Raw genomic sequence first — 212,739 nt, 5'->3', positions numbered from 1 at the left:
ATGTGAATTGTGGTCTTTTGTGGGATGACTCTCAGACCCTAACAGTAACCAACAGCTCTGTAATAGAACTTAAGATCAGTTCCATGAGAAGAAAATCATCTTGGAGGAGATCTTGGAGAAGAACTTCAGCTGCCACACCACTAAACCAGCATAATCCCTAATTACATCATAAATACTTGTTCTTATACCCTTACACCTCATCCTTCATCAAAGAAATTTCTCTTTGCAATTTTTTAAACTCTATAGGTAAACTCTATCACTTCTATAAGTGATAAATAACAATGTCAGGGCATGCTACTATCTTGCTAATAGGTTAAAAGACCTTTTATAGTTCCTGTTGTATATAAAAGACACAAAATCTGGATATAGATGATGCTTATGAAATAATATTTTCTATGACCATTCACATTATTTCCTTCCTTATCCACTGATTATGGTTAATGTTTAAGATAGCAATTATTACACAAGTCCAATCCTGGAAGACACTGTCAACAGCTCATATATTTATCTTTGCCCTGCCTATCTAAAATACATATACTAAAATGTTTTCTTTCAGATGAAGCAGATGATAATGTATGTTTTATCACATTCAATGATGTGCTGTAAGCATTTTTTAGAACATCAGTCACTTCTTTTTGATGGCCGCTTAGTGTGAATTATAATTAGCTAAACAGCTTCTTACTCATGTTTATGGTAGACTGGATTCATCTATTCTAATTTATCAATCTCCCATAATATGTCTTGTAATCTTGCCATAGTTTATGTGTGGTCTCAATATTATTAGTCTGTGCTCTCGGGCAATGAACGTCTCATTAGATGTGATACAAACAGATTTGAATTGTGCTTTGAGCTCTTACTTGTCTTATTGCTTTCCTATTGCTGCTAAGAGAATCATGTCTCATCAAAGTCGCTGCCTGCTTTTGCCTGGACACAGAAAGGATACATATATTATATCATAAAACTTTTCCAGTCGAGAAACAACACACGTTACTCAGCACAGATAGAGAACCCACAACAGACCAAACCATGGCTACCACCAAAGTCGAGTTTGGCGAACCAATGAGTTTTATTGGAATTGCTTATATGAATATGGGTAAGGGTTACTTATAGGAGCAGGATGACTCAAAGACAGCTGCATCACCAAAGCCCACTAAATATGGGTGACAGCTTCCAAAGCTGGGAACCTGGAGCACACTGTACAGATTGCAGGTTGGAGAGTGTCCTATCTAGGTGCCTCACTTGGTCTAAACCTCTCCTAGGCAGCTGGTCTTGTGTCAGAGTCTTCTTTGTAGCTTGTCTTCTCTGAGAGGGAAGCTAAGTTTGTATGACTTACTCTAGCAGGGAGGGGCCTAGTGAATCTGGTCAGTTTCAGTGACTTCCTTGAGCTGTTTTAAGTTATTTACCTTCTTGCTTAAGGAGCTTCCCTGCAGGATAGAATGTTTCAATCTCACAGGAATACCCATCCCGTTTCACCTGTAGACATTCTATAAGGATAAATACTGGCTGGGCGGTGGTGGTGCACGCCTTTAATCCCAGCACTTGGGAGGCAGAGGCAGGCGGATCTCTGTGAGTTCGAGGCTGGGCTGGACCGACAGCCTCCAAAACAATACAGAGAAACCCTGTCTCATAAAAAACAAAACAAACAAACAAAAAAGAATAAATACTGTATATGGCACTGTTATAGTAAATTTGCTAATATTATTGTTAAGACTAATGCAATAGTCATTTTTATTGATTCCAATTTGTTATTATAAACATTTGTTCAACTAGTAGTCATCCTTTTCCACAAATTTTGCAATTTTTAGTGAGATATATTCCTAGAGGTATAATTAATTTTTGAAGCTAAATAGGTAATGTTGACGGTGACAGAAAATGTTAATATTTAGCAAACATTATCTATATCCAAAGTATAAAAGTTTTAAGATTTTGCCCTATCTGCAAGGCAACAGCTTACCCTGACATCATTATATGGAGATATGAAACGCCCATGTTAGGAACAAATGGCTTTTTTTTCCACAGCACATCAACTGGTATGATCATTAACACTAGTTCTTCTGTCCCTGCACGGTGGGGAGGGGGGGAAGGGCACCACACATGAGCTCAGGTTGATAATCACATATGTGGTGGACTGTATTTCAGGAATGGTTCCCTGAACCTAGAGAATACAAATCTTTTACAAGCCTGCCCCTTGCTCCAGAGGAAGGAACTACCTCTATTTTCCAAAGTTGTTCTCATTGCAAATATATACAAATATACAGGAAAAGGGCATCCAATGCCTCTGCTCACAAGTCTTGTACACATGGATATTTGCCTATGGATGACTGCCTAAAGATTTGATTAATTTACTGAACCCTTTAAACGTTACCGTTGTATTTAGCTAGTGTGTATGGATATGTTTATCTGCACACCCATTCCATTGTTAGGTTCCTGTGGAGATCTGAGAGTGATGTGCAAGAGCCAGATGTTTTCTTCTGCTGTGAGTCCCACCTTTAATCCTAGCACTCTGGAGAAGGAGAAAACAATTTAATTTCCAAGAGTAAACAATGGTTTGATTGCAGATATGATTAAAATTGACCCAAGCTTTGCATTCTAAATTTCCAGCTCCCAGATAACAACACAGAGACTTATTAATTATAAAAGCTTGGCCCTAACTTAAGCTTGTCCCACTAGCTCTTATAACTTAAATTAACCCATTTACTTTAATCTATGATCTGTCATGTGGCTCATTACCTCAGTTTCCATGGTACTCATCCTGCTTTCTCTGTGTCTGTCTGGCGACTCCCTTTCTTCTTCCCCGAGGCCTCTCTGTCCCCAGAAGTCCCACCTAACCTCTTCCTGCCTAACTATTGGTTATTCAGCTCTTTATTAAACCAATCAGAGTGACACATCTTCACACAGCATAAAGGAATATTCAACAACATTTCACCCTTTGTCTAAATAAAAGGGAAAGGTTTCAACTCTAACATAACAAAACTACAAATAATAATAACCATTAACAGGTAAGAATTACATTCACAATAGCCAGTCCATTTGTGTTTGGCAAATTCAGAGAAAATATTCCATTATCTATTCTTTCTTGATGAGTCTAAAGTTTTGTGCCTAATTTACTTCCTATCATAACTAAGGAAAACTATAACTATCTAGTCTTAAATCGCATCAAAGACCAGAAAAAGATATAATAATACCTAGTAAACAGGAAGTGCAGAGCAAACAAATTCCAAACTATAGAAATGACAGAAACATCTGGCTGCCTGGACAGTCACCTAAGGTTCTTCTGTAACATCAGGGCATCCATCTTTGGCCAACAGGCCTAGAACATCTGACAACTTTTCTGTGAAGAAGGAATTTTGAAGGACTGTCCTACCTTGTTCTGGCAAAGTTCAGCTGTTGTGGAATGTTAGTTTAAGATGTGTTACATGCCGGGCGTTGGTGGCGCACGCCTTTAATCCCAGCACTCGGGAGGCAGAGGCAGGAGGATCACTGTGAGTTCGAGACCAGCCTGGTCTACCGAGCGAGTTCCAGGACAGCCTCCAAAGCCACAGCGAAACCCTGTCTCGAAAAACCAAAAAAAAAAAAAAAAAAAAAAAAAAAGATGTGTTACATTTTCACCACATGTTTATGCTGTGGAATATTTGTTTAACTCTGTGAAGCTGTGTTACTGTGCCTGTCTAAAGCACCTGATTGGTCTAATAAAGAGCTGAATGGCAATAACAAGGTAGGAGAGAGAGGATGGGCAGGGCTGTCATGCAGACAGAATAGATCAGAGAAGAAAGAAGATGAAGGGGGAAGAACAAGAAAAGGAAAAGGAGAAAAGGACACAGGGGGCCAGCTACCCAGTCACACAGCCATTCACACAATAAGAAATAAAGAAAGGTGTGTAGAATAGAGAATGGTAAAAATAGGATAAGTTGACTAGAAATAAGGCGAGCTAAGGCTCGGTTTCATAAGTGAGAATTAGTAAGTCTCTGTATATTTATTTGGGAGCTGGGTGGCAGGCCCCCAAAGAGTTAAGAGTAAAAAAAACAGCTACATTTGGCAACTGCCTTATTTTGTGTCTTGCTTGTCCAATTTGGACAGCATGCTGTCAACAGTTGAGGCAAGGGCAGTTTCTTGCCCAGTGGGTAACTTTTGCTACAAAGAAACCAACTCCATACAGAGGTTCTTCAATGTCCATCTGCTGCTGTGGGGCCACAGCCTGAGTTCAGGTCCTAAGACAGAGAAGGGGCCTCAGTGGGAAGAAATGAACTGTCCAGCCACCAGATGGCTTTCACATAAGTGACCAGCCCTGCATAGCTCCAGCCATATTTATACATCAAAAACAAGCACATTTTTCCATACTAACAAACAAGTTTTTACTATCCTCCAACATTAACCTCTGACAAAAACAAATGTCAAATACGTTTTTTCCCAATTTTTATATCAAAACATCTTTAAACCAAAAACCATTTTGCCATTTTGCTAGCTTGGCCAACTATCAAGCCATGTACTCCCTATCTTTACAAAACTGAAAGGTGATTGACATAGGCACACATTTTCAAGAATAACAAACCCATTCAAGGCTTATTTATAGAAATGGGTGATCTGCCTCACATCCTATCAGCACTGAGTCAGAACAAGTGGCAGTTGGCATCCCCAGAACAGAAACTTGAGAAGCATCAACTTCCAAAGAATTTTAGGGGAAAATATTTGAGAAAAAAATGGGACTTCCAGGAATGATCACATCTGTCCCATGACTGATTGACAAAATAGCACTAAAACCACCAAGAGAATCACCAATGTTACAAAAGAGAAGAGAGCATCTAAGCTGCACAGTCACAGCAGTATTCGGAACTGTACCTGAGTTCAGAGCTCCTTGCCAAGTGAGAGGGTCCCCGTGGGCTTTTGCCTCGTCTGGGGACCCACTGGACAGGGCAGCTGGTTCAAAACTAGTCTGCATGGCTCTCAACATCTTCACAAAGTTCAAAGGAAATTTTCCCAAAACCAATCCTTAAAAGACACAAACCACTTAATATTACTAAAAACAAAAAGTAAATGGATCATGTAGCTCTGTATGCATTAAATAAATTGAGACTGTAGTTTTCAACAATAAAAACATTCTAAGCCTATTGCTTCACTGGAAAATTCTAGAAGACAAATATATGAGTTCTATCTCATCTTAAATCAGAAAATATAAAAGGAAGAAACACATAGACAACATCATATTAAAAAATAAACTCTCACCAGGCGGTGGTGGCGCACGCCTTTAATCCCAGCACTCGGGAGGCAGAAGCAGGCAGATCTCTGTGAGTTCAAGGCCGGGATGGTCTGACAGCCTCCAAAACAATACAGAGAAACCCTTCTCATAAAAACTAAAAATAAAAAATAAAAAACCTCTCAATAATACACACATAGACACAAAAATCTTCAACGAACTTTTAGTGTGTCACAAATCTGAGGGAAAGGTTTCCCCAGTGGAAGTGTCATAGCTCTGAGGAGAAAGAGATCCCGGCAGTAGGGATTTACTGGGAAAGACATAAGAGGTTGGCTGTCTCTGCTTGGGTGAGAAGCAACAGGGAACTGAGCAAGAGGCAGGCTTTATATAGGTGTTTGGGGGCAGAGGAAATGGAGCTCTCCAGGGTGGCCTTGGATTGGCCAAATCTTGGGGCAAGCTCGGGGATTGGTGTGGTTTTATTGCCTTACCTTTCACATCAGTGAGGATGTGAAAACTGATTGATACCTCATGAATAAATACATATAAATAAACTCTTATATATATCAGAGCTTAGCCTCCTGGATCTTCAGGAGCTGGAAACAACCATTAAAGTCTTAGAGTGGGGCGAATATGACCACTTGCATGCCTTGAAGGGCTTATATTTCCCCATCCCTCTTTTTGTTTACTATTGATAAACAATCAGGAGTCAGGAAATGAGAACAAAGTTATCATTGGTCTACTTCTTGCTGAATCAGGGCATCAAGCTTGATCAAGCTTGATCTTCTTCATCGGGGTATAATCAGGAGTCCCTGCCTTTTGCTCCATAGCTATGGGCTGGTATTCCTGTAATAGCAACTGATCAAAAGTCTGGTTAGAATTCTTTTAGATCTGTTGTTGAAGAGATCTAGACAAGATATTTATAATGTAGGGTGCAACTAGTAGCATTCAGAAAAAGAGGAGAAGGGGGTTAAGAAGGGTAGCATCCAGTTCCATTTTTTATACATTATAACAAGAATTTGAGCATTTTTGTATTTGGTATCAGTGAGGATGTGAAAACTGATTGATACCTCATGAATAAATACATACTTTTGTCATTATTTGCTAGGTAATACAGCATAACAATGGTTTATAGACCTAACCAGACCCATAACAAATAAGATTGAAACAGAAATAAAAAGCATTCCTGCAAAGGAGCCCAGAGCCAGAAGGGCCTTTGACTGTTGCTTTTCAGCATCACAACCAAGACCCTAGCTGACTCACTAAAGCAAGAAATATAGTTGTTGCAATTGAGGGAGGGGAATAAGAGGAAAAAATACAAATAAAAATATATTTGCAGATTATAGAATTCTTTATGCAGGCAATCCCCAAAATAAAAAATTACTAATACTAGCAAAGGAGTTTGGCAAAGCCACAGGGTAAAAGGCTAAAATATAAGTTGTTTTTCTATGTATTATCAGCAAATTGAGTTAGGAATGAAAAGAAATGTTCTAAAAAATATAAGTTTAGATTATAAAATCTAAGAAAAGAGATAGACCACCTACATTCCAAAAACGAAAAAAATGCAGATTTCATAATTCAGATGACCTCTCAAGGGAGACAGGTATATCATGTTCATGATGGGAAGACTCAACTTTAAGATTAAATTCTCCATGTTGCTTAGGTGGTTGAAAGACATGCACGGGGCACCAGGTCCTCATGATCCCACCTGCAGAAAGCATCCACAGGCCCATCCAGCACCTAGCAGGTGAGTGCCATACTGATGAGCAAGAACATAGTAGAGAAATGAGAGAGAGAGAGAGAGAGAGAGAGAGAGAGAGAGAGAGAGAGAGAGAGAGAAGCAGAACGGTTCATACACTGTGGTAAGAGGCAGTTCTGAAGAAGGAATGGGCTGATGTGGGTGGTCTGCTTGCCACCTAGGACCAGAGTAACATCTGGGTCAGGGTTTCTGCCAAGGGCCATGTCACCACAACCAATGTCTCTGTTGTCGTCCATGGCCCATCTTGTCACCAAGGCCAGTGGGACGCTGCATGACACACTAACGTCCCCAATGCCATTGGGATGAATGAAGATGTGTTGGAAAGAAGAAGTGAGGTGGTTTTGTTTGTTTTGTTTTTAATTAATTTGGGGGGCATGCTACAAGGGGTCAATATAGATGGACTGGGAGGTAAGTGGGATTGGTGTGCATGATGTGAAATTCCCAAATAATCAATAAATAATTGTTTAAAAAAGATTAAATTCTCTTCAATTTGATATATAGACTTAACATAAGCCCTACCAAAGTTCTAGAGAATTTTTGTAGGAATCACCAAATTGATTCTCAAATTTCTTGGGAATGGTAAAGCAACTAACATAGCCACATAAATCGGAAGAAAACAAAGTTAGAGGACCACATCATTGGCCTTCTACATCCATGGGTTCTATACCTACAGATTTAATCAATCGTGAGTGGATAATACTTAGAAAAATAAATATATCTGGAATAGACCTTTTGTTATTATTTCTAGAATAATAGAGCATAACAATTATTGACATAGCATTTAATTATGTGTGGTATTACACTTAGTCCAAAGAAGATTTACAGTATATGGAAGAATGTGGACATATTATCTATAACTGGTACTTTGTGTACTTTATAACAGGTACTAGAACATTGTTTTGATATTTGTCAGGGTCTGGGACCAAATCCCTTATGAATACTAGGAAAGATCCTCACAGATATACTGATTTCAAAACCAACTTTGCGGGCTCTCCCCATACCTGCACACCTGGCCTCAGGTGAGATTGGGTCCTCCTGGGGACCCAATCCCTGCCCATCACCCGCTCCTTTGATCTTCTGGGGCCAGCTCCTGGCATCGAGTGGACCCACCCAGAGAGGAACGAAGTGAGTCCTGCCAGATCCCACCCTCAGCTCTCCCTACACCCATGCACAGAGCTTCAGGGAGACCAGTGGAGACAGAGAGACCCTACCTGCACCCACTTGAAGAAGGGATGGGAAGACAACAGTATAAGAATACACTCAGCAATAGAAAGACCAATATGACTCCACCAGAAGCTAGAGACTCCATACCAGCAAGACCCAAAAAGCACACCATAGATGAAGCAGAAGAGACAGACCTTAAAAATTATTTTATGAAGATGATAGAGACCCTCAAAGAGCAGACAAGGAAATTCTTTAAAGAAATAGAAGAAAAACAAACCAAAAAATTGAACTAAACAAATCTCTTAAAGAATCTAAAGAGAGTCAAGAAAAAAAACTAAACAAGTAAAGGAAACAAATCAAACAGTCCAAGCCTTGAAAACTGAAATAGAAACAAACAAACAAACAAACAAAAAACACAGAAGGAGGGAATGCTGCAAATAGAAAAGCTGGGTAAATGATCAAGAACTACAGATATAAGTATAACCAATAGAATACAAGAGATGGAAGAGAGAATCTGAGGTGTTGAAGACTCATTAGAGGATATACAATCATTGACCAAAGAAAATCTCAAGTCCAACAAATCCCTAACACAAAATATCCAGGAAATATGGGACACCATGAAGAAACAATACCTGAGAATAATAGGTATAGAAGAAGGTGAAGAAATACAGCTCAAAGATACAGAAAATATATTCAACAAAATCATAGAAGAAAACTTTACTAACCCAAAGAAGAATATGCCTATGAAAGTACAAGAATCTTACAGAACTCCAAATAGACTGGACCAGAAAAAGAAGTCCCCTCACCACATAATAATCAAAACATCAAACCTACAGAATAAAGAGAAAATGTTATGAGCAGCTAAAGAAAAAGGCCAAGTAACATATAAAGGGAGACCTATCCGAATTACATCTGACTTCTCAATGGAAACTATGAAAGCCAGAATATCCTGGACAGATGTCCTACAAATGCTAAGGGAACAAGGATGCCAGCCCAGACTATCATACCCAGCAAAGCTTTCGATTACCATAGATGGAAAAAACAAGATATTCCATGACAAAACCAGATTTAAACAATACATATCCACAAATCCAGCCCTACAGAAAATACTGGGAGGAAAACTAGAACCCAACAAAGAAAACTACACTCACAAAGACATAGGCAATAGATAATTCCACTTTACCAAACACCAAAAGAAAAAGGGAGAGAAACCCACACACAATAACACCACCACCAATGAATCCAAAACAAACAAGAATCAACAATCAATGGTCATTAATATCCCTTAATGTCAATGGTCTCAACCTGCCTATAAAAAGACACAGACTAACAGAATGTATACGAAGACAGAACCCATCCTTCTGCTGCATACTAGAAACACATCTCAATATCAAAGACAGACGTTATTTAAGAGTAAAACGTTGGGAAAAGATTTTCCAATAAAACAGACCCAAGGAACAAACTGGCGTAGCAATCCTAATATCTAACAAATTAAATTTCAAATTAAAATCAATCAAAAGAGATGAAGAATGACATTTCATATTAATCACAGGAAAAGTCCATCAAGTTGAAGTCTCAATTCTGAGCATTTATGCCCCAAATACAAAGGCACCCACATTCATGAAAGAAACATTACTAAAGTTCAAAACCAACTTTGTACTATACTAATCAGAAGCAGTGTAGTTCAGTCAAAGAGATGAACACATAGATCAGTGAGCCAGAGGAATCAGGAAATAGATCATTCAGCTAGGTTCAAGTGACTTTTTAAGGTACAAGGAAATTCAATAGGGGAGGAATAATCTTTCCAATAATGGTCACATAATTGAAAATCATATGGAAACAAAACAACAAAAAGACTTCCCAATGTCACTGGTTTTATTCATTCTGAAATATTGGGCAGCTGATGTATGTGAAGCAATTTAAACAGCACTCCTATACCTCCCTTTTATTACATTTATTAATTGATTTTTGTGCATATGGAGGAGTCACACACGGAACACAGTGTGCATGTTGATATGATAAGACAACTTGCTGGAGTCAGTTCTGTGGTGATACATTATTTATGATCTAATAAAGCATGTCTGGAGATCAGAATGCAAAGCTTTCCACATCCATAGAAGCTGGGCAGTAGTGGCACACACCTTTAATCCCAGGACTCATGGGACAGAGGCAGATGGATCTCTGTGAGTTTAAGGTCACCCAGGGCTACATGATAGTAAATTAGTCAAAAAGAGAAAAAGAGCTTGTGGGAACACCAGACCTTGAGCAGAGACCCACTTCCCCTTCTGCCTGGGAGTAGGCAGCTGTAAGACAATGTTTAGTAAAAACATGTTTACTAAAAACGATACAATGCCCAGGGCAATAAGTTCCTGGAAAAGGCCTTCCCACGGAAACCGCCCTGACCTCGACCTTGTCCAAAGACTAACCGCATCTTCAGACCCACCCACATCCACTTCTGGGGGCAGAGCAGAACCAGCCAGGGGAGAGGAGAGAGCAGAAGCTTCTCTGGTGGGAGCTTTTCTTAGGAGGTTTTCTTGAACCTTTTTGGAGCCTGTTTAAAGTTTTCTTTACATCATTGAACGAGTCTCTGTGTTGTCAATCCCCGACACCCTCCGCACGTTCTCGGACACAGGCCGCGCAGCAGACGCGACAAGAGCTCACACCTTTAATCCCAGCCTAGAGAGGCATTTAATGAAGAAGCAAAGGGTCTCATGTGAGACTCAGTTTCCAGTCACAGGGAAGTCAGGATCTCCATTTCAGCCTTGGTAGAGGTAAGAACTAATGGCTGGCTACTTTACTTTTCTGATCTTCAGCTTGAACCCCAATATCTGTTTCTGGGTTTTTATTACTTGTGTCATACAGTTTTCTCCTTCCAGCATGTGAGGTCTGGGGGCCAAACTCAGGTCATCAGGCTTGGCAGAAGATACCTTTATTTGCTCAACCATTTTACAGGCCTCTGTTTTTTCCTTTGATGACTATGTCAATATACCCAAACTAAGGAAGTACTTCAATCTTCAAAATGCAAAATAGCTGTAGCAATGTTGCTATAGCATGACTTTACTTATAAAAACAAAAGAAAACCTGCATGACCACAAAACTTAATTGGTGGAGCTAAGGGATAAAGCCCTCATAAGACCACTATAACTGTTGGACAGTTCAACTCACAGGTCTATATTTGAAGCCTGGGGTTGATTTGCTGGTTCACTAACAGTTAAAGATTCCTCCAAGTCCTAATGTCTATACCCAATGCCGATACAAACCAAAAGATCTGGATAGCTTACATAAAGTGAGAAACTTGCACAAGATATGAATTATTTGATTTCTGTGTTTGCATTTCTTTGTCCAAAGAATACAATTCAATCTGAGGGAAAGTGTTGGAGGGAATTTTGCTGTTGTTTTGTGACTGTAACACTGCCAAATCAGTGACATCTCTGGAAGAAAGCAGATGGCTTTTCCCAGCCTAAAGTCAAAGAATAGGTAGTCAAAAGAATAAAACAATGCTTTCTTCTAATAAAAGCATTTAAAACTCATGAGGTTACTCACTCACTTTAAAGAACTCTCTGTGCTTATATGTGTTTTTTCACAGAGAAGTCAGAGGACAACCAGTTTTCTCCTTCAACCACAAGGACCTTGGAATTGAACTCTACTGTACTCGTCACTGGGCTTTGCAGCCAAGGTGCTGTCCCATATGCTACATGTAAGCACCCCCCCATACACACACACACACACACACACACACAGAGAGAGAGAGAGAGAGAGAGAGAGAGAAGAAGAAGAAGAAGAAGAAGAAGAAGAAGAAGAAGAAGAAGAAGAAGAAGAATTGTAAAGACAAAATTCCCTTGCTCAAATAGCTTAAGTCTACTTAAAAGGAAACTGTGGCGGTATCTTGCTTGTACAAATAAAGCTTGCCTAAACGTCAGAGAATGGAGCTTGCCACTAGCTAACCATAGAGATCTGGAGGTCTGTACAGACAGACAGGAAGTGAGGTAACAGGATATAAGCAGGGAGAACAGCAACTTGCTCTCTTGTCTGCTGAGACTCTACGGAGGTAAGGTGTGGCTGTGGCTTGCTCCTTCTCTCCATTCTCTCAGCATCTTCCTCTATATCTTCGGTTTTTTTATTTTCTAGACTAATTAAGAACTTCATTAACAAGAGACAAAATACACTGCAATTAAGAATGGGTAGAGAATATCATCTTAGAAGAAGAGAAATAAGTCACAAAGGCAGACTGTGCTCAAAGCCCTGAGTTATGGGAATAGGGCCAGAGGGGCTAGTGGGTGAGGTTGAAACCATAAGCAGTATGAGCTTCATCCTTTTTGGTGGGAAAGTATAAGTCCAATGAGTGGAAGTATTAAATGGTATCAAGTGGAGACTGAGATGATCAGACTTAAAAAAAGATCACCCAAGTAACTATGAAGGGTACATTGAAAACCAGGTAGGAGGCAATTTCAGTGTTGTGGTGAGATAGTATGTGGTCCACGTGGAATGCCATGGTTTCCATGAATAGAACTACCTTGTTTTATGAATGGAGTCAGCATTTTAAAAATTAGTTGAGAATCAGGAAGGAAACCAGAAAGAAAAAAGTGTGTCCAATTTCGTCAAACATGAAACCAGAAGCTAAGTTTGGCAGCACATGTTTGAAATACTATCATTTGGGAAGCTGAGGCAGCAGAATTTTCGAGTTCAAGGCAAACCCAGACTATATTATCATGACTCTGAAAAACAAACCACCCAAAACAAACAAAAATATTCACCAAACCCACAAAATTAGATGTTGAAGGTAATGAATTTTCAGTGAAACAGAAACTGAATATCTGGGTGTTAATTTATTTTCAATATTGAAGATTTTAAATTCATTTCTCTGACTTCGTAATTATTTCACTTAAATCCTCATTTGCCAGAGGATGGATAGGAGACAAGAGGTGGAAAGAACCACATTTATTCGATTTAGCTCTCCGACTACTGCTTAATGGGGAGACTGGAGAAGGTAAACCACCCAAGCCTGAGGGTTTTCTGTGGCGTGCTTACACGTGCCCATCTGTTAGTTCCACAGAAACATCGTAGGCGATTGGAAGAACAACTGTATATACACTGAAAATTATCAGCTTTGTTTTTGCACTGATGCTTCAAAATGCCTTTTCACTTTTCATGTTTAAAGTGTTATTTGAACTAACATTTTCCATGGATAAGTCACACAGTCTTATGACTATGTCTTAACAGCTGTGGCTTGATGGGCAGACATTCTTCCCAGCTCAGGCAGCTCCAATCATCACAAAAATCAAGAATCAGAATAGTATAATTAATTCAGTCAAGACACCTGCTAAATAAATGAGAAGGCATGTCGGATTTGACTAGGTTTATTGGAGAGCTGGGTTATCAGCCAGAAGGAAGGACTTTAATTGCCCTGAGGGTGTTACAAAGTGCCCCAAAACTCCAGCGAAGTTGAATATCACGTTCTTTAACTATAGGTTTTTCATAGAGTGTAAATACTTTTACGGCAAAACTGAGAAACATGATTTTTATTCTCATTCCCCTCCCTCCCTCCCTCCCTCCCTCCCTCTTCTAGCTTCATTTACCTGTCAACAGGTGTCATAATTTATGTTGAAGAGACAGAAAATTAGAGAATAGCTTTTGTGTGGTTTACTGTCCACCTGATCATCATCAAAGAGGGCCGAGTGGGGTTCCTTTTTACAAGAACAAGCTGGCTTTTTTTCATTTTTATTGTCCTTAGCAAAAATCTGTTAATTCCCCAACGTTCAGAAGTTATTTGATCCTTTGGTTCTCCTACAACTGAGAACATCTGATTTTGGACTCTTGCTTCCTGCAGGGTGAGACCGGTTATCTAGGCAAAGCGGACACAGGTCTCGCCCACGTGGGAAGAGGGCAGCAACTACGTTTCCCAGCATGCCCTGCTGGGAGCACAATGGAGCATGGCGTCATCCCGGTCACGTGGCGGCGCGTTTCCCGGCGCGCTGAGGGATTCCGGCTAGGGTCCCTCCCCAGGCGGAGGGCCCTGCTGGGCCGGGAAAACTACAATTCCCGGCATGCCTCACCTCGGGTGGGCCTACGTATGGGAGCAACCCCGCTGGCGAGCGGGGTGGTTTAAAGCGCGGTTTTAGGCCCATGGAACCAAACCTGCTGGCCGCCAGACGGAGCTACAGGCTGGTGGATGGATTAGGGGTGAGGCTGCCGGGCCGGGCCGGTAACCCGAGGTGGGCGGTGCAGGGGAGAGACCACGCCTCAGAGCAAGGCCTCCATTCCCTTTCCCTCCCAGGCCGAGTCCAGTCCCTCCCTCCAGACCTCCAGGGCTTTGATTTAACCATGCGTCAGCACTCAGTCTGGCTGTGAAAAGCAACTCTAAGTCGGCTTTGGTCGGACCATGGCCGCAGGAGGGTGGCCGGTCACTGAGACCTCTGCCTTAGCCGCCTTTTATACACAGTTAGTTGGAGGTTCCTGGGACGGCCTTTCGCCATTAACGTTGGTTTTCGGCCACTGGCTGTCCTCCCTGACTTGCTTCCTAGACAAGTGGAATTTTCATTTGTGCATTGTTTCGGGCCTGTGCTGGAATAGATCTTGTTAAGTATTTATTGTCATGTTTGTTTGGCACCCACAGCAGCCAAGGCGCTATGACACGAAACTCTACAAAACAAACGACTAAAAAAAACCCACAAAAACCTAAGGACTGCAATCCTACTTGAAGACATTAGTCAACAGGGGACACGCACAGACTTTTGGGTTTTCGTGGACTCCCGCAGTGATAGGGAATGATAGGCAGGGAACAGGAGGATGAAGGCCATTTCCCACCAGCTGCTTTTCAAGCACTGTTTATAATAGAGTTGTGGTTTTTCAAGACACGGTTTCTCTGTGTAGCCCTGGCTGTCCTAGAATTCAGAGATCCACCTGCCTCTGCCTCCAGAGTGCTGGGATTTAAGGGCATGCACCACCACAGACTGTCTTCAGACACTATTTGGGACATAACACATATCTGTTAGTTTTCTCTGATAAAAATTGCATGCTTGTGGTCAGTTAAGAGCCTTTCCGATACAGAGAGCAGATGTCTACCAAAGCAGGAAACCCTTTTGAGACTTGAATACAAATATGTTGTCAATGCTACAAATGCCATGGTAATCCCTTTGCAATGACTCAGTGGTTTGATGAAGATAGCAGTAACTTCACCTGCACAAGCCAGGCTAAGACCTCCTATGCTTAGGAGGAAATTTTGCTTTGCAACCTGAAGAGATGAACCTGGAGCCAAGAGGCAGAAAGAAACATAAGACCTAAGGTGGGAGGAACCTGGGCTATAGCACAGTAGGGTGCTTGCCAAACCCATTTGGTGGTCTGTGTAGTTAATTCTAGCATTGGAAGGTGGAGACCTAAGGGTGGGAAGTTCAAAGTCATGCTCAGGACACAGTGAGTTTGAGGGCAGCCTGGGCTACACAAGACCCTACCTCCAAGCATAACTAACTAAATAGCTAAATAACTGCCTTAATGAAATGTATTCATCTCTCCCTACCTTAGCAGACTCTTAGTGGTAAGCTTCCAGGTTTTCTGAGGTCTCAGGAAGGTAGCTTTTTTTCTTTTGCAACTCTCTCTCTCTGTCTTTCTCTCTCTCTCTGCCTTCCCTCCCTCTCTCCCTCCCTCCCTCCTCTCTGATGTGGACACCAGCCACAAAAATCTGCCCGTAACCTGGTGGACAGACATTCTCACAGTCTCTGAAGAGGTCCTCTCCTATACCTTGTGTAACTTATCTTACTAGTCCATGGCTGGGCTTGTCTTCTGCCTTTACTTTTGACTCAGAAACTTAAAAGGCTAACACGAGTATAATCATCTCAAGATACTGACTCGATATTGAATAGATGGTTCAGCAGTTGAGAGCAGTGGCCACTCTTCTGGAGGGTGTGGGTCCAGTTTCTACCACCTACTGGGTGAGAGATACAGTTCTAATGTCATTCTTCTGCATGTGGACACCCAGGTATCCCAGCACCATTTGTTGAAGATGCGTTCTTTTCTCCAGTATATGCTTTGGTATCTTTGTAAAATATTAAGTGGATGAAATTATGTGTACTCAATGTTTGGTTCTTCTATGTTTGTTTTTGTAGCAGTGCATAATGATTTTATTACTATAGCTGTGTAATATATCTTTTTTGCTTAGGTTTTAGCTCTCTGGGATCATTTGTGATTCCATATGAACTTGAAGATGTATTTTTTTCTATTTCTGTGAAGAATGAGATGGGGATTTTGATTGGGATTTGGTTGAATCTGTAAATAGCTTTTGGTAAAAAGGTTATTTTCACACTATTAATCCTGATCCAGGAACATGGGAAGTCTTTCCTTTTTTTTTTTTAAGTGTATTTTATCTCTTCAAAGGTTCAAAGTTTTCATTGCAGAGGTCCTTCACTTCCTTGGTTAGATTTATTCCTAGGTATTTTATTTTCTTTGAGTATATTGTGAATAGGAATGTAGAAGTTGATGTTTGTATCCTGCTGTGTTTCTGAATTTGTTTTCTAGGGTTCTCTTAGAATTTTGGGGATCTCTATAGTATCATATCATTTGTAAATAGGGATAGTTTAAGGACTTCTTTCTCTGCTTGTTTTCTTTTAATTGCTTTCTCTTGCATTGTTGCTCAAGTACTAGCTTGAGCAACACAGTAAAATATATTTGTATTTCTTTCTAGCCCTACCTTCTCTAGAACTTTTATCATGATAGCATTTTGGATTTTGTCAAACACTTTTTTCTATCTACTGAGGTCATGTGATTTTTTTATATTGTTTATTGCATTTAATATTGAACCATCCCTGTATTTCAGGGATAAAGACAACTGGTAATGATGTATAATCTTTTTGATGCATGTCCATATTCTGTTTAAAGTATTTTATTGTATATTTTTGAGTCTGTTTTCATGGGGGATATTGGTCTTTAGCCTCCCTCCCTTCCTCCCTCCTCCTCTTCCTCTTCTCTTTGTCCTTCACTGTTTCATCTTTACCTGCTTTGGTTAGTAGAATGTTACTGCCTTTGTAGAAGGACTGTTGTCTGTTTCTCTGTCTTTCTGTTGTTATTTCTTTCTGAGTAGTTTAAGGACTGGTTCTTTGGGACTGTTCTTTGAATGTCTGCTAAAATTCTGCTGAAAATCTGTCTGACTCTGACATTTTTTTGGCTGGAAGACTTTTTATTACTATTTCAATTTCCTCATTTGTTATGTGTCTTTAAATTGTTGACTTCTTAGCTTAATTTTGGTGATTTGCCTGAATCTAGAAATTCATCTGATTTTTTGGTTTTTGCAGGTCTTTAGAATATTATGATAGTATGAATTTCTTGGTGTCATTTGTAATGTTTCTCTATTAATTTTTTATTTTGTTAATTTGGGTTCTGGCTTTCTTTTGGTTAGGTGGGCCAAGGATCTGTCAATATTATTTACTCTTTCAAAATAACCAGCTCTTAGATGACTTGATTCTTTGTATTGGTTTGCGGCTGTTTCTATTTCATTGACTTCTGTTCTGTTTTTTATTATTTCTTGATATTGGCTGTGTTTGGATTTGGTTTATGTTTGTTTTTCCAACTTATTGGATTGCATAATTAGTCATTTAGCTGTGCTTCTTCTGATTTTCTTTAATGTAGGCATTTAGAGCTATAAATTTCCCTCATTAGACTGACTGCTTTCTTGTGTCCCAGAGGTTTTATTGTCTTTTGTTTTATTTTCATCTAGTTCTAGTAAGTGTCTCTTTTTTGCTTTTTTTCTTTTATACTTTCATCATTCGTTAATGAGTTGTTTCATCCCTATGAGTTTATATATTTACTAGAGATTTTTTGCTGTCAATTTAAAATTTATTGCATTATAGTCAGGATACAAAGAGTGATTTATTTATTTATCTATCTATTTATTTATTTGAGTTTGTAAAGATCTCTTATTGTATCCCAGGATGTCATCTATTTTTAGAAAAGCTTCTGTGTGCCACTGAGTAGAATGTGTATTGTTTGGTTTTGGGTGTAATATTCTGTAAATATTAAGTTCATTTGATATATGATATTAGTTATTTCTGATGTTTCTCTGTTTATTTTTTGTTCAGATGACCCATCTATTGGTGAATGTAGGGCATTGAAATTGCCTGTTGTTAATGGGTTGAAGTTAATCTGTTTCTTTAAATCCAGAGCTAGATTTTTTTTTAAAAAGTGAAACTGGGCACCCTGGAGTTTGGTGTGTATATATATATATATATATATATATATATATATATATATATATATATGTCCCTTTTGATGTTGTCTGGCTAGTTTCAGTTGAAGTCTATTTTATCAGATATTAGGATGGCAGTACTTGATTCCTAGTCTACTTTGATTGGAGTACTTGTGTACATCCTTTTACTCTAAGATTGTACCTATCTTTAAACTAAGATGTGTTTCTTGTAGGCACCAGATGGATTTTGTTCCTTGATCCATTCAGTCAGTTTGTGTCTTTTGGCTGGAGAGTTGAGGGCATTGATTTTTAAAGTTATTATTGAAGTGAGTGCATGGGTGAGTGCATGGGTGCATGTGTTTTGTTTTTTTCCAGACAGGATTTCTCTGTGTAGCTCTGCCTGGCTGTGCTCTGTAGACAAGGCTTGCCTTGAATTCAGAGATCTGCCTGTCAGCCTCTGCTTCCCAAGAGCCTCCCAAATGCCACTGTTGCCTGGCATTTGAAATGTGTGAGTTAATTGTAGTCACTGTATTGTTGATTTTTGGTGGCATTTTTTTTGTATTTTTGGTGGTATTTTGTGTTTTAATAATTATGGCTTTGTATTTCTTTCCGCAGTTTCTTTGATGTACTTGTTCCAGTCTTCAACCTGAAATAATGCTTTCTGTATTTTCTTTGTTTGGTTTGTTGGATATACATTTTGTTTAGGCTGTTTATGTCTTGGTAAATTTTTCTTTCACTTTCAATTGTGGCAGATAGTTTTGCTAGGTATATTGTTCTAGCTTGGCTATAATAGTCTTTTAGGACTTGAAATACATTGCTGCAGGGTCTTCTGGCTTTCAAAGTTTTCACTGGGAAATCAGTTGTTACTCTAATGGCTTTTCTTTTATATGTGACTTGTTTTTGCCTTTACAACTTCCAATACACACATTCTTTGTTATGTGTGCTTAGTATTGTAACTGTGGATATGATGTGTGAGAGTCCTGTTGTTTTGGGATCATGGGTCAGTGTAGAACTGCTTTGCAATGAAGTCTCAATTAAGCCAGTGCACTGTGGGATCTAGGCTAAATAAGTGTGGTAAGTAGTCAGATTAGGCTGGGCAAAGTAGGTGGGACCCAGGGTAGACCCTGGATGAGAGTATGGTAAGTCTGGGTATGGAGTCTAGTTTTATCATTTATACAGAAATAAATATGTGACTAAACATGTTTAATTTTTCATAATTTTCAGTTTTCTAGCATAGAATCCTGAATATATACATATATTATGTATATTTTTACCACTCTTTACTCAGTATTATTTGTGATTTGATATGATGAAGTACATTTTTACTATTTTATGGTATTCTTTTGCACAATCCTGAATGGACACTTGAGTAATTATAGTTTAGAAATATTATAATTAATGTTTATCAAATACCCTGGTATGCATATGAAAAGTAAATGAGTTGTTATCTTTAATAAAATCTTGTGCCAGTATTATGATTGTTACTGTCATGCATGCAAATTTAGGACTAAAGCAGCACTCATTTTGGAGTCCTTGGCAGAAATGATGAGACATGGGTGTTCTAAGGTATTATCTTTTAGCTAGAATTTTAGCAGTTAAAGACAGGATAGGAATGACTAACTGCAACAAAAGATGAGAAACGCTGACCTTTAAGCTTCACTTCAGTACTTAATTTATTATATGTCAACTCCATATCTCACTCTTCCTTTAGCATTCCTCTAATTGTTCAGCCATCCCGATGCTGCAATTTCTCCCAAGGGCTCCTAAGCTTGACAGTGAATTTTGTTTCCCCATGGTGGAGTGAGTCGTGTGTCATGGGGATAGGAGATAGGGGCAAAAGAGTTTTCAGATACCCCTATAACTTCTTATTAATAAACTCCAAAAAATGGATTTGTTTGAGGGTGTATGCCTTACAGTGGCCCCTTGGTCATTGTCCTCTCTCACCTTTCTGTTTCACTGTATAATAAACGCTATGTTCTCTGTGTCCTCTGAACTCTCCCTTCCCCTCCATGTTCCATGTCCCCTGAACTCTTTTGATGGAGATCACAAATACTCGGGAGCTGAGGGGAGGCCTGAGAGGGATTCTGGTCATGCAGCTTGTTATTTTCTTTACCTCTTCGTTCTATAACCAGAACACCAGAGTTGGTGATGCCTGTCACCAGGGATGCCAGTGAGCAGGGGAAGACTTGAATCTTTGAACTGTGCTTTATTCAGAGAGTCAGCAATCTGAGAGGATAGAGGATTAAAATTCCCCCCAAATCTGCTTTCCTGCTTTCCTCTGCAACTAGAACCTTTTGTAGGAATGGAAGAGAGAGACAATAATTCCGAAGTTGAGTGTTTCCTGTGTGGTGAGTGGTGATCCTTGCCACTGAGAGAAGTGCTTGTATTTCTTTCCTTATAGTTTCCTTCACATTTCCCTCATTATTGCCCCTGTGCAATAGAATTTTCATACTTTAAGGCTACTGAGTCTCACCTTCCTGAGGTACTCCAAACTTAAAGGTAAACATGCAGATTCTTCAGATGTTTCCTTATAGAGAATACAAAAGTGTCACTGTTGCTCCCTCCTGTCCTTCACTCTTCTGTTTTCCCATTAGTGGTTACCTGAGACACAGCAATACGGAGTGGAACTAGCAGCCCCAGAAAGTCTCTGTATGTGCCGAATGAGCAGACTGGGGCTACCCAAGCCTTTTGGAACTCTTGATTATGTAGAAACCCCCAACTGTAAGGCTTAGGGCGAGAATTTGTTTGCTTTGGAGTTTGGCTTTAGTCTGGTTTAATTGTTTTTGCCATACCACAGTTGTTCCCATTTTTGAATAGGAATATTTACTCTGTGCTGTTCCATGTTTGAATTTTGCACCTTTTGATGTTGTAGGAACTCACAGTTAAGATAGGAGACTGGACTTTTAAAGTTATACTGAATGAATGTTAACTATAAAACGGTCATGAACCTTTGGAGACAAGGGTTAGAAGGTTATGGCTTAACGATGTTTTGGTGTCAAGGTGACAAGGAATGGAATTATGATGGTTAGTGTAACTAACTTGACTGAATCTAGAATAACATAGAAGATGACCTCTGAGCCGTGGGTCATGGGTCATTTTCTAAATTAAGACTGGGTGGCACCATCCCATAATAAGAGATTTGTACTCTATAAAATAGAAAAAGTGAATGAACTTACCAATAGCTGGGTTTCTTCTTGGTGATTATGGATACAAAGTTATCAGGTGTTTTGAGCTGCCACTGTCTTGACTTCCCTGTCACAGTGGATTGTACCCTGTGCTGTGGAATCAAGAAAGCCTACCTGGCCTAAGTTGTTTGTGTCAGAGTGTTTTATCATAGCAGCAGGAACAGAGGCTAAGATACTGGTGAACCATGTCTCTGTTTTTATGTAAGTACTACATGGCCATCTTACTTTTCGACTGCTGTGACAAAACACCATGGCCAACAACTTAGAAAAGGAGGTATTTAATTTGGGAGTTAGAATCCACAACCATTATGTTGGAGAGCATGATAGGCAAGCACGATGCTTGAGCTGCGCTCACATATCTATCTACCAGCAGGAGACAGAGAAAGCTAACTGGGAAAGATTCTTGAAACCTCAAAGCCCACCCCAGTGACACAGCTTATCTAACAAGGCTACACCTCGTAATATTTCCTAAATAGTTCCACCAGCTGGGAACCAAGCATTCCAATTTAGGAGCCTGTGGGCATTCTTATTCAAACCACCACAATGACTGACTGCAGGAGAGCTTTGAAAACTTGGCCTCATATGGGAGAAAGAAGTGACTGGGCTATAATTTCTGTTCCTTTAATCAGAAAACCAAAAGTCTTCCCAGAGTCTTTGTTCATTTCTGCTTGAAGTCTTGTTGGCTGGCATGCATCACCTTGAGAGGGTGCTGGCCATGTCATCTTTTGGAGAGAAGACAAAGGAGTCAGTGGTGTCTACACAAGTCTCATGAAACTCCCTTTCTATTTTTTCCTCTGCCCCTACCTCCCACCTTGTAAACAAACACAAGATTAGCAGTTGACATAAAATAGAGTGGCAGTAACTATGTGTTGTTTCTCCACTACTCTGCTCTGTTTTCTCTCCATGTGGCTTAGACTGCTCTAGACCTGTATTTTGACAGCAGAACCAGTTCTGCAGAGTTACTTTGAGGATCTGCTTTCCTGCTACACAAGAAACACTGTCCTGGCTAATGTAGTAGCATGACTAGGAGTCTCCATATCCTAGGGTTTGTTTGTTTGTTTTGTTTTTTCTTTCAGAAATGTTGGTTGTGGTCTGAATGAGAATGGTTCTCATAGGCTCATGTATTTGAATGTTCGGTTCTCAGTTGGTGGAACTGTTTGGGAATGATTATTTGAGGAGGTATATCACTGAGGACAGGCTTTGAGATTTCAAAAGCTCACACCATCCCCAATTAGCTTCTCTCTCTGCCTCATGCTGTTGTCTCCTCATGTAAGTTCTCAGCTACTGCTCAAATGCCATGACTTCCTGCCTCCTGTTATGCACTCCATCATGATGTCATGAATTCTAACCCTGTGAATCTGTAAGCCCCTTCTATAAGTTGTCTTGGTCCTGGTGTCTTATCACAGCAATAGAAAAGTCAGACATATGTCCAGACTCTCCATTAACATCTGCCTGTGTCTTTGTCTTCTGCTTTACAAGTTGAAGACATAAAAAAAAGTTAGTAGATGTGAACTTCCCTTCATGCCCATAAGCTGAAGACACTGGACAATAGATACGATGTGATTAATTTTCTTATCACATTATGATGTTCTGTGTGCTTTGTAGTTATTCTGCCACATCTCCATTCTCGACCTTCCTCAAACATTTCAGTGGGGTTTTGTTGTTACTGTTGTCTGTCTATTGAGTCTCATGTAGGGCAGGCTGGCTTTAGATGTATTATCCAATCAAGAATGACCTTGAACTTGTGATTATCCTGCCTTTACCTTTCAAGTCTTGGCATGGCATGTACTACCAAGTCATGTTTATGTAGTACTCATGACTAAACAAGGCTAAATTGCAAAACGCTCTACCAATAAAGTACATCTCCCTCCTCCTCAAACATTCTAGTAGTACAGTACTATTTTTTCTTTTTCTTTTTTGTTCTTTTTTTGCTGTGAATAATTGCACTAAGTACTCTTAAATGGACAACTTGCTAAAACATGTCCTACTTCCCCTTAGTTTCACTGATTTTAAGGAGATGAGACTAGGGAAATAATACCTGTAAAGAGTTTTTGCTCCTGTTATGAAAATAGGTTGTAAGGTGTATTTGAACACTGCTGTAGACAAACAGTAAGCTAATAATTGTATTTATTTTTGTATGCAGTGTGGCTGTTTGTAGTGTGTATGCATTTGGAGGCCATAGGTTAGCATCAGGTCACATTGTTTTTTGAGGCAGGATCTCTCACTTGCCCTGGAATTTACCAGTTAGATTAAGTTGGCTGACCAGCAAGCTCCAGGAAGTCTTGTCTCTGCTTCCCCAGTGCTGTGCTTATAAATGCACAGTCACTGTATCTAGCTTTTTAAAAATGACTTTTGTAAGTAAAATTTTTATTTAAATTAGAAATAACCTTATTTTATATGTCAATCCCAGTTCCTTCTCCTTCTCATCCTCCCATACCCCCCACTGACCCCCATCCTCCTGCTCCATAGAAAGGGTGAGGCCTTCATGAGGGATTATTGAAGTCTGTCACATCATTTGGGGCAGGGCCTAGACCCTTCCCCGTTTATCTAGGCTGAGAGAGTATCCCTCTATGGGGAATGGGCTCCCAATGTCCATTCGTACACTAGGGATAAATACTGATCCACTACCAGAGGCTTCATAGACTGCCCAGGTCTCCTAACTGGCACCCATGTTCAGGGGTCCTGGTCCGGTCCTATGCTGGTTCCCGAGCTATCAGTCTGGGATCTAAGAGCTCTCCCTTGTTCAGGTCAGCTGTTTCTGTGGGTTTCCCCAGCCTGGTCTTGACCCCTTTGCTCATCATTCCTTCCTCTCTGCAACTGGATTCCAGGAGTTCAGCTCATGTTTAGCTGTGGGTGTCTACTTCTGTTTCCATCAGCTACTGGATGAAGGCTCTAGGATGGCATATAAGGGTTAGGGTATCAAGCTTTTTTCATGGGTTTTGGAGCTTGAACTCAGGTCAAGGGAGGAAAATCTAAAGCCTGTTAGTGCAGACATTATCTTTCCCTACTTCCTGGCCACTGTGTTATGAGCTGCTCTGCTCTACAACACCCTTCTCGTGATGCTGGGTTGAAGCCTCTTAGTTTGTGAACTAAAGTAGGTCCTCTTAAGTTTTCCTCAGTTATTTGTCATAGTAACAAAAAGTCTAAAACATAAACGTACGGGAGAAGGATTTATCATAGCTCATGTTTTCACAGTTTTTGGCCTGTGGTCGCTTGGCCCCATCACTGAAGTCCTGTAGCAAGGCAGAGAGAGCATCGTGACAGGATAGCAGAGCACTGCTACTCTTTGGGAGGCAGTGGGAGAGAGAAGTGGAAATCTAGGCAAGTGGTCCTCTTAACAGACATGTGCCCAGTGTGCTACTGCTACCTTTAATGAGGTTTAACTTCCGAATAGCTTATTGAGTGTAAATTCATCAAAGGATTAGTTCTGTGATGAAGTTAGTGTCATCAGGACCAACCTTCCCTAATTGGATCCACCATGCTGGATACCAAGGCTTCAACCTCATCCTTTTGGAGGACACTTAATAACTATGATGTCATAATAGGAATGAATGGTAACAATAGAGAAATGTCCCTCAAATGCCTCAGGTCCCTAGTATGTGTCTACTAATAGCAAATAGGGTAGACTAGATTATGATATGGTAGTAAGAGTACTCAACAATCTCAATAACTACCACAGCTATGTAGGTCTACTGTTCACTCACTCATTGTATGTCTGGATATTTCATGTCATTGTCACTCTGGGACCCTGGTCCATGGAACAAATCTATCTGGGATGCTGCTTATCTCATGAAGCAGGGAGAAAAAGGTGAATGAGAAGTTGGCTTTTAAAACTTCTCTTCATATTTGAGCAAAACAGAACCACATCTGTTCCCTAGTAAACAAGGAAGAGCCAGTGACTGTTTCTAACAGTAAGAGAAACTCCTATGCTAACATTGTAGCCTTGTGACCTTAGATGCATATGGAAACTACAGTGTGCAGACCAGTCCTGTCTCCAACCCATATCAACGCGACAGCTTCTGAGACATTCACAATACTTCAGCAGAAGATGAGAATTGTTGAGGAACAGACCAGTTCTCTGAGAGATGACCTAATAATGCTGGGCTATGGTGACAAACGGTAACAAAATTAACTAGATTGCTTCAGTTTGAAGAATTTTAAGTTGATGCTTAGTAAAAAACAGACAAGGTAGATGCTTTTGGAAACTTTCTGTATGAACTTTGAAGCAAGCATATTTTTAGATAGAGTTGCCATTCTACGATACAGATACGATTTTAGCATTTTCTATTGTTGTGATAAAACACCTTGACCAAGGCAACTTACAGAAGAAATGGCTTATTTGGGGCTTGCTGTTCCTCAGGGCTATGAGTCCATGATGGTGGACTGGAGTTAGAAAGCAGAAGGCAGCTGGAGGAGCAGCTGGGAGCTCACTTCTTGAACAGCAACCAGGAAACAGAAGATAGTGGGGATGGCAGGGGCCTTTTGAAACCTCTAAGTCCACCCTCAGTGACATGCTTCCTCCAACAAGTCCACACTCCTAACCCTCTGGTACTCAAATGCCTGAGACTTGTGGGCAAGTCTCATTCAGAGCACCACCAGATGTTAGTCAGGTCTTTGTTGCTATAACAGAATGCCCTTGAGGACATCCTAAGGGAGGAAGGATTTGCTTTTGGCTTGTCACTTCAAAAGTTTGAGCTCTTGGTGCTTGACCCTATCACTGTGGGCCTGAGGCGAGGCAAAGTGTCATGGCAGAGGAGACTTAATAGGGCAAACCTAATACCTCATGGCAGCCAGAAAGGGTAGAGTTAGGAGAGTGGGAGAAGACACAGATTTCCTTTAGCAGTTCCCTAGCTCCTAATGGCATCTTCAGTGTGAACCCATCAGTGTTAACTTTCAATTCTGTTACTTTTGAATGGTTGGGTCCACCAGCTGGGTACCTATGCCTTTAACATTTGAGCCCATGGGGAGCACTTTATACACATAGCGTTCAGCCACAAGCACTGCTTTAGATCTTATTTGGAAATCAGTTTAAAGAAGAACCAAAATTATTCATGCCATTAAGTTGGTCTTCATTTTTTTCTATCATTTATTATAAATTAAAAGACACATTTGAAATCCTTAACCTGTTTCATGCTTTAGAATGAGAAATTATTACAGAATTGCGCCCCCATTGCTAAAGAATTTTTTTGTTGTTTTAAAGTTAGTTGCCTTGTTAATAGTAAGGGATATACATGTTTATGCAGCCAATACAGAATTTGTTGGTGTGATTTGTTTTAGAAAGGTCATATGTAGGCTGGAGAGATGGCTTCGCCATTAAAGGCTAGGCTCACAACCAAAAATGTAAGGAAGGTCATATGTATTTTCTGAGTGTCTCACATTAAAGCATAATAGTAGTATAGTTATTGTAGAACCCATAAATTACTTTTATCATTTAAATATTAAATTTAGCATAAATGCTGAGTGTTTTAATAAGACAACAGGAAATTTCATTATTTTTATTTAAATATTTTTAAAAATATGAATATATTGCTTCTATGCTAACTTTAATTCCTAAGTTGCCACTATAAAATTAATATTTATCATGTTTTATGTATCACATGTTTTGTGTTGATTTATTTTGAAAGTTTTTTTTAACTTCAGATTAAAATAAACACCCAAAGGGATGGAAAAATGGCTCAGTGTAAACTGCTTGCTGAGGACCTGAGTTCAGACCCACACTCACACTCCCTATCCCATCCCCCACCTCCCCTCAGAGCTGGGCATATCAGTGCTTGTAATCCTAGTGCTGGGGTGGTTGACACAGGAGGACTAACTAGCCAGTGAGGCTAGCTTAATTGATGAGTTACAATTTCAGTGAGACACCCAGTCTCAAAAAATAAGGTAGAGATTGAGGAAGTCACCCAGTGTTAACCCTCAACCCCTGGCCTGTGTACACATGCATGGCTAGTGCCCCTCCACACCTGTTGGGGTTATACATGAATGCCTCTGCTTTTTGTGGGGGTGCTGGGATCTGAATTCAGGATGTGGGTGTGGGTTGCTGGGGATCTGAACTAAGGACATGAGTTTTTTTCTGCTTACAAGGCAACACCTCCCCAGACCCTCTTACTGTCTTCTAATCATGGTTATCTTTAGTAAAATGAGACAGTTTAATTCCTTTTCTGATTCACTGCCTTTTACTTCTGTTGCTTCCTAATTGCTAGGGCTTCTCCAATTCTCTGCTGAATACTTGTGGTGAAATTAGACATTCCTAGTCTTTACTCCATACCTTAGAGGAAAGCCTTCAACTTTTTACAACTGTGGTATTAACTTTAGACCTGTCATTTATGGCCTTTACTTTGTTGAGGAACGCTCCTCCTATGTGTAGTTTGATGGCACCTTTTTGGTGAAAGGATGTTGGATTTGTTGGTTTTTTTCTGTGTTTATTGAAACAGTCATATGGTTTTTGCTTGTCAGTCCTTTGCAATAGATAAGAAAAAAGGGCAGGCCATCTAGCTGCAGCTAGATTCATGTTCCAGTTCATCAGTCCTCAGGGTGAAGCTGAAAGCAGACATGTATTGCCTATTGTCTGCACTAACTTTCAAGGGCATCTTTATTAATGTCTTTGGGAAATAGCTGTTGGAAGTGGGCTCATGTTCACCTCTTTATCTTTTGGTAGCCTAGGGACATTGAGAAATGCAAAACCTCATCAAGTCCCAGATCTAGGTGGTTAAAGATATAGTTCTTTGTGTAGAATCTATAGAAGTGGGGACATTCAGCCTTAGAATTGTTTCAGGAAGGATCTGCAGACCTGTCGTCACCACAGTGAGACTGGAAAAGGCTCAGGAAATGCTATGCTTCCTTCAGGCAATTGGAGTTTTGTTTACTTTGTTACTTTCTGATTTAGTTAGGGTTTCTGTTGTGAAGAGACACCATGGCCATGACAACTCTTATAAAGGAAAACATTTAATTGGTACTGGCCTACAATTTCTGAGTTTTAGCCCCATTGTCATCATGGCTGGAAACAACAGCATGCAGGCAGACATGGTACTGGAAAAGGAGCTTAGGGTTCTGCATCTTGACGCACAGGCAGCAGGGAGTGAACTGACTCCCACACTGGGCATAGCTTGAGCATTTGAGACCTCAAAGCTACCTCCACAGTAACACACTTCCTCCAACAAAACCATACCTACTCCAACAAGGCCACCTCTCCTAATAGTGCCACTCTCTGTAACATGAAAAATAAAAGACCCAGAGACTGATATTGGGAGTCCAAGTTTCAAGCTGAAGATCAGAAAAACAAACCAGCTGGCCACTAGCTTCTTACCTCTACCTCAGGCTGATTGGGCTGGTCCTGTCTTCACAAGCTCTCACCAAGCCTCAGACTGTAACCTGTCCTCAGCATGGCTGGAGAATTAATTCCTCTCTGAGACCTTGCTTCTGTCTTATATACTTCCCGAATGTTGGGTTTAAGGTGTGAGCTATAGTTCTCTTTTAGACTGATTCACTGTTGTATAGATCTGAGTGGCCTTGGATTCACAGAGATCCATCTCTTAATCCTGAGTCCTGGGATTAAAGGTATATATCACCACCTTCTAGCTTCTGGCTGCTGGAATTAAAGGTGTGCGCCTGGCTTCTATGGCTTGTGGCTGACTTTGCTTTTCTGAATCCTCAGTCAAGCTTTAATAAATCATAAATAACATATCACTATAATTCCCTATAGGCCAGGCATTCAAATGCATGAGTCTACGGGGGTCATACTTATTTAAAGCACCACACTTTGGCATGCAAGTTAGCTAGAAGCCAGGTCACTGCAAGCATGTGCAAAGAAACCCTTCAATGCAGAAACTAGGCGCTATGTGTTCTAGCTCCTTGTCGGCGGGGATCCCTAAGAGTAGAGACTCTAGTTGTGCTTGCACCGCCTGTTGGTAGTGTGACCTACAAAGACTCTCAAATGTCCCTTCCTTTCCACAGAGAGAGCTAGGAGAATTTGGATGCATTCTTTCCCAGGGCATTCAGCAGTGGACTAGCTTCTTTCTCTTTAGTTAAATTGGTAGTTGTAGGATAAGCTGGAGAGACGGCTTGGGAAGTGCTGAGCTCCTCTGTAGGCTCCTGAGCTCCATTTGTTGGTCTGCTTACCTCACTAGTCAACAGCAGTAGGAGAGGACACTGGCAAACCGCTTTTAGGATCTTCTTCCTGGGGAGTCAAGACCTTGGCAGTGTGCATATTTATAGAACTGTCATTTTGTTCTGTGGTTTAGAGGCATGTGTACTCTTTATCCCTTTGTTCATATGTCCAGGAGAATTCAGGGCCCAGAGCCCTGAGAATGTAAGAGTTAGGCTGACATATTTCACCTGCTTCTGTCCTTCTAGCCTTGGGAAGTCGGAGATTTTGTCCTAGTTGTCCAGTACATGCCCTGGGTAGGGGTTGGATTTAACTGTGTAACTGTGCCTCAGCCTTTTCTACACATCCAGTGTGGATATTTATAATTGCCCAGTGTGGAAGAGGCTTATCTTGTTTCTGACACTCTTAGAAGGAACTGATCTGTTAGATGCTTATTAGGTGCATTCTTGTCCAAGGGAGTCAGGTTGCTGGTCACTGCCATTCTAATTAAAAGGCTACATTGGCTCATGTGACTGGTTTCACCCCAGTAGAAACTGCATTATCTGATACTGCTTTGTGGTGATTTTCCAGAGGTCAATTGGAAACTTCAAACTATTTTGAAGACCCTGCCAGACAGAAAGTCATTAGTCCTATTTCAAGTGAAGTAATTTGTCCAGAAAAAGCAGGTATTTTATGGAAGAACTGTGAGTTTCTGGTAAATCGAATGTGCCATTTGGAAAACCTCATCCAGTCCTTGAAGATGAACATCTGTCGTCTACAAACTGAACAGGAGTTGAATCCACAGAAAACAGGTATAGGTTGAAGAGGATTGCAGAGAATTTGGTTCTGTGTGGGTGCTTGATATCTTTGTGATTCTGTGCTTTTGTTCACCCTTCTCCTCTGTCCTTCTGTCCTTCTGTGCCTTTGTTCACCTCTCTGCTCTGTCCTGTGCTATACATAGCTTTTCTGAAGGATCAGCTGAATACAATACAGGAGGAACATTCCACAGACCTGAAGCTGTTGCGCCTTGAAGTGATGAACTTGCGCCAGCAACTGAAAGATGTCAAGGAGGAGGAAGACAAGGCACAAGATGAAGTGCAAAGACTGGCAGCCACTCTGGAAATTGCCTCTGAGACAAAGGTTTGTGTTGAGGGTTCTGAAGTGCGGTTTCCCTGAAAAGGGCAACAGCTCCCTAAGACTGAGTTACAAATGGGTGATGTTGATTTATATTCTTGGCATTAGTGTGTGCTGTCAGTGGTTATTCATATACCACCTTGCTGTATATAAAAGATAATATCTAGGCTCTGTCCTCTTTAAGAGCTACATGGTAGCTGGGAGGTGAGGGCATAACATTACAAATTAAATAGGAAAAGTCAAAGTAGAAAACAGAACACTGAGTGCACATTGCACAGAAAGACTGTGTTCAGGCATGTTTGAGAGGAGGAGAATCGGCCAATATAGATCAGGTCAACTTCAGAAAAGATACACTTGATCTCAAGGCAAAGTGCCTAAGGGCATCTCAGGGAACACATTCACAGACAGCAAAGAGGACTACTGCTTAGAAAGGAAACCAGCAACATTGTTCTGTTCCTATAGACTAGACAGGGTAATAAATCAGATTATTTTAAAGGCCTTAAGAAGTAGCACATTATTAAATAAAAGTCTATTTTAAAAAGAATAGTAGGGCTGAGAGAGGTCTCCTGGCCACAGTCATCTTGTGCTTGTCCTCTTCCTGTTACTCAGAGTTTTTTGCTGGGTACCATTGGATTAAAATGTATAAACTCCAGCTTTACTGGAGTGAGAATTTTTGGCAAGTAAGCTTAGTACTAGCTAATGTCACATTGCAGAGTATATAAAAATCAAGAATAATTAATCCTTTGGATGACCCAGGGGGGGACTGATTAAGAATTTGATGCAGAACGGTGCACTGACAAGAGGAAAAACTAACTAGATGTTATTGTATTGTGACTATGGAGACAGGAGAATGATAGCAAAGAATCCAAGTAGGCATCTTTTATGTTGAGTTAGGAGTCTACATAGGGGAGAACTAGAATTATGGCATTTTGAAAGCAAAGGGTATTTTATGAAAGAAATTCTAGAGTCAGATACAAGATAGAAACTGAGGGTAGGAAAGAAGACAACCACTATTTGAGTCTGTATATTTAGGATTGTGGTACCATTGATAAATGATTGAAAACTGTGTTTTTCATTCTGAATTCCTAAGCATGAATAGTATTTGAAACTGATAGTGGTGGTATATGCCTTCTAAAATACATTCAAGCACTTAAAAAGCAGCCATATCTCTGAGTTTGAAGCCAGCCTGGTCTACATAGTGAGTCTCTCTCTCTCTCTCTCTCTCTCTCTCTCTCTCTCTCTCTCTCTCTCTCTCTCTCTCTCTCTCTCTCTCTCTCCTTCTCTCCTTCCCTCCCTCCATTTACTGGGTTAAGGGCACTTGTTGCTTTTGCAGAGGACCCAGGTTTGATTCCTACCATTCATATGGGAGCACTTAAATGTCTGTAACTCCCTTTCTAGGGGATCCCACACCCCCTTCTGGCCTCTGTAGGCACACATATCTACATGCAGGCCAAACACTCATACGCATAAAATAAATCTTAAAAAGAAATGGGGGTTATCTAATTGCGAGGAATGGAATTTGAATCCCCATACCTATATGAATTCTAAGCAAGCAACACTAACATTCAGAAGGCAGGAACAAGATCCCAGGAGCAAGCTGGCTAACCAGACCAGCAGATTCAGGGATGGCAGGTCAAGTTCAGGTGAGAGGTCCTTACTAATCTGTAGGACAGAAAGTAATCCAGGGAGATACCTATTGCCTCTTCTGACCTCCACATACACATGCATATATACACATGTACATGTACCCACATACACACATATATATGCACACATGTACACTCATGTGTACCCATATGCACATATACACATATATATACATGTACACACATGTACCCATAATATATACACATGCATATGCACACATGTACACACCCATGTACCTACACATATATACATGTGCATATGCACGTACGTATACACATAGACACATGCAAAAAAATAGCACTTATAAGCTTCCAAGGGAAAAGAAAACTGAATTTGACTCGATGCACCTAGAGACAGTTTCTTCCTGTCATTTCAGGTTATTAGATCTTTTCTCCTTCTCTTTTTAGAAGAATGCAGCTGTTATTGAGGAGGAGCTAAAGACCGCAAAGCGTAAAATGAACCTTAAGATTCAAGAGGTAAGAGAAAAGATAGGAAATTTTGAGGAGGCATTGGAATTGCAAAGGGAAATCAAGAAAGTGTAAGAATGAAAAGAATCCTTTGAGAAAGAAAGCATGTCATTGTATGAACACTTAAAAAATGCCACATATAACTGAAGCAAGATTATTTACCCTCAGTTGCTTAAAGATATTCTTATTTGTTAAAACTGAAATGAAACCAAACCAAACCAAAACAACAAAAAACAAAGTACCCATTAAGCCAGTAGATATACTATTTAAGCACAGTTTCTTTATCCATTCACCAATCAGAACATCCTGGTGTCTTACAGGTTTGTTTGAACATAAGATTTCCACTTATTGGCTTGCACTGCCCTCTGGGGCCATGGTGGCATCTGGGCCCAGGCTGCTTTTGAGGACCATGTCTAGGTCTGTGGTCCTACAGAGGCCGGGATCTGTGATGATGCCCATAGCCTTTGTTGCCACGAAAGGGTTCTGGGTTACCACCTGTGGCCATGGAGTTTGAGGGACATGTCACTACCAGAACCAACCCAACCTCAGTGGCCTGTCCCTCATCTGAGAGTAGAGTACCAGTGGCCTGGACTGACCAACTCAGTTGCCATCCTGGCATACTTCCAGGGCTTGTAGTAGGCACACCCCAATATCTACCCCATCTATGAGCTGCTGGAGTGTGAGAAGGGACTGATCCTAGGGACCCATAGCTGCAGGATATCGGAGAAGAATGCCAGTGAGGGTTAAGTATTAGTGGTGTACTAAAGCCAGAGGCCTTGAACCTGACCAACAAACGTAATACACAATAAACATTTTCAAGTAAAGTTGTTTGGACAGAAGCGTAGATTGTATGATGCACAGCAGCTCTCAGTGCTGCTAAGATGAATGAAGAAGCAATGGAGAGGTGGAAAAGATGGAGGAGTGAAATGTTTTCCTTATTATTATTGTTTATTTTCCTTTGGTGGGATACTACAAGAGGGAGAGGTGAATATAGAAGGACTGGGAGATGAGTAGGATTGGAATGCATGTTGTGAAATTCCTAAGAATAAAAAACAATTTCCATTCATTTGGGTAAATAACTTCAGAGTGTAATTACTGGCTGTAATGCAATCCATATTTAGCTTTGTTAGGAACCACCAACCCATCTTACAACCTAACGAGATGATTTTGCATTTCTGCCATGGAAGAATAAGAATCTTTGTTGCTGCACATTCTCCTCATCATTTGGTGCCAGGGTCTTGAATTTTTGACATTCTAATAGATGTATGGTTTATCTTGTTCTAATTTGAATACCCCAATGTTACATGATGTGAGAATCTTTTTGTGTACTTATTTTCTTGTATATATCTCCATTGGTGAACTGTATTTTAGATTGTTGTCTCCTACTGAGGTGGCTTAGTTTTGAGTTTGTTACTTGATATACTTTTGGAGGTTCCCTGTAAAGACTCGTGCTACCAGCTGGATCCCAGTGGTCTTGGGCAGTGGTCAGACCTTTAAGAGATGTAGGCCTAGTGGAAAGTGCTAATTGAGGTTAATCATCCTTGGAGGGGGTTCATGTAGCTTTCACAGAGCCCAGATCAGTACCAATGAAAGTGGAGTTGCTATAGAAAGGAGTAAGTCTGTGTGACTTCTTCTCTTGCCTGTGTGGTATTACTACATGTTGCTTCTGTCATGAAGCCCTCACCAGAGCTGAACATGTGTGATTGTCCAGTCTTGAACTTTAGCTCCCAAAATGTTGAGGTAGGGGCTGGAGAGATGGCTCAGAGGTTAAGAGCACTGGCTGCTCTTCCAGAGGTCCAGAGTTCAATTTCTAGCAACTACATGGTGGCTCTCAACCATCTATAGTGGGATCTGATGCCCTCTTTGTCATAAAGGCATACACACAGATAGAGCACTCAAATCTTTAAAACCAACAAGACCCGTGAGCTAAATAAACCACATTCTTCATACATCATCTAGCCTCAGATATTTTGTTACAGTGACATACAAAAGACTAAGAGAGAATACAAATAATCTATCAAAATGTGTCATATTTAAACATTTTCTGCCAGCCTATAGTTTGTCTTTTCATTTTCTTGGTAATATCTTTCAGAGAATGAAAACCCTTCATGAGGTCTAATTAGAACATGTCTTTCGTAGATTTTGGTGTCACTTAGATATTCGCCTGATGTTTTCTTGTCCTCAGAACTTGCTGTGCACCATCATTTCTATTGCCTTCCTTTTCTATGTGCCGCTTGAAAGTTACTAGTGGGTCTTGACCCCCAATTTGTAAAACAGACTTCAACAACAGAAAGATGAGTCAGCAAGCTCGACTTCATTTTTAGGGAGGAATGAGGTGTTTCAAAGTAATGTGAAGGTGTGGGAATGAGAGGCTGTGATGATTGCATCTTTGTTGAGCTGGAGTGGTATCCATTGGTCTCCCTAACTTCAGTGTTGCTCTTCAGCTAAGGAGACAACTGGCTCAGGAGAAGCACTTCAGGGAATCTCTTGAGAAATCTGCATCATCCATGCTACTCAAAATACAAGAAATGGGCTCAACAGTGGAGGCAGAACGGAAGCAGGTAGAGATTTGCTTTCCTTGTTTGTTAGAGAAGTGAAACACAGAAGGGAGAGTTGGCATTCTTACCCACAAGCTCATCAGTTTGTTTATTTCCTCTAGATTTATTGAGGTTCTTTTCCTTAGTGACCTGTTAATATGCTAACTATATGCAGTCTTCAAAATATAGTGCAAAATAAGAAACACTCTGCTGTTTAACCCAACAGTCTTAATTCATGAATGAGAAAGCCAAGCCCTCAGGTTTTATAGAGGTGAATTATGTTGGTACAGTAGCCTTCTGTACCATGCAGTCTCTGCTACGGGCATTGATTGTGGAAGCTGTTGCTCTAGCTAATGCTATATGTATCTGATCTGCTTAGAAAATAAAGACTAAATGGAACTAACCTTTGAAGCAAATAAGTAAAATAACCAGGGACATACCTATGTTGCTGTTTTCATGTATCATATTCACATTAACATGATATTTTTGCCTTCATTATCTTTATTATTTGAAGCACCTTTGTGTGTTTAAGGTACTTTAAATTTGCATTTTAGTATTTACTATTTGAGTACATAATCTTTATCATTTTTACCAATGACAGCTGAATTATAAAAATGAGTCTATTTTACTTAAGGAATTTATGAAAGATCCTATTTAAATCAAATTGGCTAAATAAATAAAACTAAAGATGCAGTCCTTCTCTTGCTCTGCTGCCCTCATGTGCTCAGCAGTCTGCTGTGACTGGCGACAGTTGTTTAAGTGTACATAGGATGCTCCATTGGACAGCACTCAAGTAAGAAACTGGTCTGCTGAGATTTCAGCTGGGACATACAGGCATGTCCCTTTGCTCTTAGTGACACTAAGGTTGAAAATTCTGCCTTCTGTGTGTTCTATCAGACCATGCATTATCTTACAGAAATAGTTTTTCTTAACACAATTTCAGGTGCACACTTTGCAGCAGAACTGCATTGCCCTACGCAGCTCTATACAAACCACCCAAGAACTTTTGGCACAGGAGCAGCAAAAGAATGGAGAGTTGGAGATGACTGCCTCACAGCTCAAGTCTGATCTAAGTATGCAAAAACTTCTAAGAGCCTGAATTCTTTAATTGGCCAGCGTTGGTGGTAAAAAGTATTGCTGGGCTTCTCACTATATAGTATTGAAACCAAGATAAATATTGGTAATAAAATTTGATATTAATTTTCTCTGTGTGTGGTATAAGGTTGGGTAGGGCCTTACCTATACTAGGCAGACTCTTCACTGAGCTTGCTCCATGACCTTCATTGGGTTTGATTTGTTTGTGTGTTTATTTGCTGAGATGGGGTCTCACTAAGTTGTCCACATTTGCATTAGATGTGTGATCTTCTAAGTCTTACACATCTAAGATTGCAGGTCTGTCCCACTAGGCCTAGTTTAGCCTCTTCTTTTTATGTTTCTTTATTTCTGTCTTTCTGTCTGTCTGTCTGTCTGTCTGTGTCTCTCTCTGTCTCTCTGTCTCCTTTCTTCCTTTAAGATTTATTTATTATGAATACAATGTTAGACCCGCATGTATACCTGCAGGCCAGAAGAGGGCACTAGATCTCATTATGGATAGTTAGGGGCCACCATGTGATTGCTGGAAACTGAACTCAGGACCTCTGCAAGAGTATCCAGTGCTCTTAACAGCTGAGCCATCTCTCCAGCCCGAGCCCCTTATTTATAAAACATTCTCTTTATATTTTCCCTTCCATGATCACTCAAATATGTACTAGTGGGAACATTTAGACACTGGATATAATGTGTCGATAAACTATTAATAAGGAAAGGAAGCTTCTCTTACTTATTGTAGCCAGATTCACCATTCTTCCAGTTGTCAATCTGGGTAAGCCTATGTTCATAGAGATGTGTGTTTGTAATGCACCAGTAAGAAGAACTTAGAGTAATTTCCTTATTAGTTCTCAAAGGGACAGAGTGGTGAATGGAAGAGTCTTGACCCCAAGTCTAGATGGGTAGTCATGCTGTTTCGAACCCATCAACCCTTTGGCTCTACTGTGGTCAGTATGCCACTGTAAAGCAGAATTAGCAATCTCCCCTGCATAGACCATGAGTTTGCACATGAATAATATTTTACATAGAACTTTCACATAGATTGTATCATTGAATGCACAAAGCTGTCTATAGCCATTCAAAGTTCCAAAAGAAATGGAGAAGAAAAACTTAATCCTGGGTCTTCTCTAGTATGCTACCTGCAATAAGAGAGAAAGCACCAACAGAAGAATAAACAAGACAAAAAGTGTAGAGAAAAGAGTAAACCAATGCTTTCTACAATGGTTAGTGACCTTTCCTTGGGGCTGCTGAGTGAGTCACTGTGTCAGGTTCTCACTAGCAGTGCCCTGAGATAACCTTCTGTCTTCTATTGTACACCTACACACATTTGCGTTACATTCCATGTTTCTTCCCCAGGATCTCATTTTCACTTTAAGACAACTTCGTTAGATAGTAAGAAAATATACCTTTACACACAGTAAAAAGATGTGGAGACTGTGCCTGAGGACCCCACTCCACACAGAACAACAGGGACTGAGGTGCAGATTGTTCTGTGTATGAGTTCTCTGTTCAGTGGGTCTTCTGTTACTTAGATTAGTGATTTATTTAGCTTTTGGATTTTGTAAAACATATGTGGAAGGCCACTGGATGAAGATTAAACACAGTAGTAATTCAAGATAGCATGAAAGAAAAGAAACCTTACTGGATATCAACTGTATGCTCAGTGTTATTGACTCTTTATGTACAGTTTTATTGCTTTAAGGTACAAATAGCTATATGACTAGGTTAAGAAAAAATGTCTTTAAGTATTTTCTTCAATGTATTAAAATGGAAAAGCATATTAATAGTAAACAGCACATAGCTTAAAGTAATTGTTCTCTGAAGATAGACATTTTCCTTTTGCTCATACTTTGAGTATAACTTTAGAATAGATCACAACATTTATCTCTTTACATTTTCACACATTTTAAATTGGACTTCAGTGAGTCATTGATTCACATCTTTATAAAACAGTTTCTTTACAATAGCCTATGCAAAATAAAAGTTTTTAACATGTTTTGTAATTGCCTGGCTTTAAATTTTAAGAATAACAACACTAATATAGGTCTATATTTTTCTATAAAGTCAAAACATTAATTTCAAGTGTTATGCAACGCCAAACTATTGCCCCATTTTCCTTCCTGCATGTGCGTGACAAATGCTTTAACATGGAATCACAGCTCAGTTCTGTTCCCTAGTTTTCTGTCTTCAGTTACAGCCTGTGAATGGTTTCACATCTAACCCTGAAGTCACCCTTCAAAGCTCTAGACCACTATCCTGCTGTCAAATCAACACCTGTAGTTGGATGCCAGGCAGATACATCAGAACATGAGGAAAATGTCAGCATCCATTCATCCGTTTTGTTCTGTTTCTGAAGTCGGCTCCTTCCATGCAGTCCTTATGTAGCTGGAGTCTAGCATCTACCCTGCTGCCTCTGTCTGCACTCTGCATACTCACCCAGGTCCCAACAATCCTTTCTCCTTTTTCATCAGTTTGTTTTCCCTCTGTTTTCATTGTCGTTGCCCAGTAGGAAAATAGACCTTATTATTTCATGTGTGTATCCCTGGTTTTATTAAGTCTTGGCTAGAGTAACTTAACAAAAATATTGATTATATCCCTCCCAGAATAATCTATACATTGAATAAAATATGACTTTATTTGCCATTAAAAGTAACAATGGACCAGATTCTTTTTTAAATTTACTTTTTTCTGATTAATTTTAAGTCTTTAAAGACAATTTGTCATGTAGCCCAGACTGACCATGAACTCATGATCCCCCCTGCCTCAGTCTCTCAAATGCAGAGATTACAGACATGATGTGTTGATAACTGTGTATTTTCTTGTCTAGTCTATGAAAATATGATTAAAATACATGTGTTATTATTTCCATAAAACATTGACTAGAACAACCAAAGCGCCTAGGGAAAGAGTGCTGTGTGGTTTCTGTGTGCTCAGTCACCATCATCATCATATGGACTTTTTGTTTTTAGTTTCCAGAGATAACATCATCTGCAAGTTGGTTGAAGAGAATAAGGTATGTGGCAGAATTCCTGTGGCAGAGTACAGAGATGGTCTCTCTCTTTATTAAGTCACAGTCTGCTAATGCTAGTATATAGACTTCTGATCCTTCAAAAAGCTTCAGGAACAAAAGGATCACATAAATCAGCTGAACTTCATTTTAACTAAATTTAGAAAACAGCTTTATATTTTGTTATAACTTTAAATTAATCTCTGTGCTCCCATCTGGAATGGTTTTCTGTTACTGTCTCACCCTGTGTAGTGTGGTGTTCATTTCCCACTTCTTTGGAAATAGAGAAGCAGTTTTCTCAATGGAGGAAGAAGCTACACTCTGCCCATCCCTCTTCTACCAAGAAGCTCTTGTGGAATCTCCAGTCACCCCTCACTTGTCTCTCCCCTTCCTCAATCCCAGAGAGAACTAGTTGTGTTCCTCAGCACAGGTGCTTCCCTTCTCCAACCTGAGGTCCTTACTGGTGAAAACATCTTGTAACTTTTAAAGGTGTTTGAATGTGTTCCTTTGGAATCACAAAATCTTACTGCTAATAAAAATGTGTATGTGATAAAAGTATTTATTCTTGGAGAGAGCGGACTCAATATAAGAATATAAGTGAGTAATTATGGAATGGTTTCATCATTTTTTTCTAGTCAGAATCCTAACATGAAACTCTATTTAATAAAGTCTTTAAAAGTAAATCATAACTTTTAGAGCAATTTTACATCACCACCACATAGAACATAAAGTATATAGATTTACTATCTACCCCCTGCCTCTAAATGCTTGGCCTCTCTACATATGTATAGTCTCCCTGGCTGTCAACATCTCCCACTGGACTAAGATGAATCAATATTATTGTATTATTTTAATCAAGTTAGTAGTATATATAAGGTCCATTCTTGGATATTTGTTCATTCCTTGGATCTAGATTAATGTGTAACAGCATATTATCAAATATTGTTGTATATCAGTTTAACTTGGGTAAGTGAACACTTCAATAATTTGTGCTATAGGGACTAGAATACAAAAGTTTCAGTATTGTAAAAAAAAAAGTCTGAGCCAGGAAAAGTTAGGTACTTTTAAATTGAGCAAGATTCTGGAGGACATCTTGGTTGCCTTCAAGTTCAACAAGTAAGAGCTGAACAGATGCTAATATCTACATGAAGGTTTTTGCAAGAGCGTGAACTGTCTGCTCCATGAGAAAAAAAACCTAGGAGCAAGGCTGCTGGATGAGTGCAGTTTTAGTTTTGTAAGAATTTTCAAACTGCCTCTGAAGTGCTCCATGATTTTCATTCCCACCAGCAGCCAATGAGAGTGCTCTGCATCCATATCAGCTTTGTATAAGCCCTTTGGTGACTGAGAAATAAAGGGTGTTTGGAAGTCAAAGATACAAAGACTCCGTACGCACCTAGAGATGTGCATAATATCTTGCCCATGTGAAAAAGAGAACAAGTCTTTTTTTTCTTCAATAGAGTACACAAATATCTTTCAACAAGGAACATGAAGAAAATAAATATTTGAAATCTGAAATAATATCCCTTCAAGACGCATCGGAAAAAGCAAAGGTAAATCTTTGCCCCCCTCCCCCCCCCGTAAGAGATTAGTTTCAGTAAAGAACCAAGAATAATCTTGGTTAAATAAGTTCATATCATTGTTTCCTCTAGCTTTTTATTTCTGTAAGATCAACTTCCATGATCTATAAACCATTGTCAAATTAACTGCATTTTGGATTTCCTTTGACACTGGTACAAGGTACATGACTAAATCAGTCACAAGTACACTTTGCTTCCTAATTTAGTCATTCTATTAGGCCTTTTTTTCTGTGATAAAATACTTGCCGAGCAATCTAGGGAAGGATTTATTGTGGCTCACACTTTAGGTTGAGTAGGTCATGGCAGCTGGTCTGCAGTGGAGAGGAGAGTGTCCTCAGCTTGCCTTCCCCTTCTTATCCAGTGTGGAACCTCAGCCTGTGGAATGGTGTCACCCACACTTCATGTGGGTCTCAACTTCATCTAGAAAATCTCCCACTTACATGTTTAGAGGGTTGTTCCCATGGTGACTCTACAGTCAATCAGGTGACGAGATTAATCATTGGGATTTCTCTTCCTTTACCCAGTGCGTTTCTAAGGAGCTCCATCAAGGGCTATCTACTACACTTTTTTGGTGTGGTCTGTATCAAACAGTACAGTAGGAGCATAAGAAATGTTTTTTAGGTTTGGGATTTATGTATGATCATTTTCTGTAAGGTGTTGCATCCAAAGTTAACTTATACTTTATATTAACATATGAATGTATATTAAGAACAGTAACTGAATACACAGGCACACTATTTCACAGAACCCAGTGAAGGGTTTATCCTTAAAATAACTTTTGGCACAATTTGATTACTACAGTCACCACTATTTCTATACCAATGATTAACCTGTAGCGCCCCTCCTCTGACTATAGAATCCAAACTCCCATTTTTTTAAAATTGTTGGAAGTTTTGGTCATTTGTGGAAGGCACATTGATCACATCTAACTACCACTAATTCTCACCAATTCTCCTTGTGCTCCCACTCTACCTCCCTCCTAACTTAATTTCTTTTTTTATTATTAGCATGAATTCAGTCAGTGCTGTCCATATGTGCATGGTATGAGGCTAGCCCCTGGGGTATAGGTAACCTACCAGCAGCCACATCCCCAAAGAAGCCACTGCCTGCTTCAGTAGTCATCAACCTGCCGTAGCTCCTGACTGGCTTTATCTCGTGCAGGTTACATGCAGATGAACAGTACTACTGACAGTTGTGTGACAGTCATGCCACATCCTGAAGTCAGCATTTCACACCTTTGCTCCACATCTGCTGCTGCCCCTTAAGTTCTCCCTTCCTCTTCTGTAAAGCTGTGAGCTGTGGGTGGTGGGAGGCTGCTACAACTGCACACACAACAGAGCATCGCAGTTACTACACTTGGTACTCTACGTTGTAATTCTCTGCGTTAACCACTATCACCTGCAAAAACGTGCTTCCCTGACCAAGGTTGAGAGCAGCACAAACCTGTGGGTATAAACATAAATATTTTAGAATATAGTTGATTGCAAGAGTGGGTTTCCTCTTAGGGCCCATTATTCCCCCAGTCAGGAGCTTTTTAAACTAGGTTTGTAGTTCCAGGAGTGAAAATGCTCCTGTGGCACAGACATACACAATCAAAACAGTTGGCTTCTTCTAAAACAGTCACGCCCCTGTTTTATCAGTGGACATATCTTACCAGCAGGTCAGTATTGTAGCATTCAGTGCTGGCCAGCTGCTTAGCACCTTCTGGCACTATGAAAGCTAGCTGGCAGGGTCAGTTTCCTGCTCAGTTCAGGTTATTTAACTATGTCCCACATCCAAAGTGAGTAGTGTCTTTAGCAATAGGGCTGTGCTGTTGAGTTATGCTGGGCAACTAAGAACAGAGGCAATAGCGTATGTTGTTTTGGTTATATCTGGGGGGTCCTGTGCTCAGTAACTCATAGAGAAAGTAGTTTTCAAACTAATGAAATATTGATATGTTAGCTAATGTAGGCTTAGTGTGTTACTGTGAAATCACTAAAAAATAAGTGCAGTAATTACCAGAAGGACTTATAACTTGCTGTGTATGTTATCTTAGGTTCTGAATGACCAGCTTTCCAGAAAGTGTTCAGAACTAACCAACATGCTTCAAATTGTTAAAATGGAAAATGCCAGGGTTATTGCTGAACATCATGCTATTCTGCAGGTATTCACTTGACACTCAGACTTCTTTTATTTGCTTACAGTTTCTTCTTTTTTAAGACTGTCTCATTTATCTTGTGCCGGCCTCAAATCCAGTATGAGTAAGAGTGACCTTGATTTGTGACCCTGCTGGCTCCCCCTCCAGAATGCTAGAATTACAGGCTCCTGCCAGCACTCCTTTCCTTTTTGATTGTTTGTTTCAGCAGGATCTTACTTTGCAGCTCAAAGACTGGTCTGAAATTCACAGTCCTTCTGCCTCAGCCTACAGAGTTCTAGAATTACAGGCTGTTATTATGACCCAATTGCTTTTTTCTGATTAGTAGTTTCCTCCTTTTTGCAAAGGGGTGATTTGGACTAACAACTCAATGGGTTGTAATGCTTTCTTCACAAATATTACTTTTAGGAAAATTAATATCACAAATATTTTCATCTTTGTGTAGTAGAGCTATAAAATGACAGAACTGACCAACAAGAAGGCTGGGTCCTCAAACTATTTTATCACAGACTTTATTTGTGAAAATGAAAGAAGTTTTGAAATGAGCATAGTGTCTTTGAACAGTTACTCTGTATGACCCCATCAAATGGCATCTCAGCTCTTACTACTCTAACTCTCAGGTGGAGCAGAAAATGATAACAGAGACATTTCAAGAGCAGAATTTACTGTTAGACGCAGCCCATGCCAGCATCACCGGTGAACTCCAAACTGTTCAGAATGATAGAGCCCAACTCCAGACACACCTGTAAGCAAACCAGTGCCATGAGCAGCTTTTGCTCTCTCCTTTGTGATCCCTGCCCTTAATGAAAGTATCTAGTTTCCCATTTGTGAGCCAATCACAGGGATAAAGATTCTGCCCTGTGGTAACTGTTGTCAGGTAGGAGTTATGTTCCATTAAAAACATTTATCTGGCCTGGAGGTGGGCGGTGCACGCCTTTAACCCCAGCACTCTGGGTTAAAGACAGGCAGCAGAGACAGGCAGATCTCTGTCTCTGAGTTCAAGGCCAGCCTGGTCTACAGAGTGAGTTCCAAGACAGAGAGTACTCAGTAAGTTCCTATGAGTACTCTGTCTCTGAAGAAAGAAAAAACCGAGAGAGAGACAGAGAGAGAGAGAGAGGGAGGGAGGGAGAGTGGGAGAGAGAGAGAGAGAGGGAGAGAGAGAGGGAGAGAAGGAGAAAGAGAGGAGAGAGAGGAGAGAAAGAACATTTATCATCTGGGGCCAGCAGTACTGGATGACCCTTGGTTCTCTTCCTCCAGAGACCATTTAATCCTTGAGCACAGTCAATGTCTCCAGAAAGCGCAGGATGCTGAAAAGAGGACAACAGTGCAAAAAGAACTTCTGGAGTCAACTATTGCACGCCTCCGAGGTGAACTGGAAGCATCGGTGCAGGAGAAGAAGTCGCTGCTAAAGGAGAAGGAGAGGTTTCAGCAGGAGGTAGGAGCAGCTGTCCCTCCTAGTTGAGGGCTAGAATGGTGTTTCACAGTCGTAGTCGGGCAATGCTGAGCTTCAATAAAGATATGCCTGTTCTTCAGCATGTAGTCTGCCAACTACAGCATGCTCTTGCTACAGCACTAGTGTCAACTGATAGCTCACACACCCTCCTGTTAGTCATGGGGTCAGATGCAAAACACCCATTTCTCTAAAGGAAGTGGGTGAGTGAGAGTTTAAGGACACAGCCTGTCTTTGAGTTAGGAGGAAGGTAGCAGGATCTGATATGCAGGCCCTGTGTCACTTGTGAAGTCTGTCCTGTCTCACAGAAGCCCTGTTGACCCCTTTTCTGATGGGCTGTGCTACTTAGGCAGTGTAGGTATTAATTGATGCTGTCACCTGCTCTTGTAAACCTGTGTCATCTAAACATTGATCCATTTCTTTTTCCCACCTGCATAGGTTAGCAAAACAGAAAAAGAAGTAGCCAAAGAAAAATGCAATTTGGAAAAGGAATTAGCTAAAAGCAAGGTATTGGGTTTTAATTATTGATATTTCTTTTATTCTGATCCTCTGTGTTGCTGCTAACTGTGTCAGTGTATTTAATAAATAGGGTAATTTTACTGATGGTCAAGATGGGGGAGGGGCACAAAGCCAATGTCACTTAGGGCCTTCTAGCGCTCTGTGAGGGGAGAGGTGTTGCTTGTTGAGCATTTGGAGTTTGCCCCTGTAAGCCATCACTGCCTCTATTCCTGGTGTTCACTGAGTACTTGGTCAGAAGTCCCCTGAGACTTAGTTAGCTAATGGGTCTAGAGAAGGCAAAGAGTGGCCACTGACACTGCTTACTGTTATATGTAAAAGCAAGCTTGGCTTGTATATCATAAGTTCCTATGAGTACTTGCCACTTTATCTTTGAGTTATCCTTCCATTTTTCTTTAGTTGATATGTTATATTTTACATCCTTAGGGAGTAGCTTACGGGTAACTTGGTATGTGCAGCAGATTATAGTAAATAAGGATCATGAGCACTTCCACATCCTCACTTTAGTGACTTTTTGTAGTTGTAGATTTCATACTCTAGACAGTTTGAAGAGTACCATAGATCATATTACCCAATGATTGCCCTACTGTGCTGTCAAAACCAGGATCAGCCCCTCCCACCCACACACTTGTGTTTTGGTAACTTAACTTCATTCCATTAATGCTTCCCATTGCCCTTTAGTCTCTAATGATCACTGTTCCACTCAGTTCTAGGAGATTGACTCTAGTTTTTATGAATGAGTGAAAACAAGTAATTTGCATCTGCCTAATTTCAATTAACATTATGACTTGCATTGATTTACTTGCTTATCCTTATGATAGTTTTGTTAGGACATTGGGATGAATGAGTTTTTGTTGTTTTGAGTCTAAATGTTTCCGGCTGAACTTTTAAGATCAGCTTTTCCAGTTTAGTAAGAAAGGAAAACTGCAATTTTGGTAGGCTGTACACTAATTTTATACATTAATTTGGAGAGCATTACAATTTTAATACTATATATGCCACATGTGTGACTTTGTGATTTCTTTCTGTCTTTGCTTGGTCTTGTATAAGCTGACTAAGAACTTGTGCTGTAATGTTGTCTAGAAATGGTGAGGGTAGGCATTCTTGTGATATTAGTTTGTCACATTGTCATGTGAGCTATAGGACTCTGGTAAATTTCCCTCATGAAAGTAAGGAAATTCCCTTCTATGCCTTAGAGTTTGGGGGAAATTTTAGTTGTACTATTCTGAATTTTGTCAAACGTTTTATCTGGAAGTATTGAAATATCTTAGGGATTGTGTCCTTGACTTTACTATTTATATTATATATTACATTCATTAATTTAAAATGCTTTCCTCCCCAAAAGTTACCTTATATTCCTTAGTCAGGCTAACATTACCTGGTCATTTTATATACACCTTTTGAATGTTGTTGGCCTGATTTGTTGAGTTTTTAAAATATGTATTCATAATAGATATTGTTTTATGATTTTATTTTTCTTGTGTTAACTTTGGTGTTGGTGTCAAGATAATATTACTCTCTTAAAATGATATTTGCAAATATTTCTTCTCTTCCTATTTTTGGCTAAGTTTTTTGAGGGCCTCATAACAGTTCTTCATTAAGTGTTCTTGTATTTATTAGTGAAGTCATCTTGTTATAGACTTTGCTTTGTGGGAAGTTTGGTTTTTTTTCTGTGTTACATTATTAGTGATTCAACCTTCTATTGTAGGTCTCTTTTGAATTTCTCACCCCTTTCTCTTCTCCTTTTTGGGGTTTTTGTTTTACTTTTGAGTCAGTTTCAATAGATTGGTTCTTTGTAGGAATGTGTCCTTTCAACCTAGGGTATTGAACTTGGCATACAATTGTCATACATATTTATTTCTATATGATCAGAAGTAATGTTCTCTATTTCACTACTGTCTAGTAATTTGTATCTTCTCTATTTTTCCTTGGTTAATCCAGCTACCTGCTTTTTGGTTTCTGTTATATTCCTATACTTTATTTAATTTGTGCTCTAATATTTATTATTGTCTTTTGTTTGCTTTGTGTTTAACCTGTTCTTTGATTTCTAGTTTAAGATAAGCTGGGGTCATTGATTTAAGAAATATTTCTTTTGGACTGGACTGATGGCTCAGCCACTAAAGGCTAGGCTCACAACCACTAAGTATTCCTTTTTTGGAATATAGATGTTTCCAGGAATGAAAGTTCCTCTCTAAACCGGCTTCACTGCATTCATAAGTTCATTGTGATGTGCTTTCATTTTCAGTCATCTCAAATTATTCCTTAAGTTCTCCCACGATTTCACTTTTTTTGAAACATTGGTTGTTTAGAAATGTGTTGATCTCCTCATATATATGAACTTTCCCAAATGGTTTTTGCTTTAATTTTAATGTTGTTATAATTTGAATGAGAGCATACTTTGCTTGATTTTAGCCCTTCCTAATTTATTGATAGTTGCTTTATGACCTAACATATGATCTATCCTAAAGATTATTGCATGTGTATTTGAGAAAAGTCTGTAGTCTGCCCTGTGGGGGAATTGTTCTCTTAGGTCTTGTTAGTTAATGGTGTTGTTTAAGTGTTCTATTTGCTCATGAGTCTTTTGTCTTCTCCTATTTAGTATTTCATGTGTGAGATATGAGATCTCTGTCTGCTGTTTACCTCTCTACTCAATTCTGTTCTCTTTTTTTGACTTCATATACAATGTTTTTGGGGTTCTCTTTTTACATGAACATATAGTTATATAAATATTATATTTTGATGGTTAATGCTATTTTCCATATGAAATGTGGAAAATAGTTAATAGTGTTGCTCAAGGCTTCTGTTTGCTCATGGATCTTTTGTTTTTTCCTATTTTATCTCAATTTTTAATCTAATATTAATGTCACCAACTAAGCTATTTTCAGATTGTTGTTTATATGGCAGATATTTTCCCATCCCCTAACTTGCTCTTTCTGTGTGACTCTAAAGTCCTTCTTTCAAAAATTGTTGCATCATTAAAATTTTTCATTTTGCCTCCCTCTGCTTAAAAAAAACTTCTTTTTATATGTATTGGTATTTTGCCTGTGTGTATATAAGTGTATCACATGTTTGCAGTGCTGAGTTGGCCAGAAGAGAGTGCCATATCCTTATGAACTGGAGTTATAGATGATTGTGAGCCACCATGTGGGTGCTGGGAATCTAACTTAGGTTCTCTGGAAGAGCAGCTAGTGCTTTTACTGCTGAGCCTTCTCTTCATCCCAATATTTCTGCAGTTTACTTTTTGCTTTTGTGCTTTGTTACTCTGTTTCTTAATTATTTTCTTCTTTCGCTTTGTGAGTCTATTGCATTGTTTTAACTCTCTTATTGCTTCCTTTATTATCCTTTTTGGCTTTGCAGGTAAGAAAATTTTACAACAAAAAAATATGGGGATTGGAGGTATGGCTCAGTTATTAAGAGCATGCCTTCCTCTTGCAGAGGACCAGGTTCAGTTTCCAACACCCACATGAGGGCTCAGAACCATCCATAACTCCAGTTCCAGGGGATCTGATTCCCTCTTGGGCCTCTGTGGGCACCAAACATGCATGTGGTAGGTACACTTTACCCTTTATTTCTTATGTAGATTCCAGTTGTCATCCACTGCCCATTTACTTAAGCCTCAAGAATTCCCTTTACTTTTCCATGTAGATCTTGTTTTCTAGCCCCAAAGTCTGTACACACAACACAGGCGGGGACTTTGGTAAATTACTTTAATTTCAGTGAGATTTGAATGCACCACAGCCTCAGGGTTATGCTTAAGCCAGAAAAGTCCTTTGTGTGGATTATTACAAGTTTTTGTTTATCTGGAAATACTCCAATATTTTTATTATTGTTAAGGGTTGGTTTTGCTGGATTTGTAATTCATAGTTGAGGATTTTTCTCCTGAAATTTTTAATACCTTACACCTCTCCCTTCTGCCCTTGAAAGACAGCTGTCATCCTCATGGTTATACCTGGTACCTGATGAGCCCTTTTATGACAGCTTTTAGGGTTTTCTGAATTTGGCTTTCAGCATTTTGATGATTTGGCAATGTAGACATGCCTTCAAGTTTTAGAGCGTTGATCTACCTAATTTTGAGAGTGTACAGAGCCTCAGAGTCTGTCAGAGGTGGGCTTTGGAAGCCTTCTCACATCGGACCATGTGCCCGTGTTGAGACCCTGTGCATACACATTACTTTGTAGAGCTTTAGCAATTTGTCAGTATTCTTCAAAGCTTCTAATGGCGGTTTCATTCCATATGTTTATCTTTTGGATTTTCTGGTTAGTCTAATTTTTTTGTCTAATTCCTAAGAAGTAACTGCAACTTAGCCAATTACCTCTAATCGTTCATACATATGTGTCTAGAAGAAAGCTTTTTGTATGAATAAATTCCAAGTCATCCCTAATTAAGGCAGTCTTGTTTGGGAAGTCATCCAGAGAAGCACCAGACAGATTGTCCTGGTTAGTTTTATGTCAGCTTGACACAACTCATGCCACCTAAGAGGGAACCTCAATTGAGAAATTGCCTCCTATGAAAGTTGGCTGTTATCAAACAAGCTAGTAGAGTATTTTCTTAATCAGTGACTGATGAAGGAATCTCCAGCCCATTGTGGGTTGGGACACTGTTGGGCTTTTGGTTCTGGGTTTTATAGAAATCATGTTGATCAAGCCATGGTGAGCATCTGTTAAGCAGTATCCCTCCATGACCTCTGCGTCAGCTCCTGCCTCCAGTTTCTTGCCCTGTTTGAGTTTCTGTCCTGACTTCCTTTAATGATGAACAATGATGTAAAAGTATAAGCAAAATAAATCCTTTCCTCCCCGACTAGCTTTTTGGTCATAATGTTTCATCACAGAAATAATAACCCTAACTAAGGCACAGATCATATCACAGTAATGCTCTGGGAATGTTTTGAAAAAGTAACAGCTATGCCAGACTTAACTCTTACTGAGCTGGTAGTCTGATGACTCTCAAGGCTACATCTCTGCTGGAGAAAGGAAGATAAGAATAGAGCAAATATAAACAATACAGATCAATTTCAGCTATGTCTTTTAATAAGCATGGCATAGATTACCTTTGCTAGTTTCCAGAGTTCTGAAGTTCACTGTGACTATTTTTGCTGCTACAGGAAAGAATTTTTGAAGTTCCTTGCTTCTTGTACATCACTGATGTCACTTCTCTGGTCACATCTTTTGATAGACTCTATTTTTTCCTTTGGATTGTGTTAGTACTTTTGTTGAAAAGTAGTTGATCATAGATATTTAGATTTCACTGTAGACTTTGCTATGTTTCATTGATTATGTGTTTTCTTTTTGCTACTTTGAAAATCTTGGCTATCTATTCTTATAATTAAATAGACTTCTATTAGCTTTAGGATATTTTAATATTTTTATTTTTGAAGTTAAAATACGATGACATCATTTCTACCCTCCCTTTCAACCTCTCCCATAAACCCCTCCTTGCTCTCAAGTACATGGCCTTTTTAAATTGTTGTTACATGTTTGTATAACAATGACTTATATAAGTAAATGAATCTCATTATTGGGGAAGGGCATTTAAGGTAGCCTCTCCACTATTGCTTAGATTGCCAGTTGGTGTCATCCTTGTATGTTTCTGGAAATATCCCTAGTGCCAGATATCTCCTCAAACCTATAATGGCTCCCTCTATTATGGAATCTCTCATCCTGCTCTCCTCTATAAAGTAACAGTTGGAGAATATAAATATGGGCATCGATTCCACTACATTTCACATGCTAAGCAAGCATCTACCATTTGAGCTAATTCCATCCTAGAGCCTTCATCCAGTGGCTGATGGAAGCAGAGGCAGACACCCACAGCTAAACACTGAACTGAACTCCTGGAACCCAGTTGCAGAGAGAGAGGAGTGATGAACAAAGGGGTCAAGACTGGGCTGGTGAAACCCACAGAAACAGCTGATCTGAACAAGGGGGAGCTCATGGACCCCAGACTGATGACTGAAAGGCCAGCATAGGACTGATCCAGACCCTCTGAATGTGGGTGTCAGTGAGGAGGCCTCGGCAATCTATGAGGCCTGCAGTAGTAAATCAGTATTTATCCCTAGTGTACAAATGGACTTTGGGAGCTCATTCCACAGGGAGGGATGCTATCTCCGCCTGGACACGTGGGGGAGGGCCTAGGCCCTGGCCCAGATGATATGACAGACTTTGGGGATCCCCCAGGGAGGGCCTCACCTGGGGGATTGAGTTTTTAAAATGTATATTTGAGTTTTTTAAATGTGTATTTTTATTGACATGTTTTATATGGTTTATCTAATATAGTCTATTGATGTGGTAAATTATACCAGTAGTAAATAGTATATACTAACATGACAATATTTTGTGGAAGATTTTTTGCATCTATACACAAGCTTGAATTGATAAATACTAGAAAGGACGTAACTACTAGTAAAGATGCATTGCTTAGTTCTTCCTGTAACAACTAGAGGAGTAACAGGTAGATTGTAAGAGCCAGAAGATAGGATCTCACAGAGACTGGCAGCATACACAGGCCTGCTCAGGTTCAAGCCAAACAGCTTCCTATCACTAAGGGGGAAATTGGACATGGACTCAGGCTCCTAACCAAGAAGCCATCTGTAATTGATATCTTCTGGTAAAGGAAAAGTTATTTTTCTCCAAAGGAATCTCACTGGGTGCATTAACCACACTTCAGGATGGGGACCCATGCTCAGAGGAAATGGTCAGCACAAAACAAACTCAATAGTGTTTCTGTAAACTTTTTGTCTCATTATGCTTTGTTTGGGCATTTATTGTCTTATTGGTCTTCTGCTTGTTTATTTTGACTTGTGTTTTGTGTGGACTGTTGCATATGTTTCTTGGTTTTGTTTTTTAAAAAGAAAAAGAGTTTGGAGTTGGGTGGGAGGGGAAGTGGGGAAGATCTGGTAGAAGTAGGGGGAGGGGAAAAGCGTGATCAAAATAATTTTTTCAATAAAAACAGTGAAAGTTGAAAGAAAATAAAAATCTGTTTTAAGCATCCAAGAACTATAAAGCAGATTCATCATAATCCCACTCTTTGAGAAGAGAAATGTGCATAGACTGCCTTCCAATTTTCTTTTTGTTTTTGTTTTTGTTTTGTTTTTGTTTTTACGAGACAGGATTTCTCTGTATTGTTTTGGAGGCTGTCGGCCCAGCCCGGCCTCAGGCTCACAGAGATCCGCCTGCCTCTGCCTCCCGAGTGCTGGGATTAAAGGCGTGTACCACCACCGCCCGGCCCAATTTTCAATTCAACTCCTATTTTAAAATAAAATCTTCTCATTTAAAATAATTTTTCTCCTTTTCTTTTCAAAGGTAGACATCAATGTGTTGAACCAAAACCTGCAGAGTCTCGTGGAAGAAAATAAGCACCTGACAGAAAAAATGGCTTCTCTTGAACATCACAGAGCCACTTCTGACTACCATGGGGTGGGTATAAAAAGGTCAGTCTATAGGAGGAAATTAAGACAGCTACCCATGACTATCATAAGTGATCTGTAATGCTGACAAGCACTAATGTACCTGATGTATAAAAATGCATCCTTTACATACACTACAAGGAAGAAACTTGTATTTTTTACCTGTTCTTTCCCTCCTTTAAGCAGTCAGTAATGTATGATTTCTAAAACCTATTTGATAAGGTCAGTGCAGTGTGAGTGTCTCCAAGTGAAGAGGACTACAGAGATTCTACTAAGAAGCGAATACTTCTCTTGTGTACTTGACTATTGGAAGAATGATTAGCGCTATTTAAGAGCATGCAAAGAAGTCCTTAGATTTTACAGAATACCCCAATGTCCTTTTCAGTCTGAGATTATTTTTTTTCCAAAGCCTGTCATCACCTGGTTATTACTTCAGCTCTGAAGAATCAGAGGGACTAAACCTAAACCTTTTTTTGTTTTCATGGCTTTTGAGCCAGGCTGTCTTGCTATCAATTTTGCTTATGCCTGAGATGAGCCTCAGCTTCTTAACCTGTCAAAATGAGGATAATAATACCATTACTATTAAAGGTGTTTGGGGATTAAGTTAATAAATGTAAAGCGTGTAGCAGATAGTTTCAGCAAGTTTTGAAATTCTTAGTTTCTCTGGCTACTGTGGGCAGTGGGAAGTCTGTCAGTGCCTATCAACCCATTAGTTGAGATTGTCTGGTTCCAGGATTAAGTATCCAGTCATGCCCAATGCTTATTGTTCAGCCCACATCTGCTGGCTTAATTTCCTGAACCACTGCCATGGCCAGTTCTGTGACCTCTTCCTACTAGTGATTTTGGTAGATTTATCAGTTTTTGGTCAGTATTGATTCTTTCCTTTCTTCATACTCTTGTTGCTTAAGGTCTCCTAGTGATGACTTTCGTCTCAGTTATGCCTTGAGTTCTGTGTCTACCTAGAAGCTTTTCCATCAAACCATCAGAGAAGTGTTTTAGTAAAACATAGGAGTCTGAACTGTGAAGCTGAGATGTTATGATTTGTCTTATCAGTTTTGCACTATCACTAAAACTATTGCTAGTTAATGCTAGCAATACATTTTTGTTCTTTTGGGACTTAAAACTTAAAATTCTTAGTAATGGGTAACTTGTAGTATAACCCCTCACCAGTCTTTAGAGGTAATATTTGGAGTATATTGCATCTATAATGTCACAGACTTGAAATTAGACAAACCTGGTTTTAGACCCTGGTTCTCATTGCTGTGACCTAACCTGGCTGCAGCATTTAGAGGATCTTTTCTGTGGGATTCAACTGGCATGCTGTGTATAACAACCTATTACCACCCCCCCATCTCCGCTTACTAGAAACTGACCTATTCATGCATTTGCCTTCACTTTCTAACCTTGTGGTGTTGTCTGCCTTTACTCCCTTGATTAATGCAAGGCTCCCAGGGTTGTAGACTTGAGTGTCAAGTGCCTATTGCAGAGCTTACTATGCAGTGTGCATGAATAAACATTACTATTATTTTTCCCCACATTCTCTAGTTTTAGGATGCTCTAGTTTGCTTTTCTATTGCTGTGATAGTGATGAACATATAAGTAGTGATAAAACACTATGACCAAAGGCAACTTGAGGAGGAAAGGGTTTATTTCATCTTAACAGTTTATTTACACTTTCATCACAAAAGGAAGTCAGGGCAGGAACTCAAGGCAGGAACCTGGAGGTGGGGACCAAAGCAAAGGCCAAGGAGGAATACTGCTTTCGGGCTTGCTCAGCTTGCTTTCTTTTTTTGTTTTTCGAGACAGGGTTTCTCTGTATTGTTTTGGAGGCTGTCGGTCCAGCCCAGCTTCGAACTCACAGAGATCCGCCTGCCTCTGCCTCCCGAGTGCTGGGATTAAAGGCGTGCGCCACCACCGCCCGGCTCAGCTTGCTTTGTTATACAACCCATGGCCACATATGCAGGGTGGCACTGCCCCCAGTGAACTGAGCCCTCCCACATCAATCGTTAATCAAGAAACTGTGCTGTAGACTTGCCTATTGTCAGTCATAAGGAAGCAGTTTTTCAAGTGAGGTTTTCTCTTCATAGATGGCCCTACTTTGTGTAAAGCTGACAAAAAAATGAACCGGCACAGAGGTTTATTTCTGCCATTTCAATTTCTAGCAATGTAGAGTTGAGTCCATTACTATGGGCACTTACATAGGAGTCACAGTAAGAAAAGGGAAGGAAGGCCACCATTCCTGAGCCTATACATCCCTAAATAAAAGTAGCAAATATAAATAAAATTAACTATGCGTTAGGACTTTGATGAAGTAAAATTAAATTACTTTAATACATTATTTAATTTTAACATTTTATTTAAAATAGATTCTTTTCTCACAAAATATATCTTAATTATGGTTTCCCCTCCCTCTCCTCCTCCCATTTCCTTCCCACATCCCCTCCCGTCTAAATCCACTCTCTTTCTTTCATTAGAAAAAAAAAAACAGGCTTCTAAGAGATATTAAGATACAACAAAATAAAACATAAGATAAACAAGAATTACCACATCAAAGTTGGACAGTACAAACCAGCAGAAGAAAAAAAAAGCCCAAGAGAAGGTACAAGACTCAGAGGCCTACTTGTTTTTACACTTAGGAATCCCATAAAAACATTAAAGTTAATAATCTATACACAGAGGCCCTGGTACAGGCCCTGTGTGTGCTGCAGTCTCTGTGAGCTCAAATGGACGCTGACCATGTTGACTTAGAGGGCCTTGTTTTCATATTGTCCTCCATCTCCTCTGGCTCTTCTGCTGTCTCTTCCTCCTCTTCCATAGGATCCCCTGATCTCTGAGGGGGAGGGATTTGACAAAGAGATCCCATTTAGGACTGAATGTTGTGAGGTCTCTTACTATCTGTGTGGGTTTCTGCATTTGTTCCCATCTGCTACAGGGGAGGCTTCAAGGATGCTCTCCAGCATGTGTGTAACTAAATGTCAAAGTTAATTCAATCTGGTGTTTTATTTTCAATCTGTATCATATTTTAAATAAATGTATTCTTATAAAGTAACTTTACAAGAGTATAATATCCCACTGGTTTTGTTTATTCTTCTAACAGCTTCCATTAACTTTCTAGTATGTAACCTTAAGGATCTGCATTTAGTTTCAAAAACTGTAAGAAAATACCTTAGAAAACAGTTTTCTGTGTATTTGTCTCAGCCTTCAGTCAGTCAACATGAAGAGATTTATTTGGGTTCATAATTTGGCTGTTTCAGTCCATGGTTAGTTGGTTAATTGTTGCTTTTGGGCCTTTGTAAGGCAGAAATCTTTATGGGGCATGCGTGGCAGAGGAGCTGATCCCCTCTGAAAAGACAGAGAGGCCCCAGGTCCTTGTTCAAATGTCACATCCCAGTGGACTAACATTCTCCCATCCAGCCTCACTTCTTAAAGGCTCTGCTGCCTCCCAGTGGTACCCATGGCTAGTAACCACAGCTGTTTCCCAGTAGTACTCATGGCTAGTAATCACACACTAAACACAGCCTTTGTGGGGCACATTTCAGTTCTGAGATATGGTACTGTTCGTCCTTGCTAACTTATATTTTTTTTTAAGATTTATTTATCTATTATATATACAGTGTTCTGTCTGCATGTATGCCTGAAGGCCAGAAGAGGACATCAAATCTCATTACAAATGGTTGTGAACTATCATGTGGTTGCTGGGAATTGAACTCTGGTCCTCTGGAAGAGCAGCAAGTGCTCTTAACCTCTGAGCCATCTCTCCAGCCCCTAACTTATCTATCTTAAGATAATCTTTTTATAATTCCATCTTGGTTTTCTAAGCACTGTTGTTTTTGTGTGCCAAAAACTATATATCCTAACAGACTAAAAATTTTAATATTCTAAAAACTTTTGTGAGTAGTAAAAAGCTATATTATAACAGATACTATGATTTTTCTTTGTATGCTGTTTGTCAAGTAATTCTCCAGTTTTTGCTTTGGTCTCTGTCGTTAATAGTCTTTAGGATAGCACCAAGGTTATCTAAGCAAACACTAATCTCATTTGTGTTCTCCACAAGTCTGAGGTGTTCATTTATTTGAGTAATGTTAATTTATGTTCTTCCATTATTTAAAGTGCAGAGATAGTCTAATAACCTATAAACAGGAACTTAAGTAAGTACCTAACATTCTTATTAATTATTTAAAATTAAAATATAATTACATCATTCCTTCTCTTTCTTCCCCTCCAACCCCTTCCATGTGCCCTCCCATCCCACCTTAACACCCTCTCAAATGGATGGCTTTTTTCTTTGTTAGTTTCATATATATCCATAAATATGAAAACATAACCCATGACATCTTTTTTAGTGTGTTTTTGTGTATTTTATTTTAGGGCTGACCACCATGTGCTGGATGACCAGTTAGGGGGTTCATTCCTGGTAATTCTCCCTTTCTCAGCAATCATTAATTGTCTGCAGTTCTTGTTTAGAGGTGGAGCCCCATGAAATTTCCCCCTTCTGAGTTAACATCTCCATTGATATTGTCATTGTTCAGATCTTATTTAGGCAACCATATTGTTAAGGTATTATGGGTATAGCTTCTGTGTCATTTCTAGGAAACATAGTCTTAACAGAGACTACCATGTTCTCTCTTACAACCTTTCTGCCCCCGAATTCTGTGATGTTCTCTGAGCCTTAAGGTGTAGGAGTTGTGTTGTAGATATATCCATTGTGTCTGGAGTCCCCCAAATCCATTGACTTCTACTTACAGCTAATTGTAGTTTTCTGTGACAGTCTCTAGTTACTGTAAAGAGAAGCTTCTTTGATGAAGGATGAGAACTGCTCTTATTTGTGGCTATAATGATAAGTTTTAGAATGTGATTAGGAATTATGTTGGTCTAGGAAAGTAGTGGCACTGCTTCTGAGGCCCATGACCTCCCTAGGTCTGTTGGCTGACTGGGTTCCTTAGTACCAGGCATGATATTCCTCCCATTAGTGGGCTGTGAATCCAATAGACTTGATTACCACCATGATATGGGTGCCACTATTACGGCTTCAGGGATATGTTGCCATACTTTTTGTTGTTATAGTTCATAAGCATCACCTATGGATATGACTGTTTATTGCTTCCCTTTCTTGGCACCTTATGTAGTATCTTTTTGGTACTTTCATAAAGTACCAAAGATTTAACTCAGATCTTTCCAGTTGTGGGTCAGGAGTATGTGGTGTCTTTAGCAAAAGGTACTTCAACTTCTGAGACACAGTTTCTTTAAACTGTGGTAATTAAAGGCTGCTCTTCTGTCAGAGGTGTGGTCATTGTTCCTAAAAATTTTCAAGGTCTTCTTCAGACACCTTATAATCACTATTTCAATTTACCAGACATTGGTTGGCACCTGCCTAGAAAAGGATTAACTAACAAATCAGAAACAAACAAACAAAAAAAGGAATGCAGTACAAACGACAGCACACTCACACTCTGGGACTCTTAAGACTTTGTGTCTTCATTAGCAGGCTCTGACTATGCTGCCTGTCAACAAAACGATGTATTGTCTAGGGGAGGTCTTCAAGGCAGAGGAAGTTGTAAGTAATGTGAAAGTATTTCTGTAGAAATAGCAAGGGTATTAACAGCTGTTTTAAAAGGGAAGTGCTAACCACTCTGTGTGTCAAAAGTAATAATATGTGTGCTTGTTTTATCAGTTTGCTCAGCAGAAAGTGGAGAAAGCCTTGGAAAAAATTACTGAGAGTAAAAATAAACTAGCCTATGAAAAGGGGAAACTTCAGGTATGAGATTTATCTTCAGATTTTTGTCTGATGCTTAAAATAGAAATTGTTGGATTAAATATTGTTGAACTTAAGAAAAAGTAGCTCTGTCATTTACTAACTCTATAGCCTCTGAACCTCCCTGACTTTATTTCTTCATTACCATCCAAGTAACTTCTGTTCATAGACTAGTAGTCTAATGACGAAACCACAGCCAATTCTGTGACCATCTGAAGCATTAGTGCAGCCATTTTATGCATGGCCATTCTGTGAGAAGATGGAGAACCTAGGTGTTGTGGGTCTGGGGAATGATTGTAGCACAAGGCCATAGGCTTGAGTCTTATACTGAGTAGTGTGATGGGATGTGAGTGAATGTGCAGGTATTAAGCTTTTGTTTTGTCCCCATGGTACCCACACAGCAGGAAGCTTGCTACTGATGTTGCTGAGCCTGATTTAGACCAACCCCATTGGAAATACTAAGCACTAATTTGTGAGTTCTACGTCTTAGATACACATTAGAATCAGATGGGTTTTTTAAAAAATCCCAACAGTATAAATGTATATTTACCATTCCTTTAAATACATCTAATTACAAAAAAATAGATTGGAGAACCCATAAGAGAGAATGATAGGTGATAAGTAAAATAAATAAATAAATAATGGTAGAACATAGGGTGTTAGATAGGTTCATAGTCAGAGAAAGGTCTTTCAAGTTGTCTGCATGTTTAATTTTTTTTGTAATACATAAGAAGAAAAATTCTCTTGACTGTAATCCTAATAAAAGCAATTAAAACAGAATTTAAGTCCTAGGCCTAATACTTTGTAAAGCTCCCCAGGTGAAGCCAGGCATGCTGGAGTATACCTCTAATCCAAGCATTCAAGGGCAGGAGGTAGGAGAATGAATGATGGGGTCAGCCCGAGCATAAGATCTTCTCTCAACAATAGTGAAAGATGCCATACATGAGGGGCAACTGGACTAAACAGCGTGAAATGAGGCCCACTTAGGCTTAGTACTGGACACCCGACATGTTGAGTAATCTCACTATAGGCTTGCTGAACATGCTCATATTAAAGGTAGCAGACAAAATGAGGCACAGAGCTGGAAGGAGGCAAACTGAAAGATTGTTGATAAGAGTTGTGCTTATGGAATGGTTCTAGCTTCGGTTCTCAGTGCCACAAACCAAACTGTAATAAAAAGATTGACTATTTATAACTCTAAAGCTCATTTCAAGTTATAAATGAACTACCACTATAGATATGTCATAGTTTATTTCAATTTTACAGTGTGTACTAAAAAATCTGGGAAATATAGGGAATGGATATTTATGTTACAGTGTAAACAGGTTAAAAGAGAGCTCTTTTAATTTTTTGACTGTCTGAATTTATATAGTATTAACAGTATTAGTATGTATATAGACATATCACATATAATAAATACCAATTATATATTATGTAGTACATATTCAGACCAATTGAAATGGTATGAGCATCTGACCATGGCCTGATCCTGATGTCCCCAGATTTACTGATAAGCTGGTCACAGTGTGGTTTTAAGGCTCATGAAATTACCAGGCTTGAAGGAGCAGTGTTCATTTGCTTCTGGCCAGTGCTTCTGTATTCCTTCCAATTTTAAATATCCTGAGTAAGAATTTCTACCAAATGAGAAACTCAAAAGATGTACCTTTGATGAAAGTATGCTATCAGTAAATTTCAGGGCATTTCATTGTTTCTCAGTGGCTACAATACGAGTCCTAAGGAGGGAGTATAAATTGTTTTTATCCCATAAAATAGTCATTTGACTTAAGAACTCACAGTAATCCTTCTGCCTCTGGCTCCTTAGTACTGAGATAACAGGTATGTACCACTACACCTGGATTTAGGAGTTAATTTTCAAATGCAACTCAACATGTAAGAATTCTACCTATTTAACTTTTCTAGTTTTCTTTGAGCAAAACACAAAACTGTCACTTTTTTTTAGATTGCCACTTCTAATTGTCCATATTCAAAAAAAGGTTTTGAATACCAGGTATCACAATCCACTCAAAATTGAAATTAATCTACAGGACATCTGCACTGTTTTATTCATTATCATGTCCATTCGGATTTTCCTTAGGCCACAGAAATCAGAAATATTATCTTGGCACATTTACACAGCTGTAACCCGTTTTTAGCAGTGTTAAGACAAAATTGTTTGCAAGATTAGGAAAGTGCAGGACTTTTTTTTTCAAGTTTCAGGTGTCCTCTAATTTTTTAAAATTTATGACATCTTCCCCTTGGAGATTAGGCTTACTCATTGTTGTTCTATTTTCCTTGTAGATAAAAGTTAAACAGCTAGAAGAACAGCTCCATTCGTTTACTGAAACCAGGTTGCAGAACGACCATCTGCAGAAACTCAACAAGGCTTTAGAGGTCAAACATGCTCAGGTGTGATGTGTCTGAGAAACTGAACAAGGCTTTAGAGGTCAAACATGCTCAGGTGTGATGTGTCTGAGAAACTCAACAAGGCTTTAGAGGTCAGACATGCTCAGGTGTGATGTGTCTGAGAAACTGGATTGCAGTCAGGTGCTGTTACAGTGCTGCAGTTTTTAAGGCATTTCTTGGTGCCTTTCTCCCTACCTCCCCAAATAATCCTAGGAAGATGAAGGCTTTCTCTTGATTCAGTTTAAGCTTCTGATGAGACAGAAGGGGAATTCATAAAGATGTCTTCCACAAAATTAGACCATTCAACATGCTTAGTGTTTATGAATATAGCAGTTATTGAAATTTGTTGCAGAATAGAAAGCTATGCCTTTCAGAAGAAAATCGGTTGATCCATGATCACTCATAGAAGCACTGCTGTGAAATACACTTATGGGTTCTATAAGCTCATAGCTTTTTTTTTTAGTTCAAACCCTAACATTTTTTTTTTGCAAATGAGAGGAACAAATATCTTTGTTTTTGAATTGTAGGCAAACTCAGAACTGAATGTCAGCAAGGCATATCTGCAACAGACAGAAGCTCACCTGAAAGAGGTATTGATAGTGGGGGCCTTACTTGTCAGCACGGTGCCTGTAAGGACCGACACCTGTTGTAGGTCACATAACATTTCAATAAGAGTAAAGTTAAAGCAGAACATAGAAAGTGCTTAGTAAAGAACTTAACCCATGAAGATTTTACTTGAAGTAATTCAGTTCAGTGATTACAAGTCTACCATATATGTAAATTAGATCATTGTAAAAATCTTTAACTCTTAGTATACATGGAAAGCTCTGTGTCTATGGCGTTTGTGTACATATATCCCCAATAACCATGGAACTAGAATGTCTTCAAATGGAATCCTTATGAGGTTCTAACCAACTGATTTTACTGATGCATGGTGAGGTCACAGAGTTCTAAAGAGGCCCTCATTAGACTCTCCTGAGGAAGCTCGGGCTATAACCTGTTTCTTCATTTGGTCATAGACAATGGTGTGATCTTTTCATTCTTGCGGCCAACCAAGTATTACATTTTTCCAGTTTCTTCTGGAAAATTCTGCCATTTATCTTACTAAAGTGGATACTCCTTGAAACAAGTCTTAGGTTTGCTTGATTCTGGTACCTATAACTGGTGATGCCTCCAAAAAGAAGGAAATCTCCAGAGAGGCCCACATCTTCTAAATCCCTTGAGGGCTCAAGGCTTTATGTCAGTAATGTTAAGGAAAGAGCTCAAGCAGTTGCCTTGCCCAATGTCATTCCGAATTCGGCACGCCGAGTGAGCTTTGCACCTACCTTGCCCACTATGAGAATGTCTCAGGAGACTGGAGATTCCAGAATCTCCCTAAAGACTCTTTTAAATGCTATTAAAACCATGGAGGGAAGGTTGGAAGGCAAAATAGACATTCTTGCGTCAAGACCCTTCCTAAATGAGGACTCATCAACTTTTCTTAAACGAGATTCGGTAAGTGATGATAATCTTTGTACTATTTTGTAACATTCTGGGAACCTAGAGTTATTTTGGGATAAAGTTTTAGAAACAGTAGCATGTTTATCTGAAATTGTTATGTAGATCTATGAAAACTCTCATACTTAAAAAATTCTAGTGTTTATGCTTTTTGGATTTTATTATATCAATTATCCATTCATGTTTTATTTTTCTCTTCTGCCTTATCTTTTCTTCTTCTACTTTCCTGTTTTTAGACCCCTTCCTTCCATATACTACTATCTATACATTGATTTTACATTATTTAAGTTTAGATTTCACATATAACAGGAAGTATAATATTTTCCTCTTTTAGTCTCTTGTTTCATTTCATATGATGATATCAACTCCCATCTGTTTTATGACTAATAGCACAATTCCATTTTTTATGGCTGAATAAAAATGCATATGCATATCTACCACATTTCCTTTACTCTTTCATCTGTTATGGGACAAGGACTGGTTCCACATCTTTGCTATTGTGGATATTGCTTCAGTATTGTGGATGTGTAGGTATCTCTGTGGTTTGCTTAGATTCCTTCATGTATACACTCAGGAATGTTGTGAAGTATTATTTTAACTGAGCAAAGATGTGTTATATTTGTTTATGCTCTGAAATATTTAACTATGTGAAAGTATGTTATATTTTTATGCTACCTTTGTTAATGATATAAAGATGTTACATTTGTTTGTGCTGAATTTGTTAATTATGTAAAGATGTGTTGCTGTTTCATCTTGCCTGCCTACGACACCTGATTGGTGTAATAAAGAGCTGAACAACCAATAGCTAGGCAAAAAAAAAAAGGGCAGGGCTGGTGGGCAGAGAGAATAAGTTGGAGGAGAAATCCAGGCTCTAGAGAGAAGGAGAGAATGAGGGAGAAAGCTGGGATATGCCAGCCAGGCATGAGGCAGCAGGAATGGGAGATATACAGAAAAAAGGGTAAAACTTGATGAGGCAAAATGTAATGAAGAGTAACAGTTAAGTTATAAGAGCTAGGAAGAAGCGAGCCTAAGCTAAGGCTGAGCATTCATAACTAAGAATAAGTCTCTGTGTCATGACTTGGGAGCTGCTTGATGACCCAAAAGAAAAAGCCTGCCACACAGGAGTGGTAAAGCAGGTTTAATTTTTTTCAGAACATCCATGCTGCTTTCCATAGTGGGCGCACAAGCCTTAATTCCCACTAGTAGTATGAAAGGGTTTTGTGTTGTTGCATCCTCACACACTGCTTGCTGCCCTTTTCTCTTGATGATGGCCATTCCGACTGGGCTGAGATGCAGTCTTAAGGAAGCTTCAGCTTGCTTTTCTCTGATGACTGAGGGTGTTGAGTTTTTCACGCACTTATTGCCATTTTTCTTTCTTTTTTTTTTTTTGAGAACTGTATGTTCAACAATTTTGTCTATATATTGATCAGATAGTTTAGATTTTCTTTTTTAATTGTTTTGAATCTCTTACAAATTCTAAATATTAACCCCTGTCGTTGCTATAGTTGGCGATGATTTTCTCTCATTTTGTGTGTTGCCACTTCGTCACTCCAGTGATGGTTCCTTTCCTCTACAGAATCATGCTGTAATTCCTTTCAGCTCCATTTGTCAGCTCTTGGGATTATTTCTGAGCTACTGGAGTGAGTGCTGTTCATAAAGTTCTTGCCTGTGGCTATATCTTTTTATCATCTGGATTTATTGTGCGGGTCAGGGGACGGGGGAGTGCATGTGCCATGATATACATGTGAAGATCAGAGGACAAATTACAGGAGTGGGTTCTCTTTTACCATGTAGGTTCTACCTAGGGTCTCACAGCTCAAAGGCTTGTTTGAAAGTACTTTTACCTGCTAGGCCAGCTTGCCAGCTCTATCCCCATGCCTTGCACGTGTGCGTGTGTGTGTGTGTGCGCGCGCGTGTTTTATTTTTTACTTAAATCCATTTATTTTTTTTGAAAATTTGTACTGAGTACTGTTGATATTGTTTTGTCCCTTCCCTGTCCTTCCAACTCCTCCCATGCCTTCACTACTACTTCCTCTGAAATTCATGACCTCTTTAATTATCATTATTACATATGCTTCCACAGACACAGCTTGGAGTCCATTTAGTGTTGCTTGTATGTGCGTGTGTTTAGGACTGACTGCTTAGGATTGTGTAACTTTTTAGGGAGTTCTTCTATCCTCATGAGAGAAGTCATCAATTGCTTCCCCCATGTTTGTCTAGGAGTGGGTGAAGTGAGATTCCCCCCCATACACTTTGGCATGTTGACCGGTATTGTCATTGTGCAGTTCTTCTTTAAATGACCACATTGTTCAGGTTCAGTGTCATATAGAAGGTACTATAGGTGGCTATTGGAGTCTTTCTGTCTCTTCTGTGATGTTTCCGGTGCATAAGTATAGAAGTTGTGTTGTAGATGTATCAAGTGGGATTGGCACCCCACAGTCAATTGTGGTCTGTGTTTTGATCAGATGTGGGTTTCTGTAGTGGTCTCTATCTATCTTAAAAGTAGTATTTCTTGATGAGAGGTGAGTTTACTGTGGGATACTTATTCTGGTTGATGAAAATGGCAGTCGTGGTCTCTGTCTAGGATCCATGAACTCATCAGCCACAGGGAGTCAGCTGTCTTGATGTGCTTTCTCCACTGTTTTCCTCTAGAGGTTCCAAAGTTTTCGTGTTAAACTAAAGCCTTTTGAGTTGATCTCTGTGCAGATGGAGTGGTTTGGATCTCCTTTCAATCTTCAGCATGTGTAGATCATGCTTTCCTAGCTTCACTGGTTGAAGACTCTTGTATTTTATTTTCATCAATGTATGCTTCTGTCACCTTTGTAATAAAAAATCAGGTGACTATTTGTGCTAATTTCTTGGTCCTCTGTTTTATTTCATTGATCTGTATCTGTTTTTGTGACACCAGCATGCAATTTATTTTACTGTAGCTCTGTAGTATAATTTGAAAATAGCTATTGAGATATCTCTAGGTATTTTTATTTTCTTCAGGACTACCTTGCTATCTGAGATCTCAGGGGTTTACATAGGAATTTTATATTGTGTTTTCTAATTCTGTGGGAAATGCCTTAGAATTCTGATGGATATCCTGGAAATCTGTAGATTGCCTTTGATTAGATAGCTGTTTTTATAATATTATTGATCTGTGAGCATGGAAACTTTTGTCTTGTGTATTCTTCAAGTTCTTTTTTTAATGTAACCATTTTATTTTTTTGATTGATTGACTTGTTTATTTTTAGGCATGGTCTCAGCCAGGTAGCCCTGGCTAGCCTGAAACTCACTATGTAGAGCAGACTGGCCTTGAACTCACAGAGATCTGCTAGCCCCTGCCTCTGTGTGCTGGGATTACAGGCATGTACCATTGCACCCAGCTCGGTTTATTTCTTTAGTTTAAGTTTTCATTTTTTCTTCCTTGGTTACATTTATTCCTAGGTATTATTTTTAAGCTATTCTAAATAGGATTTTTTCCTAATTTTTTTCTCAGGGAGTGTGTTCATTATTGACACATAAGAAAGTGAGTGGTTTTCATAAGTTGATTCTGTATAGATGGGGCTGTAAGATCTGAAGGTTTTCTGGTGGGATCTCTATGGTCTTTAGGGTAGAAGACCTTTATTAGTTTCTCATTGCTGTGAAGAAGCAGCTGCTAAAATGAAGGTTTTCTTTGTTGCAGCGGCTCAGGGGGGAGTCTGTTCTGGTAGAGAAGGTGTGGTTGAGTCCTCACAGCAGGAGGACACAGCCAGGAGTCCTGGGAGACCTGGAATCAGAGAGCTGATGATTCTGTTCCATTCTTTTTCATGCAGTCTAGCTCTCCAGTCCTCCCTCATACCCTCACAGACATGTCTAATAGGTGATTTATGTGTGCGCATGTGCCCGTGCACACATGCCCACATGTTTGTATACATGTAGAGACCTGAGACTGATGTCTGGTATCTTCCATTTATTGACTTATTTTATTTAAATTAGAAACAAGTTTGCTTGACATGACAATCCCAGCTCCCCCTCCCTCCCCTCCTCCCCTGCCCCTCACTCCATTCCCCCTCATCTCCATGGGGAATCTTCAAAATCTGTCATATCATCCTGAGCAGGGCCTAGGTAGGCTCTCCCTTATGTGTCCAGGCTGAGAGAGTATGTGGAACGGGCTCCCAAAGTCCATCTGTGTGGCAGAGATAAATACTGATCCATTATTCAAGGCCCCATAGATTGCCGAGGCCTCCTCACTGACACATGGGTCTGGATCAGTCCCATGCTGGCCCCTGAGTCACCAGTCTAGGGTCCATGAGCTCCCCCTTTTCCAGGTCAGCTGCCTCCGTGGGTTTCACCAGCCCAGTCTTGACTCCTTTGCTTACCACCCCTCCCTCCCTGCAACTGGTTTCCAGGAATTCAGTTGATAATCTAGTTGTGGGTATCTGCCTCTGCTTCCATCAGCCACTGGATGAAGGCTCTAGGATGGCATATACGGTAGTCATCCATCTCATTATCAGGGGGAGGGCATTTAAGGTAGCCTCTTCACTATTGCTTAGATTGCCAGTTGGTATCATCCTTACAGATCTCTGAAAATCTCCCTAGTTCCAGATCTCTTCTCAAACCTATAGTGGCTCCCTTTGTTATGATATCTCTCATCCTGCTCTCCTCTATTCTTCCCCTGACTCAGCCTTCCTGCTCCCCCATGTCCTCCTCTCCCCTCCTCTTCTCCCCATCTCTGTCTCCCAGCTCCCTCTCGTCCTCTCCCCCCATGCTCCCATTCCCCTTCTCTGGGGTACCATGCATATCTCTCTTAGGGTCCTCCCTGTTTCCCAGACTCTCTGGTGGTGGGAATATAGGCTGACAATCCCTGATCCATGTCTAAAATCCATATAAGAGTGAGTACATACCATGTTTCTCTTTGTGACCGGGTTACCTCACTCAGTGCCATCCATTTGCCTGCAAATTTCAAGATTCCATTTTTTTTTCCGCTGAAGAGTACTCCATTGTGTAAATGTACCACATTTTCTCTCTCCACTCTTCAGTTGAGGAGCATTTAGGTTGTTTCCAGGTTCTGGCTACTACAAATAATGCTGCTATGAACATAGTGGAACAGATGCCCTTGTTGTATGAATGTGCATCTTTTGGGTATATGCCTAAGAGTGAAATTGCTGGGTCTTGTGGTAGACTGATTCCCATTTTCCTGAGAAATCTCCATACTGATTTCAAAAGTGGCTGTATGAGTCAGCACTCCCACCAGCAGTGGAGGAGTGTACCCTTTCTCCACAACCTCTCCAGCATAAACTGTCATTGGAGTTTTTTATTTTAGCCATTCTGACAGGAGTGAGATGGTATCTCAGAGTTGTTTTGATTTGCTTTTCCCTAATGGCTAAGGATGTTGAGCACTTTCTAAAGTGTCTCTCAGTCATTTTATACTCCTCTACTGAGAATTCTCTATTTAGTTCTGTGCCACACTTTTTAATTGGATTATTTCGTGTTTTGGAGACTAGCTTCTTGAGTTCTTTGTAAAATTTGGAGATCAGCCCTCTATCAGATGTGGGGTTGCCATTTTGTCTTGTTGACTGTCTCCTTTGCATTACAGAAACTTCTCAGTTTCAGGAGGTCCCATTTATTAATTGTCAATCTCAGTGCCTGTGCTATGGGTATTATGTTCAGGAAGTTGTCTATTGTACCAATTCGTTTAAGGGTACTTCCCACTCTCTTCTAAGAGGTTCAGTGTGGCTGGATTTATGTTGAGGTCTTTGATCCATTTGGACTTAATTTGTGCATGGTGAAAGTTATGAATCTATCTGCAGTCTCTACATGCCAGCATCCAGTTATGCCAGCACCATTTGTTGAAGATGGTTTCTTTTTTCCATTGTATACTTTAGCTTCTTTGTCAAAGATCAGATGTTCATAGGTGTGTGAGTTAATATCAAGGTCTTCAATTTGATTTCATTGGTTTACCTGTCTATTTTTGTGCTAGTACCAAGCTGTTTTCATTACTATAGCTCTATAGTAGAGCTTGAAGTCACTGATAGTGATGCTTCCTTTATTGTACAGTGTTGTTTTGACTATTCTGGGTCTTTTGTTTTTCCATATTAAGTTGAAAATTGTCCTTTCAAGGTCTGTGAATAATTGTGCTGGAATTTTGATGGGGATTGCATTGAATCTGTAGATTGCTTTTGGTAAGATTGCCATTTTTTTACTATGTAACCTATGGAAGAACATGGGAGATCCTTCCATTTTCTGGTATCTTCTTTAATTTCTTTCTTTAAATATTCAAAGTTCTTGTCATACAGTTCTTTTCACCTGTTTGGTCAGAGTTACCCCAAGATATTTCATGTTGTTTGTGGCAATTGTAAAGGGTGATGTTTCTCTGATTTCTTTCTCAGCACATTTATTTTATATATATATATATATATATATATATATTTATAGTAGGGCTACTGATTTTTTTTAGTTAATATTATATCCTGTCACTTTGCTGAAGGTGTTTATCAGTTGTAGGAGTTCTCTGGTAGAATTCTTCAGGTCACTTATGTAGACTATTATATCATCTGTAAATAGTGAAAGTTTGACTTCTTCCTTTCCAATTTGTATCCCCTTGATCTCCTTTTGTTGTCTTATTGCTCTAGAAAGAGCTTCAAGTACAATATTGGAGAGATATGCAGAGAGTGGACAACCTTGTCTTGTTCTTGGTTTTAGAGGAATCGCCTTGAGTTTGTATCCATTTAGTTTGATGTTGTCTGTCAGTTTGCTGTATATTGACTTTATTATGTTTAGGTATGTTCCTGTTATCCCTGATCTCTCCAAGACCTTTATCATGAAGTGGTGTTGGGTTTTGTCAAAGGCTTTTTCAGCATCTAGTGAGATTATCATGTGGTTTTTCTTTTTCAGATTGTTCACATGGTGGATTACATTGATGGATTTTTGTACGCTGAACCATCCCTGCATTCCTGGGGTGAAGCCTACTTGATCATGGTGTATGATTTTACTGATGTGTTCTTAGATTCTATTTGCCAGTACTTTATTGAGTATTTTTGCATCAATGTTCATGAAGGAGATTGGCTTGTAGTTCCCTATTTTAGTTGTGTCTTTGTGCAGTTTGGGTACTAAGGTAATTGCAGCCTCGTAAAAAAGGGTTAGCAGTGATCATTATGCTTCTATTGTGTGGAACAATTTGAAGAGTATTGGTATTAACTCTTCTTTGAATTTCTGGTAGAATTCTGCACTGAAACCATCTGGTCCTGGAATTTTTTAGTTGGAAGACTTTGATGGCTGCTTGTATTTCTTTAGGGGTTATAAGTCTATTTAAATTGTTTATCTGTTCTTGATTTAATTTAGGTAAGTGATATCTATCCAGAAAATCATCCATTTCCTTTAAATTTAACAATTTTGTGTAGTATAGGTTTTCAAAGTATGACCTAGTGATTCTCTGGATTTCTCCAGTGTCTGTTATGTGCCCCTTTTCACTTCTGATTTTGTTAATTAGCATGTTCTCTCTCTGCCTTTTGGTTAGGTTGAATAAAGGTTTGTCTATCATGTTGATTTTTCTCAGAGAACCAACTCTTTGTTTCATTGATTCTTTATATTGTTTTCTTTGTTCCTACTTTATTGATTTCAGCTCTCAACTTGATTATTTCCTGTGTCTACTCCTCCTGGATGAGTTTGCTTCTTTTTGTTCCAGAGCTTTCAGGTGTTCTGTTAATTCTCTAGTGTGGCTATTCTCCAGTTTCTTCATGTGGGCCTTAGAACTATGAACTTTCCTCTTAGAACTGCTTTCAGAGTGTTCCATAGATTTGGGTATGTAGTGCCTTCATTTTCATTGAATTCTAGGAAGTCTTTGATTTCTTTATTTTTTCCTTTACCCAGGAGTGATGCAATTGAGTATTGTTCAATTCTATGAGTTTGTGGAGTTTCTACAATTTGTGTTGTTGTTGACTTCTAATTTTAAGCCGTGGTGGTCCAATAGGATACAGGGGGTTATTCCAAATTTTTTTTATCTGTTGAGGTTTGGTTTATTGCCAAGTATGTGGTCGATTTTGGAGAAGGTTTAATATACTGCTGAGAAGAAAGTATATTCTTTGTGTTTGGATAGAATGTTTGGATAGAATATAGATGTCTGTTAAACCCAATTGGGTCATAACTTCTGTTAGTTTCTTTGTTAAGTTTCTGTCTGATGGTCCTGTCCAGTGGTGAGAGTGTGGTGTTGAAGTCTCCCTCTATAAGTGTGTAGAGTTCAATGTGTGATTTGACTTTTAATAATGTTTCTTTTACGAATGTGGATGTATGTATTTGGGACATAGATGTTCAGAATTGACACATCATCCTGATTGATTTTTCCTATGATGAATATGAAATGGCCTTTTTCGTCTCTTTTGATTAGTTTTATTTCAAAGTCTAATTTGTTAGACATTAGGATAGCTACACCCATTTGCTTCTAAGGTCTATTCGATTGGAAAATCTTTTCCCAACCCTTAACTCTGAGGTAATGTCTGTCTATGAAAGTGAGATGTGTTTCTTGTATGCAGCAGAAGGGTGGATTTTCTTTGTATCCATTCTGTTAGCCTGTGTCTTTTTATAGATGAGTTAAGACCATTGATATTGAGGAATATTAATGACCATTTATTGTTGATTTCTTGTTTGTTTTGGATTTGGTTTTGGTGGTGGCATTGTGTGTGAGTTTTTCCCCTATTTCTGGCTTTTGGTAAAGTGAGATTATATATTGCCTATGTTTTTGTGAGTGTAGTTAATGTCCTTGGGTTGGAGTTTTCCTTCCAGAATTTTCTGTAGGATTGGATTTGTGAATACGTATTATGTAAATCTGGTTTTGTTGTGGAATATCTTGTTTTCTCTATCTATAGTGATTGAGAATTTTGCTGGGTATAATAGTTTGGGATGGAATTTGTGGTCTCTTAGTGTTTGTAGAACATCTATCCAGGACCTTCTGGCTTTCAGAGTTTCCATGGAGAAGTCAGGAGTAATTCTGATAAGTTTGCCTTGTTACTTGGCCTTTTTCCTTCACTGTTCTTAATATTCTTTCTTTATTCTGTATACTTGGGGTCTTGATTATTATGTGTCAAGGGGAGTTTTTGTTTCTTCCTTTTTTAAGTTAGAAACAACATTGTTTCACATGTCAATCCCAGCTCCCTCTCCCTCCTATCCTCCTCCGAACTCCCCACTAGGCCCGCCAGTCCCCCACCCAATCTCCACTCAGATTCCCTGGGAGGGTGAGGCCCTCCACTGTAACATTGGGGCATCCATCTTCAGCCCATAGGCCACAGTGTGTCTGGAAGACTTCAAAGCAAAGCAGGAAATTTCAAGCTGTCCATCTGCATTGGCAGTCTGTCATTCACTTTTCTGTGTCCTGCAGAAAGTCTGGTAGACTCTTCCATGAAGCAGGAACCCTGAAGTACTATTTGAGTTCAGCAGTCACTTTCCTGTGGGTCCTACATGTCCAGTTTATACAGCAACAGTCAAGCAGTTCAGGCAAGATCAGTTTCTTGCCCAAATGGCTAATCTTGCCGTGTTGAAAGCAAACTCCATAATGAGTTTCTTCGATGCGCATCTTCCTCTCAGACATAATTGGTGCTGTGAGGAACAACATTTCTCATTGTCAAGAAAAAACCCTAAACCATTTTAAATGCCATGTTCTGAAGGTCTTTGAAAGAGACTATTTATCTCAAATACATCTCTATATATCTAGAAAACCTAACTTACCTAACTATAAGTTCTGACTATTATAACTATTTATAATCTGTATTTAATTATGCATTACATTTTAAAAGATGAGTATAAACACAATACTAAACAAGAGGAGAAATACACATATCACAAGACTGACCTTGAATTTGTATCAATAAATGAAAAACCATACCCATACCAAGTATTCATTTCTATACCATAATATCCCTTTTACAATTAAAAAGAGATTGGTTGTGATCTTTAACCAATTATAAGCAACCCCATTCAAGTGAAAACAAAGATTTATAAACAATATGGGAATTTGGACATTGCTCATTCCAAACTGCTTCCTGCTGGATGGGGGTGCTGTTCATACCATGAGGATCATGACAAAACACAGAAACCTGTAGAAGTCCTTATTTTCTGGGTTTGTAAGGCTGCATCATCTTAGCTGTCTTAATTGTTGGAACACCTGGCCCACTGCTTCCAAGGGTCTGGATCTGGGTTCATCAAAGCCAGGAAGGAATCCACAGCTTTCCATTTTCTGTGGAAACATAAACAAAAACTTTTCCCAAATAACTGGTGTTTATATTTAAAGTTAGAGGTCAAAGCATTTTTGAAATATGTAAGTTGGATTAATTCAGCAGAATTTATAATTAAGTATATTTTAGCAATTGATCCTTCCTTAGCCATTGAACAACACAATAGTATACAGTATCCAGACTTTCTGTGTATTTTCCATCTTTATGTGGCTTATATTACTCTATTTCTTTTACATTTATTTATTTATTTATTTATCTGAGACAGGGTTTCTCTGGAAATCCACCTGCCTCTGCCTCTGGAGCAAATCCTACCGGCGTGCGCCACCACAGCCAGCTTCTCTATTTACCACTATGTTGTTTCTTTTTTCTCTAAATCTTACATATGTTTTTAAACACACTGTAAACCTTTAGAAGTTTTTCTTCATCTAAATCTGACTTTATTGTAAAATTTTATGTTTTTCTGGTCACGTGTCTTATACAGGCTAAAGAACATTGCTAAAAATAAAGTTGAAACAGCTGGTGGCTTTCCAACATGGTGGGTGTAAGTTTGACTCCAGCTCACCACCCTAGTCTGTGCTGACATCTAGCAACATGGTGCCGGCTTGGAGATGTGGTCACTGCCACTGCCAGATACTCGTGCACAACATTCAATTGTTAGCAGAGACTCTTAAAAGAACCTTGCTGAGTTTTTTGGTTTTTTTTGTTTGTTTGTTTGTTTTATGCTGAGTCAGGAAGACTCCCTTAAGCTAGCCTCATGAGTCTTTTGTCGCTAGCAAAATAGAGCCTACCTGAGAAAAATGCTGCTACCAAAAAGCCGTGCTTCTCTCTGTTCTTTTGTTTCTAAAATTCCTTTAAAGCTTTTGTCATTCTACGTGGAAATTCAATCCCACATGCTGACACCATATATAGAGTGTAGTTTTTTTCTTTGCCAGCTGCTTTGTTTTTTTTTACCCCGCCAGCCGCCTGGGCTCTGATGCTTGCAGTCCCCAAATAACACACAAGACAATGTATTAATTATGAAGCTGTTGGCCATTTCCTTGTTTCTTACTGGCTAGCTCTTACTTAAGTATTTAACCCATAATTGTTAATCTAAGTATTTCTTTTACCGGAGAAAGGGTCCAAACCTCTTAATACTATGGTGGCTTCATGATGTCTGCTTGTGTCTCTCTTTACTAGAATCCTCCTCAACTCCTAGTCCCACCTATCTTGCTTCCCTATTGGCCAACAGTGCTTTATTGACATATACACAGGACTTCTCCATCACCATACAAAGTTGATTATTGTTCTTTCAAGGTCTGTGAATAATTGTGCTGGGATTTTAATGGGGATTGCATTAAATCTGTATATTGTTTTCGGTAAGATTGCCATTTTTTACTATGTTGATCCTACCTATCAAAGAGCATGAGAGATCTTTCCACCTTTAATTTCTTTGCCAAAAGTTTTAATCAGCTGTAGGAGTTCCCTGGTAGAGTTTTTTGGATCACTTATGTAAACTATCATATCATCTACAAATAGTGAAAGTTTGACCTCTTCCTTTCCAATTTGTATCCCCTTGATCTCCTTTTGTTGTCATATTGCTCTAGCTAGAACTTCAAGTACAATATTGAAGAGGTATGGAGAGAGTGGGCAGCCTTGTCTTGTTCCTGATCTTAGAGGAATTGCGTTGAGTTTCTGTCCATTTAGTTTGATGCTGGCTGTTAGTTTGCTGTATATAGCTTTTATTATGTTGAGGTAAGTTCCTGTTACCCCAGATCTCTCCAAGACCTTTATCATAAAGGGGTGTTGGATTTTGTCAAAGGCTTTTTCAGCATCTAGTGAGATGATCATGTGATTTTTGTTTCTCAGCTTGTTTATAGGGTGGATTACATCGATGGATTTTCGTATGTTGAACCAACCCTGCATGCCTGGTATGAAGCCTACTTGATCATGGTGTATGATTTTTCTGATGTGTTCTTGGATCTGATTTGCCAGTATTTTATTGAGTGTTTTTACATCAATGTTCATGAGGGATATTGGCCTGAAGTTCTCTTTCTTAGTTGTATCTGTGTGTGACTTGGGTATCAAGGTTATTGAAGCCTCGTAAAAAGAGTTGGGCAAAGATCCTTCTGCTTCTATTGTGTGGAATCCTTTGAGAAGAATTGGTATAAGCTGTTCTTTGAATTTCTGGTAGAATTCTGCACTGAGGCCATTTGGACCTGGGCTTTTTTTAGTTGGGAGACTTTTGATGACTACTTCTATTTCCTTAGAGGTTATAGGTCTATTTAAATTGCTTATCTGTTCTTGATTTAATTTTGGCAAGTGATATCTATCCAGAAAATTGTCCATTTCCTTTAGATTTTCAAATTGTGTGGAGTACAGGTTTTCAAAGTATGACCTGACGATTCTCTGGATTTCCTCAGTGTCTGTTGTTATGTCCCTCTTTTTGTTTCTGATTTTGTTAATTTGCATGTTCACACTGTTGTTTGGTAAGTTTGGATAAAGGTTTATCTATCTTGTTGATGTTCTCAAAGAACCAACTCTTCGTTACATTGATTTTTTTTTGTATCGTTTCCCTAGTCTCTGCTTTATTGATTTCAGCCCTCCATTTGATTATTTCCTGGCATCTACTCCTCCTGGGTATATTTGCTTCTTTGTGTTCTAGAGCTTTCAGTTGTGCTGTTAATTCTCTAGTGTAACTATCCTCCAGTTTCTTCATGTGGACACTTCGTGCTATGAACTTCCCTGCTTTTAAAGTGTACCATAAGTTTGGGAATGTTGTGTCATCATTCTCATTGAATTCTAGGAAGTCTTTAATTTCTTTTTTTATTTCTTCATTGACCTAGGAGTGGTACAATTGTGCATTATTCAACTTCCATGATTTTGTAGGGTTTCTGCAGTTTGTGTTGTTGTTGAATTCTAATTTTAATGCATGGTGGTCTGATAAGGTGCATGGAGTTATTCCAATTTTTTTGTACCTGTTGAGGTCTGCTTTGTTGTCAAGTATGTAGTCGATTTTTGAGAAGGTTCCATGTGGTGCTGAGAAGGTATATTTTTTATTTGGATGGAATGTTCTATAGATGTCTGTTAAACCCAATTATGTCATAATTTCTATTAGTTCCTTTCCTTCTTTGTTAAGTTTCTGTCTGGTAGTCCTGTCTAGTGGTGACAGTGGGGTGTTGAAATTTCCAGCTATAAGTGTGTGGGGCTTTATATGTGATTTGAGTGCTAGTAATGTTTCTTTTATGAACGTGAATGCCTTTGTATTTGGGGTATAGAGATTCAGAATTGAAAATAAATGTTGTTGGATGAGTATGAAATGACCTCCTTCATCTCTTTTGATTAATTTTATTTTAAAATCTAATTTGTTAGATATTAGCATTGCTATCCACGCTTGTTTCTTGGATCCATTTGTTTGGAAAATCTTTTCCCAACCCTTAATTCTGAGGTAATGTCTGTCTTTGAGGTTGAGGTATGTTTCTTGTATGCAGCAGAAGGGTGGGTTCTGTCTTCGAATCCATTCTGCTAGCCTGTGTCTTTTTATGGGCAAGTTAAGACCATTAATATTGAGGGATATTAATTACCATTGATTGCTCATTCTTGTTTGTTAGTTGGTGGTAGAATTATATGTGGATTTCCACCTCTTTTTCTTTTGGCCATTGGTAAAGTGGGGTTATCTATTGCTTATGTTTTTCTGGTTGTAAGCTAATTTCCTTGGGTTGGAGTTTTCCATCCAGAACTTTCTGTAGTGCTGGGTTAGTGGATACATATTGCTTAAATCTGGTTTTGTCATGGAATATCTTGTTTTCTCCATCTATAGTGATTGAAAGTTTTGCTGGGTATAGCAGTCTGGGCTGGCATCCATGGTCTCTTTGTGTTAGTAGAATATCTATCCAGGACCTTCTGGCTTTCAGAACTTCTGTGGAGAAGTCAGGTGGGATTCTTATAGGTTTGCCTGTGTATGTTATTTGTATTTTTTCCTTTGCTGCTCTTAATATTCTTTCTTTATTCTGTATGTTCAGTGTTTTTACTATTATGTGGCGAGGGGATTTCCTTTTGTGGTCCACTATTTTTGGTGTTCTGCAGGGTTCTTGTACTTTCATTGGCATGTCTGTCTTTAGGTTGGGAAAGTTTTCTTCTATGATTTTGTTGAATATGTTTTCTGCCCCTTTGAAGTGGTTTTCTTCACCTTTTTCCATACCTATTATTTTTAGGTTTGGCCTTTTCAAGGTGTCCCATATTTCCTGGATATTTTATGTTAGGGATTTGTTGGACTTAAGATTTTCTTTGGTTGATGAATCTATTTCTCCTAGTGTATCTTCAACACCTGAGAGTTGTGTGCAGATCACTGGAAGGTGGGCTGTAAACAGGCCCAGGCCTGTCTATCCCAGTGTGTGGAGAAAGGGACTATGGTGCTGGCAGTCTCTGGGCGGGCTGAGTCCCGTTGGGCTGGGACCCACTGTGCACAGTCCCTAGGTCTCTGGTGGTTCTGCTCAGGGCACCAGAAGGCAGGCTGGAGACAGTCCCATACTTACCTCGCCTGTCCTGTGGATGGAGAATGGGACTTGGAAGCTGGCAGTCTCTGGGCGGGCTAAATCCTGTAGGGCTGGGATCTGCTGAGTGCCGTCCTCAGGACTCTGGTGGTTCTGCTCTGACTTTTTTTTTTTTTTTGGTCCAGTCTATTTGGTGTCCTGTAAGCTTCCTGTACTTTCATAGGCATGTCCTTTTTCAGGTTGGAAAAGTTTTCTTCTATGATTTTGTTGAATATGTTTTTTTGCAACTTTGAGCTGAGCTTCTTTGCCTTCTTCTATACCTGTTATTCTTAGGTTTGTTCTTTTGACGGTGTCCCGTATTTCCTGGATATTTTGTGTTTAGGATTTGTTGGATTTAAGACTTCCTTTGGTCGACAAATCTATTTCTTCAGCGCCTGAGATTCTTTCTTCCATCTCTTGTATTCTGTTGGTTATGCTTGCATCTGTAGTTCTTGATCGGTTACTCAGCTTTTCTATTTCCAGCATTCCCTCAATTTGTGTTTTCTTTATTGCCTCTATTTTGTTTTTCAGGTCTTGAACTGTCTGAATTGTTTCCTTCACCCGTTTGTTTTTTTTTTTTTTTTTTGCTTTTTGGCTTTCTTTAAGAGATTTGTTGATTTCTTGCATTTTTTGGTTTATTTTTTCTTCTATTTCTTTAAGGGCTTTTCTCATATCTTCTTTGAGGGTTGTTTTGAAGGCCATTCTCCTCTGTTTCATCTGTGTTGGGATGTTCAGGTCTTGCTAGTGTAGAGTCCCTGGACTCTGGTGGGGTCATATTGTTTTTTCTGTTATTGACTGTATTTTTATATTGTCGTCTTCCCATCCCTTCTTCTAGTGGGAGCTCATAGGGTCTCTTCCTCTCTTGGTTGCTATGGGTCTAAGAGAACCTCTGGTGGGTTCAACAGGTCCAACACCCCGATAGATCTCACGATGGGTGCAGGTAGGTCTGAAACACTCTAGGCGAGGGGCAGGCCCAGAAAGATCAAAGCAGGGGGATGTCGGGAGTTGGGGCCCTGAGAAGAGCTAACATTCATCTCAAGTAGAGAGCAGGGGGCAGAGGGGACCCAATACTGAGGTGTGGCCAGACTCAGGGTGGTCCTTTCTCGTAGGGTGGGTCCACTCTAGGCTCGGAGCAGACCCAGGAAGATTGAAGCAGGGGGATGTCAGGAGTTGGGGCCCGGCGCAGAGCCCACACCTGGTATCTTCCTTAGTCTTTCCCCATCCCCATCATAGTTTTTGAGATAGAATTTCATGAGCCCGAGAGTTCATGGATAGACAAGGTAGCCAGCTAAGCCCAAGGAATTCTCTAGTCTCTGCCTACCCAGCCTAGGGATTTACAGATACATGCTGCTGCACCCTGGTTGTATGTGGGTGCTGTGGATCAAACTGTATGTTTGTGTGGCACTTTCTAACTGTGCTGTCTTTCCAGCCTCAAAATTAAATTCAGCCAAGTTAAAAATGAAGGTTAACTATGTCATAGGGTTGATCATATTATCTGTAAGCAGGAATTGTCTGACTGCTTCCTTTCCTATTTGTATCTCTTTTATTTTCTTCTCTTGATTATTACTCTAGCTAAAACTTCAAGTGTGTTCACTTTTATGTCATTCCTTATTTTTCAAGAAATTATCCCATTTCCCCTCATTTAATACAATATTCACTACAAACTTTTATGTTGACATATGTTCTTTAAATACCTAGCTTTTCAGTAGTTTGATCGTGTAGGAATAGTAAACCATGTCCAAGGCCTTTACTCCATCTGTTTAAATGATCATATAGTATCTGTCCCTGGGTCTGTGTGCTGTTCCATTTATTGATTATGTATGTTTAACCATCCTTGTATCCCTGTAGTCAGAAACCAACTTCATTTTAGTGTTTGGTGTTTTTCATGTCTTATTGAATTTGATTTGCAAGTGTTTTATTAAGAACTTCTGAATCTGTGTTATCAGGGAAATTGGTCTATCCCTTTCCTTTTTTGTTATTAGGTTTTTTGGTAACTGTTTGAGACAATCTCTTGTTATGTAGAACAAGCTAGCCTCAAGCTCTCCAAGACTCTGCCTCATAAGTGCTGAGATTAAGGGCAAGGACCACCATGTCCAGCTTTTGGTGGTTCTTAGCCAGTTTTGGATGAGGGTAATACTGGCATTGTAGAATGGTAATACTCCTTCCATTTTTGTTGTATGGAATAATTTGAAGACCATTGATATTTCTTCTTAAAGGTGTAGTAGAATTTGGCATTCCTTCCCTTCTGTGTTTCTCTTTGTTGGGAGAGTCTTTATTACTGCTTCAGCCACCTTGTTCATTAGAGATCTATTTAATTTTTTCATGTCATTTTGGTTTAATTTATATGTTTCTAGAAGGTTATCCATTTTTTACACCTGATTTATTTATTTTTGTCATTATTGTTGTTTTTAAGACAGGATTTCTCTGTATAGCCCTGGCTGTCCTGGAACTCACTTTGTAGACCAGGCTGACCTTGAACTCACAGAGACCCACCTATCTCTGCCTCCCAAGTGCTAAGATTTAAAGAATTCATCACCACCACCTGGCTTATCCCTAATTTCTTTATGCAGTTTTTTGAAATGTAAATTCCCAAATATTCCCTAATGGTCCTTAGTATTTTGTTGATTTTTTTTGCAATGTCTCCCTTTTAACTCCTTATTTTATTAATTTTGGATTTTGATTAAGGGTTTGTACATTTTATCATTTCCCAAGAATCAACTCTTGTTCCATTGATTCTTTGCATTGTTCTTTTATTTTAGTGTCTCATTTAATTAATTTGTTATTTTGTTTCATCTGTTGCTTCTGGGCTTGGCTCATTTTTGTTTTGAGTGTATCATTATTTTGCGAGCACTCTGATTCTTACTGTTAGTACTCATGCTATATGTTTATGAATAAAAACTGCCTTAATTCTATCCTTACTTAGATAGGTTGTATTTGTTTCATTTGATTCTCGGGCTTAAAAATATTTCCTCCTGGTTTCTTTAATGGCCCACTGGATATTAAAAGGTAACTGTTCAATCTCAATGTATTTGGAGTTTCCGTAGTGTTACTGGCTACTAGTTTTATTATAGTATGATATATTAAGATCAAAAATTATTTTGATATTTTTGCTTCTGTTAAGACCTGTATTATCACCTAAAATATTACTGATTTTGGAATGGGTTGCAAAAGATTCTGTTATAGTATAGATCTTTCCTTGGCATGTAACATGACTATCCTATCACCATCCTGAACAAAGATACCTTTTCCTGGTAGTCAACCAATGAAATAAGCAGAAAATTATAGGAACATCTGGTTCTGGGGCAATGATGATGGAACTATAACTATTGTCCAGTAGAAGAGGCAGAGAGGGTTGTAAGACTCATACCTGCTAACACAGTCACTACTACGTTCTGCCTCCCAGATGCATGTGATCTTGCAAAGGTTCTACACTAGAGTTCATGGAAAGTTGAAGATTAACTGAAGACAGAACTCTGGTGCTGATTCAGTGCAGTTATTATCATCCATACACCTTAAGGTAACACCTCACCTGTGTTCCTGTAGGCCTGCTAAACTCGGTGATTCCAAGTTGGACTTAGAGTAGGTTTTCCATTGATTCCTATCTGGAGCTAATGGACCTGTATGTACATCTCTCAAGTAAAAGCCATGCACCAACTGCCAAGATGAACATGCACTACACTGCTGATGGAGGGAATGTTCTGTATGTGTTTTTTAAGTGTGTAGTTCATTTTAACTCTGATTTATCTTTTCATCTCAGTTTACGTGATGTATATATTGATGAAAGAGAGATATTAAAAGTCTGGACCTGTCTGTTCCTCTATGTTCACTACTGTTTGTTTTATGAAATTGTTTCAATGTTTGGTACATGTACATTTATAATTGTTATATCTTCTCAATGATCTGCTTCCTGTGTTAATACCTCCAGGCCTTCTTGCTTCTATTTTGGCTTGCAGTCTACTTTATATATAGAACTACACCAGTTTATTTTCTCTTTTATTTGCTTGGTGCATTGATTTCCATTGTTCTACTTTCAGTCTGTGTCTTTTCTAGTAGACATGTTTCTTATTTATAACAAGCGCTTGCATCTAATTTTTCATTCAGTCAGCTGGGTCACACATTTTAACTATAGTAAACATGACTTACAATTATTTATTTTTGAGAGACTTACCGATTACTATGATTTTGTTGATTGTTTTTCTAGTTGGTTTGATTACTGTTTATTCTTCTTTTATTCCTTTTCCATCTTAGGGTGTTGCTGGCTTATTGATTTAGAGATAGTTGATTCTTTTTTACTTCATCTTTATTTATTCCTCATATGGAATTTATTCTTTCCTGTGCTGTTGTGATTGAGACTTTTTTTCAAATTCTCTATGTTTAGGATTCCTTTAGATATTGTTTATATTGCTGACTTGGTGGATATGAATTGTTTTACTTTGATCTTGTCTTGGAATATCTTTGTTTCCCTCATCAATTTTAACATACAGCTTTATCGGATATAGCCGTCTTGGTTGGCAGTTACATACATTTCAAGGCCTGAAATTTCTCATTTCATGCTTTCCAGGGCTTTAGGGTTTCTATTGAGAGGTCTGACTGTATCCTTACATTTACCTCTGTAAACAAATTGATGTTTTGTGTAGCAACTTTTAATATCCTTTGCTTTGTGCTTTTGATGTATAAACTATAGTGTGTCATGGGAAGTTGTTCCCTGGCCATCTCTATTTGTGCTTGTATATTCATTGTTTCCCTAAATTTGGAACATTTCAGCTATAATTTTTATTTTTACCATCTTTAATTTGGGGAAAATTCCAGAATACTTTATTCCTTTTAATTAAAAATGTTATTTCAGACAATGTGTTTTAATCATGTTTTACCCTCCCCAGCTTCTCCCAGATCCCCCACACCTTCATATCCACACTCCACTTTATAGCTTTCTCTCTAACTTTAAAAACTTACGAAAACATGAAAGTTAAAAAGCAATAAGATGCCAGGTGTTGGTGGTGCACACCTTTAATCCCAGCACTCAGGAGGCAGAGGCAGGTGGATCTCTGTGAGTTCAAGGCCAGCCTGGTCTACAGAGCGAGTTCCAGGACAGCCTCCAAAACAATACAGAGAAACCCTGTCTCAAAAAAACTAAAACAAAAAAAAATAAGATGAAAAATTCTCAAAACAAAGCTAAATGAAACAAACCCCCCTTGAAACAAACCCCTCTCACCTTCAAAAAAACCCATAGAGTTAATCTTGTGTTGACCAGTTATTCCTGTGCATGGGGCCTGCCCTGCTATGTGGTTGATGTGCCCCATGATCCTCTATTGGATCAGCTAGAATTTTAAAATAGATTTTCTATGCTGTTAGTTTTTATTCAAACTCCTCCTTTTAATTCCAAGCTCATGTCCCAAGAGCTTTTGAAAGTTGTGGTCATGCTTGTTTTCCTTACTGGTGTCTGGATGCAGTATTTATTCACCTTCCATTATCAATCTTTTTCTTTTGCTTGTTGTGTTATACATTGGACATGTGGTTTTATATACATATATATATAGTGTGTGTGTGTGTGTGTGTGTGTGTGTACATGAGTGGAGACATATGCATGCCCATATATGCACATGCAGAAGCCAGAGAACTGCATGGAGCATCTTCCTCTATATTCTCTATTTTATTCCCATGATGCAAGGCCTCGCTCTGAACCTGAAGCTCTCCTTTTAAGCTATGCCAGTTTGCCAGCATCTGCTTGCTTCTCCCCACCAGGACTGGAGCTACAGGCAGATGTAGGGGTGAGCCCACAATACTGTCCACGAGTAGACCGGGGTACGTGGGACAAGTGAGAATATAAAAGGAAAGGAAAAGCAAAAGCCCTCTCTCTTGGAAGCTAGCCATGTTCCTAGAGCTCCTATCTCCCTGTAAGTAAATTCTATATTCAATAAATATCTTACACCTCCTTTTCCAGATAGCATTCTAACTTCATCAGGCATATATAACCATGCCTGACTTTTACATGGATAATGGAATTGAAACTCTAGTCCTCATGCTTGCAAGGCAGGTGTTCTTTTTTGTTTGTTTGTTTGTTTGTTTTTATGAGACAGGGTTTCTCTGTATTGTTTTGGAGGCTGTCACTCCAGCCCGGCCGGCCTTGACCTCACAGAGATCCGCCTGCCTCTGCCTCCTGAGTGCTGGGATTAAAGGCGTGCACCACCACCGCCCTGCAAGGCAGGTGTTCTTAACCCACTGAGTTCTCTCTCAAGAACATTAATATTCTTTCAGTTGTTTGATCAAACCTATGACTTACGCTTTCTTTGGTGGTTTTTATTTGAGTTTTTCATTTCTAATATTGTTCTTTTTCTTTTTTTAATATCAGTTTCCTTGCTATATTTCTCAAGCATGCTGCTGGCCTACTGACTTTTAAAAATCTATGCTTTGAATTGATTCCCTTGGCTCTTTCATGTGCTTGTTTTTTTTTCCTTGAAATAATTATTTTTTAAAGAGACTTAAGGATTCTTAGTTTAGCATTAAACCATGTCCATCTCTTGCAACGTGGTAACTGATGAGCCATGGCCTTTGGAGGTATCTTGCTCCTTTTACATGTTTCTTGTATTTCTGTGTTGCAGTTTTTGCAACTTAGGATTGAATGTCTGTTCCTATTTCATTTTAGACTCTTCTTAGTAAGCAGCCTACCCTCAATTTCCAGCAACAGTCAGAGTAACACTATGCAGCAGCAACTCTAAACCGAACAAGATACAGAAATACACTAAAAATTGATTTAATTTCAGTAACCATAGAAATGGCAAAGATAATGTGATTATTGCAAGTATACTCTAAAGTAGAAGCAATAAATAAATGGGATAAAAAAGATGGCTTAGTATTAAAGGCACTTGACACAGAAGCCTGATGATCTGAGTTTGATCCCAGGAACCCTTTTTAAGATGAAAGGAGAAAATTGCCTCAACAAAGTTGTCTTCTTGAACTCTGTATGTGTGCTATGACACACACAGTCACACATCATACATTGCATATCACATACAATAATAATATTAATAATAATAATAATAATAATAAATATTTTTTAAAAACAAAGCAAAGTGAAAAAATACTACTTAAACACTTTTTGAATAGGGGAATATACATGTCAGGAAAAGGTGATGTTTTGGAACAGCTTCTTAATGTGTCCTCTAAAACTGTCTGCCAGGTAGAAAGAAGGGATCAGTTGAAGTCTGACTTTCCTACCATTCAGGACAGTGCTAAACCAGGACCCGCAGTCTTTGTTAGATGTCAGAGTTGTCTTCACTTTAGGGCTGTCCATCCCGTGTACCAGAGCCCATGCTAACCACCATTAGCTTTGACTCCTGTCCCAGCAGATTTCTCTATACGCTAAGGACTCCTTAGATCATCTGTCCTTGGGTAGCTCGTGTTGCAGCCAAAGGAAGACCACTGAGTGTGTTTCAGAGGGTGGCAGGCTATCAAATCACTGAGATCTACACAAGGACTGCTCCCGTGCTTTCAAAACCCTTCTCAGGGTCAACCCGCAGATAGAGGGATGAGGCTGAAGGACCCCATTGAGCAGCCAGTGTTAAACCATCAGGGGACCCCCATCTCAGGCTCTAGAGGATGAGTCCACCTGGACATCAAATTCAGCGCTATGAGACTTCATTCATCCTCAAGTGATGGTCTAAGGTCCCAGCATCTTACACAGTTGTTCACTGTACCCTTCACTGCCTAGGGGGAGCCTCCTGTTACTTGAACACCTCTCCAGGTTCTTTGACTTCTGATTGGTCCTTTTATTAGGCCCTAGGGGCAGGGTAGCACAGTCTTTTTTTTTTATTTAAATTAGAAACATGCATGCTTCACATGTCAATCCCAGCTCCCTCTCCCACCCTTCTTCCCTTGTCCCTCCACCAGCCCCTCCCAGCCCCCCACCCAGTCCCCACATCATTCCCCAGGGAGGGTGAGGCCCTCCTTGGGGGCATCTCCAAGGTCTGTCATTTCATCCAGGGCAGGACCTAGGCCCTTCCCCATGTGTCCAGGCTGAGAGAGCATCCCTCTATTTAGAATGGGCTCCCAAAGATCATTCATAAACCATGATAAACACTGATCTACTACCCAAGGCCCTGGTGATTTCTGTCGCCTCCTCACTGAGACCATATTCATGGAGTCTGGATCAATCCCCTGTTGGTCTCTCAGGCATCAGTCTGGGATTCAAGAGCTCTCCCCCCTTATCTGGTCAGTTGTCTTTGTGGGTTTCACCATCATGGTCTTGACCCCTTTGTTCATCACTCCTCCATCTCTGGCACTAGGTTCCAAGAGTACAGTTCAGTGTTTAGGTGTGGGTATCGGTGTCTGCTTCCATCAGTCACTGGATGAAGGTTCTAGGATGGCATATAAGGTAGTCATCAACCTTACTGTCAAGGAGGGGCAATTAATGTAGTCTTTCCACTATTACTTTGCCAGTTGGTGTTATCCTTGTAGATTTCTGTAGATCTCACTAGTGTCAGCTCTCTCCTCAAGCCTATAATGACTCAATCTCTCATCCTGCTCTTCTCTATTCTTACCTCAACTCAACCTTCCTGCTCCCCCATACCTTCATCTCATGTTTGCTTATCCCCCTCTCTTTTTCTTGGCTCCCTCTCCCCCTCCTGATGTTGCCAATCTTCTCAGGAGATCTTGCCTCATTCCACTTCTCTGGGGTATCATGCATCTTTCTTGGGAACCTACCTGTTTCCCAGACTCATTGGCACTGGGATTGTAGGTTGACACTCCCCTGATCCATGCCTAAAATCCATATATATGAGTGAGTACATATCATGTTTGTCTTATTGTGTCTGTGTTACCTCACTCAGGATGGTTTCCTCTAGTGCCATCCATTTGCCTGCAAATTTCAAGATTCCATTGTTTTTTTTCCCGCTGAGTAGAACTCCATTGTGTAAATGTACCACATTTTCTGTATCCACTCTTCAGTTGAGGGGCATCTAGGTTGTTTCCAGGTTCTGGCTATTACAAATAATGCTGCTATGAACATAGTGGAACAGATGCCCTTGTTGTATGAATGTGCATCTTTTGGGTATATGCCTAAGAGTGGAATTGCTGGGTCTTGTGGTAGACTGATTCCTATTTTCCTGAGGAATCGCCACACTGATTTCCATAGTGTCTGTACAAGTTGGCACTTCCACGAGCAGTGGAGGAGTGTTCCCCTTTCTCCACATCCTCTCCAGCACAAACTGTCATTGGTGTTTTTGATTTTAGCCATTCTGACAGAAGTAAGGTGATATCTCAGAGTTGCTTTGATTTGCATTTCCCTTATGGCTAATGATGTTGAACACTTTCTCAAGTGTCTCAGTGCCATTTTATACTCTCTATTGAGAATTCCCTATTTAGTTCAGTTTCCCATTTTTTAATTGGATCCTTTGATGTTGTGGAGACTTGATTTTTGAGTTCTTTGTAAATTTTGGAGATCAGCCCTCTGTCAGATATGGGGTTAGTGAATATCTTTTCCCAATCTGTGGGGCATCTTTTTGTCTTGCTGACTGTGTCTTTTGCCTTACAGAAGCTTCTCAGTTTCAGGAGGTCCCATTTATTTTCTATCTCAGTGTTCTATCCCACTTTCTCTTCTAGCAGGTTCAGTGTGGTTGGATTTATGTTGAGGTCTTTGATCCATTTAGACTTAAGTTTTGTGCATGGTGATAGACATGTATCTATCTGCAGTCTTCTACATGCCAGCATCCAGTTATGCCAGCACCATTCGTTGAAGATGCTATTTTTTTCCATTGTATAATTTTAGCTTTTTTGTCGAAAATCAGGTGTTCATAGGTTTGTGAATTAATCTCGGGGCTTTCAATTCGATTCCATTGGTCTACCTGTCTATTTTTATGCCAATACCAAGCTGTTTTCAGGACTATAACTCTATAATAGAGCTTGAAGTCAGGGAAGGTGATGCCTCCTGACATTGCTTTGATGAGCAGGGTTGTCTTGGCTATTCTGGTTTTTTTGTTTTTCCATATAAAGTTGAGAATTGTTCTTTCAAGGTCTGTGAAGAATTGTGCTGGGATTTTGATGGGGATTGCATTGAGTCTGTAGATTGCTTTTGGCAGGACTGCCAATTTTACTATATTGATCCTGCCTATCCAACAGCATGGGAGATCTTTCCATTTCCTGGTGTCTTCTTTGATTTCTTTCTTTAAAGACTCAAAGTTCTTTCGATACAGGCCTTTCACTTGTTTGGTTAGCGTTACACCCAGGTATTTTATGTTGTTTGTGGCAATTGTAAAGGGTGATGTTTCTCTGATATTTTTTCTCGGCCCTTTTATCGTCTGTATATAGTAGGGCTACTGATTTTCTTGAGTTGATCTTGTAGCCTGCCACTTTGCTGAAGGTGTTTATCAGCTGTAGGAGTTCCCTGGTAGAGGTTTTTAGGTCACTTATGTAAACTATCATATCATCTGCAAGTAGTGAAAGTTTTACTTCTTGCTTTTCAATTTGTGTCCCCTTGATCTCTTTTTGTTGTCATATTGCTCTAGCTAGAACTTCCAGTACAATATTGAAGAGGTATGGGGAGAGGGGACAGCTTTGTCTTGTTCATGATCTTAGAGGAATTGCCTTGAGTTTCCATTCAGTTTGATGTTGGCTGTTGGTTTGCTGTATATAGCTTTTATGATGTTTAGGTATGTTCCTGTTATCCTGGATCTCTCCAAGATCTTTATCATGAAGGGGTGCTGGATTTCATCAAAGGCTTTTTCAGCATCTAGTGAGATGATCATGTGATTTTTGTTTCTCAATCTGTTTATATGGTGGATTACATTGATGGATTTTTCGTATGTTGAAATATCCCTGCATCCCTGGAATGAAGCCTACTTGATCATGGTGTATGATGTTTCTGATGTGTTCTTGGATCTGTTTTGCCAGTATTTTATTGAGTATTTTTGCATCAATGTTCATGAGAGATATTGGTCTGAAGTTCTCTGTCTTAGTTCTGTCTTTGTGTGGCTTGGGTATCAATGTTATTGAAGCCTCATAAAAAGAGTTTAGCAAAGACCCTTCTGCTTCTATTGCATGGAATACTTTGAGGAAAATTGGTATAATCTGTTCTTTGAATTTCTGGTAAAATTCTGAGCTGAAGCCATCTGGGCCTGGACTTTTTTTGGTTGGGAGACTTTTGATGACTGTTTCTATTTCCTTAGGTGTTATAGGACTATTTAAATTGCTTATCTGTTCTTGATCTAATTTTAATTTTGATAAATGATATCTATCCATAAAATTGTCCATTTCCTTTAAAATTTCAAATTTTGTGGAGTATAGCTTTTCAAAATATGACCTGATGATCCTCTGGATTTCCTCACTGTCCATTGTTATGTGTCCCTTTTCATTTCTGATTTTGTTAATTTGCATGTTTGGTAAGTTTGGACAAAGGTTTGTCTATCTTGTTGATTTTCTCAAAGAACCAACTCTTCGTTACATTGATTCTTTGTATCATTTTTCTAGTTTCTATTTTATTGATTTCAGCCCTCAATTTAATTATTTCTTGGCATCTGCTCCTCTGGGCTGAGTTTGCTTCCTTTTGTTCTAGAGCTTTCAGTTGTGCTGTTAATTCTCTATTCTCCAGTTTCTTCATGTGGGCACTTAGTGCTATGAACTTTCCTCTTAGCACTGCTTTCAAAGTGTCCCATAAGTTTGGGTATGTTGTGTCTTCATTCTCATTGAATTCTAGGAAGTCTTTAATTCTAGGAAGTCTTTAATGTCTTTTTTTATTTCTTCTTTGACCCAGGAGTGGTGCAATTGTGTATTATTCAATTTCCATGAGTTTGCAGGGTTTCTGCAATTTGGGTTATTGTTGAATTCTAACTTTAAGGCATGATACACAGAGTTATTCCAATTTTTTTGTACCTGTTGAGGTTTGCTATGTTGCCAAGTATGTGGTTGATTTTTGAGAAAGTTCTGTGTGGAGCTGAGAAGAAGGTATATTCTTTTGTGTTTGGATGGAGTGTTCTATAGATGGCTGTTAAACCCAATTGGGTCATAACTTCTATTAGTTCCTTTGTATCCTTGTTAAGTTTCTGTCTTGTGGTCCTGTCTAGTGGTGTTGAAGTCTCCCACTACAATTGTGTGAGGTTTTATATGAGGGTAGCACAGTCTTAACCAATAATTTCCCTCTCTAAATGACACATAGCCAAGATTAGAGGAGCTGTTTACCACTCTATTTGGTGGCCTGAAGCTGAGAGAGAAGGGCCTAAAAATGAGACAGGTTAGAGTCTCATCCAATAGCCAACTTTAGTGTGAGCATCAGACAATTTATACTCGAGGGTTAAGAATCACATGGTATAGTGTTCAATCACAAGGACAAGCCACACGTGGCAAAAACATGTTTTTTTCATAGAGGCATATAAGCAAATAAATAAATCAGCTATAATGAATAAAGTGATCTCACTGCAATCCACAACACGTAGGAGGGGCACAAGCACACATTCCAAGAATAATTCCAAGTTTCGAAGAAACAGAGGTCACTAGAGACTCTTGTCTGTTTTCTTGGAGTCTTCTCACAAGCACTCAGAGTTCCCGGTGAACAGCTCCATTCTTAAAATGTGTTCTGATGGGGAGTAGCAAAATAGAGACAGTTACTATCACAGCAGATGTCTCAGTGGGTCAGAGGCATGGCCTGCTGGCTTTCCCCTTGGGTAGTGCTTCTGATTCCCCTGTACTAACCAGGGAGTCAGACTGAAGGCCTGTGCTGCTTGCTCTTCCACCATTGTCAGTATTCTGTTTCCTGTACTTTCCCCTGTCCTTTAACTCCCTGGGAGTCCCCTCTTCCTATCTTTATCTCTGCTCTGACTTTTCTCATTTGCCTAGACTCACCAAGGCAACTTCTTATGTCTATCTTAGTCTGGAATTGTTTCCATTTTCCAAAGTCACAAAACTTTTATTTAGCTCCATTGTTTTACTCTTGTGTGTATGCGTTTTCATTTAATTTAGTTACATAAATAAACACTTGTGGCATTTATTTATTTAAGTGGATAAGCATGCTTAATTATTCATGTTTATTCTCTAAATGTCGGTGTCTTCCTACAATCACTGATTGGTTGTGTTTTAGAAAGTTATGCATTATTTCTGTTTTCCTTCCAAGATGAAATCCATTCTTGGGAAAAATGAGGAAGAGCTGGCCCAAGCTGTGAAGTGTCGAGATGCTGCCCTGAAAGAGAGCCAGAAGTTGAGAGGGGACCTGGAAGCTTTGGAGGACAGGGAGAGCAAGAAGGCAAGGTGTCCTCTCTGAACATCCTTTTCCAACAGGGCCCATGAGAAGCCTGGCAAGCCGCATCCCCTAACTTCCTTTTCCATCCATGGGAAGGGGAGCTGTGACCAGTGAAGGGCTGACATTGTTTAAAAATTTCCATAATGATGCACTATGACTACACGAAAAAGTCTGATTATTTTCTATTGAATTCTGTCTGATTTTGGTAGTAATCACCTTCTGCGGGTGTTTTACTTATCTAATTTCTACGGATTTTTAATACAGGGTCTGCCCATGTAGCCCAGGCTGGTCTGAAAGTGTCTATCATGTGTTAGTCCCTTGTCATCCCTGACCTGAGCTGGAATTACAGGCAGCTGCCATCCTGCCAAGCCTCTTCTTTGTGTTTAGTGTCATATGACACCACAGTGCTGCTTCTCCTTGAGGTTCCTGTGCTCCTGTGTGACTTAGCACAAGCAGAAGTCCTCTCCCAAACAGCTTTTTAAAATGTGTTTAGAATTTTTCATTCACACATTGTAATTGTGTGTATTTATTAGATATTATATGACATTTTCATGCATCTATAAAACTTAAATCATACCAGAATACTTAGCATACCTGTCACCTCAAATGTATCATTCCTTTGTGTCAGGAACATTCCGTAAATCCCTTACTAGCTACTTATACTGTTTGTATGTGAAACATTCAACTAATTCTTGGCAGCTATGTTGTCTTACTGACTTTAAAAAGCACTAGGAGTTTGCCTCCTATCCAGTAACACCACTGTAACTGCCCTGTGTCCATCCTCCACCACCTTTCTTAAGCTCTCGCAGACACCATTTTCTACTTCTTTGAGGTCAGGGTTTTAGCTTCCACATTTAAGTGAGCATATATGATACATATCTTTCTATGCCTGAGTTATTTCAGTTCAATCTAATGTCTGCTACTTCTACCCATGTTAGTGCAAATGTCAGAATTGTTATTCTTATGTGTGAATGAAACATATATATAATATGTATATATTTCATATAAAATTTGTTTTTATGTGGATGTATGTGGGTGTACTGTAGAGGTCAGAGGGAAATTTACAGGAGTTAGTTCTCTCCTTCCATCATAGAGGTCCCAGAGAGAGAACTCAGGTCATCAGACTTACTGACCAGTGCTTTATACTCTGAACAATTTTGCTGACCCATCCCAAACTTCTTGACAGCCAGCGATAAGTATCTTTGAAAAGGGAGACCTATGGCCACATCATTCCTTAGCAGCTTCCACTTTCTCCCCAAGTCTTTATCCTCAGATAATTTCAGATGTGCTTTCCTTTTCTGAGCCCATCAGAAGACAGCTGAGCATACTTACAGAGATCGATTCTGAGCCAAAGAAGTTGTTGGCCCCGTATATCCATGTAACTTAGCTGTGCTGTGGCACTAGGCAGGCAGCTGCCACATTTCCGTTTCTTTTTCTGAAAGCAGAATAACTTAAAGAAACAAAAGTGAAATATACTTTCCCCTATTTCTATCTTGTTTCATTTTCTTTTAGGTGGGAAACTTTCAGCGGCAGTTAGCAGAGGCTAAAGAAGACAACTGCAAAGTCACAATCATGCTGGAAAATGTGTTGGCATCTCACAGTAAGATGCAGGGAGCTCTGGAGAAAGTCCAGATGGAGCTCGGGCGGAGGGATTCAGAGATCGCAGGCCTCAAAAAGGAAAGGTACCACATTTATGTTTCTGCTGTATCTAGGAAGGACATGAAGCCTCTTGAGTACATTTACTTTGAAAAACTATTAGAATGGTGTTTAAAGAACTGACAGTCTAGGGGCTAAACCTGCACTTAAAAAGTCCAAGTGGCATTCCTTGAACTTTGTGGACTATTTTAACCTTGCTACTTTTCTGCATCACTTAAGCCCAATTCTGTCCTTGGCTCTACAGAATAATGTCAAGAAAATTAAGTTGGGCTAGAGATCTAGAGAGCATGCTCAGTGGTTGAACTTGGGGATCATGTTCTAGAGCCCCCCACACACACAGTCAAACTTGAAGCTAAGCATCTTATTACTAATTTATTACTTTAATATTTCAAGATTAATAATAATTTTATGTTAATCATCCTGAGAATTAACTTTAGCTGTGCTTTATTAGTGAACATCAATGTTTCAAAATTACATAAAATGAAAATCAATTTATTAGAAAATTACAAAAATTGTTTGAGGCTGATAATGCCTCCGGAAAAATTATGTATATTACTGGCTCATATTGCTTCTACGTTATGAGAAAACAAGTTAATTGTATCTTCTTTACCATGCTTATCTTTATTTTTGCATATTATAAAAGTGTTGATATACTACCTTAAATTTTAAAAAAGGCAAGAGAATAGTATATAAAATAGTTTACTTGTCACATTTCAAAATAGCTATTATATTTAGAAGCAAAAGTTTCAACAGCAGGCCAAACCTTACCCAACTGGTAAAGCAGTATACTAAATTGACATCCCCGAAGTCAGTCATGGATTCATAGCCTAATGACTAAGTGTGACTGAGTCACACATGGGACAAGATTTTATATCCTTGTGAGCCTTTCTTTTTTGCCCTGAAGATGAAGGAACAATGATTACTTAACAACTTTCTGATATTCTGAGCAGGTGCAGCTACTACTATTAATGCTGTCTGAGCTTCCAAGAAAAAGGTGTCCTGGCACTTCCAAGTGGTGTCATCATTCCTGTACACTTCTTTACAATAATTTCTTATGCTTTCTATTTTCAGGTCTCTAAATCAACAAAGAGTCCAGAAGCTGGAAGCAGAAGTGGACCAGTGGCAGGCCAGGATGCTGATTGTGGAGGCTCAGCACAGCAGTGAGGTAGAGGCCAGCTGTCAGAGCTGGCCACACTGACCTACTCAGTTTTGTTGTGACATTACTATTTTAGAAAATTGAAATGAAATAGAAAGTTCCTTTTCATTCAGTTAAGAGTCTTGGACAATGACATTTATGAACAGGAAATAGGTAATGAATCATAACTTTGATTTGTTTTTCTCTTTCATTGTTCACATTATTCTCATTTATCAATGCACAGGTTATTTCAGGAGTTAAATGTCTTAGAAAACAACCCATAATCTCACAGCTAGATGATGACACTGGTAGTGAGCAGACATGCACACACACGTGTGCCCACTGTATGTACTCACACATGGCTTACAACAAACATGAATAGGCCTTTTGATGTTTACTTATTTGGAGGTCAGCACACATGTGCCAAGTGCAGAGGTCATATGGCAGCTTGTGGGAATCCATCCCCTCTTGTAGGTAGAAGTGATTGAACTCAAGCTGGTTAGCTGGGTGGCAGGTGCCTTCCCCCACTGAGCCTTTGCAGTAGCCCTTAAATAAGCCTACAAGGAATAGTTGCCAGTTTTTTACCTCCTAGAGAATGAGACCAGAAGGTGATGCAATCAGTTAGAGAACAATTTAACTGGCTAAACTTTTGAAAATCAAGACAATGTAAGCTAGCTCTATTTTCCAGTGCTCTCCGATCTCCGGGAGAATTGCCTTCTGATAGTCAACTTAGGCAATGATGGTTGTAAGTTGCTGTGTGTGCATTATATATTTTACCTAGAGTATTTGTTTCTAGTTCCAACTGATCATTTCCATGGCACTTACAGAGAAAGTATATGGAGCAAAGATTGTTGTACTGACTGCCTTGGACTAACAGGTGTTCTCCTCCCTTTCAGATGGAGCCACTCCAGAAGTCTCTAGATATAACTAGAGAGGACAACAGGAAACTGGCCTTGAGCCTAGAGCAGGCTCTCCAGACAAATGGCCATCTGCAGTCTAAGCTAGATCACATCCAAGACAAACTGGAAAGCAAAGAACTTGAGCGGAAGAATTTAGAAGCATTCAAGTAAGGGTCGTATATTCACAGTGAGATTGGGGAAGAGCCTCTGGAGGAGTAAGTGGCTTGTTCACATAAGGTAGTGAAGCCTTTTCTCTTTCATGGTAAGCGAGCACACAAAGCTGAACAGCACAGGTGACAGGTGCTGGAGCGTGCCTGTGTGTGTCTCCTTTCCAGTTCTTCCTCACCCATTATCTAGATGATTCTTTGTGACGTTAACCCAAAATTTAAAGACTACTGTGGGGGACACGCACATGTTCTGCCTAGCTTAATCCATTCTTTAAAAGCATTATTTGAGCCAGGTGTGGGAGGCACACTGATAGTTAGAAGGCTGAGGCAGGAAGATCATGAGCTTGAGGCCATCATGGGCTATATAGTAAGATCCTGTCTCAAGAAAGCCAAAGTAAGAGATAGCTCAATCGGTAGAGGCACTTGTGTGGGGCAGATGACCTGAGATCTATCCCCAGACTTACAAGAACCAACTCCCAAGAATTGTCCTCTGACATGTGTGTCCATGGCATGTGTGCTTGCACACACTTATAAACAAAAATTAAGGAAACCAAAATAAATAATACAGATTTGGGCAAGGAATCACAGTAGTCTGAGTGAATCTACCCATGCAGGACTGGAATCACCTCATCTAAGTTTTGTTACAAACAGTATGACAGTAAATATGATTTAGACACTGGCATTATTCTATGGACATTTATGCTTAGGGAGACACATGTAGAACCTCATTCTTGTCACTGCTTGCACGTGCCAAAGCAGGATCAGGGCAGAGAAGGTACTTTCCGTACATGAAATCTGTGCAAAGTTTATTTTCTGGTCAAATGTTACTGTCACACAGCTGTGCAGAAAATCATTTAAAAATCCACCAAAGTCAAATAAATTATTTTGCTAGTGAGTCATTCCTGTCCCTGACTATCCTGAAAATTCTTTAGGTACTCTTTTGGTTTTTCTGTTCATTTGTTTGTTTTGTCCTATTCAGGTTTGTTTGTTTTTATTTTATCTTATTTTACAATTAGTTTTCTTCCTGTTTTTTTCCAATAAGAGCAAGAAAGGATGTAGATTTGGGGAAGAGGGGTGATCTGGGAGGAAGTGACAGAGGGGAACCATAATCAGAATAAATTACAAGAAAAATATTTTCAATTCAAAAAGACAAAGAATAATCCTTCCTGTCACTTTTGGTAAGATGATTATTGCAAGGTCAGTGACAGGGAAGTAAGGTGAGACTGAGGCCTGTGGCATTGCTTCAAATGTGTCTGTCTACTGCTTATCACTCCATTTCATCAAAGGACCCTACCTCACCTGAGACTTGCCAACCTCTTGATAGTGTGCAGAGTTCTACTAATCGGTGTTCACACTCAGGAAGAAAGATCAAGCGTGGGAAATTATGTTTTAGACACATTGGTTTTGAGATAGAATTATGAGATGTAGAAATGCAGGTTCGTTCTGCAAAGAGGTCACGATTGGAATTCATCTTTATAAGTATGGGAAAGTATAGGTAGAATGGAGGTCAGAGGGTGGCACTGATTTCAAGAAGGAAGAGGCCAGAGAAGGAGTCATTGAGCTTTTGTAGGTGCTATCTACTGAGAATCCTCAGATAACCCATTTCAGTAGCTCTAGAAGAGTACACAGAATCTCCTAGATCAGGAAAATTCCTCATCTTAAAGAAGCAAAACTCAGATGGTGAGGAGAGGCAGGCAGGAGGGCAGTGAGAGGATGAAGGCTGTGTGTGAAGAAGAGTGCTTCTGCTGCATTCCTTCCTTCCTGCTCTACAGAGAGAGCTTGGACTCGGATCAGGAGCTCTCCACTGAACTCCAGGAAACCCAAGAATTGAAGGGTTGTCAGTGAGTTTGAGATTAGGCAAGTATGCCTCACCAAAACCAGAAAACTGTTTCAGGAACTAACCGTGCAATGATGGTCTAATGGCTGCCTCAGAAGAAAACAAGAGCTGGATTCAAATATGTTCTTATTCCATGAGGCCCACAATTAACAGCACTGTATGTACTGAATAGATGTCACACCTTTAATCCCAGCAACCAGAAGCTAGGAGTGGTGGTACACACCTTAAGTTCTAGGACTCAGGATTAAGAGGTAGATTGATCTCTCTGAGTTCAGTGATACATCGGATTGAATCAGTCTAAGAGTAACAACAGGTCACATACTTTTAATCCCAGTACTAGAGGGGTATAAAAGATAGAAGCAGGGTCTTCAGTATTCAGTAGGAGCATTCATTCTCCAACCACACTGAAGATAGGAGCATTCAGCCACGCTGAGAGGCAGCAGGATCAGCCCATTCACCTGAGGTAGAGGTAAGAGCTAGTGGCTGACTACTGTGCATTTCTGAACTTCAGCTTGAAGCTGGAACCTCAGAATCAGTCTGTGGGTCTTTTATTTTTTTGTGTTACAGATAAGTATGGTATGGGAGGAGTGTAGAGATGAAATAACAAAACAATATCTCACCAATGACTTCAGATTGTCCATTCCTTTATGTGGTGTTATTAGGAAATGTATCAGTGGGGCAGTGAGATGTTAAGTGGGTAACTGGGCTTGCCATGGAGCCTGATAGGACCTGAAAATCAATTCCTACAGGTTGTCTTCTGATACCACATGTGCATACACACACACACACACACACACACACACACACACACACACACACACAAGTTGCCTCATCCCCACACCAAGCCAGTGCTGCAAGTGGACAAATGGAATCCATTAGCAGAGGCTTTTCTGGAGGCACATGGGGAAGATGGACACACAATCCAACACACAGAAGACATGCTCAGAGGGAAGGGATTGCAGGCAAGGTAGCCACCCACCCTGAGAAACACTGGTACCTCAGGAGAGTCACATGCTAGGTCAGTCTAGGGATGGAAGGAGCCACTGCTCACATCCATGGGTGTTAACTTTTCATGTGTCCTTATAGGAGTAGAAAGTGTAGACATCACACACATTTTACTTGCCATTTCAGGGAATTTCAACATTTTCAGAAACCTAATCATGGATCTTGACCAAAGAACCCAAACTAAGAATGTTGATCAGTTAGGTGAAGGCCTCGCGTGTCAAAGGAAAGGATGCTGGTCAGTTAGATGAAGGCCTCTCATTTCAAAGGAAAGGAAGAGACATAATTAGCAGCTTAAACCTAAAACAGTGGTTCTCAACCTGTGGATCACAACCCCATTGGGAGTTTCGTGTGACCCTTTCACGAGGGCTACCTAAGACCATTAGAAAACACAGATATTTTACATTGTGATTCTTAACAGTAGCAAAATTACAGTTATGAAGTAACAATGAAAATAATTTCATGGTTGGGGCTCACCACAACATGAGTATTAAAGAGTCACAGCATTAGTTATGTTGAGAACCACTGGCCTGGAGAATAAATAACTATCAGACATGACAAAACAAAGTAATCCTCTCTCATTTTGATTGTACCTCTGCTGTTTCTCCGAGTGTTTTCCCACTTTGGGCTGATCTTTCATGCAGCCTGAGTTTTGGTTAACACCACAGGCCCCTTTCTCTGGTGCTTAGCGGCTGCTCATGAGGTTGAGCTGATGGCTGATGCTGCTCATTTGTAAATCACATCTTTTAGAGGGCTGCACATTCCCCAGGAAACCTTTCTTAACTCTTAAGATGATTTTTAAAGTGAATTTATCATGTTTCCTTCAAAACAGAGAGCGGATGGCTGAGGAGTCCAAAGTAGAAGCAGAATTGCATGCAGAGCGCATTGAAGCTCTGAGAAAGCAGTTTCAGACGGAGAGAGAGACTGCGAAGAAAGCCACACAGAGGGAAGTTTCTGAGGTGAGGGGCACTGCACTGAGCTGTGCAGTGTCTGCAGGTGTCCAAGCCACATGTGCTTTGGCTACCTCTGCTTGCTCCCCAGCACTTCCAAAAAAGCTGTTTCTGACATGCAGCTCCCTGCCTGGCAGAGGGGTGCCTTAAGAACTTTCATGTCAGAGGCCTGAGAAGACGGCCATCTATCTAATCACCATCTCCTCAACCCATCTGCCTCCCCAGCCACTGTGTATCTGAACTCAGGACAGCAAGAGAGGCCTGGGGATGTAGCTTAGTCTGTAGAATGCTTGCTGCTCAACTACACAAAGCTCTGGCTTCCATCTTCAGCAGCACGCTGCTCATTGCAACCCCAGCTCCTGGGAGGTAAAGCTAGGAGGACCAGAAGTTCAAGGTTATTCTCAGCTACATACTGAGTTCAAGGCCAACCTAGACTACATGAGACTGTGTATAAAACAAACAAACAACAACAAAAGAGTTGTAAAAGATGTGACACATGCTATATGCATGAGCCAAATAACCCTTGTTTAGTTGTGATGGCCACTCTGGACATGAGAAAAATAACAAGACACCAGAGAGCTTTTCTTGGCTAACTAGAGGTAGTGTACAGCTTTGAAGGAATTCAAAGTAAAAGAAAATTTATTTTAGGCTTGTTGACAGCTAGAAGGCAGGAAGCAATGAAGGCATAGCTTTGAGTCTCCTAGGCATGCAGGGTGAGGTCCTCTCATAAGAGCCTATGAAAAGCTGAGCTACAAAAACGGAAACCAGGGAAAGACAAGTTACCTTAGATAGGCTGCCTGGTCCCACAGCTTTGCCTTCTAGACCACTGGATGGGAATTTTCAGGTGAAGCGTGAGCACTCTAGAAACAACTTTAAGTTACTGTGACGACAACAGAAAGTAGGAGAGAATAAAGAAAGTAGATGGGGGCATAAGAAAACCACAGTAGCTTTTGGTAATTGATAATCAGGATCAAGTAAAAGGGGTAATTGTTGAAAAAGGGAGCAATTAAATCAAAAGATATTTTAATAGAGGAATAAACACATTAACTGTTGTATACTGAGCATGGAAGAGGGAGGACCAAATTTTTGTGTGCTTTTATTTGCTTAGTTTGATGGGTTTTGGTTTTTTTTCTTTTTGGTGTGGTCTTGTTTTCTTGGTTTTGAGGGGGGGTTTTGTTGTTGTATTGGGGTTTTGTTTGTTTACTGAGAAAGAATTTAAAGTTGAGTGGGTAGGGAAGAAGAGAAGATCTGGAAAGACTTGAGTGAGGAGAAGAATATGATCAAAATGTATTTAAATTTAAAAATTGTTTTAAATAGTAAAACATATACTAAGAAGTAGTAAACACACATAAGACTTGAGGTGAATTGTTTACATTGCTACATTTAGTAATTGTAATTGACAGATAGTTAACAAGGTAAGTTCAACTAGTGATATAAGTTTTGTGACCTGCAAATCACTGTGCACATATAAAAAGCAATTCTGTGGGAAGCAAAAAGGTGTTCTACATGTAAAAGTACACCATTGATTAGAGCTCATTGCTCAGAACACACAGAAAACTGAAACCTGGGGCTGGAGAGTTGGCTCAGAAGCTAAGAACACTTGTTGGTTTTGCAAAACACCAGGAATGGGTTCCTGGCACACATATACTCAGAGCCTCCCATAACTCTCATTTCAGGGGATCCAGTGCCCTCTGACCTTATTGAGAATGAGGCACATGTCGCATACATGTAGAACACTAAGACACATAAATAAATCTAAATTTGAAACCCTGAAGGAAGCATCTGTGAAAATGGTGAACAAGTAAGGGAACCTGGCAACATTGTGCCATTGGTGTGATGCCCAGACTGAGTTAAGAGCATTGCTGAGTCCCAGCCCTGCTAAATGAATATTAGCTTTGAATTCATTTTCTCTTAAGTGGATTGACTTCTGAACCCATTTCCTGTGCTATAAAATCAAGGTCATCACAGCTACTTTTCAGGTTTGTTTAAAGAATTAAATTGGAAAATATCTGTGCCATATGGGCAAGCATAACTAGTGGTGTTAGTTTGCCTTGAGGTAGCAGTGGAGTATGTCATAGATGGTTAGTGATGGCAGCAGAAGAGTGTGCTGGACCATAAGTTCTAAAGACAGAACTACTATGGTGAGAGCAAGGACAGAAAGCACTGACTACATGTGTTGGCAGACACCTCCCGGCCTTGAGTAGCCTTCCCTCTGCTCACCTCCCTTCAGCCACCTCTTTAATTTAAAGGAACATTTTAAGGACCAGGACAATGTAAAATCATTCATGATACTACTTTCCCATGAGACAAAAGTACTAAAGCACTATCAAATGCATGCAGGGTTAGTGAACATCTGCCAAGTGTGTGCAACTACTCTAAATTTATTTTCATTTCTGAGCCACGAGGCAACAGGAAAATGATTATAGTTTGGAAATAATCACTGTGTAGTGGGTGTTATTGAATGATTTTTACTCTTTTGGCTCTTACTCTTGGCTCTTGGGGAGCCACCATCCTGCTCCCAAATAAACACATAGAGGCCTGTTCTTACTTATGAATGTACAGCTTTAGCTTGACTTGTTTCTTGCCAGCTTTTCTTTAAAGAAATTATCCTGTCTATCTCCTGTCTGTGGACTTTTACATTTCTCTATTTTTGTATACCTTTCTTTACTACTTTCTCTGTGGCTTGTTGTGTAGCTGTCTGGCTGGCCCCTGATTTCCTCCTCTGCCTTTTCTCATACCTCAATCTTCTCCCAGATTTCTCTTCCTATTTATTCTCTCTGCCTGCTAGCTACCCTTTCTTCTGCCTTGCAATAGGCCATTCAGCGCTCTCTCTCTCTCTCTCTCTCTCTCTCTCTCTCTCTCTCTCTCTCTCTCTCTCTCTCTCTCTCTCTCTCTCTCTCTCTTTGGTTTTTACGAGACAGGGTTTCTCTGTATTGTTTTGGAGGATGTCGGTCCAGCCTGGCCTTGAACTCACAGAGATCCGCCTGCCTCTGCCTCCCGGCGTGCGCCACCACCGCCCGGCGGCCATTCAGCTCTCTATAAGCCAAATCAGGTGTTTGAGGCAGGCAAAGTAACATAGCTTCACAGAGTGAAATAAATGCGACATAAAAGAATGCAACACATCTTTGCATCATTAAACAAATATTCCACAGCATAAATAAATGTAGTAATCTTAAAAATATTCTATAACTGGGTTCTGCTTTCCTTCTTTACTTGTTTTACTTAACTCTAATGTATCCCCTTAAATAGGCAGTCCGCTCAGTTTTCAGTTGATGAGTCTGAGACTGGAAAGTTAGTTACACAAACCTATTCATGGGTAACGAAACTCAGACTGGAACTTGGGTCTCTCTACAGCTATGCTCAACATTCACACTAGTTTAAAAAGTATTGTACTCTTAAGTGGTGAGAATTGCTTCATTTGTTGCTTCATAAATTGGTATAATCAGACATCATGCATGTATCATTTTCTTATTTTTTATATGTGTAAGTCTTTCGCCTGGATGTAGGTCTGTGATCCATGTGCATACCTAGTACCCTCAGAGGTCAGAAGAAGGCATCACATTTCCACGGATCTGGAGTTATAGATGTGGGTGCTGAAACTGAATCCGCAACTTCTGCAAGAGCAGCAGTGCTCTTAGTTTCTGAACTGTCTCTCCAGCCAGCAGTCTCCTTTGGAAATGTAGAACACAGTGCAGTTTCTCTTACCAAATAGTAGGTAAAAGGCATCCCTTCTCTTCTGTCCTTTTGTCTTCTAAGCTGAAGAAAGCTCTTGACGAAGCCAACTTCAGATCAGTGGAAGTGTCCCGGACAAACCGAGAACTACGACAGAAACTTACGGAGCTGGAAAAAGTAGTGAACAGTAACAAGGAGAAACTAAAGAATCAAAAGGCTCAAATAAAGCTGCACTTGTCGACCAAGGCAAATAATGTGCAGAATTTGGAGAGGATGAAGGTTGTATGAGATGCCCAGCCCTTTCCGTACTGCTTCAGCGGGTTGGGAGGGTCCCCTGGCTATGGCATCTGGGACGTTGTTTCAGAGCCTTGGCCACAGGATGTATTCTCTGGGAAGTGGGCAGGTTACTTTTGTGGGATCATCTGTGCTTTGGTGGAGGTACTGCTGTGTAAATGTGGGTCTCCTTGTGCTTCTGCAGCATGTTTGGCTCCCATCCATCTTTCCCAAGGTGGGCAGTCCTCATATACAGAATGTATATAGAAGACTGCCCATCTGGCTCTTTCAGGGTCTGTGGGCTAGGTAGGAAATAGAACCCAGCAGAAACTGAAAACTTAGAATTCAGCCAGCCTAAAAGTCAAAGTTAATCCACTGGCCATTTTTTGTGTTATTTGGACATTTACTTTCAGCAAATAGAAACAGAATTGAGGCAAATGGAGATAATTAAGGATCAATATCAGAAAAAGAACTATGAACAGGTAAAATATGATTCCCTCAAACTCAGTGTTGTTTACTATACCTTAAGAGTCTAACTTGCATTTACTGTGTTTACCTTCTTGTTCCCCAACAGTCACTGAGTATCCAGAGATTTGTATCTGAAATGAATAACTTGCAGAAAGAGATGGAGCTGTTAGCCAAGAGCCAGTATGAGACCTCTGCACGGAATAAACAGCAGGAGCTGAGACTAGCAACTGAGCGGAAACTAAGACAGGAACTGGAAAATCGGTGTGAGGTAAAGATGTCTTAAGATCCTCTCAATGGTTACTAGCAAGTGTATATGCCTAAATCTGGTGAAATGGCACTTAGATTTTCCTAGATTCTATACAACAAAAAACTACATGTTGTGGTGATTTGAATAGGTATGGCCCCCATATACTCATGTGTTTTTGAATACTTGGTTCATAGGGACTAGCACTCTTAGGAAGTGGGGCCTTGTTGGAGGATGTGTGTCACTGTGGGCGTGGGCTTTGAGGTCGAAGAAGTTTAGGTCAGTTCACTCCTGCTGCCTGTGGATCATGATGTAAGACTCTCAGCTCCTTCCAGAGCACCAGGTCTGCCTGCATGCAGCATGTTTCCTGTCATGACGATAATGAACTAAGCCTCTGAAACTGTAAGCCAGCACCAATTAAATATTTTCCTTTATAAGAGTTGCTATGGTCATGGTATCTCTTCACAGCAATAAGACACTAAGACACATGTTTAGAAAAATGGTATATTAGTTACTTTCCTTGTTGTAGTGACAAGAATACCTGATACAAACAACTAAAAGGAGGATTTATGTCAGGTCATAGTTTCATAGATTTTAGTCTCTAGACCCTGGCTCTATTAATTCTGGACCCTAGGTGAGGCAGGACATCATGAGAACAGGGACATGTATAGAAGGAGACTGCTCACATCATCGTGAACAGGAAATAGAAGAGGGGACTGGGACTGGGTATATCCTTCAGATAGCCCCAGTGGCCAGCTAGCCCCCACTTCCTAAAGTTTCTGCTACCTTCCAAAGTAGGGCCACCAGCTGGAGTCAGCATTCAGGGCGTGAGCCTTTTGAAGGACATTTCGTACTGAAATTGTGGTAGTTTGGAATGTGGAAAATCTTCATTCTCAGTTTGCTTTTACAAAAGAGTTAGAGCTCATATAAACAAAATACCAGCATGGTATTGGGGCTGACTCCTTGGTCTTCTAGGAACTTTACAGCTCTTGAGTCTTCTCTACAAAAAGAATAGACTTGGTGTTGCCACAGGAATCTAGCTATTCCTAATGAACAAAAACTGTAATGACCAAAAACAAACTTCAATAAATCATTAAATTCCTATCTTCCAATAGCCATGAAATGTTCTTTTTGATTCTAAAAAAAGAGACTTTAATTTTTCTTGGCAGAATCCATAAACCAAACTCAAACTTGGATAGACTATAGATTAAATTGTATTAAAATACAAAATAGAAGTTCAAAAGTGTTATGGCTTATTTTCATGATCTAATTGCCATATTACAAATTTGAAGCATTTTGGTTCTATATGGTACATGAGAAGTTTATTAAAACCTATCACATTTTCAGGAATTGGGAGAAACTATCAGACACCTGAAGAGATGTAAGGAAGCGACTGAGAATAAACTAAAAGAAGCCAGTGTAGAGTCAGAACAGGTGAGCCAAACTCGGGCACTTGAGAGAAATAGAGCAACCCTGAACATACATACAGTGCTGTGGAGTCTGCCACTGACACAGTTGTCAGAGGAGTACAGCAGACAGAGAACAACAGTTTACTAAGTATTACCTTGATTGTGAAGAATTTTAGATAACATTCTGTGTCCTGATGATAATGAATACTAGAATATTAATGAAATCTGAAGCCTTAGTACATACCACTAAACTCAAGGGAAGGGCAGCTAGGTGTGGATCTAATGCATATTGCTGCTTTGACACCCTGTGAGTTCCCTGACCACACGTTCTTGGCTAGATTTACAGTAAGAAACATGAGTTTTCCTTCTGTAGAACAGGCCTCAAATCTAATCAGAAAGTGGTTGGTTACCCCATATTCACACCACTGCTTTCACCCTTGTAGAGCCCTGGGAGCTACAGTAACTACCAGCCTGGCACCATATGTCCATAGTGTTACAGTGGCATGCAAAGGAAATTCTAAAGTATCACAATAATATAACTCCATTTATCATTGGTTACACAGCAGAATAACTTGCGAACTGGTATATTAGAAAGAAAAGGACTCTTGACAATCTCAAGTTTGAGTGCCAGTAATGAAGCTTTCTCTGTGCCCTTTATAAAATTACATTTACCCTCATTTTTGAGTGTATGTATGTACATACATATATGTTCATGTATGGGGGTGCATGTGTATGAGTGTAATCATGCATGTGGAGGCCAGAGGACAACCTTGGGTATCCTCAGGTACCATCCACCTTTTTTTTTTTTTTTGAGACAGGGTCTGTTATTGGACTGGAACTCAGCAACTAGACTAGGCCGGCTATCCAGCGAGTCCCAGGGATCTGCCTGTCTCCTCCTCCCTGGCTCTGGGATTCCAAGTACATGCCACCATACCTAGATTCTCTTCTAATGTGGGTTCTGGGGATCAAACTGAGATCTCATTCTTACACAACAGCACTTTACGCAATGAGTTGCCTTCTCAGCCCATGTTTATTTTCTATGAACTATTCATCACTGTGTTTACAAGATAATTTAATACCCACTACTATCTTATTCTAATAAGATTTTTTCAATACGTTTCAATGTCAGTTCCCTCTCATTTGCCATACAACAGAAGGTGTAATTTATTTCAGAGTCTTTCCCTGTACTTCTGGGGGGAAAAAAAAACCAAACACTTGGAAGAAGGGTTGGGCTGGGTTTAGAGTGAAGTTGTTACTGTTACCAGGATGTACCAACAGACCTGAAAATATTTTTGTTGTTCCTAAAAGCCAAATTACATTATAGCAAAGGAGTCCAGTGCTTTTATCTTACTGTAGTATGTCCACATGATGGCCTTGCTAATGACAGAAAGTGCTTGGCAGCATGTTTGCTAGACGTACTCTGTCAATGCTTCACTAGGTGTAGGCGATGCAGGGCGTACTGATGAAATGTGTGGGAAGCAGGAGCCTGTGTGTGAGCATCCTTTAATTGCCTCACTCAGCATGTTTCCTCAACTTAATGGTTGTTCAGTGTACTATACAGACATGTTGCAAGGATCCCATGTGAGCATTTGAGTCTTCTGATAGCTAGGTATAAATCTCCCATACATGTACACAAAAGAATTTGTGGGCATTTCTGTGTTCAGATAACAGCTAATCTGGAAGAAGCTCACCGATGGTTTAAATGCAGGTTCGATGGCCTACAACTTGAGCTGACAAAAAACCGGTTGCAGAGGCTTCCCCGGGAAGACAGGTGGCCAGAAGAGGTGAGGTTCACCTTGTTGTTGTAAAGAAGTTTGAATTTTTCCTTCTCCATTTCTGACTACAGAAGCCCTCGTAATCATCTAGCTGTTCATCTGTGGGTTTCTTTTAACTACTGTTAGGAAACCAATGGACTAAGTTCTTGTAGAAATTTTACCTTTCCCAAACTATCTAGATCAAAACTACCTATCTGAACATATAAGTGGCATTATGGAGGGCAACAGACTCTAAACTGTTGGTTCTCAGCAGACAAGAGTTGGGCATATTTTCTCCTACAGAATCAAGATAAGAGGCGTGATGTTGTTTCCAGCCAGTCTATCCTACATCGATGGGAAACTAAACAAAACCTCGGGCTTATGCCTAAGAAGTACCATTCTGACACAGAGAGAAAGAAATGTCCTTGACAAAGGAATCCTTGTGAGAACTTACACCTCCATGATTCTTCTGGCCAGCAAGCAGGGCTGGCCTGTTTCTACATTGAAAGAACATGCTGTGTGCTGAAGATTTTGGACTTTGCCCTTTATGAGCTCTTTTATATTACAGCAGAACTACCCCATCCTTTTGTCCTTTTCCCTATTTCCCACACAATAAATTTAAATTAGTTTGTTTTATGATAGTAGAAGCTGTCGTATAGTTGCCATTTTTTCAGAAATAATTTAGTAAAGTGTTAAGTGAAATTTCCACTAAATAATACACTACTTATGTCAATGAGATGTCTAAATGAATTCTGTAGGATAGTGTCTGTAACTGGTTGTGGTCAAATAGTTGTAAACACCAGTACTCTTGGACCAACCAAGGATACTCTTTGAAAATGAAATCTGTAAAAACAGTAGACATTCTTCTGTACCTTCTAAGCATACAAACTTCTAGGTGATTACGAAAGTATATCTTTAATAAGACTTGTAAACAGCACATGTCAAAGATTATATTTACAGTTTCTTTGGTCATCAAGGAGCTGTTTTCTGAGTACAGGAGTTGCTCTGCTCCTCCTTATACTAGTACATAGCAAATTGAGCTTTGTATTTGTTATTTCAGATATTAAATGGTGGGTTGCAGCCATAGAGGAGGTTGATTGTAGCATGAGAGCCTTTAGGAATGGATTCTTGCCTTTAAAGAGGGCTGGGGCAACTGCCCTTGGCCCTGCTGACTGAAGACAAAGCATTTAGTTGCTCCAGAGGACATCAGCGATCAGGTGATACCTAAAATTGGAGAGCAGAGTCTCATCACACACCAACCCTGTCAGCTACTCCATCTTGGATGTTCAGGCCTCCAGAACTGTGAGAAATTATTTCTGTTCTTTGAAAATTTCCTACTCTTAGTTATTTTGTTTCAAGAAGCAAACACAAAAAGACATTTGATTAAGGAATTCAAACTTGTGTTGTCTTTGAGTCTTGAACACTATTGTTATCCATAAAAGTCTTTCTTCATTAATCCCAGGACTCGAGAGGCAGAGGCAGGCGGATCTCTGTGAGTTCGAGGTCAGGCTGGACCGATAGCCTCCGAAACAATACAGAGAAACCCTGTCTCGTAAAAACCAAATTAAAAAAAAAGAAAAGTCTTTCTTCAAAAAGTGTCTTAGGACTCTGTCTCTGTCTCTGTCTCTCTCTGTACTATCTTCATATAAGGGCTTTTTCTAGAATAGCCAATTTAATGTGCTGATTTGCTTGAGTTGTTTCTATAATACTTCAGGTGTTTTTAGAATATCTATTGTATCTTTAGTATAGTGAAGTGACTAAGATGGTGACATCTTATGACTCCATGTTGTGGCTGCCTAGATACCCTTCAGCCTTCCACCCCACCCCCACCCCCAATAGCTACATCTGCCTTGGTAACACTTTTAGAAATGTTTGTGACTCTAACCATCAAGAAGATATATCAACCGTAATGTTCATACAAACTAAAATAACTAGAAGTATAAATAAAAAACAAATGTCATGTGGTATCTGGGAATTATTGTTAAGCTCTGCAAAAAGAGATAGATATTACAAAGCTATTTCAACACCTGCTCCCCCAGCACTGATGTGATTGTAGCTTTTGTCATTAAAAACCCTGTACTCCTGAGCTTCAGCACCATGAGAAATTATGGAGGTCTTAGCCTACCCTTGGTTTCGTTGTTATAAAGGGGTTCTTAAACAATTAGTTGGCTTAGTTAGTGTGATTGTTGGTAACTATCTCTTGGGCATCATTTCAGTAGTGCTAACTTCTAATGTGGGCTTCTATGTTTTTGATATCAGTATCAAAGTGCTATCAAGGCATCACACCAGCTCACTTTGATAGTGATTTTTTAAGGGATACCTGTTGGAATTTTAAAAAATGCCTTTCCATCAGGGACACTGACTTGTAGTTTTCATTTCATGTATCTTTACCTAGTTTTGGTATTCAGGTAACACTGGCTTCATAAAATGAATTTGGAAGTCCTTCTTCCCTTCCCTTCCCTCCTTCCCTCCTTCCCTCCTTCCAAATAATTAAAAAAGAGTATTGGTTGTAGATCTTTGAAAGTTTGGTTGAAATCTGCTGTCAATCCATCTGGAGCCCAGGTTTGGTTGTGGGTCATGGGAGGTTCAGAAGGGCTATAATAGGCATTTCAGTTTCTTTGTTCATCACGAATGTTTGGTTTGTTGATCTCTTCCTAGTTTAACTTTGGTGACGGTGGTTTGGTTGAATCTAGAAATCCATCCCTTTTTCTTCTTCTTCTTCTTTTTAATTGGTTTTCTTACTCTGCATCTTGAGTGCTGGGTTCAAATATACACCAGCATTCCTGACTTGTTTAGATTTGCTAACTTAATAAAATATGGAATTTTAAAGTTTTCTTATCAGATTGGGCCAGCTCATAGTATGTGTGACCAGAGTTGTGTCTGGGAGTTGGGAAGGGTGCAGGCCAGCTAGAGCTTAGGGAACTTTCCTAATTAGACTTGGACTTGGCCTTGGCCTCTCAGACCCAGAATAGGCCTAAAAATTGGATGTGGTGCAGTAAGCTAGGATCAGGCAGTCTGATTAGACTCAGCTGGTACACAGGGTGTGTGATGTGGCCAAGGCTTAAAGTTGAGAATGGTGCAGGCAAGACTGATCAGACTGCACACTCTGATTAATTTTTGAGAGTACTAATTGTTCTGAAGAAAGGGGAATAAGACCTGATTCATTTGATCAATAGACAGGCAATGGATCTTCTACATTGCCTATATTGCTAACACCCTTAGAGCATGACCTAACCTTTTCATGTGTGTAAAACTCTAGGAGGAATCTATATGAAGGTTGCTTCTAAATTTCATCTGCTTGTGAAATTGTTTACTCTTGGTGAATTCTGAGATCATGACTATTTCTCTAGTAATTTCTTGGTTATTTCATGAGATTAATGTAGGTATTTGTCTTAGTTAGGATTTCTATTGCTCTGAAGAGACACCATGACCACAATTTAGTGCTGTGTTTTACTCTTTTGACTTTTTGAGGGGCCCAGCACCTAGCTCCCAAGTAAATCACACGTAGTTATGAATAAGTTACCCTGTCTATCTTTGGCCTCAGGGCTTTTATCTTTCTCTATTCCTGTATACTTCTACTTTCCTTCTTACACAAAAACAATGAATGGGTATTTTCCCAGTTGTGATTCCAATGTATTAGGTACATGCTTAGACTCAGGAAAGACGTTACTATAGTTTGGATCTGGAATGTCCCCCAAAGCCCATATAGTAAAGGCTTGGTTCACAGCCTGGCTTAATTGAGAAGGGGAAGACCCTGTGAGAGATGTACCTCATGGAAAGAAGTTAGATTACTGGGTATACCCTTGGAGGAGATATTGATATCCTAGCATTTCCTGTTTCCTTCACCTCCTAGCCACCATGATATAAGGAATTTTGCTTTACCACGTCTACTCCACAATAAGCAATGAAGCTAACTATCTGTTGTATTTTGTTTCCTTTGGATATCATACACAAACATCTATTCATCCCAGAGACAGTACTGATAATAGAGAAAAGTAAGTATTCCCCTCAAATCTATCTTAATGATCCAGTGAGTTTACTGGACTTAGTTACTGGGGCATGAGAAACCTAAAACAGCTGCATCATGGAGTCAGAGCCCCACCCTGTCATGGACTGTAGCCTCATGAATGCTACATCATGGAGTCAGAGTCCCACCCTGTCATGGACTGTAGCCTCATGAATGCTACATCATGGAGTCAGAGTCCCACCCTGTCATGGACTGTAGCCTCATGAATGCTACATCATGGAGTCAGAGTCCCACCCTGTCATGGACTGTAGCCTCATGAATGCTACATCATGGAGTAAAGAGCCCCATCCTGTCATGGACTGTAGCCTCATGAATGCTACATCATGGAGTAAAGAGTCCCACCCTGTCATGGACTGTAGCCTCATGAATGCTACATCATGGAGTCAGAGCCCCACCCTGTCATGGACTGTAGCCTCATGAATGCTACATCATGGAGTAAAGAGTCCCACCCTGTCATGGACTGTAGCCTCATGAATGCTACATCATGGAGTAAAGAGTCCCACCCTGTCATGGACTGTAGCCTCATGAATGCTACATCATGGAGTCAGAGCCCCACCCTGTCATGGACTGTAGCCTCATGAATGCTACATCATGGAGTCAGAGTCCCACCCTGTCATGGACTGTAGCCTCATGAATGCTACATCATGGAGTAAAGAGTCCCACCCTGTCATGGACTGTAGCCTCATGAATGCTACATCATGGAGTAAAGAGTCCCACCCTGTCATGGACTGTAGCCTCATGAATGCTACATCATGGAGTAAAGAGTCCCACCCTGTCATGGACTGTAGCCTCATGAATGCTACATCATGGAGTCAGAGCCCCACCCTGTCATGGACTGTAGCCTCATGAATGCTACATCATGGAGTAAAGAGTCCCACCCTGTCATGGACTGTAGCCTTATGAATGCTACATCATGGAGTCAGAGTCCCACCCTGTCATGGACTGTAGCCTCATGAATGCTACATCATGGAGTAAAGAGTCCCACCCTGTCATGGACTATGACTTCATGTTTTACATCATGGAATCAAGAGTCCCATTCTATCATGGACTATGACTTCATGAATGCTACATCATGGAGTCAGAGTACCACCCTGTCGGACTATGACTTCATGGTTTATATCATGGACTGCGCCTCAGTTAATCTTTCACCTCCTGTATACTCTATGACCATCTGCAGCTGGGAAGCAGGGGAGTGGTGAATGGAATCCCAGGTGAGGTTCTAGTGAACCCCTTTCTTTCCTTGCTGGGGATGTTAGGAGCTCATTACTGTTACAACAGACCCGTCTGCTCATTTTGTTTCTGTGACTGTCAGATCAAAGTCAGTCATCTCTTCATCTCTGCTGCAAAATGGAGCCAGGATGGCCATAGTGTATCCTGAGGGAAAAACACTACTTCAGCAGCCACGGCAGCCTAAAGCTTCAGAACCCCAACCGGTGAGTCAGACTTTCCTTCCTTTAATGCTGACCGTCCTAGGTATTCTTTTTAGTGTTGGGAAGTTTCTGAACAGAATTTGGATTTTTGTAAATTCTTATCTTTAATGGCTTTATTAATAATAAATCAAAGGAAATAAGGTTTATTTCTCCTCACATTTTTGTAATGGCCATACATTCTGAAATTAATTTCTAGATAGTATATCAAACAGCCATTTGTACATTACGACAAAAATCCATCTCACTAAAGGTAAGTTTGCCCTTTTGCTTTTGAGACAGCTTTAACTGTTCTTCTGCAGGCTCTTCTATTCCACAGGAGTAGAATTGATTGTGGATAACACCAGCAGCAGTAAATGTGCTGCTAGGTTGCACTTGGGCATCTAGAGGACAGGGAGCTATTGGATCTGCTTGTATTCATTGGCGTTTCAGAATCACAGAGCTTAGGCAAGCATTGATTCCTCCAGTTTCTTTGCAGAACAAACACTGTTCACTCAGCATTCCCTGTACAGCATCTCTTGAGTTTCCTTACTTGTAGACTCCCTAACAGGAGGCTCTCATCTAGTCTTATCTCAGAGGTTGTTGGCCATAGTTACTTGAATTTCTAGTTCACTTACTTTCCAAGGCTATCCAGAGTCTAATAGAGCTTCATATAAAAAGTCCACTACACTGGATTTCTTGGAACATTCTCCAAGGGTAGGCGGGAATTAACGTACAAAGAAAACTGACAGTCCCTACCAGCCTACAAGCAGGTGAGAGACCTGCCTCCAGGCTGCTCTACCACACCTGCCGCACACTGGACCCACTCCGTCACCCATCACTACATACATGGACATCCTCTCGGTGACCAGCCCTCCCCTGTTACTCCAGCAGATGACATAGGCACAGGTGGAAACCACATCAGTTGGAAAAACAGATGAGTAAATACCAGTGTTAGATACATTCAACAGTCAGGCAATGGTGGCACATGCTTTTAACCCCAGCACTTGGGAGGTAGAGACAGGCAGAGCTCTGTGAGTTTGAGGCCAGCCTGGTCTACAGAGTGAATTCCAGGACAAGCTCCAAAGCTACAGAGAAACCCTGTCTCAAAAAACAAAAACGCATTCAACAACCAAAAAAGAGCAATATGGCCCCACCAGAAACCAGTGATCCTACAACAAAACCTGAATGTTCCAATGTGGATGAAACACAAGAAAATGACCTTAAAAATAAATTTACAAAGGTGATAGCGGCACTTAAAGAGGAAATGAAAAATCCCCTTAAAGAAATTGAGGAAAAGAAAAACAAAAAATTGGAAGACATCAATAAATTCCTTAAAGAAAGCCAAGAAAAAACAATCAAACAAGTGAAGGAAATGATTCAAGACTTGAAAGTTGAAATGGAAACAATAAAGAAAACACAAACTAAGATAATTCTGGAAATGGAACTACAGATGCAAGCATCCCCAACAGAGTATAAGAGATTAAGTGAGAATCTCAAGTATTGAAGATATGATTAGAGGAGATTCACCAGTCAAAAAAATGTTAAATCCAATAAATTCCAACATCAAACTAAATGGAGAGAAACTCAAAGTAATCCTACTGAAATCAGGAAAAAGGCAAGGCTGTCCACTCTCTCCATATCTATTCAATAAGGTACTTGAAGTCCTAGCTAGAGCAATAAGACAACAAAAGGAGATCAAGGGGGTGCAAATTTTGATGTTTACAGATGATATGATAGTATATATAAGTGACCCCTTCTACCAGGTAACTCCTACAGCTGATAAACACCTTCAGTAAACATGGTTGGATACAACATTAACTCAAAAACTAAAATAAAAAAAAGAATTAGTAGCACTCCTATATCCAGATGAGAAAAGAAATCAGAGAAACGGCACCCTTTACAATAGCCAAAAATAAAATATCTTGGGGTAACTCTAACCAACCAAGTAAAAGACCTGAATAACAAGAATGTTAAGTCTTTGAAGAAAGAAATTGAAGAAGATATCAGAAAATGGAAAAATCTCCCATGCTCATGGATCCATGGGATTAACATAGTAAATGGCAATCTTACCAAAAGCAATCTACAGATTCAATGCGATCCCCATCAAAATCCCAGCACAATTCTTCCCAAAATTGGAAAGAACAATACTCAACTTCATATGGTAAAACAAAAAGCCCAGGATAGCTAAAACAATCCTGTACAATAAAGGAACTTCCAGAGGCATCACCATACCTAACTTCAAGCTCTATTATAGAACTATAATAATGAAAACAGCTTGGTATTGTCATTAAAAGCAGCTTGGTGGATCAATGGGAATCAAATTCAAGACCCTGATATTAATCCACACATCTGTGAACACCTGATTTTTGACAAAAAAGCCAAAATCATACAATAAAAAGAAAGAATCTTCAACAAATGGTGTTGGCATAACTAGATGTTTGCATGTAAAAGAATGCAAATCAATTCATATCTATCACCCTGCACAAAATTCAAGTCCAAGTGGATCAAAGGCCTCAACATAAATCCAGTTACACTGAACCTGGTAGAAGGGCAAGTGGGAAGTAGCCTTGAGTGCACTGCCACAGGAGACAACTTTCTGAACAGAACACCTATAGCACAGGCACTAACAAATAATAAATCAACACTTGATAAATGGGACCTCATGAAACTGAGAAGCTTCTGTAAAGCAAAGAATATGGTCAATAAGACAAAACAGTAGCCTACACAATGGGAAAACATTTTCACCAACCCCATATCTGACAGAGGGCCAATCTCCAAAATACAAACAACTCAAGAAACTAGATATCAAAATACCAAGTAATCCAATTAAAAATGGGGTATGTATTTAAACCAAGAATTCTTAACAGATACACTTAAATAACTGTTCAACATCCTTAGCTATCAGGGAAACTGCAAATCATAACAACTCTGAGATACCATCTTACAGCTGTCAGAATGGCTAAGATCAAAAATGCTAATAACAACCTATGTTGGAGAGGATGTGGAGTAAGAGGAACACTCTGGAATAAAAGGTAGGAGCCTGAATGGGACCAATCTAGGCCCTTTGCATGTGGGTGACAGTTGTGTAGCTTGGTCTGTTTGTAGAGCCCCTAACAGCAGGATCAGGACCTGGCCCTGATGCATGAGCAGGCTTGGTAGAACCTATTCCCCATGCAGGGATGCCTCACCCAACCGTGATAGAGGGGGTATGAGGGCCTTGGTCCTGCCTCAACATATGCTTTGTTGGGTCCCATGGGAGGGCTGCCCCTTTCTGAGGAGGAGTGGATAGGATAGACTGGAGGTAGGAGGAGGGAACAGGAAGAGAGGAGGGAGGGAAAACTGTGGTTAGTATGTAAAATAAATGAAAAAAATTAATAAAAAATAAATCTCCAGGTCAGTATTAAACATGCTATAAAAACAGTAACATTTTAATAAAAAGACAATGTAGCTTGTTTACCATGAATGAGGCTTCAGGTTTGATCTCCAGCACCATAAAAGAAAAAAAAGAATTATATGATCCCTACATATGCTAAAAGCCTTTAATAAAAATTAATTTTTAAGACAAAAAGTTCAACACTCACTAAAGAAAATAGGTGGGTAACAGAGAGTCATGGCAATCCTGATGACCAAAGTTTGATCCCTGGATCCCACTTGGTAGAGAGAGAACCATCCCTGAAAACTAACTCTCAAAAGTTGTCATCAGACTTCCACATGTATTCCATGACATACATACACACACATTAAATAAAAAGTGTTAATAAAAAGACAAAATGGAATTGAGAGGTACTGCTTAACATGGTCAAGTGTATATACACAAGAAGTGTCTAGGCCTACCTAATAATGTCCAATATATAAACACCTATTGCTGAAACCAGGGGAGGACCCACAGTCTCCTTTCAAAACAAGTCACTGCAATTATCAAGGCCAATTAAAAACAACAGTTAAGAATGGGGAAAGTAAAAACATTTGAATACAATAGGATAACATACCTGGGAAACTCTAAAGGAATGATCATACAACTGAAATAGTGAAAGATAAGTTAGACGTGAACAGAGTAAATATAAAACTCAATAGCCTTGTGGAAGCCAGTACTGGGAATTGAACCCAGGGCTTTGCATGAGGTAGAAAGTAGAAGTACTGGAAAGCTATTACAAATGTTGTGTTTACATAATGGTGAGCGAAGGTAAGGCAGTCAAAATGCAGAAGTGTAGAAGGATCGCTCTAAAGTCACTGACCACTTGTGTGAAGTGCTGCCCTGTCTCTAGGGGAGTCTGGTAGGTCAGCATAGCCCTGCTGCCTGCACAGGAGAACAAAGGTCGCTAGTAAAGTTCTATGGAGAGCTGCCCTGTGTGGTGGTCAGTTTGAGTATGGTCTACTTTTGGGTACCTGAGGAAAATCAGCATACAGAAAAAATGGAGTGAAAAAAGGCACCAGCGACTCTGTATTTGTTAACACATCAACTCCATAATCATCACACAGTAATTACTACTTCACAGCTACCCTCTAAATCCCATGCAGGTTCTCCAGGTCATCTCTAGCATGGGACACTCAAGGAAAGGGATTCTGGGAGACACAATTGCAGTTTAATCAAACTGGCATAGTTCAGACCACATGGGTGTGAACATCTGCAACACACAGGGACACTAATGATGTCCCATTTCTTGTTTGGGATGGTGTTAACATCACAAACACACACACACACACACACACACCTCGTATATGTAACAATTATTGAAAAAAAAGATGAATTTAAGACAGCAAGGAGGGTATATGGTAGGGTTTTGATGAAGGTAAGGGTGTAAATGATGTAATTATATTATTTTGGTCTCAAAAAATAAAATAATTTTTTTTTTAAAAAATGCAGCCCCACCTGTACTCCTGACAGGTAGTCTGGGTGCACTTGGAAAGGTCCATGGATCCCATGCTCCCTCTAGTGGTCAGTCACTTCCTTGTCTACCTTTGTTCAGTAAACCGGCACTTAAAATGAAGAGAATTCACTAAGTGCAAACAGTGTACACTTACTCTGTAAAGTATGTCATCAGAAAATGTTTTAACCCTCTGAAATTATGCTTAAATAATCAATTTTCCCCACCCAGATCTCTCTTTTTCTAAACAATTTTTTTAAATTATGTGGATGGGTGTTTTGCCTGATTGTATATCAGCACCATGTACATGCAGTGCTTGTGAAGGTCAGAAGAAGATGCCAGATCCCATGGAACTGGAGTTACAGATGGTTGTGAGGTACCATGTGGGTTCTATGATCCAAACTCAGGTGTTCTGGAAGAGCAGCCAGTGCTCTTAACCACTAAGCCACCTCTCCTGCCCCATATGGTTTTTTTCTTTTATTCTTATCTCATAGATTACATCCCTACCAAGTTTCCTCTAACTCAACTCTTCCCAGCCCCTCCCCTTCTCCATTGTCCCCCAGATCTGCTCCTTTTTGGGTTTCCCTTAAAGAGCAATGGGGGAGGAGAGAGAAAGCAAGCTTCCCATTGATATCCATTGAACATGTAAGACTAGTGATAACCCCTCATATTAAGGCTGGACAAGGCAACACATTGGTAGGAAAAGGGTCTCAGGAGCAGGCAGAAGACTCAGAGACATCCCCTCCCACTATCGGGAGTCCCACAAGAACACCAAGCTGCACAACCATATGCAGAGGACCAGGCTTAGACCCATACAGGCCCGTGTTTGTCACATCAGTCTCTGTGAACCCCTGTAAGTCTTGCTTTAGTTGATTCTGTGGGCCGTGTTCTCAGTGTCCTCTAACCCTTTGGCTCCTACAATCCTTCCTCTCCATCTTATGCAGGGTTCCCCTGGCCCTGCCTAATGTTTGACTGTGGGTTTCTGCATCTTCTCTAAACAGTTGCTGGATGACACCCTTCTAATGACAATTGGGCTAGGTACCTATCTATGAGTATAGCAGAATAATTAAGAATAATTTCATTGACTTTTTTTCATTGCCAGTCATGTTTAGTTTTATCCTGGAGCTCTGAGCTGTCCTGCCTCTGGTTCCTGGCTATCTAGGCAGTGTTAAGTGTGGGCTCCTTCTCCTGGCATGGGCCTCAGTCATTGCTTGGTCATTCCCACAAATTATGCACTAAAATTACTATACATCTTACAGGCAGAACAAATTATAGGGCAAAGATTTTGTGACTAGGTTGATGTCTCAATCCCACTGCTAGGAGACTTGCCTGATTAAAGAATGACCAGTTCTGGCTCTGTTTCCCCCATTACTAGGAGTTTCTACTATAGGGTCACTCTTGTAGATTCTGTGAGTTTCCACTACTTCACTCTTCTCCCAATGCCCCCCAGTTCCAGTAGTTTCTCTCAGTACTCTCTCTTTCTGCCTGATCTCTCTCGTTCCCATTCCCACTTGACCCAAGTCCATCCAGGAAATCTGTTATTTCCCCTTCCCAGGGAGATCCATGCACCCTCACCTTGAGCCCTCCTTGTTACCTAGTCTCTCTGGATCTATGAATTGTAGCATGGTTATCCTTTACTTTAGAGCTAATATCCACTTATAAGTGACTGCATACCATGTTTGTCTTTCTGGGTCTGGGTTACCACACTCAATCTAGTTCCATTAGCTTCCAAATTTCATGATGTCCTTTTTGTGTAAATGTATCACATTTTCTTAATCTATTATTTAGTTGAGGGACATCTAAATTGTTACCAATTTCTGGCTATTATAAATAAAGCTGCTATAAACATAGTTGAGAAAGTATTCTTTTGGTATGATGGAGCATCCCTTAGGTATATGCCCAGGAATGGTATATCTAGGTTTAGAGGTAGATCAATTCCCAATTTTCTGAGGAACTTCCATATTGACTTCCATAGTGTCTGTTCAAGTTTGTACTCCCACCAGCAATGGAGGAGTGTTCCCCTCATTCCACATCCTCTCCAGCATGAGCTTTCACTTGTTTTTGATCTTAGCCATTCTGTCAGTGTAGGACAGAATCTTAGAGTTGTTTTGATTTACATTTCCCTGATGACTAAGGATGTTGAACATTTAAGTGTTTCTCAGCCATTTGAGATTCCTCTGTTGAGAGTTCTATGTTTAGATATATAGCCCATTTTTCAATGAATTATTTTCTTTGTTGATCTCTAGTTTGAGTCCTTTATCTTTTCCCATTCTATAGACTATCATTTTGTCCTATTGACAGCATCCTTTGCCTTACAGAAATTTTAACTTCATGAGGTCCCATTTATTAATTGTCAGTCTTAGCACCTGTACTATTGACATTCTGTTCAGGAGGTTGTCTCCTGTGCCAGCGCATTGTATATTATCTCCCACTTTCTCTTCCATCAGGTTCAGAGCGTCGTGATTTATGTTGAGGTCTTTGATCCACTTGGACTTGAGTTTTGTGCAGGGTGATAGATATGGATATACTGCATTCTTCTATATGCTATATCCAGTTAGACCAGCACCATTGGTTGAAGATGCTTTTTTTCCATTGTATAATTTTGGTTTCTTTGTCAAAAATCAGGCATCCTTATATGTGTGGTTTTACATCTGTGTCTTTGATTCAGTTCCATTGACCATGTATGTTTTTATGCCAATGCCTTGCAGATTTTATTACTATAGCTCAATAGTAGTGTTTGAAATAAAGGATGGTGATACCTCCAGAAGTTCTTTTATTATACAGGATTATTTTATTTTATTTTTTCCATATGAAGTTGAGTATTGTTCTTTCAAGGTCTGTAAAGAATTGTGTTGGGATTTTAATGGGGATTCCATTGAATCTATGGATTACTTTTGGGTAGGATGGCCATTTTTACTATTAATCCCACCAACCTATAAACATGGGAGAACTTTCCATCTTATGATTATCTTCAATTTCTTTCTTAAAAGACTTGAGGTTTTTGTCATACAGGTCCTTCACTTGCTTGGTTAGAGTTACACCAAGATATTTTATATTGTTTGTGGCTATTGTGAAGGGTGTTGTTTTCCTGATTTCTTTCTCAACCTGCATGGCATTTGTGTATAGTAGGGCTACTGGCTTTTTTGAGTTAATGTTGTATCTAGCTACTTCACTAAAGGTATTTATCAGCTCTAGCAGTCACTGGTAGAATTATTGGGGTCTCTTATGTATACTATCATATCATCTACAAATAGTGACACTTTGACTTCTTCCTTTCCAACTTGTATTGCCTTTGTCTCCTTCAGGTGTCTTGTTGCTCCAGCTAGAACTTCAAGGACTATATTGAATAGATATGGATAGAGTGGACAGCCTTGTCCTGTTCCTGATTTTAGTTGAATTGCTCTGACTTTCTTTCCATTTAATTTGATGTTGACTATCAGTTTGGTGTAAGTTGCCTTTATTATGTTCAGATATGTCCCTGTATCCTTCTTCTCTCCAAGATGTTTATCATGAAGAGGAGTTGGATTTTGGCAAAGGCTTTCAGCATCTAAAGAGATGATGTAGGGTTTTTTTTTTCTTTCCGTTTATTAAGATGGTGGGTACATTGACAGAATTTCATATGTTGAATCATTCCTGAATCTCTAGGATGAAGTCTACTTAATTATGGTGCATGACCTCTTTGATGTGTTCTTGAATTTGGCTTATTATTGCTGTGAAGAGACAGCATGAGCATGGCAGCTCTTATAAAGAAAACATTTGAGGGTGGCTCACTTACAGTTTCAGAGGTTCAGTCCATTATGATCATGAAGGGAAGCATGGCAGTGGGCAAGCAGATGTGGTGCTGGTGCTAAGAGTGCTACATCTTGCAGGCAACAGGAGGAAGTCAACTAAATGTCAACCAAGGAAAGCTTGTGAAAGAGAGACCTCAAAGCCCACCCCCACAATGACATACTTCCTCCAACAAGGCCACACCTTCTAATAGGGCCACTCCCTTTGGGGGCCATTTTCTTTCAAACCACCACATGTGGTTTCAAACCACATGTCAGATTGCGGGTTTGGGTTTTGGTGGAGGTTTTTATAGACACTGTAAGGTAGAAGGCAAGAACCATGCAGAAGGGCTCCAGGCTGTCCCATGGTGCTGAGACATGCGGAGGATGCTGAAGATGTGGGGCTGAGACTCTGAACTTTTTTCTTTTCTTCAAAGTTTAATTTGTTTCAAATATTAAAAGTCGATGTAAAAAACAATGAAATTGTTAAATGTAAGAATTAATAACTGTCACAAAGAAATGACATGTCAGAGTGGTAGGTGGTGTTTCTGAAATTGTTTCATCCTTTTTCTATGTTGTCTTTTTGAATTACTTCCCCTGTTTCCTCACTGAATGAATTCTGGCAGTTAAATGCGTTCTCTGAACTCACTCCTGTAGTGCCCTGTCTTATGGTACACTGTGGTACACTATTTTCTCATCCAAACCTATTACTTTGCATTGTCTTAATTGGAACCCCAGGCAATTACCAAGCAAGACCAGGACACAGACCTCACCATGCCAGCCATCTTTGGATTCCTCCAGCAAGCTTCGCCATGGAGCTGGAATTGTTCTGTCCCAAGCTGTCGCCTCTTTTCACCAGTGCTACTCACCTGTTGTACTTCTGTGGAACACAGGTGAGTGTATTGGAACACGGATCAAATTTATTCCTGTGAGGAGTATCCACAAGAATCTAGTCTCAGTACTAGAACATTTTCCTGGCATGTGAGGACCCGGTTTGCACCCTCAAAGGGTCCACCTGTGAAAGGGTGTGTTAAAGTACTGTGGTTAGCATTCCTTAGTTCCAAAGGCAGAAAATTTTATCATCTCTCTAGGCCACCCTTCAAAATATGGGAATGTGATTGGCTCAGCTTGAGTTAGGTTCAGATATAGCAGTGGCTATGAACATTAGTGTCTATTGAGGACCATGTCCAGAAAAGGGAAGAGTGTGATCTAGTTACCACCTAAATACATTAGTACAAAGCAAATTGCTAGGGTGGTAGGGACAATAAAAATGAGTCAGTTAGGGGGGTGTAGGCTTTAAGAACTAGATTAGAAATGGGTGGAGACTGAGTGATGGCTGGGGTGGGGGTGGGGTAAAGTGCTTGCTGTGCAAGCATGAGGACCTGAGTTTAGATCTCTAGCACCATGTCAAAACAAAAAAAATCTGCATTTATAACAATGACATGGCAGAGGAAGGAGGCAGGTGGGTTCCAGAGGCTCAAGGGACAGCCATTCTAGCTGAACCAATGAGCTAGAGGTTCAGTGATCGACCTCCCTCCCCCCCAAAAATAGGATGGTGTTGACACCCCCACCCCAACATAGGATGTTGTAAAAAACAGAAGACAGGGAGAAAGGCTAAGAAATGCCACCTCAGGGCACAACACAGCTATTCCATTCAGAGACTCAGCAGCTGTGGACACCAAACACTGAGTCTGCACAGAATGGGCAAACACAGTTGGAGGAAGAACTCAAGAAGCCCTATGCCTCACCCTGGAACTATTTGCTATTGGTAAGTTGGAGGTAAGGGGTTATTGCCTTCAGTTATTGGCAATAATGAGCTATAATCACAGTTGCAGTATCTTAACCAATTGGGTTATCTGAGGCATGATTGTTGTCAACTAAAAACTTTCCTGTTATGTAACCACTGGTACTGCACCAAGCTCCAATGGATAGTCCCGAGCCAATGGTTGCACAAATATCTCTGGTTAAACTAAATGGGTAACAAAATAAGACCAAACTACTAGGAAAGGAACTGGTAGGACGGGGCAGAGTTGCAAGGAATGGGAGGATGAAACAAATAACTAATTTCATTTTTAAAAGTGGAAAGCAATAGAGAAAGACATCAAATTCTGGCCTCCATATGCATCCAGGTGTATACACACACATCACACACACACACACACACACACACACAGACACACCACACCATTTATTCTGGGTAATACCATTTATTCTGACCACTCAACCAGAAGAGTGTCCGCTCTCCCACACACTTTCCCTTGGCTGTTTGAGAACTAACATTCTTCCTTAAGGCGTCTATTTTCTAGACTGAGCATCTTGATTTCCTTCTAGAATGCTCTGTTATTTTAAGAACTCTTCTCCCTAACTGGTAGCTTTTCTCTAGAGTTACCATCAAGGACCAGGTTAAAATGAAGAGACTTATTTTCCTGTCTTCGTAAAAGCTGCCTAATATTAGATTTGATTTAAAGAAAAATCAAGATATATTGAAATGGCTGACATAAAAACTCCCAAAGCTGCAATTTCCAATAAATGACTGATATGCTAGCTATAATTTATGTTTTTACAGTTGATTTTTAGGCCCAAGTGCAAATTTCTAAGTCATGTTTTTAGTTTACTTTCAAACCTGCTCACTCTTGACTCATTAGTATTGTTAACTATTGTGTATAGTTCTAGTACTTGAACGTAGGGCCTCACACAGTGTAGGCAAGTGCTCTAGCTCAGCTGTTCCTAGTCTATGAGTTTTCCTGTGTGCAGATCTGACATCTCTAAATGTGGATGTTAATGAAAGTGGTGGCCTCATCATCTCAAGTTTCTTTGCAGCAGAGCTGAATAAGCCACACTGCTAACATCATCAAGTGGTACGTTCTCACGACTCTGGCTGCTATACACTTCTCTTGTGAAAATAAAACAACAGTGTTAAATGAAAAAGTGGAATTCAGTTAGATTTTTGGTACAATTTACAGAAAAATTCAAGCTTACTGTGGAAGTCACTGTGGTGGTTTGAATGTAATTGGCCTCCATAGTTTTATAGGTAGTAGCACTACCTATATGGTAAGTGTAGCTTTGTTGGACTGGGTATGATCTTGGAGGAAGTGTTGTCACTGTGGGGTTGGGTTTTGAGGTTTTCTGTGCTCTGGATACCAATGTCTCAGTTGACTTCCTGTGCCTGCGTATCAAGATGTAGCCAGCACCACATCTGCCTACATGACATCATCATACTCCCACCACGATGGTAACGGACTGAACCTCTGAAACTGTAAGTGAGCCACCCCAATTAAAAGTTTTCCTTATAAGAGTTGCCGTGATCATGGTGTCTCTTCACAGCAATAAAAACCCTAACTAAGACAGCCATAGAACTAACATCATCAGAATGAATTCAGGCAAACTATGGCTAACATAAGAAAGAACCAAAAAAACAAACAAACAAACAAACAAAAACAAAAAACTACCATCTACAGTAACTCAGGGTTATTTCTTACCGTCTCTTGATTTGTAAGCCTCTCTCTCATTTCTCAACAGGATGGGTTAACTCCTGCCTGGTCACATGGCACTGCAGTTTCAGCTTATAGGAGACTAGAGTTCAACTCCCACATTCCCCAGGAAGAAGTAAAAAGGAAATTCTTGTTTGGCCCAGGTAGGAGCAATACCCCATGCAGCAGGGTCTCAGCAGAAGGGAATATATTGCAAGAATGACAGAGCTGGAATGGGAAGTGAAGAGAGGAAGGAAAAGAATGGAAAAAAGAGGGTAAACTGGAAATTTTTTCTGCTCTAAATGGGAGCAGATACTCCTCTGAAATAATCTCTCTGGGCAGAGCTAAAGAATCTTGGTCATTTAACCTCTTTGGAGTGGGAACAGACATAAGATAGTAGCATTCAAAAACTGGCTCTGTGTGTGTGTGTGTGTGTGTGTGTGTGTGTCTGTGTTTGCAGGCATACATTTTCCATGGCACACATGTAGGTCAGAGGACAATGTTTGGGAATTAGTCCTCACCTTCCATATTGTTGGGGCAGGGTCTCTCTGGTTGTTCTCTGGCCCACAAGCTCCCTTTGCTCATCCCTGACTTCCTCGTCACCATACGATGGACACCACCATCAGGCTTGAGTGGTTAAGTGCTTTTGGCAAACATTTTCAATGAGCCATTTCCCTGGTCCTAGCTGTGATTATAGGCTGCAGGTATACATGCAGGCAGAACACTGTATACATAATAAATAAATAAATCTTTTTAAAAATGTTAAATAAACACACAGTTTATATTTTCTTTTCTTAGAAAATTGTTGACTTGTTTCCACCAATATTGTTTAGCACATTTGAGAAACCAGGCCCTTTGGTCTATGTAGCTAAAGAAACAAAGTGAAAGGTAAAAGGCTACATCAGTTATCTGTGTTCTTACTAATAACGCTTTATTTCTTTCTTTGGAGACAGAGTCTCATGTAACCCAAGCTGGCTTTGAACTTACTATGTCATAGCAAAGGATGACCCTGAGCTGCTCCTCTATCTCCAAGGGATGGAATTTGGAGGTTTTGAACTCCATGCACTCTACGCAGGTGCTCCATCCAATGAGACACAACCCTACCTTGCTTCCCCAATAATATATACAATTTTGTTAGATGCTGACTAAAGTAACTACTGACAGAGATACAATCTGTCTTTCCTCCAGTTTACTGTTCAGAGAAACTACATATAGACTGTGCAGACAGGATTCCGAGACCTAAATCACACTTACTTAGCTTCATCATCACTGCTCAATGACATGAAATAAAATTTTTAAAAAGGTAAAATCTCTATTATAAAAATAGGATTTATAGGTCTGGAGAGCTGGCTTATTGGTTAAGAGCACTGACTGCTCTTCCCCAGGGTGAATTCCCAGCAGCCACATGGCAGCTGACACCTACTCCAGTTCCAGGGCTTCTGACACCCACACAGACATACATGCAGGTAAGACACCAATGAACAGAAAATAATTAAAAAGGATTTATTTATAGATAGATACAGGATACAAACTGCATTTCTAATTACATACAAATTCTGCTTCTCAAGTGGAAAGCACTATAAAGAGTGGTAAAAACTAAAAAGTCTCCATTGTTTGACCTTCAGTCTCAACACTTGTTTCCTTTTACAGCTGAACTGGGCTTAGAATCAGTCACACATTATAGCACTTATTTTCCACTAAAAACCTAGCAAATGTTTTTATATCTGAGATTCAAGAACATGTAATGAAGCAAAAAATCTTTATCAACCCAATTCCATATACCCATGCTCCCCAATCTTGAGAGTACAACATATTACATGTGAACACGACCATCCCTTTTCTATTCTGGGAAGCAGATATATTGACTGTTCTGCCTTGTAGCACTGCGCTTTGAATTAAGCCCAGTTGCAAGGCTTACACTCTGAAACTAACATACAGATGAAAGTGAAATAAATCAATTGTCTTCCTACCATAAAACCACCTTAAATAGTTTTGTTAGGTATTTACTATAAGTAATTACATTACCGTAAGAGTCCCCGTTTGTTTTCCTTTAACAAGCAGCCTTGCTGTACTTGGATGGTGAAGATACTATATAAGAATGTAGCATATATTGCCTTCAAGGAAATATATGTCCACACTTTAAGAACTGTGCAGACTGAGGGTGTAGCTCAGGAGTAGAACACTGCTTGCTAAGCATGGTACAAGGTTCTGGGTTCAATATATAGCACAAGAAAATAAATATATAAATAATTGTGCCCCATGGTGACTATCTCAGTAGTGTATTCTGAAATGCCTCAAGGACAAATTGGAAAAATAAGTTCAATTCCAACTGACTCAGATGCTAAAAGTGTCCACTTCAGCGTTGGGAAGAATTTTATTGCAGAATGCTAAAGGGAAATGACAAAATAGTATGTACATTCTCACAGGAATGATAACTTTGCTTATATTCCAGAGATAAAAGCGGTGCTTCAGTTTTCCAAAGGCCTGTGGCTTGAATCTGGGCCTTGTGCATACAAAGCAGGCAGGCACCTTACAGCCAAGCCACACCCCCAGCTTCAAAGGTACAGTTGTAGCATAGCTAGCAGTGAAGACAGCACCATTTTTATCATCAAGAATAGTAGTCTCAGTCGAAAGAAGATACTGGTCCATGCAGCCGTTTTCTCAGTTACGCTGCTTATATAACACAATACGTATACAAAAGCTTTTGAGCCATTGCAGTGTTTCCGCTGCTCTGATAAATGAGAGACATGTTGTAGGCAATATCTCTTCGAAGGTCTAACTGGTCAACTTCTATCCCCTAGAGGAAAAACAAATGAGTATTTTATTTCCAACTGGCCACTTCAATATTATGACAAACTTCTGTAATTTTCTAAAACCATTTAAATTCATATAATACTAAAAAGAAAATACCTTGGACCTACAGACACACTGATTCAGGTAATCATCCAATGTCTAACCAACAGGTTATAGAAAAGTCTCCCCAGTCATAGGAGAATAGGCTTCAATTCTGATTCACTGAATGGCACTGGAAAGCAGTTGGTGGCCTCCACTGAGTACTTGTCAACAGTTTTGGGAGGATTATGAAAACTTGGGCAGTTTCCTTGTTGTTTTGAAAGTTCACTTTCACTGATGGAGGCCAAAATATATGGTGCTACTCATAGTTTGTTTCAGGAATTAAAGTGTCAATTAAGCTTTAAAAATTATATTAATACTGGCCTCTGTCTATATGAGGAGGCTGGAGAAATGGTTGAATGTACAATGCTCTCTAAGTTCTCCAGGACTCATACAAAAGCTACAGGCAGCAGCATATCTAATGCCAGAGATCCTACAGTAAGATGGGATGTGGCGAGAGGAGCCCCAGAAGCCCACGGGCCAGCTAGCCTGGTGTATGCAGCAGTGGTCAAGAAGCCCTGTCTCAAACAAGGAAGGTTGTTTTCAGAACTCTACACACGTGCCGTGGGATATGCAATCACGTGAACAAACCCTTACATACATAGAAGGGTTTTGTTTGGTTGGTTTTGATGAAACACACTGCCAGCTCCTATCTGGAAAGCACAGGCGCTACCTTTGCATGACTGAAAGAGGGTTAAAGGTCATAACCACATGTGCACAGTTTAAGTGGTTGTGGATCAAATCATAAGGCCAGGATGTCAAAGATTTTCCTGCTGTTGAACCTACATATAACTGTATTACAGAAAAAAAAAATCTTTATGTAGCCTGAGATCTTTCTTGGTCTGCTATGAGATTGCTGACATGTATCACTACACCTGGCCCCAAACATCAATTTTACCATACACACTATGATTTACCTCATTGTCTAGACCATAGTACACAGCAGAGTGTACTTCTCTATAGATAAAAGGAGGTGATGTGTAAGTTACCTCGACCACAAGTGGAGGCAGTGCCAGAGCCTTCTGGTAGTAGTGGATTGCAAGGTGAGTCAGTCCCAGTTGATGAAGGCCACGGCCCAAATTGTAGAAAGATTCCTGGCAAGGTCCACGTATGCTGAGGTATCGATTAAGGAAAGAAAAGCCCTACAGAAAAGAAAAGGATGGCCAAGTATGGTCAAGTGCAGCACACTGAAAAAGAAGACCATGCATGTTAGGGTCTGGCTATGTCAACAGTAAACCATCAATATGATGGAGATGCTGGAATCATAACAAGACTGCCCATCATAACAACAAGACTGCCCTCTTAAGAGTTTGCAATCTTTTTTTTTTTTTTTGAGACAGAGCTCACTATATAGCCCTGTCTAGCCTTGGACATCCTCCTGCCCTCTCAGTACACATCCAGCTGAGTTTATATTCATATTAAAAAGCATAATTTTGAATTGTTATAAGAACTAAAAAGAAAATTCTCTCTTGCTCTTTCATACCTCTTTCTGGCAGAGTTAGATATATTCATGGAACTAATGTTCTTGCACAAAAACTAATTCCAAATGGATTAAAGACCTAAACTTGTAACACTGAAACTGCCAGAGAACCTAGGCAGTCCACGATATAGGTGGAGGAAAGGACTTCCTGACCAGGACTCTATTTGCAGAAGAATTAAAGGCCAACAACTGACAAGTAGGACTTCATAAAAACTGACAAGCTTCTACACAGCTAAAGAAATGGTCAACAGAGTGAAGAGAATCTTTGCCAGCTATACATCTTAACATCCATAATATACAAAAAAGTCAAAACAAACGAGTCAAAAGACACCCGTTCAAAACAGTTCTCAAAAGCAGAAAACAATGGCCAAGAAATGCCATCTTACCACAGTCAAAATGGCAAAGATCAATGGACAACTGACAAAAAATGAGGGGCTGCAGGGAAGAAGAGAACCCTCACTCACTACAGGTGGGATTGAAAACTGGTGCGGTCACTATGGAAATCAGTGTGGAGAATTCTCAAAACTAAATCGTCCATGTGACCCTGCCATAGCCCTCCTAGACATATGCCTAAAGGACTGCCTACTCCACAGACATTGGCTCAGCTGTTCTAATCACAAGAGCTAGGAAACAAATAACCACATGTCCTTCAAGCAACAAATGGATAAACAAAATTCGATACATATACACTACTGAATACGATTCAGGTGTAAAGAAAAATCAAATCATGAACTTTACAGGTAGATGTATGGAACTAGAAAAGATCATACAGAGTGAGGTAACCCAGACCTAAAGACAAACTTCACATGTTTTCTCATATTGGAGGCTCTTAGCTCCATATCCTCAGAAATGAGTACACAGCCTGTAGTAACTACAGAACTCAGGAAAATAAAATTGGGACCATTGCTCAAATGAGGGGATGGTCATGAGCAATGAGAAGGGAATAAACAGCAGGGTACAAGTAACCTGGTCAGGGAAATGGGAAAGGAGGTAAATATAGAAGGGGGGGGGGTGAAGAGGGATAGCAGAGTATAAGTGAGCTGACAGGGGAAAGGGAGTAATGAGGTACAGAAGGAAAATGGAGGAAAGTAACATAAGAATGTCTGAAAAGCCACAAGAAAACATACTGTTAACTATTTGCCTTTAAAAAAAACCTTATAATGAATGTAATTCTGTGTATAAATAAACATAATTTTAATGAACTTTTCTCATCTGGTGGTTCCCCCAAAGAGCCAAAGACTAAAAACTCCAATACCAGAGTTGGCTTAGGCTGTCCAAGAAACTCCCAACACATACAGCCTATTGCTGTTCCCTTGGTTGTCCCCAGAAGTGGAAGGTAAGCAATCCCTCATTGCCAAAGATACCATGCACTTCAGAAACAGGCCCCAGAAACCCGAGGTGAAATTCACCTGAATACCCACCCCCTGAGGACTAGCTTCCATGGTACCAGAAGGCACCATGCAAGCTTCCAAAGGAAGGAGGCAACCAACAGTCCTGTCCAGCTATGACACCTGTGAGCCATATCAAGGACCTGCATGGCTGTAATGGTGCACACTCCGGCAGTAACCACAGCTCTCTACCTAGATTTAAGACCCACTCAACAAGAGGAAAACCAGGCCTGGTACTGGAAACCTAGCTAGCTAGTCAGTGCTTGTAAAGTCATTGTAAAGTGGTTGTAAAATCTGCAACCACTACTTTACTAAAACCAACATAATCCCTAACAATAATCTATTAAACACTTGTTCTTATACACACATATAAGTGTAGTACTCACCCCTCATCAAGGAACCCTTTCTTTACAACAGACAGAGACTACTAGGAAAAACCACAACCTATCAAAATGCAGAGTTGTGGAACCCAGTCCCAGTGGAAGCATCTACAAAACAAGGCTCAGGGAATATGTGGAAGAGAAAGCTAAAAGAATGAAAGATATTTGAATCAACCCCTGACCTCTACACATGCACACCAATGTGTAGAGACATGTGAGTAGGCACACAGAACTGATTAAAAGAGTCTTTAGCGCCTCAGATAGTTGGAGCCCCCAGAGAGTATAAAAGGACGCAATTCAAACCCTGTAGATTCTACCTATACCTGCTGTTGACTGCTTGTATATGCTCACTATACCGCTAGAAAGCTTCCTTTATCTCCAGTATAACTATGCTGAGTCCACCAGTCTGGGACACAGGAGTAAGTGTTGAGAATTGCCAACATGTTTATCAAGCAGTCATTGTTTTGAAATCAGGTTTTTAAAAAGATGTTACACATGTTCATTCATTTCCATAAACATAGAGTCGGGAGACTCTGATGGCTTACCTGCACAGTCAGGGCATGTCTCTTGAGCACGTACTTCTGAGATGCCATGTGAATAAAGGTCAGGCCTATGCAGAGGTTGTAGAGAGGCTCGCTGGGATAGGCACGGAAGGCTTGTACATACTGTCCTGAAAGTGAGCAAGGCCAGATGATGATGTGATTAGAATAGAGCTCTTTCTTTCCTCAACTCAAATGTTTTAAAAAAACAAACACCATTATTGTAAAAATATGTATAAAGACCCTGTCATCCACACACATTAAACTTTATAGCAATGTACAGCAATACTATTAGAAGTACCCTCATGAGTATACCTTGATGATAAAGAGTAACTTAAGCAGAGATAGACATTTCTATATAGAATAATACTTCTAAAATAACTTAGTATGATAATCTATTTTATGACCTTAAATCTGTCTACAGATGTCTAGAGAATGTGTGTGTGGTGCCTATGTGGGCGTGTGTATGTGTGCATGCAACTGCCAGCTGATGACTTCTAACCCTAAGCAGGAATACCTACTTGACCTCTAAAATAACAAAACATTCTCATGATTATTACCAGTACTTAGAAGCACTTACACATAGCAGACTTTGTTTTAAATACTTCTTTATATTAACTCATTTACTGTTCAAAATAACCTCTATGATAGGTCCTTATATCTGTTTAAGAGACTGCTTTGCAATGAGAGATAGGCTATGTGAAACCCAGGCAGTTCTGTTCTAGAACAGAAGCCCAGCCCTTGACCACTACACAGACAATCAGGTGTCAGCACACTTACCAAGTGCATGTTTGAAGCTCCCAGATACAAAAGCATTGTGTCCATTTAGAACGCACAGGGCATGATTATCAGGGTTTTTCAGCATCAGACGGAGACAGAAGCGATGATGTCTCACATCTTGGGAATGCATGGTAACTTGATTGAAAATATTCCACAGCTGGGGCTTATTGACATTTTCCATTACCATCACCCTGTTTACCAGCAGAAACCATGGGAGAGGGAAATAATGTAAAATCAGGAAGTTTAAGAATGAAATTGTTTTTTAATTTTTGTGAGACTGGGCTTCTATGTGTAACAGGCCTAGTTGTCCTGGAACTTGCTCTGTAGACCCAGATGGCCTCAAACTCACAGAGATCCATCCACCTGTCTTTGTCTCCAAAGTGCTGGGATAAAAGGCATGCACCACTACCACGTGGCAAAAATGAAACTCTTTAGTGCTATCCCCAACAAAGAAAAGCAAAACCTCTTCTACAATGAAAGACTTTTCCCTGGAAAATGCTGCTTACATTTGTATTTCTTTATCTTGTTTTTGATTTTGAAAAAACAAACATCTCTTAATCTAAACCATCTAAGGGTTTGTTTTACCTGCTTTCCAGCTTACTGTAGCTACAGAACATAAGCAATGGTTAACTAATAGTATGCCAGGCACTACTTAAAAGCTTTAGGTATGATAAGTCATTTAACCCTAGTGATAGAAGTATGATGCCCTTACAGAGTATGAGGAAGGAGAGGTTAAGTGACTAGCCATACGTCACATTACCAGGTAGTGTCAGGGGGCCTGAACCTGAGAAGTCCAGCTCTAGAGTTCATCCCATGAAAGAACACTTAAGAATCACTATTGAACTGAGCCAGTAAGCTGTAGGAGCATTAAGAACAAAACAGCTCATTAATTCTTGATGTAAGAACTTAAGTCACATAAGTGCACATGTGCTATCAGAGAATACAATTAAAATATGATCAGAGGGTCCGGAGATGGGTCAGTGGTTAAGAGCACCATCTGCTTTTACAGAGGATCAAGTTCCCAGCACCCACATAGTGGCTCACAGCCATGTGTGAGTCCAGTTTCTAGTTCCAGGGGATCTGATGCCCTCTTCTGACCTCAAAGGGCTCCTACACAGTGTTACATATACATACACTCAGGCACACACATATACATGAATATTTGTGAAATATGATTTATGACTAGAAAGTTACCTGATATAGTCATATGCCTTTCTGAAATTTTTGTCCAGAATTGCAGCAGATAGACCAAAGTATTCTAGTTCTTTGCGTTTTTGTCTGTCGTCATAAAATGAATAATATTCCAGTGAAGAATCGACAAGCAATTCAGCTTCTTGGAAGCGTGATAAGTCACTCAAAGTGTATATGGCCTTCAAGAGAAGGTTCCACCAGTCATCTTTTGGCAGGACACTTGTGAGTACAGCAAATATTGCTAAAATGAGACAAATGAAAACCAATCAGGGCACTGTTAGTTCCAGAAACAGTATTACTGGAAAAGAAAAATGCACGTGAGTGTACAGATAGCCTTCATAGCCTTGGTCCTAAGTTCTAACTTATTGATAACCTGACAAAGGTAAGAACAGAGTAGCTACTTGTGTAGACTCCTTCAGTCCTATGTCCTTCCACTCTGAATGTTCACCAGCCCAGCATTCGAGTTAACTCTCACTCTTGACTCACCACTGCACAGTCAGTGATACCATGTGCCCTTCTTTGTTGGCCTTAGCTCATATACACACTGCTCTAGGGGGCAACAAATGTCTTTTCCATGGATGATCACATAGATTTCTGCATAAACACATCATCCTGATGTTTGGAAAATGACTGTCACACTTTACAGATTTGGGTTTTCTTGGTCTTTTTTCTAATCTCAATTTTCTCTGCCTGAAAATTTCACTTTAACATCCTTTTCATTTGTCCATAAGAAGTCTCCTTTACAAAATCACATTAAAAAATAGCAAGCCAGATATGGCGTGCACACCTGTCAATCTCAGTTCTCAGGAGAATGAGGTGGGAGGTGCTAAGAGTTTAAGGCCAGTCTGGGCTACATAGTAAGTTCAAGACAAGCCAAAGCAATTTAGAGGAGGAGGGAGAGAGAGAGCAAGCAGGAAGGAGGGAAGATGAACAGGAAGAGAAAAAAGGGAGGGGAGGGGAGGAGGGGACAAAGACTTGGGCTGGTGATTGTAGCTTAGCAGACTACTTGCCCAGCATGTGTAGGTCCCTCAGTTCAATCCCTAACCCTGAAATAGAAAAATGGAGGGAGGGAGAAGGGAAGAAAAGGAGAGAGGGAAAAGAAGGCAAACAGATCTGTACATCTAAGCCACTAGTTATTCTTCTGGTAACCTTCCTTAAACAGTCAAAACATGGATAGGCCTATATCTGAAGATGCTTACTCTACATTACTATTTATACACCAAAACATTCCGAAATGGCCTAGTTCTATAATTGCTATTCACTGGACTACTGTGCATTCTCCAAATACAACTATAATACAACTATGAAGAGAGACACAAGAACATTCTATTTGAAAATACAGAGTACAGAGTTGCATGTAGGATAGAGAGGTACCTTTAGGTGAAACACCTGCCTACTGTGTGCAAGCCCTGGGGTTGACCCCAGGTCTACAAATCTGCATATAACATAAAGAAGCTCATTCATCCAATCTGATGCCATCTCACTAAGATGAAATTAATTACCTTAGAAAAACAAAAAGACCTGAAATGAGGAAGGAAAAAGGTGGGTTTTATATGGACAAAAGTAATTTAGGGAAACATATCCAAACTACATGCCACAGAGTAGAAGCTGCAGGAAGAGACAGCAGGGCTCAGAAGCATCTATAGCCTAGATCATAGGCAGCTGACTGCTCCTCGTTCAGTCTCTCTCGCACTCCAGTGCCTTTCCAGACTGTTAACTTACAGTGAAGGAATGTTGCCAGCCTCACATCTCCAGTCTCGTCTTATCTCTAAAGGTCTTTCTTGGAGCCAGCACCTCACTCAAACGTCCTGATGCCTTTTAAAGTCCTGTGACTTAGACTGGGTCATTGTGATTCACTTTCAGAGAGCTTCTATGACTGCTACCTTTGTCAAAATAGATTTTAACTCAAGACCTATGTAGCTGAAGTAAGTGGGCATAAAATCTGTACTGTCATCTAATCTTCACAAATTTTCTTCTTCAACGGTCCAAATTGTTTTACTTTATGTTTTTCAGAGAAAGACCCAGTAGATATTTGCCTTTTAATTGAATTGGTTATACCTGGCAGATTTAGATTATTATCAGGAATTACTTCATCTGTCCTTTTGAGTTTTACATAAGGAAATGAAACAGTTACCTTTTGCATCATAATTTGATGTTTCCTGCTCATTGTTGTCTGATATTTTGTCTCTTGACACTTTAATAAGGTAAAGGTGCCTTTCTCCAGACTTGGAACTGGAGATCAAACAAACTTGGGCTCTATTCATCGCAACCTGAATAAAAGATGATGAAATGCTTCCTAGCCAATAATTCATACAGTAAGATTGACCACAAGTACCAAAAACCAGACTCAAAGCATTCCAGCAAATTACTCTATATTTTAAATGCCTAAATGTAGAATGAATTGATTTATTTTTTTCTTATCCAAGGAATTTCAGTCACTGCAGACACATTATCAGGGGAACATTGTTAGCTCACTATTACATGCAGAACAGGGGAGGAGGAATGAATACTTGCCCTGTCCTTGCAAAAACAGACTCAGAATGGATGTGCAAAAATGCACAACAGTTTTGCAAATGAACCATTTTAGTACACATGACTGTCTATAGAGCTAATTCTAGAGTTTTCATATTTTGAAATAAGTATACTTAAAGATTTTGATTTTATTTCACTTTTTCTGCAATCAAGCTTATATTATCATGTAGAAATTCCAATACTTGGGCTGGAATATAATTCAATAGGAGAGTACTCACAGACCCTGAAGTCAATCTCCAGTGTTAGAAATTAGTGAATATGAATGGAAATTCTTTTATAAGTTTTCTGTATTTATCTACCTTTCAATTTAAAATGAGTTTAACACAGAATAATTACAAAGCTATCATACTGTTTAAATCAAAATTTAAACATTTTAAAAATAAACAAAGCTAATATAAACAAAAGTCACTACCCACCTTTAAAAGCATGGCTAGCATGGTCAATAAGGTATCCAGATAACCGTACATTTTGCCTTGTGAAAATAATAGAGTAGAACGATGAAGCAGTAACTTCAGTTCCTAAATAAATGTGCAAGTGACAGTTAGTGATACAATGTCTTTGTGGCTTTATTTTGACAAATAAGGTTTTGTTAGAAACCAGACTCTACAAACATCTGCTTTATGATATAGTAGTTAAAATCTAACACTTTAGAAACTGTAATTTATATCTGATACAAAATGACTAAATTGCTTTTCAAAACCATTCAATTTGGAGGCTAAGGAAATGGCCTGCCATGCATGCATGACCCCAGAAACTGATAAAAAGGGGTTGGTGGGAGGGCACAGAAGGGGAGGGAAAGGGAGAGGGACCTGGAATTGACATGTGAAGCAACCTTGTTTCTAATTTAAATTTAAAAAAGAAAAAGTCAGGCAAATGGGTTCATCTCAACACTGGCGGCACAGAACCAGGAGGGTCCCTGAAGGTCACTGGCCAACCAAACGGTGAGCTTCAAGTTCAGTGAGGGACTATCTCAGTAAGTAAGTAAATCAAACAAAAACAAACAAATAAATGTGCATGCAGAGAAATCTAGGAAAGATATACCCGATGTCTGCCTCTGACCTCCAAACATGTACACACTCATTCACTAGTACATACAGCATACATGTCATCTGCTTCTGACCTCCAAACATGCACACACTCACTAGTACATACAATACACATAAAACAAATTCCACTAAATGAACACACTAAACAAGAACTTTGGCAATGGCTGTAAAAACGGAAGCCAATGCCCTAGAGCTGCATGAGCAGAAGAGAAAGTACCCAGAGAAGCACCCCGTGGTGTGGCTTACCTGCTGTGCGGCATTAGCATCCTGGGCTAAAGTATCTGGGTCATACATGGGTTCCAGAGCTTCCAGGGCTTTCTCGGGGCGGCCTAGCTGCTGCTGAAGGATGGAAAGGGAAATTCTTGCATCCAAATGAAGTGGAGCCAGGTCAACCACTTTACTATAGCTTTCAGCAGCGCGTTCCATGTAGCCCAAGGCCTTTAAACACTCTAAGATGGTAAATAAAAAATGTTCTCTAGTCATAAGCTGGACAAAACTATTCCTTTTCAAATTTAACTGGTAATTTATTTGATTTGATATGATTGAGACAGAGTCTCCATGTGTAGTATAGGCTGCTCTCAAATTTGCAGTTTGGTTGCGGCAGCCTCCGAAGCCTAGGGTTACCCGTTTACACTTCCTCACTGAGCAGGATTTTACTATTTTAAAGAACTGTTGGAGCAACTTAAGAAAATTATAACAACAAAGAAATGAGTATATATTGTTAGTGCTTTACTTTTCTTCTTTTATTCTTCTTTCAAACAACACATCCCGAATGCAGCCTCCCTTCCCTCCACTGATCAATCTACTGATCTTTTCCCTGGTGGTGCTAGAGATCAAACCCAGAGCCTTAAGCATGCAAGGCGAGCATCCTATGGGACTAGCTAGATTCCCAGCCCTGCACCATCAGAAGTAAACTGCTACAAAGATGTAATCAGTCTAGGCTCAATTTGGTGTCTTTATTCATTTAGTGCTATGTTTTAAGCATTCTTTATGCCTTCATTGGCATTTTGAATGTCATGTAATAACCAATCATAATTACTAAATAACTATTCAGTCTACTGACACAGGGCTTGTTTCCAAGCATACACTCTGGTCATACCACAGGAAACAATGTATCATATCAAGAGTTCATTACTGAGAAACCCAATTTAATTCACAGACATGTTTACTGTGGCACAATGGTTGTTGAAAGTATTAACTGTCTACATATTTTTAAATTAGGATTTTATAAAATCCAGGGTACTTGCATCTTCTAATTTGGAAACAGCAAGCTAGCTCCCTCCTCTCACATGGCATCATGGGCCCATGGAGATGCAACTCTCAGTTCTCATCTCTCCCTACTCCCACATAGCCACTTTGCATTGTTACTGGGTTCCCCAGTTTTGTAAACCCCCAATATCGACTATCTCCCATTACCCCCTCCACTCCTCAAAATGAGTCCTAAGTCATAAAATGCCTCAATCAACCACTGTCAGATCATTTGCCTTGGAGGCACATCCCGATAAGCATTTCTTCATTCCACTCCAGCAGCTCCAACACGGAGCTGGGTCTTCTTACATGCCCTTTTCACTGCAATGACCTCCTAAATATTTTGACTCAAATTGTTTACTCAGATGTCTCCTGGTCACTGCATTAGGCTAAATTTTGAAAACAAATTAGACTAGTAATATGAATGAATCATCATAATGGCATCTCTTATTTGTTTTCACATTTAGCTACTTTAATGTAATGCCACAGCTATTCAATTCTTCTTATGGTTCTTCTTGATTTTTAGATGACTCTGAAGTTTTAATTTATACTACAATTCACTTATTTCAAAATGGAAACAGCAATGATCCAAATGTGCATCATAATGAAAAAGGATTCGCAAGTGTCTACTAATCACAGAGCAATTCCAGTTTCATGGCCTTTGAAGGCCAACACACACCTATACTCTGCTCACCCTGGGCTCCTCTCTTCACAAATCCCACAAAGGTAATTTTGTATGAAGGTATTATAATTATATTTATGTTTACTTTTGAAACAGGAAAATGTTCTCTTAATACTGAAATGAGCTTTCCTAGAGCCTACCTGGGGTGTGAGCTACTATGCCAACATGCCAATTAGTTTTTCTCTACATATAAACATGACATATTATAGATATGACATATCATATTTTAAACGAAAACTTTTCTGTTAATGCTTCTTTATCTGTTTTTCTTTGGGGGTTGTGTTTGTTTGTTTGTTTGTTTGTTTGTTTGTTTGTTTGAGACAGGGTCTCCTGGCTGACCTAGAGCTTACTAACATGCAGACCAGGCTGGCCTCACACTCACAGAAATCCGTCTACCTTTGTTTCCCAGGTGGGTACCACCAGGCCCAGCCTTAATAAATCCTACAGATTATCTTTTATTTTTATAAATCTAAGAGATCTGGTTGCTTTTTAAAGCTATTTTCTGTACTCAGAATGATTTATTTTCAGGTCTTAATCACAATAAAATAAAATGATTAATAGATTAATCTTGAGCACATGTGGCTCAAATAGCACAGAAAAATGCATTAACTATTTTCTCTCAAAGTAACATTAAATATACATTATAAAAGCACTTTAAAAATAATTTTGCCTCTATCTGATAATAAGTTCTATAATGTATGGCAATGACAAGTAAAAGATGGGTAATTAAAGGGCATTTCAGTTTTTCTGTTATCACCCTGGTGATTTGCAGCGAAGTCAACATCATTAAGTAAACTTATTGTCCCCTAAAGAGAACACTGTGGCTTTGGTTTCAAGTATCTTAATGTCACTTATGTTAGGAGTAGACTCTAACATCCCTTAAGTGTTGGGGCTCAAGGACATTGACATGTAAGGACAAGCAATGGTAGTCTAGCAAGACAACTGCATAACTAATCTTCCAGCTACACGAAACCAGAAATACTTGCACCAATAGTCTACTATGTTATAATGACTACAAGTTGGGAATGTAAACACTTCCTGGTTGTATGATTAAAACAGTTTCCTTCCACAACTAAAGTATTACCTGCATGCCGAAGCCAAACCACTGCAAGGTTGTATCTTTCAGAGCAAACCAGCGCGCTGAGCAGGGGAAGTGCAGAATTATATTCACCAACATCCAGAAAAGCTTCAGCAACATCAAGATAGAGGTCGCCCATATCTTCAGGATTCTGTTCCACCAGTGTTGTCAACAGAGGCTAAACCCCAAATAAAAGCCAGAGGTCAAACATTCATTACAAATAACCACCTCTCTTTGTCAGCTGCATGACACAAGCCAAAAGCAGCAAGGACTAACAAAAACAACTTGATGGTCACTTTTCTGTATTTCTATTAAAAAGATTAAGACTTCCATCACGTTTTACGCATTCATTCATCACTCTGTGTGAGCCTATTACCCCCAGCAGCTAGGAAGTAAGTCTACCAGGGAGTGCTTTCTCTAAGCACCGAACAAGCCTATGCCTTTGACTCTGTGTTTGCTGATGCTTGAAAAGCTACTCCATCAGTTCCTGATCAAGCATCACCTTCTCAGGTTACTCCCCTACTAAAACCACACACACACAGCTTTCTCCCATCCCTACATTCTGTCTATTTCTTGTTTTTCTTCAGAACACTTTTCATCAACCAATAACTTACGTATCTTATGGATGTATTTAATCTCTTAAAACAAATGATCCATCTAAGAAGGGAAGGTTTGTTTTACTCAATATCTTATCCTACAGTCAACAAAGCAGATGCCCAATACATTTTTTATTCAATGAAATACTTGTTCCAAAATCAGAAAAAGAAAGTATATATAGCAATTATAAACTGCCTAAAGGCCAATCACAACTTCTAATCTTGTTATCATTTTAAAAGAAAATTATTCCAAGCCCAATTCCAAAACATTTTGTTTTTATGAGTCATTCCTATGAAAGCAATTTGATGTTTACTGTGTCCTCCCCATTATTAAGAAATGTGAGCCTGGCTTTGGTGGCACAAGCCTTTAATCTCAGCACTCGGGAGGCAGAGGCAGGCGGATCTCTGTGAGTTCGAGGCCAGCCTGGTGTACAGTGCAAGTTCCAGGATAGCCTCCAAAACAATACAGAGAAACCCTGTCTCAAAAAACCAAAAAAAAAAAAAAGAGAAAGAAAGGTGAAAATCTAAGGTCAAGTTATAATTTCTAGGCATCTGAAGGAGATGCAGCTACTGCTACTTACATTGAGTGGCTCAAGGATATTGAGATGCACCAGGCAGACCATCAGCTTCACCGTGATATCAATTGGCACACTATCAGGTATAGAGCAGGTAACGGTCTCAGCAGCTGGGGAACCATCAGACAAGGCATTCTTATGTGCAAGCTCAGCACAGAAAGCAACCTAAGGCAACTCCATCCTGTATACAGATCTGATTTCCAACGGCTCACAGCAAAGATCTCAGTCAGTGCTCATTCTAGTCAACTCTATTAGCAGCTTCCTGCCTCCTTTAGTCTGTCTTTTATTTGGACTTATCCTGCCCTTTTTCTTAACATTAATATTCTTATTCCAGACATATACAAATTTCCATACTTTTTACCAGACTACAGAGGAATAAAAAGGTAAAAAATGACCAGGATATATGAAACCTCTCTTTTTAAATTCTTGAATTCAAAAGCTTTACTTTAGACTTTACTCTAGAGGGGTTTAAAAAGGGGTTAAGTACTTTCCTGCTTTCTAAAACTTCACTATAGCAAAACAAATTTTTAAAATTCTGGGAAATTAAAGGAATTCTTATCTATATTTATTTCGTAATCTGCGCATTAAACTACAAATCAGTTTGTTTTCCATTTCATAAACTGTACGTATTAGTGATGTGCCTTTAGTAGCAAACTCAAATTTAAGTTACTTACAAACTAAGTAATCTCATCTGTTTTACAGAATTTGCCATTAAGTGACTTTTCTGAGGTAACCCAGTCATAGGAATATGGTTTCATTATGAGACTGTTTAGCAATGAATACCAGCATAGTGACTGATAACACAAATTTAACTTTGGTATTTATTATACACAACTTTCCTACCATGAAAGTTTGCTCACTCAAGACCTAAGTGCCCTGACGACACATACCAAGTCTACTTGACTAAAGGCAGTACCTACAGCATATTCCTTCTGTAGACATCTATGGTCACCCACCTAACCAATAATTGTCATTGTAATGAGCTTTGTGACTTCTAAACTAGGATTCTTCTTAGATATAGGTTCTGTTTTCCAAATATTAGCATTTTGGTTTAGTGTTTAACATGGTCTGAATGTTCATATCCCATAAATGTCATGTACTGAAACCTCATCTCCAACATATGGTATAGCATATGATGGCATTAAGAGATGAGGTCTCTGGAAGATAAGGTCACAAGAGCTCTGCCCTCATGAAGAGGATTCATGTCCTTACAGAGAAGCCTAAGGGAGCTCTGTGTGTTTCTCCTACTTGAGGACACGGCAGATAGTACTACATCAAACCTATGCTACCTTTGTCTTAAGACTTCCAAGTCTCTAGAAGTTTGTTTCTACGTCACCAAGTCTAAAGTGTTTTGATATAGCAGCCCAAATAACTATTTAATGAAGTACACTTACTAAGGATATACTTAGTATAGATGTGTAGATTAACAATGTTGATTTTTAGATCAAATCACAAAGTAAAAGTCAACTTCCTGTTGACTACAAGATCAAGAGATTACAGACACTTGCAAATCACAGTTCAGCACAGTCACAATCTAAACACTAGACAAAGCAGAATTTGGATCAATTATATCTACAAGGTAAGAAGATCACTTAGGAAACCATGAGGAACTGAAACTACAGATGTTGTCTAAAACAAAACATACCTGCTTAGAGGCAACTATTTCAATCAGATAGCTATATCCCAAGGCAAAGTGATTAAACAAGCTAGTTACTTATCAGTTCTCAGGAAGATATTGTGTGAGTGTAAGAGAGAAAGAGAGTGAGAGAGAGAGAATAGTTAGTCCCTGCAGCATATGCAATACATTATTAGATAACAGTATTTATCTTTCAAAAAATGCTTGTCTTGCCAGGTATGGGGCATGTCTATATAATCCCAGCACTTCAGAGGTTGAGGCAGGGAGAAAGGGAGGAGGGAGGAAAAAGTATAGCTGTAAAGTAACTTATTTAGGTCTCAGTTCTAACTGAGGTCATGTGACAGTACGGAAACTAGCAAAGAACCCTTTAGCAGCCCAAACTCCATGTTTCCCACCATCCTCATCCCCTATAGCCTCATTAGTCTCTCAGGCACTCACCCCAGCAGCAGACCAAGACCTGTGCCCTCCTCTGTTTTCTCTGAACAGCAGTTACTACAGAGACTGTTTCACCATTGCTCCTAAAGATTAATGCTTGTTCTATTCAAACTGGTCTTCCCTATCCTATTTCCTTCAAGGACAGAAAAGTCAGAAATATACACATTCCCCCACAACTAGCAGGTCTTTTAAAGAAAAGCCTACTGAACTAGGTTTCCATTCCCAACAACTTTTCACTTCAGTCTTTATCTGACCCTTATCTTGTTTTTGTAAATTAGCACAAATTGATTTAGGTAAGTGAATTAATCTTTCCCATTAAGATGGATCATATTTTAAATGTTTGTGTTTCTGAGATCTCAAAGGACTGCAGCATGATGGAATTACTAAGCATCATCATAACAGGTCAAGAAGGCAGCTATCTGAAGCAGACAATACTTATATCAACGCACTCCCCGTAACTCCCATCAAAATTCTCTCAAACTAAGGATGAAAACACAGGAGTAAGGACACATACTATGACCACAAAAATGATAAATGTGTTACAATTCAGAGTCTAAGTCATACTTGTTAACATTTTCATAGAAGAAGTTAATGGGTGTAGTGCAAAGATCAGGCAGGAGCTGGAAGAGACCCTGGGAACGCACACTTCAGGTACAGCTGATCTGTGATTATGCATCTGAGCTTTCAAACACAAAAGGATAATCATACCTGATGGGGAAGTCCTGTGTATATGTCAATAAAGCACTGTTGGCCAATAAGGAAGCAAGATAGGTGGGACTAGGAGTCCAGGAGGACTCTGGGAAGGAGAAACACAGGGAGTCAAGATGTAACTGCCATAGGGATAAGAAGCCCTCTCCGGTAAGAGAAATACTTAGATTAACAATTATGGGATAAATACTTAAGTCAGAGCTAGCCAGTAAGAAACATGCAAGGCCAACAGCTTCATAATTAATACAGCGTCTTGTGCGTTATTTGGGACTCATGCGGCTCTGGAATCAGGCTGGTGGGAAGGCTTCTCTTTACACATACCAGTTTCTACTTTTTATGTGAACACTACATTTTAAGTAGAATTTTTAACTGTGATCACTTAGAGCCCTTGATCTACTCAGTAACTCTTTTTTCTTCTAAGAATAAAGAGGAGCTGAGTATGGCGATGCACAACTGTAATCCCAGCATTTGAAGGCTCAGGCAGGAGGATTGCCATGAGTTTGAGGCCAGCCTGGGCTACATGGTAAGTTCCAGGTTAGGCTACAGATTAAGATTCCACCTCAAAAAGGGACAAACAGAGCCGGGCAGTGGTGGCGCACGTCTTTAATCCCAGCACTCGGGAGGCAGAGGCAGGCGGATCTCTGTGAGTTCGAGGCCAGGCTGAACCGACAGCCTTCAAAACAATACAGAGAAACCCTGTCTCGTAAATACCAAAAAAAAAAAAAAAGGACAAACAGAATAAAACAATCAAAAGTTAAGAGAAATGGCAAGTTCAAATGGGCATATGAATAAATAAAAGAATTCAAAACATTATTTTTAAGACTGATTATAAACCAAGGGCTATCAATATAGCTCAGTATAGAGTGTTTGTCCTTCAGGCACAAGGCTCTTGGTTTGAGCCCTAGCACGGCACAAACAAAAGAAGAAAGATTAAATAAAAGCCAATATAAGAAGACTAGAATGCTGCTATGGTCATGGTCTGAGAATATTACCAACTCAACACCCAGCACCTAACGAGGGTTATGCACATGAAATTAACTACAACCTTTATTCTCTTCTGAAGTGCCTTCTTCCAAAGTTTCCTTTTCTAGGATAATTCCAGAAAAATCTGTAATTACCTAAAAAAAAAAAAAGGACAAAAAGAGAAATAAAAGTTACATATATAAAACTTTCTTGTGAATACTTATTTCAACTAGTCCTTACAACATAAAATGGCATTTAAAAGGAAGAATCTTTTTGAAATAAGAAATCCTATAGAACATTAGCATTATTATAGCATGTTGACTAAAGCCAAAGATTTATCAATTTGACTACCAACCAACCTGCTTTCTCCAACAAAAATCGCTCTGGTGAGTCCTGCTACCATTGAGTATAGACAGACTTGGGCTTTATAGTGGCATTATCATTTATCATATAATTACATTTCATATTTCACACAGATCTAGAAGTCTATTATTTCCACATAGTTTAGATATATAATTTAGTTTATAATTAAACAACAAGATGCTAATTTCTAAGCATTTCTGCCACAGGAGCACAGGTTTAAACCTAACCGCATGTGAGCATGCCTACCTCCAAAGCTTTGTCATACTGCTTGTTGGAAATATATAATTCAGCTGCTATGTTCACATCTTCCATGGAGACTAAGCCTTGATGTTTTGAGAAAGCTTCTTCAATTATGTTTATAGCTGAAGCACTGTCATTGGCTTCATAATAACTCCTAAAAAAAAGTGAGTGGCAAGTGAATGAATAGTTAATTCTGACCATAAAACTCAATGTCTTGCATAAGCACTCTAACAATTAAATACTTTCATTTTCTTAAAACTTAGGAGGGGGAAGCACTTAAAATTACAGTAGCACGTGCCCTCACTCTCAGAGCAGCACTAAAAGGGTAGAAGTAACAATGCCTACAAAAGGTGACCAAGATGGCTGGAGAGTCACATTAGTGGCAGAGGACTTGCCTAGAATGTGAAAGGCTCTGGTTCACGCCCCAATATTGCATTGTTTTCATCACAAAGAAATCAAAGGTGACAAAACAGACCTAAATGGCTAAAGAGATTCACCAGAATGTCAAGTATTTGCTATGTCAGCACGAGGTCCCAAGTTTGAGTCCCAAGTCCCAAGTAAAAAGTCAAGCATGGTAATAGGTGCTGGGAGACAGACACAAGCAAACCCTGGGGCTCACTGGCAGTCAGGCTAACATAATTCCTGAATCTAGGTTCCAGTTGAGACCCTGTCTCCAAAAAAGGGTAGATAGGTCCTGAGAAATATCAACAAAGGCTGACTTCCACATGCACAGGCACACATACGCATGCACATCTGAAAACAAGAACACATGAGTCAATTAATCCATACTATATTCCATGTAACAAATAACAGAGCTTTGAAGACACACGTCAATGGTACTCTATTTACCTAGCATGCAGAATAAGGGCCATGAGTTCAACTATGGGTCAGGTGGACAGTAGTCACTAAGATTCAAGGAACTTACATCAGATGGTCCAATACTGGAAGTGAATATAGGTCTATAGAAAATTCAAAGTAATTAATGAAGATGTTCAAAGCAAAACCTGCCTACCTATTCATGGCACAGATCTTACCCATTGTCAAAAGTGACAGGACATGGTAAGCGCCTGTTGATGCCAAGACTATCACTATTAATTTGTTTTATTGTTTTCTGTTGGTTTTACTAAAAAAAAAGTGCAATGAAATATGGAATCAGGCCTACCCAAAGCACAAGACAATGGAAATCTCACACTGAGAAGTGTACAAACAAATGACATGAAAGAAAATCAGCAGACCAATTCCAGGAAATAGTACAAAAGACTAACTTCTTCATGATGTCTTTGTTAGAAAAGCAAAAACATTCTAAAAGCCCAAATTTGACATGGGAATACTCAGGAGGCTTCAGTTAGAAGTTAACTATGCACTCTTGTTAAATAAGCTAATGGATCAGAACCAAAACCCTGGATTTTTGTTCCTGGCTTTGTTTTGTTTAATGCCAAGATAAAACTCAAGCTCTTGTGCATCCTAGGCAAGCATAGTACCATTGAGGTAGTTTCCTACTCTGAGAATCTGCTTAAAATTTTAGATTTCTTAATAGCAATAAAATGTCCTATTTGTAAAATATAAAATGATCAGAGCTGATACCGAGAAAAAATACAATTTCACAATGTATTGACAATGTCATAATTCCAAGTGTCTCACTTTCAAAAGTTATTTCCAACTCATTCCCAACATTAAAAAAATTGGCACCCTCTTCTGGGGTGCATTTCTCCCCCCACTCAGCAACAGTCACTCTTGGATCGTTTCAATTTGCCATGTTTCCAGGGTTAGACTCAAACAGCTGATCCAGCCACTCGCTCCCTTGATTTCTGTTGCTAATTACTAAAATCACTCCATTTGTTAATGATATGCAGTTAATGATAGTCCCTAACTTTGTGTAATTTTACTTTTGCTTGGAAAGTTTTATAAAATTAAAGTAATAGATTCATTTTCTTGCTCTTTCTATAAGTTCAATTATTTAAAAGTATGTATTGCTCTGAATTCTAAAACATACAAAACGCTATACTTACATATTTTCAAACCTGTCAGTGATAGGCTAGTAATGTGGGTTGATGTCAGGGCAGGAAAAGGTTTAAATATGGCCACAACATCACTTCACCTATATTATAACAGCGTAGCAGGGACTTGAAGTATAGTAAATGTGAAGAGAGCCTGTACAATTTTCTAGTTACTTTAAATCCACTTATAGTATAGTAATACTAATGTTTAAACTCAGAAATACGCACTCAGAGCAACTAGGAATATGCTTCACCCTGTTTTGTTAAAAGGGCATTTGTGAAAAAGGAGCTAGCCCAAAAAACAGAATTGTGTTCTTTCAGCAGGCTGTGCAGTGTTCAGTGAACACCGGAAAGTAAATGAGGGCACAGGTGCAGCCCTCCATCAAATGACTCCCACCCTGACCCTGCCACTCCAGTAAAACCAGAAGTGAATCTCTCTCTTCCTGACGACCTGAGTCATCCCCAGTTTCTTCATCTCTAGGTCTCCTCCTTCGCCCTTTTGACAATGACGTTATTGCTAAGGGAAAAAAGTGTCTAAGAACTATGAAAGTCACCAATGCCGAGTTCTCATTCTTTGCAGCAGAAAAGTCTGGCATGTGGCAGGCTAGTCTTCTCTGCTTACCAGATTTGAAAAGGCTTGGAAAGAGATTACTCAGCATTCACGACAACCTTCCACAGACAAAGAAAACCAATTCAACCAAGTGCTACAAAGTGGTTTAGGTCCAGGGCCTGCCTGTACCTCACCTTTGCCTTTTGTTTTCAACTGAGTGCATGTGCAGTAAGGCGGGTGTCCTGGAGGACATTTTTAGGGAGAATCCCCTATTTACCATCTTAACCTTATGCATAGTTGGGTGTGCATATGATTAAAATCACATGCATTATAGGAAGGGACATGTGCAGTAAGAAAGTATGTCACCTAATCTATCAGTCAAAATAGAGAACTGTTCAACTATGGCCTTTAACAAACATAACAACCAAACCCCTCTTGAACCCAAAGAGAAAAACTTGGGCACTTGAATACTTTCTCATTCGTGTGACCTGCAGAGTTTCTTTCTGATCTGTTTTTTTTTTTTTTTTTGCTTTGTTTTTGTTGTTGTTGTTTGTTTGCTTGCTTTTGAATGAAGTTTCCTTGCTACTATGTGCACCTTATTTTCAGTTCTTTGGATTAGAGACTAAGACGTTAGAAGCAGCTGACCTAGGCCCACTGTGCTAACATCACCAATCTGTCAAAGATCTCCAGGTACCAACCCTCAGCGCCACATCTCAGTGTTTGCTCCATGGGGCCTGTCTGCCACACTTCATAGGGACGGCCACCCCCCCTCACTGAAGTGCTTCCTTCAGGGAGTCTAAAGTGTCACATTCTGTCTTCACCTCTTCCCTGCGGTGGGCATTTTCTTTTCATCTGCTGGCTGTCTCCTCCTTCCCCCGATGTCTAAATGCTCGAGTAACTCGGGGGGTCAGCGCTTCTTCAGGGCTTTCTGTGACCACCTTCTCCCCCACCCCCTATACACGGCACACATGCATGCACTCCATATCAGCACATCAATCTTTAGCTGCACTCTCAAGTTACACTGAGAATCTGATCACTCTTACTGCCTTCTGCTGTTTCTACCCTGATCATGCTATGCCTTTCTCTCGCAAGGATCATTTCAGTAATTTTCTGTCTTCCTGTTTCTGCCCTTACCACTGTTCAATTTTTGCTCAGACAAGCAACCAAAACTGATGAACTTAAAATTTAAGTCAAATCATGTCATTTTTCTACTCAGACCCTTCATTGAGCATAAAAGCTACAGTCCTCACCACAGGCCACAAGGGCCAGCTGCTCGATCCTTCGGGCCTTCTCCACTGTGCTTACCGTAATACATCAGCTTCCGTCTTGTCCCTGCACATACCTGTTTCCTCTTCCCTAAGTACTGGCTCCCTTTACCCAGTACTACCAGAAGGCAGAGAACTGAGTGTGGTGATACATCGTTACGATCTAATAAAGCTTGCCTGGAGTTCAGAATGCGAAGCTAGCCAAGCCATAGAGGCCAGGCAGTGGTTGTACCCACCTTTAATCCCAGCAGCCACACTGGTTAGCCACAGAAGCTGGGCAGTGGTGGTGCACGCCTTTAATCCCAGCACTAGAGAGGTATATAAGACAGGAGCAGGATCTCAGGGTGGATTAGTCTCCAGCCACGTTGAAGACAGGATCATCCCAGCCTTGGTAGAGATAACAACTCTCTGGTGGCTTGGCCGATTTGCTTCTCTCCTCTCCAGCTTGAACCCAATATCTGTCTCTGGGTTTATATTATTCATGCTATATCCCGTGTCCTTCACTCAGTTTTTAAAATAACATACTCTATACCTTGTACTTCTTTCCCTGTTTAATTTTTCTTCATCACTTATCAATGTGATATATTAAATATCTATTACTTGATTCCTGCTTATCTCCTCTCACAGGGCTATAGACTCCATGAGGGCAGAGAACTTTTAATGGTTGCTTGATAGCTGTCATCTGGCTCCCTGTACAATGCCTATGTAAGATACAATCAATGACTATTTCTGGAGGGCAAATGAGAACCAAAGCAAAGCCTGATCAGTCAGCTGGCCATTGCTACTCTCCACACAGATTACAGTACACCTGAAAACAAGCTGATCATCATGAGCCACCCAGCTGACACTCCTCAGTCTCTTAGACCATGCGCTACAGTAACCACCCGGCTGACACTCCTCAGTCTCTTAGACCATGCGCTACAGTAGCCACCCGGCTGACACTCCTCAGTCTCTTAGACCATGCGCTACAGTAACCACCCGGCTGACACTCCTCAGTCTCTTAGACCATGCGCTACAGTAACCACCCGGCTGACACTCCTCAGTCTCTTAGACCATGCGCTACAGTAGCCACCCGGCTGACACTCCTCAGTCTCTTAGACCATGCGCTACAGTAGCCACCCGGCTGACACTCCTCAGTCTCTTAGACCATGCGCTACAGTAGCCACCCGGCTGACACTCCTCAGTCTATTAGACCATGCGCTACAGTAGCTGCAAACTTAACTGCAGATAATCTGGAAGATGCTCTGTGCTCAAAACATACCATCAGCCATCAACTTAGAGTTGCTTCCCTGACTAAACTTGTAAAAATATATCTACTGCTCCCATATAACTGTCCTGAGACCGTGAGGGGCAGTTCACAGCTAAACAGCATCAGAATACGAGTCACAGAGAGAACAGGTTAATCCTAATATGCCAAAATTAAGACAGTTAACCCAGGATGAAATGTTGCATTGTGCTCTTCAAACAGAAAGAAGAGCAGTAAATGTCACTTCATCAAATGCTTTCTGCTTTGTTCTACTTCACAACATATCAAAGAAGTAGTATTCTAAAGAAAGGACATGTGACAGTAACAGGTCAACACATAACAGACTACTCTAGAACTGACTCAAGATGATTATAGAATATTGCAGACCACAAAGATTTCATTGACACATCTGCAACAAACATCATTTTTAAAAAGTCACAAATAAATACAACTTCAACTAAGTCACAGAAACGTGGGAGTCTAATCCCTTCACAGAACACACCTCATTTTTCAGCTTCTGAGCCCTAGAATGCAATGTCACATACAAAACTTTCTAAGCAATCACACAGTTGACTTAGAGACCAATATGCACTAAATTTAAAAACGCTATAATTGGACAAATATAAAACAAAAGACAAAATTTTCTTTGAACCTCAATGCAAAATACATTCTATTTCAAATAGCTTTGATTTGCAAAATGACTAATAAAGACATGTGTGTGTATATATATAATTTCACCTCAAACTTACTTTGCCATATCTCTGGCCAACTGCATAAAACGTTCTCCATCAGATGGAGACAAAAGATTTAAAATACGCCTATAACCATCCATGGCCATTTTATGATCACCCATCTGTTCATAAAGGCTTGATCTCTCCCACAGGTAACGAACATTAGTAGGTTCATATTTAAGAGCTAGAAAGAAAAGAGAAATAAAAAATTACATTTATCAAAAGAAAAGTGACTTACTTCAAAAATGTAATAAACACTTTCCCACTGGAAACAAAAAATTATTCTGGGATAAATCTATCTTCACAAGAATTCCTGACTGGGCTTGGTCTAAGACCAGACTTGAACTTCTACAATAATCCTCATTTGGTTACTCAATTCACAAAAGTTAACAGACTGAGAGCAAAACTGAGCTCAGTGGGAAATCTAAAGGTTTGTGCTATATTCAACACAATATAAAGTCACAAATAAACATGAGAACAGAGGGCTCCAGATATACTGTAACAGATTGTAAGGAACAAATTTGGGCAAGGAGCATAACTCAACAAATACAAGTAACAACTATTATGTAACTAATAGTTGTGGCAACACAACCTCTATACCTAAGCTCCAGGAAAATCACAGATGATGAAGTGGAAAGATCATAGATCCAGAGGCCTAGGATACCTGCTGTGAAATAGTATTCCCTAGACATAACATGGAAAATGCACCCATAAACCTTTAACAATAGGGTTTCCTGAACAAGACCAGCATAATGACAACACTAGTGGATATGCCGACACAGATAAGGAAAATTCCACATGCCTATCTCTAAAAGATCTACAGGTGATCAATGATCTGAGAGAAAGAATCTGTCTCCTCCAGGAACAAGGGAGGTATTTTCCTATCCCAAGTGGTTAGCCCTGGACACATGCACATATAAGTAGGGCTAAATGGATTTACCAGGAGATAGATATAGATAGATAGATAGATAGATAGATAGATAGATAGATAGAGATATGCATACACACACATACACATTTATGTATACTCATGCACTGTCTATAAAGAGGTGAACATGAATTTGGAGGGCAACATGAGAGGAACTGAAGGGGAGAGGGAAGGCAGGAGTGACAGAGATGCAGTTCTCATGTATAAAGTCCTCCAAAAATTTTAATTTAAAAAAGAGAGAAATAAATACATTTGAGTTAACACAAAATGTATTAATGACCCATCATATAGCATCTAACGAAACAAAACAAGAAAAATAGTTCTTCCCATCTGCACAAGAAAGACGTTATTACCTTTTGTATAACAAAAAATAGCCTGCTTAATATTATCTTGTTCCAGAGACATTTCTGCCAGCCTAACCCATTCTTCTGTGTCACTGGGATTTAAGTGTGCAGCAATCAATTCAAACTGCAATGATTTCTCCATGTCACCTTGATCCTCGTATATCATGGCAAGTGTAGAGAATGGCTCATAAGCCAAAGGAGCTATAATAATAAAAAATAACATAAAATAAACTTCATTGGCTAACGGAAAGGGCTAAAGCTGGTATTGATACTACAGTTCAAACTACAGATTTTTTTCCTAATATCTAAATCATTCCAACAATTATAAAAACCAATCAACAGAACTTTGAAAAATACCAAACACTTTATTATACTTTGTTTTCAAACAGTTTTAGCCATTTATAATTCATTTACTTATTTTCAAGATGAACTCTTGCTACCTAGCTCAGGCTGACCTCAAACTTAATATCTAGATCAGGTTGGTCATAAACCTAAGATACCCCCCTAGCCTCCCTAGTTCTAGAAATTAAAAACAAGCACCGAACATCATTATTAAAGCATTATTTTCACAAAATACAATTTCATGAAAATCCTCCTTTCTACCATACCTTTCTACCATACTAAGGCCAAAAATGGCCTAAAAACTAGAGGATTTCACCCAAGAAGTACCAGTCACATCCGTGTGGTTGAACTTGCACTATTTCAAACACCTGTATCATAGAGGATGCTTGTATACAGGGTACCCAAACAGCACCCCAGTCTAAGATGTCAAATACAATGGTTAATCTATAGTTTTAAAACACTATGTACGGAAAAATTTCAAAAACTTCTGGAGATTAAAGCCAAAGTGTTTTCCAAAATAAAAAGCTAAGCTGAAAGAAATAACATTGGGAAACAAGAACTAAGCAATAATATATCCTACGATATTCTTGGTTAATATTATTTCTGATGAACTGGGTTAATATGTAGTAGCCACGCAAAGAGTAATCATGAAAATTATATAAGATTTCAAAAAGGACCAAGTCTAACTCAAGGGAAATGGCACAGTATTGAACTAATGCTTTAGCAGTATAACAACTACCCAAAACACCTTGCAGACAAAATTGATAACAATCAGAACAGTGATGTGATACAAGCAATTGGTCACAATCACTATTGAAGATGTCCTCCAACATATCTATGATGTGCCATCTAATGGAGAGGTAAAATGGCAAATTTAAATGCATCTTTACTAACACATAGATTAAAATAATTCAGCACTGCCTAATCTAGAAAATGGGACAAGCCAGGTGGTGGCAGTGCACACCTTTAATTACAGTGATTGGGAGACAGAGGTAGGAGGATCTCTATGAGTTTGAGGCCAGCTGAGTTTACAGAGTGAGTTCCTGGACAGCCAAAGCTATAGAGAAACCCAGTCTCAAAAAACTAAAATAAATAAATAAATGATCAATAACTATCAAATTCTGAAATTTATCAGAATGTTCTTCAAGTGGTATTAACATAATAGACTCACCATTTAAATATATACATGCATATATTTATTTATTAAAGGGCTGAGGTCATAACTCCATTGGTAGAACACTTGCCTAGAGTGCAGAAAGATGGATTCAGTTCACATCATAATAGAGACAGATGGATGAATGGATAGATAAACTACCTGACTTAAAAAGATTAATGCTGCCGGGCGGAGGTGGCGCAAGCCTGTAATACCAGCACTCAAGAGGCAGAGGTAGGCGGATCTCCGTGAGTTCGAGACCAACCTAGTCTACAAGAGCTAGTTCCAGGACAGTCTCCAAAGTCACAGAGAAACCCTGTCTCAAAACCGCTCCCCTCCCCCAAAAATTAATGCTATAAAAGTCTTAAAAAGCCTAAAAAGAAGATCTGAAAGATATTACTGATTTGTACTGAATCACACACCTGGTTTCCATCTTCTAGTAACTCCTAGCATTGTGAAAAGTGGCAGCTTACCGTTACCACAGTCACCTCTCACTTCTAAATGTATTTTATATAACTAGCCCAATCAGATTCTTCTCCATTTGCTATAAAAGTCAACCAGTTAACTATTATCAATAAGGTTCCTGCAGGAAATACCTTGTCTTATGATTTCCATGCACATCAATATTGCCTCTTCATGTTCTCCTCGAGCAAAGCGAATATTGGCTTCACCCATGAGACCTCTCAGGGCTCTGGGAAGTTTACTCCGAGGCCTCTTCTCCTGTCCAGAAGGAAAACAACAAGGAGATTAAGATAGAGTATAGCTCATATTTCAATTCCAAACACACATATAAAACATAATGGGAACTTCTCTCTAAAACTATATCTTCTAAATTCATAATAGGTACTTAGTGATAATTCTGATGCCTTAATAGTTAAGTCTAATCACACAAAGCAAGCTAAAATTCAAATGCAGGAAAGAACAAAATTATTTTATCATACTCTCCAAAGAGGAACACCAAACAAAGGAAAAACAAACAAAAACAAAACAAACCTTCCTACAGTTGAAAGTTCAAAGCACAATTAAATACAAACTGCCAAATGGTCAGGAATTACTAAACCGCTGATCATCATACACTAAATGGATCCATCCCATTACATACCAGGACACTTACTAAAAAGTCCTTCTTCTTGGAAATTCATCAAAATAAATTTGGTAAACAAACAACAACAACAAAAATCCCACTGAGTATAATATAGATTTTTCAGTAGCAAAACGACAGAACGCCTCAACATACGAACAATTAAGTCGGAAATAAAATTCTCTAAAATGAAGCACAAGAAATGCATGGCAATTCATGACACACTCAAAGAAAAGAAAATGTCTAGACATACACTTAACTCTACAATGAAGTTTCAAATCTCTGAAGAGACTAAGGAAGACACCAGAAGATGGAAAGATCTCCAATTTATGGACTGGCAGAATATTGTAAAAATGACCATTCTACCAAAGGCAATTTACAGATTCAATGCTATACCAATCAAAATGCCCTAAACAGAAGCAGGGAAAGAAACCCAATAAAAACAAAAATATCCTAAAGCTCATATGGAACCACAAAATAACCCAGATAGCCAAGGCAATCCTAAGAAAAAAAGTCAATGCTGGAGAGATTAGTCAATGATGGAGAGATTACCATTCCATATTTCAAGATATATTACAGACTTATAACAATAAAACGGAATAACACTGAAACAAAACACACACATTGGCCAATCAAACAAAAGAGAAGACCCTAACATTAGTCTATCCAACTACAGCTGTCTGATGTCAAAAACATACACTGGAGAAAAGACAACATCTTTAACAAAATATGCTGGGAAAACTGGATGTCTACACATACAATAAAATTAAACCCTACACAAAAACTAACTCCAAATGGATCAAAGACCTCAATGTGAAACCTAATACTGAAACAGCTAGAAGAAAACATAGGCAGTCCCACATGATACAGGTGTCAGAAAGGACTTCCTGAACAGGATCCACTTTCAAAGAAATTAAGGCCAACAACTGACAAGTGGGACCTCATAAAACCAAAAGACCTTTGTACAGGAAATAATCAACCAAGTGAAAAGGAATCCAAAGCAGTGGGAGAGACTGTCAACTACACATCTGACAGAGAATTAATATCCAGAATAAGTAAAGAACTCAAAAAAAGTCAAAAAAACAAATAACTAAAAAAAAAAAAATGGGTTTGAAATCTGAACAAAGAGTCCTCAAAAAGAAATACAGGTGGCTAAGAAATATCTCAAGAAGTGTTCATCATCCTTATCTATTAGGGAAATGCAAATCAAAACAACTTTGAGATTTTTATCTTACCCTAATCAGAATGGCAAAGATCAACAAAATGACAGAGAACAATGTTATCAAGGATGGGGGAGAGGGAGCGTGGTGGGACCTTTCAATGTTGGTGGGACTGCAAACTGGTCCAGCCACTCTAGCAATCAATGTGGAGAATCCTCAAAAAGCTAAAAGTGTAGCATATGACTCACCTATACCATTCCTTGACATACCTAAAGCTCCTACTCCACAGACAATTCCTCAGCCATGTTAACTATTGCTCTATTCACAATAGATAAGAAATAATGTAAATTTCCTTGAGCACATGAATTAATAATGAAAATGTAGTATATATGCACTAAGGAATACTATTCTTTATGAAAAATGAAATCATAGCATATGCAAGTAAATGGATGAAACTAGAAAATATTATGTAAGGTAAGAAGCCAGACCCAGAAAGATAAACATCATGTGTTCTCTCTTAGTTATGGATCCTAGCTCCAAGTCTTCAAAAGTGAGCATACAACCTGGAGTAACTACAAAAACATGGAACATTTATCTAGTAGGAGGGGAGGGTTGTTATATCTAAAAGCGAGTAACAGGACACAGGTGCTATGAAAGGGAAATAGGAAAAGCAGGTTAGCAAAACTTTCCCAGGAAAGAAGGGTAAGAAGAACAAAAGATGCTTGAAAAAGCCATATGAATCATAGTAAGTAGTTTCTGTTTACTTAAAACATACATATGAAAGAGAGAGAGAGAGAGAGAGAGTCAGTGTGTATGTATGTTTTTAATGAAGTTGCATCAAGAAGGGTGGTGATAATGCTCCCCCCAAGAATAATAGTTTATCTAACAAAAAGCCCAGTGACAGGTACAGGAGGTATCCCTTCGAGTTGTTGGTCAGAGTAGTATGAAAGATCCCACCCCCACAAAAGAATGAGATTTTGCCATGGCCCTTGGTTGCCTCCAAGAAGTCAAAGTTAAGACTTTCTTGCTGAAGACAAAACACACTTCAGACAGAGGATGAAGGAACAGAGCTAGCACTACCCTGAAAGTCTACTCCTAGAGAACTAGCTCTCATAACTAAAGGTTTTTTCCTTTGCCAAAGGATAAAGGCAATAAACAGTCATACTTAGCTGTACAGCCTAAAACTACAACTATGACCAGAACAGCAAGAAATTCTGAAAAGCGCATAATGGCACCTATATATACTGGGGTAACCAACAGCCATCTTCCTGGATTCATCCCATTCAACAAGAGGGAATGCAAGCCTGGTACTTTAAACTTGGACAACTACTCATGGCTGGTGAAGCCATGGAACCAGAGGACACACTTTCCTACACCAGAATAACCTCTATGTTCTAATCCTTATATCCACAGTAAGTGCTTCTCTCACCCCTCATCAAAGAAATGTCTTTTTGCAGCAGATGAGCAGATGAGAAAGCTACAAGTGGTCACAATGGCAGTCTACAACACAACTCCTACATCTAAGGCTCAGAAACGTTGCAGAAAGGGGGTTGAAAGATTTTTAAAAGCCAGAGAACCATGATGTCTGCTGAGAGACTGTCTTCTATCTATGACAGTAAAACTACCCATGAAATCAACAGTATGGTTACCTAAGTAATAACTGAAAAATGACAGTACTAATTGACATGCCAATGGGAATGGGAATAATCTCACAGCCCCAGCCCTAGATGAAGAGCTACAGCAATCAGTGTGCTGAGAAAGGGAGGGAGGATTGGATTAGTAACCCTGATAGGTCACTAAGCCCCAGCTGTTAGCATATACATAAGAGCAACATTAAATGAACTCAGCGAGTTGTACTTACATATTCTCTCTCTCTCTCTCTCTCTCTCTCTCTCTCTCTCTCTCTCTCTCTCTCTCTCTCTCTCTCTCTCTCTCTCTATCTCTCCCCCCCCCCCTCTCTCTCTCTCTCTCTCTCTCTCTCTCTCTCTCCCCCCCTCACACACACACACATGCACGCACCAAGAATAAGAGATCATGACTTTAGAGGTGGCACAGAGATGACACAGGAGGGGTTGGAGGAAGAAGACAGGGTGGGAAATGATATAAATACAGTACACATACATGAAATAAAAATAAAAGTCTAAAAAGAAAGAAATGAGACAGTTGCCTCCCAGTTTTTGTTCTCACTGCTGAACTCCCCAACTATAACTGGAGCTTCCTTTCAATGACTATATCACTTTCTTACATTTTTATAAATAATAAAATAATGAACACCTTACTTTCATCATTTTTTTGGTTTCACGGTTGAGAACCATCTCCAACACAAACACATCGCCTGCAGTGGGTTGCTCGGGTGTCTCCTCCTCCTCCTCCTCTTCTTCCTCTTCCTCTTCATCATCTTCAGTCTCTCCAAGCATGGAAGCAAAGACTTTGTGAACTGACTTACTCACTCCATCTGATGTTTCTCCTAAGGAAACATTGAGGGTTGGGGGGGGAGAATCAGTAAAATGACTTTAAAATCTTTCTAGTTTACACAAGCTCCTAACCACAGCAACAACCAAGCTGAAAGCAATGACAAATGAACACCTTCCTCACTCCCCAAAAAAGAAAAGAAAGCTATCACAAAGAAATGTCTTTTTACTCTGCAGGAATGGCCAATTCATCCTCTACGCCTCATCTAGACATACAGGCAAAACCAACAGCACATACAGCGAACGGGTAAGAGTGGAGAGGGAAACATTTTTTAGCTACAAGGCACAAATGTAAGACCTAAGGAAGCCTAGTGGGAGGATGACCGGTAACTGAAACCTGAGAGCCCTGAGCCTGAAGGCAGGATGGGAGCATATCACCAACTGATCTAATCAATTGGTGAGCTCCAGGTTCAGTGAGTGTGGCGGTTTAAATAAGAATGGTCCCCACAGGCTCATATATTTGAATGCTTAGTCTCCAGGAAGTGGCACTATGTGAGAAGGATTAGGAGGTATGGCTTTGTTGAAGTAGGTGTGGACTTTCTGGAGTATGTCACTGGGAGTGGGCTTTCAAGTTTCAAAAACCCACCAGGTCCAGTCTCTCTCTCTCTCTTTCTCTTTCTCTGTCTCTGTCTCTCTGTCTCTGTCTGTCTCTGTCTCTGTCTGTCTCTGTCTCTGTCTGTCTCTGTCTCTGTCTGTCTCTGTCTCTGTCTGTCTCTGTCTCTCTGTCTCTCTCTCTGTCTCTCTCTCTCTGTCTCTCTGTCTGTCTCTCTCTCTCTCTCTCTCTGCCTACGGATCAGGATATGGTTCTTAGCTACTTCTCCAGCACCACACCTGCCTGCCACCAAGCTCCACGCCGTGATAATAATGGACTAAGACCTGAAACTGTAAGCAAGGCCCCAATTAAATACTTTCTTTTATACATGCTGCTGTGGTTATGGTGTCTCTTCACAGCAATAGAACAATAACCAAGAACGCCCGTCTCAAAACAACATACTGGAATGTGATAAAAGGAGACACCCAATGTCCACCTCTGGCCTCCATACATGTATACATGGGCACACATGCACACAATGCACACATGCTTAAGGAAATAAAATTATCATTATTCATAGAAGACATGATCATATTGTATACAACCCAAAAGATTGTACATACAAAGTGTCAGAATACACGGTTACCTGGCAAAGTTATTTTAAAAAGGAATTGAACCCAGGGCCTTGCATATACTGTGCTAGATAAGTATCAACACTGAGTTGTGTCCTTGGCTCCCCTTTCTCTTTGAGACCGAGTCTCACTAAGCTCAGGCTGGCCTTGAGCTCATTCTGTAGCTCAGAATGGTCTTTAACCTGGGATTCATCTATCTCAGTCTCCCTAGTAGTGGGATCGCAGTAAATCAGCAATAATGAACTGGAGATGAAATTAAAAGGCCCAGTATGTGTGGTAATTAGGAAATGACCTTAAAAGCTTGGTATTCAAGAACATCAAGGAGGAAAAAAACACGATTCTAGAGCCCTCCTCTTTCCAATACATAGATTCTCTTGTCCAAAGTCATCTTTTGTCTACTCTGAATGCATGCTTACACTACTAACCCTTCCTGAGGAACAGGAGCATCTTAGCTCTAAAGGACTGACAGGATGACGTCAGCTGAGGCCAGCCAGTTCTTATCCACCAGAAATGGACTCAGCTGATCCTATTTCCACCCCCTTTTCCCTCGTGGAAGGCCTTGAATAGTAAGGCTGGCAGTCACCAGTGGTATTGCTGCTGTAAGTGTACCCCAGAGACTGTCTACTGAAGAGCTCACCTTTCCTTAAGCAGCCCCTTCCCACCCCACTCGCCTAGAAGACATTAACCTCAATCCTGTCTCCTTGTCTCTTCTTCCAACATGGTCCAGAAACTCAGGAATAAAGTGTGAATTTTCCCTGCAAAGGTTTGCTTGCTCCAAAAGAAAAGTACTACACAAAACTGGAGCTCAGTTGGGCTTACCAGTCAGACCCCTAAACTGATGCTACATTCTAAGTGATACCAGCAACCCAAATGATTTGACAGAGACAAATGAATACGATCAGTCATCAGCATTCTGATCATTAGACATACACATCAATCACTAGGAACTGATAAATATCTGTACTCATTTAGGCTATGATGGGCGTAACTAGTCCAGATGTACTAACCAAATATAATATCCGGATATGAAAAGCCAAGAACTGTGTCCTACTTTGCTGTCTGTCGCTGTGATAAAACAGTGACTAAAATCAACTTAAGGAAGAAAGGGCATATTTGGCCAACATCCAGAAAAGCCAGAGCAAACCATGGAGGAACATTGCTCTCCAGCTTGTTTTCCAAAGCTCGCTAAGATTGCTGTCTTAGACAACCAGGGACCGCCTGGCCACGAGTGGCTCCACCCACAATGGGCTGGGCTGTTGGGCCCTCCCACATCAATCAATAATCAAGAAAATGGCCCACAAACATGCCTACAAACTGATAGGTCCCTGTGCCTAGTCTGTGCCAATTTAAAAGCATCCCTGTGTGGTTGCTAGAGTCAGGCAGCATACTAAAATACCTATGATGTGTGTGAAGTCCTGTCCACGCAGGTAAGTTTGTACAATTTGGTATGGTCCAGAAGAAATCTCCCAGTGAGAAGGTCAATTTAGAAAATGAAAATAAAAAGCCCTAAATAAATTCTGGCATCAATTTTAAACCCCCCAACACTGGAGCTATACCAAAACAACCACCATATTTTAAACTGTTAAATCAACAGTTTAGAAAAATAAATATTAAGTAGATACTGATAAAACAGGTAATTAAAACAGACTAAACAGACTATCAATACAACAAAAGCAAAAGATGTTTTCACTTTAAAGCTGGCAGCAAATAAACTCAACACACCTTCATTGGCATCTTTGTCCTGGGATTTGGCAGAGTCGATCCCTGATGATGATGGGACTTCAGAATCATCTGGGTTTCCTTGGGGTGATGATTTTCCTTTTTCCTGAAGACTCTGTGATTGAAAATTAGTTAAACCGCTCAAAAACTAATGCAGATTTAACTCACCCGGCCTGGGACTGGGCATTTGCGTTATCTTTATAAAACTTGAACTTCTACTTGTGGGATTTGGAATCTAAATTTGAATAGTTTCAGACTATTTCAAAGTATTTAAGTCTTAGCCGGGCGTTGGTGGTGCACGCCTTTAATCCCAGCACTCGGGAAGCAGAGGCAGGCGGATCTCTGTGAGTTCGAGACCAGCCTGGTCTGCAGAGTGAGTTCCAGGACAGCCTCCAAAACAATACAGAGAAACCCTGTCTCAAAAAACAAAAAAACAAAACAAAACAAACAAACAAACAAAAACCACAGGGAGCTTAGTGTTATGATAAAGCTCGAGGAAAACTTGGCGGATTCAATGGCAGGTGAGGTTGACCAAGGCGGAGGGGCAAACATGCCAGGCAGACAGAACTTAAGAAGTTTTCTTAGAAAGGGGAGGGAAAGGGGAAGGAAAGAGAAAAGAGGTAAAGAGACAGAGAAAGGACAGAAGAGATGAGGCAAATCCTGTCTGCCCCAGGGGAACAGCAGAAAAGAGAGTTTAAGTGGACGGGGTCTTTCTTTTAAAGAGGTCCTTTCCAACTGTCTTCAGACTATGCAATCATAGGACCCAGGGCTGACCAGGGTACTGCCTGAGTGCATTCTGCCAGGTGACAGGGGCAGGCCAGCATAATGCCTGAATCCTTATACTTAGTCCATGAAACAGTAAGACGCTCCAGGCTCACTTAAAAAGCCAACAAGACTATGTTCCCTTGGCCTTCAAACAAGTGAGAACATTGGGGGAGGGGTTGAGGGGGCTTCGAGACAGGGTTTCTCTGTAGCTTTGGCTCCTGTCCTGGACTAGCTCTTGTAGACCAGGATGGTCTCGAACTCAGAGATCCGCCTGCTCCTGCCTCTCCAGTGCTGGGATTAAAGGCGTGCGCCACCACCGCCAGGCAAGGTGCAAACATTTTCAAAGCTCAGAAACTGATTAAAATTTGAAATACAAAGTCAGAAGATGACCTTGTTATCTAAGATAACTTTTATGTCTAAGATAAAATTACACCGAGACTCCTCAAAAACAGGCACTCCAGGGGTCCAGGGGTGTAGCTCGGAGGAGGGACGCTCTGTTCAGCAAGTTGGAGGCCTTGAGGTTGGTCCCTAATTCCTGTGTACAAATGATACAAACAAAAGGCCCTACCCACAGTGACAACCTAGCGGCAAGACGAGGTTTAGGATTCAGGGAAGTCAAGACTACCCTGGCTCCACTTAGCAGGAGATCATTGGGCTATCGTCGAATTAGCACGGGGGGAGGTTAGCGCTTTTGAGAGGGGGGATGTCTTGAGAGGCGCTGAGTTCCGGGGTGCGGGTAGAAAGCGGAGTTTCTGGGGGAGGAAGAAGCTGGGGTTTCCCCCGCCCACCCTGAGCCCCGCACGCCGCTGTTTCGGGAAAATAAGACCGAGGAGCCCCGGGGCCCAGCGACTCACTTTCTTCTCCCGGGTTTTCCTCTCTTCTCTGCGCCTTTCGAACTCTTCAAAGGAGATTTTCCCTTCTAGGTAGTCGATAAGTTCCGGGCTGAACCCCGACATGTCTGCGGGGCCGAAGCGGGGGAAGCGGACCGGGTAAGCGGGAACACCCGGGCTCTACCGGGCGCCACTAAAAGAGGCGTCCGCCGCAGAAACCTCCCCGGGCGGCGCTGCGGCCGCATACTCGGGTTCCGCCGACGCTCTGGGCCCCGGGCCTCTACCTGCAGGCAGAGGGCTATCCAAAGGCACCTCAGGGGCCAGCTTCCCTTGGGCTGCCCGCTGAAGAAGACTTTAGGTCTGGGATGCAGCACGGGCCAGAGCGTTTGCTTGGGTTTCTAGCCCTAATGTCAATCGGCTTTTCTGTCCCAAACACTCAACCTTTTAAAGGGAATGAGATTACTCACATAGGATGGCTATTCTTTTGTCTATTACATATTACATACATCTCTCAAAATGATCCTTATAAACCTATGAGAGGGGGAAAATGGTTTAAGAGAAAGGTGTGGGGAGGATAAGAGAACACAAGGGATATGAAAAGGAGAAGGACAACACCTGAGGTGGAAAGGTGGGGGGGCGGTTACTGAAGTGAGGAAAGAGTGAAGGTGAGGGTCAACCATGCATATGCCACGCACACACGGGGGAGGCATGGGGGGTATTTTCAACTCCTATGCGCTCCTGTGTTTTGAGTCTTATCTTGTGTTGTAGGTATGTCTTTGTCTTGTTCTATAACCTATGAGAACATTAGCTTATGTGTCATAAACCTGACTAACCTAATAACATACACTCAAAACAGATTTGTGAATCAAGTTGAATGAAACTAAAAGAGGCTTTGGAATTTTGGGCAAAGGAGTTGAGCTCAGCCTACTCCTGACTCCAGAGACAGGCTACGGGGAGCTTACTTCTGACCATCTTTAGGATAATCCAAGTGAAGGGTGACAGGATCAGAGTTAGGACCAGCAAGATCGAGACTGCCAGAAGACAGAAAAGTATCTCAGTTAGGAGTCACTGTTTCTCTCAAGGAGAAGGATCGTCAGACATGAAAACTTACAGACGCAGATGGAGTGTGTTAATGTAATCCCCAGAAATTGCTATGAGGGTTACTCCCCTGAAGTCTTCAGGCAGTTGGGGAACTGTGTCTAAGAAGTTAGGGCTGTTGTCAAGACTAACTTGAAGAGGAAAAGAGAACAAAAGAGAAGAGGGGTGGTTCCCAGAAAGGAAACACTCAAGGCATAAGTACTTAAGCTGGTTTCTGTGCTGCTGACTGACTGGACTATGAAAACGACAAGTCAATAGATGCAGATACACATTAAAGAGAAAGGGGGGTTTCAGACAGAGGTAGAAGGAGATACGTTCTTCTTATGACAATCTTCAGGACAGAGGTCAGAATATAGCAGAATGTCTTCAAATTTAACTTGTTTTTTTCTTTTTCTACTTCCTTGTAGTGATTTGTCCGTGGATGAGTCAGAGACAGCCACATTACCTTAAGATGGAGCTGAAGTGTTACAGCAGTAATGAAAATACCAGGAAGAAACAATTGGGCCTTTCAGACTGATTTTTGAGACTCAAAATGGAAAGGTCTAAAGGAAGCAGAACATTGAATTTATGCCATGACAATTGATTTACAGAGGTCAGAGAGGTGACTCTATTCTTTTTCTTGTTAGGGGAGGACACAGAAGTTGTGATGCTCCTGAAGAGGCCATTTTTCCATGGGCCTCTCACTCTTCTGCAGAAGTTTGTGGGCCACTCTCCTGCACTTCAGCTTTGGAAATCAGACATGTCATTCTGGGACAGGGAGCATACTTATTTTTTCTTTTTTGAGTTAGGGTCTCTCTCTCTCTCTCTCTCTCTCTCTCTCTCTCTCTCTCTCTCTCTCTCTCTCTCTCTCCTCCCCTCCTCTCCCTTCCCTTCCCCTCCCTCCTATCCCTGACTGTCCTGGAACTCACTATGTAGACAAGAATGAATTTGACTAGATTCACCTGCCTCTGCCTCCTGAGTGTAGGGTTTAAAGGTGTGCAAAAACACACCTCCTAGATATCTTTTCTAATCGCTATAATATACTATTTCCCTCCAAGGCAAAAAAGTTGGATCTTTTCCCCCTAGCGATCTCATAATAAGAGAATTTCCTACATTTTGAGCTCTTCAGCTTTGGTGGAAACACATCTATTTCCAGTATAACTCTGGACCCATGTTCACATGCCTCCTTCAATAAATCAGGACTAAGAACCCAGTGAGAGTATGAGTCATGCTCCCTGCCACACCTGAGTCATTGGGTCAGTTGTCTCTGTTTAGGATCTTCATTGTCTTCCAGGATTGGGGGAAATGTAGAAGGATAGTATTTTGCAAGTAGGAGAAAAATTGCAATGCTCTTAGAAGCTCTTGACCACACTAGATCCAGAACAAGGGATAATGGCCATATCATGGAAATGAATTCCGTGTTGAAGAGGAGCAAAGTCAGGGTGGAAAGTTTGCCATGGACCTATACAGAAATGCACCAAAGGACTCTTGACAGTCTACGGCACTTGAAGTACATTTGCTTCCACTAGAGGAAACACTTCAACTCTGTGCCTCCTCAGTACTAGTTCCCTTTCCTGTGGGCTTTAGAAATGTGTGTGAAGGGGTTCTGGGTAGCAAAATGATAGAATTGAAGGAGGTTATGACTGCACTGTCTAAGGAACAAGTGTGCAAATGGTCATCTGCCAATAGTGCTACCTTTATAAAATTAAGCCCAGTATGGGACACGCAGACCCCTGGGGGAGGGATTTCTAAGCTGAAGATGCATACACCTGCCCTGACATTTACAAGCTCATAACTAGAGTGTCTCCTGCGGGTACCTGAAGACAGAGTTTCTGTGCCTCCTGGTTCCACAGCTGTTTAGCCCCAAATAAACACACAGAGGCTTATATTAATCAGAAATTGTTTGGCCAATGGCTCAGGGTTCTTATTGGTTAGCTCTCTCTTAATTATTAACCCATTTCTATTAATGTAACTATTTCCACGTGATCTCTTCTTACCGGAGAATCTTGCTCCCTCAGCAGCTACATGGCATCTCTCTGGCAGCCTCTCTCTTCATCCTCTTCCCAGAATTCACCTTGTCTGATAGCTCTGCCTATACTTCCTGCCTGTACTGGCCAATCAGTATTTTATTCATCAATCAATAAGAGAAACATATATACAGAAGTACATTCTCCCATCAGGTACCCATTAGTTTCGAGGACTCTGAAATTAATAAGCACTTGCTGGGATTAGCAGTGGTGCTGAAAAGGGGAAAATGGTCTCTAGTTCCTACTCCAGAACTGCATAGACATGAGAAGCCCCTCACCTAGCCATTTACCTGAATAAGTTGCTACACTTTAATGAGGAATAACTCACTAATAATTGCTTATATTCTTAAAAGGTGAAAAATGATCTTGTTAACTCAAGCATCTTCTGCTTTATGTTTATGTGAAGGATGGAAGGCACATTTGAACTTAACAAGTATTCATTGAACGAATGCTACACAACAAACCCTGTGCCAGCTTTTAGAGAACAACAAACGAATCCCGTAATTGTTCCTGCTCACAAACATCTCACAACCCTCCAGAGACAAGTACTTCAACTATTAACTGCAATAGAATATACTAAGCCAGACACAGAACTTGTTCTTGCACAAATATTTTATTCTTCATATGCAGCATCAACAATCCTCAAAAAGCTACAGTAAAATGTTTTGAAATACACAGACTAATGACACCAGAACAGTGCTGTGTGAATTCTGGGACAATGTCCCTTGCTTGGATCACATAAAAAACATTGCCAGGATTCATAAAAACACTGGAAAAGTAGCTATATCAGATAAAAGTATGGAATCTGGATGGCTCAGTGTGAGCTATGACAAGGACAGTGGCTTGGTTGGAGGAGTGGAGAATTCACTTTTTGCTACTGACCCTTGTTGGGTGACTCATATTTAAAGTAAAGCTAGGGTGGAGATGGGATATTTGACATGGGGCAGTTTTTTAGCTTTGAACACAGCATGAACGCATCTTGCAGAGACCTTGTAGCAACTAGAATCCTGTTTGTTTTCTACTTTAATTCCACTTGGATGTTCATCACCCTCATCCCGTAGGTGATGAGGTCCTTCAATAGCACAAGCTGAAGGTGGGACTGCATCATCTTTTTAAAAGGAAAACAAAAGACAAATCCTAAATCGGAAACCCTGTTACATATGATAAACTGTACTAAACACATCTGAATCCCTATTATGAAAAATACACTGTAGTAAAAGTAAATGTATCTTGTTTAAATAAAAATATTTCATGGTAATAGGTAATAAATATAAGAGATGACTTTAAATCAAGCCTCAAGAGAATATCTAATTTGGAAAATTATCATTTTATTTCACTTGTGGTATTTTTGTAACTCCTTCAAATACATGCACTCTTCCACTCAATAATTATGGTCATAAAGGGGGAAAATACATGAAATATGCATGTCAGTATTGTATGTTCCAAAGGTCCAACTGTTTACATGTACAAAAAAGACCTTTCGACTAATATGGAAGGGAAAACACACACGACTTCAGCCATAGTAGAATTTTCTACTGAAAAGCTTGTCTGTAGCTGTAACATGGTGACACCTAAAAAAAGCAAGAAACAGTCATAATGTAGGACAATAAGGAGCATTTGATCAGACAAAGACCCCCAAATCAATAAATGAAGGGCTTATAATCCAGACACACCAGAAGCTGTCTCTTCTACAAAGTTGAGTTCTTCCTGTGTACCTTGTCCCCTTCCCTTAGATACTCCCTCATCTATGTCACAGGGGTATTTATCTTGTTTTCTCTGAAGTTTCCTATGAGCTAGAGATTAGTAGTGAAGTAGTGATGACGTCACTTCACACTGAGCGGACATTACAATGGGAGTAACTATTCTTTGTCTTAGTGTCAAATAGTGATGATGTCGCTTCACACTGAGCAGTCCTTGTCTTAGAATCCCATACCTTAGAGCCCCCGCATGTAAAAGCATTCAAGGGAAGGCTCTTGATGTTATTGCTTGTCGTACTTTATTTTCTCATTTTAGGGCAGCATTCAAATGCATATTCCATAAGTTAAATTCTGTCTTTTTAGAATAACAATCACTTCCTGTCATATTTAAGGGAATTAATCGTGGAAGCCTTTCACAAATGCAGTAAAGAACAGTGGTTGCTAACTCACAAGAAATGCATGTACTTTTGAAAAAATAGGGAAAGATTTTAATTATGATCCCATTGCCTTTTTTAGTCAACTAAACAAGCTAGAATAATAATGTTTTGAATATAGCATACCTGCTGCTTCTAAAACCATACCTATTTGCTTGATAATAATGCAAAAAATGAAATTCAAATCTTAACTATAAATACAGTTTAAATGTTTTCCTATAAGGAAAATGCTCTTTGCTAATATTGTAACTTGCTTTTCTAATTGAGGAAGTTCAAGATCAAAGATATGCATTCTTTTCCCTCAAAAGAACTATTCTTAACTTTCCCATTTATCCCAAGTAATTAACATATTTCTTTACATACAGTTTTCCATATAACTTACCTATATGACCAGGCCTGGAAATAATACATAAGTAAGGTTCTGTGCTATTTCATTATTTTAAAAATTCCCATAAAAGTGACAATCCTATGATTGATGTACTTCTCTTTAGGAAGCTATGTTTCAACATCATTACTATCATTTAAAAACCAGACTATAAAATGCTTGAGCCATAGTGATGAGTATAATCAAAACTGAGGACTGAATTCTAAGAAATATTTTCAAAATCTCTCCTGCATGGCTGTGTTCTTGGACAGACCATGGGATGGAAGGGGCAGCATTACCTGGGCTCCGAGGCTTTCAGCCCTTGTGGGAATTGGAGAGGGAGTTTTTGTGCTCCTCATAGTCTGCAAAAGCAGAAGCGATATGTTCTGCCTGCAAAGAGAGAGGTCTGGGGTCCTCATTCATGGAGAAGGTATTTGGAAGTCTCCCAAGATCAAGTCCTCTGCCCCTAAAATAGGCCTGAAGGCTTCTGAAAAACTAGAGACAAAGAAAATGCTCAGTGTCTTTAAATGAAGCATGCAAGCACCTAAAACCCCGTGTTTATTTCCCTGCCTTTCTTCTCCTGGAACTGACTTAAACACCCACCAGAGAAGCAGGAAATTGACAATCTAGAATGGCTTTAAGCTTCTCCTGTCTCTTTCTAAGTCTTCCAGCTTTCCGGACATTTCAGCTCTCAAGACAGTACAGCATTCTTGGTGGCAAGCCAGGGAAGGCACAAACGATTAAGTCACATTCAAACAGATACTCAGTGAACCATCTCTGGCCAGCAAGGTGGGAGATGAAACCAAGCTCCATGGGGTCAGCTCCCTTTCTCCTCTGCCTGAGGGGACCCCAGTTACTGTCCTGGACCACTGTCTCTGTTTCAGATACCTTTTAGCAAACTAACAGCTGTGCAGAGTGCTAACGGCTCGATGGCTTCTGGCCTACCTTGTTGTAGCTCAATCACTTCCTTTAGAAAACCTACATTTGAAATAGACATGTCAACAATGGTGTTGATCTGGGTATGCTTTTAAAAGCATGCTTTAATGATCTTTTGAATTCTGTTTCCTAGATATCTGTAGGCTTGAAATTGACAACTGCACAGAGTCCACTTCCAGTTTCTGCAAATAAGTTTTGCAAATGCTGTTGTGGGATAATCCGTTTTATCATCACAAAGCGATTCTTTCTTGCTTTCCCTTTTTGCTGTCTCTATCTACTCCTCTCCGTTTCCCTCCTTTTCTGCTGTCCCAACCCCAGATTTGTGCATGATAGGTGAGCTTTCTGACATCAAGCTAAGTCACAATACTCTTTTCATATTGTTTGTATATTAGAATCAGTGCTCTAATGTTGGTATATGTGTAAGATCACTTACAAATATGATGTGCTGTGTATGCATAAAGTCACTTCTATTATAAATTTGTTTCTCCATATAGAAACAAATGTAACTTAGAGAAATTTTAGGATGCCAGCTACTAGGAAAGCAAAATTTAGTCCTGTCCTGATGAGAATCTTCTCAACCTTTGGTAGCCTTCTTATAATTATTGAGAAGTGCCAGCTGCATCCCTCAGCCAGTGTTCCCCAGATGTGTTCTTACCAGTTCTCTGTTTCTGGGGTTGCTCAGTGGCTTCCACGAATCTTCGTTTTTCAGAATGGCTCCATGTACATGATTGGTCAGTACCAGGGCAGCCCAGATCAGCAGGAGGGATGCTTTGGACATGGTGCTGTATAAAAGGGGAAACTGTGGTCACCAAGGCAGTCAGAGAGAAGAGAAAAAAAACAAGGATCCAGGCAGATAAAAGAGAAGAAATAGCATATTGGTTTGCCTAAGTATTATAACCATTTTTTTTGGTTTGTCTGCAAATGAGGCTCTTGAAATTTAGCGGGCTAGATTAAAACACTTCCCAATGACGGAAACACTATACTGAACTGAAGAAAGCAAGGTGACTGTACCTAGAAAGTCTAGGTATGCCGTCTGCATCTTTAAATTATGCAATCTCCAAAAAAGTGCAAAATTTAAAATGAAAAAATCTTAAGTCTAAAAATCTTGTGTCTTGAGTCAGCAGATTTTTTTTTAGTGGAAATGAAATGGCAGAGAAATAGAAAGTGCTTTGCCTAGGGATATACCTCTATGGTAGAGTAATAGCTTATCATTCACAGAGCCCTGGGTTCAATCCCTGGTTCTACAAAAAGAGAGAAAGAAAGACAGATACAAAGAGGGAAAGAGAAAATGAGGAGGAAGAGAACTGAAGGAGGAGGAGGAGGAGAATTTAAAATAGTAACAACCGATTACTTAAAGTAGCTAAACTGAGAAATATCCCCAACATACACATCTTAGACAGACATCCCACAGCAGAATAAGTAGAGATTATTTTCCATCTCAAGTTGTGACATAGAAGCTGAAACACAGACAAAGGCAATAAAGCTTACCAAGAGTTTGGCTTCACCTGGCCCTGCCTACGATCTGCCAGTGATTCCCGGGTTCTTATAACCAGTGGACAGGCTGCAAGAGGGAGCCACTGACGTGAGCAGAGGCAGTTCAAAAATAATGATTCCGTTTTCATCCATGGCACAGAGACCCTTGAGAAGCAGGTCTCCCAGCATCTTCAGGGGTAACCTATTTATCTTTTAAGTGCATCAGCTGCTTTGGGAGCCACTGGCCATATTACTTGAATTTGATAAAACACATGAGCCACTTCCACACAGCAAAGTGGCTCTCTCTTTTTTTTGTGTGTTTAGGCTGGAAATATGATGATGATTATCTCATCTAATAAGATGTACTTTGAGAAATATCAGTTTTCAAATTAACAGCATTTTTTGAACAAGAAACTCTATTGCAAAGGACAAATTTGCTCTTGTTGACCTCCTCATGGTATCTTCTTCTTAGAAATAGTGGCATGGTTTATTATAATAGCCCATTCAAGATGAAGCAACCAGATAGCATACACTTCACAGGAAAATGAAAAATGACTATACCTGCAGCATCCCCTTGCTAAATAAGAGCCATCTGAAGGAGATGGTAGGGCAGAAAAATTGGATTCGATGGCTTGTGAATTTGCTGTGATTTCAATGATTCAGAATGAAGTTCAGGACAAGCTCATTGTTCAGAAGTCTAGTGATCAGAACTGTAAATTACAGTAATGGCTGTGGCTGTCAAGGTGGTGCATGCCTGTAATCTCAGCACTTGGGAGGTAGAGATAGGATGGTCGGCCATTCACAGACAACCTAGGCCACATTTTGAATTTGAGACCAGCCTTGAATATATGAGACCCTGTCTCAAACAAACAAAAAGCCAGCTCTTGTTTCAGCTTTGCTACCTTGACTATGAACAAATTTATGACACTCATTTGTTCATTTTTTGTTCAATCAGCAGATGTCTTTTTCTTTTTTCTCATTTTTTAAAAAATTTTTAGACAAGAGCCCACTTTTTAGCCCAGGTTAGCCTCAAACAGGCAATCTTTCTGCTTCAGTGTCGCGGGTACAGTAAGTGAAACATGTACCCCAACACCTGGCTTATTATTACTGAGTCCTTACTGTGTGTGAGGCATTGCACTAAGCTTTGAGGGCAAAATGGCAAAGTCCCTTCCCTCAACCACCAAAGTGGAACAGAAGACCAACATTTACTCCACCGTTATTCTGTGCATTATTTAGCTAGTGGCAACTTTTCGTGGTGCTGTCGGGTAAATCCAGGACCCCGTACATAGTAGACAAGCACCCTACCACTGAGCTATATCCCCACATCTTAGTGGTTTAGAGACAAGGACAGTTTGTCCGTGAACTGGGGATCGTTCTGCCTCAGCTCCGGAATGGAGTCCTGGAATTGCATGCCTATACCACAATACCTAATTCATGATGACAATTTCCATTGGGAGAAAGTGTAGAATTGGGGATATGATTCATTCTCAAAGGTCAGAGAAGGCTTGTGTGAGAAAGCGACCTTCCATCTAGTAAATTGATTATGAGTTACCTAGGCAACCTCAGGAAGGCAGAGGAAGCGGCTTTCAAGCGAGCTAAGTAGTTGCTCTGGCTGGAAGAGAGCACCTTTAAGCAGCTGAAAATAAATTAGCAGGTCGGAAGAGAGACGGAGGGGGCGCCCGGGGAGGGAGATGGGGTGGGAGAAGCAGTTGGAGCCTAAAATCGCTACTGCAAGAAATGCTACAAAGTAGCCGGGCGGTGGTGGCGCACGCCTTTAATCCCAGCACTTGGGAGGCAGAGGCAGGCGGATCTTTGTGAGTTCGAGGCCGGGCTGGACCGATAGCCTCCGAAACAATACAGAGAAACCCTCTCTCGTAAAAACCAAAAAAAAAAAAAAAAAAAAAAAAAAAAAGAAATGCTACAAAGTGACTGGAGCGTTTTAGACATCTAAACAGCTTAATCAAACTGACACCAAGCACAACCACACCAGTTCGTTTCCAGTTGGATTTTCAGTGCTGGAAACAGAGCACAGAGCCCCACACAGGCACATGGTCTGCTTCTTACCCCAACCCCCACCCTTTTAAGTTTTAACTCTTATTTTGACACAGGGTCTTAATTGTGGCTCAGGTTCTGGGATCCTTCTCCTTCAGCCTGGAGAAGAACTGGAATTACAGGTGTTTGTTTCTTAAGTCTCCATTTAAAGAGCAGAAATGTATCGTTGATAACTGACACTTTTTTTTCTGAATACATCAACAGTGACTAATGGATATTTATAATTAGCTGTGGATAAAGGAGAGAGAGACAGAGAGAGAGAGAGACAGAGAGAGAGGTGTTAAACATTTGTCTCAGTTACTGTTCTTCTGTCATGAAGGAACACCATTACCAAAACAAGTTATCAAAGAAAGCATTTAATTGGGGGTGGCTTACAGTTTCAGAGGCTTAGTCCATCGTCATCATGGGGAGGAGCATGGCAGCCGGCAGGCAGGCGGGCTTGGTGCTAGAGAAGCAGCCGAGAGCTCACATCTCATCTACAAGTGGCAGCCCAAGAGAGAGAGCTGCAGTCAGCGAAAACAAGTGACACTGGGCCTACTGTGGGCTTCTGGAACCCCAAAGTTTTCAAAATAAGGCCATACCTCCTAATCTTTTCCAAAGAGTTCCACTAACTGGTGACTATAAACATTCAAGCATATGAGCCTATGGGGTAATTGCCATCTAAAGCTCCACAACGTTTGTCCCTCTTAGCGGTAACAATTCCGATTACTTGTGACCAAATGGAGTTGACCTTCACAATTTCACGGGCATCAGGGAAGCACCTGCTCTATTGTTGCCTGCCATTCATTTCATTTAAAGATTTCTAAAGGGGAGATTCAGTCACGCAACAAAAGCATGGGGACCCAGGCAATTTTAAATCTGAATATTAAAGAGCATCTTTTGCATAAAGTATGTTACATTTTTTTTTATCCCAGTGGACCAGAGTGAAAGCCAGTCCTGGAAGTTAGAGTCACAGATGCTGTAGAACCTGAGCTAAATGAGGAGACAGTGCCTATTCAACATGTTGCTGTAACAAAATATCTAATTAAAGCAACTTAAAGAAGGAAGAGTTGGTTTTGGGTCACAGTTCTAGGGTACAGCCATCATGGTGTAGGCCTTTGAGGCAGCTTCAGGATCCAGTCAGGCAGAGAGAGGTGAATGGTGTACTCAGCTCAAGTGTTCCTTTTTATTCAGTCTGGAACATCAGCCCACAGAATGATGTCACCTGCCTTCAGGGTGGGTCTTCCAACTTTGATTGGCCCAGTGTAGAAATTCCCAGATGGATTTGCCAGGAGTTCATTCCCATGGTGGTTCTAAATCCTGACAAACTGACAGTAATGGTCATCATAAGAACATCGAGTGTCAACTTCACAATGAAACATGCTATGCCCAGCATGGCTTGGCTCTAGAAACCCGAGTGAGGTGACAAGGGAATGGAGAATGGGAAGGAAAGACACAAAGATGCATTTCCAGAAAGGCTGGGGTCAGGTGGGTTGTGCTTTCTCTGGTGGAGGGCAAAGACAGCAGCCCAAACCTCAGTGTTTATTTTGGCTGAGTTAAAGAGGTATCGAGTGAAAAGGTGGGCTTATGGTAAACAGCGTAACAAGGAGGCAGGGTTAACCGATCCCTGTAGTTCTCTGGCAGGGTGCAGTTTCAGGCTACAGCCATCTGGGAGAAATGCAGTTGGTAGTTACTACATACACTGTCAACATTCATATGTGAACCAGAGGAAAGCTTGGCCAGCGCATTAAGCCTCACCTGACAAGATCACACTGAGTTACACAGGTGGGCCATAAATGTGATCATTTGTCCTTACAAAAGGCAGGGACTGGAAGATTTCAGTCATACTGAGGAAAGGAGATAGGCACACAGACATGACAAAGATTTGATGATGTTGGCCTTGAAGACCCGGGTGATGCAGCCACAAGCCACAGAATGCAAAGAGCTAACAAGCATCTGTAAGAGCAAAGGAGCTAATCATTTTCCCGAGTCTCCATCGGGCTGTGACCCTGCCCACACCTCCATTTGGGCTCCATAATACAGATTATTGACTTCTCCCTCTAGAAAGGAGGGAATATATTTCCATTGTTTTAAGTCTTTTGGATTTAATGTTTTACAGCAACCACAGACAAAGGAGACAGGGAATGGGGAGATAGCAGGGATCTTGGAGAGGGAGACCTAGGACTCATCATGGAGCTGAGCTGTTTCTATTACTCAACTTATGGCTGGTGACAGCTTTGGTTGAAAAGTTTGTTGCAAGCCTGGGCTGTGGCATGGGCAAACCTGTCCTTTTGAAACAGTTTTTTAAAAATACAAAACGCATGAGAGGTGGGTCTATATCTGGCTACTAAATTACATGAGATCTCATTCCTGAGTCAGAATTTTATAATATGCCATATATTTTAACCCACTAGTAGAGTTACTTAAGTATTTGGTGGAAAATACCATTTTAAATAGAACCCAAAATTTCCAAGTATGTATTTTATAATATAAAAAGAGTCATTTCAGGGAAGGAAAAAATATGAGGACAAGTACAGACAGGTATTTCTTTGGGTATTGTGGGGAATAATTGGGCAAATGGGTCTCTTTGTAGTGCTCATCAATTGTGAGCACTGAGACAGAACCAGTAAGCCTTTGTCCCAAGGGAAGATGTCAACCAAAACCCAAACCAGCCCTTCCCATGTGATGATGAATCCACAGCATCCTGAATGTTAAACCAAAGAGAACAAGGCACCTACCTTTGTACTCTTCTTTCAAAAGTCTTTCCAGCCTGTCTCTGAGAAAGTCCACAAGAAGTCTCTCTCACAAAGATGATGTCATCCTAATCCCACATTAATGTGTACCTAGATGCTCTTAGGGACATTCTATGTTTCTGCTAGTAGTGCCTGCTGATGTCTGCTTTAAAAATTCACATCTGTTTACTCTAGAGGAAACTTCTGATTTGTTATTAAGATTTGTGAAATTATAATATATATATATATATATATATCACTTCAACATGACACCCTCAGTCCCATGCAGGATGCAGCAAAAATGGAATTTCTTTTTTCTGTGTGACTGGTATTTTATTGTGTATATATGTGTGTGTCCATATATATGTATATATATATATATATGTGTGTGTATGTGTGTACATATATATGGGGTATAGCTATATGTGTGTGTACATATATGGTGGTACATATACATATATGTGTGAGTACATATATATGTATATATACACACATATATATTATATATAACATTCATACATACATATATATACTTTCTTTTCCCATTCACTGGTGGACACCTTGGGACTGTTTTATTCTAGTTTAAAAACAACATATGCCAGGTCTCCTTTCTCCACATCCTTGCTAGCATTTATTTTTGACCATCTTTACAAAAGCCTGTTACAGTGTAGAGTTAAAATGACCCCCAAAGCCTGTGAGGTGGACTTGGTTCCCAGTGCAGCAACATCTGAGGTGGAACTTTGGGGAACTGATTGGAGATAAAATAGGTGGCCAGGAGTGTGATCATTGTTTAATCCAGTCAGCAGATCTTAGGCAGCTGATGGGAACGTGGGGGTGGGGAGGGGTCTAGTTAAAGCGAGTGTGTCTCTAGCGCATGACTTGGAGGCCGTACCTTTCCTGGTCCCCTCTCTGCTTGCTGGCCATGGTGACATGGCCAGTGTCTAGCACGTGCCCCTGCTGCCATGATACTCCACCTCAACTCAGACCTAAGACGGTGGAGCCACGGACTGAGTCTAGCACGGCATCTCTGAAAACTGAACCAGAATAAACTTTCTCTTTTGAGTATCTGTTAGTTTATGGATATACATATATCATATTCACAAGAGATATATCTACCAATGACTGTTGTTGCAATTTCTGTGTCATTCTGTGACTGCATGCTTGAAGCATGGTGCATGCCAGCACATGTGCTGCAGAACTTTTCCCAACACCATCTTCTGAGGAAGTTTTAAGTTTTAATGAAGATCAACTTACCAAATTTCTTGTGATCTGGCCATCAGGGACAGTTTAATATATATTATATGTTATATATATATAATGTATAATATTTTTTTTACAGACAGGGTTTCTCTGTATTGTTTTGGAGGCTGTCCTGGAACTCCTTCTGTAGACCAGGCTGGCCTCGAACTCACAGAGATCTGCCTGCCTCTGCCTCCCGAGTGCTGGGATTAAAGGTATGCACCACCAACGCCCGGCTTTGACAGTTTAATGTTTTAAAATTCCTATTTTAAAAGGTATCCATTAGCATTTTAGCCAGGCTTCTTTGTATTATTATTTTAAGGTTTGCATTGAAGGACAATAATCTATAACCTCATTCAAATGTGTAACTACAAGTAGTAATCCTTGGGAATTAGTTAAGGTTAATGAAAATACCAATTCTTTATTATGTAAAACTCAAACATATGCTGGGTGGTGGTGGCACATGCCTTTAATCCCAGCACCTTGGAGGCAGAGGCAGGTGATGTCTGTGAGTTCGAGACCAGCCTGGTCTACAAGAGCTAGTTCCAGGACAGCCTCCAAAGCCTCAGAGAAACCATGTCTCAACTGCCCCCCCAAAAAACACCCACTCAAACATATACAAAACTAAAGAAAATAAAATGTAAGACCCTGTGCTTACGACTCAGCTCTAATAATTAACAGCATCACCCATTTTGTTAAAGACCTAACTAGACTTTTAGCATTGGAGTATTTTGAGTCATTATCATGATACTTTACTAAAAGTTTGACAATTAATCATTGACTAATTAAGGGATAGGGAGATGGCTCAGTGCTAAAGGCACTTGTACTAGCCTAGTGACCTACGTTAGATCCTGGATCCCCTGTGAGGTGGATTGAGACACCCAACTTCACAAAGTTGTCCTCTCACCTCTATATGTGCATCACAACACACGTACCCCCCACTCACACACAGGAAAAACGAAATAGATAAAAGACATTTGACAAACCTCTCCTAAGACACACAGTAATGAGTATACAAAGTAGTTCATATGGATGTGTGAGGTTCTTTGCTGGGGGCAATCTAGTTACAGAAGCTGTGTGATGAAGAAGACTCTAGAATTAAATTTGTCCAGATTTAAAACTGGGCTGTCTGGGGAATCTGCATAAAACTGAACTAGACTCCCTGAATACAGGTGATAATGATGGGGCTGGGAAAATATGTGAGGCTACTAGCAGTGGGTGCAAGATCTAACTCGAATGTACAAACTGACTTAGTGGAGCCCATTCTATATGGAGAGATACCTTGCTCTGCATTCTAGACACAGGAGGGGGGTGCCTTTGCCCTGCCTCAACTAGATGATGGGACAGACTTAGTAGACTTCTTAGGGGATGCCTTACCCTCCCTGAGGAACTCATGGGAGGTGGGGGGGAGAGGAGGGAGGGGAACTAGGATTGGAATGTAAAAATTAAATTAATAAAAAAAAACTGGGCTGTCATGCTGCACTGCTTCTGGTTCACTGTGGAACAGAACAGCCAAGGGTAGATGGCTGGAAGAGAAAAGCTCCTACTTCAAGCATCTATTGTGTCAGCGCACGGAGCAAGATTAGATGAACCCTCACACCAGGATTTGAGAAGCTATTTCTAGCTGCGGTCTTTAGATGAGGGCAGGCTAAATGAGCTACGTTGATTCAGCTCTTTATTGAGTGAACAAGTCTGTCTGGCCTGGTGAATCATCTACCAGGAACATAATACTAAAGCCACAGACTTGGAAGTTATCTCTAAAAAAATTATAGCAAGAGCAAAAGGAAATCTTTGGGTAGAACATTGGAAACACTTTCTTCCAATGCAGAAGAAATGATGAATATGGTGAGAAAGGAATTCAGTGGAGAATGTGAGATCAACTAATGTTATTACATGTTCCAAATCTGAAGCCAAGGGCATTTTCCTTGGATAATCAAAGGTAATCTAGTTTGGACTCTGCTACAAGCAAATTGTTTAATTTCTCTGTGCCCACTTCCTTTCTTGTAAGTGCCCCCCAATTTCCTAGCTTTCTTTTAAAAAATCAAGCATGCTGAATGTATCTGGCATGAATTCTGGTACAAAAGGAACTCAAATGACTATTCAAGGGGAAAGTACAGGAAAAAGAAACCTGAATAGATGTCACAGTAGTCTAGAGGGTTTTGTTAAAATAGCTCACACTTTTTAGTTTCCTTATGATTTACTTCCTTTCCCTCAAAATGGGGATGGTGATGAAGGGTGGCAGCTAGTGGTGTTTGGTACCAGAATTTACTCCATTACAGAATCTCATGAGAATTAATTTACTTTTCTTCTTTCTCCTCCTACTCCTCCCATCTGCTCCCTCTTCCCCTACCCCATCTCTTTCTGTCCCTCTCTGCAACAGAGTCTTACTGGGTAGCCTGGTGGCATTAAACTCTTGATGTCCTTCTCAGCTTCTGGGACTTCAGGTGTGAGATTTCAGGGCCACCCCTCCCCAATGAATTACTTTATCTGTAAAGTGCAGCACCAAGATAAAGACACTCCATTGCCTTTCTTGTATGTAAGACCCCAGGGGACTCTAGAAAACGAGATAGGCCATTTCTAGGAAGCACTGAAAGAGATATGGACTGTCTGTGATCGCCCCACATCACAGAAATCAGGCTGGGTTCCAGGTCAAACCGAACGCAGACTGGCTTTCAAGGAGGCTTGACGAACTTTAGCATCACAACAACTTCCCTAAGGCAACTGAGGTCCTGACAGTGCTGGCCTACTCAAAGAAGATGCTACATCATCTGGTCCTCAGATGTTGCTAATGGTGATGCAGGATGCAGAGAGGCAGGATCTCTGAGGCTTGTCAAAAGACGTGGGGAAAGTGGTCAAGTTTCCATATGACTTGGCTTCTGGAGCAGAGGAAACTACTGCCTGTAACTCAGTGTCACACAGATCTTAATGGTTTTCTCTAGTACAGCGTTGACTTTTTAAAATGGATCCCAGTGCCATGTGCTGATGTTCCAAAGGACTGTAGCATGGGAACACCGCTTCCTGGCATAAAACAAACAAAAATTTCTCTCTGCATATTCAGGGTCTGTGTGGCTCTCCTCACACTGCCCTCAAAGGTGAAGACAAACGAGGAGGAAACAACTTCATGGTTGTTTTTAAGTATAATAGTTTCTTACCTAGAAATCTAAATTTTGTTTTTAAGATAACCAGACCCATATCTTTCAACCCACACAAAATTCAAAATGGATCCAAGACCTTAGTTTTGGACCTGAAACACCAAAATTTCTAGAAAAAAATCATTCTACACAGAGAAATCATTTCAAGATAGCTACTGGTAAAACCTTTCTTAACAGAACTCCAAAGCACAAAACTCAGCCCCAAGTACTGACAAATGGGATTACATGAAATTATGAAGTTTATGTCTGACAGAGAAAGTATCAGCAGAGTAAACAGACAACTTACAGAATGGGAGAAGATTGTTGGCAGTTGTACTTTAAACAGAGAGCTAATATCTAGGATAAACAAATAATTGGAATAATTAAACCCCCCAAATTCAAAACTACTTATCAATAAATAGGTCAGTGAACTGAACAGAGTTCTCAAAAGAAGAAATACAAATGGCTAATAAATACTTTTAAAAGTGTTAAATGTCCTTGGCCATCAGGAAATGGCAAAGCAAAACTACTCTGTGATTCTATCTTATCCCAGTTGAAGTGGTTATCAAGGCAAAAAACCCATAACAAATGCTGGGAAAGAGCTTGGAAAAAGGAACTCTTACTGTCAGTAGGCGTGTAATATTCTAAATACACATGTGTGCGCGTGCACGCGTGCACACACACCCACACACCATTTATGTGAGCACTAAGTATGAAAGATGATATGTTAATTGGCTTGTGTGATCATTTCACAGTGAATATATGTACTAATAATGTACACCTCACAATTTTATTTTCTTTTTGTAGTGCTGGTGATTGAAGTCTGGGCCTTTAAAGCATACACAGCAAGTGTTCTACCACTGAGCCAGATCCCTAGCCCCCCAAATAGGTCTGCATATATACTTCAATAAGACTAGGAAGGGTAGGGTGGCTTGAATGAGAAGGACTCCCATAAGTTCATATATTTTAATGTTAGGTGCCCAGTTAGTAAAACTGTTTGGGGAGAGGTGGGAGGTGTGTCCTTGTTGGAGGTGGTTTATCACTGGGAGTGGGCTTTGAGTTTTCAAAAGCCCATGCTAGGCCCGGTCTCACACTGTCTCTGCCTGCTGCCAGAGTGGATCAGGATGGAAAACTCTTAGCTATTGAGCCAGCATCAAGCCTGTCTGCTTCTCAACATGATGATGATTGGCTAATCCTCTGAACTGTAGGCAAGCCTCCAGTTAAATGTTTCTTTTATAAGACTTGTCTCAGTCATGGTATCTCTTTATGGTAATACAACAGTAAGGCAAATTGGTACCAGGAGTGGGGCATTGCTGTGACAGGCCTGGCAATGCTGTTTGTTAGAGAAATAGGGAAGACTGGAACTTTGGACTAGAAAAGCAGTTGAATGCTTTCAGTGGGGCTAATAGGCTATCCTAATAGGAGCATGGAAAACAGTGGTTTTAAGAGCAATGTAAACTATGGAGGACACCCAGCTCAAGCAGTTTCAGAAGAGAGTATTAGAGACCATTCTTGTGATATTATGGATTAGAGACCATTTTTGTGACATTATGACAAAGAATGTGAAGAGCTTTGGGGTAATGTCATTGGCAGAGGAAATTTCAAGACAGCCTATTTTTGACTGTGTCACATGTCACCCTTATGCAGTTCCATATTGAAAAGGTGTATGTGGTGAGGGAGGAGAAATACAAAATACACAGCTTGAGGGGAAAAGGAACACCAGGAAATGTAATGTTGCCAAGTCTTGTGCTCAAGATGAGAAGTCTAAAGAAAGGCCTGGTGTTTAATGGAATAAAAGGGATAACTTCAGGGCACGATCCCACCCAGCTAATTCTGCAGCATATGAAAGAAAAACTTCTGAGAGATTTCCTAGGCCTGAACAACAACAGAATGTTTATGCAAATGCCATTCAAGGAGGAGGCTAGGTTCCAGCCCCAGCAAGCAGCAGAACCTGGAAGCTCCAGACATGTGGTTCTGAGTTTAGGGTCAAGCAGGATATAGGAAAGGGGTTATGCAATCTGCCTCCACAATTAAGGAAAGCCACAGAGGCCAGCTGTCTGAAAACCAAGTCTCTGCCTGGAGGCCTGAAGCTGTGAAAGTGAAGCCTGGATTGTGTTGGAGACCCCAAGATGCTGGAGATGCGACAGCTATGGGATGCCTGCCAAGGACAGCTGCAGCCAAGAATGGAACCAGCCCAAGAGAGAGAACTCTGTTACAGTCAACAAAGCTGGAAGGGAGGAGCCATTTAATAAACCCTTTAAAAGCAGACATGAAGTTAAAGGATTTGTAGTTTGCCCTGCTTGGTTTCAGTCTTGCTTTGGTTCAGCATTTCCTCGCTATGGTCTCTTGCCTCCCTTTTGGAATGGCAATGTATATTCTGTGTATTTGGAAGTATGTGGTCTGCTTTTCTATTTTGATTTTACAGGGGCTTGCAGTTGAGTCTCAGAAGAGATTCTGGACTTTTTTGAAGTCTTTGAGCTGAAAGACTTTGGGGGAATTTTGGAGTTGGACTGAATGCATTTTGCATAGTACAAGCCTATGGTGGCCAAAGAGTGAAATGTGGTGGTCTGTGCACAAGCTCATATGTTTGAATGTTTGGTCCCCAGTTAATGAAATGGCTTGGAAAGGAATAGGACACGTGGTCTTATTGCAGGAGATATGTCATTGGGGGTTACCTTTGAGGTTTTAAAAGCCCATGCTAGGCCCAGTTTCTCTCTGTCTCTGTCTCTCTTTGTCTCTCTCTCTCTCTCTGCCTATTGCTCCAGTACCATGCCTGTCTGCTTCCCAGCATGATGCTCATGGACTCTCTACAAGTACAGGCAAACCCCCAATTAAATGCTCTCTTTTGTAAGAGTTGTCTTGGTCATGGTGTCTCTTCACAGTAATAGAACAGAGACTAAGATAAGAAAGAGACCACCTCAAAGGATTAAATTTTATCCAAATGGGGGTGAATACAATCTAAGTGTTGTGCACTAGACAACATATTGGGATACAGGATAAAAAATTCATTGTAATTTTTAATCTAAAAAAACCAAGTTACTATTTGTTGTTTTGAGACAGAGTCTATATTGCTCTGACTGTCATAGAACTGGCAACACAGACCAAGCTGGCCTTGAACTTACAGAAATGGACCAACATACACCTGGTGAGTTACTAATATTTTTACATAGATGGACATTTATGTTCTTATACATTCATTGGTATCAAGGTTGGCTTAACAGTGCATGGGGGACAGTCTGGGAGAATAGTGACAGTTCTTCTGTGGAAAGAGGGCAGCAGGACTCTAATAGTTTGCTCATGTGCTTATCCACTTTAAGAATTGAAGCATGTAATGAATGTGGCATTGTAGTTTATATGGGATGGTTAAGGCATTCATGAACTATATTATTAAATATCCACTATACTTGGTTTGAAGTAACATAACTATTGTAGATTGGGGCACCTTCAAAATACTCCATCCAAGAAGCACAAGTTGAAAATGATAATAACACCTGCACAAACAACATAAATCCACATCTACTCTTTTGTCAGCTGGACTAGAATAAAAAACAATAAGAGATTATATCATCTCTCACCACTAAGAAGAATTAACATCTGGAAAATGAATTGATATTACTACTGTCCTAATAATTTGAGTACATGCAGGCATACCTACACCAGGGTACAGATCAGAAGTTAATGACCAGTGTCTTCCTCAACTGTTCTCCACATTAATTTTATTTTATTATGCAATTTTTTAGAAAGTTTATTTTGCCAGCATGGTGGTTCACATCTTTAACCACAATGTTAACAAGGCAGAGGCAGGTAAATCTCTGTGACTTCTAGGCCAACCAGGGCTACACACTAAGACCCCCCCACACACACATGGTTTATTGTGTGTATGTTTGGGTTTGGATGTAAGTGTCTTGGATGTGTATGTATATGGTTGACTTTCAGGAGTTGGTTTTCTCCCTCTACCATGTGGGTTCTGCAGGACTTAACTCAGGTTGTCAGGCATGCTGAGACATTCCACTGAGACATTCCACTGGCTTTCCACCTTATTCTTTGAGACAGGGTCTCTCACTCAACTTGGAACTCATTGATACAGCTAGGCTGGCTGGCCAATAAGCCTCAGGGATCCCGTTTCCTGCCCTCCAGCACTGGGGTTATAGGAATGTATTACAATAACTAGCTTCTTGGGTGTTCTCTCTCTCTCTCTCTCTCTCTCTCTCTCTCTCTCTCTCTCTGTGTGTGCATGTGTGTGTGTGTGTGTGTGTGTGCGTGTACGTGTGTAAAGTCAGGTCTTCACTCTTGCAAGACAGGCACCTCACCAATTGAATAATCTCATCTTCTGATTCTCATTCTCAAAACCAGACCTTTTCTGGTCTGTGTAATAATATACACAATATTTGTATAGACAGATAATACATGTTTACTTACACATTTGGGGATGATGGTTAAAAATACAAGAAGCATGCCCCACCCCTTGAGAAATACCTTGTCTCATTTGACTCCTTCTATTCAGTTCCATAAGGGTTTGCGTTTATGTTAAATTCTCAAATTATTTAGTGTCATTTGGCAACTTGGAATTCTAAGCCTCTCTGGTTGCTTCTAGACACCCTTGGGAGTTAATTTTACTGACTAAGGCAATGTCTACCAAGCTTAAGAATGACTTCTGGGCTTCTACTTCAAAAGTCAACTGATTAACTACAGAGTGACTATACACCTGCATACAATGTCTAATTCCTTCCTATTCTTCTTCCACCTAGGACTGTATCTAGTTAGCAATGGACAGAGGGAAAGTACAGTCTCTGGGAGAAACATGTACAATTTCTGAAAATAGACTGTGAACCATGATGTGTCCATAGAAATGTATGAGAAAAACTACAACATCCCAAGTTGCAAAACGTCAGCTTTTCCTGCTTCTAGGACTCAGCTGTGTCGCACTCACAGCCTGTGCTTAACAGGTACTCTATTTGCTAAGGGGCCAGACATGTAAAGAAGCCAAGACTAAAGCTTTCTTTTATGCAGTAAGAACTCTTTGTGCCAAATGTGCTTATTCACCAAATTTATTTTTGGACATTCAGAACACCAGATTATGACAAACTAAAAACAAAGCACCAAAAATTGCTATGCGTTAATACCTGAGCGGAGATGGAAGGCAAATACTCACCTAATAAAACTACATCATCATGTTTAAACACAGGTAAAAACACTTACAACACTGTACAAACTACAATAAGCAGCACATTGCCCCAAATCACAACCAGTTCAATTGGAACAGTGTTAATTATACCATACCAAAAATACACAGAAAATTACACGCACGTGTATTTAGTGCACTACACACTGCACAATGCACTTGAGAAGAGCATGCATGTTCTGAGGGAAGATTTGCACTGTAGTCATGGTTTTCAGTACACACTTTAAGACACGCTCCTTGCACTAAGTATTGTTACTGTACAGTGGACTTTATGGATGAGAATGAAATTAGTGTGAAAATAAATGATAACTTTATCGAGTCCCCCTCAGCAGCCACGAGTAGTTTGTGCTCTACACGTGTAACTGTGAGGTGAAAGCTGACGTCAGCTGAGAACCACTTGACCATGCACCCTTGTCTAAACAACCTCATAGTCAGTTTTACCAGGCTTTGAGGAAAGATGTATTGTTATTTCTACATATTTTCAAGAGATTCTTATCCAAACATAAATTTTTCATAGGAGTAGTGGAGGTGAAATAGGACAAAAGAAATACATTGAGCTTATGTCCAAAAGCAACATGTAAAAATAAACAGCGAACTGAGCACACAGGAATGTGGGCAGCTTTGGGAAAGAACATGATTATATTATAAATCGAGTGATTTGGGCTTGAGTGGAACTCATACTCATTATTTTAAATAAGCACAGTAAAAATTCAAGACTTTACACTAAATTAAAAACAGAGGAGCTGATTCTCCCTTGACACCATAAAAACAACTAGGCAAGAAAAAAAAGAGGGGGAAACAGTGATGTTTAAAAAAACTACATTGATCTGAGTTTAACCACTGGAACTCATCACTGGGTTGGTTAATAACGCTTATTTGAGAATATAAATATAAGTCTCAATGTGCCACAACACTGACCACAAGTCTCAGAAGGAACTCACAGCTTTGACAAGGCTATTATCAATAAGACAAAATACATTCTGATTATTAATTTTTCCATATTCAATAAGTTTAGAAACAGAAGTGCCGTGACTATTCTTTAAAATATTCCCCCAAAACTTTAGCCAAACCTAATTTCCCAGATATATTAAGATCAAATCAATTTTAAATAAAACAATCAAACAACGAAAAGCTCTGGAAATTGAGGGAGGCCTTGAGAACAACAGCTGTGTGAATATTAAGGAAGTATAGAGCAATTTGTACTTAAAACCGCCATTTCGACAACTCAATGAAAGGATTTTGGATGAATTTGAGAAGGCCACCCATAGTAAAATACAGTGACAAAATTGCAGGGCATTGCTTGTCATTTTAAGGCACAGTCTGTTCTACCCCAAATAAGTTCAAGGTCACAGTGATGATACATATTCAGTTTTGGTCTGTTTTATCTTGGGCATGTTACTACATTTACAATTAGTCCCAAGTTTGAGAAACCACAGTATCACTTCAAAATGATACACACCAGTTCCTATTTTTAAAAAATACAAGTATGTAACACAACTTCCTAATTTATACACAATAAAAATTAAGATTTCTCTTCAACTCCACATTGTGGAGGGGGAAGGGAAGGGAGAGGATATTTGCATGAGAACCCTGACAACCACTTAATTTCTCCATGCACAGAGCCTGCTTATGCTAAGGACAGGCATCTCCTACTTAGGCTAAGGCCACTGAGCACAGAGGATAAACTCCTTCCAGAGGACACAGCATCCTGAAGCCAGCTCTCATAAACCACCCAATTACTAATCTATCCACAGTCCCCAACAGTTAGGTAACCATTACTCGATCAAGACCAAATATTTCAGTACCTGGCTTTCTGCACTCTTTCTTTTCCTTCGAGGCTAACTTATGAAAGTGTACCAACTACATTACTGTACTGGGCAAAGAAGCAGTAAAAAAAAAATGGTAAGGAAAACTGAAACGAAACACCAGGATTTCCATGACATTCCTATGAGGAGGAACTAGAGTTCATGCAAATCCCAGTGGCTTCTGGTCCTATTATGTTTCTGATTTTGTCTAATGCTGTAGTAACGCTTCTGTTTTTCATTAACAACTGTACTTGATAGTGTTTGGGACAAGATGTACATGTTAAGAGGTTTGCTTCATTGTACTATGTTAGGTTCTAGGGGATAAACCCTTGGGACTAACAGAAACATTCAGAAAACAAAAGAAACCTCATAGGGCAAGCTTTCAGGTATATAAATGAGACGCCTATACCAAAAACGCACAGTACAAAGCAATTAGTTTTTCACATCGCAAAATAAGACCAAAGCTGAAAGATTGTTACTGAGCCAATTAATGTTTTACCCAGCAATGTCAGGAAACCAGACAGAATAGCACACACTATTCTAAAGCTTTGAACATTTTCAAAGAAAAATAAAATAAAGAATATGTTTTCACAATATACACATTTATTGTAAGTCTAGATGAAAAATACTGAAACGAATACTATTGTTTTAACCCAAATATACTAAGAAAAGCTCCTTGGCACAAATATCCAGAGGTATTTTACAGTTTCATTTAGCTTTGGTGGCAAAGTATGTTTTCTTACCCATGCGAATACTTATAGTTTCCAATGCAGATTATGCTAAAAAGGATTCAAATGTATCTTTATTCTCCCAAAAAGAGGGGATGTAAAAAGTCCAATATGAAACAGAACAGATGCACATGAAATACCAAATACACGGGCCGTAAGGCTCTGGAGTAGTTAGTGCTACCCAGTGTCTATAAACTTTTGTCATAGCAACATCACTACCTTACAAATACTACACATCAAAATAACATTTGAAAGAGCATATGAACTTTACAAAACAGCTCCCTGTAGGATTCCTGGACTAAGATTAGAATTCAGATACACAAACTTTACACTAATCTAACAGCAACAGATATAGTTTTTCATTGATGTTCAAAGTGATAATATACATAATGGAAACAGGCTGATTCTGACTCAAGACACCAATTTTATATGAAGCCATCAGCAATTAACTGGTTTCTTAGTATTCCAGATGGTTTTTTGGTAGCATAACATGCCAAACACTTAAGGAAAACTGTTCTTGATTTTTAATTATCATTCACAGAGAGTTTAATCAAGCTGTAGCTTGGAGGTTGCATCACCAGCCAGCTGCACTGCTACAGTTACAGTATTAGTAGAGTAACAGCATGCCTGTTTTCACCAATTCCAAATTTTATTCTCTTCTCAAAATGAAGTCACTACCACGTAAAATTCCGTTTTTATTTATTCACAATAGGTTTTAAAATGAAGAAGTTTGTGCATTTATAGTACATCTTTGAACTGCTGATCTGAATCCCATTACCCATAATCCTATGGAAAGTTGGGAACATGAGGTCCCCCAGGACTTTCTTATTTCCTCATTCATATTGAAAAAGAAGATAATCACAGAGTTACAAACATTTCTTGTTCAAAAAGACTGCAATAAAATGCCGGTTCTCTATCTTGCAGTTAGTAGAGTTAGTCCTAGATTTACTTCCTCTGGTATGGAAGCTTTCCTGGCAGGAACTAATATTGCAAACACGGGAACTTCCATTGCTCCCTTTATTACTGCAAGTGTCATACTCCTCAATAAACATCACAATGTCTCCTATTTCCTGTGATATATACAAATTCACAAATTGTCCACACAGATTAAAAAAAAAGCAATCAACAAAAACCTAGCTGTCCAAAACCTTAATATACTTTTGGATCTTTTCTAAATGATTTTTTAAAAACCACTTCATAAGTTTTCAAATGAAACATTCTGTGATTTTTGCATCTAACCAAAGAACACAAGGTGGATATATTAATTCAGACCTGATGTCTGAGGAGATAGATACAGGCCATCTGATTTATCCTATGATTCTGGAAACAACAACCCTAGGTCACCGCATGGTATTTGTGGGTCCCTGCCTCTTAAATACGTTTTGTGTTTTCATGTGTGTACATGTCTGTGTACATGACCCTGTGTGTGGGTACACATGCAAGTGCAGGGAGAGGTCAATGCTGGAAATCTCCCTCAATTACTCTCTACCTCAGCTTTTGAGACAAGGTCTTTCACTGAACCTATAACTTGCCCATTTGGCTAGACTGGCTGGCCAGCAGGCCCCCAAGATCTACCTGTTTCCACCACACAGAGCTGAGATTACAGGCACACACTGTTCAGCCGGTTTCTCATGTGGATTCTGGGGATTTGCACTTGGGTCCTGGTGTTTACATGGCAGGCAAGTTACCATCTGAACCACCATATTCCTCCTGCAGCTTTCAAGAACTACCAAGTAGTTCTACTTCTCCTTATTTCACTAAATCATTTTCCATAAGAGGTATTAGGAGGTGCATGCTGTACATCATGCTGTAAGCAAAAAGTCTAAGTAGGGTTTTAAAGAAGTATTTGGACTTGATAGTAAATAAGACAATCTGTTTTGTACAAATTTGTGAGCGTTATGAAAATGTGTCATGTGGACATGCATGACAATGTAATAAATAGCCAATATTCAGCAGGCCTACCTCCTGGAGTTATTTCCCTTTCTTCACTTTTTCTTCACTGTACATTGGAGGCAGAGGCAGGTAGATTTCTGTGAGTTCAAGGCTAGCCTGGTCTAAAAAGCTAGTTCTAGGACATCCAAGGCTACCAAAGAAACCTTGTCTCAAAAAAAAAATCCAAAACTTCAAAAAGCATTCCTTTATAGATAGCTGAAGTCATATAACTAAAATACAAAAAGAAGTAAAAGACCAGTCAATACATGATTAATACATATTAGGCAGCCCTGAAAATCAGGGTTAAGCACAAATGGTTTCTTTAGACCCACAGTTCTAAAAGTTTTCATTACAGTGGTAGCCAAGAAAAAGAGTAGAATTTATTTAATTTTGGCATGAACTTAACCCACACAAGCCGTGTATAACTCAGTGGTTGAGAACATAATTAGCAAACGCAGGCTCTGGATTCAATCCCTGGGGTGCTCATGCAATAGAAATTTCTCTCACATTATCAGGTCCAGGAGCTGGAGGGATAGCTCAATCAAGAGTACTGCTGCTCTGGAGGATTTGAGTTTGGTTCCTGGCATCCATGTCCAGCATCTCACAACCACCTGACTCCAGCTCCAGGGGCTCTACTGCCCTCTACCACACACTTGTACGCGCACACACACACACACACACACACACACACACACGAGTCTTTAAAAATATCAGGTCTAAATTACAACAGCAATAATTCCATAAGGGTGTTTCAGAAATGCTTAGCACTCAGTGTTCTTAACTCTCTAACATATACCCAATCTATTTACTATCAAGAATTCAGTTGTTTAATAAGCACAACATTTACTCAAAAACTCAATTTCTTAGAATAGAATTCAAAATTTGATGTATTAATCTCTAATTTAACTGCCAATTTGGGTAAAACTGGTAAGAGAACTATGATAATAATATGCATGATAGATAAAAGAAAGTGATATTGAGATAAAGGAATTTTCTTTTCTTAAAGGATAGCAATTTTCATGATCAGAAAGTCTACCTAACTACTTGGGTCTAAATACTCAATGGAGATTCTGTCAAAGCATGCCCATGTGTGTTTATGTGTGAGTGTGTATCTGTGAGTGTGAGTGGCAAATGGCCAAAGATCCAGACCACTATTATTTGAAATATTTTGGTTACATAAATAAGACTTTAGGGCTCAGGAATAAGTACTTTCAGACAAAAAAACTTTAGTAAGAATTAATGTGCTTTAATAACATATGGACTACTCACGATTAAGAAATCAAACTTGCTACATCTTCCTCATGAGTAGTATTGACTAATCAGGGTGACTTTAGATCTCATAAATAACCATGGCTATAAAAGGTCTAACTCCAAATGTTTGTAAAGTTCTTTGTAGATGTATGTTCAAGTTCAGAAAGTATTCAGTTACCATTAAGTTGAGAGAGATACATCTGAAGTATCACTGACAGAATGAAAGATGACATGTGTATAGAGGCTGTGCATGCCTGGCAAAATTTAAGCAGAGATGTCCCCATTTAGTTAGAGAAGAGGTATGCCATGAGAAAATTGTATTATCTAATGAACTCACTCTCAGATACTGAATAAACACTATGGTGTAGTTTACTCCTTTGATAGGATTCAGAAACAAGAGAGTAAAACGTCCGCCATGTCACATGTAACGGCTTTCCTTCAAAAGTCTTAGTAAGTGAAGGTATGAATCCCTAACAAGCATGCTGCCAGTCAAGACAGCAACGGAGTCACACAGATTAGTCTCTGCGGTAATAACATGACCCTTTGACTAATGCTGAAACAGAAAAGATCCAAGGAAGAACCCCCCGGGGGGTGTGGGGGGAGTAGGGCGATCTTTTAAAGACAGAAGAGGGAGAAGCCCTCCAGTTGGCAGTAGTAGCTGAGGGGCTGTGGTACCAAGTGCGACAGCAGAGACAATGAAACTGATCCCCTAAGTGCCATTTCTGCCACTAAGAAGTACACAAGTTCACTAATGCAGCTGTGAGTTCACGGACAGGTAAGGGTGTCACTGAGGAGGCTTTGGGCATTTACAGAACACACACCTAGGTGGAGGGCTCCGCAAACCAGGTTTTTCTCAGCCTGGGTTTATTCTAACTGAAGGCAAAGAGCAACCATATTCTTCAAGCTCCCAGTCTTTTTGTTTCTCTGTACCTAAGAATGAACTCGAATTAGAAATGAAATAACACATTACTCTCACTGGCCAAACAGTAGTCCTAAGGAGTGAACCCTGCCAATGGAGATTCCATTGTTAACTGAGTGATGGAGTCTGCCGCCTACCCAGGCAGTGCTCACGCTCTGAGTGCCAATGGAGTAATGTTGCCTACTGTTCCTTTCTTAGTAGCATAGCTTGGTACACCAAGTGCAATACTGTATTTGTGTTGACACCCCTCCTTCCCAGTAGACAAAAATGGTGTAAATCCAGAGCTGTTTCCACCTCTGGAATTTAGTTATTTTAATAATCTATCATCACCAGAGGCCCTTTTGGCAACCATGGGAGCACTGATTTAATCAGATGCAGAGACTGACTGTGCCAATGCAGTGCCCACAAGAACGGTCTTTTGATAACAGATCTCTTGGTAGATCTCTTTCATGCTCTGAATATTCATCAAGAATGCACAGTAAGGTTTGCATTTGAAGGCTCAAGAAAATGTCATTGTTTTAAGTCTGAACTGCAATAGTTAACACAAACTCTCCCTTCAATTTGAGGCTCTTGTTCATAGACGTAAGAAGGCAGATCAAGCTTTGTTGACCATGGCTGCCAAAAACTGTCCAGACTCTTTCATGACTATTGCACTTCTGAGAAACAGCTGTGACTTTTAAGACTTATGTTGAATATGTAACTTACAGCAAATACGAAACCAAGTTTTCAAAAGAAAGTCTGATGAAAGCAGCGGAGGTTTCACATGACATTACAAACACCGCTGCATCTACCGAGTCTGCAGAAGAGTCCTGGCAGGCCTGATGGAGCTAGTCGGTATGAACAGGAGTCCCCTTCACTAATTTCTCAGGTATGATGAGTACACAGATGCTACATCACAAAATGAAACCATGCTTCAACTACTTTCCTCAAGCATTACAAAACTAATTTCCTATTTCCAACACTGTAAAAATAGACTTGTCTTCTCCTCAGGACCTCTGTTCCAGTTGGTGGAGCTGCATTCACTGTGTCACTGGTCCTAAAGGCATAGATCGTTTGCATCATTCTTTAAGTCCAGTCTTACATGAAGTTGCATAACGCATGGAATAAAAGAGGAATGATGACAAAACATGGAACCCTGTATAAGTGGGAGGAGCCAAAAGCAATCACACCAACAGCCAGAGGAACTGGAAACTGTGAGGCGGTCTTCAGTAATTTACTGTGAAGAGAGAGAAATACGCATTATTTATTCAAACTACTTTGTGAGCCAAAAGGGAAATATGCTTTTTCCGTTTTGGGGAAATACGATTTTTGCTTGTATTTATTTAAATTTTGTTTATTTACTTTTAGGTTTCTGACTATCTTCTTTTTTTTCTTGGAGTTTTGTTTTGGTTGAGATAGGATCTCACTATGTAGACTTAGCTGTCCTGGAACTTGCTGTACAGCCCAGGCTGGCCTCAGACTCATAGAGATCTGCCTGTCCCCGCCTCCTGAGTACCACTGTGCCATCTCAGCTTTGGTTTTCTGAGCTAACGTTCTGTGATATATGATATAACCCAGCTGGCTTTGAACTTGGATCCTCCTTATCCTCTGAATGCTGGGATGGCAGGAGTATGCCAAACTATATGGCTTCTAAGTGACTTTAAACGTGGTTTTTTTCTAAATAAACTGAAAAAAAACCTGTCCATAATTTTATAAAGGTCAATAAAAATCATATTTTAAGCAGAAAAAGGAAACACACTTTTATTCAGAGAACAGCTATATTCTTATTCTTTCCTTAACAACAGAAAAATACCAGTTGGTATTTCATCCCACAATTCTATCTCCAAAAACATAGCCTAACAAAATAATGCTCTTGAAGACAGAGCTACAAAAATGCTTAATCTAATCCCACTTACAACGTCAAAATTAAGTAAAAACAAACCAAAACAAAACCAAAAAAACTCAGCGCAACAGACAAAGCATCTTTGTCCCAAGAAAGGAAACATATAAACCGAACAGTAAATATTGAAAAAGAGAACTAGTTTCAGGGGAAACCCCTATGCATACAGTCATTAAATGACCAAGACAAGATTTGTTCTTCCTTATTTATACAATTTATTTGAGATATGTGTCGATGTAGCCCAGGCTGGCCACCGACTCTATATAGCTGAGGATGGCCTTGGCCAGCGGGTTCTCCTGCCTTTCCTCCCACATGCTCAGACCCCAGGCATGTAACAACGTTCCTGCTCCCACACTAAGATTTAAATCCTCGGTGGGCCTGATCCCAGAACAGCGAAGGTGCCTCCTAGAGCAAATGCTCCAAAAAGACCAAGTGTTGTTATGAGTACCTCAAACTCATACACACAAAAGGCCAACTGCACACTAAGCCCTCAGACCTATTACTCAGCTGAATCAACTGTCATTACTTTAGCCACAGGTCTATCCACTTAGATTACTCCTATACTTTTGGGAAGTCAAATCTTAGGTATATCATTTAAGAGTTAAGTTTTAAAAGAAAACAACTCATTTCTAACACAACTCCTGCAATTAAGAAAACAAGCATAGTATATTTGCATGTAAACCATGATCACCTATGGCTTTACTTTTAGGAACAATCAAACACAAAGAGGATGCATCAAGAAATAAAACAACAAAGGCCAGTAACAGATGAAGAAATAACTGAAACCACTATACCTTGACTTTACTGAAACCGTGTGAGTATTTCCAAGAATTGCCATAGCTGGAATAAGGAGAAATGCCAGGGGTTTACATGGGTCAGGATTAAGCTTGAAATAATACCTAGAATAAAAAGAAAACACATATCAACAAAGCAAAACTCATGGTTATAAATGATCAGAATCAAATTAATCAATTTTCAAAAAGTTCCAATAACAATAGTCACGAGTGCTCTAGATGGCCCATGAAGCCACTAGTCGCAATTCCCACTCTAGACTGCCCCTCCCACTCAGGATTTGACATTGGGCATTACACTTAGAAGCCATGGAGAAAACAGAGACATACAGTGTGGAAAGGCTCACACAGTTCTTGAAAACCCACTATTTACAATACATTAGGATGGCCCTGTGTCAAAACAGGTAAGATGGAGGCTAAAATGACTTCTCATTAGCTTTTAAAATCCATAATTTCATCCCTTGCATTACTGACAGTAAGATTCCATAGCTTGTTTCTCAATCCTGACTACACTTGAACAAAATTCTGGGTCTTGATTGAAACACAAACAAAAGAAGGATATCAACATCTAACAACCCTTGACTTTGTTTCCTGAACTGTTTTTGATTCTGCCAATTTCTAAGCTGGTGTGAGAGGGACCAGGCAGGAGAGCACAGGTGAGCCAGGCAGCCTAAGACAGTAGAGGGACAATCGTAACCACAGGAGAAAGTCAGTCTTGCAAGCTTTGGCTAGCGTGGGTCTTCATTATGACAGTGCTCCTTCAGAATGCCATGGCACTACAAAAAGACACTGCCCTGCTCCCTCTATCTCAGCGGGTGAAAGTCAGAGACCTTACAATAGTGCCTAGTCCAAGACTGAGTCACTCTGAAGACTGGAAAACGAGGGACAGTGTGGGATACATGACACAGGTTTAGGTTAGAATCATCACAAGGGGTAGCCATGGAAAGATAGAGTAGGAAGGGTCCAATAAATAACCAGCAGTGAGGCCAGGCTGTGATGTTCAAAGGAGTGAGTGTGCCCACCAGCTCCTGAGAGGGTCAGGTCCCACACCTGTGCATTTCTGTGTTCTGAATTTGGAGCCTTCTGGACTTCTGGAGCTGTCTCTCTGCCACCTGTGGTTTGCTGTGGGCAAATCTGACAGCTCTGGCCTCAGGCCCAGTGGATTCATTGATTTCCCCAGTTTCTTGCCTCCTATAGGATTTACTGCTGGGTGGGGTCTGAGGACACTGAGCTCATTAGGCAGAGGTCTAGGTTCCCTGGATTTCTCACTATGATTTCACTGCATAGGATTCTCTATGTCTTTAGTGTGCTGATCCAGTTTAAAACACAGGGCCTTGCTTGTTCCCCTCATACTGGGAAAAGGCCTTGGAAGTGAGCTGGGTTTCTAAGGTGCATGCAGCCTTGACACAGACCACATACCCTTGACCCTCCTGGTCCTCAGCTGTATGCAGCCCCATTATATGGTGGTAACAGTGAGGAACCACAACAGGTCCAGATATTACTCCAATCCCACCTCACATCTGGCTGATGCCAATGTTAGAGGAAAGACTCTTTCAATTCTTTGAGATTTTAACTATTTTGTTGTACTTTTAGTTTTCTACTCTAGTTTCATGTCATTTGCACTTCCTTCTTTTTATTTGGTTTCAAAACAGGTTTTCTCTGTGTAGCCCTGACTGTAGACCAGACTTCATGCAAAATTTAGCCCGAAGAGATAAAGAAGGTAAGTACACATCAATGAAGGAAATGTAACAGGGCTGCAGAGGCAGCTCAGCATGTAAGAGTGTGGTTTACTCTTGCAGAGGGCCAGAGTTGGTTTCCAGCACCCATGTCAGATGGACCACAAACCACCTGAAACTCCAGCTCCAGAGGATCCAACACCTCTGGCCTCCTCATATGGATATACACAACACAGATACACACTCACACACAAAATGAAAAGTAAATACTCCCCTCTTGAAGAAGATGTAACAATCAAAAGTGTATGTGCTGAATGCTGAAAGCAGTAAATTACATAAAACAAATACAACCACTGACACAGGAGAGGAGACTGACCCAGCTACATAACAGTGGAGGACGGCCCCACTCCCCTCACCAGAAGGTGATCATCCACACATCCTTCCCTCCCTCAAATTTCAGATTGAACTACGTTAAATAGCAAATGTACTCAGCAGACACCAATAGCATATTCTATCCACCAGTTGTGGAATATACATTCTCAGCCACCCACAGAACTTTCTCTGAAACAGATCATGGTTTAGGACTTGCAACAAGTCTTAATTTTAAAATAATAAAATAATTTTTATTTCCTACCAAATAGTAACAGAATAAAACTAGAAATAAACAGCAAAAGAAACTACAGAAACAATACAAGCATGTGGAACTCAAACAATGTAATTCTGAATGATCAGTGGGATTGATTTCTTTAATCAAAGGAAATTTTAAAAAATCATAGAATCAAATAAAACATCACTTACCAGAAGTTTTGCAATAATGCAAATCAAGTTTTATCAGGAAAGTTATAGCTATAAGGACCTACATTTAAAAAACAGATTTCAAATAACATAATGATATTCCCCAAGGCCTTTGAAAAATGGAACAAATTAATAGACAGATAATAAAGTATTAGGATAAACTAATGGAGACCCAAGGAACAATAAAAGGGAGAGATGAAATAAAGAGTATAGGTTCTCTGAAATGGTTAGCAACATTGACAAACCCTTAGCCAAACTAACCAAAGACATGAATTGATAAAATTTAAAACAAAAAGAACAGACAGAAATGAAATCCAGAAGATCATTATGGAATATTTTTTAAAACTTGTATTTCAATAAACTGGAAAATAAACTGAGAGATGAATAAACTTCTGGACAGATATGACCTACATAAAATTGATCCATGAGCATACAAACAATGTAAACAGATCTACATAACAAGAAACGAGACTACATCATAATGTCTCCCAACAAAGAAAAGCCCAAGAGTAGACAGGTTTTATCATCCCCTTAAAATACACATGCCAGTTTCCTATCCCACAAAATAGAAAGAAGGCTGTCAAATAGTCTACAAACGGTGCTGATCTGAGCCCGAGGACACGACAAAAAGGAAACTATAGCCCCATCTCTCTGAAGAAGCAAGCACAGACATCCTCAGTAAAATACGTGTAAGCTGAGTTAGTTCAACAGCACAGTCAAAAGACGTCATCAAGTTAGTTTCACTCTAGGGGTGAAAGGATGCAGAGACACACAAAGAACACGACATAACTTAGTGCATTGATAAAAATCAAGGACAAAAACCACATGATCATCACATTAGATGGAAAGAAAAGCCTATGAAAACAGTCAGTTTCAATTCATGAAAAAAGCCCTAAAGAATCCAAGACTAGAAAGATAATAGCTCAGCATAGTAAAGGACGGATATGACAGACCTACAGCTAACTTTATACCGAGTGGTAGAAAGGCTGCAAGTGCCTCTTCTAAAACCAGGACAGTGACAGGATGATACCCTCCCTGTTCTTATTCGGGTTATTACTTGAAGTTTCAGTCAGACCACTGAGACAAGAAAAAGGAATTTTTAAAAGGGATAAAAATAGAAAGGAAAAACTCAAATTATCCCTATTAGTAGACAATATGATCCTATACTTAAAAAGCCCCTAAAAATTCCAGTAGGAAACTCTTAGATCTGATAAACATTTTCAGCAGAGTAACAGACACAGAGATCAACATGTTTCTATACGTTAGGAGTGAACATGCTGAGAGTGACACCAGATCTCTACAATGAAGCCTACAAACCACACACACATGAACGCACGCACGCACACGCACACTCACACACACAAAAGAAGTAGAGGAGAATCCTAGAGGGATGAAAGGCCTTCTGTGTTCATGGATCAGCAGAAAGAACAGTGTCAAAATGGCTACAATATACAAAGTAACCTATGGATTCAAGCTGACCCTGTGAAAACTCCAATGGATGCCAAAGAGCCTTCTTGTACTTTCATGTCTTTCTTTAAAATTTCACACACTAGAAAAAACACATTCATCTTCCGAGTCTAGTATATTTCACTTAATACGATAACCTCCAAACAGCTTTGTTCTTTATGGTTGAATAATACTCCACAGTGTATGTATACATGCTACATTTTCTTTATTATTTTCCTCATTCATTCATGTTCATGTTAATTAGCACCTAAGCTCATTCTTAACTTAGCAACAGCTGACATTGCTGTACTGATCATCTGCAGGCAGACAGTCCTATTGCACACAGTACTCCATTTGCTCAGGGTTGCTTTGGCTAGTTGGAATCCATTGTACTTCCAAATAAATTTTATCACTGCTTCATTTAGCCTCCTTAGTTACGCTTATTCCTAGGTATTTTATTGCGGTTTTCTGGGCTGTCTGTACATGGTTTTGTTGGAAAGAGGAGGGAACCAATGTTAAAAATCAGCTGGGACAAGAGAAGGTGACCTCAACATAGTAAAGGGTATGTATGAAAATGTCACAATGAAACTCATTATTTTGTATACCACACATAATAAAAATAATTTACAAATTACTTTTCTTGTAAAAAATACAAATCACTTCCTTTGGCTGGTTTTTAGAGAACATTATAATCCCAAAACTTTTATCATCATAGCTAATGAGGGAAAGGAAATGTACTGAAAACTAATGCCAGGCAATATATAACTTCCTATTCTCAAGCAATTTTCATGGCCCATCAGGAATTCAGCCAGGCTCTATTAAGAGAGATTTACTGTCTGAACCATACAAGCAATAATTACATGAATAAGCGCACCTAAGGTTCTTTAGCCAGTAGATTAGGGACGGCATGTTGAGCAGCACCACCCAAGCCAGTAGGTTGATCATTGTGCCGTGCATGCGCAGACTGTCCTCAGCGTCGTTAGCAGACAGGCGAAGACTTTGTACTGAAGAGTCTTTATGGTGGTTGGACTTTTTTTCACTTCTTCTAGAGTGTTTGGGATTCTAGAAGGCAATAAAAGAAGGTCAAGATAGGAATAAACAGTAAGTTCAAGATATCGCTTAGAATCAATCTTACTCAACTACTTAACTAAATCATCTTTTATTATCATGCATAAATACTGAAGTTACTTTGCTAAAAGCACTTTAAAATTGTTATCATCACAAGAGTTTTATTCTTTTTTGATTTGTTTGAGATTGGATCATGCTAAGTTACCCTGGCTGATCTCAAACTCTTCAGTTCAAGTCACCCATCTGCTTCAGCTTCCTGGGTGCTTGAAATACCACCATCTGTGACCATGTCCAACTACACATTTTTGACTTCTTATTTTTATTGTTAGTAATAACTCAAAATAATCTTTTTAACAACAAAGTGACATAGGTACCCTACGAGCAAGTTAAAGAGAACAATTCAAGTCTACTTTAATATTCCTTAACTTTACTTAAAGTTACTTAAATTCACAATTCCTTTTAAAGACTATAAGATTGTAACACATACCCAAAAAACTTCAAAACACAACGTAAAAACCAAATGTATATTTCCTCATGTGCTTTCATACTAGTATGTAGTGTTTAAGAAACAAAGCTCACCACTGGCTGGCTGTTTTTAAAAGTCATTAGGCTGGCTTGCAGATGGACAACCTAGGAAGAGAAGATGGTTATAACTTTATTTGTATTAGGAACAAAAACAATAGATTTAAAAAACACCTTAAAACTGAGAAGCATTACATAATCTGAAAATTGAAAAAATATAAACATGGAGCTGGAGAGATGGCTCAGTGATTAAGACCACCAACAGATCTTACATAGGACCTGGGTTTAGTTTCAAGGCCCTACAGGGCTCATGAGCTACCTTCAATCCACTTCCAGGGGGTTCTGATGCCCTCTTCTGGCCTCATGGGTACTGCACACACACAGTTCAGATAAAACATTCATACACATAAAATACAGGTAGTAATGAAAACATTAAAAAATAAGCAACCAGGCTTCATTTAAACATTTGAAATCAGTATTCTATAAAAGATAAATCGTCATAAATGCTAACTTTTATGGATTTAAAAGAAAAACTCAAATGGAAACAATACACACTTTCATAGTGTGTAGAGACCGTTTTAATCCTGTGACATGTTTGATAGCACCTTACTACAAAATCCTACATGACTCACAGGTCAAAAGTTTGATTATATTTAATATTAGATAAAAATGTTCATCGAAAAAATTTTGTAAGTTTATTGTTTCCTCTAAATTAAAAATCTGAGGGAGTTTTGTCTATTGAGTCATCTTTTAAAAAGTATCTAATTGAGTGGGAGGCTGGAACTCCAGCCCGGAAGAAGTGGCAGAGAGAGGCCTGATCTTCAGGCTGGAGCAGCATCAGAGGTAGGCCAGAGCCTCAGGCCCAGCAGCAGTGTCAGAGGGAGGCACCAGCCTCAGGACCAGGAGCAAGGGTGAGATGACAGCAGCAGTTTCCAGCAGTAGCTTCCAAAACTATCACAAGAAGTTCCTCTGGGAAAGAGCACCTGTGTCCCAGCCAGCATCCACTATCATTTCCCAATTCGAGATACCCTGATGCTACATCGACCACCTACACCTAGAACAGTAATCACTGGAGTTGTGATCCTGCCTCCAACAGGAGAAGCATCCCCTGGAGCTGTAGCCCCACCTGCACCTCAAGGAGCGGCCACCTGAGGCTTGGGCCCATTTCCACCTGGAGGAACAATCACCAGAGGATCTTCTCTGCTTGTGCCTGAAGGAGTGGTCAATGAAGCCATAGCCCCGAACTATACCAATTGGAGAAAGAGAGACTCCCCAGAAGCCCAAGCTCCACCTATGCTAATTAGAGGAAGAGATGCGTACACAACAAGGTAAGAACACACTCAACAGTATAAAGAGCAATACAGCACCACTAGAAACTAGTAGTGCTACAATAGCAAGAACCGATGACCTAAACATAGCTTTATGATGGTGATTGAGGCATTAAAGAGGAAATGAAAAAAATCCATTAAAGAAATAGAGGAAAAATTGAATTAGATATCAACAAATCCCTTAAAGAAAAAGCAATCAAACAAGTAAAGGGGATGATTCAAGACTTGAAATCTGAAATAGAGACAAAAAAGAAAACACAAACTGAAGGAATTCTGGAAATGGAAAATTAGGGTAAATGATCGGGAACCACAAATGCAAGGATAACTAACAGGATACAAGAGATGGAAGAGAGAATCTCAGGTTTTGAAGACACGATAGAGGAAATAAATTCATCAGTGAAAGACAATTGTAAATCTACCAAATCATTAACACAAAAACATGTAGGAAATCTGGGACACTATGAAAAGACTGAACTAAGAATAATAGGGATAGAAGAAGGAGAAGTCCAACTCAAAGGCACAGAAAATATATTCAACAAAATCATAGAAGAAAACTTTCCCAATCTAAAGAAGGACGTGCCTATGAAAAAACAAAAAGCTTATAGAACACAAAATAGAGTGGACCACAAAAAAGTCCCCCCGCCACATAATAATCAAAACAATAAGCATACAGAAAAAAGAATATTAAGAGCTGCAAATGAGAAAGGCCAGGTAACATATAAAAGCAGACCCATCAGAATTACACCTGACTTCTTAATGGAAACAATGAAAGCCAGAAGGCCCTGGACAGGTGTTATGCAAACAGTAAGAAACCACGGATGCCAGCCCAGACTGCTGCACCCAGAAAAGCTTTCAATAACCATAGTTGGAGAAAACAAGATATTACATGATAAAACCAACAATACCTACCCACAAACTCAGCCCTACAGAAAGTACGAGAAGGAAAATGCCAACCCAAGGAAGTCGCCTACATCCACAAGAACACAGGCAATAGATGATCTCACAGCAACAAAGCCCAAAGAAAGGAAACACACACACAATGCCACCACTACCAACAAAAACAAAAATAACAGGAGCTAGCGATCACTGGCCACTAACATCCTTTAATATAAATGGACTCAATTCATCTATAAAAGACACAGGCTAACAGATTGCATACAAAAACAGAATCCATTCTTCTGCTGCATACAAGAAACACACCTCAAGCTCACAGACAGACATAACCTTAGAGTAAAGCGTTGGGAAAAAAATTTCCAATCAAATGGACCTAAGAAACAAGCTGGCGTTGCTATCCTAATATCTAATACAATAGACTTCAAACTAAAATCAATAAAAAAGATAAAGAAGGGCATTTCATATTCATGACAGGAAAAATCCATCAAGAGGAAATTTCATTTCTGAACATCTATGCCCAAACACAAGGGCTCTTACATTTGTAAAAGAAAACTTTACTAAAGCTTAAATCACAAACTAAGCCCTACATGTTAATAGTAGGATACTTAAACACCTTACTCTCACCACTGGACAGGTCTACCAGACAGAAACTTAACAGAGAAATAAGAGCACTAACATGCTATGACTCAAATGGACTCAACAGTCAACTATAGAACATTCCACCCAAACACAAAAGAATATACCTTCTTCTCAGTACCTCATAGAATCTTCTCTAAGATCGACCACATATTCGGCAACATAGCAAACCTCAACAGATACAAAAAAAATTGGAATAATCCCGTGTCCTATCGAATAACCACAGCTTAAAGTTAGAATTTAACAGCAATATTAATTTCAGAAAGCCCACAAACACATGGAAATTGAATAATGCTCAACTGAATCACCATGGATCAAGGAAGAAAGAAAGAAAGAAAGAAGAAAAGAAGGAAGGAAGGAAAGACAGAAAGAAATTAAATACTTGCTAAAATTTAATGAAAACAACCACACAACATACCCAAACTTATGGGACACAATGAAAGCAGTGCTGAGAGGAAAGTTCATAGTACTAAGTGCCCACATGAAGAAACTGGAAAAATCCCACACTAGTGAATTAACAGAACAACTGAAAGCTCTAGAACAAAAAGGAGCAAACTCACCCAGAAGGAGTAGATGGCAAGAAATAGTCAAATTGAGGGCTGAAATCAATGAAATAGAAACAAACAAAAGGAAACATACAAAGAATCCATGAAGCAAAGAGTTGGTCCTTTGACAAATTCAACAAAATAGACAAATCTTTATCCAAACTAACCAAAAGACAGAGAGAGAATATCCAAATTAACAAAATCAGAAACAAAAAGGGGGATATAACAATAGACACTAAGGAAATACAGAGAATCCAGAGAATCATCAGGTCATACATCAAAAACCTGTACTCCACAAAATTTGAAAACTTTAAGGAGATGGACAATTTTCAGATAAGTACCACATACCAAAATTAAAACAAGAACAAATAAATAACTTAAATACACCTATAACCCCTAAGGAAATAGAAACAGTTATCAATAGTTTCCCAACCAAAAAGGCTCAGGCCCAGATGGTTTCAGTGCAGAATTCTACCATATGATCAAAGAAGAACTAATACCAATACTCCTCAAACTATTCTACACGGCAGAAACAGATACCCAAATCATACAAAGATGCAACTAGGCAGATATCTTGCTTGTACAAATAAAGCCTGTCTGGGGGTCAGAGGATGGAGCTTGCCACTAAATAACCATAGAGGTCTGGAGGTCTGTATAGACAGACAGAAAGTGAGGTAGCTGGGCAGAAATAGAGTATAAGCAGGAAGAAACAGGAACTTGCTCTTTTATCTGCTAAGACACAAAGGAGGTAAGATGTGCTGTGGCTTGCTCCTTCTCTCTGATCTCTCAGCATTTCCCTCTATATCTGACTCTGGTTTTTTATTATCTAGACCAATTAAGAACCCCATTTACAGGGAACACTCCTCCATTGCTGGTGGGAGTACAAACTTGTATAGCTGCTGTGGAAATCAATATGGCAATTTCTCAGAAAATTATGGATCAACCTACCTCAAGACCCTGCAATACCACTTTGGGGCATATTACTCAAAGGAGGCACATTCACACCACAAGGACATTTGCTCAACTATGTTCATAGCAGCAGTATTTGTAATAGCCAGATCTTGGAAATAACCTAGATGTCCCTCAACTGAAGAATGGATTAAAAAAAATGTGATACATTTACACAATGGAGTACTATTCAATGGTAAGAAACAATGACATCCTAAAATTTGCAGGCAAATGGACAGAATTAGAAAAAAACATCCTGAGTGAGGTAACTCAGATCCAGAAAGACAAATATAGTATATGCTCATTCATAAGTGGATATCAGACATAAAGCAAAACATATCCAGCCTACAATCCACAACCCCAGAGAAGCTAGAACCCTCTTTCAGAAACAGATGGAAGCAGGTACAGAAATCCACAACTAACCATTGGGCCAAGCTCCTGAAGTACAATTGAAGTGAGGGAGGAGAAAAGACTACGATGGGGAAACCCACAGAATCTGCTGACCTGAGCTAGTGAGAGATCACTGACTCCAGTCAGACAAATGGGGAACCTGCATAACACCAAACTAGGCTCCCTTAATATTATAAGGGACAATAGTGTGGCTGGGACAGTATATGAGGTCACTGGCAGTGAGTCCAAGATCTAACTCTAATGTACAAACTGACTTAGTAGGGCCCATTCTATATGAAGAGATATCTTGCTCAACCTAGACACAGGGGTGTGGGGGGTGGAGAGGTGCCTTGGTCCTGCCTCAATGACACGATGGGACAGACTTAGCAGACTTCCTAGGAAGAGCAAGAGAGGGGAGCATGAGGAGAGAAGGGAGGGGCACTAGGATTGGAATATAAAAAATAAATTAATAAAAAATAAAAAATATTTTTAAAATTCAGCATGAATATTAAAAAAATATCTAATTAAAAATACAGAATCTAACCTATCATTTATAAACTGAAGTAGCTCTAGACAGCTTTTCGGATTTACAAAAGTTCCCTTTAGAAAACTGAAAATAATCTACAGTGTGCATGTCTTAATTTAAAAGAGGCAGAGTCTCAATGAAAAGTTAAAAACAATATTAGATGTGGTGCCAACAGTCCATATACCTGAGCAATTATCCAGTATGGTACCAAGAGTCCACCCACATAATCAACTATTCAGTGTGGTGTAGACAGTCCACCTACATGATCAACACACCACACACGAGCTTGTTGCCTCCTGGATCCCCTTGGAGGCTGTTGGTTTATTCAGTATTTTCTGCTGCAGTAAAATCATCGCTTAATTGTTATCATTGCCTTTGGTTCTTCAGCACATGTCAGCATTCATTGACATGACTGACAACTTGATTAAAACTAACAACTGTTTATTTTCCTACTCATAGTCTTAAAGGCGTGAGTAAGTCTATTCTAATAAAATGTTTAAAAAGTTAACAATCAAATAAAAAGTGACCTAAAGCATACTATATCTTCTCCCTTTGTTTTAGCCAACACCCCAACTCAGACCAATAATGTCAATTCTTAACTAAATATAAGTTATATTTAAGTAAATATAAGTTAAATAACCAAGATGCAAACAAAACAAAACAAAACAAAAAACCTTTACATCAACTTTCTGACATAATAGAGGGTTGCACTCAGGAGTAATCACAACCTTTTGTTAATAATACCCATGGGGCATTTTATGGTGCCTAAAACATAGCCAAGCCTTTTGGCTTTCCTGATCCAACATACCTTAAACACATAGTACAGATAAGACAGAAGTATGGCAAGTGCTCCACAAGTTGTCCAGCTCACGATGAGAAAGACAACTATCAAAACAGGCAAGTCTGGTGATATCACCTTGATATCTTTAGGAAGTTCGGCAGGTCTGGAATAAAAGGAAAAAGTTTTTTAAAATACAGTATATTTACACAGTTCACAAAAGAGGAAAAGAACCCCTCGTGTCACAAGAGGAACATTCCAATCCATGATCTCGTGTGTTAGGCCATAGCCAAAAATGCTGATGCACTAATGAAACTGTAAAATAAGCTTCTGGTTATGTGTATAAAGTAATATAAAACAACTGCATTTTGGACTTGGAGTTTGGTCCCATCCTCACGATTCTTCATAATGCATATGCAAATATTTCAAAATCTAAGACAGTTTGGAGTTGGAAACATCCAGCACCTGAGCATTCCAGATGGAGATCACTCAAGCTCATGTGCACTATCAGCTTCCCATCTGGTTATTAACATGTGAGGGACACAAAGAAATCTATAGACACAACTGTAAAAAGTAAGCGCAAAGTAAACTACAATGTTTCTCAACAAAGGTAAGAGGTGACATGTAGTTTTATAACACACTGTGATGATTACTTTCTTCAGTCATACTATGCCTGGTCGTACTGTGCCTGGCCGCTTACAGATCCTGTGTCATACATGCCCAGTCCTGACAGGAGAGCAGATACTGTGAGCCTGAGGTGTCAGTGACAAAAACCCGAGAACCACCCCGGAACAGCGAGGGAAGCAGCAGCGTCTGTAACCTCCCGTGTGACAGGAAACCACATCACAGTCATCCGGCATGGAGGAGTCAAGAGAAAACTAGATTGGGGGTGTTATCAGAAAAGTCACTAGTAATTTTAAATTCAGACTGCCTTTGGGCCTGTAATACAGCTCCAGGCTGTTTTCAGGGTCTTTATCCATCCATCCAGTCAGATGGTAAAGACCAGGACTGAAGTCAGAGTCTTTATCTATAAAATAAATGATGACTAAAGCTTTTAGGATTTCCTATTGGAATACTGTGTACACACATATGATTTTATACTTTCCCCTCCTCTCTCTGCCTCCTCTTCCTTGCAGTGCTGAGGCTCAAGTTTAGGTCCCAGCAATACTAGTAAATACTAGACACAGGCTCTTCCTCCAGGCTACACCCCATCGTAATATTTTCTTCACTAAGAGCAGTGAGAAAGTTTTTAGGACAGCCTTACCTTTTCAGAGCTAGCCACAGTGAAGAAAGGAGCTGCACACATGTAGAAGAGAGCAGGCCGCTCCAGTATGCAGTGCATGTTCCAAACAGGAAGAGGATCAAGGATACAAGGGGGAAGCACATACTCTGGCTAGTTAGAACAATGGCATCTAATTCCGGTAATAATACTGCATCCCATAATTCCTTAAACCATTTATACCTGTAAAACGGACAAGTGAAATCGTAAGACAGAAGCAAAACAACCCAAAATTCCAACAACTAATGTTTATAGCCATCTATTAGAAGTCTTAAAGGGATAAGATAGTTTGTAAAACATACCGAAAACAAATCTTAATTCTTTTTGGTTTGTTTTTCAGATAAGTGCTATGTAGCTCAGACTGGCTTTGAAGTACAGATCTTCCTGCCTCCACCTCCTGGGTGTTGGGATTACAAGTGTGTGCAATCATGCATGGAATTGCTTCATTCCTGTGTGTGTGTGTGTGTGTGTGTGTGATTGTATGAGTAAGTGTGTGTATATTGTGTGCATGAGTGAGTATGTGTACATGGTGTGGGTGAGTGTGAATGTGTGTGATTGTATCAGTGTGTATATGTGTGAATGTGTGTGAGTGTATGTGTGAATGAGTGTAGGTATATGCATATGATGTGTGTGAGTGTGTGGATGTGTGATTGTGTGAGTGAATGAGTATATATTGTGTGAGTGTGTGCATGTGTGTGTGAGTGTATTGTGTAAGTATGTGTATGTGTGCATGTGTGTGAGTGTGTGTGTGTGTGTGTGTGTGTGTGTGTGTGTGGCCAGAAGAGTATACTGAACACCTCCCTCTACAGCTCTATACCTTATTCCCTTAGGATAGGGTCTGTCACTGAACTGGTGGTTTTACATTTCATCCAGCAGGCTCTCAGGGTCTGGCTGCCTTTGCCCACTTAATGTTGGAGTTTTACAAGCAAACACAAACAACTGCTTTTTATGTGGATGCTGGGGATTCAAACTCATGTTTTCACAGTAAGTACTTTTACATAACAAGTGAGCTTCCCAGCCCTTGGCTCTTAATTCTTTTGAACAAGTACTCTTGGAAGGTTGACAGCAACCACATGTTTAGTCACTCTTAATTCTTTTGAACAAGGTAATGAGTCTACTAACTGTTAAGTATCCGAGTCCAGGGCCTTTATTCCTATCAATCACTGCATGAACTAATAAAGCCAACAGGTATTTAGAATGACAGAATGAAAAAAGTCTAAGAAATAATTCTTAATTAAAAAATTACTGAATGTGAGTAAATCAGTAACAAACATTAACTTGGTTAAAATTAAAGCTTTTAGATTTCTAGACACATGTAATATATAATTACTTATATATAAAGATAACTACTTTTGAAATGATCACATTACTGACAATAAATGTTGACAGACATATTGGACTTTTTCCTAAAAGTTCCAGTTTAATAAAACATATCAATTGCCAAATATTTACAAAAATCCATACTACATTATGAAACTAAACATTATTATTTTACAAACAAAATTAAAGCAGAATCACAGATAATAAAACTTACCCCAACAAAAACTTAATCATAATTACAAATGGATCAACTTTGTATGGTTTGGCTTCTTTATCCAACATAATTGAATATTCTAAGCAGTAACCTGGTAATTGAAGAAAATCACTTGTGTGCAACAAAGAATTCACAGCAATTAAACAGATAAACTTTATCTCACCATGCCAATGTAACATGCAGCAAAAGAACAACACTGCACACCAGAAACTGCAGGGTTGTTCTCTCTACCAGAGAGTACTCTTGGGAGGTTGACTGTAATCACACGTTTAGTCACTCACCAAGTAAACAGAAGGTTTCAAGGCCAGGGCCTCACAATGTGCATTTTTACAAATATTAATAAGTGATGTAAATAACAGCTTTATTGAGATATAATTCTTATGCCAAACAATTCATCCATATGAAGTCCATAGATTCAATGGCTTTAGTATATTTGGTTATGTATCCACTAACACCATCAGTCTCAGAACATTTTCATCACCCCCAAAAAACTGTTTGCCTTGAAATTATTCACTGTTTGGTAGTCACTAATCTATCTTTGTCATTATAGATATTCTTATTCTGGAAATGTTCTATAAAAGGGATCATATAATGTAAGGTCTTTTGTGATTAGCTTCTTTCATTCAATAAGTGTTCAGATTCAACCATATTTTAAGATACACAGGGAATGTTTTTGAGGTGTTAGGAATCGAACCCAGTGAGGACCTCATGCATGCCAGCAAGTGTCCTATCACTGAGAGATACCCGCAGCCCTTCATTTCTTTTCATTGTTGAATACATCCTTTTAGCAACTGCTTTGCTTACTATGACTAGTACTACTGTGGACATTTGTGTACATGTTTTTATGTGGATGAAAGCTTTCAATTCTCTTTGGTGTGTTCCTGAGACTAGAGGTGTTGGGTTCTATGGTAACTCTATTCACCATTGGAGGAACTGTTAGACTGTTTTCCACAGTTGAGTATGAAGGTCACAGTCTCTCCTTTTCCTTATTAGCATATTATCATTTTATTATGCTCATTCTAGTGGGTACAATCTATAAGTGACTTATGATTTGCATACTAGGAACATAAAGGGGATCTGACACTCACACAGACATGCAAACAAACACTAATGAAAACAAAAAGGCCGGTGCTGGAGCAGATCACATTTCTTTCTGTAGAATACAGGTTAACACATTAAATATGAACAATAGATTCACAAAGGCCATTCAAGGACATTGAAGTTTTATGATTTTATGAAGACCATTAAAGAATTGAGTCATTAAAAAAAGGTTTGGCCCACAGAAATGGTGAGGAGGCTTCCTGACTTTCTATAAGTGGGCCTCGCTCTTTCCCCCATCTCCTGTCTCCTTTGCCTAGCCAAGGTTTAGCCTCTTGGGAACCATAGTCTCTACACCTCCTCAGAGTCATTCTGCCCTTCACTTTGCTGGTTCTGGGAGGCTGACTTTTGTGAACATACTTCTCTGGGCAACAGCAGAAAGAAGTAAGATTTCCCCACCTTCCCAGGTAAGGCCAGGGGACGGTGACAGCATCTTCTGTCTTCTTCGGGCCATGTGTAAGAGTTAAAGAGGAGTAGTGAAGCATTGGCTCAAAATTTAGGAGAAAAAAAGGCTAGGGCATGAGGGAGGAGAGAGACGGAAGGTGAGGAAAAGAAGGGAGGAAATGGAAGGAAGAGGAGAAATGAGAGGAGAGAGCAGGGTGGAAGGCGCGGGGTGCACCGGGAGGGAGAACAAGACTAGGGAGTGCGCACACACCACTGCAGGTCTATTCAACACAAGCAACCCAGGGGCTGCAGCAGCAACACGAGGGGAGCGTGTGGGACGAGAGGGGAACATGAAGTTCACAGCTCTAACTACTAACACGTGTTTCAAAAAATAGAGAGGACGGAAGAACACGTTCAACTCCATCCTTCTCCCTACTATTGATATTAGAGGATAGTTTATACCTGTTAGTGTTAATTTTCAATTATTTTAGGGTTGGGATTGGAAGGAGGTGTTCAGACTTAGACATCCCTTTCAGATAAGTTTAAAATTTAGGTGGAATGGATATGTTTAGCTTAGGATATAAGTACATTATAACTTAATTATCACCCTCTATGTATATATATTGTATATGTTTGAGTTTGTATCGAATTAAAATCTTCTATTTAGACTAAAAGGGGAATTGTAGGAGTGAACTCCACAAAGCTATCTGCCCATGAGGGTGGGGACAAGTAAATTAGTACAAGTAGAGATAAAAGGAAGCGAAAGGAAAAAGGACCTCCTCTTTTGGAAGCCGGCCATGCTTCTAACTCCCAGCTTGTGTGACTCTCTCTCTCTCTCTGGTAAATAAATATATTGTATCTCTTATAGCATCGACTATCATCATTAGGGATATGATCACCAAACCTAAATTATGAAAAACACAAAAGAACAAAATGTTTTCAACAAATTACAAGGGGGATGGTGAGATTGGGGGGAAATTGTAGCTACAAAATGTAATGATTAAACCTAAGAGCAAACTGCAGTGTGTGGATCTCACTAAGAGCATAAAAGACCTTAAAATCACTCTGCAGGCCGTTACCAACCCTCTCTGTCCTGTTGCAGCCATCCTTTCCTTCCTACTTCCTTCCTCATCTCCCCTCCTCCTGCCACTTGCTGTCTTATCTTCCTTATTTTTATGGGTCTTTTTATGTATATGGACACTTCTGTTCCTGAAAAAAAAATTGTACTGAAAAAATTAAAAAGACACGAAGAAGACCGGTCACAAAGTCACATGCTATCTTGGAGTTTCCAAGGACAGTGGTGGTGGCTAATTCTAAGCACTTTCTTATTATTCCTTCCAGTTCAGCATAATCTGAATAAATATGACCATGGGAATAAAGCCCAGGGTCAGTTCTTAGACTATACCAGGCTCTAGTTTTGATCTCCAGTACTAGAAAAGCAAAAAACAAAATCACCAGGGGAAAGTGACGTGCAGCTAAGAGTGGCTCTACTTTAAAATCTAAAACAAAATTGACTTTTAAAAAGAAAGCATTTTTACCTGTTGAGAAGAGAGAAAATAACTGCCCTCCATAAGCAAGAAGGATGCTAGATACAACGTAGGCAGGAAGAGCTCCACCATGGAATCTAACGACCTGGAAGACAAGACAATCAAATGTCAACTATAGAACACCTGTGCAGGTGAAACAAGCATCCTTTCCCACAAAATCAAAAGGTGATTCTTTACTATGCACACACTTACTTCTAGTAAGGAGCATTAAAACTCTAAGTAAATAAATATTAGCAATGTATAGCATTATAGAAAGAGCTAAGTTTCTCATCAGAGGCCTAATGAGATCCCATGCTACAAGGTGCTTTCAAAGCATCCTTACTGAGCACCGAGTGTTCAGTCATGATACTGGACATCCTACATGCATTATCTCATGCCCTTCTCAAAAACAACCCTTTGAAGTGGTTTTCATCCCTATTCAAAGTGCAAGAAGAATTCAGGTGTGGAGAATCCAATGGTTAACTTACTTTATCTCTATGTGCTTATTAATACCAATGTTCATAGGTGGTTATGAAGATAAAGCATAGTCACTGTTTAAAGCAGTTAAAATGCTAACTCTCACTATATACGCCATCAGAAATCCAGAGCTGTAATTATTAACCTTCGCTAAATTTGGAAACCCTGTGAAACTTGAACTTAAATTCAGCCTAAGCTCATAGTCAGTATGTTCCAGTACTTCAAGATGACATACCCTGTACAAAGCAGACTGTATTAAAAGCTATGGTAACTAAATTTTTCTGCTGGCATATGGTAATAAGCAAAATGATAGGCTCAATTGTGATACTTTTATACATGCACATTAAGTACTTCTCTTAATGTTAAAATTAATTTTCCTTAAAGTTATTCTCCATCCCATGGAGTCCTTTGAAAACATAAACTGTCTGGTAATCTGATACAGACTATGGAAACTGAAGCCTAACACGAAACAGTGTGTAAAAACTTCAAAAAGCTCAGTGTCTTCCTAGTTTTTCCAAGCTTGCCGGGTGTTTAGTGTTTCAAGAACTTTAAATGTATCCTCTTATGCCCCATCCCCCCAAGTCCTCTGAAGGAGTCTCACCCTGGCAGACAAAATAGGTTTAGGTTCAGAGACCACTAGCCTTCTGCAGTTAGAAATGTTGATAGGGAAGAGATTAGAAAAGAGATTAGAAAAAAATTAAATGTATAGCCCATTGTAGGGGTGAGCCCCACAAAGCTATCCCCTCTAAGGGCGGGGATAAGGAAATTTAGGACAGGTGGAGATAAAAGGAAGTGAAAGAGAAACGAATCCTTCTTCTCTCCTCCTCTGGAAGCCTGCCATGCTGCTGACTCCCTAGCCTTTTGTGTGTAAGTTCTTATTCTGGTAAATAAATATATTATATTCCATATTGCATTGACCTCGCTCATCAGCCCATGCTCAGTTTATAGCTTTGGTGGTAGAAGGAGAAAAACAAATAAAACGGAAAAGGTCATTTTTCAGCCAATTAACTTAAACACTAGCCACTGCTTGCTAATGTCATTAGGGAAATGTAAAGAACCCCTTGGCTCCAAGGGCAGCAGGGCAGAGGGAGAGCTTGCATGTGGCTACACAGGGTGTTGAGACAGTAGGATCACTTGAACTTAGCAGTGTAGAAAATGGCAGTGAAGTTCAGCAGCCTGGTGGGCTCACGAGCAGCTTTACCCCCCACTGAGCTGCATGTCTTCATACAAGGCACTCTACCCTTACATGTCAGCAGCAGCATGAGAAGAACAGCATCTACTTCACGGGGTGAGAGGCTTCATTAAGTGCATCTACATCATGCTACTACTTGTAATGGTAACTGACACAGGCAAGTGATTGAAAATGGCTATCCATCATGAACACACGTAACTGTCTTTGGAATCCGGAAAAATGTCCTACAGCGTGTTCTGAACACAAGATTTCTTTTAATGACAAAAGGCCTTCATTACAAGCATGTTATACTAGACTTGAATATAGCTGATCGGTAAGGTACTACATCGGCAGTCAGAAATTGGTCTTCAGGGTTAAACTGTAGACATGCTACATTTGGCTTAGTACTTGGCACAGTGTTTCCTTAAAATCTGAAGTATATGTCAATAGTGATAAATTTAAAACCTTAAAACCCAGATTTCAGTTTCCCTTAAAATGTAAAGATCAGGCAA

General features: G+C 39.8%; 4 protein-coding genes across 18 annotated transcripts in view; 1 reads left to right on the top strand and 3 right to left on the bottom strand.

Annotated features, from left to right (window-relative positions):
- Positions 1-14,079: 14,079 nt before the first annotated feature.
- Ccdc150 (coiled-coil domain containing 150) lies at positions 14,080-138,648 on the top strand. 15 transcript variants are annotated; one of them, XR_005879937.1, is made up of 31 exons: positions 14,080-14,291; positions 25,423-25,586; positions 30,139-30,359; positions 30,509-30,687; positions 32,736-32,804; positions 35,240-35,356; positions 36,276-36,405; positions 39,388-39,431; positions 40,883-40,975; positions 43,038-43,145; positions 43,757-43,881; positions 44,394-44,571; positions 45,025-45,093; positions 52,401-52,514; positions 58,176-58,259; positions 60,555-60,662; positions 61,187-61,249; positions 89,951-90,079; positions 91,589-91,758; positions 92,804-92,897; positions 93,764-93,933; positions 97,605-97,731; positions 101,479-101,673; positions 102,081-102,149; positions 102,242-102,403; positions 120,349-120,503; positions 121,269-121,378; positions 123,130-123,244; positions 137,083-137,282; positions 137,563-137,647; positions 138,365-138,648. XR_005879937.1 is itself a non-coding variant. In XM_040753622.1 (28 exons), exons 1-28 carry the CDS (start codon positions 14,235-14,237, stop codon positions 105,969-105,971), a joined length of 3,369 nt encoding a protein of 1,122 aa, XP_040609556.1. In that variant the 5' UTR covers positions 14,080-14,234; the 3' UTR covers positions 105,972-106,399. The 15 variants fall into 15 exon arrangements, 8 of the variants coding, with proteins under 8 accessions (XP_040609556.1, XP_012976560.1, XP_040609561.1 ...); XR_005879936.1 differs by having other exon boundaries at positions 121,269-123,244; XR_002385092.2 differs by lacking the exons at positions 120,349-120,503; positions 121,269-121,378; positions 123,130-123,244; ... (1 more) ...; positions 137,563-137,647; positions 138,365-138,648 and adding exons at positions 103,727-103,813; positions 104,607-104,706; positions 105,497-105,572; positions 105,846-105,991.
- On the bottom strand, positions 124,570-161,736 carry Gtf3c3 (general transcription factor IIIC subunit 3). Its single transcript, XM_040753629.1, has 18 exons — positions 161,603-161,736; positions 159,987-160,098; positions 156,909-157,096; positions 152,985-153,108; positions 150,903-151,094; positions 149,640-149,805; positions 143,839-143,986; positions 143,312-143,384; positions 139,494-139,597; positions 138,323-138,494; positions 135,555-135,757; positions 134,679-134,780; positions 133,865-134,000; positions 131,734-131,971; positions 130,540-130,730; positions 129,766-129,890; positions 126,962-127,114; positions 124,570-125,877 (listed from the first exon to the last, which is right to left on the bottom strand). Exons 1-18 carry the CDS (start codon positions 161,702-161,704, stop codon positions 125,755-125,757), a joined length of 2,652 nt encoding a protein of 883 aa, XP_040609563.1. The 5' UTR covers positions 161,705-161,736; the 3' UTR covers positions 124,570-125,754.
- Positions 161,737-165,990: 4,254 nt separating this feature from the next.
- On the bottom strand, positions 165,991-173,594 carry CUNH2orf66 (chromosome unknown C2orf66 homolog). The gene is made up of 4 exons (XM_040753621.1): positions 172,014-173,594; positions 168,769-168,895; positions 167,477-167,672; positions 165,991-166,253 (listed from the first exon to the last, which is right to left on the bottom strand). Exons 2-3 carry the CDS (start codon positions 168,889-168,891, stop codon positions 167,493-167,495), a joined length of 303 nt encoding a protein of 100 aa, XP_040609555.1. The 5' UTR covers positions 168,892-168,895; positions 172,014-173,594; the 3' UTR covers positions 165,991-166,253; positions 167,477-167,492.
- Positions 173,595-183,751: 10,157 nt separating this feature from the next.
- The window catches only part of Pgap1 (post-GPI attachment to proteins inositol deacylase 1), a 72,947-nt gene continuing 43,959 nt past the window's right edge, over positions 183,752-212,739 (bottom strand). Inside the window, exons 20-27 of the mRNA XM_040753620.1 lie at positions 210,592-210,685; positions 207,572-207,662; positions 206,023-206,220; positions 204,789-204,924; positions 198,771-198,821; positions 197,998-198,185; positions 193,210-193,314; positions 183,752-191,752 (exon numbers count right to left, since the gene is read on the bottom strand). Of these exons, the coding sequence (XP_040609554.1) occupies positions 191,614-191,752; positions 193,210-193,314; positions 197,998-198,185; positions 198,771-198,821; positions 204,789-204,924; positions 206,023-206,220; positions 207,572-207,662; positions 210,592-210,685 (1,002 nt within the window). The 3' untranslated portion in view covers positions 183,752-191,613. The remainder of the gene's footprint in view (positions 191,753-193,209; positions 193,315-197,997; positions 198,186-198,770; positions 198,822-204,788; positions 204,925-206,022; positions 206,221-207,571; positions 207,663-210,591; positions 210,686-212,739) is intronic.

This window comes from Mesocricetus auratus, unplaced genomic scaffold, assembly GCF_017639785.1.
Source record: "Mesocricetus auratus isolate SY011 unplaced genomic scaffold, BCM_Maur_2.0 Super-Scaffold_100010, whole genome shotgun sequence".
In the NCBI taxonomy this organism is placed as follows: domain Eukaryota; kingdom Metazoa; phylum Chordata; class Mammalia; order Rodentia; family Cricetidae; genus Mesocricetus; species Mesocricetus auratus.
This window is presented reverse-complemented; position numbering and strand designations above follow the sequence as displayed.

What these genes read in the sequence shown, in the direction of transcription:
- Ccdc150 (XM_013121106.3), top strand. Translation starts at nt 14,235, where the DNA reads ATGGAACCAAACCTGCTGGCCGCCAGACGGAGCTACAGGCTGGTGGAT. An exon ending in ATGAAAAGGGGAAACTTCAG is followed by an intron (nt 58,260 to 60,554) that starts GTATGAGATTTA and finishes TTTTCCTTGTAG; the next exon opens with ATAAAAGTTAAACAGCTAGA. An exon ending in CACAGAGGGAAGTTTCTGAG is followed by an intron (nt 97,732 to 101,478) that starts GTGAGGGGCACT and finishes TTGTCTTCTAAG; the next exon opens with CTGAAGAAAGCTCTTGACGA.
- Gtf3c3 (XM_040753629.1), bottom strand. Translation starts at nt 161,704, where the DNA reads ATGTCGGGGTTCAGCCCGGAACTTATCGACTACCTAGAAGGGAAAATC. An exon ending in CACTTCAGAAGAGAATAAAG is followed by an intron (nt 139,598 to 143,311) that starts GTTGTAGTTAAT and finishes ATGGTTCCCCAG; the next exon opens with CTGCTGAGACCGTTACCTGC. An exon ending in ATGCTAATGCCGCACAGCAG is followed by an intron (nt 134,781 to 135,554) that starts GTAAGCCACACC and finishes ACATTTATTTAG; the next exon opens with GAACTGAAGTTACTGCTTCA.
- CUNH2orf66 (XM_040753621.1), bottom strand. Translation starts at nt 168,891, where the DNA reads ATGTCCAAAGCATCCCTCCTGCTGATCTGGGCTGCCCTGGTACTGACC. An exon ending in ACCCCAGAAACAGAGAACTG is followed by an intron (nt 167,673 to 168,768) that starts GTAAGAACACAT and finishes CTTTGTCTCTAG; the next exon opens with TTTTTCAGAAGCCTTCAGGC.